The sequence below is a fragment of the Cannabis sativa genome, chromosome 8 (assembly GCF_029168945.1).
Source record: "Cannabis sativa cultivar Pink pepper isolate KNU-18-1 chromosome 8, ASM2916894v1, whole genome shotgun sequence".
NCBI classification, from domain to species: Eukaryota; Viridiplantae; Streptophyta; class Magnoliopsida; order Rosales; family Cannabaceae; genus Cannabis; species Cannabis sativa.
The window spans coordinates 48,349,561-48,611,835 of NC_083608.1; the positions used below are offsets into that span (position 1 = coordinate 48,349,561).

General features: G+C 31.6%; 36 protein-coding genes and 1 pseudogene across 56 annotated transcripts in view; 22 read left to right on the top strand and 15 right to left on the bottom strand.

Moving 5' to 3' along the window:
* LOC115698581 (photosystem I assembly factor PSA3, chloroplastic) overlaps positions 1–1,884 on the top strand; it is a 2,197-nt gene extending 313 nt beyond the window's left edge. The window contains exons 1-3 of the mRNA XM_030625683.2: positions 1–158; positions 1,137–1,301; positions 1,460–1,884. The exon at positions 1–158 is cut by the window's left edge and continues 313 nt beyond it. Coding sequence (XP_030481543.2) covers positions 1–158; positions 1,137–1,301; positions 1,460–1,777 — 641 coding nt within the window. The 3' untranslated portion in view covers positions 1,778–1,884. The remainder of the gene's footprint in view (positions 159–1,136; positions 1,302–1,459) is intronic.
* Positions 1,885–2,165: 281 nt separating this feature from the next.
* On the bottom strand, positions 2,166–5,715 carry LOC115698580 (formate dehydrogenase, mitochondrial). The gene is made up of 6 exons (XM_030625682.2): positions 5,444–5,715; positions 4,135–4,306; positions 3,387–3,927; positions 3,152–3,276; positions 2,693–2,805; positions 2,166–2,586 (listed from the first exon to the last, which is right to left on the bottom strand). The coding sequence occupies exons 1-6, from the start codon at positions 5,528–5,530 to the stop codon at positions 2,473–2,475; spliced, it is 1,152 nt and encodes a 383-aa protein (XP_030481542.1). The 5' UTR covers positions 5,531–5,715; the 3' UTR covers positions 2,166–2,472.
* A 4,599-nt stretch (positions 5,716–10,314) lies between these two features.
* Positions 10,315–14,410, top strand: LOC115701154 (protein farnesyltransferase subunit beta). Its single transcript, XM_030628863.2, has 14 exons — positions 10,315–10,588; positions 10,684–10,770; positions 11,490–11,595; positions 11,711–11,746; positions 11,989–12,071; positions 12,173–12,226; positions 12,384–12,435; positions 12,588–12,652; positions 12,894–12,950; positions 13,112–13,184; positions 13,285–13,371; positions 13,450–13,567; positions 13,674–13,798; positions 14,009–14,410. Exons 1-14 carry the CDS (start codon positions 10,470–10,472, stop codon positions 14,243–14,245), a joined length of 1,299 nt encoding a protein of 432 aa, XP_030484723.2. The 5' UTR covers positions 10,315–10,469; the 3' UTR covers positions 14,246–14,410.
* A 2,163-nt stretch (positions 14,411–16,573) lies between these two features.
* LOC115700614 (CASP-like protein 4A1) lies at positions 16,574–18,976 on the top strand. The gene is made up of 3 exons (XM_030628219.2): positions 16,574–17,357; positions 17,484–17,619; positions 18,554–18,976. Exons 1-3 carry the CDS (start codon positions 16,738–16,740, stop codon positions 18,743–18,745), a joined length of 948 nt encoding a protein of 315 aa, XP_030484079.2. The 5' UTR covers positions 16,574–16,737; the 3' UTR covers positions 18,746–18,976.
* A 3,846-nt stretch (positions 18,977–22,822) lies between these two features.
* Positions 22,823–25,200, top strand: LOC115700352 (2-methylene-furan-3-one reductase-like). Its single transcript, XM_061102172.1, has 4 exons — positions 22,823–23,144; positions 23,631–23,954; positions 24,061–24,220; positions 24,291–25,200. Exons 1-4 carry the CDS (start codon positions 22,938–22,940, stop codon positions 24,551–24,553), a joined length of 954 nt encoding a protein of 317 aa, XP_060958155.1. The 5' UTR covers positions 22,823–22,937; the 3' UTR covers positions 24,554–25,200.
* Positions 25,201–27,011: 1,811 nt separating this feature from the next.
* On the top strand, positions 27,012–28,894 carry LOC115699695 (2-methylene-furan-3-one reductase). The gene is made up of 4 exons (XM_030627221.2): positions 27,012–27,596; positions 27,844–28,167; positions 28,263–28,422; positions 28,519–28,894. The coding sequence occupies exons 1-4, from the start codon at positions 27,381–27,383 to the stop codon at positions 28,779–28,781; spliced, it is 963 nt and encodes a 320-aa protein (XP_030483081.1). The 5' UTR covers positions 27,012–27,380; the 3' UTR covers positions 28,782–28,894.
* Positions 28,895–29,017: 123 nt separating this feature from the next.
* Positions 29,018–31,414, bottom strand: LOC115700354 (F-box protein At3g07870-like). Of its 2 annotated transcripts, none has more exons than XM_061102174.1 (3): positions 31,232–31,414; positions 29,616–31,039; positions 29,018–29,434 (listed from the first exon to the last, which is right to left on the bottom strand). In XM_061102174.1, exons 2-3 carry the CDS (start codon positions 31,034–31,036, stop codon positions 29,290–29,292), a joined length of 1,566 nt encoding a protein of 521 aa, XP_060958157.1. In that variant the 5' UTR covers positions 31,037–31,039; positions 31,232–31,414; the 3' UTR covers positions 29,018–29,289. The 2 variants fall into 2 exon arrangements, with proteins under 2 accessions (XP_060958157.1, XP_060958156.1); XM_061102173.1 differs by having other exon boundaries at positions 29,616–31,042.
* A 2,062-nt stretch (positions 31,415–33,476) lies between these two features.
* LOC115699035 (F-box protein At3g07870) lies at positions 33,477–35,912 on the bottom strand. The gene is made up of 3 exons (XM_030626242.2): positions 35,580–35,912; positions 34,062–35,452; positions 33,477–33,851 (listed from the first exon to the last, which is right to left on the bottom strand). Exons 2-3 carry the CDS (start codon positions 35,450–35,452, stop codon positions 33,713–33,715), a joined length of 1,530 nt encoding a protein of 509 aa, XP_030482102.1. The 5' UTR covers positions 35,580–35,912; the 3' UTR covers positions 33,477–33,712.
* A 3,030-nt stretch (positions 35,913–38,942) lies between these two features.
* Positions 38,943–41,196, bottom strand: LOC115699058 (F-box protein At3g07870). Its single transcript, XM_030626265.2, has 2 exons — positions 39,690–41,196; positions 38,943–39,283 (listed from the first exon to the last, which is right to left on the bottom strand). The coding sequence occupies exons 1-2, from the start codon at positions 40,955–40,957 to the stop codon at positions 39,145–39,147; spliced, it is 1,407 nt and encodes a 468-aa protein (XP_030482125.1). The 5' UTR covers positions 40,958–41,196; the 3' UTR covers positions 38,943–39,144.
* A 2,279-nt stretch (positions 41,197–43,475) lies between these two features.
* On the top strand, positions 43,476–49,924 carry LOC115701036 (uncharacterized). 6 transcript variants are annotated; one of them, XM_061102179.1, is made up of 16 exons: positions 43,476–43,650; positions 43,761–43,868; positions 44,189–44,504; positions 44,617–44,690; positions 44,980–45,080; positions 45,232–45,354; positions 45,476–45,545; positions 45,868–45,954; positions 46,069–46,134; positions 46,249–46,341; positions 46,565–46,621; positions 46,725–46,853; positions 46,944–47,034; positions 47,462–47,550; positions 47,709–47,902; positions 48,186–49,924. In XM_061102179.1, the coding sequence occupies exons 3-16, from the start codon at positions 44,282–44,284 to the stop codon at positions 48,271–48,273; spliced, it is 1,485 nt and encodes a 494-aa protein (XP_060958162.1). In that variant the 5' UTR covers positions 43,476–43,650; positions 43,761–43,868; positions 44,189–44,281; the 3' UTR covers positions 48,274–49,924. The 6 variants fall into 6 exon arrangements, with proteins under 6 accessions (XP_060958162.1, XP_060958160.1, XP_060958161.1 ...); XM_061102175.1 differs by having other exon boundaries at positions 43,477–43,650; positions 44,611–44,690; XM_061102176.1 differs by having other exon boundaries at positions 43,477–43,650; positions 43,798–43,868; positions 44,611–44,690.
* A 2,912-nt stretch (positions 49,925–52,836) lies between these two features.
* On the bottom strand, positions 52,837–60,028 carry LOC115699720 (probable sugar phosphate/phosphate translocator At1g06470). Of its 2 annotated transcripts, none has more exons than XM_061102180.1 (13): positions 59,833–60,028; positions 58,699–59,277; positions 58,370–58,539; positions 58,057–58,142; positions 57,876–57,925; positions 56,653–56,720; positions 55,862–55,962; positions 55,699–55,711; positions 55,313–55,497; positions 55,015–55,101; positions 54,585–54,679; positions 53,681–53,840; positions 52,837–53,277 (listed from the first exon to the last, which is right to left on the bottom strand). In XM_061102180.1, the coding sequence occupies exons 2-12, from the start codon at positions 59,208–59,210 to the stop codon at positions 53,723–53,725; spliced, it is 1,485 nt and encodes a 494-aa protein (XP_060958163.1). In that variant the 5' UTR covers positions 59,211–59,277; positions 59,833–60,028; the 3' UTR covers positions 52,837–53,277; positions 53,681–53,722. The 2 variants fall into 2 exon arrangements, with proteins under 2 accessions (XP_060958163.1, XP_030483110.2); XM_030627250.2 differs by having other exon boundaries at positions 58,699–59,495; positions 59,833–60,027.
* A 3,476-nt stretch (positions 60,029–63,504) lies between these two features.
* Positions 63,505–65,790, bottom strand: LOC115698892 (heat stress transcription factor A-4c). The gene is made up of 2 exons (XM_030626095.2): positions 65,211–65,790; positions 63,505–64,836 (listed from the first exon to the last, which is right to left on the bottom strand). The coding sequence occupies exons 1-2, from the start codon at positions 65,424–65,426 to the stop codon at positions 63,742–63,744; spliced, it is 1,311 nt and encodes a 436-aa protein (XP_030481955.2). The 5' UTR covers positions 65,427–65,790; the 3' UTR covers positions 63,505–63,741.
* An 8,511-nt stretch (positions 65,791–74,301) lies between these two features.
* On the bottom strand, positions 74,302–75,099 carry LOC115700355 (uncharacterized). The gene has a single exon (XM_030627922.2). The coding sequence runs from the start codon at positions 75,097–75,099 to the stop codon at positions 74,302–74,304; it is 798 nt and encodes a 265-aa protein (XP_030483782.2).
* Positions 75,100–78,314: 3,215 nt separating this feature from the next.
* Positions 78,315–80,361, bottom strand: LOC115700447 (RING-H2 finger protein ATL46). The gene has a single exon (XM_030627985.2). The coding sequence runs from the start codon at positions 79,787–79,789 to the stop codon at positions 78,656–78,658; it is 1,134 nt and encodes a 377-aa protein (XP_030483845.2). The 5' UTR covers positions 79,790–80,361; the 3' UTR covers positions 78,315–78,655.
* A 5,716-nt stretch (positions 80,362–86,077) lies between these two features.
* Positions 86,078–89,018, bottom strand: LOC115699014 (probable inactive receptor kinase At2g26730). The gene is made up of 2 exons (XM_030626224.2): positions 87,007–89,018; positions 86,078–86,916 (listed from the first exon to the last, which is right to left on the bottom strand). The coding sequence occupies exons 1-2, from the start codon at positions 88,343–88,345 to the stop codon at positions 86,366–86,368; spliced, it is 1,890 nt and encodes a 629-aa protein (XP_030482084.2). The 5' UTR covers positions 88,346–89,018; the 3' UTR covers positions 86,078–86,365.
* Positions 89,019–102,106: 13,088 nt separating this feature from the next.
* Positions 102,107–111,141, top strand: LOC115699520 (DNA repair protein UVH3). Of its 5 annotated transcripts, none has more exons than XM_030626978.2 (18): positions 102,107–102,313; positions 102,407–102,657; positions 103,199–103,368; positions 103,451–103,553; positions 103,994–104,068; positions 104,144–104,262; positions 104,342–104,474; positions 104,840–104,917; positions 104,997–105,050; positions 105,193–105,377; positions 105,456–107,139; positions 107,559–107,753; positions 107,935–108,020; positions 108,240–108,531; positions 108,638–108,774; positions 109,115–109,199; positions 109,459–109,992; positions 110,278–111,141. In XM_030626978.2, exons 1-18 carry the CDS (start codon positions 102,226–102,228, stop codon positions 110,848–110,850), a joined length of 4,842 nt encoding a protein of 1,613 aa, XP_030482838.2. In that variant the 5' UTR covers positions 102,107–102,225; the 3' UTR covers positions 110,851–111,141. The 5 variants fall into 5 exon arrangements, with proteins under 5 accessions (XP_030482838.2, XP_060959006.1, XP_030482839.2 ...); XM_061103023.1 differs by having other exon boundaries at positions 102,153–102,313; positions 104,150–104,262; XM_030626979.2 differs by lacking the exons at positions 102,107–102,313; positions 102,407–102,657; positions 103,199–103,368 and having other exon boundaries at positions 103,998–104,068.
* Positions 111,142–113,142: 2,001 nt separating this feature from the next.
* LOC115699531 (floral homeotic protein PMADS 2) lies at positions 113,143–116,188 on the top strand. Its single transcript, XM_030626995.2, has 7 exons — positions 113,143–113,535; positions 113,646–113,712; positions 114,351–114,412; positions 114,540–114,636; positions 114,982–115,011; positions 115,132–115,176; positions 115,796–116,188. The coding sequence occupies exons 1-7, from the start codon at positions 113,348–113,350 to the stop codon at positions 115,946–115,948; spliced, it is 642 nt and encodes a 213-aa protein (XP_030482855.1). The 5' UTR covers positions 113,143–113,347; the 3' UTR covers positions 115,949–116,188.
* A 2,686-nt stretch (positions 116,189–118,874) lies between these two features.
* Positions 118,875–121,153, top strand: LOC115699527 (WAT1-related protein At5g40230). Its single transcript, XM_030626987.2, has 7 exons — positions 118,875–119,167; positions 119,275–119,340; positions 119,422–119,535; positions 119,628–119,871; positions 119,945–120,103; positions 120,627–120,778; positions 120,915–121,153. The coding sequence occupies exons 1-7, from the start codon at positions 118,971–118,973 to the stop codon at positions 121,051–121,053; spliced, it is 1,071 nt and encodes a 356-aa protein (XP_030482847.1). The 5' UTR covers positions 118,875–118,970; the 3' UTR covers positions 121,054–121,153.
* Positions 121,154–124,354: 3,201 nt separating this feature from the next.
* LOC115700361 (WAT1-related protein At3g28050) lies at positions 124,355–127,624 on the top strand. Its single transcript, XM_030627925.2, has 6 exons — positions 124,355–124,669; positions 124,758–124,823; positions 124,941–125,054; positions 126,520–126,784; positions 127,027–127,185; positions 127,469–127,624. Exons 1-6 carry the CDS (start codon positions 124,476–124,478, stop codon positions 127,622–127,624), a joined length of 954 nt encoding a protein of 317 aa, XP_030483785.2. The 5' UTR covers positions 124,355–124,475.
* Positions 127,625–128,845: 1,221 nt separating this feature from the next.
* On the bottom strand, positions 128,846–134,224 carry LOC115700541 (protease Do-like 9). Of its 2 annotated transcripts, XM_030628101.2 has the most exons (10): positions 134,069–134,224; positions 132,860–133,734; positions 131,517–131,716; positions 131,251–131,431; positions 130,981–131,172; positions 130,423–130,655; positions 129,815–129,916; positions 129,683–129,733; positions 129,472–129,576; positions 128,846–129,373 (listed from the first exon to the last, which is right to left on the bottom strand). In XM_030628101.2, the coding sequence occupies exons 2-10, from the start codon at positions 133,437–133,439 to the stop codon at positions 129,275–129,277; spliced, it is 1,743 nt and encodes a 580-aa protein (XP_030483961.2). In that variant the 5' UTR covers positions 133,440–133,734; positions 134,069–134,224; the 3' UTR covers positions 128,846–129,274. The 2 variants fall into 2 exon arrangements, with proteins under 2 accessions (XP_030483961.2, XP_060958164.1); XM_061102181.1 differs by lacking the exon at positions 134,069–134,224 and having other exon boundaries at positions 129,815–129,934; positions 132,860–133,662.
* Positions 134,225–135,185: 961 nt separating this feature from the next.
* LOC115699533 (uncharacterized) lies at positions 135,186–135,943 on the top strand. The gene has a single exon (XM_030626998.2). It carries the CDS (start codon positions 135,186–135,188, stop codon positions 135,735–135,737), a length of 552 nt encoding a protein of 183 aa, XP_030482858.1. The 3' UTR covers positions 135,738–135,943.
* Positions 135,944–136,301: 358 nt separating this feature from the next.
* LOC115699526 (xyloglucan O-acetyltransferase 4) lies at positions 136,302–138,946 on the bottom strand. 2 transcript variants are annotated; one of them, XM_030626985.2, is made up of 3 exons: positions 138,484–138,946; positions 138,104–138,390; positions 136,302–137,246 (listed from the first exon to the last, which is right to left on the bottom strand). In XM_030626985.2, the coding sequence occupies exons 1-3, from the start codon at positions 138,731–138,733 to the stop codon at positions 136,473–136,475; spliced, it is 1,311 nt and encodes a 436-aa protein (XP_030482845.1). In that variant the 5' UTR covers positions 138,734–138,946; the 3' UTR covers positions 136,302–136,472. The 2 variants fall into 2 exon arrangements, with proteins under 2 accessions (XP_030482845.1, XP_030482846.1); XM_030626986.2 differs by having other exon boundaries at positions 138,104–138,387; positions 138,484–138,894.
* A 3,135-nt stretch (positions 138,947–142,081) lies between these two features.
* LOC115700362 (xyloglucan O-acetyltransferase 4-like) lies at positions 142,082–149,677 on the bottom strand. 2 transcript variants are annotated; one of them, XM_030627926.2, is made up of 3 exons: positions 149,336–149,677; positions 147,757–148,422; positions 142,082–142,258 (listed from the first exon to the last, which is right to left on the bottom strand). In XM_030627926.2, the coding sequence occupies exons 1-3, from the start codon at positions 149,417–149,419 to the stop codon at positions 142,151–142,153; spliced, it is 858 nt and encodes a 285-aa protein (XP_030483786.2). In that variant the 5' UTR covers positions 149,420–149,677; the 3' UTR covers positions 142,082–142,150. The 2 variants fall into 2 exon arrangements, with proteins under 2 accessions (XP_030483786.2, XP_060959009.1); XM_061103026.1 differs by lacking the exon at positions 142,082–142,258 and having other exon boundaries at positions 146,454–148,422.
* Positions 149,678–153,081: 3,404 nt separating this feature from the next.
* Positions 153,082–159,898, bottom strand: LOC115699535 (uncharacterized). Of its 2 annotated transcripts, none has more exons than XR_009684194.1 (4): positions 159,552–159,870; positions 158,104–158,475; positions 153,675–158,015; positions 153,082–153,521 (listed from the first exon to the last, which is right to left on the bottom strand). XR_009684194.1 is itself a non-coding variant. In XM_061103027.1 (4 exons), the coding sequence occupies exons 1-3, from the start codon at positions 159,552–159,554 to the stop codon at positions 153,735–153,737; spliced, it is 4,656 nt and encodes a 1,551-aa protein (XP_060959010.1). In that variant the 5' UTR covers positions 159,555–159,898; the 3' UTR covers positions 153,082–153,521; positions 153,691–153,734. The 2 variants fall into 2 exon arrangements, 1 of the variants encoding a protein (XP_060959010.1); XM_061103027.1 differs by having other exon boundaries at positions 153,691–158,015; positions 159,552–159,898.
* Positions 159,899–176,524: 16,626 nt separating this feature from the next.
* Positions 176,525–179,424, top strand: LOC115699523 (xyloglucan glycosyltransferase 4). Its single transcript, XM_030626981.2, has 4 exons — positions 176,525–177,519; positions 177,605–177,913; positions 178,007–178,411; positions 178,517–179,424. The coding sequence occupies exons 1-4, from the start codon at positions 176,878–176,880 to the stop codon at positions 179,162–179,164; spliced, it is 2,004 nt and encodes a 667-aa protein (XP_030482841.2). The 5' UTR covers positions 176,525–176,877; the 3' UTR covers positions 179,165–179,424.
* On the bottom strand, positions 178,920–183,530 carry LOC115699529 (protein NDR1). Of its 5 annotated transcripts, none has more exons than XM_030626992.2 (3): positions 182,809–183,530; positions 180,838–180,954; positions 178,920–180,735 (listed from the first exon to the last, which is right to left on the bottom strand). In XM_030626992.2, exons 1-3 carry the CDS (start codon positions 183,409–183,411, stop codon positions 180,721–180,723), a joined length of 735 nt encoding a protein of 244 aa, XP_030482852.2. In that variant the 5' UTR covers positions 183,412–183,530; the 3' UTR covers positions 178,920–180,720. The 5 variants fall into 5 exon arrangements, 4 of the variants coding, with proteins under 4 accessions (XP_030482852.2, XP_030482851.2, XP_060958166.1 ...); XM_030626991.2 differs by having other exon boundaries at positions 178,920–180,742; XR_009683928.1 differs by lacking the exon at positions 178,920–180,735 and adding an exon at positions 181,136–181,228 and having other exon boundaries at positions 180,846–180,954; positions 182,809–183,528.
* Positions 183,531–185,280: 1,750 nt separating this feature from the next.
* Positions 185,281–188,765, top strand: LOC115699537 (ankyrin repeat domain-containing protein EMB506, chloroplastic). Its single transcript, XM_061103028.1, has 8 exons — positions 185,281–185,414; positions 186,408–186,795; positions 186,880–186,959; positions 187,434–187,532; positions 187,642–187,740; positions 187,825–187,923; positions 188,003–188,101; positions 188,185–188,765. Exons 2-8 carry the CDS (start codon positions 186,411–186,413, stop codon positions 188,287–188,289), a joined length of 966 nt encoding a protein of 321 aa, XP_060959011.1. The 5' UTR covers positions 185,281–185,414; positions 186,408–186,410; the 3' UTR covers positions 188,290–188,765.
* An 889-nt stretch (positions 188,766–189,654) lies between these two features.
* On the top strand, positions 189,655–193,071 carry LOC115699528 (uncharacterized). The gene is made up of 9 exons (XM_030626988.2): positions 189,655–190,263; positions 190,463–190,630; positions 190,734–190,811; positions 191,307–191,411; positions 191,723–191,815; positions 191,899–192,042; positions 192,362–192,469; positions 192,595–192,646; positions 192,767–193,071. The coding sequence occupies exons 1-9, from the start codon at positions 190,165–190,167 to the stop codon at positions 192,799–192,801; spliced, it is 882 nt and encodes a 293-aa protein (XP_030482848.2). The 5' UTR covers positions 189,655–190,164; the 3' UTR covers positions 192,802–193,071.
* Positions 193,072–193,889: 818 nt separating this feature from the next.
* LOC115698700 (uncharacterized) lies at positions 193,890–196,623 on the top strand. Its single transcript, XM_030625844.2, has 4 exons — positions 193,890–194,334; positions 195,033–195,086; positions 195,569–195,628; positions 196,227–196,623. The coding sequence occupies exons 1-4, from the start codon at positions 193,969–193,971 to the stop codon at positions 196,356–196,358; spliced, it is 612 nt and encodes a 203-aa protein (XP_030481704.2). The 5' UTR covers positions 193,890–193,968; the 3' UTR covers positions 196,359–196,623.
* A 2,941-nt stretch (positions 196,624–199,564) lies between these two features.
* Positions 199,565–201,378, top strand: LOC133030008 (gibberellin-regulated protein 14). Its single transcript, XM_061102184.1, has 3 exons — positions 199,565–200,023; positions 200,288–200,630; positions 200,926–201,378. The coding sequence occupies exons 1-3, from the start codon at positions 199,970–199,972 to the stop codon at positions 201,108–201,110; spliced, it is 582 nt and encodes a 193-aa protein (XP_060958167.1). The 5' UTR covers positions 199,565–199,969; the 3' UTR covers positions 201,111–201,378.
* A 3,750-nt stretch (positions 201,379–205,128) lies between these two features.
* On the top strand, positions 205,129–211,696 carry LOC133030009 (GPI ethanolamine phosphate transferase 1). 2 transcript variants are annotated; one of them, XM_061102185.1, is made up of 18 exons: positions 205,129–205,464; positions 206,051–206,242; positions 206,324–206,479; positions 206,703–206,996; positions 207,564–207,781; positions 207,871–207,945; positions 208,083–208,149; positions 208,279–208,604; positions 208,707–208,940; positions 209,033–209,220; positions 209,463–209,604; positions 209,738–209,846; positions 210,054–210,156; positions 210,301–210,487; positions 210,682–210,780; positions 210,866–210,924; positions 211,017–211,122; positions 211,260–211,696. In XM_061102185.1, the coding sequence occupies exons 1-18, from the start codon at positions 205,236–205,238 to the stop codon at positions 211,422–211,424; spliced, it is 2,949 nt and encodes a 982-aa protein (XP_060958168.1). In that variant the 5' UTR covers positions 205,129–205,235; the 3' UTR covers positions 211,425–211,696. The 2 variants fall into 2 exon arrangements, with proteins under 2 accessions (XP_060958168.1, XP_060958169.1); XM_061102186.1 differs by lacking the exon at positions 205,129–205,464 and having other exon boundaries at positions 206,159–206,257; positions 206,365–206,479.
* Positions 211,697–212,894: 1,198 nt separating this feature from the next.
* On the top strand, positions 212,895–215,982 carry LOC133030010 (senescence-associated carboxylesterase 101). The gene is made up of 4 exons (XM_061102187.1): positions 212,895–213,209; positions 213,341–213,692; positions 214,339–214,884; positions 214,966–215,982. The coding sequence occupies exons 1-4, from the start codon at positions 213,196–213,198 to the stop codon at positions 215,782–215,784; spliced, it is 1,731 nt and encodes a 576-aa protein (XP_060958170.1). The 5' UTR covers positions 212,895–213,195; the 3' UTR covers positions 215,785–215,982.
* A 3,699-nt stretch (positions 215,983–219,681) lies between these two features.
* LOC115699599 (peroxidase 31) lies at positions 219,682–221,302 on the top strand. Its single transcript, XM_030627088.2, has one exon. It carries the CDS (start codon positions 220,010–220,012, stop codon positions 221,009–221,011), a length of 1,002 nt encoding a protein of 333 aa, XP_030482948.1. The 5' UTR covers positions 219,682–220,009; the 3' UTR covers positions 221,012–221,302.
* Positions 221,303–225,487: 4,185 nt separating this feature from the next.
* Positions 225,488–228,207, bottom strand: LOC133030011 (U-box domain-containing protein 40-like). The gene has a single exon (XM_061102188.1). The coding sequence runs from the start codon at positions 227,609–227,611 to the stop codon at positions 225,779–225,781; it is 1,833 nt and encodes a 610-aa protein (XP_060958171.1). The 5' UTR covers positions 227,612–228,207; the 3' UTR covers positions 225,488–225,778.
* Positions 228,208–236,851: 8,644 nt separating this feature from the next.
* Positions 236,852–236,977, top strand: LOC133030672 (5S ribosomal RNA; annotated as a pseudogene).
* Positions 236,978–245,233: 8,256 nt separating this feature from the next.
* On the top strand, positions 245,234–247,446 carry LOC133030012 (bidirectional sugar transporter SWEET6b-like). The gene is made up of 5 exons (XM_061102189.1): positions 245,234–245,364; positions 245,766–245,802; positions 246,462–246,678; positions 246,774–246,935; positions 247,033–247,446. The coding sequence occupies exons 1-5, from the start codon at positions 245,319–245,321 to the stop codon at positions 247,273–247,275; spliced, it is 705 nt and encodes a 234-aa protein (XP_060958172.1). The 5' UTR covers positions 245,234–245,318; the 3' UTR covers positions 247,276–247,446.
* A 1,985-nt stretch (positions 247,447–249,431) lies between these two features.
* Positions 249,432–250,480, top strand: LOC133030013 (zinc finger AN1 domain-containing stress-associated protein 12). Its single transcript, XM_061102190.1, has 2 exons — positions 249,432–249,775; positions 249,861–250,480. The coding sequence occupies exons 1-2, from the start codon at positions 249,665–249,667 to the stop codon at positions 250,326–250,328; spliced, it is 579 nt and encodes a 192-aa protein (XP_060958173.1). The 5' UTR covers positions 249,432–249,664; the 3' UTR covers positions 250,329–250,480.
* Positions 250,481–262,275: the final 11,795 nt, after the last annotated feature.

Below are 262,275 nucleotides of genomic sequence, written 5' to 3' on the forward strand. Positions count from 1 at the left end.
CTCTCCCTGTGATCGGTCTAGTAGCCAGAATCATAAGCGACGAAGGTGGCGTTGGTGGGGATATTATTGACTTTGCCGAGTTTCGGAGACGAGTTGGGAAGAGGTGTACTCCATCTGATTCCAGAGCTTTCTATGAGTTTCAAAGTCGAAGAGGCAAGGTAGTTTTTTGTTTAGATTTTCTATTTGAGGAAAATGGGGTTTTATTTGTATTGTTATAATTTGATCGGATATTACTAGTCTTTGAATTTGCTTAGAAATATGGCATTAGTATTCATGAGATATAAATTTCAGGAGAAATGTTAAAATGAACTAATATTAGTATAATTAAGTATAATGTTCTGTATAATTTAATGCAATAAATTTTATAAAATATTACTAACTATAATCTTAATGTACCACCTCTAGATAATAGTAGGACGATGTCTTACACCAATGCTCAATTTCATAGTTTGCTTATCTTTATAAATATATGAGATTATTAAGATATCTCTAGTTGAGTAGGTGTATATGCATATATTAAGTTCAATTTTCATGAAATTTGAACTTCAATAGTAATGTATAATGTTGTCAAATTTGATTGTGTTAAACATTGTGTGAAATTTGACACAATATATATAGCTAAATTTACATTATAATAAATATTATATATTTTTTTTATTTATTCTTTTTGCTTACTCATTAATCAATTGATAAGTTTTTACAATTTATTTATATATTAATAGAGTTGTTATATACTTTCAATTCAGTAGTTTCTGTATTTTATTGGAACATAATTGGAAAAGTTGGGCTCAATAGGTTTATTTTTTGAGGCAAATTTAACACAAATTTTACACTACTTATTAGAGATAGTTTAACACATTATAAGACTGGATCACCAGTTACTCTATCATTATCAATCAATTGTTTTTGAGATAAAACTAATGATTCTTACCAATTAGCATGTTATAATTGTCGCATAATAGTTTAAACAATCATAATTTAAAACAATTTTTCTCCACAAAAAAAGCCATTAACACACTTCTGATGTAGTAGCTAGTCTACTCCACTAATAATTATTAGGACATTCTTGTTGGGTTTTTTGGAGTACTTTAGATGAACTATTTATGGTGTTTGATTTGAGTTTGGATTTTGGTTAGGCAGGGGAGCCTTTGTATGTTCTTCTATGCTGTTGGTTAGCAGCCGTGGGAGCTGGTCTCTTAAAATCTGAGGAGATTTTGGAAGGAGCAGCTAGGATTCGGATTTCAAATGATATTGAGTTTGAGGAAGAGACTTTCTTAGCCATGATGAATGAGGCCAGAGAGGTTTGTTAATGATTAATACTTACTATTATTGGGAAATTCCATTTGAGGACTGCAATTTCTTTTCAACACAAGAACAATTAAAAAGATGCATAGACTTTAAGTTATTTTGAAAAATGGTTCCTTTCTCACTGAGAATAAATAAATGTGTTGTAATGCAGAAACGGGCAAAGTCAAAGGGTGGCGCAACCACGATCCCCATGGAGGCTCGAGTTGAGAAATCACTTGAAGCCATTTATGTTTGCTGTTTTGGGAAAGGCCCTATAGAGGAAGAGGATGAGAATCTTCTCAATGTAATGCTCATTTCAGTTTTTCCAACCGTACAGAAAACTGAGATACAGAAGATTATAAAAGACAAGGCAGAAAGAATAGCTCAAGGCGGTGATTTAAACGTTCCGGAGCCAAAGATCTTGTCCAAAGAAGCTGTTCAATTGCAAATGAAGGATCTACAATTCCTTCAACAAAATAAAGATACTTAAATCAATGTGTACCGAGTTGTTATAGACAATGATTCATAATGGAATAGCAGAGCTGTGAATGTTGTATCTTCTTCTACTTCTCTGGTTTAGAGTGTTGATTTTGATTACCTTGTTTAGCTCACTGTTAATTCTCTTTAATTTGTTGTCGTTTACACTAATATACTGTTGTTTAGGTAAGTTGTCGTTACTTGTTTGTAGATAACAAATGTCAAAGCGGATCTAAAAAATGCTGTCGTTGTTAGATATTTCAGGATTTCATGCTCATTCTTTCTCATCATAAATTCTATGATGATTGCAAGTTTAGTTCAAGAACAGTTGTTTCCTTCCTCTCAGTGTAGTAGGAAAAAAACAAAGTAAAGCAAACACAACACAACACATACTTAACATGTAAAGGAAGTAATAGACTTGTAAATTCATTCAAGCATAGAAAGCGTCTATTCATAATTGTCATTGGAGTCTTCCACATACTGACAAAGCATAATCTCAATGCAGAAACTAGACTCGAAACACTTCAAAAGCGAAACTACAGAAATCTATTGACACCATCCTCATAATGAGATGAGTCTTATTACTAACACAACATTGTGGATCTTCAAGAACGTAGAGATTATCAGATGATCACTCTGTTTTTCTTATTATTATGTCAGCAGTGAAGAGACTCAAAAACAAGTAGACTCAGATTCCGCGGATCCAAATCATCGGTACTGGCTGGCCAGTTCACCTTCCTTGACAATGTAGTTTTGTGCTGGGAAATCTTCTCCCTTGAAGTACCTATTGAGCATATCCTTCACTCCATCCGCATATCGCAACTGAACAATGTCCATTTTATGTTTTTGTTTTGAGTTATGGACACAAAAATAACAGCAAAGTAGCAATATCAAAATAAGGAGAAATAATATACAGAATTAAATATACCTGTGCGTCAATTGTAGTGCCAGAAATATGGGGAGTCATAGCTTGGTTTGGCATATAACGCCATGGATGGTCCTTAGGAGCTGGTTGTGGATACCAAACATCACCACTGTAGCCTGGATGATAGGGTAGAAGATCTCAGGAGAATGAAATCCAGTAATAGAAGTTTGATACAAATTTACCGATTTCTATGCATTCTTCTTAAATGGATTGTGCCCATCACATTTTATTTTCAAACCCTCAAAACAACATATACATAATCTCAACTCAAAGAGAGGAAGAGGAGAGAATGAAGTTCTGGTTTCAATTTAGATCAAACTTATAATCATAGCCATATGTTTTGTTAAGGAGAGCTATCGTTACGCACATATTCCAGTTTCAAGAACATATAATGATGTTAAATGCAAAAGTGGTATCTTCATCATTGATCTTTAATTGAATTTTGGTGAGTTGCTAAGTTACCTGCAATGTGTCCACTGGAACAAGCATCAACAACTGCTTGCGTATCCATAATTGCACCCCGAGCATTGTTAACAAACAGGACTCCCTTCTTACACTTTGCAATTTTTTCTTTGTCAAACATTCCCCTGTTTCATGAGTTGGATTTAAGTATGTACTACAAATAATACACATAATCTTTGATACTTAAGTAGATAATAAATAGAAAAAAAAAAAAAAAAAAGAAAACAATCAATACCGTGTTTTGTCAGTAAGAGGCATGTTGATGACGACTATGTCACATTTGGGAAGCATGGCATCAAGATCCTCCTCAAACTTAGCCCCAATTTCCTTCTCCAATTCAGGTTCCATCTTGAGTCTGTCATGATACAACAAATTACAGTTGAAAGGCTTCAATCGTTGAAGTAAAAGCTTGCCAATACGTCCAGCACCAACAGTTCCCACCGTTTTCCCTTCCAGATCATAAGCTCTGTAAGCAATACCAGCAACATTCCAATCCCCATTGATAACCTGATGATGACCAGGTATGAAGTTCCGGACAAGAATGAGAATTCTCATGAGCTCATCCTCAGCCACCGAAACCGTATTACTTCCTGTCACCTCAGCAACTGTTAATCCAGCAGCAGCAGCTGCATTCAAATCAACATGGTCGGAACCAATTCCAGCAGTAAGAACAAGCTTCAAATTCTTTGCCCTCTTAATCCTTTCAGCCGTTACATAAGCAGGGTGGAAAGGAGTAGTTATGAGAACTTCCAGATCATGAATATGTTTCTCAAGTTCTGTATAAAGGGAAAGAAAAAAAACAAGAGAAGGGTTACACATCAGTTCAAATTATTGTATAGCATTATTAATATAGACATAGTGATATATTTAAGTTGTAGATACTAAGTTCAACTAAAGAAGAACCAGAAGATCATGCCCACTAACATGTTACTATGATACAACTCAATTGTACAAGTTTATATAGTATAAGTTAAAACACTAACCACAGCCAGGTCCTTCTTTGTCATCAGTGACAATGTATTGATGACCTTGTGATTCTAGCCAGTCCCGGATACCCAAGGCTCCCTCTGCGCAGCCCACAAAATTGGGGTTGAGCTTAGCATAATCATTGGCTTTGTAGAATACCCCAACAATCTTTTTGCTGCCAGCAGAAGCCTGTTGTTCAAAAGCAAAAAAAAAAAGAAGACAATTAACGTTACTACATATAATTTGACATTTTCTTTTGTTATGTTTTTATTTGATGAAAAACTTGGTCGAATATTAAGCATTACTCATTTTCTCGCCTACAATTCGAATTATAGTCAATTATACCAATCATTATAGTCAATAAGGTGGCTCTTTGCTAAACAAAGCTGGTGCTATGTTGGGTTTCTCCCATTGAGCAAGTCATTTCCTTTTGTATTAGTTTCTTTCACCAACGAATCCCATTTCAAAAAAAAAAAAATCGAATTATAGTCTTTTGATTTTGAGTTAGGATTTACAAATTCATTAACATAAAAGTGCAAAATCTCAAAACCACCGAAAAAATTCTTCCAAATAAATTGAAAAATCACCATTTCATTACATTTTATTAGGAAATAAGCAACTAACATTTTTTTTTTAAAGATAAACAACTAATATTTTGAAATGGTGTTTTTAAACAACTAGCATTTTAAAAACAATTAATTTACATTTCACATTTTGATAAGTAACTAATTAGAGTTTATTATCTCCTAATTTCTTTATCAAATAATTTTTTTAACAGAATTTAACCCAAAAAAAAAAAACTAGTTCATAAACAACAAAATATTTTTGTTTTTGAAAAAAAAAAAATGGATTTTTGTAGAACAAGCTGATGATTCTTCCACGTCATGTGAGATAGCTACAGCATGACTATCTCTATTAATTAAATTTAAAGTTAATTAGGAAAGTGGACACAATCCACGTGTGACTTGCCATACTAATCCGTTTCATCAAATCCTGACCGTCCGTTACTAGAATAGCATTTCAATTAATTTTTTTTTTTTCTAAGATAAAATGCATTTCAACTTCTGTACGGTCACTGTCTGTAACCCATAAACAAATAACTTTCTTCGACTATAACGATCGTCCGATCAAAATTCACACCACACAAAATAATAAATTGACGAAAACAGATTACTGATCAAGTGAAAATTCTCACCCAATTCAGAAATCATAAACCCTTAGAGTGTGAGTTTGAACTGTTTTAGTGACGATCAGATAAATATAATTTAATCTCTGATTAAAAATCTAACAAAAATATAAAAGAGAAAAAGAAAGAAAGGGTCTTACATGGAGGTGCCTAGTGAGGGATGATGATGATGGTGATGAAGATGAAAGAGCTTGAAATGCTGAGACGGCCACACGCTTCATCGCCATTTTTACTATGTAATATTGGAAATTTAGGAGTAAGAAAGGAAGAAAGGAAGAAGGGGTTGATTTGGGTTAGAGATATCATAGAATCATCTCTATTTATAACCCATTTCTCATTCGATGTCTTAAAAATGACTTTCTCTTACTCTTTTCTAATTGGGAAATGTCCACATCATCACCACGTGTCTTAATTATCAAAAATTACTCAAATTTATTTGTAAGATAATTGTTACGAGGTGAAATGCTAAAGGGTACTGTTGCTTAACACTTTTTTATGTGTCAGTATCGTTATTGGTCCAATTAAATATCAAGTCTCACATAATTTAATATAATAGTTTTTAAGGAGTATCGCTAGTCAATCGCAACGTGACATGTCGAGAAGGTGTTAGATACCACTGGTGCCTAGGGATGCACATTTCCTCCACGGGGATGGGCCCTAATGGGGCGGAAATTCCCCGTCTAAATGGGGAACGGGGCGGGGACGGGGATCACTTTTTGTCCCCGAATGTTAAACGGGGTGGGGACGGGGACCCGTTTAGTATTTTATTTTATATTTTTAATAATATTTTATAATTTATAATTTATGTTTGCATTTTTTTAGTATATTAGTATCTTTTTTATGAATTTTAAGTTATATTTTGGATAATAATTAATTTATTGAATAATAATTAATGTGTAATATTTTAATTTTTATGTAGTTTAATATTTTTGTATATTCAAAATTTCATTATAAATTTTATTTTATTATTAGGGGATTCCCCGCCCCCTTCCCGCCTTATTAGGGGATTCCCCGCCTCATCCCCGATGGGGAATAAGCGGGGATGGGGATTAAAATTCTTAACGGGGATGGGATGGGGGAGCACTCCCCGCCAATTCCCCGCCTCGTGTACATCTCTACTGGTGCCTAATAAAAATACTATTGTTAGGAGCCACTAAAATATTATGCAATTAAGAATTGGATTCTACATATAAAAATATTAATGTAATGATTCATATGAAATATTAATAACTAATGCAAGAAGGCAAGAAGTCTAATAGTAGTATTGTTTGTGCCAACTTATTTACTATATAGTGACCCATTATCACTCTTATGGTAGTGAACCTGGGTGATCTATGGCCATGACCAAAATGAAGGATAAAAGCAATTCAATATTTTTGTGTCATTGATGATAGATGAGCACACATGAGCAATTTAATATTTAAAATGTTAATTTTCTTAGTAGCTATTAATAATAAATGGAAGAATGATATTGATATTCATATTAGTAGCTATTTATATTCTACAAAGACTTGCTTTAGGTTTTTTCACTTACCTCCTTATAGCTCGTCGTTGATCTTTCGCTTGTAGTGGGTCACAATATAGTAAAAAACGCTTGTCTTGGGTGGCGGTTCCACTTATAGAGTCAAATCAATACGTTTTAAAAAAAAATATTTGAATATCAATATCATTAATTTCATGTAAATAAATTTTTTTTTTGAGTAATTTGCGGTAAAATCCTTCCAACTATCAATTTATTTGCAAAAAATCATCCAACCTCATATTTTGGTGGGAAAACCCTCTAAAGTACTGTTCCGTTTACATTTTTAAGGTGTCGTCTGTCCAGTCTCGTTAAATCCTAATTTTACCCACGTAGCAATGACAGGTCACTAAAAAATTATCCTATGTGACCATATTTTACAAAATAAAATAAAAACTTTAAGAGTAATTTGCGGCAAAACCCCCCAACTTATCAATTTACTTGCTAAAAACCATCCAAAAAACTTTAAGGTTGGATGGTTTTTTGCAAGTAAATTGATAGTTGGGGGAGTTTTGACGCAAATTACTCTTAATTTTTTATTTTTATTTTTATTTTAATTTTGTAAAATATTGCCACGTAGGATAATTTTTTAGTGACCTATCATTGCCACGTGGGCAAAATTAGGACTTAACGAGGCTGGACAGACGACACCTTAAAAATGTAAACGAAACAGAACTTTGGAGGGTTTTTCCACCAAAATATGAGGTTAGATGGTTTTTTGCAAGTAAATTGATAGTTTAGGAGGTTTTGCCGCAAATTACTCTTCTTTTTTTTTTTCATTTAAATTCATTGATAATTCTCTTAGTTGCTTTTATAGGAGCAATTGTCGTGGTGTGCATGTATAACAATTTTAAAAATAAAAAAAAATCTCATATCAAATTTAAAATGTCATATTATTATTACTTAATCATATTTCTTATATCTCCTAACAAAATTGGGAAAAAATTAAACCACAAGATCATGATTCAAGATAAATAATTCACGGAATTGCAATTTAAATACAAATAGAAAATAGAGCATTTCGTAAAAAAAAAAAATAGTGAATTGAATTTTTTCTTAGAGCATCTCCAACCATACTCCTTAATTAAAATAAGGAGTGTGTCTTAAAAAAAATAACTTTAACCATGAAAAAATAGCTGTAATAGAAAATAGATAGGGAGTATTTTAAATGTAGGTAACTCCTTACTATTTTGCTAAATTTATTTAATATTATTTTAAAAAAGACATTGAATTGCATTTAAATCCTTTGAAGTATAACAAATAATTTTTTTTTATAGTGATTCTTCTCTCATACAAATAACTAAACATTTAATTTTAAAAAAAATAACATAAACATTTGATTAACTTAAAAAATATATACTTACCAAATTAGAGGGGCCATGTCACCCAAACATTTAAAGAATTTTTTAAAATATAAAATATATTTTTTTTAAAAAAATATGTTTAATTGTACATTAATTTCATTTAGTCCTCTTATTTTATGTGGCCCCACCCTCCTATTTTACACTATTCACATGCATGTCAAAAGCCAAAAAGCTCACAACTAATTTAAATGAGACCCATCATGTGAGTTGTGAAACTTGTTGTGATGTTGTTGATTTAATTTAAACAATGTTAGCCAAACACATGTGGTGTTTGTGTTTGTTTGGTTCAACACATTTAATAAATAATTTAGTATTTTTATTAGTAAATTGGGATCCCTTATAGTAAAATTATATATAAATTTAATTAATAAGTGTATCTTCATTAATTAGAGTAAATCATTCAAAAGAATGGACAATAAATTAGAAAATACACAATTAATATAAAACATACAATCAATAAGATAACGAGAGTTTTGTGCAAAATAATACGTAGTTCGATTATCTAGCTGATGAAAAATAATTAACACAAATTAAAGTATGTTTATTTTGAAAGAGAAAAATAGTAGTGATTCTTTTTACAACAAGTTGCTTACTAATCATAATTCTTTATTTATTTTAAAGTAACAAAATTCATTTTTAAACAACTAAATTTGGCTGTGTTTGGGGAAGGTGTCTCCTTCCTAATCCTTAAAGTTTAAGACTTGGTTTTATTTTATTTTAAAAAATCTTTCAACTTTGAAGTGACTCCATAATAAAAGGAAGGGCATGCACTACTGAACTGGTTCACAAAATGTGTACCTTTTGCATTCTTGTTAATATGGTAACATAATTGAAAATTTGAGTTTGAAGGGGGTGCAAAAGTTGAATTTTGATTTGTTATGTAATTAGCTTGGTTAGAGTCTATCAAAATTATTCAAAAAATCAATTTATTAATGGTCTTCATATATTTAGAGATGATAGTTTTGCTTTGGTAATTCACAATTTCAAGTCTCAACTAGAGATGGAAATTTATACCGCGGGGATGGGTAACCGCGGGGACCCGCCCCTAATGGGGTGGGGATTCCCCATCTTAGTGGTTAATGGGGCGGTGGTGGGGGACAATTTCAATACCCGAAACGGGGATGGGGCGGGGGCGGGGATAATACTATCCGCACCATATCCGACCCCGATATAGATATATATAATTTTTTTTGTTTTTTTTTTCAAACTTTGACACATATTTAGTTTTTATTTTCTATTAGGTTATGCTTTTTTTAAGTAGGTTTATTTTTTATCTTCTATGAATTATGAATGCATAATAAATATTTGTGAGAATATTAGTTTAACTTATTTTTTTCAATTATTTTAAATTAATTTGTTTTTTTATTTTACCTTAATGGATACCCGATGGGTTCCCCATAACCGATGGGTATTCCCCTACCCCGAATCCGTTGGTTATTAGACGGGAATGGGGCGGGGATGGGGGTATAAATAGGTAACGGGGATGGGGGCGGGGATTGCATTCCCCGTACATTAACCGACCAATTTCCATCTCTAGTCTCAACATCTATTTGGTACCTATTAACACAACTTCAATCATCTCATGACCCTCCATGTCATAAGCATTGAATTATTTGGCTTGATAATAAATGAATAATAATAAACAACAATATCTCTAAATTATTAAAGCATTTGTATTAAAAGTACACAAACCAAAACGACATTGGTTACTTCATTAATATTTAGTATTAAATTATAAGAAAAATATTAAAGGAGTGTTATTGGTACAATTTAATATTAAGTTTTACACATTTTAATTTAATAAGTTATAAGAAATCGTTAACCAATCAGAACTATCACATTAGTAAAGTGTTGAACTCCATAATAGCAATGTTCTAAAAAAAATTATAGTAGAATTGATATTTTTTCAGAAATTATATTGCAGAAATAGTTTTTTTTTTTAAAAAAAATCTAACTCCTAATATCTTTTTTTCCGCTAAGAATCTACTAAAAAAAAATTATAGCAGAATTGATATTTTTTCAGAAATTATATTGCAGTAATTATTCGGTGAAGGTGGGAAAAGGTCAACGTCAGAGCCGCCACCAATTATTTGGACCTTCTAATTGGGTCTCAATACCCATCTAGGGAAGGCAGCCCACGGAGGTTGACTTTGGGCCCAATTATACTGGTTCAGCCCAATAGAATCATCTTCTTCTTCTTGAACATCAACAACTGATGTAAGTTCAGTTCAGCACAGTCAAACAACGCTAACTCCGATTCGCAACTCGGTGGTGAAACGGAATATGGAATCGGAGATTCCGGTGCCAACCGTGACGGAGCGCGAGCAGTGGATGGTGGAGAACAGTGTCTTTCAGATCTATGACCACTTCGTTAATTCTTCTCGCAACGTTAAAACCCAATTGTAGAACCCTAATTATGAACTTTAATTGTCATGATTATTATTTTATTTGGGGATTTCCTTCAATACTAATAATAATTTTTCTTTTTTGTTTAAAGGCTGAAGCTTCGTCGGGATAAGCATTTGGAGTATCTTTTTGGAGGTCTGAGACATCTCGGTCCCTCTTTCTGCGTTTTGGATGCCAAGTAAGTCTTTTTCTCTCTTTTATTGTTAGTTGTATGTAATGGATATGTTAAAGTTCAAATTTTTACGTAATTGAGCGACCAGTGTTTCAGTTTAGAGCTTTTAATGGGGACTATGTTGTTCTTGTATGTGTTTGCATAAAATTGTGATACTAAAATTTGTAAGTAAAGTAGATGCAGACCTTAGTTACACGGAATAAACACAACAGAAGGAAACATAATATGTAACAGAAAAAACAACTGTTTACATTTACTTGAGGCCCAACAATTTGCCATGAGTAAGCTTTACATTGATTACTTGAGCACTGCCCCATATAAAAGAGGATAATAATAATGGGAGAGAGGGAAACATAGTTTTTGTATTTGAGATGCCTCTTTGTTGCCATTTTTTTCTCATTAAAAATCAGCCATGTTAAATTGTTATCAGAATAAATTTCTAGTAGAGCCTAAATGAAGTTATCATAATAAATTAGGCATGTTAAAAATTTATATAAATGATATGAAACATACACAGAATGAGTAGTGAGCTTGTTTTTATAAGTGACATATTCCATAAGTATTTGTACTACAATTAATTATCAGAATATTTTAATATTTATATTTATTAAATAATTGGTTTAGAATCAATCGTAATGAATATGAAATATTCATACACGTAAAAGTCAATTAAATGATTTTATACTTAATATAGAAATATTCTAATATTTTTGTCATATTGTTAGTCGACCTTGGCTGTGTTATTGGATTCTGCATTCAATTGCTTTACTTGGGGAGTCTCTAGATTCTGAATTAGAACGTAATACAATTGATTTTCTTGGCCGTTGTCAGGTATGTTTGCAAATACATTTGCATCTCATTTAGTTGTTGTGCTTTTCGTAATGCAAAACATGCATCTGGATTTAGGTGATTCGTTTTTATACATTTGTATTATTCTACTTTGCAGGACCAGGATGGTGGATTTGGTGGTGGACCAGGACAGGCAAGTAAACTAGTCTAGTATGAGGCGAGGTGGTTTAGGCGCTTAGCCAGTCTTTAAAATTATATCTTGTGTTGGTTACAAATTGTAACTGTTTAACATTTGGTGTGTGGAAAGCATTTGATTCTTACCAGCTGATACTTATCAAGCTGTATTTGTACATATACAAATATAATATTAGTAATTAATTTTTCGATTTGGACCGAGGGCGGTGTCAATATTTATTCCAATCAGTTTTCTTTCAGATGCCACATCTTGCAACAACTTATGCCGCCGTCAATTCACTTATTACTGTTGGCGGTCATGAAGCTTTGTCTTCAATTAATAGGTGGTCAGTTTATACTTTTTTTTGTGAACTTCTTTTTACAGATATAATTTTCTTTTTTCCCTTTTCAAATGATTGACTCAATGTCTTTTAATATTTTTCAGAAGTACATTGTACATGTTTTTGCAGCGGATGAAGCAGCCAAGTGGGGGCTTCAGGTATGAGATCATGTCTAACTGTGTTGTTTGAAATTGGAAATTGTCACTTAATGTGAAATATTCATTTTTAATGCTTCTAAACTGGTTTTTATGAGATGCATTAAACAATCATAAGTCAATTAGTATAAATTTTAATATTGTTGGGTGCATTCATCAGGATGCATGATGGTGGAGAAATTGATGTTCGGGCCTGCTATACTGCCATATCGGTAAGTCTCTGCACTTGTCTTTGCAATACAAGCACGTCTGTGTATATGCCATGCTAATTCACTTATGATTGTTTTATCTTTTGCTCTGTACTGTGTATTCTAATTTTTATAAGCAGCTTAGTTTATGATTATCTAAGTCCTTTTCTGATCAGATTGCAAGTATTTTGAACATTTTGGATGATGAGCTAGTTCAGAATGTTGGAAATTACGTATTAAGGTTGGTCTTGATTGCTCTGCTCTTCGCAATATAGATAGGCTTCAAATCATGCTCCTCATTTGCTCAGGAGCTGTTTGTCTTGTGAATCATGATTCTCAAGTCTCATCAAGATTATGTTTAATAGCGTCCCTTGTGCATGCATTTGGTATCACTGTTAAGTCTTTTACATTAATATTGCATTATGTATAGTTGTTGATTTCTATAAATAATTAAAGTTGCACAATGTGCTGTCTCTTTGCAGCTGTCAGACTTATGAAGGTGGCATTGGTGGAGAACCTAACACTGAAGCTCATGGTGGGTATGTTTTTAGCAAGCTACTTAATACTTTGTTTTTTTGCTGTGAAGTAATTTATCTTTGTATGAACTGATTTTGGGAAATTAGGTGAATTATTGTCATTGTTTATTCAATTCAAATGAAATGAAACATAACTGATTGATCAAATCTTGGACGGATGTTAGGTACACCTTCTGTGGGTTAGCTACAATGATTCTGATCAATGAGGTCCATCGTTTGGACTTGTCTCGTTTAATTGTAAGATATGCAGTCTTCTTGTCATTCTTAGTACCTTGCCATTGCAATTTTCTTATTGATCTTACTTTTTGCTATGTTTTAACGATGTTTTCTATTCTAGGACTGGCTGGTATTTCGACAAGGAAGGGAGTGTGGATTTCAAGGGAGAACTAATAAATTGGTTGATGGATGCTATTCCTTTTGGCAGGTCCTTTTCTGTCTTTTCACTTTTTTTACTACTATTCCTTCTGGACTATAATGGGGTTAACAAAATAATACCGACCAGGGAGGCTCTTTTGCATTGTTACGAAGAGTTGGTTCATTTATTGATGAACAACTGGTGAGACCAGATAATGTTGGATGTTGCAGCACTTCCACAGTATCTGATATACCCGAAGAGGGAGGTAGGCAAGTTTAGCAGAGTATACACGATATGGTATCTGTTCTTGATCATTTTTCATTTGTTAGGTTCTGATATTTATTCTTTTACTTTCTCATTTCCATTTGCAGATTTAAATGCTTCTTCCCATGTGAATTACAATGATATTGGCCATAACTTTATCACAACATGTCCAGTAATGGAGCATCTTTTCAACAGCCATGCATTGCAGCAATACATACTTCTGTGCACACAGGTTTGGATTTTAGAAATCAGTTGTTAACTTTGAGGGCTTCACTTGATTCTTGATGTTTTAAATTTATAATGCCAATATTTTTTTTTAGCTAAAACATGTATGGTCTGGTTAGAGTTTTTCTCTCCTTCCAATTCAATAAGACTAGCGAATCATCCTTAGTAGACTCTATAGTTTGTTACCGGTAGAAGATTTTTACTCCGGTCAATGCAGGCGCAAGAGGGGGGACTCAGAGACAAGCCTGGGAAAGCTAGAGACTACTATCACACTTGTTATTGTCTAAGCGGCCTCTCTGTGTGCCATTATTACCGATCAGAGGACGAGGAGACTCCCCCGCCACCCAGCACAATGTTGGGTCCCTACTCGAATCTGTTGGAACCCGTTCATCCCATTTTTAATGTTATCTTGAAGAAATACTATGAAGCACATGAATTCTTTAGAAGCCAATGAATAACGAATAATGTATTATTTATCATTTTATCTATTTATGACCCTGCAAAATTAGGCATGAATTCATACTTGAAGTATTTTTTTTTTGGGTCAGACACACAACAAACTTTGCATTGATCATATCTAAGGTTAATAAATATGACACGAGCAGTGAAATAATGCAAATTCTATACGTGTATTTTATCTAAGGAGTGGTTGAATTGAATTGAATTCAGCCAATTTGCATGGTGTTAAGATCTCATCTCTACTCTGCCAAGTTTAAGGGTAGGTCAATTTTGGTGTCATGATTGCTTTGCTGGAGGTCTTTATGATATTGACTAATACTACTAATCAATTGTTTTTTCAATCCAAAATATAGTATTAAAAGTTTATTAGGCTTAATGGTTATTTTTTATATTATTTATTAAACATTTCAAAATTAATCCACAGGGATGATGTTGACAATGACATTTAATCAACCTAAATTGGGATCTATTAGTGTTTAAAAAAACAGTGGCCTTTGATATTGCTATGGCCACCGCCCATATGGCCCCTTTGAACTTTGATACCACAAAAGTGTCCAAAGAGTGAGAGTGACGTCGGTTTTAGTGGTCCCTTAATCAATCATTATACCTTAATAATGATTTTTAATTCAAGAGTTTTACCTAAAGGAGTAAATTTTAAAATTTGTGATACACATTAATAGACACTGCACCTAAATTTATGTTGGCTTCCTCTTGTCCTTTTTTTTTTTTACCATTCATGAATGTAGGTATTGTGATTACTAGTAATCATTGTTTATAATAAAAATAAAAATTACACGAGTGGTTATCATTGCCCTCATTTCCTACGATCAAATCAATAGCAAAGTAATAATGCTCCAAAAAAAAAAAAAAAATAGCAAAATAATAATGCTAGATGCACTAATTATTGGATTCAATAATATCTAACATTTATATGAAGAAAAATAGATTTGTACATAAACTGTCATTTTTGACACAATTGTAATCTTTATATGGTGAAAATATTTTTTGATTATAATTTTTCAGAATCTTATATAAACAATAAAAAAAACAACATATAAAAAATATAATAATGTAAATCAATAGTCCGCAACTTTGTAAGATGGGGTTTGAGGGATTTTGATAGTTTGGAGATGGTGCCTAGCTTCTATGAACTCCTGTTCGGGTTATGGATATTCTGTCCAAAGAAGAAGTTGAATAATTTCTAGTCCTTTGTTGGAGAATTTAATATCGTCGCAATACCTTTGGGCATGATTTCTGCTGATTTCTCAAAATATGGTAAGTAGATGGACTCTTAGCTATCTCTAGCGGTTTCAAGATGCCCAACACCATCATGATACACAACCCCTTTAAGTTTCTTAGGTCTATACCGCGCGCGCGAGGGGGGGGGGGGGGGACCTGAGTTGAATTTGTGGGACCTGAGTTGAATTTGTTTGTTTGCTACTCCAGCCGTTGGTCTTCTTGAACCGCATGTGGTGGAGGCTTCGACCCTTCTTTAGGGTCTTCTTCTCTGTAAGCAGTTGGGTTATACTCGCATTTGTGTGTTTTCTGATTGTTTGCATATAGTAAATTTAGTTTTAATAAAATGTCAATCTGTAATGAGTATAGTATTGTCATTAATGATATCTTTCTTATTTAGAAGTCACTCTCTTATATTTTTCTCTCATTGTAAGCGAGTTAATAATGCTCTATATTAGCCATTCTTTAGCTAAATTGACTCTCTCTTTAGATGATTCTCGAGTTTGGTGGTCGGGTCTTCTGCCCAACTTACTCTAGTTTTAATACTTGTACTGCTCATTAGATCTCTTTAGCTTTATGTCTTTCTTAATTGAATTATTCATTTTTCTCAAAAAAAAAAAAAAAAATACATGGAAAAATATGTTTTAGGATATTTCTTCAATACAACCCGAAAATAATTCTATCGATTTTCGTCATTTGAGAGAATCTTTTTATATATTTTTCTTTCATAATCGTCTATATTTTAATTATTTAAGACATCCTAAAAATATTGAAAGATTCTCAAAAATTTAACACATTAAAAATGTGATTCAAGAAATATATTACATTGGATACTCTTTTATTTTATATATATGTGAAATAAATTAACGGTTTAAATCTTATTTTTTTGAGTGTTAAATTTTTTTAAATTTTACTAATATCCTAAATACTTACAACATATATCATGAAAAAAAAAGTTGAATTGTATAATTTTTTTTTTTACATAGTAAATTGTAGAATTTTTTATTTTCAAAAAAAAAAAAAAAAAGAAATTGTAGTATTTTTTGTATGTTTTATATTTCTGAAAGTAAACTCGGCTAAAATTTGATTCTACGGTAACCGTAAGTAACTGTATAACTATTTCCTTTTGCAAGTGAAATTTCAGTATATTGGCACACACCACCACAAAATACTTTCTCAACTAAAAGAAAAACAGTCAACACACTACTCTCTTCTTCTTCTCATTTTCTCTTCCTATCATTTCCAGTTCAGATGACTGTAAACACAGAAGAAGAAACCGCCAAAAACCATGACCAAGATCAACAACCTAATTACAACGAAGAAGAATCAGCAAAACACAAACCCAGAATTATCTCAGACTCTGAATCAAGTCTCTCACTTTCACCCCTCTCTAACCGTTCCTACAAAACACCATCCCCTTCGGCCGATCACTCTGCCTACTTCGATCAAGCCCACGAGGCCCATGAGTATTCTTGGATCGAGAACATGCCCACTAAGCCCGCTTCGCCTCTGGCCCAGCCCAACCGCTCCTTTCCGGCTGAACCTCTGGTTGTGACCGAAGCATTCGACCCAGAAGCTCATGACGGCGTTGTAGTTTCCCCTGTTGAAGAAGAAAATTCAGAACGAGATGTCAGTAACGGTAACGGTAACGGAGAGGGAAAAGGAGGTGGGCTTGGTAGTTTTAATCGGCGGAAGCTGAGGCCGGACTTGCCACCCGTTAAGAAGAGGATGAAACATGGGTTGGTGAAGAGGGTTTTGTTGGGGTTTAGGGTTTGTGGGTTTGTGTTCTGTTTGGTCTCATTTTCTGTTATGGCTGCTAATAGGAATCAAGGTTGGGCTTTTGATTCTTTCTATCGATACAAGGAGTTAAGGTTAGTAAATGTAATTGCAGTTGTCAGACTGAACAACAACCTTCAAAGACAGAAAAAAGTTATCTTCTTTGTTGTACTTTTGAAATTTAACTAGTAAAAAATCTCTCTTGGGTTTGAATTTTTCAGGTACTGCTTAGGAGTTAATATATTGGGATTTGCATATTCAGGGCTGCAATTGTTTGATCTGATTTATTTCATAAGCACTGAGAAAAACTTGGTTCAACACAGATTCCGATGTTACTTTGATTTCTTCATGGATCAGGCAAGTCAATAAATGAGCAAAAAAACAAAGGTTTTTTTCCTCTTATTTTTTAATGGTATATTAGTAAATTATTGTTGCTGTTATTGTACCTAACCCTGGCTCTTTGCTTATATGCTTTGGTCCACAAACAATCCCCACTCTTTGTTGGGGTCTGACCACTCTTTATGGTGAGTCTTATCATGGGGACCATGTCCTTAAAAACATGGTTTTCATTCAAGCTCCTGTAGGGTTTCTTTTTAAATTCAGCTTAAGAAGTATTACATAACCAATGAATTCTATAAGTCTTAGCCTTTTTGATGAACTTTTCTCCAACTTTTTCCATAAAAAATTCCACCTTATCCTTTCAATCTGTGTAATTTATGTACTTTGCGTGGGAAAATATGCTTCTTGAAGAAAAAGATTTAACTTTTATCCTAAATAACTTATGATCACTTTAATCTTTAGTTTAGCTTTGTTATGGAGTACAAGTTACTATACTAAAGAGATTACCTTTAATTATACCACTTTAGTGCATATTTAAAAGGCTGAAACTCCAAATTGACAATCCCAACAGAACCTTTTTTTTAGTTCCAAAAGCCAAAGGGCACAATTCTTTTTACCTACATATAGATTCTTACAAACAAGCTTAAGCAATATGCAACAGTTTGGTGTGTCTCATTGGACTTTGTGGACAATTCTCTTATGTCCTGTTGTGCTTAGATTCCATGCACCAGGAGAGGGTTGTCTTTTCCTTTTGTTATGTAGTTTATGGTTAAAATGTCACCCATGTGGCTATCATGACATAAAAATTGACTACAAATTGATTATCCTTAAGGGCTGAACTAATTTCTTATTTGTTTATGCTGTTTGAAAGTTGAAACTGTATGTGGACACTGTTTATCCCTTTTTTTCCCTTCTTTCTTTAAACAATGGGCTTGTGTTTGGGAAATGGCAGGTGCTCGCTTATCTTCTAATGTCGGCATCTTCATCGGCTTCTACTCGAGTAGATGACTGGCAGTCCAACTGGGGGAAGGATAAGTTCCCCGATATGGCCCGTGCCGCTGTTGGAGCTTCTTTTGCTGCTTTTGTTTCTCTTGCTTGGAGCTCTGTTATCTCTGGCTACATTCTCTGTACTAAAGCTTTGTAGTCACCACTCCCTGTGTTATCGATTACAATAACTATACAGTTTTCCTCTTAGCTATCTATACAGATTACAGTACATTAGATTTGAATGTGACGGATTCTCAGAATTGATCTACTCCTTAAAGGATAATCTTTTCTTGTATAGAAATAAGGTTTCTCTAGTTGAACTCTGAGTTAATGGACTTTGTAAAATACCATTGCTATAGATATTTTTGATATCCTCTATCGACGAAAATTTATGAATGTAAATTTGAATAATTATAATAATATACAAGTTGATAATAAATAGAAGTTACACTTACATAACTTGAGGTTCATTTCAGTTAGTTTTCATTAAAATTAAAATCTCTAAAAGATCTGAAGAAGTTACTATTCATGGCTCTAAATATATTTTTGAAATGAATAAAATATATTAAAATTTGAAAAAAAAAAATAGAATTTTTGTGTTGTATTATGTGTAATGTAAAAATTTGTGATAAAATAGAGAAAATAAAATTTTAATGATGTATTTTAAATGATAAAGTAGATAAACTAATTAGAGTGCTATAAGATAACTCTTCTGTATCAATTTTTTTTCTTTTCTTTTTAACACAAATGTGTGACACAAAAGTTACACACTTATTAAGTACAATGGGATTTAAGTATTAGTCATTTATATTTTTGAAATTGGACATAAGTTACACATTATTGTGTATAAGAATACTAAAAAATGTGTGATTTGAGTGGATCTTACTAATTAAAAATTAGGTTGGTTTTGATGGTTGGAATTGGAAATACAATTCAATGTTGGAGACCTTGCCTAATAAAGAAAGAAGAGAACATATCACAATTCACAAAATAACTAGAGTGACTATATAAAGTCTTTTTTTTTTAAGTGACAAGCTTTTCTTATTTTATGTGGTAAAAATCATGGCTTGTGCTTCCTCTGTAAACAAAACTTGGATATATAAAGAGTATGGAAAACATTCCTCGAGTCAAAGGAAGACCAGGTTCTGATCAAGGTAGTTAGTTGCTGCTGCACTTAATCCTATTGATTTCAAGAGAATGCTTTGGCTTGTTCAAACCCATCTATTTCTTGTCTTTGTTATTACTTTGTTGTTGTTAGTTTATGGTCATATATCTCAACATTGGTTTAAAATTCAAGACAAACCACAATTCAAGAAAACTAAAACATTGGCAGAAAAAACGTTTATAACTGTACTAAGTGCAGAGACAAAACAAGCAGGTTTAACTTATTTTAATCCAAAGTTCATTCAGTATGAACATTGGTTCAGATTTATTGATTAGCAACAAATCGAATACATTATAGATAAGGAAGAATTCTCTATCACAGATTCTCACAAGTGTTTCACTCTCACACTCTCTCACCAGATCATACACATTTGTACATTCGTGTAGCTCAATACAAAACCCTTCCCCTTTGTGCTGTTAAATCCATACTTGTCCTTGGGCTCGGAGGTGGTGGTTGAGTTGGAACACAAGTTATTCAACTACAATTAATGCATTGCATACCTTAATATAAGTGTACAATTTAAATGTGTAAGCCATCCTAGTTTCAACAAAATTTGTTACCACATTTGTTTTTTAATAAAATAAATTAAAGGTTAATACATATAAGATCGGTAAGGAATCCACATAAACTAACCTTTCTAAAAAAAATTAATTATTACTCCTCCATAATTATCTATATGTTATTATAAGCAGGCCTTCCTAATTAGTTTTCAACAAACAATTTAATTTTTTTTTGAAAAAAAAATGTATGGCAACGAATAAACTAACCTTTTAAAAAAAAATAATAGTAACAAGTTGATTTATATAAAATATGGTTTTTTTTTTCTTTTTTAACAATATGATATGAAATATCTATTTTACTATAACAGAATTTTAGATTTTTTTTTTTAAAATATGGTTCATACTTAAAATATAACCAAACAGAAATATTTTGCATTTTTATAAATGAAAAATGAAATTAAATTTTAAATTATGGTTACATAACCAAACAGAATAGCTACACGTCTATATAAATATAATGTATGAAATAAAGAAGCGAATGATTAATTAAAATTAATTATTAATGATGGTACGCCTTCGTGATACAGAAGCAGCAGCACTTGAATTCGAATATGAATCTGATAAAAATGACAAGGGTAGTGATGATGAACCAATGGTAGTGACTATTCATCTTCACGAAGTAAATATATGGAATAATAATAATAATCAGCAGCAGCAACAAAGTAATGAGTGTTATTACGGCGTCGTTTTTGGTTTGAACACTGGAGAAGAGTTGATGAGTGAGACTATTAGTGCTGATCCATCCAAACCAATAATTTGGGATCGTAACAGAGATTATGTGATTTTGGCAAAGGATAATCCAAGTGATTTGGATTACGTGGATTTGGACGTCATGCAATTTGATTACTTTCCTGAATCTGAAACCGGAACATCCACGGGTGATAGATTGGTGGGTCGGGTTCGGTTTCGGTTACCCATTTGGCCTGGTCAAAAGGAAGTTCTAATGGCCATACGAGAAGAAGAAGATGGTGTACTCCTTTATAAACCTACTGGTTCTATCAAAATTTGTATCAAAATTGAACCCAAATCTGTGTTTATTATGAACAAGAGGAGGAGACAATCACAACGTTATAATTCTTACCCTTATTATTACTTTTAATTAATTTGTTTTGTTTGGGAATTGGGAGGAGGGTTGTTGTGTTCTCTCATCTTGTTGGTGGTTATTTAGATTGTTCTTTTGTTTGTTTTAATAATAATAAGTGAATCTTATTGATCACATGACAATGAAAAATATAAATGAGTTTATATTATACTATGATGCATCTTTTCATGTCAAAGATAGTGTCAATTTCATTACTTCATTTGATGTTGGGGTGTTTGCAATGCTGACAATGTAAATTTTGGTCATTTTTTCAAATTGTAATCGTTATTATCGAACATTACAATAAAAAAATAACATATACACTATGATGTATTTTTGTAATGAGATTGCTAAAGGCACTAGTATTACCTAACACATTTTTATGTGTCAATATCATTATTAGTCTAACTAAATATCGAGTCGCACTGCACTATTACCTAATAATAATGCTCTTTTGTAATATATAATGTGGTACAATTTGAACTACCATTACTAAATTTAAAAGCATTACACAGTTTGGCCAAATGCAAACAGCACCACAAAAAAATTAAAACTGCTTTTCTATGTGGTGTGGGCTTGTGGGCTTGTGCACTGTTTGGTGTGCTTCTCTTTGGATAATGAACATGTTTATTTTAATGAAAGATTTCTTATTAAGAAAAAAAAAGTACAAATTTGTTACAACAAAATATGACTAAAGAAATTATTTCTACTAAAAGAAAATGGAATTTATCATTATCATCCAATCTAATTATATAATATATATTAATCTAATTTAATTGAATTTGCTTATACATATCGGATGAATAGTCTGATCTGGCGTTAACTACAAAGCAAAGATTTTAGCCGCTCTTAACGGGGATCATAGGATTTCCAACGTGGCAATTTAGTCTTTCCAAATTAACTTGTTTTTTTACAGAAAAATCAATTATAAAAAATAAAATAAAATAGATCTTATATTAGCAAGGATAAATAAATATAATAATAATCCTCGTACGGTTTGACCGGGCCTATTAATATTGCTCATCTTATGATGTCTTACACCTTGACATTTTGTTTTTATATTTCATTAACTGAAATGAAATCTATGATTTTAATATACCTTAATAAAAATAACCATAAAAATAAATGTTAGATTGGAATAAGTTATGTTATATGAGGTTTGCATCTTAAGACTCTTTTGTTAATTAAGTTATTTTTCATAAATAAGTTTGATTATTGCAACAAGTCTAAATATAATTTTTGGATATTTGTGTTTTTGTTAAGTATAATAGATACTCTCATAACTTTGTAAGCACTTAGAACCAGCTTATAATATGTACATTTCTTCATTTCGGGCCAAGTCATGAACAATTCTTTACTCCAAAAAAAAAAGAGTTTCACACCATGACGGAGAAAATTTGTATAAACAACTATTATTACACCCAACTTTGTAAATGTATATAATCCACTTTGTTCAAAGCCAAATGTATCTCCTAAAAAAAAATCCTATAAATTTGCCATAATAACTAAAAGCTATTGTGTGTGTAAATTGTAGTACTAAACTATGGATGATTTCATACCAAGTGTAAATAAGGGTTGGGTTTATAGTGAATATGGGAAATCTTGCCATGTGTTAAAGCTTGATTCAAACGTAGGTGTTCCTGAAGTGAGAGAAGACCAAGTTCTAATCAAAGTGGTTGCTGCTTCTATTAATCCAGTTGATTATCAAAGGATGCTTGGCTTTTTCAAAACCATTGATTCTCCACCACCAGTATAACTCCTTTTCACTCTATTTTTTTTATATTAATAATGAAATATTTCCTCGTGCGTTCATGGAAAACCAACCATTTTACACTTTGTGTTTTGTAAAAATTATTGATTGAACTCTCTTTTTTGTTAAATAACAAATTAAACTCTATATCTTTCAAAATAATATCATTAGTTTAATTTTTTGACAATTTTTTTTTTTTTTAAATATAATCAATCAAGTCAATTTCTAGCACGAAATGACTAGAAGCAAAAGAATTGCAACTAGTCTCGTCATGACATTTCCATGTCAAGCTATTATTATGTTATTTTGAGGAATATTGAACTCAATAATGTTTTGTACTATTTTAAAAAATAAAGGGTTCAAATTATCATTTAACATGTAAGTCTAAAATGAGTTATGACTCAAAATCATTTGGTAATAAAGGAAGGCATTGTTCCAACTTTCTTACACAGTTTTTTCTTTTTTTTTTCTTCTTCTAAAAAAAAGACAGTTGTAGGGTATGATGTGGCTGGTGTTGTGGTAAAGGTTAGAAGCCAAGTAAAGAAGTTAAAGGTTGGAGATGAAGTGTATGGTGATATAAACGAAATGTCTATTGACAAACCAAAGAATTTTGGTACTTTGGCAGAGTACACTGCTGCAGAGGAGAAACTTTTGGCTTTAAAACCAAAGAATCTGAGTTTTGTTGAAGCTGCAAGTCTTCCAGTAGCTATTGAAACTGCCTATGAAGGCCTCAAAAGGGCTGATTTTTCTGCTGGTAAATCTATTCTTATACTAGGAGGCTCTGGTGGAGTTGGAACACAAATCATTCAAGTACATATACAACTACAATACATCATATATCTCTTTTCTTTGCTTTTAATAACTTTTCTCTAGTGTTTCTTTTTGAAAAAAACTGTCCTTTTTTGATCCGAGACAGCTAGCAAAACATGTTTTCGGGACGTCGAAAGTGGCTGCAACAGCAAGCACAGCCAAGCTTGAGTTGTTGAAAAGGTTGGGAGCTGATTGGAGTATTGATTACACAAAGGAGAATGTTGAGGAAATTCAAGAGAAATTTGATGTAGTGTATGATACAGTTGGTAAGTTTATTAATCTTTTCTGAATTTTTGTTTAAGTTTCAAGACTAAAAATTTATTGAATAAAAAACAGGACAAGTTGAACAAGGTTTAAAAGTAGTGAAAGAAGGTGGGAAGATTGTGTCAATATCTAAGCCAGCAGTTGGAGCAATATTTTATGGTTTGAGTTCAAGTGGTATTACTTTGGAGAAATTGGAACCTTACTTGGAGAATGGTAAGGTTAAGGCAGTGATTGATCCCAAAGGCTTATTCCCTTTTGCCAATACTATGGAGGCTTTTGCTTATCTTGAGACTTCTAGAGCCACTGGAAAAGTTGTCATTTATCCCATTCCATGAATGATTGGGTCTTTTTTGGCTTTAAAGTCTATATTTAGTGTGCTGTTACTCGTTACTGTTTTATCTGAATAAAAACAACTAATGATCATGTTGTAAATTGTAATTGTGTGTTTTTAATGGGGTTTTAGTTGTCTATTGTATTGTGATCAATAAAAGTTTTGTTATTTGGTGTGAGAAGTTTATTGTTGATTGTTTTCTCTGCATTATTAATTAATTAATAAAGGATCCAAGTGTATGAGAGAGGAGTGTTTTGGTATCTCTAAAATACTTTGGATTGGAATTGCTAGGAATACAAGAAGATTATATTTATTTTGAGAGAAGCTAGAGTCCATTTTTGAAGTTATTTTTTAAAATTGGAATTATTTACTTATTTCTTAATTTATATATAATTTTATTTTAATAATATCAAACACTTTAAAAGTGCTTCGAGAAAGGATCTTAAGAATGGTACACCAATATTCTATTAAATTTGTGTATTTTTCTAATTTGTAATTTTTATTATAAGCTTAATTTTATCACATTAATTAACCTAACCATTGATCGGTGTATCTTAGCAACACAAATTAATCCTCCATTAACAATAGTATGTCTTTTTTGAAAACTCATGAATTTATAAAATATTAATTGATATATATTTATATATATATAAATTTCCCCAGTCCAAATCCACTTGGACCGACCCTCAAGCAAATCAAATGAGAACTCTACCGGAAAAGCAATAAAGCACGATCATAAATGAGAACTTGAAAACTTTTTATCAGAATTTTAAAACTTGAAATTACTGCAATACAATTTAACTTAACCAATTAGATGTAAGATACTAAAAATTAAAACAATAAATAGGATGGGAGAGAGAGAAAAGCTAAAGAACACCCATAGTTACTAACATCATCACACAAATTTTATCCCTACTAATGTAATTTAATATCCGATCCACTTATTTATAATAATTACAAAAATAAAAAACCCCTAACTATATATAAAACATCAGTAGTAACTAATAAGAAAAAGCATGCAAAGCTTAACCTAATCCAAATTAGGATTAATATGCTCCACATCATAAGTTATACTCTCAGTCTCACACTGATTATTAACTGCAGCCACCACCACCACCACAACCACCACCACCGCCACAACCACCGCCACCGCCACAACCGCCACCACTGTGGCTATGCCCACCACCACCACCGTGGCAGGCAGCATTAGTATTTGCTGCCATGACTAGAGTAAGAGCTGTCATATCAGCCGCAAAATAGTCATTGGAAGCTTTATTACTTGTTTTGGTAGTTTTGGTAGTACTGTGAGTAGTACTATTTTTTGTAGAGGAATTATAATTACGTGATTTGTGTACATGTTTGGCATTGGTAGGCCTAAAAGGAGAATAATGAGATGTCCAAGTATTTTGGAGGATAATCATATTTCCATCTTTAGTACTCTTATTCTTGTTTCTCTCTTTTTTCTTCTCATCTTCTTTGCTTTGACTCCAAACGCAACCCATCTCAAAAATATTAATTTGCTTGCTCTCTCACACTCTATACTTCTCTCTTCCAATTAATGAAGTACTCATAATTTGTTATATATATATATGTGTTATTTGAATTCAAATTTTTATATCTTTTATAATTTAAATGAGATTATATTATTTGCTATAATAATTAAAGTATTTAAAATAGAACTTTCCAGCCGCGTTAGCCTCGTCAACAAATATCAGATATCTTTTAAATTATTTATTAATTTAAAATTAGTTTTAATTATTATTATTATTTTGTAAATTTAAAAAAAAATCTGTTATTGAATTTAAATTTGACAAAAGATTTTAAATAAAAATAATATGATAATCAGATAATTTTTTCTTTGACAAAAATACGATATTAATAAAAAAAGATAATTACATACAACACAATTTTTTTTAAAGATAATTTCATTTTCAATTTTACGTTTAAAGATTTTTTTTTTACACTTTTACAATTTTTTATAGTAACAACACGAAAATAATAAGAAAATTATATAAAATTAATAAAAAAAAAACATCCAAATAACATAAAAACAACAACAAAAAAATAACATACAAATAACAATAAATTAATAAGAATATAACATAATAAAAGACTGTATTACTATTTTTTGTAAATAAAAAAAAAAGAAAGAGATAATTATTTTTTTTAAAATGATTTATTTAATTTATTTTAAAATATTTATTTACGTTGGTCAATAAAATTGTGCCACGTAGACAATCTAAAATAACAATTAACAATTAAATTTGACTAAAAACTGTATGACTTGAGGGTTTTACCCAAAATATAAGTTTTTGAAATTAGTTATTAATAGAGTAAAACTATTAAAAGTTTACCACAATTCATGTCAAAAAAAAAAAGTTTACCACAATTTGTTCTAATCTTATTATACTTTTGTTAAGTTGGATAAAGTTGAAGGCTTATGTATATAGTTAAGAACTATTTTTAAAGAGAATCCAAATAATAGAACTTATATAATTATAGCTCATCCATTTTGTCTGCCATGTCGGTTGCAGCAAATACTATTGTTTTCATATTTGTTTGAAATTTCTTATAATTGTACTTTTTATTTGCATTCACACAAAACTTTTATTTCACTGATTGGATGGAACCCATCAAGTAGTGGAGCTAATACCATTCACACCACCTTTACTCTGTGCTACAATTGCAATATACAAAATAACCACGTTTTTCTTGCTGTCTGTCCACACCTTTGGTCTATTAAATATCTCACCATCTCATCACAATAATTATTAACACACCTTCATCTTGATCTTGTTCTTGATCTCCTTCCACACGTTTACATCATCACCATGGCTGCTCCTTCTTCTGATTCCATACCTTCTGTCAACAAAGCTTGGATTTACTCCGATTATGGAAACTCCTCCGATATCTTGAAGCTTGACCCCAACGTACCAGTTCCTCAACCTAGAGATGATCAGGTTCTCATCAAGGTTGTGGCTGCCTCCATTAACCCTATTGATTTCAAGAGAATGCATGGTCTCTTAAAAGCTGTCGATGACCTACCTGTGAGTTTCTCTCTATTTCTAATCTGGGTCACTCTTTATTTTGTAAATTAATTGGCTATGACTATAGTTCTGTTGTAAAGGTTTTTCCTTTGTATCAAAATCTGTACCAATTGGCTTATTATGTGAAATTTCCCTTGTATCAACATGTATGGTAAAAGATCTAATTAAGGACAAATTGAATTTGGTTAAAAGGGGCTAAAAAGTGTTTAGCAGATTCTAATTTGGTTTTAGTGCCTTTTATCTACAGATTGTTCCTGGTTGGGATGTTGCTGGTGTGGTTGTAAAGGTGGGAAGCCAAGTAAAGAAGTTTAAAGTTGGGGATGAAGTTTATGGAGATATAAATGAGACAGGAACAGTAAAGCCAGAAAAGTTTGGTACTTTGGCTGAGTACACTGCTGCATCAGAGAAAGTTTTGGCTCTCAAACCAAAGAATCTTAGCTTTGTGGAAGCTGCTAGTCTTCCTTTAGCTATGGAGACTGCCTATGAGGGTCTTGAACGAGGTGAGCTTGCTCCTGGTAAATCTGTTCTGGTTCTAGGAGGTGCTGGTGGAGTTGGTACTCACATTATTCAGGTAAAGCTTCATTGTTCTTTTCTTCTTATATTTATCTCAGAAACCAGAGTTGATAATTCTGATAAGTATGTGCTCTTTCGTTTAATCTGAGGCAGCTTGCAAAACATGTTTTCGGTGCATCGAAAGTGGCTGCTACAGCCAGCACTGCGAAACTGGACTTGTTGAGGAGCTTGGGTGCTGATTTAGCTATTGATTACAAAAAAGAGAATGTTGAAGATGTTCCTGAGAAATTTGATGTGATATTTGATACAGTTGGTAAGATTATCTTCCTCATTCTCATTGATTAATTTTGCAGTATTAATGTTTTCCTAAAATGGGTTAGAATGATAATTTGTTTGCTTCCAAAAACAGGCCAAGTTGACCAAGCTGTGAAGGTCCTGAAAGAAGGTGGAAAGATTGTGACAATAGTAGGCCCTGCGCCTGAAGCAATCTTCTTTTTTCTGACTTCAACTGCTACAACTTTGGAGAAGCTTGAGCCTTATTTAGAGAGTGGTAAGGTGAAGCCATTGATTGATCCCAAAGGCCAGTTCCCTTTTTCCAAGACAGTGGAGGCATATTCCTACCTCGAGACTTCCAGAGCTACAGGGAAGATTGTAATCCACCCTATCCCTTAAGTAGAAAGCTCGAAGCTATTTGTTTGCTATTTCAAAACTTCAAGTCCTTGTTTGTTTATTATGTACATCAGCTTGAGAAGAAAATAAATTAAAGCTAGTTGTAACTTTGTGAAGATGAATTTTTTTTTATGTTTAAAAATTCAAAAGTAAAATTTTACACGAAACACCCTAAAATTTCACATTATAAAAAAACTTGGGGACTATTTCTAACGAGCTATGAACAACACAATATGAATAAGATTTACTGCCGTAAACAATTTATTGCTACATTTGTTTATAGGTATACACATATACAAAGTTATGAAAAGGGCAGGAGGTTAAATGCTGCCTTAAACTTTGCATTTGAAACTACTAAAGAGCCCATAGTGTAAAGTGCAAGCACTTTTGAGATCAAAGTGCCAAGCATATCATCCAAAATATGACAGAAGTTCTAAACATCAGTATCCACATAAAGTCTAGCTTAACTTTCCTTCTAGTCCTTTAAACAACACTCGAAAGAAAGAACACATCAGTTCCTCACCTTCTTTTTCCACCAGTAATTGGTCCAATAGACTTCTTCAATTTCGAAAGTATCGCTGTCAACTGCATCTGGGTAAGAATCTCCCTTCAAAATGAGATCTTTAGTCTCTCCTCGCAGTTTTAAGCTCCCACATCTGTGTATCAACATTGAAAAACACAATAACCTGTATTATGTACCTATCAAGTTTCCATGTTTTTAGTTAACAAATAGTTTTTCAATCATTCAATTTATGATAACAGAGTTATCATTGAAAACAAATGTGTGTGTACATTGCCAAACATCTACAATTCTATGATTAACAAACACATAGTTACCTTGTATTGACATTGAGTATCTCAACATTATTATTCCCAGCAAAAGTGTCCCTGAGTGAAATAAAACTCGGAGTGTGAACTATGATTTCGTACCTTGTTTTAAGACCACAAAAATCAATGTATGTGGGATCGGAATAACAGAGTGTGGGATGGAAACCAACTAATGAGGGATCAATGAGGAGTGGCTTTTTGTACATCAGTTGACCGTTATTGCTAAGAAAAATCAAAAGAGCTCCAGAATTGAAACCATGAACAGGTTGATATAAAATATATGGCCAATCCCAGTCCATGGTAAACAATTTACTCCAAGCTTTTGTATCAGAGCTAAAACTTTTCAGTATCCAAACATCCAATGAAAGATCAGATCTATCGCATAGACAAAGATCACCACTTATAACTCCCATGGTGATATCTGTTATCCATGTATCTTCACATTCTTGTGGAACATTGAGTAGCTCAAATTTCTCGTTGTCGAAATCAAATGAAATCAGATAATTTGGTCTCCCATGGTCGACATAAAGCCCATACAGAGCTCCATTAAGATAAGTGGGAAATCCTAGCTTAAACTTTGAGTGAGGAGCATTATCAACACTACGCCATGAATCTGTGCCAAGAGTGTGTACCACTGCGTATGTGTTAGTATAGTTGGAAAAGGCATTGCAATGGTGCTCAGGGCGTCTTACATAAGTGTTTCGATGAAAAACCCTAATGACTTTGTATTGATTACTCTCTGGACTGAATCCCAATCCACAATCAACGGCATCGTTGAGATTTTCATCATCACAATTGCTCGGTGGAAGGTTCATGAACTCTCCGGTTACTGGATTGCACACTGCAACAGGATCATTTCGCGACGGCTCGGACAAGCAAAGCAAACCGTTACAAGAGTTCACAATCTTGTACTTGTGATCTTTTGGCTTCAAATTAAGGCAACGATTCTTCTTCTTCATTACAGGATCGTCCTGGTTTTGTAACACAATTTCGGCATTGCGTACCGGGATCTTCAATTTGGCATTAAGTTTCATGTGAGGAGAAATATAATAGCCATCTTCTACATCCAATGAAAGCCTGCAGAGATCAAAATAAGATTCAAAACCATAGCCACCATGAATATCAGGTTCAACCAAGTACAGAGTTCTCGAAATTCGAATGGAATCTAGAGTCCGGATCAAGAATTGAGGCTTTGCTTGAGCGAAATGCAACTTAGCGAAATGAGATTCCGATATCAGATTGCGCCATTTCTTGCAGACTGATTTGCAGAAAACAATGCTTATAGTTGTGAGACCAAAGAAAATTTGAACAAGGATTTGATCAGGAATATCACTTATGGTGACCGAACCAGACATTTGAATCAGCTCATCATCAAAATGACTCTTGTCGACATCACAAACTATAGATGTTCGTTTTCTTTTCACGGCCATATTCTTCTTTTGATTTGATCAATGTTACAAGCATAATGCATACACACAAACACATTCATCAGATACAGAATATATATATATATACATATATATAAAATGAAATTCTTCCAAAAAAAAAAAATATATAAAATGAAAATGAAGAAGATAGTGGATTCGTAAGAGTTAATACAAAATGGAGAAGAAGTAAGAGATTACCAGAGAGGAGGAAGAAGCAGAGTCGATAGCAGTTGCAGAGAGAGAGAGAGAAGAGTGAGTGAGGATTATATGTTGAGAGACTCAAATGGTTGAATTTTCCCGCTCGATTTATTAATCTCAAATTGATTGATTAAACAAAATTCTGATTTCAAAAACAAATTTGTGTTGGTTACCTTGCCTGGCCCCAACCTCTATTTCTTCTTTTCAATTGTTTAGTAGTTAAATAATTTATAAATTTTTTAATCACAAAAATAATAATGGAAAATTCTATAATGCGCCCCCTTAAAATGGATATATTGATGCACCCCTATCTGTTTTAGCATTTGAAATAATTTTTTAATCAAATTTTTTCTCATGGTCATGTACGTTATAGTTATTTAAGACATCCTGCAAAATTTTAAGAAATTCGAAAAAGTTTAACATGCTGAAAACTATGCTCAAATAATATGTTACACGCGTGACTATTTTATTTTATACGCGTGTAAAATAGACTGTTTGAATATTATTTTTTATATTGTAAATTATTCCGAATTTTTCAAAATTTTGTAGGATATCTTAAATAGCTATAACGTACATAAATATGAAAAAAAATTAGACTAAAAAATTTCTCTGAATGCCGAAACAAGTTAAAGGTGCATCAGTGCATCCCTTTTAAGGGGTGCATTGTAGAATCACCCAATAATAATAAAATTTTTGTTTTTAAAAAACAACAATATATTTTTATAATTATTTTTATTTTTTAATTTTCAAAACAAAAAAAATAAAATTGTGTTCTGTAAATTTTATTTTTCATTTTTATTTGTTAATTTTAGAGTAAATAACCTTTTAGATTTTGCGTTTTGTAAAAGTTACCAATTGGACTTTTTGTTTTGTTAAATGACAAAATAGACTATGTATTTTTCAAAATTGTACAAATAGGACATTGAATTGATTTTTTGTCAAAATAAAATTTAATAATAATTTAATCTAAAGATGTTATGACAAAACTGGTTACATTTTCTGTATCTGTTCGTATTAAAAATTATCTTAAAGTTAGTTACATTAAAAAATAAAATTGTTGAAAATGGAGCTCAGGGTCCTTTTTTTACCATTTTAGAAAATATAAGGTCCATTTTATCATTTAACATGACAGAAAGTCTAATTGATAATTTTTGAAAAATGCAAGATTCAAAATAATATTTACCCTTTATTTTATTTAAGTTGAGTTTAGGACTAGGGCGGGGGCCGAGGTCTGGCATTGGGGCCGAAATCTAAGGTTCAAGTTCAAGGTTAATTCATCTATATGACAAACATAAATCAAAGATGTCTCTGAAAAGTTGGATAGCAAACTAATAATATCCTCTAAAAAGATCCTAATTCATTACCAAAAAAAAAAAAAGAAGATCTTCTAAAAAATTCAAAAACCAAAGCTACAATCAAACTCAAAAGAGCTAAGATGGTGTTTGGTTTATTGTGAGGATTGGCCCATATGGTATGCAAGTTGGACTACATAAGGCCAAAAAAATAAAAGGTCTAATATATTTTTTTTTTTAATGTCTTTCATGTTTTTTTTTTAATGAATCCAACTTTTCAAAGGACTAAACTAACAACTTGTCATTGATCACTCTTGCATTCCAATTCTCAAGATCATTTTCAATTCAGTTATTATTTTTAAGCAAAAAAAAAAGTTACTATTATTTATTATTTTTTTCAAACTTTTCATATTCTTTTTTTTATTATTATTATTTTGTTGTTGTATTTAAATCAATAATAATTTTAACAAAATAATTAGAGTTTTTTATGTTTTGTAAAATATATAATCGTGTGATAATATCAAAAAATATTATTTATAAACTGCATTTTTTTTTTGTTGAAAATGTTTTAAGTGGCTTTGCTTATTTCAAATTGCAATGTAATTTTTCTTTTATTCCACAAACTCCCTAACAAAAAGGTGATGGATATGAATATTCTTTTGACTAGGATCTCATCTACAAACTTACATAGCATAATTTGCTCAGTAAAGAAGTACAACACATATACAAAATTTACACACTCACACCTTCAATCTCATATGATCAGTTTCAGTTCTATGACATCTCTCTTGATGGTTTTTTCTTATTATTATTATATAATTCATCGCAAGTATAACTTAAAAATTTGAAAAACAAACTGAGATAATTAACATATGGTTTGATTAGCCTCAAGTAATAATACATAATAAGCACATATATATTTATCTCGAGGGTAAAATAGATAGGCATGTCTATTGATCAAGTTGTGAAAAAGTGAACTTTGCATGTAATACTAATAACCAATAACACTAGCAAGTTAGCAACAAAGCAGTCTCAATCATATCCAACAACATATAAGTGTTGATATACTAAACATTCTATCTCCAATATGACAAAAAGTTAATTAAGGAGAAATAAAGGTATTACCACTCTAAACATCAGCTTGATTGATCTATTAGTCTAATCTTATAAGCACACTAGAAAGATTACGTCAATGCTTCCTCCACAAGTACTTGGTCCAGTAATCTTCTTCAACTTCGTAATCAGAGATATCAAGATACCCATCAAGTTCATCTTGTCCCTCCAAAAACAGAGCTTTAGTCTCTCCTAGCAGTTTCAAGCTCCCACATCTGTATCATCATTGTGAATCAAAATAACTTGTAGATTAAGATTACTTGGTCAAAAATTAGAGAGACAATGGTATTTTGTTATGTAATAATGATAGTACTGATGCTCAATGTTAGTAATTAACCTTAACACATAAACACTCTCCAATGTCTAATCAACTCACCACATGAAAATAATCAAAGTAGAGAAAACAAGTTGTAGTAAATACGTACCTTGTATTGACATTGAGTATCTCAACATTATTATTTTCAGCAACAATGTCCTTGAGCGAAATAAAGCTGGGAGTGTGAACCATGACTTCGTACCTTGATTTAGGGCCACAAAGCCCAAGATATTTGAACATGTAGCCACCTGACTCAGAGTACACCAGTCCACTCGTGTTGTTACGAAACAACAAAAGAGCTCCAGAATTGAAGTAATGAATAGGTTGATATAACCCATATGGAAAATCAGAGTCCATACTAAACAATTTCTCCCAAGATTTACCAAAATCGCTACGTTTCTTAAGTACCCAAATCTTCATGGAAATGTCAGAACCATCGCATAGGCAAAGTTCACCACGTAAAACTCCCAGACTCATATTCCTCCACGAAGACCACGAGTGCCAGCATTGGCGTGGAAGTTCAAGTAGCTCGAATTGCTCGTGTTCGAAATTAAAAGAAATTATATAATTTGGTCTCTCGTGTTTGACATAAAGCCCATACAGAGCTCCATCAAGATAGGTAGGAAATCCAAGCTTGTAACATGACTGAGGAGCATGATCAACACTACGCCATGAATCTGTCCCAAGAGTGTGTACAACTGCAAATGAGTTGGTACATCTGAAAGAGGTATCGTAATGATTCTCAGGACGTGTAACATAAGTGTTCTTCTGATAAACTCTAATGACTTTGTATTGATTACTCTCTGGACTGAATCCCAATCCACAATCAATGACACCACTGAGAGCTTCATCATCACAATTACTGGGTGGAAGGTTTATGAACTCTCCAGTTACTGGATTGCAAACTGAAATGGGATCATTCCGCGACGGCTCAGACAAACAAAGCAATCCATTGCAAGAATTCACAATCTTGTACTTATGATCCTTTGGCTTCAAATTAAGGCTACGCTTCTTCTTATGCTTCGTTTCAGGATGATCAATTTGGTAATTCAGAACACTTTCTGCATTTCGCAGTGGGATCTTCAATTTGGTATTCAGTTCTATGTGACAATAACTGTTATCATCTTTCTCTTTCCATTCACACGAGCAGCATTCTAAATCGAAACCAGGTCCATCTTCAATATCAGGCTCAACCAAGTACAGAGTTCGCGAAATTCGAGTCGGATCAAGAGTCCTGATCAACAATTGGGGCTTTGCACGAGCAAAATGCAATTTAACGAACTGAACATTCGAGATCAGATTACGCAATTTCTTGCATACAGATTTGCAGAAAACAATGGTCTTAGTGGGAAGAGTGAGGAGGATTTGAACGAGTATGCGGTTAGGAAGATCGATTAAGGAAGAACCTGAAATTTGAATCAACTCATCTACCCTACTCATCTCAGTTTCACTAGCTAGTGATATCCGTTTTCTTTTCACAGCCATTCTTCTACAAATCATCTAATATATATGTCATGGATTCATCAGATTTAGTTAGGCACAATGTAATTTGAACAGATTGACATGAATGCATATATAGAAAAAGTGAAGAAAATAATAATAATTAATAAGAAGAAGATTAGCATACCAGAGAGAGATTGAGAGAGGAGAGTAGGTGCAGTTGCAGAAATTTGAAGAGAAGATGAAATTGGTTTGCATTTGTGTGGTTTGGTTTGGTTTGGTTATAAGTAAGTAACTTATATGTAGTATTTATATATAGGGAACTTTGCTCTCCCTTACTACTTGGCGGGAAACTATATAGTAAGAGGCGCCACTTTTTCTCTGCTAATCAATTTCCATTTTCCAAGAGATTTTTTTTTTCCAAAAAAAAAAATAAAATACTGTATATATTGTTTTTAATGAATTTTCATTAGGTTTTTTTCTATATTGTTTTTAATGAATTTTCATTAGGTTTTTTTTTTCTGATATTAGAGGAGGAGTTAAATTTTGGACCTCCATTTTGTGAGGAGAAGTGTGACCCACCTACCACTTCATTAGAAATTTTAACTCTAATAATATTAGACTTTTTTTTGTTTGATATTTTTATAAATACCTAAAAATGATTAAAAAAATACAATTTTTATTTATAAAAATACAGATGGTTATTAATTGGTATACCTTATTATTATTATACTATACAATGGACGTGTACTTAGTTATATTTTTAGTTTTTATTTTAATTAAGTATATTTTTAATTATAATTCTTATTTTTTTTAGAATGTGATTCAATAAATAACATTATTTTTTATTAAAAAATATTTAATATAAATGTTATTTATTATAATAGTATTTAAAAAAATCATTAATATAAATTCAGTTTAACCATAATATATACTTTAATTTTTTTAAGAAATATCATATTTTTTATTTTTATTAAAAAATAATAATAAAAAAGACATATATTTAGGTGACTACTTAATAATTACATTTTTATTGTAATCATGATCATTTTTTAAACTTGTAATAGTAAGTTACTAATAGATAAAAATTTATTTTTTAGAGCAGCAAATAATGGATTTTAGAGTAATTGAAGCCAATAGCACTTTTGGTTATTGAATACTTGACTTTTGGTTAGCAAATAGCTTAGTTATTTGGGAAATAGAAAGTATCACATGAATTTTAAAAAAATTGAACAGGTGTCATTAGCTCATTATTGTGACAGAGGAGAGACATAATATTAGTGACAGAAGATTTTTTCATTCGTCTTCATAAGGCGAGTGTTGATATTTTGATCAGCTAGTAGTGTAGTTGTTTATGCAGTAGGAACAATAACTCTTGGTGCAACATTAGAGAGGCATGCTAGTATTTGTACAATCTACATTATGAACATTAGTAACAACATGTGCAGGAACAATATTAGAAACAAGAGCATGATCAAACAATATTGGTCCAGTAGTACTATAGATTGAGAAAAGATGCTAGGAGTGAGTGAGTTATGGGGATTTAATATGGGGAAGTAGGGTAGGGATGAGGAGCAACATGTTGAGATGCTTGTGGAGAAATAACAGGTGGGGAGGCTAATGTAATGATAACAGCATATTGCTGAGATGTAGTAGAATCATGTGGTGGTTTAGGTAAATTACATCCCTAGAAATATAAACTCTCCCATCTTTAGCTAGGCATTTGTAACCCTTGTGTGGTAGACCGTATCCAATAAAAGTGGAGGGTTGAAAAGGTCTCACTCAAATTAGGATTGCAAACACACCCAAATACTTTGAGAATTGTGTACTCAGTTTAGATGAGTTTTATACACATAATTATTGGAAAGAGAAAAAACATAATAAGTATACGTATATCTTAATTTTTATACACGGATTATAAGATATTATATAATGGATCAAATAGACCCTTTTTATATATTTACAATATTTATGAAATACATAATATATATTAAATATATATAGTATATTTACACATAAATTTATTGTATATGTATAATATTATACAAATGAAAGTAATATGTAATAATATTCTTCTATTATCACTTTTCTTTTGTTGTTGTTTTATATAGGTTCGGGTCCAGGTTTAGGTTTAGTTGGATCACGAACTCGACAATGATCTTCTTCCAAACAATCTCTTTCATAAGGGTTGTCGGGATGACGTCTTTTCATGCAATTCTCTGGATGCTTGACGCTACATCCAGGAATATCATCTATTCTAATTGCTCCATAGCTAATGTATCTTCCATCAATCATCTCAACACTCATGCATGCAATTAAGCTTATTATGCAAAAAACAACAATCACTCCTTTCGACAAATACATATTCCCCATTTTCCTTTTTGTTCTTTCTTTCTTTTGCTCTACTAATTTTTGTATTATAGGTGTTGTTAGTTTATTTATTATGTACACACATGTATGTTTGTGTGTTTATATATGAATTGAGTATACTAATATTAGCTAGGGATAGGGATTGTTTAAACTGATATGAATAAGACAGCATATTAATGCATATAGTTAATTTAATTACTAGCCAAAGAAACTATATGTATATTGTTTTTTCTTTTTTCTAATGAGAGAAACCATATATTGTTACGTTAATGGATAAGAAAATTATGGATATATATTTTTGTCTATTTATCGCTTGTGTGTTTATGTTTATCTCTATTTTTATGCAATTTTTCTTGTAATGTTTTTATTCTTTTCAGTTTATTTTTCATGTAATTTAATATAAAACTTATGCCTTAAATGCATATATATTTAAAAAGAATTTTCATGTTTATCATTTTTTTTTCTACATTTTGATTGGTTGATTAAGGAAGTTGCATGAACTTATTAATTAAAAAAAAAAATCTCTTTTAGTTTCTTTGTTTTTATTATTTTATAATTTTCATTTTTCCCAAAGTGAAAAAAAAAAGATTTTACATATACTATTCATATATTCATCTACCTCAATATCACTAAATTTCTATTAAAAAAAACAATAGATATGATTTGTGATTGATCTGTAATGTTTTCATTCTACCAGAGAAATATTTTAAAAAAAGTTGTTGATTTTATTACTCTTTTTTTTTTTTAGTTTTGTCTAGAACTTCTTCTTCCCACTAGAACTGTATGTCTCTTTTTCTTTGTCTAATCATTTTAAAATCTTCTCAATTTTTTTTTTTTGTTATTCAATAAAATAATATCAAGAACAAATATAATTTCTAAGTCTTCTCCTATCATAATTTTCATTGCTAATCAATTTAGAGAGATTATTTTAGTCATAGGTAATTAAGAAAAAAATCATAAATGCATAAATAAAAGCAGTAGACCTTTGAAAATTTTTGAAGTTTTTTTTCTTCTTCAACACGAGACCTTTGAAGATTTAGCATAACATTTTAGCAGACCTAATACGACATTTTAAACGAGCCTTTAATGTATTAAAATGAAGAATGTGTTAGACTTAAACAGTTTTTTATCAAGCGTATAAGAAAATAGTCGTATAAGAAAATAGTCGTGTAACAAAATATTTAAATCTTATTTTTTATATTGTAAACTACTCCAAATTTTTCAAAAATTTACATAGTTATATACCAAAATAAATAAGAAGACTACCAAAAGATATCCCTCCCTCCCAAGGTGGTTTACTGTAGTCACCCTATTATATATAGCTGTATATATTTATACATATCTAAAACATTCTTAAAATTTCTTAGCTGAATACTTGAGCACTACTTCGACCAGAAGTGTTTGGTCCAATACTTTTCTTCAACTTCTTTAGAAGAGCAGTGAAAATTTCCCATGTCTTTGTGATCATGTTCAACCAAAGAAAGTGTTTTAGTCTCTCCTTGCAGTTTTAATTTCCCACATCTGAATAAAACATTGAGAGTCATAATAAGCCTTCTTTTTACATATTCATGTGTCTATGCTATCCACAATTCATTTTTTATTCTTATAGTTAAAGCATAGAACATGTTAAAAGAATAAAGAATTATTGATCCATTGGAATAACATTTTTGTCATTTCAAAAAAATAAATAACATTTTTGTTTCTATTTTTAAATATAACATGCATTTAGTGATCGATATCTATTTCTAGTATTAACACATGATGAAGAAGAAAAAGAAAATGTAGCAAAGTTGTGAGCAAAAAGATAAAACCAAAAATGGAGCAATTCAACATGGTAACTTATAATCAGCGAATTCTATGAAACAATCAATAATGCAATAGTGAGATAAATCAAAGTGAACAATATAACATGCAAATAATTACTTACCTTGAATTGACATTAAGTATCTCAACACTTCTTCCAACCACAATATTTTTAAGGGAAATAAAGCTTGGAGTATAAACTATAGCCTCATATCTTGATTTAAGGCCATGAATCCCAACATACATGTCTTTAATGATTTTTTGGTCATAGTAAAACAACCCTTGCATAGAGTTACAAAACATCAAAAGAGCTCCATTTTGAAAGAGATTCAAAGGTTGACATAACAAACCACAACAAGGCCAATCAATAGTACCAATATTATTAAACAACTGAACCCAAGATTTGTTCATACCAAATAAATCATCTTTCATTACCCAAATCTTAGTGGTTTCAACACAAGAAGTATCACACAAGCAAAGCTCATCTCCCAAAACTCCCAAACTCATCACATTCCTCCTTTTAGATTCCCATTGAGGAGGCAGAGGAACAGGCTCAAACCTCTCACTGTCAAAAATGAAAGAAACAATACAATCTGATTCCATATTGTTCATACAAAAAGCATAGAGAGCTCCATTCAAATAGGTAGGAAAAGCTAGCTTCTTCTTAAATGAGTAAGGAACATTATTATAATCACTCACATTACGCCATGATTTTGTACCAAGAGTGTGTACCTCTGCAATTACTGCTTTTTTAGTTGTTAAAACTCTGACCACCTTGAATTTCTTACTCTTTGGACTAAACCCTAATCCACAATCAACGAAAGATCTTTCCTTTAACTCATTACAAGTTTGGGGAAGCTTTATAAACTCACCTGTGACGGGATTGGCCACCGCAACAGGATCGTTGTGAGAGTGTTCTGATAAGCAAAGCAAGCCTTTACATGAGTTGACGATTTTGTAATTGTGATCTTTGGGCTTCAATTCAAGGCGGCGATTATTTTTGTTACGAAGGAGAATTTGGGCATTGCGTATTGGGATTTTCAATTTGGAATTTGGGGAATAAGAACAACCATTACTGTTATTTTCATCGATATCGATTAAGAACAGAGTTCTTGAGGTTCGGGTTGAGTCCAGAGTTCGGAGCAGAAATTGGGGCTTTGCTTGGGCGAAATGGGACTTAGTGAAGTGAGGAGTTGAAATGAGAATGTTCCATTTTTTGCATACGGATTTGCAGAAAACGATGGATTTTACAGGGAGGATTATGAAAATTTGTGTGAGTATGGGGTTTGGAAGGTGGTTTATGGAGAAAGTTTTAATCTTATGGTTGGGGCTAAAGTTGATATTTTTACTTTTATCAGTGCTGAAAAGTGGTGATTTTCTTGTTCTTTTCATGGCGAATCTTCTGTTATAACAATACTACTTATTAATCTGTCACTGTTATATATAATATATATTCATATGTAGAGAGAGATAATGTAAGAGGGAAGTAGTAGCTGTAGTATAGTACTACTGATAGTTTAGGGTTTATAGGAGGAAGAAGAAGAAGAAGAAGCTTTAGCTTGTTGAACAAGCTGTTGTTAAAATGCAAAATAATTGTTTAGCTCTGAATATTTGGAGCTTCAAATATCTGACACGTGGAAATAACAAGCTTCTGTTGGCCAATTTTTTTTTTTTTTTCAACTAAATAAATGTGTGTTAAAAATAAATTTATACGAAAAGAAGTACATGTTAAAGAGAAAATGAAATTAGTAAAAAGGGAATTATTTTTTAAAAAAAATGAACTATATTTCATTGAAAAATCAGATTAATATTTAAGGAGGAAATAAATTCATTTTTCTTTTTCATTTTAATATACAAAATATTATTATATATTTTTTAACCATAATTATCTTAAATATAGAATCAAAATTAGATGTTACGATAAAAATCTTATCTTTTAAAGTTATATTTTTTTTTTTTTGGGTTTCATAATTTTTTTTTTAATGAAATGGCGGTTTCATAATTCTAATATAACTAGACTTTGAAAAACACTAGGCTTATGCCATATATATATAAGGTAAACTTTGTAATGTAGTCATCTTAATCTTAATTCACCAGTAATATTTAAAATTAAGCGAGAATTAACTATTAGAGAGTAAGATCGCAAAGGTTCGTTAGTGAATTTTGGTAAGCCTTTTTCTTTTTGTGGAATATCTTAGAACTTTTTTAACAGATTTAATTATAAGTCATTTATTCAAGTATTAAAATCCTATCATTATTCCTGCATCTTTATTTATTTATTTTTTTAAGAAAAAAAGTTTTATTATTAAATCTTGATATGTTCTTTTTGTTTTTGGTTGATTATACAAATATTCGGATGCATGCATCTTCTTTTAATTATATGTTGTATTGTTTTGTTTTATATAAAATTGAGGCAAGATGAAAAAAAAATGTTTTTCACAAACTAATTAAACAATAAAACTTTATAAACTTTAACATAAATTTTTGTAAATCGTCTAACCCAAACAACTTGTCTAAACTAAAGCGAGATAACTCAACAAAAAATACAAATCGAAAAATCTGACGAAAATATAAACTGTCTAATCTTTATATTAGGTGGATTGAAAATAATATCAACCCGTCCAATCAACCCGAACTAACCGGACTAACCCGATTAAGATTTTTTTTTATATATGTTTTTATTATATATAATCTATATATTATATACTTTATATACATATTTATAAAATAAAAAGTTTAAACTACTATATATTTTTTATGACGGATAATTTGAACTTTAAATTCAATCTTTATTTTTATCTCATTGTCACAATAACTAAAATATTGAATGTGAAAAAAAAAATATTAGTGCTCGATTTAGACGGGTTAACTCGACTAAACTGACCAATTTATTGGGTGGGTTGAAACTTTTTTTCTTAATTAGGCGGGTTGTACATAAATTTTTGTAACCCGATCTTTACATTAGGTTAAATTAACTGTAACATAAACCGACCAAACCGACTCACGTACAATTCTATAAAAAAGTAGAGAGCAAAATAGAATTAAAATTTGGAGAATTCTACCTCCAAAAATTCAAAAATGTTCGTGCCAAACTCAAAAGTTTAGGACGTAGCCACAAATTATCTAATCTTTATTCATAAATATTTACAATAAAATTAAATTTAACAAATGTAATTTAACTTTTTATTAATTTTTTTTGAATAAAATATATAATCTAAAATTATTATTTTTAAATAAAATTCAATTGAATAATAATTTTTAGGGGTTTTCTATTTTACACTTCAAATCAATTTTATTTTTATATTTTTACAAAAATTCACATAACAAAGCAACTTAAATTACAACTAAAATCTATATATCAATCTACATGAAACTACTAAAACAATTACCGAAACAACTCAAACTATAAATTTTTTAAAAAAAATTAAAACATAATATACAAAATAATTCTCTTAATTTTATTAATAAATAAATATTTCTCACTATTATCATTATTAAATTATTTAATGCATGATACTTTTGAGTTTATCTATTTCTGTTTACGTGCGGGATTGTGATTTCAATTTCATGGAAATATTTATTTATTTATTTATTTTTTTTTTTGGTAAACTTCATGGAAATATTTCTTATTTTAGGAATATTCTGATTTAGGTTTCTTTTTTTCCTTTCTCATCGAATAAGTCACCTTTCATGTTAGTGGATGGGTCCCACATTCACAGTTCACACTTCCCCATATATCCCATCCTTTCTCCCACAATAAATGAAAAAAAAAACCAATTTTTATTATTATATACAATTTATTTAATTTTTTTCAAGAAAAACTTTAAATAATTTTTTTAATAAGTAAGCAAATATTAATAAATTGAAAATAAAATAAGAAAAAACCAAATTGAAGTACTTTTTTATGATAAAAAAAGAAAAAGCAAGAACAATCATGTTTTAGTTTTTGAGGTAACTCCAAAAGTATTTATAAACTTTTGATTTGATTAGAGAGAGAGAAGTCAAAATAGTTTAGAGGTCAATTTCAACAAGCCTAAAACGCATTCGAATTCCGAACTGAGCCATCTCTCTTCGTCTCTTTCGAGGTCAGCCACCCTATATCTCTGGATTGTTTTTTCTTTTTGAAAAACTATATCTCGGAATTTTGTGTTGTCTATAATGGGTTTTGTTTAATTCCCCCTTCCCAATAAAATAGCATATTTTCATTTGTATAAAAATTTTCCCATGTGAAGATCAGTCCTTTTTTGGAATTGAATTCTGGGATTTTAAGCTCCGAGCATTTTCACTCTGTCATATCATAAAGGTGCAATTTTTATTTTATTTTTTCATTGTTTAATTGAAATTTTGTACTGCTTTTGTGCATGTGTTATTGGCTTTTGTTGAATCCTTTAATGCATTTTATTAATTAAGTGAATTAGGTTGCATGCAAATGAGTGTAAGGGAATTGATGCTCCTATAATTTTACTTTTTATTCCTATAATTTTGGAAAGCTAAAGTGGGATTTGTAGTTCATTTGTTCTTATCGGTTTATTTATCCTTTTTTATTTTGATTTTTATAAACATACAAACAGGGTTTTTGTGATTTTACATTCTTCTGATAAATTTCTATTGTTTGAGTTTCAGGATTCTTTATATTGTTAGGTCTTGAACTACATTTCTATAGCTCTACTTGGAGAGATATTCTGTTGTGGCCTGTACAGAGGCTGTGGATTGAAAATGAGAGCAGTAGCTCGACCTTTTCGCCATTTTCAATCAATTTTTAGGCCTCAAAGAAATAGGTACTCCAGTAGTTTACCTTGCTATAGAGGGCAGCTGATTGATCTACATTCTAGGTCTACTTACACTTTCACCAAAGATGCACAAACTTATCCATTTCAAGACCCCACTTTTATGTTATCAAGAACTCTGTCAACAGAGGTTGTCAAAGTTACAAATGGAGGTTTTTTTCTAGCCACCACAAACTATTATTTATATGCAACATTATAGAACATGATTTTTGACCTTTCTCATTTTGCTGATTTCGAAATTGAGATGTTTAATGCTAGATACAGATAGAGCAGGCCCTCTTGTAGAGTATGAAAGAAGAATTGCCTCAGGTGAACTTGTTGATGGTGACTTGTGCCAGGTATAATTTTAAAGAGTTTTAAGCTTTCAAACAAATAATATAGCTTGTTAGTGTACAACATTTGGAATGTTTCTTTGTTTAGTTATGCATAAATGTGCAGTTAACTTTGAGATTCAGCCTTAATTGTCATGAAATTTTGAGTAATCTACTTCCCTTGATTGGAAATCTTAGATTCACTGATGCATTTTTTGTACAATAACAGAATCATGACAGTCGAAAATGGCAGTACTAAGCTCTGAATATGAATTTGGTTTTGTCTTAGAAAATATACTGACACTGATAATTGCAGCTAGGCACATTAAGAGAGCTTCAGAGGCTCTACGATGAGCTTGTTGATTCAGCTGATGTCTGTCGATTGGATAGATACACAGCTTCCGAGAAAGTTGGAAGGTAACTCTTTTGTTCCAATTCTCGCTGTTTTGAACCAAATTTCCTACTGCATTCTGATATACAGTGGTTCTTAGTATTAAATTATTTTTCAAGTTCCCTTCCCTGCATTAGTTGTTACCTGTTTCACATGTTATTTATCTTTCTCTTGCAGGAGTAGGTGGCTATGGTCTCGTTTCATGCCACAGTCTTCATACTCCCCCGTTAAGGGTCTTTATCTCTATGGAGGAGTGGGAACTGGAAAAACTATGTTGATGGACTTGTTTTATGACCAATTGTTAGTAGAAACCTAATACATGAAAATAAGTTTACTGTCTCTTTTATTCTCAAGCTCAATTGAGCTTTTTATTCTTAATGCATTCATACTTAAAACTTTTTTCATTATGTTTTTGTCCCAGGCCATGCAATTGGAGGAAGAAACGGATTCATTTCCATGATTTCATGCTGAATGTGCATACCCGTTTGCAAGTAAGAATGCATTTGTAGATAATGTATATCCTACTAAATAAGTAAATAATTTAATTGTCTACAAGGCAATACCTTGAGTGAAAACCAAGCTTTATATCGTACAAAGTTGAAAGTTTTTTCGCTTTGAGTTGTGGGTTTTCATTCAATAAACCGGTTGACATGTTTTGATAAGTTAATAGTTTATAGGCTGTGCTAAGCAAAATGGTTTAAACTTTGCGCAACATTCTAAATCTTGAGTACATCTTAGTTTGAACATTTTGTATGTGCCAAACGATTAGGATGCTGATGCTTAGTTTATTGTGGAACTTTTTCATTATCACAGAAGCACAGAGGTGTGGCAGATCCACTTGAAGTTGTTTCAGCAGAGATTTCTGATGAAGCTATTTTACTATGTCTGGATGAATTCATGGTATCCCAGAAAATAACACTTTCCTGTCCTTTTTTCCGCCTAATATATATTTACTTTTTTAAAAAATTTATTCAGTTGTTGGTAACACATTTCTTTACTATGCTCTCTTCTTAGGTGACTGATGTTGCTGATGCCTTAATTCTAAATCGTCTCTTTAAACATTTATTCAGCGATGGTGTTGTAAGTAGCTCACTTTCATACATTCTCTTCTCAACCATTTTCTTTATTAATGAAAATTATTTTTCATCATAAATGTTTATTTATTTAGTTTTCTGTATGTTTGTGGAATTTTAGATTCTTGTTGCCACATCAAATCGTGCTCCAGACAACCTGTACGAAGGTGGATTACAACGAGATCTTTTCCTACCATTTATTTCCACTCTGAAGGTGTGTAAGTGACTGTAGATTGGTGAGCTGTGTATATGTTTAATCAGCCTTTAACTTTTGGTGCAGCTTAGGTTAGAAAAGAGAAATGTGTTAGTTGTTTTACATTCGTGTCAAATTGTTAGCAGCAATTTTTAGCGATACTCTTCTACTCCCGTACTTGTGTATGCATCTTTTCCATGCTTTTATTATTCATTCAATAATTTGGAAAACTATTTTGTTGCAGGAAAGATGCATTGTCCATCAAATTGGTTCGTCTGTAGACTATCGGAAATTGACTTCGGTAGTGATATTAACTGCTTCTATATTTGTTTGCCATATAATTCAATTGTGTATATTTGAGATACATTACTTGACAACATCATTATGTTTTTCCTTGACTGCAGTCTCAGCAAGGTTTCTACTTTGTTGGTAAAGATTTATCTGATTTCCTTAAGCAAAGATTTGAAGAATTAATTGGCAAACACAAGGCTGGTCCACAAGAGGTGGAAGTAGTAATGGGAAGAACATTACAGGTATTTGCTAACTCATTTTTCTATGGCATTTAACAGCATATCACTTAGTCCTGTATAATATAAATATATATTAATGATTTACTTCAACAGGTTCCACTAGCTGCTGATGGATGTGCTTTATTTACTTTCGAGGAACTTTGCGAGAGACCTCTTGGAGCTGCAGATTATTTTGGATTATTCAGTAAGTTGTATAATTATCAGAGTGGATTTTGACATGTGTAGCATTTGAACTTTAAAAATAGAATTTTAATTCACTGAGTTTGTTTCACAACTTCATTATATAATTAAATGATTGATTTGATACTTCTTAAGGGCGAAATGTTTTTCTATTTTCATTTAAAGATTATTGATTTCTTTTCTGATACATGAAAAATTGGAATTCATTGTGTTTTGAAATGTTGTTGAGACTAGGGATGTTAGTTTTATTTGTTTTCTTTTCCAGGACATCCAAACGGATCGTGTTTTTGTTTCCATAACATGTACTGATACAACAAGTTCTTAAATAGTTTTTTTCTTTTTGGGTGCATGTGGATTACTACACAAGCATCTTTGAACAAATTCACTCGGAATATTAATACTTATACAAGTTCATTCATCTTGTTTTACAGAGAAATTTCATACTCTGGCATTGGATGGTGTCCCAATTTTCGGTCTGTACAATAGACCAGCTGCATTTCGGTTTGTCACTTTGGTTGATGTATGTCCCAATGAAAAAAAAGAGACACCTTTATTAAAACTGTGAATATTATATATCATTTATGTTAAGAGGCTATCCTTAATACATTTGTTATTCAAACAACGAATTTGATTGTTCTTAATGAAGTTGTAGTGAGTTATTCAACATTATTGTGGCAGGTTATGTATGAGAACAAAGGCAGACTTTTATGTACAGCAGAGGGGACCCCATTACAACTTTTTGAGAGAATTGTGACGATTTCTGATGCTCAAAATATTGCACCTAGAACCTCTTCGAGGTCAAGAAGGAATGACGATTCTGATCTTTGTGTCGACAATGAATTGGGTTTTGCTAAAGATCGCATAATCAGCAGGTATGTTGCTCACTCTTTTTCAGTCTGTAACTTATTGATCATTTAAATACATGTTTCGGTTCCTGTTTCTGTCAATGAGTCCACTTTGCTTTGATATTTTGGTGATGAAGTCATATCATTTCCATAGCCTTGGCTTAGCTGCATTGTGTCATGGAAGTTGTTTACATCGAAACATACTTTTTCGCCTTTACAATCTTTTTGCTTTCTTTTATCGTAAGATCTACAATTTCGTACTCGCATATCTTTCCCGCGTATATTCAATTTTAGTTGCTTATGATTGCAGATTAACAGAGATGAATAGCAAGGAATACTTGGAACAACATTCGGCCATGTTATCGAAGAAGTCGTCGTTGAGGGAAGTTGCCAACTAGGGATCAATTGCTACAACTGCTGCACAGCTCATGAAATCGAACAGTGTTTTACAAAAAGAAAGAAAGATACAAAAAAGTTGCCATTGTTGGTAAAATCAAATGGTTTATAGCAGTAAGGTTTTAGAAAGGTTTACCTCATTGAATATTGGTTCCCCTTACTTGATTGTACTAAATAAGATGCAATAATCTTATTCTTCTTGAAATCAATAATGTCTCTAAATTAAACTGCAAAATATGTAAGCTTGTGAATGTAACAAACGGCTATTGCAGTCATTAATATATATATTTTTAATATATATTTTATATAATAAACATTAAGCAAAGTTATATATATTTTTAACAAACGATTGTGTTATTTATTTTTTTAATATATATTTTATATAATAAACATTAAGCAAAGTTATATAGTAAAAGAAAAATAAAAAACAATAAGATGAGAGATGCATTTTTTATTTGTTTTTACTAATTATCGAAGGAAAGGCATAGCATAAAGTTTTTAGTAAAAAATACTTGACATACATAGTAGGGCTTATTTTCGGTGGGAAAAATTGATAAAAGGTTAAATTTAAAGGTGACAAATATTACACAAGATGGGGAATTTCTTCTGTTAAAAAAAAAAAAAATTCATTGTCTATTCTACAAGTATTGCTTAGCTAATCCATGTGTCTTTATTGCCTTAATATTGTGCGAATCAAGTTTGAGTGGTGCTTTAACTATTTTGGACCATGTGTCTTGCAAAAGTTATCGAATGGAACATCTGTTTTATTAAATGACAAAATAGATCCTATATTTTCTAAAATGGTAAAAATAGGACTCTGAGCTCAATTTTCAATAATTTTTTTTTTTAATATAACCAACTTTAAGACAATTTTTAACACGAACAGATACATAAAATATAATCAGTTTTGTCATAACATCTCTTGATCGGATTATTATTAAGTTTTATTTTGACAAAAAATCAGTTCAGGGTCTTATTTGTACAATTTTGAAAAATACAGGGTCCATTTTATCACTTAACAAAACAGATGGTCCAATTAGTAACTTTTACAAAATACAAAATCTAAAATGTTATTTACTCTTATAAAAAATAAGTATATTCTTGTATTAATCGGTCAAAATCATTACAATGATTGAAAAATAGAAAGAAAAACGAAATAACATTGTAATAAGGCAGTAGATATATCATAGGCAAAAATGAAAAGAAAAGAAAAAGTTAGTTGACTGCGGGAGCGGGTGCGGGTGCAGGAGTTAAATGTGAGAATTGGAATGGAATATGACGTTGACGATAATGTTGTTGTTGTCGACATCGATCGACAGTTTCGCAACCCCTATTGTAATGGTTAGCAATTTCCTTAAACATTTTGCAAGATTCGTAATCATGCTTTATGCAACACCTATGGAATTCATCTTGTTCTATTGCTCCATAATCAATTTCCTTCATCTTTCTACTTGCTTCTGATCCAACTATCATAATTACCATCATCATCATAACCGCAATAATATTATTTCTCATCATCAGATATCTACGTATCTTTCAACAAGAAAAGTACGTATTTATTATTATCAATATTACTATAGCTCCTTCAATTGAATTAAATCTAATTGATTCAATTAAACGAGCTATTGTAACGGGGATATTCTATGAGATATCAATCCCCACATAATTTATGTATATTTATACTTTTAGTCCAAAATTAGAGGTTTGTTTCGGTTTTGTGTACAGCCTATTTCATGGGGTTAAAAACACCCTTTCATTTAAACCAATATGATCTAATGATGGTAAGGAGTAAAAGAAGGGAAAATTTCATTTTTAGTCAAAAAAAAAAAAAGATTAAGTAATTAAATATAGCCTTATAACTATTTTAGTCAAAACAAATCTCTAGCTAAGCTAATATTAGCATACTCATGTCATATATATATAAAAATTACAGCAAAAATAAATAGAAAAATATTAATATGGGTATTATTATTTATTCAAAGAAAGTAATTGTAGTTTGTATGATAAGCATATTGATTGTTGTTGTATGTAATGTGGTGGCAATTGATGCATCATTAATTAGTTATGGGATATTTGGAAATGATCAAATTCGTGGATGCAATTCAAAAAGTACTCACATCAATTGCATGAAACGACGTTCAAGTAACCATTACGACAGAGGTTGTGTGCGTGAAGAGCGATGTCGAGATCATAGATCACCATTACCCTATGACTTCAACTTCAAAAATGGTGATCGAAAAAGTCATTCACCTTAAATTTATTATTCATCATCTAATAATTATTCATATCATTTTCATTATTATTATTATTATTAAGTCGTTGTATTGTTTGCCACTTTAAGATGTCCAACACTAAATTATTTTATCGTGTTAACAAATCGTGGTGAAAGAGGTGTTGGATAATGTATGTTGTCCAATGCAATACTATTCCTTTTTAAATGAATGATAATGTGTAAAGAAAATTCATGTAATACCTATAATGAAAAAGAAAAAAGAAATGTAGGTACTACTTCCTATAATGGAAAAGAGAAGAAAAAGGAAAAAAAAAATAGAAAGTACTATCGTGATTCCATCTCAATACTGATTGATAATAAGTAAAATGGTTTATGGTATTATTAGTGACTGAGTTCTTTATACATATTTTGCCGCACATATAATTTGCAGTCAATTTTGGAAATTAAATTTTAGTGGAGAAAGAAATTTTGAAAAATGTAAGTAAAAAAATGTTGAAATAATAATAAAAAAAAAAAAAACCAACTTCTAATATATCATATAGAAAAAAAGATTATATATATATATAAAGTTAAAAATAATTCAACAAAATTTTCAATAACAATCATTAAAAATTTATTTTTTTCCTCACTTAATTTTCTATATTTTCCTTTTCCCACTAAAATCAAACTTCTAAAATAGTCTACAATAAGAGATAATGTAGTTCTTTTTGGATACCAAAAGCAAAATCTATGTTCTCTTCAAGATCTTTTGAGAGGAGTTTGTTAGAGTTTCATCCTAAACCTTTGTAGTCGTCGTTTGCTTTTTTCTCCAACCAAGGCACCAACCGTCTATGGCTTTAGGTGTGGCTCTGGTCAGGCATCTCCTTGATTCCTTTGGCATCTCCGAGCTGCATAATGTTTCGTCCCTATTCTATGGAGATCTTTTTGGTGTGCGTAAGTGTTTTGGGACAGCGTACGTGGTCTGACTCTTTGATGGTCGATTTAACGACAATTTGGGTGTTTGCCTATGTCGGGTTCCGTTTATTGACTTCAGATCTGGTGGAGTCCAGCCGGGCTGATAGCCATTAATAGGTGTGATTTGTCACGTGTTCATATGAATTTGAGATCTAGCATTCTTCGCGCTTGTTTGATGCATCATCGCTAATTTCCAGTTTATTAGTCTTTTAGTTGAAGGTATTAGGATTTTCTTTCCTATTATTGTAAACGACATGATTTGCCAAATATTGTTAATTATGCTCTTTGAGCAATTACATCATGTAATAGATTTACTTATTAACATGAATTTTTATTTTTCTCAACAAAGAACAAAAAAGTCAATGTTTGTCTACCCACAAAAATTTTATTTGTGTATGTATTTATTTTTGAGAAATAAAATTAATTTATTATTAAAAGAGGGACATCGCCTTACAAGTTAGACAGAGACAAAGCTGAACAAATCTCACGATCTCACAAGAAGAAGACTCAACTTACAACCAACCACACCAAGAAACAAAGGAGCAATAAGCTCACATAGGAGCATCTAGAGAGACAAGCCCCATGAAAAAGGCCTAAAGCAAGCAAATAACGGCCTCAAAGTGCCTCTCCCTAACAAAAGGCAGTAGCCAATGGGACAGCTCAAAACAAGCAATCGCAAGCAAATGAGTAATGGGAACTTTCGACGAGAACAAAGCATACTCGGTTTCCCATTTAAGGTCAGAATAGACGGGACAGGGAAGCACATCCCTTTGGGGTAAAACGCACGTCCACCCTTCAACAACTACAAAACTTCGAAAACTCAACACAAGCAATTGTGCACCAGAACCAGAACGACTAAAAAGAAACTCGTGACATACACTGAGATCCAAACAAAGGGGAAGAGAACCAACACTCTAGAGCCCAGATACCCTCCCTGAAGTGAAGAGGGCCACCGCAACACTCAGCGACAAAATCGAAAGAGAAAGGCCATTTGAGGGTCACCAGCACCTTCTCATTGAAGTTACTTTTTTTGAGAAAATTCAATGTCAATTAATGAACTGATGAGAGATATTAGTCTTTTATCATAATTTGTTATGGTCTAATATTAATCTACTATTTGTGGCTATATAAAATAATATATTCCAACTATCTTGTGGATTATGTCATTGCCATGAAGATTGGCTGCATCAACCTTATCTTCTAAATAATGTGTCAACCTTTGAATAAACATTTCACCTAAATTTAACATTATCATTAATACTTGTGGCTTCAAAATCACAAGAACATCAGTTGACACAGCATTTGAAAACCAACAATTTATTGTAATGAGTAGGTATATATAAATTGTCAATATATTCCCTGGCAAGCATTTTACTTTAGGGATAACACAAGCTCAAGTCATTTATTATGTTGTTATCAAAAAAAAAAAAAAAATCATTTATTATGTACATCCAAAATGATGGCATAAAATTCCAAAGACAAAAGTAGCACTCAAACCATTTCAACTTGAAGTTGTAATCTTTGGCCCCTATTTTAGCTACAAAGAGAGAATATTATATTGGGGAAAAACATGGGGAATCCAGGGAGCTTGTACAAACTAATGAGTCGATTTTCACCAACAAGCTTGTTTGATTGTGAAGAGCCCAATGGTAGATTTTGATTCCAATGCTTTGACAGAACCCCTGATTAGAAAACCCCAAAAAGAAGAAGAAATAAATGCAAATGTGGCTATAAAATTGAAACTAACCAAAACTGCTTCCTGTAAATCTTCGTCAACGTGCAAATTTGAATAACGAAATTTTTGTTTGTTTGCGAAAACCTGTACATGCCAATTTTTGGGTTAGACTAGAAACACAAGAATATGCAAGGAATAGGTGACATTCAAATGTTGATTAAAATGTGATTACTAATCCACTTGACTGACCATTATCATTCTGCCTGTAAACCAATCATAGAATGAACAACAAAGAATTACAAAAAAAAAAGTTGAAATTCTTGGGATAACAAAAAATTATCTTAGTCATAATTATCGGAAGAATGAAGAACTTTCTATTTGCATTCTTAAGCGTAATATCAATGCAATGGGCTGAAATATGTAGTTGAAAGTACTTTATAATGCACTGTCGCATATATTAATAGTGCACGAGCAGTTTAAAATGAGACTTCCAATGAATTTTATAAAGAAAACGGATAGATTCCATTTAGTTAAAAGTAATGCTTACATTGAAGGTGAGATTTCTCAGGTGAACATATGAATAAGGCTTTCAACTACCATTTTCTTGCTCATCCATCTCCTCAAGAATGACATATTTTGCAGCAACATTAGTTGTAGAAGACTCCATGTCTTCACTTGTGTGATGATGCTTCTGAAGGTTATTGTATCTAAAAACATAAAACAGAACCAAACTTGATAGATTAAGCACAAAGTTAAACAGCATGTTGAAGATTTCATGACAGATTTCGCTATAACAGAAACAGTAAGTGCACATCATAATTACTAAAATACTTTCCGTGTAAAAAAAGTTCATGATTAGAAAACTATTCAGTGATCTCTAGTTGTTAAAATACCTATAAAGCCAGAACTACAACTTTCAAAATCAGTTAATTAAGGTGGGCCATTGTCATATAAATGATAAATTTTAAGAAAGATGAAACATAATTAAGTGTTAAATATGTGTGTGTGTGGAACCTACATGAAGCTCAACAAGCTAGCTAAAGTATGAGTTAGTGAAAGACATGTTAAGAGAAAGCAAACATAAAAGTTTCTCGGAGTTGTTGTTATAAAAGTTTCTCGGAGTTGTTATAAAAGCGGACATTTTCTGAGTTTTTCAGTTGTTTCTCTATTCGACTTTTAAATTACTGTATTGGCTGAAATGAAAATATAAAACCTGCAATAGACTCTGATAACAGCTTTCCGTTTATTTATTTTTTTCTGTAGGGTCTGAATTATAAAATTGATGGACTGAAAGAGTCAAATGTGAAGAAAGGTGCTAATCAAAATTGAAAAGGAGACTTAAAATAGGTTAAATGTTCTTGATTAACCAATGACAAATAAAGATTAACGGACAAAAACAATGACAAAAAAGAAATAGTTGTGATCAAAGCTTATCAAGAATGATAACTTACTTGTACCAGTTGAATAAACTAACACCAATCATGATTGTGAATAGGCCTGCTCCTTTTAGCCAAGTAAACTCATCACCGAAATAAATGACTGCAACCTGAGCACACATAAAATAGGGTAAAACTAAGAGGCACTGTTTAACAGTGTAGAACATTGATCAGAGGAAAAGAAAAAAAAAAAAAAAGCTATTTCAAATCATGTTTATGAGTTCAATATTCAATGTAGTGTAACACTAGCTTTTCAAATTTGATCATTTAAATCCATGTAAGGGTGCCAGCCCTCTAATTCTATTTCTCATGAACTATGTATGCTATAAATATTTAGTGGAATTGTAGGTTGATATAAAAAAATTACAAAAAGGAAAAGAGAGCTTAGTTACTGAGAGGAACAAGACAACAATGTAAATCAAACAAGATGAGGAACAATTAATACCAATATTGTGACAGCCTCCTTCACAACGCCTGCTATTGTCACTGTAACAGCACTAGTTACTGAGACAAGAATGTATTCTGTTAACACCTGTAGCAACAGTAGAGCTTAGTAATCCAAGTTTCAAAATCAAATTTAAAAACAATTTAACTTGTAATAAACAAGCAGCAAAATATATGAAGTGGAAGGTCTACACTTCTGTCATTACAGTCCCAAATAATAATTAGAAATAAGTAAAACAAACGAAAAACACTCACGAACTCATGTACAAACAGGAAACGACAGCAATGTTAACTCTTACCATAAAAAATGCAAGAGTTCCACCAAGGAGCATCAGCAAAGAGCTTCGAGTGACATGCCATGGATTATTGAAGTAATCATTCTTTCTAAACTCATTCCATGGATCCAGCATTAACGAGAGAATACCGGTTGCCACTGCCATCACTGGAGTTACATAGCTCATCAGGGTCAGCGGGTTTTTTAATCCTGCAAAATCAAATGGAAATACTACACAGTTTAGTATGCCAAATAGAAGCATTTGCTTAATCTAAATATCAGAAAGAGCACATAGACTACAATAGTCTCTAGACAAAAGGAGAGGTGATGATCCAATAATCATTGAAATGCACCATGCATAAAAAAAAAGCATGTAGATTCATAATTCATAAAGCAAAGTTTAGCACATACCGTAGGATTCTTTCTATACATGGTTTCAGAAAGAAACATGTAGACAAGAAGGAAGATACCATCCCAAGAAAAAAAGAAACACAAACAAAAAAGAGCGAGTCAGTGAATACACGAATCTACATGTAATTTTGAATATCAATTTAATCAAACAAACAAAGCATACTTGCAAAAGAATTTGAGTCATGCACCACCGGAAGCCAGACATAACAGCAGCAAGCATAACAAGAATGAAACCCCCAAGCTCAAACTCTGTTTCCTTTGCAACTGCCGAATGAAAAGATAAAGTGTTCTGAGAACTACAATAGCAACTTTTTTGAGTAAATCAACAGCATGTGCTGCATTAGACTAAAATAGAGAGAAGAGAACAGCAGACAGCAAGCAAATTAGTAAAGCTGGAACTACAGAATGATAATGTGCTAATCAGTGTTCCAAGTCAAAAACATAAATGAAAATAAACAAAGTAACCATCAATTAGTGCATGTTTCCTCACCTCTTAAAAAACACATTAAGAAAGGAAACTTAGTAAAGGTATGAGGTCCAACTAGGAACTTACCAAGGAATACATTTAATAAATTTCAATTGGTCAAATGCGTACATCAGATGGTAAATAATAACCTCAGTGATGTATTCTTCTAAAATGATAGATAGGTACAAGAACCGATTAATTTATTCTTTAAGCTTTCTGATTCTTCTTTTATTCGTATAAACAAAATTTCCCCTTTCTTAGCACCCATATTATTCAATATGGAAATATCCATTACTGATCTTGGGTAAGATAAAGAAAACATTATTGAATAGAAAAAGCAAGTTATGAAAAAATAGGGTGGCCAAGGTTCTTATAAGAGGTGCTGCAATATCAATAATTCAAAAAAGAAAACATAGATATAAAAAGTAAATCTTCATTTATTTATTGGAATGCCTAAGAAGTAAAGTGCACCTGAAAAAGCAGTTTACCTGTTAATAATATTCCAAGGGAGATTACTAAAATTATGCCTGACAGTTTAATGCTTGGAGACTCCAACCTTCCAGAAAAAAAATATATCAGAACAAGTATAAAGCTTTAAAAATTGATGATGATATCTCGCGAAGCATACAGATCAGGGAAAAATGATATCAGAAATATGTGGATGTTAGAAAACAGATAGCGGGAGCAATAAAGTAAACATTCATCTAATGTAAATTGAAAGTGCTCACTGAAGTAAAAGGCGATCAATAACAAAATAGTGTAAATTTTTTGTTACAAACACATGAAATGAAATATTGCTGACATATTTCTGTTGAAAATGAGGTTAGCTCTATAACCAGTAAAGCAATTTAATTTGCAGACACTGGCCTGGCTCATATTTGTTGAAAAAAATGTCTACTTGTCATCCTTCACCAAATGCATGCAGTAACTAATCAACAGAAAAATCACAGTATACACATTTGTGTACTAGCTGAAGCATTATGTACATCTCGTGGAGATCATATTCACTACAATGGTATTGTAGTAGTTAAACTTGAAAGAAGGATAAATCTTTAATTTTTTTTTTCAAGATTAGACTCCTAGCATAACCCTCAAGAACAAAAATTATAGCACCTGCTATGCAAATACTGAGGAATAACTCGAAACTCAGACTTTAAGCTACTCGTCTTGGGTAAGGAAGAGAAATCATTTTAGGCTTTGTTGATTTACTACTTGATGATTTTATTGTAATAGATTAAAGTTATGATATTTATTTCCCTTAAGATTACATAATAAGGCTAAGGAAATCACTCATGATCATCCAGTTGCCATGATACTCCAATGGGCTGTAGAGATAGTTACCTGCCTATGTCTTATAGATATTGATAATTAACAAGTCGTTATTATACACAAAATCACCCTTAATAAGAGCTGTGCATCCCCATTAATTATGCTCTAATCCTATTATGCCACAGTTAATTATTTTGTGTGCCAAAACAATGAAACAGAAAACTTAACCATTTCAATTTTCAAAAGTGTTGTAAGTTGTGTTGCAGAATTTTTTTTAGCATAGTACTCTAATTAGGGAAATAAGGAGTTTCAAAGAATCATAGAGCGGCAAATTTTAGCATCCATCATAATCAGGCAAAACATAATAGCAAATGTCTGTCGGAAAGCCAGGCACGTGATTAAAAACATAAAGACTACATGATTAACTTGACTAGAGAGTTACCTAAAAGCAAAAGCAAATAGAAGAAGAAATATAGGAGCGCCTGATTTACACTGCAGAAATAGAGTTCAAAGTCAAGAACACGGCTAAACAATATTAGAAAATTAGAATGAATAATCACATTTAATCAACCAAAGTAGACAAGAATGAACATCTCATGAATATAGAAGGGACAAAAACCAACCATCGTGGCAAACGTGACTGATATAGAAACAAGAGATGCATTGCTCAAGTTAATATCCATTGCTGTCCCAAGAGCTGTTGGTACAACTGTGAAAGGCAAATTCCATCTGTAGCATTAGTTGATAGAAATGTTAATTTAAAGAAAGTAAATTATGATAGCCAGCTTACAAGAACTGAAAGTATATAGAGAACAACAATGTTTTAGTGTATATTAGAAAAAAAGGAATAAAAAACATAAAATCACGAATCCAATGGAAGTCTACCAAATAGACATCACTAAGTAGAGACAAAAGATAGAAAAATAATGAGTTTACCTCTCATAAAATAATCCCTCCATGACATAACAACATTAGTTTGGAATCTCTCAGACCAATACCATGTGATTGATTTTGATAAAACAGCTTGCATTGTAAAATGGACAGTGTTCATCAATAGGGGTGCTGGAAACTTCCCCAAGTCATTCCCTAACAAACTCTTGTTATACCTAGTCAAACAGTTGTAAACTTAAGACTCGAAAAGATAAAAAAGCATCATAATTATAATAATAATAATGGTAATTTTTAGAAAGAAATGATCTGTGAATCTATAAACCATTTGAATAAAAACTGTACATATAATGAATGACTGATGAGAAGGAACTTACAATGTAAGAAACAGGCTGAAGGTGTACCAAACAAGAATGAAAAATAATGTCTTCAAAATATCGGGGGCAGATATAAGATTATTCGTTTTTCCTGGCACTTGCTTATGATTATGACAAGAAACGGATCCATCTGCAACATTTATCTTCTTTGCAGACTCAATCTCAATATCAAAAGGCTCATATTTCTCTTTTATATCTCTCTCAACATGGATTGAAGTGTCATCCATGCTATCCCCACCACTCAAGGGGATACTCATTGGATTATATTCAGTAATAAAATACCTGTGTGTACCTACAATATTTGGTTCTATCTCACCTTGTTGAACCAAAGGCAATTCAAAATCAGAATCTTCTACTCTTGCATCACTATTCCTCAAATGATGATCCAACTCTAATTTCCCATCTTCATCACACCAACCAGAAAATGAAGGCTCCCTTCGAAGACTTCCACTTTGAGTGCACTTGCTTCCAGTAATTTCAACCCTCTTTGTATCTAAATCATCCTCTACCATCTCCTTCCTTGCTCTAATTCAAAGCCATGAATATACTCCCCAAACCTTATCAAACTTGTCCGATGATCTATAACATTATTCATTGCCCACAAAATTTGATAAATAGATTATATAAAACATATTAACACACAAAGGAGACCTGGTGCATGTGATTTTCAATGTCAACTGATCCAATACCCAACAAAACCCTTCCAGAATTTCAGCAAATAAAGCTCATTAACAGCTCCAAAACTCACATGCAAGCACTGACTATTCAGAGCTCAATCTCAGCACTCAAAATTTTACCTATAAAGGCCAAAAATTTCTATCAACAATTTGAAAAAAAAGGAATATGATGTACACAAACGAAGTGGGTATGAAACAATAAACAAAACCCAATTATATTCTTTGCTTGATCAAAACGTATGCAATCAACTACACATTCTCCTAATTATCTCTCTTTTTCATATTCCCACAATTCAAAACCAAATCTCCCCTATCGACTTAAAAAGGGGAAAAATGGTGGGAAAACACACGTATGATATGATATGCACAGAAAAGAAACTTGAAAACTAAAATGTGATTAGTTGAAAATGTCGAATCCGAAGTGAACAAGAGAAATGGAGAGAATGAAATGACGAACCTGAAACTGAAGTTGAGGAGAAGATATTGGGATAGAGAGAAAGACAGGAAGCGAGAGAGAAGGAGAGAGCTAGAGAGAGATCCGATCTGGGAATTGGGAAATGGGTATGATATAATTGTCTAGATGCTGTCCTTTATCTTTTTTCAACGTAACATTAACACATTTATGGAAATTTGGAGATACTTATACATAAATACACCATTTTTTTTGTGGCAACATGAATACACCATTAATGCTTTTTTTTTTATCTTTAATTTCCTCTTTTTTATTGGGAAATTTTATAGTAATAATAAGATTTTTTTTTGGGAAGATTTTTGTGAAGGGAAATGTGAAAAGAGATTAGGTGTTATATTGTTATTCATATAATTAAATATTAAATTTTATATAATTTAATTTAATAATTTTTAAAAAATATTACTAGATCTCATCTATAATTATAAGTAGTGTTCAACAATAATTTTTTATTTTATTTATGAAATAATGAGTAAGTTATTTCAAATTTTGATATGTATCAAAAGTGATCTTAAACTTGGTAAAATTAAACATAATTTAAATCTAACAATCTAAATAAATAAAAAAAAACTCTAATTTGCTTTCTTTTTTGTCAATCAAGAAATTACTAACTTAATTTTTTTTTTTCTTTTATAATACCAACTATGTATACAAAATTAATTTATAATTAAAAATGACATCCAATTGCTTTTTTTTTTCCTTAAATTTATTTGATTATACGGTTGTTGGCTTCATAATTTGAGTAGGTCAAAGTCTGACTATTGCTTGCTTTGTGTTTAAGATAGATTAACAACTCTCTTTTCCTTTTCCTTCCCTTAAGTATAAAACAAACAAAACTTTTTTTTTTCTTTCTTCCTTTCATACAAAACAAACAAAACTTTTTTTATTATTATTATTATTATTATTATTATTATTATTATTATTATTATTATTATTGACCTATAGTGGAATATTAATATGTTTTTTTCTCATATACTAATTATTGTAGTGGCACTGATTTTTTTTTCTCTTTTTTTTTTTTCAATTTACTAACTATTTATATGTAGTTACTAACTAAATAATAAAATTATAGGTAAATTTTTTTTTTTTTTTAAAAAAAAAGAGCATTACATTTACACTCGTATTCATATACGCACCTTATTTTTTTTAAAAAAAAAAATCAAGATTTTATGTTCTAAATAAAATATTTTTTACATAGTAATAAGAGAGTTATTGACCAAATCACCTAACTATTAACGGTTACTAGACGGATTAATATGGTTGTTAGTTTATTAATTTTCTATGTTAGTTGTAATAATCTTGGGTCTTAATTCTTATTTTCTTGACCCTTTTACTTTGTAACTTTTTCTCTCTAAATAAGACTTTATATTACTGAGTTAAGCAACTTTTACATAGCTCTCAAATCAATTCCTTCTTACTTTGCATAAATAAGTTCAATCTATGTTCTTCCTCTCCTTCTCTAAGTTTCTCATAGTATCAGAGCTCTATTAACGATAGTCTTCTATGGATCTTGTTGTTATAGATAACCCTTCCAATCCTAATTCTTCTTGTTCAAACAATCCTTCTCAGTCACCTTTTGCGGCCACGACCATTACTTCAGTTATGCCCAATGTGATTGGCCACAGTCTTGACGATATTTTGTTCACTTGCCTTGCACTATGGTAGATGGAACCTATTAGGACTTATGCCCTAAAAACAAGTAATTGACACATAATCTATTATAAACTACATAAAATACAATGTTAAGATAAATTAATATATTAAATATAGATGTATAATTAATAAATATAGTAAAATTCCTATTCATATAAAGATGGTATAAACTTGCAAGGTCGTGCAAGAGAAATAAGATCATACACAATATGAATAAAATAAGTCGATAGTGTATTAAAGTAAAAAATCTTTAATGTGAAATTACCAAGTATATTTTACTATGCACTATACTCTAGTGCGTGTGATTTTGATTCGAATCATATATGTGGTGGATAGACATGTAGTAAAGATATTATGTATAATTTGATTATACATGACTAGATTGATATATAATAACATCTTTCATCAGCATGTTGTTTACTATGAAAGAGTTATTCATATCACAACAATGATCATTAGTAGATCAGTCTGAATCCTGAGTATGAATACCTATTTGTGTTTATTGAGTTTTTTAATTCACTCGTTAAAGTTTCTCAGAGAAGATGATTCTTACAACTTTTATTTTGTGAGCTTAATAACATGAGTGAATAGGAACATGGTATACAATAATAGAATCTAAGCTTTCCGAAAGGGTAGAATATTAATTCTCTTATAGTGTTAATTTTGGGAGTGCTAAGATTATAGATCAACTGTTCACATTGAATTAATGGTACATAAGGAATTAAGAGATAATTAGAAAGGTAAAAGAGTAATTTTGACCAACTTTAATTATGAACAAATAATTGGAGAGCGAACTACTTATATTGATTATATCAATAGACTGGAAGTAAGAATTCTATAAATATAATTCTATATTGTCAAAGAGTACAATTCCATCTCGTGAAACTAGTTTTTACTCATTTTGTTGTGAAATTAGTTTTGTTTTTAATTTATATTTCAGTGATTTAAGAACTGATTTCCTCTTTGTTTTTTTAATTATAATCAATTTAAATTATTGTGTGTTACTTGTTTTTATTCATTAAGATATAAAACCGATTCTATTTTAATTTATATCTGAGATATTTAACTCTTGTGACTTTTCCAACGATGAATTTTTTGATCCCGGTGTCTTTCTCCTACGACTTCTCTAGTAATATTTGTTATTAGAAATTTTATCAAACTTATTTATATATGGTCTTTTGTTTGGTTTTCCATATTTTTTAACTTTAATTAATTTTTAATAACATATTTTTGTATTATTTATTTATGTCATGTAAAATATAAAAGTAAATTTTAAATTACTTTCCATGAAAAATCTCCTTCTCTTAATCTTAACTCCTCTTTACTAAAACTCACCAAATAAAACTCTTACTAACACATCAAAAGCTGAGCATAATCCCACCCAAATGAGGTTGTGGTGAGATTTTAAAAACTAATATGTTTAGGGCATCCACCCAGTCAAAGGTTCCAAAATTTAGAAAAATCTTTTCTTCTTTGTGTTTATGTTAAAAAATAGAAAATAGATAGACAAAGAAGACATGTTTGGATTGGATTAATGGTTGTAGGAAGCTTCTTTCATTATATATTGGAAATTTGGAACCAAAACTTATAACTGAATATTCTTATAACCAAAAACGATGGTGATTTGTAAATTTGTTCAAACATATTAGACAATATCAAACACGTGAATACAAAGGTCATTCATTCACAACCACTAGAATGAAAATTTTGTTTCAACAAAGATTTTCAAGTATCTAAATGTGATCAAAGAAAAATACAATAGGAAAGAGATGAACATATTTTGTAAAAAGTGTTTATGAAATTTTTTTTATTAGGAAAATAACTTTACCAAAAATTTATTAGTAAAATAATCTTGTATAGTTGCAGAAATGATCATGAACGACCTTTAAGGTTGCAAACCGAGTATAGATTTATACGGTACAATCATAATAGTCGCATAAAGTAAATTAAATAAGATTATTTTACAAATTTTAACATTTAGTTTGAGAAATTTCACATGAACAAGTCTAAAGAAAAAAAAAGTAATATTTACAATCTAACATCAGAATCCACAATAATACTTTACATAAAATCAAATGAATATGTCCAAAGTCTTTTTGCTACAAAAATGTAATGTCTAAAAACCTATCTAATGCCTTCTTAACATAGTCTCATCACTATAACACTAACAATTATCATACAACCAACCATCATCATCATCATCATGAGAACACTATCAAATATGAAATGGCATTTAACTGAAAATTAGTTAGCTGAAGTGAGATGCCCTCTTTGTGTTGTGTTGTTGTTACTATTCATGTTCCACCAATTTGTCTTGTGAGTTGCAGCCTTGCTTCCATTCGAGCTCTCATCGATTTGAACTCTCTCCGGTTGGATTTCATGTAAATCAGAAGAGGCAGGGGGGGTCTCAGTCAAGCATTGTTCCCAGAAGAAATCATTAACCTTAGCAGGCGAAACCTCAGTTACACCAACATCTTCTTCTTCCTTAGAGCCCTCAACTTCAGCACCACAAGCGGGGCTCGAGTTCATATCGAGCTTTGAAGATTTCGGTGTGGTGTCAACAGCATCAAGACATATTGAGAATATATTGGCAATGTCAAGATGATTAATGGGCGAGCCAGGCGCCTCGGGAGATGAATGAACATTATTATTATTATCGAATGAGTTCGGTGAAGATGGATGTGACAAAGGTGAACATGATCTGCAGAAGTTGAGCTCAACATGTTGTACTATTTCTGTGTCAATCATAGGAGAGGCTTGTGAGAACACACCAGCAACACTGTTGAACTCTTCACCAATTCTGTATAGAAAACTCTCCCAAAACTCTATAGACCCTTCAAGCTTCTCAATGTGGTTCAGCTTTGTGTCTTCTTGATTCCAATTCGAGTTTTCGTCTATATTGGATTCATCTGAATGGTTACTAGAAGAATTCAACAACCTTCTCTTCTTGTTGTGATTATCTGAATGTTGCATAAGTATAGAAGCAAATGATGGTTTCTGCATTAGCTCAGCTAAGGAGGACATCAGCTGCATTTGCCTCTGTTCCATGGTTTGAAATCGGTTATTTAGAGACTGTTTTTGAAGCTCAAACTCTTGTTTTTCTCTTTCATGCATCTGTAGTGTCAACTGAAGAGAATTCTTCTCATTTTTTAGTCTTTTGATTTCTTTCTCATACTCATATCTTTCTGTATCGGTTAAAGGAACAGAATTCACTTGATTGTGTATCGAATGACTATGAATCGGTTTTCGCCTATGAATGTTCTTCAAAAGATGTCTTTGTCCTCTAATAAATTCTTCATTTGCAAACTCCCATTGATCAGGATCAATCTTCCTAAACCCCTGCTCAAACACAACACATAAGAAAACATTAGGTGCAACCTCAGACTCTATAGAAACACATGTAAAAGACTACATAGAATAGAAATTTCACTCCTGTGTAGCTACTACCAAATTGTGTCCCCAATTGTTTTACATTGATTTGAATTTCCTTGAACTATTACTACTACCAAATTACACGCCTTTGATTTGAATCAGATAGTAGTAGTAATAGTTCAGGCGACAAAAATCCTAATTATTCATATTAAACTTTTATAATATCCATGCATCAACTAATAATCCATTACAGAATGGTAGTAGCACTAGCAAGCCATATAGTTATCTGCAATTGATAGAAGAGTGTTCAATGAAAAGTGATAAAGGTAGAGATTACTTACATAAGTGTTAAGTTGTCTGACAAAGCTGGAAAAGTTATTGTGCTTGAAATACATAGGAAGCAAATCTTTAGAAAACTCAGTTGGATTCCATACAACAAAACTGCAACCATTTTGACTCCAAGATACAATGTTGTCTGTCATTGGTTCTTCAACCAATTCATATGTTTTAGTTAGAAATGGTGCTGGTGCAGTAGAACTACCTTGTGACCCATCCATTGATTAAAAAAAAAAGATCAAAATCCAGAGTTGATCAAAAAAACTATAACAGAGCTAGAAAGGGTTGACTAAAGTCAAATCAAATGAAGAGTTTAATAGCCTCAAATTCAATAACATAAACACTAAACAGAGTAAGAATCAAACTGAACTCAATTAACTGAAATAAGGGGTTATGATTTTTAGAAGTTGAGAGAGAAAGAAATGAAATCTTTTAATGAAGGAAAAGAGAGAGAGAGGGAATATAAGAGGAACAGAAAACAAAGACCTTGTCCTGTTAAAAGCTTTGACTTTCTGACCAAGCAAACAATGCACGACTTGGAAAAGAAGCAAAAACAGGGCAATGAAGATTGGAATTGTCTCCAACTTTGAAATTCCAAGCACTGCCTTTGAAATCATATATAATAATGCATATATTATTTGATGGGGTCATCAAATATATGGTTAATAAGTAATGGGCTTTGGTTAATTATTATTATTATTATTTGTAAAAAGATTTTGTTTGATTCGTGTAAGACATATTACTACGCGGTGTTCTGGAATTATAATAAGAAAAATAAACAAATATAACTTGAAAGGGACAAGGAAAGAGATGTAATTTTTGTTGGCTAAATCTTTTCAATTATTGTTTCACTTATATTTAATTTTTTAAATTTAAATTTTATTGGTAAAATTTTTCAAATTACTAGACCTTAGTAAATTTAAGGTATTAATTGCTACTATGAATTATTTGTGTCTATATTCTTGTATACATGACACATTTATATTAACTAGGTGATTGTTACGTGCCAAGCCACGTAGTGTTAGTTTTATTTAATATTTTAGTTTTTTATTTTAATTAATAATTAAAATAGTATAATTATGTGAACGATTTGTTTTATAAAAATAAAATATGTGTCAGTATATTTAATAAGTAAAACATAGTTGTGTTATAATAATGTATGTTATTAATAGTAAAATGTACATTAATCTTCTAATTGAAAAAAAATTCTATTATCTCATTTCATATCTAATAATAGCTACACAACTATATATTTATAGACTTTCACATTCTTTGCAAATTACTAATAAGCACCAATAATATTTTCATATTCTAATATTTTTCAACCTTCTCCTCTTGGTGGTAAAATTAAAAATAAAACTAAAAATAAGCACAAACATATAAGGTAAATACTAATTACAGCCCATTTCATCTTTTTTCTTAATTATTTTTTTTAAGCCCAAGCCCAAAAATCTCTAAGCCAACACAATCAATCTTCTTTTATATTATCTTTTCTAGATATTTTATCTATATTTTTCTTTTTTAAAAAATAAATAAAAAAATTATTAATATTCTCCCAAGATAGGTTTGTTAGAGAGATATGTGGCTAAGATGATTTTTTTAATTTAAAAAGAGATTATTAATATTTAAAAGATTGTTTATTTAAAATATTGTTTAATTTTTTGGTTTAATTATTGGGTTTATTTTTTAACGGGAGATCAAACCTAATCGTTAAATTTAACAGAATATTCTTTTATTTTTAAGCATATTCTGTTAAACCAAGAATGTTAAACTAAGAAATACCGTTAGATAGGCACTTTTAATATATAAAGATACTCGTAATATTATTATTTAAATTTTTTTTACAAAATTTATTTTAAAATTAAATAAAATCATAAAATATTTAAAAGATAAAAAAATATTATAAAATTTGAAATAATTTTGATATTTTTTTAAATAATAATATTAGATGTACTAATATAAATGTGTCACATGTACAATGGTGTATATATAAACAATCTATGTTGACAGTTAATAATGAAAAATGAATGATATCTTAGGTGGCGTTTGGTTGGAGGTAATGAAATGGAAAGGAAACAATTTTCATTCCATTCCTTTGTTTGGTTGCATTTTAAAGTATTGGAATGGCATTCCAATGGAATGCTCTTTCCACCGTTTGGTGGAATGACTATTCTATTTTAAAAAGAAAGGAATGACCATTCCAATGTAACAAGAAAAAAAAATTAATGATTTTTTAATCAATTTTTTTTATGCATTTTAAATTTTATTCCATTCCATTCCTATTCCTATCCCATTCCCATTCCTATTCCTATATTTTCATTCCTCCCAACCAAACGCCTCCTTAAATTTGCTAACAGTTAAATAATTTGGAGAATTTTACCTTTAAAATTTAAGTTTAAAAGGTTAAGTGCAAGTGGATTCATAGTTAAGAGGGTTTATAAAAAATTAAAAAAAAAAACTTATATATTTATAAGAGCATTGCTATTGAGTACTAGTACTCAACATTTTCTATAAGTGACGTCTTACGATTAATTAGTGATATTTCTTAAAAGTTATTTTGTTAAGTTATACGAGACCTGATACTTAATTACACTAATAACAATATTACATCGAGGGTGGTACTAGTGCTTGCTGCCTTTTAGCAATTTTTTATTAAGAAATACTAAAAGACACCGGTAGTACTTAGAATCCTCTTATACATTAATATCAGTATTAATTTAACTAAATATTAAGTAAATATAGTTTAATTAAATAATTTTAAGATGGAGGTGGTAATCACTATTTATGAGCAGGGACGTACCTATTAGTATTAATATGGGGGCTATAGCCCCCACTAACAAAAATATTGCCTTTTAAAAAATTAAATGTAATTTTTTTAATTTGATAATTATAGACTAAAATAATAAAATTCTGGGTCCGTCACAAAGTAAAAATTCTGGGTCCGTCACTGTTTGTTTATGAGTAATATCAATATTATTCTCTATTTATAATGATACTACTTTGTTCCTAAAGAACACCGGCGTTGACTTGACTGAAGCATGTAGATTATTTATATTGTTTTTCTTCGTTCCACGTTCAACGAATAAACATGCATGGGCATTTTGGTCCATACAAATGATTATCTTCTTATTTGAGTGTGGTCACCTATTTTGACAAAATAAATAAATTTCAAATCATTGTTAATAATAATAATAATAATCTATTTTGGAAAGGTGACGACAAGTGACGTAGATAATGCTTTCTTAAGTATATGTGAGGAAAGCATCACTTCCTTACACAACACTTACATAGTCTAAATGCTATCAAAGCATATAATAGGTTCACATGGAAAAATGGAAAAAAAAAATCTTAGGTGGGGTATCATTTTAGCTAACTATTTTTTGTTTTTGATATATCGATAAATTGTAATTTAGTTATAAATTAGAAAGGAAACAAGGAGAAAAAGAAGTCATGAAAGAATACCACTTGGTTTAAAAGCATAATCAACCATTTAGAGCTTAGTTTACTGTGGAATTTTGATATTTCAAATTGCCAGAAAGAAAAATACATGAAGATATGTCTATAATTGGATTTTTTTTAATAAAAATTTCATTGTAAAATTGGCCTAAGTGTACATAACGCAACAACTGAAAAAGCTCCAGTGCTGCAAGTTAAATGGTCAAATATTTACCTAACATAACAGTATAACACATATTCTGATCATAAACATTTATCATATAAGTAAATATGTTATAGTAAGAAGAACAAGATCAATTTTCAGACAAACAGATCAGAAATACTGAACGGAAAGCAATAGAAACACTAATGAAGAATTCGAAAGTTGACTTTGTCTGAAATGTAATGCTTACTTTGTTCATACAAAAAACATCCCAAGCATATTTCTAGAGCTTTAATAATGTCTTAGACCAGTCATGTCAGGAGGGTAAAAGAATTTCAAGGTGAAAATACTTCCAAACAAAACATGGATGAAAATTCTAATTATTGTGTCATTTTAGTTGCAAGGATGCTTAGGATCATTTGCCTCAAAGCTGGGAAGAATTAGAAGAAGATCTAGTACCCTTCCTTTAGAAAATAAAATAAGTTAATAAAATCAGCTGGTTGTATTGTATGATTGATCAAATCATATCATTGTAAGTATTCTATATCATTATCAAAATCTGCTGATATTTGCAGGGGATTGGCAACTATGGGACACTCAGAGGGAGACTTGAAATTAGGGGTCTTACTGAGCTAATAACTTAGGCGTTTGGTTGGGAGGAATGAAAATATAGGAATAGGAATGAGAATGGGAATAGGAATGGAATGGAATAAAATTTAAAATGCATAAAAAAAATTGATAAAAAAATAATGAATTTTTTTTTCTTGTTACATTGGAACGGTTGGTCATTCCTTTCTTTTTAAAATAGAATAGTCATTCCACCAAAATGGTGGAAAGAGCATTCCATTGAAAAGCCATTCCAATACTTTAAAATGCAACCAAATAAAGGAATGGAATGAAAATTGTTTCCTTTCCATTCCATTCCATTTCATTACCTCCGACCAAATGCCACCTAAGTTCATTCTTATTCTCAGTGAGATGTCATTATTGTTATATGTTAATTTCACTGTTGAGTCTTGCTGCTTGAGATTTCATTGTTATTGCAGGGACTTGATTCCTCTTGCTAATTTGCTCTTTCTAGAGGTACTGTCAGTTCATAGCAATAGTGGAATTAGTAGCTCATCTAGAAACAAACACATGAATTTGTGTGCTTATTCCTTGTGATTCTTGCATTTACAAGAACTAATAGGTTTTAATTAAAATGCAAGAGGGTGTTGGGAAAAAAGGAATGATTCTTTTCTCTTACTACTGACTATAGTGTTGCATTTTATCCCTCATAAGGTGATTTGTACATTAGTCACTGTTATCATGTACTAAAACTAATGAGCAGATATCCTCATAGTGATATCATGTTTATTCTTATTCATTTTTTAATAAACTAGTGAATTTGCTTCTTTTTCATTTTAGTTTTATGCTTCTTCTTATCTACAAACTGCCTTGGCGAATGTACACCTATAATCTGTCCAACATTGCAAGCAATTACTTAATCAACCAACTGCACTAAAACAAGCAGAACACACCATTTTGAGTAAACTTTTTGTTCCTCAAACCAAGCACTCTAACTTTGACACTCAGTTTAGTCATACACTCCATATTCACAACAGAAATACAGCAATTTTCTGCAGCAGATCATACTAAGTCCTACTTAACCAAGCTCGCCATTCCGCACAAAGGGCAGGCCACATAGCTGCTCCAAGCCAAGCACGCACAAACTGCAGAAATTTCTTTGAATAAATGCACTCAGAATAGATATGAGGGACAGGCAGCCGAATCTAAATTGAGATTACAGCAGAGAAGATTAGGTGATTGTTCACAGCTTCCCACACAATGAATCTAAACTTTGAGACCAAGACATTGCATTGCACCACACTAAGAAATCCCAAACTCAGCTTCCCTTCAATTCTATATTTGTGTATAATGGTTTGAATGCAAATTTTTCATTAAGTACTAATAAGGTATTGTCAAAAAATTTACAAAATAAGATAACTTGAACTAAAATTATATAATTATTTATAAAATAAAAACTGACTATTATTAAAATTGTCTATGAAAGTAATTACATTTGCAATACAAGAAAAATACTTCCAATTGTATTATTCAAGAACATATACATGAATTATAATTGATTACAAGGGAGAGGTGGGATATAATTGAGATCGACAAACTGGACAAGAGGGATTCTTTCGAAGCCAATTGGCAATGCAATCCACATGAAACAGATGTAAACAGTCAGGCATTCGTGCCCCCTTTGTTCCAGCTTCAAATTCATCCAAACAAACAGAACAGTTCTCTCCCAATTTCTCATCATCCTCTCCAACTCTGTAAGCATCAAGATGCAAATCCACAATCCCCATATTATCCAGCCAAAAAAATTCATCTTTACCACCCATACTACTACACGACTCACACTCCCATTGCTCTACCTCTTTCTCCATCTCCACAACTGCACAAACAATCATCGGACTCACATTAATAAACCTGTTGCAGAACTCGGTAACCTTCTCTGCCACGTCGGTTAAGGCACTCTGAGATTCGACTCCAATGGTTGACAAAATGGGTGAAAGAGCCTTGTAGGAGCCCTCCAAACAACGAACTTGGTGAAGAGCTAAGGGTGGAGACAAGACTTGCAATGTTGGACTGTAATCAACGGCTGTTATGGTTTGATCGTAGGTGTAGTAGTGGCCGTCTTCTTCTTGTGAGACATGGCCGTAGCCGGTGGTGAGTTTGGTGCGGTAGGTGAAGCTGAAGTGGAATTGAACAGTGGTAATGTCCTTATAATTAACGTTAATGTTAGGGTTATTTAGGTTGATAATTTGGTCAACTCTTACTGAATTAGTAAAGCTACTAATTTGATGAATAATGGTGTTCTCACTCTCAGAATTCATATTAATGTTTAATACAAATACAATCTCTTTCTTTCTCTGTTAATTAATGGTTTAGGGTTAAAAAAAGGGTTTATTAATCTATATTTATAGGCGCCACTCACCTATTTTCAAATTAACCGACATAAATTTAAATTCAAATTTAATAGAATTTTCTTGATCACGAAATATCTCATGGTTTTATCTCAAGGTTTTTTTTTTTTTTTTTTGGGGTCTAAAATGAAATGTATATAGTTTCCCAAAATTTAGTTACTTAAATTTCAATTATTCTATCATTTTTTTTAAAAAAAAAAAAAGAAATTCAATTATTGTATTGAATTTTATATTTTCAAAGGTGTAAATTAATATCATCTCAAAAAAAAAAAAGTTGCAAATTAATAAAAGATAACGAGACATTTCAAATTTAAATTGATATAAATTTTTGAAATAAAGAAACTAATATTTTTTTAATAAGAAATAATTAAAATATTTTAAAATTAGATAAGAGTAACAAAGATACAATAATATATCTAATAATATTAATCAATACTATCCTAATTTAATTTGTGGTGAATTTTTAAAAATATTGTTCTTTTATATTTTATTTATAATTTTACAGATTGAAATTTTTAATTATAAAAATACATTTATAAAATTTTAAAATTTTAAAATTACACTTTGTTTAATAAAATAAAAAAACTAAAAAATAATAAGAAATTAACTTCACAATAATTATAAATAAATTATAAAACAACAAAAAATAATTAAAAAAAATAACATGACAACCATAAATAAACTATAAAATAAAAAAAAAACGGTTTATTATTTTTACTGAAGAAGTATTTTTGTAAATAAAAATATTTAAAATTAAAAATAAAATTTTTTCCGTATTGATATATTTTTGTAATTTTTTTTAAATTTTTTTGTGTATATTATATAATTTTTTCTTAATTCATTTGAAAATACTACATCTTCTATTTTACAAGTCAACAAACACCATTCTAATTTCTAATTAAATTTATTTATAATATGACCAAAATAATTATATTTTTAGAAAGAAAAAATATTATTATCCAATCTATAGAGCATCATCTTTAACTATATACAGTAGAACCTCTATTCAAGAATACTCTATTCAAGAATAACCTCTAATTTGTTATAAAAAAATAAAGTCCCAATTTGGGCTAGTTATAAATAAGAATAACCTCTATATTGTAATTAGTTATACATTTTTTAAGTGCCGTATTAATAAAATATACCTCTATATAAGAATAATTAGATCTTAAATAAATATATACATATATTTTATAAATTTACTTATGTAAAATTAATAATTTTATTTCAAATTATAGTACATGTATAAATATTATATGTACTCGAAAATAATTTTAATATAATATAGTATTAAGAATTGTTTATTGGTATTTTTGTTACATTAATATTTTTTGATATTTTGATTTTTTTTCAAGTGTAACTCTATTTAGTTATAACCTCTCAATTAGAATATTATTTTCTTGGTCCCAAGTGTATTCTTGAATAGAGGTTCTACTGTATTTTCTAAATACACTTTTTAGGACTTAAAAAATGAGGAGATGCATACTTTTTTTTTTTTCTAAATTTATTAAATAATATTAATATTTAATAAAAAATACTATTAGTATTTTATTATTTATAAAATTAATTTATATTTAACAAATTTAAATTATAAAATATAATTACTAATTAAAGAAGGGAATATTATTAGAGTAAAGACAATAAAAATATTTTTTTTGCTATTTTAATGGAAAAAAAAATAGATGACCATGGGAGATGCTAACCCACCATCAATATAAAGTTAAAAGATCTTAAAAATATTTCTCAAAAAAATCGATATTCTTAGTTTGATTAAAACAATTAATTTTTATATATCAAAATTTACTTCGATTACATGAAATAACTTTTTTTAAAGATAAATGAAAATTCTATTAATAGATAAACCAAATATAATCCATATAATATTGCTCTAAAATCAATAGAAATAGACAAACTAAGTCATTCACATTAAAAAGATAAAAATCTTAACAACACGACTTAACTAAATAATTCATAAGCCGCCAGCTGTGAAGCATTAAAGTAATATAAAGAATACTAGATTTTTATCCTGAATAAATAAAAATTGGTTAGGATTACCCATTTATTCAAACTAGAATAAAAAAGAAAAATATGATAAACCATATTCAAAATTTCTGATAATAAATATCGATAAACAATAAAATAGTTTAAAAAATTGTACGACCAATCTAGGAACTTCCTGTGCATCCAAAGCCAAAACTCACTCAAGATCAAACAGGGTCGTACTATTGACCAACAAACTAGACCTGTCACTCAATAAACAGCAAACCTTCCCGATCAGACCCCAACCAACCCAAACAAAGAGTAAAAACTTACGACGACGCAAGATTTCGCGCAAGAGAGAGAAACCCTAGAATCAACAATACGTATATGAATGTTGTTCTATTAATAAATATATGAATTATTTTGATGAATAAATTTGTGTTACAATTATTAATTAATGATTACACTAAATAATTAATATTTAAAATAACTTCTTTAAAATTACATACAAAATAACAAAGAAATTACTTACTTCTATATTTTCTAGAAAAGAAAAGTAGGATATAATTGAGATCGACAAATAGGACAAGATTGATTTCTTCGAAGCCAGTTACCAATACAATTCACATGAAACAAATGTAAACAATTTGGCATCTTTGCACCTTTTGTTCCCACTTCAAATTCTTCCAAACACACTGAGCAACTCTCTCCTAATTTCTCATCATCCTCTCCAACTTTATAAGCTTCAAGATGCAAATCCACAATTCCCATACTATCAGCCATCCAATAAGATTCATCCTCATCATGATTAGCACCAATATTTGCTAATTCCATACTACACGAAACACACTCCCATTGCTCTATCTCTCTCTCCATCTCCACAAGTACACAAACAATCAATCTTGAATTGTTGTTGTTGTTGATGATAAACCTCTCACAAAACTTGGTAATATTTTGTGACACGTCACTTTTGGCACTGTGGTCTCTAACTCCAACCCTCAACAATACGGGTGAAAGGGTATTGTAGGTTGCCTCGAAACAATGGATTTCCTCAATACCTAACGGTCGTGAGAAGATGGCTTCTGATGTTGGGCTGTACCGAACATCGGCTATGGTACCGTCGATGGTGTAGTTGTCATCAATGTTTGACACGTGGCCGTAGCCAGTAGTGAGTTTTGTGTGGTAGGTGATCTTGAATTGGAATTGTATAATGGGCTCCTCTTCTTGGTTGTGGTAATTTTTAATGTTGTTAGGGTTATTTAGATTGATAATCTTCTCAACTGTTATTGAGTTACTATAGCTACTAATTTTATGAATGACCACGTCGTTGTTATTATTCATGTTTACTAACAATCTATCAAATCAGCCAAAAGCTATACTTGTGTGAGTTTGTTTTTGGACAAATAAAAATTACCAATGGGTTTATATATATAGGTGATTGTTTCTATTTTTAATTACCGACTCAAATATTATATTTTAAATTTAAATAGAGTAGTTTCCCAAAATTTACTCAAAAGAATAAAAAAATTAAAAGAGTTTCCCAATTTTTTTTTTTATATATATATTGGGAGAGGGAGATTTTTAAAATGTACAAGGAAGTTATGTTTATGACCAAGTTTCCTGAAATTAATTTGGCTATATTCAATTTATTCTATTGATTTATATTTAAAATGTAGAGATTAGTAAAAGATAAGATATAATTGGAACTCAAATTTATAAACTCTTTTTTTTTTCTTTAAAAAAAAAAAACCAAATTAAATGAGCTAATACTTTTTTTTAAAAAAAAATGATAAATTTAAAACTTCGATCATCATACCAAAATATTTTTATATTGTTCTTTATCTGTTATAAATATATTATTATCATGTTAAATATATATTTTAAAAATAAAATTAAAAACTTCATAAATATTACAATTATTTTAAAAAAATCAATAATTATACACTCTTTAAAATTTTATCCTGTGACCGTGGAAGGATTACACACGAGTTATGGCTTAATAGTTAATAAATGTAATATAAATTTTACAAATCAGAACAATGTGAAAATAGAAAACAGTTTTTAAGTTATGAAGCCAAATAGCTCCTTGAGCTAGAAAACTATCAAGGGGCTAGAAAATAGAAAATATCAAAATGGAGTTTTCAATTTTTGAAAATAATTATTTTGTCTTACATATTATATTTTCCATTTTTGTTCATATACCCGGACCTTGGACGCAGACCATGGAAGTCGGAGCCCAAACCCCAGACCTCAGACTCGGACCCCAAGATCGGACCCAAACTTTGGACCCTAACTCGGACCCAGACCATGACCCCGAACCCGAACCCGAATTTGGACCAGGACCGACCTCGATCTCGGACCCGGACCTGAACCTGGACCCAGACTCAAACCCAAATCCAGATCCCAGACCTCGAAATCGGGTTTAGGTTCGGATTTGGGTCTGAGTCCGAGTCCAGGTCAGCATTCGCGTTCAGGTCTAGGTCCGCGATCCAGTCCAAAGTTGGATGGGTTCATGTCATGGTATGGTGTAGACTATTAATGTTTTTTAGTAAAAACAATCTAAAAATATTTTTAAAAAACCTAAGCCAACACCATTAAATTTTTAAAAATGATAAAAAATTCTAACTTTTAAAAACACGATTCTAAAAACTAAAAACTGTAAACAACCTCCAAGATTTTGGTTATTACATTCAAGATTGATTTAGTTTAGATTTGTTAGTGTCCACATCTTTTTTTTAAATCTAACTTTTTTCATATTAAAAAAATAAGAAATTTTTATAAAAATACTGAATTTTGAACAAAAGTTTATAAGTTTACTGTCACACGAATTTTTTTACAAAAATACTATTTTTTTATAAAATAACAAAACAGAACAATTAAAAATAATAGTAGAACAACTAAAAAATAATAGTGGAACAACTGTAAAAACTTAACACAGCACACAGTATTTTTGAAAAGAATCCAACCCCCACAATAAAAAGGAAAAAAAATGAAAAATTAATCAAAAAAAAAAAACAAACAGTAAAGATAAGAAAGATGTGCTTTGTTATGTTATAGGCCATCATCAAGCCCAATAGCCGCCTAAGTAGATTGGGCCTGGAATATCAGTAGACTGTAATGTATAATAACTACACTGTATATAATGGGACAAAAGTACCATGTACTTTTGAGTTAAGATCAGAGATGGTGGAGACCACTTTTTACAACTTCAAAATTTTCTACTAAAAAATATCTATTATTGGTTGATAAAGCCTCTGCTGCTGGATTTTTATTATTTATATATTTTTTAATTATTTTGCTGGAAAAAGAAGATCTGTTTGGTACTTTCTTGGTGTGTTTTGGTAACAGGGAATCTGTATCATTTGCTAACCATTATAATACTTTTTAAAAAAATGAGACAACAAAGTAAACCCATTAATGATATATCATTTTATTTACCCTTGAAAAAAAAAATTAATTTAAAATGACTAAAAAAATTATAGAGATTGTAAAATTTGATAGATTCAAGAGTATAATTTTTATACTCGAGAAATCGCTAGATTCAAGAAAATCATTTTAATTGATGTTAAAATTATGTAAAAATTATTAGTTTTTTTTTTATTATTATTTTAAGAATGAGTTGCTACATGTGAATGGAAAGAAGTGATTTTGTTTGGCCCCACAGTTTCATTGGTACAGCCAATATTTTAAATCAAATGACTCATTTTTTAAAGAGGTAAAAAAGATGCTGTGACATAGCTTTCATGGATCCCACCATGACTGCCCAACTGACCAACCCAAAAGATCCCTCTGCACTGCATAAACACAGTACCTCACATTATTCCAAAAGGGTTTGTAAAAAAGAAAGATTTTAAAGGCAATAAAAGCAAAAGCATTCCCTCTTCTTATTAATTACCTCTTGCCGTGGATTATGGAGATTAGAGATAATATATTATTAGTTTTGGTAAATTTTGAAAAAGAGAAAGAAAAGAAAAGAAAGTAAATGGAGTGGAAATGGACAAACTAAAAAAGTATCAACTTTGACCTTTAGACACAAAATCTGGTTGTCTTCATTTGCAGGAGGTCAAGATTTTTTAAACCTGGAAGATAAGACCTATGCTTCAAAAAATTATTGTTACCCAACTGTTTCTTCTTGACTATTGTTCTCTTTCTCTATCTCATAATTTGAATGATTAAATACAAAAAAAAGGTCACACCATTCGGAAACAAAAACAAATTGACAAAGAATACCCTTTTGTTTCTATTCTCCCATCCATGTGCTATTTTCTATCCAATTGTTAAACCAACCAATAAATAAACAAACTACCTTATTATATGAATGTGAACTAATGTGAAACCAAACAAGTAAATGCTATTGAGTTTAGTTACACGTGCAATGCAGCATGGTTCTGTATATTTGGTTGTAATCAGATTCAGACTCGGCACCATTGATGAAAAAAGTCATCACTTTTAGAAATAAAAGACTCTCCTTGCCAAGAAGGGTAGAGTAGTACACCAAAGAAAAAGACAACCAAATTATATATAATGATAATTTAACATCATGATATAAGTTTGGATTGAGCAAAACATTGATCAAGATTGTTCATTTCTTAATATTAGAATGCCTTAAGAGTAATGTATCATTGTGTTGTGTCAATGAACAAGATATGATATACATAAACAGTAATGGCACAAGGCCAATCATCAGAATCACTGAATTAGCATCACAAAAATAATTTTCAAAAAGAAGAACAATTAAAAAACTAACCCAACTTCTGGCCAAACTCTTCTAGCTAGTGAGAACCGATTCAAAATTATAATAATAGTAATAATAATCACAACACAAAATAAATAAAGAATATACCTTTCTGTCTCTCTCTCCCTATCTCTCTCTTTCTCACTGTATTCACTCATATTATCATACCCCTAAGGTACTTTTTTCCATCCATGGCAAATCCAAATTCAGAGAAGAAGGCATACCAGCTTGTGAATCTGTTGAAGTTGAAAACTTTCCCTTCTTAGACCAAAGCCAGATCTTGGAAACAGAATAGCTTTCACCTTTACTTACACTGCTAATCTTCTTTCCCTCCATATCTCCATCATCAACTGTAGTAGGATTATTACCTTGTTCAATTGCTTTGCTTAATCGATCAGTACAAAAGGGTACCCTGAGAACTGAGTCATCAAGTACATATTGATAAGATCCCATTGAAAAACATCTTCTTGCATCCAAATTACTACTACTGGTTTCTCCAATCCCAGATTCTCCTCCTGTTGTTTCCTCAGCATTTACCTTTCTGAATTTACCAAGCCTAACAGGCAAAACACCCTTTTTATTATTAACAACAGCAGTTTCTTCAATCTCTACTGTTTTCTGAGAAGAAGTGTACCCACCAATACCATTATTGTTAGAACGCACATCATCTTGAAAATCATCAAAATCAAACATTGGGTTTTCAATAGAATAGCCAGGAGTGAAAAGGGTTCCTCTACAGAGAGGACATGTTGAGTTTGAGAGAAGCCAAGTGTCTATGCAACTGATATGAAAAGCATGGCTACACACAGGAAGCAATCTAAGCTTGTCCTTTTCAGAAAACTCACAAAGACAAACAGCACAATCAAACGGTTCTTTAAGACCCACAATCTCTTTATAATGAAAAACAGGTAAAGCATCTATAAAAGCTTGATCTAAACCAGAATCATGGAGGTGGAAGAGTTGTTGAAGCTGTCTCTGAAGAGCATCAGATGTAGAAAGTTCTGGGTATCTATTAGATTGAGAAGAAGCTGATGAAGATGGATGCTTTATGAGAAATCTAACGAGCAAGTGAAGCAGACCAGATATGAAGAAAAGTACAGCCAAAATCACAATAATAAAAAGAACAGCAGGACTTATTTTTGTACCAGATGAAGATGATGATGGTGTTGATGATGATGATGATGTTGGTGTTGGTGGTTCTTTATGAAAACCACCACTATATGGAGCAGGAACAAATGGAGGAGAGTAACCCATGTAACCATCTTTTTGGAGAATATGGAGTTGAATCCGAGACATTTTCCTCTTTGCTCTATCTCATTCCACAAAGCCAAATGTAAAGAACCGTTTTTTCTTTTTTTGCTATCCCAAAAATCCCATGAAAAAGCTCTTCACCAATTCTTCAAACACAGATTAATACCAATTCTTCAATTGTTGATGCTGTTTCAGTTTCAAACTGACCCTTAATAAACAAATGGTTAGAAACTTGTAATCTAGTCACCTACCTTGATTCTGGGAAGTTCACAATTGGTGGTTTTTTTTTTTTCTTTTGAAAAGAAAAATGGAAACTTGTCACTAGAAAACCCTAAAGACTCAAGCTTTTTGTATTATATATTATCTTATATCTAAAAAGGAAAGGACTTGAGCATCACAAATAAGAGGAAAGTGAAAACTATGAAAGCGAAATGGGGTGTTTAAGCTTTCTCTCTCTAAAGAGTGTCTCTTTCTTTCTTCTTTCTCTCTCTAACAAGTTCCTGAATGGAACCAGAGAAAAGCTAGAAGAGGGGGGAGAGAGTGAGGTGGGGCAATAGCTTCCAAAGTGCGAGGTAAGGAAGGAATTTGCCAAAAAGTGGCGCTTGCGTTTGGTACCACTCCCTAAGTGAGCGCGTGGGGACTGTAGTGGTCAACTACAAGCGACAAAGTCACAAAGTGCCACACTCAAACATGGGCTTCGAAGTGGGCCTGGGCCGATTTCAAAAGTCGCGTCCGCGCTAGTTTAGTTGGGAGAAAATTGGATTGTATATCCACTTTATTTTATTTAATTTGGAATAATTACACTACATATTGAAATTTTAATTTTTTACTTTTATACTGTGGGGTAGAATTTTTTTCAAAAAGACTGTGTAGTGTGTTAAGTTTTTACGGTTATTTTACTGTTATTTTTTAGTTGTTCTACTGTTGTTTTTAGTTGTTTAGTTTTGTGTTCCATTATTGTTTTATAAAAAACACAATATTTTTGAAAAAATTCCGTGTGACAGTATTTTCATAAAAATTAACCTAATTCTATTATTTTTATAAATTTCCCATTAATTTTTACTTTCATTCTCATATTCTTTAAGATATACCTGCTTTTATAGATGATGTCTTTATTATACCTTTTACGTTAATGTAAAACATACCTTATACTTAAGTAGAAGGTAATAGTATATTAGGCAACCCACTCATAAAAGTGGGTAGATTTTAGAGGAAATTACACTCTATACCCACTTTTTGTTTTATATTTTAATTTTTACCTTCATTTTACTATTCTTTAATTTATACCCACTTTTATAAGTTATATTCCCATTATGTGCATTAGAAAGTCTAATTTTGATAAGTTTTGTGAGGTTATATTTGGTACTTTGATTATAAAAGAGGGTATTTATCAATTAAAATTATTTCAGAGCTATATTTGGTTAATGTGTAATAAAAAAGGGTAGTTTTCAACTTATCCCTAGATTTTAATGAACTATAATATAAGAGTATTTTTAATTAATGGATATAAAAAAGAGGTATTTCTCAACTTATCTCGTTTAGTTGTGGTACTGTAAATACGGGTTGAGTTTTTCGATACGGTGCAAAAAAATTACGAGCACGACAAGGTACAAAAAAATATAAATTTAGACACAATATGTCAGGGTGCTACAAATTAACAAGAGACAAAAAATATGAACTTAAACACGATAGTGCATGAAAAATATGAGCTTAAGAATACTAAGGCACAAAAATATGAGTTTAAGTACGACATGATATGATAAGTCTAAAAAATATGAAATATAAGTACAAATAATCTATTATGAAAACATGATATGTAAAAAAATTTATATTTGATAATAGTAATAATAATAATTTAAATATTTATTAGTAAATATAATTTTTTTCTAATAAATTTTAATATTCTATTTAATAATAGTTTTAATAATTAAATAAAAATAATTGAAATTATAAAAAACACATCATTTTAGTATTATTTCATTAATTATAAAAATAAAATATAAAAAAATAAAATATAAATTTAAGTTCGTATAAAAAAAAACAAGCTAGTTTGAGTATATATGATACGAATCAGAACATGATACGATTTGTATTTTTTGTAGCACGACATGATATAATTTATTTATTTTATGACACGACACGATAGAATTCATAATATTTACATCACTATTTGTGGGCCCCAAGGAGAAGGGAGTGGTTCGGTGGATTTAGGTGTAGGAAAATAATCCAGGTGGCCGCCATTGATGAATAGTGAATGATTACAAAAAAGCTATATTTTAGGTGGGAATGCATTAATCAAAGTTGCTATCATTTAAAATTTTCTTTGATGTAATAAAGCTTAACGAGCTAATATAATTAATTAATGCGTTACACAGTCACAATTTTACTGTCCCCTACGCAAACTCCCAAAAATACAAAAACAAAATACCAACAAAATGTATTAGATTTTGATTTTATATATATTAATCAAAGTCAAATAAAAATACAAAAAGGGGTTGTTTTTGTTTAATAATCTTTCCTTGGCTTTGGAGATTGAGCTAAAATGTGGGGTTTTTCTTAAGCCAACTGACTTAAGATATTGCTTGAATTTGTGGGTTATTTTGGATTTGTACTCTTGGAATAATAACCTAAACCATGTGAAGTGAGCTCTCTTATTTGACTTAAGCCTAAAGGCAAATTAGGTAAAGTTTTCATTAAATTTTTTTTGGAAAGGGAGGTGTTAAGTATCTATTAATAGTGATTAGCTGGAAAATTAAGAAAGGTTAATTAATATGAAAAGAGAGGTGAGGTTTGTTGTTAGGTAAGCATTAGAACCAGCTCACATAACTGCCCTTAGTTTGATGATTATATTTAGATAATGCATTCACAATTTTATACCCACCCACTTGATCAGTCACAATTTTTTTTGGCTTAGTTAATATCTCCATGTGAGATCATTACAAGGGTAGGTCTGAGAAAATGGAATGTTAGTTAATTGTTTGGTTTATTTTCTTCTCTTTAAAGATTAAAGTACATGATTATTAGAGTAGTAGATTAGCTTAGCTTTGATGACTTCCTCCAATATAGTACTCAATTGCTCTTAAAATTTTATGGCATTTTAAAGCCGTTGACTAATACTTATCACTTTGAGTGGACATTTTACTTTACACATAAATAAAGCATGTTCTACCATTAGTGTTCATAATTTTGGTTTTGACTATATGCATATTTTTTTTCACTCACAAGGTCAAAATGGATGAACTTGTTGTTTCTAGTGCACTACTTACTAATGTCTTTTGGGGAAAAAAAAAAAGAAAAATCCTTGTATGATAGCATCTACCTGCACTCACTTGAGAAAAACCATAGCTCCTCACCCTCAGTCTAACTAAAAATCTTTGGGTATTTATATGGTTGGGTACTTGGGTGTGTCCTTTGCCTTAGAGGGTAGCATGGATTCTCATTTGGTATTTGAATAAATTATAAATTTATTTATTTTTTATTTGAGGGTTATTTGTGGAAAACCCTTTTATGTTTAATTTTTTTACATTTAACTTTCTTATTTATTTTTTTTGGCAAAATTCTCTTATATTTAATTTTTATTTTTGCAAATTTGAGGTATTAGCTGAATATTACCGTTAAATACCAACTAGATTATTATTATATTGATTTCAAAGTTTTACTTTCACGTATACATAAGTGTACACAATGATCATCAAATTAATATTTAACAGTGATATTTAACTGACACCTCAAATTCGCATAAAAAAGTAAACTTATAAGAAGTTTTACCAAAAAAAAATCAAGAAAATAAGTGTATAAAAATTAAAATATAAGAGAGTTTCGCCATTAATTATTCTTTATTTAACACTTTGTAATTATTTAACATATATATCACACTAATTTTTGTAAAATTATAAATAATTTATAGTATCAAATAATCCAAAATAATTTATTTTAGGAGCATATAAAACTGATTTTGATTTGTTCTCATCACAGTGTAGATTACAAACTGTTTGTTTGTTGTTCTATAAGTCTTTGATTGCTGTTATGTTCATTTGATCTTGTTCTTGAGAGAGTGATTCTTATCACTACATATACCATTTTATAAAATAATTTAGATTATAATTTTCTAGGTAGCAAAAACATACACACTTCGAAAGTAAGGATAACCTTAATTAAAAAAAATTCCAATTTCTTTTTAATGTAAACACATGGTAAATAAATATTATTAAATATCATATTTGATCTCAAGTCAGACCGCAACCTCTGAGCTTCATCAATCTAAAAAGACAAAGAAGTGTCGGTAGGGATGGAATGTTATGGCTTCCTGTGACTAAAATATTGTTAAGTTTTTTTATTTATTAATTTATTTTTTTTTTTGGTAAATTAGTTTCCAAAATAGTTTTTAATTTAATGTAAATGTTTATTGAGAAATAAATATATTTTTCTTGTATTATTTTGCTTTTTTTTTTGGGGAAACTTTAATTAATACCTGTTTTTATGGGTGAGGACTCACACACTTAACCCACCACATGCGCACGTTCGTCCGAGCTGGGTTGGTGTGGGTGACACTCTATTATTTTTACAGAAAAATTATTTAATAAAATAATTATTTTTAATTTTTAATTTAAATAAGAAACGTGTTTAATTAGAATTGATTACTTAGTCGTATCAGTTAATGGGACACATTTAAGCAACTCACTATACGATTCAGAAAACGTTCTTCTCTCCGTTATGATTTTTCAATCCATTCGTCTATATAATGCAATTGAAATGATGGGAAGAATACATCTTTTTCATATCGAAAATACAATTTTCTTAAAAATTAAAATTCCATCTGCAATATCAAAAATCTTTGGGTGTATTCAATGGTACTCTACAGTGCAGTGGGGTTCCGATACAGTATGATTGGGCAGTTGACCGACAAATTCCAACTGCTTGCACACTCCTTGGCAGTGCCGCGAACGTCTTAAAGAGAGTGACCTGGTCCACGACTCAACCTAAATTTTTTTCATTCGGTAATTGTGTAGAAAACAGAAATAGAAATAAATTGTGCAAAAATAGAAATAAATTGTGCAGAAAACTTGACACAAGAAAATTGTACTCAGTGTTCTTTCAAACACTACTAGTCCACGGGGTCACACCGAGAGAATGAAATCAATTAGTAAAGTCTCAAACAATTACAAAATACAATTAACTTAAACAAGTTTAGACTCACTCTAAAGCTTTGCTGCAATCCTTTGTAATTTACTTTGTCAACTGATTTCTGAATACCACCAAACAGCGAACTCCCTTCGTCTTGATGTGTGAGTGCTTACTTCCTTCTAAAGTATCACACCACACCAACCCAGCTCGGACGGACGCGCGCATGTGGTGGGTCAAGTGTGTGAGTCCTCACCTATTCGCACAAAACTGGGTACCCCTTAGGGCCCAAATCCAAATGCCAAAGTTGCACTATATATACCCTTATAAATAAGGGTTCATATCCTATATGTGGAACTCTTTTCATTTCACACACTAGAACACTTCTATATTTTATTAAAGATTTATCAAAGTTCCAACATGTTCTATTACAACAAATTTGTGTTCTACAGTAACAAATTTCCAATTTATTATAACAAATCTTTACATTAATATTTTTTTTATTGTTATCAAAGAAATTTGTTGTAATAAAACACGGTTTTTCAAATATTAATAAAAAGGTATCTATACTAATAATTAACCATTAACACAAACTACAAAACAGTTGAATATTTTAATAAACACAAAAACAAACACAAGCTTTTTCTCTAAGTTTGGCCTAAATTGGCCCAAGTTCAACAACCTTCACTGAATCATTCTCTCAATCAAGAATGAAAAGCATGTACAAAGAAGATGAACATGTCAGTCTATCTCTCTCACTCACTCTCTCTCCCTCTCTCTCTCTTGACTCCTAATCCTAAAACAATAGATCTCTTTCTGTAATCTCAGTGTTCACTGTTTTATGTTAGATGGTTGTGAAAAGTGACTGTTAAGTTGGTTAAGGCCATATAACGAACTTAACTAACTCGAAAAACTTTTCTCAAAGTTGTGGTGCTATATTTCAAAATGGCAAAACAGAGGAAACAAAAGTACAGTTATTAGTAGTTAATAGTTATTAATGATTTTTCAAGGCATATATATGGATGCAAAGCATGTGTAACTTCATTAATTATTAGCTGATGGATACCAATATGATCCATAAAACACCTTCTTAAATGAGTGTTTAGGTACATCTTCTATCTGTTTCGACGTAATAATTATTTAGAATTACTTGTATTTTTTTAGAAAATTCCGAATAATTTACAATGTCGAATATAAAATTTAAATATTTTGTTGCACACACGAATATATTTTCTTATACGCATAGTAAATAATTGTTTGAATTTTATTTTCGACATTGTAAACTATATAGAATTTTCTAAGAGTTTACAGGTAGTCTTAATAATAGTTACAAGTACAACCTACGTAATTATGAGAAAAGAAAAATCAAACTAATTTTTTTTTAAATACCGAAACAAATAAGAGATCTACCAGAACACTTATTTAGAGGTGTAATATATAAATTTCCTATAATTTATACTAACTAACAAGTAGTTATGTTCTATGCATGTATTAAATTTTTTAATCCAATTGTGATGGTTCAAAAGATACAGCAGATTTCTCATCTTCTTCTCTAATCGCGTTGATCATGGCTGCAACTTGGTTCATGGAGGGTCTAGCCTCAGGAGAACGGCTAACACATTGTATGGCTACTTGGAGCAAACTCACTAGCCTTTCTATGCTAGCGCATTCCGAGAGCAACGCCTTGTCGAAGACTTCAACTGTCCATTCTTCCCTCACAACAGACTGAACCCAATCTGTTAAGTCAATGCCATTGTGCTGCACCAGATTCCCAGTGAGAAGCTCAAGCAGGATGACACCGAAACCATAAACATCGTCTTTAAAGAAGGCGTTCGATGATTTGGAAGGGCTACTGTTTTCAACCCTCATGAGACCATACTCACTTATACATGGCTCCATGTTCTTGTTGAGCAATATGTTTGATGATTTCAAGTTACCATGGGCAATCTTGTCATCTTTGAGTTCTTGGTGCATGAAGGCTAATGCTTCTGCTATGTTGGCTGCTATTTCAAGTCTAGTGGCCCAATCAAATGCATAATCCATATTGGTTCCTGAAAAAGAGTTTGAGTTAAGAAGTTTAGAGAAAAAAAAAATTGAATTAACAAAACTAGTTAAGGGTCATCATGACAAGAATTTATTACCATGAAGAAACTTGAATAGATTTCCATTTTGCTGAAATTCATAAACCAAAAGCTTCTCTTGTTTGGAAGAATAGAAAGCAAGAGTTGGAAGCACATTAGGATGTTTCACTTTATCTAACCTCTGCATTCTTTGCTTAAACTCATGACTAGAAATGTCCCAATCTTTAATCCTTTTGACAGCTACAATTTGGTTATTACCAAGAAGGACCTTATAGAGACTACCACTCTTGCCTCTTCCAATCATCTCAGCTGGAGCCCTTAGCAAGTCCTCAAATTTAAGTCCATTTACCTCTGGACTAGTGAGCACCACCAGCACTGAGGATGAAACAAAACCACTTTGATCATCAGCTGAAGTTTCTGATTTAGTTAAACCACCAAAACTAGACTTGTACATGCTGTCATCTCCATCATTATCAACTGCAACTACTTTCTTTGGCAATGCATTATTAACCTTGTCTTTCTTTCTTTTGTTTCTTTTGCAAAGCATGAAAATGATTAGAGCAATACCAATCAATCCCAAAACAATATATCCTACAAACATAGTAACTGAACTTTTATAAGAATCTTTTGACTTCTCTGAAAGGGTATTTGATTGTGAAGGTGGACACTCATTTGGCAATGGATCCCCACATAGATAAGGATTACCAATAAAGCTATTTGCTGTGAAATGGCCATGAACATCTGGTATACTACCAGTGAAGTTATTGTTTGAGACATTGAATAGCTTCAGGTTTGAGAAATCGAATCGCGGTATCTCCCCACCAAGCTGGTTATTTTCAGCAAGGAATACTTGAAGACCTGAAATACTAGAAAAATCTGGCAAACTACCAGAAAATCTGTTGTTGGATATGTCAAATTGTATCAAGTTATTTAACATGACAAGAGAAGCTGGAAGGCTTCCTGAAAGCTTGTTCCGAGTTACATGGAAGTGAGTGAGTTGTTTGCAGGACGAAATCTGTGTAGAAATTACTCCATGAATGTTGTTGTACTCAAGATGAACAACACCAAGTGAGGCTGCAATTGGTGCCACTCCACAAAGAATGCCAATATCAAGCTCTCCTTCTAGTTTTGAGCTGTTGAGGTACAACTTTTTTATGACACTATTCTTTGTCCCACAAACTACACCAGACCAGTGGTCATTGCAAGGATCAGATGTAGTGTTCCAACTCGAAAGCGAACCGAGTTGAGTAGTGCCATTGTTGGATAGCTTTGAAAGAAAGTTAAGCAGTGATTTCTTAACCTCATCTTCAACAGAAGTTGTGGTATGAAGAAGGAGAAACAGAGAAAAGAAGATGATCACCACCCAGATAGGAATTCTGTTCTTTGTTGATGATGCCATTATGGGTTAATTTTTTTTATGTGGGAAAAGTTGGTGAAGTAAATAAAGGATATAGTATTGGAATGGTTGAGATTATGGACAAGGAGAAAAATCCCAATACTTTGTGTGAACTTGTTAAGGCCAGTTGGCTGATTCTAACAATGGAGATTTTTTGGATTTGCCGCTATAATAAAAGAATAAGCCATTTTTTGTTGGGGGGGCCGGCAGCTTATATAGCTGGAGTTTTTTAATGTCACGTTCGTTAGACTCCAGCAAAAATACATTAACAAATGATGTTGACCCTTTTGTTTACTCTTTCAAAATTCTTTAAAATATTTTTAGAACCGTACTAAAAATATTTTTTTTAAAAAAATAAACATAAATGAAATTAAACCTCACGGTCATTACAGAATATATTATTTGAAATAGAAGAAACAAGCACACGATCATACCGATTGTGGAAAAAGATCCACTTAACCACATTATGAGCAACAAAATTACATGTTCGGCTAACAAAAATAAAATTACAACTAGCATAATACCGGGAGAGTCTATTACAAAATAAGTGTAGTTTTCAATCTCCCAACGAAAATCTACTTACATTGTGGAAAAAGATTACAACTAGCACACGATCATACCGATTGTGGAAAAAGATCCACTTAACCACATTATGAGCAACGAAATTACATGTTCGACTAACAAAAATAAAATTACAACTAGCATAATACCGGGAGAGTCTATTACAAAATAAGTGTAGTTCTCAATCTCCCAACGAAAATCTAGTCCGTTGAGGAAATTGATAACTACCCTTGAGTCACTCTCTATAATAATAAAGTTCTAACTATCTTTAGCAACTTTCAAAGCCAAACAGTAACCTACCGCTTCTCCGCACGGAGCATCAGAAAACTCCAATCTTGCTATATGCACCCCACACACCACACCAAGGTGGTTTCTAGTCACTAGTCACTACCGTGATGCACATGCTTTTCTTTCCATCTCTACTTTCACATCACAGTTTGGCTTAATCCACTCTTGAAGAAGAGGTTGCCATCCATCAACCAGGAGCGGAGGAAGAGTAGGGAAAAGAGAGGTTCTATAATATGTGAATCAATTCAATACAATATTTCACATTAAACTCATTCATTTAATTTTTTTAAAAAAATTTGATATTCATGCTCTATATTTAAAGAATACTACTCAGTACTTTGAACATATTTTATTAATTATTTTGAGTTTTAATAATTATTTTTGTATGGAAATATTTATATATTTGAAATGAATGAAATATATAAAAAATTTTAAAAATGTAGAATTTTAGTGATGTATTTTAAATAAGTTGATGTATGATATAATGTAAAAATGTGTTGTAAATTAAAAAAAAAAAGTAAAATTTTAATAATATATTTTAAATAAACTGATGAACGATGCAATATAAAAATGTAATATAAATTAAAAAAAAAATAAAATTGTAATAATATATTTTAAAAGATATAATAAAGAAGGGGTTGAAAGTGCTCTAACGACCTGAAAGTAAAAGTTGATCATGTCAAAAAGGTCTCTCAACGGCTCAGATGTAATTTCATATATGATATCAGAAAATATTTGTATATAGATAGAATAATGAATAATGACATGGACACCCCAAAGTGAGATGCTGACATGGTCCAGATATAGGGATGGAATTGGATCAATCATGGGTTCTATTTTATTTTTAATAATAAGTATTAATTATAATATTTTATTATAATTTTTTAATTAATTTTTGTTTTAAAAATTACTTTTTTTTAGGTTTTTTATAGTATTTATTATAGCTATAATATTATTCTTATTAATTTTTAAAAAATAATAAATAATTTATCAAAAAATTTTAAATTTATTTTTAATACTATAAACTATTCGAAAATTTAAAAAAAAAAATTATAGAAATAATGTTATAACTATATCGAACACTGTCATAAAAAAATTAAAAAAAAAAAAAATTCCATAGAAATAATTTTAAAACTTAAAGTGTCAATTTAAATTTTCTATGTAATAATTCTAAGAAAATATTACAATAAGAGATTTTTGACAGAAAGATCAACTATATCAGTCCTCTAAGTTAATTTGTTTAAGCGGCAGAGCATCTTAGATTTTGTTTTGATTGAAACACAAACACATGACTTTTCACTGGCTTGGACTATTTATTGATTTCTTCTCATAAATAAACTCATTAGAGTGACTGCATATTATTATTTGTTGTGAGTGAAGAATTAAGTTCATGAAAGTACAAGACAGAAAGTGACTTTTATTTTTTGATTTATTCTCATAAATAAACTCATTACATCCTTAAAACAATATTCATTAGAGTTGAATAGACATTTCTCTTGTTCCATTTTTTATATAGATTCCTACCCTTCCCTTTGGAACTCAGATTTTAGGGAGGGGAAATTAGAGGAGTTTTAGAGGTTTTTATTTTCTTTTGTTTTGATTCAAATTAAAAATTAGAGACTGTTAGTAACCAAAAATAAAAAATAAAAATTAAATAGAGATTATAATTTTTAGATTAAACAAATTAGTGTTAAATTATTGTAATATATGCAAGAAAGTAAAAGAATTCACAGCTTGACAAAATGTTCTTATAGAGTCTTGAGATATAACGGTATTTATAACATAAATAATGAACTGTAATTAGCAGCTTTGTAACAAAAAAAACAAATTGCAAAATATTGAGAATTATGGGATTCCATCTCAAAATCAATTGGCAATGAGTAGAGTAGTCCATATTCTTATGTATGACTCAATTTTCTACCATTTATTCCATGTGAGACAATGTCCACAATACAAAAGCTTAGAATAAACGTTTGGTTTTGTTCAAACTAAGGGAGTTATTAAGTGATCAAGGGGAAATAGAATTCGAGCTGCTTCGAATGATACTCAAAGAAATTTTGTGTGTTGAAATTGTTTTTTCTATCTTGAGATCAATGTGGTTTTGATTGATGATCAATACATATCATATGAATCTTATCTTGATGATTACTTGTGGAACGAAATGAGTTTTTGGATTTAAAAGCAAATGAGATGATAATGCAGGCATTTTTGGTGTCTACTCAATATAAAGAAAACAAAAAAAAAAAAAATGTAAAATTCTCAAAGAAACAATAGATGAAGAGATTCAAAACATATGGAACAAACTTGATCTTGACTCAACATTATGAGTATTCGTGTTCGAGATGAAGATGAAGATGTTAAAATTAGACCTCACTGTAACCTTTATTATTACAGTTTTACAGATGAAGTGAAAATTACAAATAAAAGAAAACTGAATACAACAGAAATCAGATCCTAGGTGGCTTCGCCTCTAGTGGATCAAGAACTAGTTGTTAGTTACAACCGAAGTTGTAACTAACTCCTAGTTCTGTGATCAACCCTAGAACTACAACTATAAAAGGAACAGAAGAGAAGAGATGAAATATACCAGATGCAAAAATTCCCTAGATTACCAGATCTGAGAGATTGCTCAGCTCCAGATGTTGTTTTCAAGTTCATGCAAAAGAAACAAAGAAAGTTAGTGTGAGAAATCAGAAAAATAAGAGAGAAATAAACACAGAAAAACAAAAGAGAGAATACTTTAGAAATACCAGTCGATCTGTGACTGGATTTCTCACCTGTTGTAATATTCCTTCACATAGTGCAAGATCTGAGGTCGATCTTCAAGGCGAGCTCATCAGAGGACGTACCCCTAATTTTAGGGCGAACCTCTATATTTCTGGTGTTTGATTTCCTACTCTAAACTACTGTGTTTTGGCTAATATTTGTGTATGTGTGTGTGTGTGTTGTTTCTGGGGTGATTTTCTGGGTTAGATCGATCGAGAGATCGAGGGAGATCTCTGGTTCTAGGGTTTGAGAACCAGAGAGAAGGCAGAGAGAAAGAGAGAGAGTTTGAAACTCTCGAAGGTTCGAGGAGAGAAATGAGCTAGGGTTTGCTCTGAACTCTCTTGGTTTTATTTGAGGAAGAACGACAGATCGTTTTGATCAAACGATCTGTCGTGCAGGTAAGGAACGACAAGTTCCTTTGTCGTGCGAGTGAAAACGACCAAATCTTGGTTGTCGTGTGAATTGATATATTAAGTGATTTAAAGGACAATTTTGTCCTTGTCGTTTTGACTGTGTTCTTGAGTGGTGTAGGGTAAACTTGGAATTTCACCAAGTAAAATTCCTACAGTGGTATCAGAGCTTTGGTTCAAGCTTAAATCAACTCAAGAAAGAATCAAGAAAGTGATCAAGACTGGGAGAAGAAGAAGAAACACAACAAGAAGTTGTGGACAGTGGGAAACCTGTGGAAATTCCACAAGGCGATAATAAACAAATCTTTCTAAACTCTACTCAATTTAATTTTGATTTTCCTAACATGAGCAATATCAAGGTTGACATTGATCGTTTTGATGGATACGGTGATTACGGGATGCGGAGGAGAAAGATCGGATCCTGTGGCTCAACGAAACTACTTAGGGTTCTTGAAGACCCTATTGAATGGCGAAAAACACTTCAAAGATTCAACAAGAAGAACTGTTGGAAACGACCCTTTGGAATCATAATTTTCAACCTTTCTGATGCTATTATCAGATTGGTTGATAAAGAAGAAACACCAGCTAAAATCTGGAAGAAACTTGAAGAGCAGTTTCAACAGAAGTCCCTAACTAACAAGATCTACCTAAAAGAAAGGATCTTTGGGTTTAAGATGAGTCACACTAAAACCCTAGATCAGAATCTTGATGAGTTTCTCAGAATGCACATTGAATTGGCAAATTCAGGAGAGAATGAAGCTCTAAGTGATGAAAATCAGGCAATAATCATTTTGAATTCATTGCACGATTCATACGAAGAGGTAAAGACAAGAATCAAGTATGGAAGGACTTCAATCACACTTGATGAAGTCATCTCTGCCCTAAAATCTAAAGACTTAGAGATGAAGAGTGAAAAATCCAATTCTGGACATGGTGAAATGAACCTAAGCAGGGGAAGGCCATCTCACAAGAAATCTTACCAGAACAGGGGTAGAAGTAATAGTGCACATCATCATAGAAACTCAAACAAAGGAAAGAATAGATCACCATCAAGAGATTCTGGTGATTCTACAGGTTGTTTCTATTGTGGAAAACCTGGACACTACAAGAAAGACTGCTATTTCTACAACAACAAATACAAGAACAAGAAAGGGGGAAGGTTTCCAGAAAGATCAGATCAAAACAGGCAACAAAATGACAAGCAACAGGAAGCAAACTACTCAGATGGCTATGATAGTGGTGAAGTTTATGTTGCATCTACATCTTTCAAAGATGACTGGATTTTGGATTCTGGGTGTACTTTTCACATGACAAATTCTAGGGAAATCCTAACAGATTACAGAAACTCTAATGGTGGCAAAGTAATTCTAGGAAATAACAACACTTGCAACATAGAAGGTTCAGGTAATGTAAGTTTTAAAATGTTTGATGGGATTGTCAGAACCCTAACTGGTGTAAGGTATGTACCTAATCTTGCTAGAAATTTAATTTCTATAAGTGTTCTAGATGACATGGGTATTGTTAGCAAAATTGAAGCAGGTTCAATGAAGCTAAGTAAGGGTGCTATGACAATAATCAAAGGACACAAACATGAAGGGTTATACTACTTAGATGGAGAACCAGTGACTCACTGCAACAATGCGATCCAAGCAATCCGGAAGACACAAAAGGCATCCTATGGCACGAAGGCCGGGCACATCAGTGAGAAAGGCCTACAGATCATGAGTGATCAAAGGCTACTGGGTAAGGACAGAGTAAGTAAAGTGGATTTCTGTGAATCCTGTGTCCTAGGTAAACATCATAGGTTAAAGTTTAAAACTGGTATTCACAAAACTAAGCACATATTGGAGTATGTTCACTCTGATCTGTGGGGACCAGAGAAAACTCCAACACATGGTGGAAATGTGTATTTTATGTCTATTGTTGATGACCATTCTAGAAAAGTTTGGGTATTTTTACTTAAACATAAAAATGAGGCTTTATCTAAATTCATACAATGGAAAACCCTAATGGAAAATTTAACTAATCAAAGGGTTAAAACCCTAAGGACTGACAATGGCTTAGAGTTTTGCAGTGATGAATTTAACAGGTATTGTGGCTCTGTTGGAATTCAAAGGCACAGAACTGTGAGAATTACTCCTCAACGGAATGGGGTAGCCGAGAGGATGAATAGGACCTTGATGAACAAGGTCAGATGCCTATTATTGCAATCTGGGCTTACTAAAGGATTTTGGGGAGAAGTTTGTGTTAACGGCGGCCTACCCGGTGAACGAAGTCCATCCGGTGCCATTGAATTCAAGACACCGGAGGAGATGCAGTCGGGTAAGCCTCCCGATCTCTCAAACTTAAGAGTATTTGGATGTGCAGCCTATGCACATCAGAGTGTTGGTAAGTTAGAGCCTAGAGCTCTAAAATGTGTGTTCCTAGGCTATCCTGAAGGTACTAAAGGCTACAGATTATGGGTAAGAGAGAAACAAGGTTTTAAAGCTATAAACAGTAGGGATGTTGTTTTTAAGGAAGACTTATTTCCTTGTATTACTAATAACAATGCTATATCTAGTCCTACTTTAGACACTAACCCTGCAGGCACATCTGTGGACATGCAAACAAGGAACACTCAACCTAATGTCCGTTCGGGTGGAACCGAACGGGTGGAAAATACTCAGGGAGATGAAAACTTGGTAGGAAATGACCAAGCTCAGGATGACAACATTCAGGTGGAACCTATTACTGAAGAAGTACAAGAAAATGAGGCAATACAAGATTACCAACTGACCAGAGACAGAACTAGAAGAGTTCCTAGACCTACACAGAGATTTAGCTTCACAGCTTGGGAAGAAGTGCTAGCCTATGCATTCTTTTGTGCTATGGGAGTGGAAATGACAGAACCTAAGTCCTATGAAGAAGCAATGACTGATAAAGATGCCAAGAAATGGTCCAAGGCAATGGACACAGAGATGGAATCTACCGAGAAAGAACAAAACACGGATACTAGTGAAGAAACCTAAAGGGAAGAGCATAGTTTCATGCAAGTGGCTTTTCAAACACAAAGAAGGACTCACCGAGACGGATCCTAAGAAGTTTAAGGCAAGACTAGTGGCTAAGGGATTTACACGAAAGAAGGGATAGATTTTAATGAGATATTCTCACTGTGGCTAAGTATAAAACCATCGAATTATACTTACCATAGCTACTCAATTTGACCTAGAAGTTGATCAAATGGATGTAACTACTGCATTTCTACATGGGGAACTTGAGGAAGAAATCTACATGCAACAACCTAAAGGATATGAGGAAAAAGGCAAGGAAGACTTGGTCTGCAAACTGATTAAGTCCCTGTATGGACTTAAACAGTCACCAAGACAATGGAACAAAAGGTTTGATGAGTTCATGATCAAGAAAGGGTTTTCTAGGAGCTATTATGACACCTGTCTATACTACAAAGGCACTAAGATTGATGAAGTCATCTACTTACTGCTGTATGTAGATGACATGCTCATTGTGAGCAAGGAAAGAACCGGGATTGACCTAATGAAAGGTTGGCTAAGGGAAGAGTTTGAGATGAAGGACTTAGGCAAGTTTGCTAAGATCCTAGGCATTAACATCTCTAGGGACAGGGAACATGGGACACTAAGGCTACATCAGAAAAACTACATTAAGAAAGTCTTAGAGAATTTCTCTATGACTAATGCAAAGCAAACTAAGCAACCTATGACTAATCAGTACTACCTAAGCAAGGAGCAATGTCCTAAAACTACAGCAGAGAAAGAATCTATGAGTGAAGTGCCTTATTCTAGTGCAGTGGGATCAGTGATGTACCTAATGGTAAGCACCAGACCTGACTTAGCCTATGCCATTAGTGTACTAAGTAAGTACATGGCTAACCTGTAAACAACACTGGGAGGCTATGAAATGGTTACTAAGATACTTGCGGGATCTACGAAGTGGGATTAAACTACAAAAGAAGGGACAACAACGGAATGATCCTTTGGGTACGGTGATGCGGACTATGCGGTGTGACAGAGATAGTAGAAAATCTCCCTCTGCCTATTTCTTTACACTATGGGGAAATTGTATCGAGTGGAAAGTACAAGCTGACTGTTGTAGCATTATCTACAACGGAATACCGAGTATGTAGGCATTACAGAGGCTATTAAAGAAGCCATTTGGCTTAAAGGACTACTAGATGAACTTAAACTCCTAGATGAAGAACCTACAATCTATTCAGACAGCCAAAGTTGTATCCACTTGTGCAAGAATCCTGTCTTTCATGACAGAACCAAACATGTGGAAATAAAGTATCACTTTATACGAGATAAAGTGACACAGAAGGTTGTACAGATAGAGAAAGTTCCCACTGAAGAGAATCCTTCTGATATCGGTACTAAGGTGCTACCCTTAACCAAGTTCAAGCACTGCTTGGACTTGTTAGGGGTTGGTAGTGGTGGATGACCACTACCACTATGAGCTAAGACCCTTGAGGACGAAGAACTATGATAATAAAGATTACAGATGAGATCTAAGGTGGAAATTGTTAAAATTAGACCTCACTGTAACCTTTATTATTACAGTTTTACAGATGAAGTGAAAATTACAAATAAAAGAAAACTGAATACAACAGAAATCAGATCCTAGGTGGCTTCGCCTCTAGTGGATCAAGAACTAGTTGTTAGTTACAACCGAAGTTGTAACTAACTCCTAGTTCTGTGATCAACCCTAGAACTACAACTATAAAAGGAACAGAAGAGAAGAGATGAAATATACCAGATGCAAAAATTCCCTAGATTACCAGATCTGAGAGATTGCTCAGCTCCAGATGTTGTTTTCAAGTTCATGCAAAAGAAACAAAGAAAGTTAGTGTGAGAAATCAGAAAAATAAGAGAGAAATAAACACAGAAAAACAAAAGAGAGAATACTTTAGAAATACCAGTCGATCTGTGACTGGATTTCTCACCTGTTGTAATATTCCTTCACATAGTGCAAGATCTGAGGTCGATCTTCAAGGCGAGCTCATCAGAGGACGTACCCCTAATTTTAGGGCGAACCTCTATATTTCTGGTGTTTGATTTCCTACTCTAAACTACTGTGTTTTGGCTAATATTTGTGTATGTGTGTGTGTGTGTTGTTTCTGGGGTGATTTTCTGGGTTAGATCGATCGAGAGATCGAGGGAGATCTCTGGTTCTAGGGTTTGAGAACCAGAGAGAAGGCAGAGAGAAAGAGAGAGAGTTTGAAACTCTCGAAGGTTCGAGGAGAGAAATGAGCTAGGGTTTGCTCTGAACTCTCTTGGTTTTATTTGAGGAAGAACGACAGATCGTTTTGATCAAACGATCTGTCGTGCAGGTAAGGAACGACAAGTTCCTTTGTCGTGCGAGTGAAAACGACCAAATCTTGGTTGTCGTGTGAATTGATATATTAAGTGATTTAAAGGACAATTTTGTCCTTGTCGTTTTGACTGTGTTCTTGAGTGGTGTAGGGTAAACTTGGAATTTCACCAAGTAAAATTCCTACAGAAGATTATCTAAAGTTGTTGAGTTTGTGGTTCATTTTTTCAGTGATTTCTTCCATTATTATTGGTTAATTTGACTTTATTTTGGTACATTGATAGTTATGGTTTAGTTGATTACAAACTCAACTTATTTTCTTGTAGTTTTTATTTAAATATCTTTTTATTTTATTTTTTATTGTCAGTTTCTCCATATTGATGAATTAATGATTAATTTCATTGTTTAGAATTACAAATTAGTCAATTACTCAACTAAACATAAATTGAGGCTAACTTAAGCGAATCGTTTATATTCAAATGTAATAATTTGAAGTACTTAATCAATAATTTATTTAGTTAAGTTTTGAAATAGTAAAGTAGGAAGAATCTGAATGAGACAGCAGTAAGAGTTTTGATTGGTACAGATTGGATCATATATAGTTTCAAATATCATTTCTGCACATTTGATGCTGTAATAAGCCATATATAAATTTCAAAGTTAATTTATTGGTTTTACATGTTTTATGTTCATCCATCTAATTGAAAAGATAAAATTGCTTGATTTTTTATTCTGATATTCCAACCAAATATGATTTTTTGGAAGGTGAAGATGGCCGAATTCGAGTAAGAACAACACTAAAACTATAAGGAATTACATAAAGATAGAGAATAAGTTTTGGGGGAAAACTCAAAATATTAACCTCCTTTCAAAAGACTAATGTAGTAAGATAATACTTATTTTAGATCTGATATTGATAAATTTTCTTTATATAATTTGTACTCTTAATTACCAAATTACTATGAATAATCAAGTTTAATATTGTAACATTCTACCTTTGTTTCTCTAATTTGTACAGAAAACTTGACCAAAAAGACTCAACCATCAATTCTCATTCCATCATAATAAAGTTTAACATTCTATCTTAAGTATTCAACAACTAATAAAGATCACTAATCAAAAGGAAAAAAACAATAGTTTGATACAATCATAATCTTAATTAGCATGATTAATCAAAGATCAAGTTTGTTCCATATATTTTGAATCCCAATACCTATTGTTTCCTTAGCAAAACTCAATTTCCTTCTCTCTTTATGGCTAATAACAGGCAATGAAAGAGCTTCCATCTTGAAGCTTACATCCCTCAATTTGATCTCAAAGAAACTTCTGAGGTGAGTTCTCATACATAAGTACACCTCATCTGTCAACACCATAGGCAAGTCGGGGCAACGAAGAGCGACTTCAAGGCGCAAAACTTCTTTGAGGATCATTCGAAAGACCTCGAATTCTATGCCAACATCATTCTTTGGTACTTCGTTCACAATGAAACTCTGCTTGTTCTTTCTAATTGTTTTTTCTACTAAGTGAATCACACATAAGAATGCCTTGATCACAATGGAATCATTACCATTTTTCTCAACATTTAAGAGTTTTATCATAGCCTTGAAATAATCAAGATTGTTCATTAGGTTTATCCTATCACCCAAAACCGTCACCACAAAAAGAAAATCACTGATAACATAAGAGATATGTGTGCCAAGATCAATCACAACTTTCTTCATTTCCTCAAAAGTAGTCTTTCTTTGAGATTGATTAAGTTGTTGCATCCACTCAATCAAACTCTTTTCGCCTTTTCTTCTCCCCTTTTCGGTTTCTTTACTCCAAATTGTCATGAACTCTTGCAAATCTTTCAAGTAATCCTTGAAACAACGATGACCAAGATATGGAATGTTGTACTTGAAGTATTTGTCCTGAAATTCATCGGCGCGTTTGCTAAGACACTCGGCTTGATTCGTCATGTCTAGGAATTTGAGTTTGAATTCCTGATGATCATCGTCTTCATTGTTATTCCCCAAAAGGGCTGATGCAGCAGCAAGCAAAGACCTATATTCATTTGCTATTGCCAAAAAGTATTGAGAATCTTCTGAGTTTTCTAGTTCTTCTAACTTCTTGGAAATGTTTTTTGTGACATATCTCCATGCCGAGTCCATTGCATGAGTATTATCTGTCATTTCTGCCATGCATGCATGCCACTTTCAACTTCTTTAATTTCTTTTGTAATTCTTTCTGGTGAGAGAGAGAGAGACTGACTTTTTAGAGTCAAATGTCGTTTTATGTATAATGTATGTACATATGTAAATCTTTCTGAGTCTTACTGTTAAGAGCATGTGGTTAGATTAGTCATTTCAGGAATATGACTTGTGTATTATTTTCAAAAAAAAAAATAAGAATGAATCAGTATGATGTTGTGTCATCAATTCTTTCCGTCGTGAGGTATGAATATGAAAATAAGAATAGAAATAGAATAAAATAAATTTTAAAATATATAAAAAAAATTGATAAAAAAATTATTATGTTTTTTCTCATAATGTATTGGAATGGTCTTTCCTTACATTTTAAAATGAAATAGTCATTCCACCAAAATGGTGGAAAGGTCATTCCATTCCAATACTTTAATATACAACCAAACAAAGAAATGGAATGAAAATTTTTATTTCCATTCCATTCTATTTCATTATCTCCAACTAAACGCCGCCTAAATTAAACCTCAATTCTACTCAACAATAAACATTATCAAAGGGCCTTGGAATTTGGATCCTGGGCCATCTAAAATTCTGGATGGTTTATGCACAAACAACAGGAATTCCGATTAGTGTAGAAATCAACTCAGATTTTCAAAAATGCTCTTTGGCCTAAATGACTTTAAATCTTTTCTAATATATTATAGAGGGTAAATACTATTTTGGACTCTGTGTTTTGCAAAAGTTATCAATTGAACTCTCTATTATGTTAAATGACAAAATAGACCTTGTATTTTCTAAAATAGTACAAATAGGACATTGAATTGATTTTTTATCAAAATAAAATTTAATTATAATCCGATCTTACATTTTCTATATCTGTTTGTATTATTAAAAAAAAGTTGTCGAAAATTAAGCTCAGAGTCCTATTTTTACTATTTTAGAAAATACATGATTTATTTTGTCATTTAACAAAACAGAGGGTCCAATCGGCAACTTTTGTAAAACACATGATAAAATGGTATTTAGCCAACTTTAAATATGATAAAATAAAAAAAATATTGAAAAGTGACGATTTACTATAAGCTTTTTTAAAAATTGACAAAAAATTACAAGCTTATCAAAAATGAATTTTATGCAACCAAATTAAAAAATTTAGGAAAATTCTACAATACACCCCCTTAAAATGGATATATTGATGCACCCCTATCTGTTTTAGCATCCGAAATAATTTTTTAGTCAAATTTTTTCTCATGGTCACGTACGTTATAGTTATTTAAGACATCCTGCAAAATTTTAAGAAATTTGGAAAAGTTTAACATACTGAAAATTATGTTCAAACAGTATGTTGCACGCGTGACTATTTTATTTTATGCGCGTGTAAAATGGACTGTTTGAACATTGTTTTCTATATTGTAAATTATTCCGAATTTTTCAAAAATTTGTAGGATATCTTAAATAGTTATAACGTACATGAATATGAAAAAAAAATTAGCCAAAAAACTTTTTCTGGATGCCGAAATAAGTTAAGGGTGTATCAGTACATCCCTTTTAAGGAGATGCATTGTAGAATCACCCAAAAATTTATTTGTAGTAGTTTAAGAATATAAACTATAGGAAAATTCTACAATGCACCCCTTTAAAATGGATATATTGATACACCCCTATCTGTTTTAGCATCCGAAATAATTTTTTGGTCAAATTTTTTCTCATAGTCATGTACGTTATAGTTATTTAAGATATCCTGCAAAATTTTAAGAAATTCGGAAAAATTACACATGCCGAAAACTACGTTCAAATAGTGTGTTGCACGCGTGACTGTTTTATTTTATACGCGTGTAAAATAGACTCTTTGAACATTGTTTTCTATATTGTAAATTATTCTGAGTTTCTCAAAATTTTGCAGGATATCTTAAATAGATATAACGTACATGAATATGATTAAAAAATTAGACTAAAAAATTCTTCTGAATACCGAAATAAGTTAAGGGTGCATCAGTACGCCCTTTAAAAGGGGTACATTGTAGAACCACCCTAAACTATAAAGTATACAAACTTATGAAATGGAATAAAGTTGAAAAGAAAATTTTAGAAAAATAACAAAAGTAAATTTTAAAAATAAAATTAAGTTATTTTTTTTTTATAGTAGGGTGCAAATAAAATTTTCTAAAATATTTGTGTCTTTTTTTTCACTCTAAAAAAAATCGATTGTAATTGAAGACCACGAGTAATACGACGTCGTAGTGTAGTTTAAGTTCCAACTTCCAAACGGACTTTTTGGTGGTATAAAAATTAATTGGCGGCAATAAATAAACTGAAAGTTGAGGAGAGTCGTCGTCGTCGTCAGCCGAGCGAAATGGGAGTTCACGGTCTTTGGGAATTACTGGCCCCCGTCGGTCGCCGCGTCTCCGTTGAAACCCTATCCGGAAAGAAGCTTGCCATCGGTAATTAAAGCCTATCATCTCCTAACCCTAACCCTAACTGCATCGTTGCTCGATTACTGAACGAAACTTGTTTCAATTTGATTTTGTTGACAGATGCCAGTATATGGATGGTGCAGTTCATGAAGGCGATGAGGGACGAAAAGGGAGAGATGATAAGGAACGCTCATTTGCTTGGATTCTTTCGCAGGATTTGCAAGCTTTTGTACCTACGGACCAAGCCTGTCTTTGTCTTCGATGGTGGAACTCCGGCACTCAAGCGCCGAACCGTCATTGCGAGACGAAGAATGCGTGAGAATGCTCAGGCTAAACTCCGAAAAACTGCCGAGAAATTGTTGCTTAACCATGTGAGTTTCCCCTCAATTCATTTCCAACTTTCTGTGCTAATATGATTGTTATTAGTAGAAGAGTGATTTGGAGTTCAAATATAAATTATTAAGTTGGGAATTTGACGTTTAGTTTCAACAGCAATTTGGTTCTCAAAGACCCTTTTTGTGAATCTAGAGTTGGCATTGGGATCATTTTTTCCTTTCATGATTGTAATTTTCTGCGTGTGAGTGCATCACTCATTCTTTTCATGTGTAAGAGATTGATTGAGAATGCGGACACGTGTCCCTGTCCATTTAAACATGGCATGTCGGTCGGTTCATTTCCAGCTACGGGACATTGAAGAACACGTCTATTATCAACCTACGCATTTGTTTAATGGATTTTACCAAGAATTTCGTTTTGCTTTTTGGTCCAAATGAATAAGCAATGTGTAAACTTGGAAGTGGATTTTGTACTTTGTTATTATTGGTAGATATTGTTAAGGTAAACTATTTAAAAGAGCCTCTGATTTAATGCCTTATTATTAACTTTTTATTATTCTTTGATTTGTCTTAATAGCTTAAGGCGATGAAGCTGAAAGAGATAGCAGAGGGCATTAAGAATCAGAGGCAAAAGAATGATGCCAAGGGTAAGAAGGTTTTGAGTGATCAGGACAACTTGGTAGGCAATGATTTTGGGAAAGAGGATGTGAGCTCCATTAATTGCAATCAGGAAAAGCTGGATGAAATGTGAGCCTAATACAAAATTATATTTGTAACTTTTGTATTTTTGTACGTGGTCTGGTCTTATAATTATTTTGATGAATAATAGGCTGGCTGCATCTATTATGGAAGACGATTTAGCTAGCAACTCAACAAAGTCTACTTCTATTCCTTTTGAGGAAGATGGTTGGGATGATGAGGAAATGATACTAGTATGTATTCCATTTTTTGTAAACCATTTGGTCTGTTACTTAAGTTTTTGTTATCATGTTTGTTAACCTAAATTTTTTGTTGAATTTCCAGTTAATTATTACGTGTTTCCATAGTCCATTTAGTAAGAATTGAGAAACTACATTTTGAGTTGGAGGTCTAGTGGTCCAACCCATGGATTGGGTACATGAGATTTTAGTTCTGGGGACCTACCTACTATCACCTTCAAAATATAATAGGGTTCAGTGGTAGCATGAGTAAATATAAAGTTAATTGGGTAAAGTCCTTTTTCAAGGGTTCTATCTGCTCAGCCAGCAAAAGGAAAAAGCATCCTATCTGCTCGGCCAGCAAAAAAAAGAAAGAAAAACACTCTTGTTTGCGTAGGTGCTTATTTTCTTTGTTATAATTGGTTTATGATGCAAATTTCACTATTTCTGACCAGCCAGATATGCATGGTGGAGTTGATCCAGCTGTATTAGATGCTTTAACACCGTCTCTGCAACTTGATCTGAAGCAGGTTTGCTTCCATGCAATTCTTCTTTGTAACTAGGAAAGTGACAGCTTAGTAACTGTGAACGATTTTTGAAACTAGAAACAGAAGCAGGATAATGTTGATAAGGGTAAGAAGATCATGCTAGATGAAGCAGGGATCAATGTAGGGAGGGACAATGTGGTGTCAAGCAGTCTCAACCAGGAGAAGTTAGATGAAATGTAAGCTGCATACATACTTGTACCAGACTTTCAACTAAGCAAGTGATGGGCATTGATGATTGCTCTTTGAGTGATTTAGGTTGGCAGCATCTCTCATGGAAGAAGAAAGTTGGAGTTTTTATAACAAAGCATCAACATCTACTACTCCTTATCCCGTTGAGGAGGATGGTGATATGGATGAAGATGAGAATGGTGATGAAGAGATGATACTGGTAATTAGTATCCCCATAATACCCAAGTGTATATAATCCATTGTCATTAAAGTCAATGCCTCTGTTATATTTAATTGTTTATGTTGCATGAATACCTTAAGACTTGATGATTTTCTGATTGGAAATCTGGAAACAATGTTGTACTTGAAGTAAGCAAATTGCCCACCATCTGCTAACTGAAGCTTTCATTGTCTCTACACCTGCAAGGTTTAGTTGAAGTTAATACCTAAAAACATTTGGCAATTTTCTTGTTGGTTTTTAAGTTATGAGGTGAAATTGTTTTTAGAAATGGTAGTTTCATCCTGGGTGTAATTGTGATGAGTTGTTTTAATTTCTTTTCACATGGTTGTTTTATTATTTTGCAGCCAGCAATGGATGGTGAAGTTGATCCTTCCATACTAGCTGCTTTGCCTCCATCAATGCAACTTGACCTTCTTGTTCAAGTAAGCTACATTTTTATGTAATTGTGTGTATTTATTTCCAGTGAGGTCTGTAACACTGACATTATGTCTGTCTTTGTAGATTAGAGAAAGACTGATGGCTGAAAACAGGCAGAAGTATCAAAAGGTCAAGAAGGTAGGTCCTTAAAGGCAATTATATCAATGCAACTAGTGTTGCTTTGTTCTAAAATAAATATTGATAATATGATACTCTGGTTGGTACTTGCCCATACACGTTTTGGATCATCTAATATATGGTCATTTTTATCTACATTTAGGACCCTGCAAAGTTTTCTGAGTTACAGATAGAAGCATATCTTAAGACTGTTGCTTTCCGCCGGGAGATAGATCAAGTGCAAAAGGTTGCTTCTGGAAGAGGAGTAGATGGTGTACAGACTTCCCGAATAGCATCTGAATCTAACAGAGAATTTATCTTCTCATCATCTTTCACCGGTGATAAACAGTGAGTCATTATATCCTTCTTACTTATATGCTCTCATCTTGTATGACTTTGTGATATATAGCATGATTATAATCTCAGGGCACTGTCTGCGAGAACTGAGAAATATGGAGATAAGCAACAGGAAGAAGATCCTTCAAGTGTCATGCATGCTCCTGCGTCTACCATTAAGTCTAACAATGTGAATGGATCAAAACCCAACAACCCGAGAAGGGCTTTTGATGACAATATTGAGACATATCATGATGAGAGAGGGCGAATTCGTGTAAGTAGAGTGAGAGCTATGGGTATTCGCATGACCCGTGATTTACAAAGGAATTTGGACTTGATGAAAGAGATTGAAAATGAGAGGACGAATGTTGAGTGTTTGATAAATGAAAGTAATCATGCAGTTCCGGAAACTTCATCTGGTAAAGAATTTTTAGAAACTTCTTGTGGTGGTGCTGATTCTGTTACATTGGATTGTACAAATGAAGATTCTGTGGTTAATAATGGTGCATCTGTGGAGATTTCTTTTGAAGATGATGGTGACATCAAGTGTTTTGAAGGTGATGATGAGATATTTGCTCGTTTAGTAGAAGAAAATCCTCTTAAACTATCGTCTGATAATATCATGTCATCAAGGAACATGTCTTGTAGTTCTGATTCAGACTGTTCCTGGGAGGAAGGTACTACTGAGGCGAAAGATAAAAGTTTCTCAGATGATGTTAACCTCAGAACTGAACTCCCTTGTAAAGGCAATAGCATTGATGATAGTGAAGTGGAATGGGAGGAAGGAGTGTGTGAATTTACTGAACATGCTTCCTCTGATTCAAAAAAGGCAACTTCCAAAGGTAATTTAGAAGAAAATGCTGAATTGCAGGAGGCAATAAGGAGAAGTCTGGAGGATTTAGATGCTCAGAAATCTAATTTTGCAATGCCTGAAGATGACAAACTGGAAATTGCCAATGGATATTCTAGTGAAGGTAATGGGATTACTGACTCAGAAGACAGGGTAGAAGGGCCAGTTTCTCCAGGGAATGATTGTACAAAACAAAACAGATTAACTTGTAAAATTTTGGGTAACGTTGAAACTCTGAATGATGTGGATCTTGTAAGTATCTCAAAAACCTCTGATTCTTCTGGTAATCCTGATAATTCGAGGATAATGATTGGGTCACCATGTGAAGTTCGCATCAGTTCTATGGAACAACCCATGCAAGATGCAAATAAAAGTGCTAATTTGTCCAACGAAGCACAAGCACCACATGCAGAATATGTTGCTCCTGTAAAAGTAAAAGAAGTCAATGTGGCTGGGGAAGGTCTTCTCTGTACTTCTAATAAGGTTGACGGGTTCTCTACCTCTTTTGATAAGTTCGCTAAAGGTGGTTCTCACTCATCTGTTTTGTGTGATGACGGTCCCGATGATGTGGTTGAAGATCAGAAAATTGCTACTGAAGCTAAAACATCATCCAATTTGGTTGAGGCAACCGGCAAAGCTGTCTGTTCATCGAAAGCAGTGACAAATGATTTAATACGTGATGTTGAGAATGAAGATAATTTAGCTTCAAAGATAGGTCAGGAAAAAATTCCCCAAGAAATTGAGCATAGCTTGGAGAATTCTTCATTTAAGAACAATGATGGTTTACGGGTTGAAGTTACAGAGGCTAGTCTAGAGGAAGAAATTCAAGTTTTAGCCCAAGAACGTATGGATCTTGGAGATGAGCAGGGTAGGCTGGAACGTAATGCAGAATCTGTTAGTAGTGAGATGTTCACAGAATGTCAGGTGGGTCATAAATTGTTGATTTTTGGTTATAATGTTGTGATCGTAAGGCATGGACATAGCTTACAGATTCATTAGTTCAATTCTGCTGTACTTTGTTGTTTTCATTTCAAGAGGAACAATTCCTTAAAACAATAACAAAGTGTTCAAGTTTGGAACTTTAATTTTTTCTATTAGCACATCAGTTCTTACATATATGTTGATACTTAAAGAACATTCCACCTAAATACTATGCCAAGTTATGACATCCCATCTCCTCTTGGTGGATTGGAAACACTTGGTGTTTTTTACTACTAGTTTTTTGTGTCTTGTTCTGATCATTTTTATAGGTCTGTTATACTATCTATGAATCCTCTTCCATCAAGTTATATTTATGTTAGCATGAGTTGCTAAACTTTTTGACCCATGCGACTCTTTTGTAGGAGCTACTGCAAATGTTTGGATTACCATATATCATTGCACCAATGGAGGCCGAAGCACAGTGTGCTTATATGGAGCTAGCAAACCTTGTTGATGGTGTTGTGACTGATGACTCAGATGTTTTCTTGTTTGGAGCACGAAGTGTTTACAAGAATATATTTGATGATAGAAAATATGTTGAGACATACTTCATGAAGGTATAAGGGATGAAGAGTTTATGCTTAGCGTGATTTTTTATATGTCCAAATAGATAATATTCTGTTTCTGGATGTGCTTATAATTATTCTTTTGATTTCTATATATCTTTTCTCAAAAGAATTGATTGTAGTAACTATTTTTTTAAAAAATTCGATTCTTCTAATGGTACATTTCCAACAGGACATTGAGAAGGAGCTTGGTCTAACAAGAGAGCAGTTGATTCGCATGGCACTTCTTCTTGGTAGTGATTATACTGAAGGTGTCAGGTAATTGCCAGCTGCATTTAATTTCTCATGAGATCATGCCACGTTGTTATGCATTTTCTATACGCATGGGTATCTTATACTGCAGTCCTACTTATCTAGGAATCACTATCACATATATTTAAAAAATCCGGCAGGTTTGGTATTCCTATCATCTGCTTTCATACAGTTACTTGATTAAAGTAATTGATTTTGAATCTATTAGTCTTCTTTCTGTTATAGTGGTATAGGCATTGTTAATGCTATTGAGGTTGTAAATGCGTTTCCTGAGGAAGATGGCCTCCAAAAATTCCGGGACTGGATTGAATCACCGGATCCTACTATATTGGGGAAGTTTGATAACGAAAAAGATTCAATTGCAAAGAAAAAAGGGTTAAAAATTGGCAATAACGTGAAAAATTCAAAAAGCAAAATGGAAGAAGCATCTGCATCTCATGAAAACATTTCTGAGGATCAAGAACAGCAGTCTGCCGATCATACTCAGGACATAAAGAAAATATTTATGGATAAGCATGTAAGAGATGATTCCTTAGGTGTTTTCTTTCTTTGTGTTTTTTTTTTTTTTTTGTGTACAAACTCATGTCTTTTCATTACTGATACTTTAAAAATTTATTGTGTAGAGAAAAGTGAGCAAAAACTGGCATATACCTCCGATATTTCCTAGTGAAGCTGTTATTTCTGCTTACATTTGTCCTCAAGTAGATAAGTCAACCGAGCCTTTCACATGGGGAAAGCCTGATCATTTTGTTCTTCGCAAGTAAGTTAATTCTCCTTTAAGTTTCATAAAGTTTGGCGTTTAGGATGGCAGTCTTTCCATCCACAGTTTCTTTCTAGTGTCACAGACAGTTAATCCTCTTATTTTATGGAAATTGAGTCATGTCTTTGAAAAACAGAGAGTTACAAGCATGTCTTCATTTTCTAGAGACAGAATTCATCACTTTTTCGGCATTATTTTCGATCTGACCTTGTTTATAATTTAGAGACATTGGAGTAAATGAACAAATCCACTGTAATTCTTACATTTTACTCCAAGTAGCTTGAGTTTTGTTTTGGTAACTATAAGCTACTTATTTCCTGATCGGTTCTGTGGAATGCAGATTGTGTTGGGACAAATTTTGCTGGGGTAGCCAGAAGGCAGATGATTTATTACTACCTGTTCTGAAGGAGTACAATAAACATGAGGTCGTGAACTTGCCATTTCTCTGTCCCTAAAAACTTATTGCTAAGAATGGTTAGGAACATAGGATTGACAGAATACAAAAAATTGTGAAAATGCAGTTGGTGAAGCTGAATCTGCTTCTCTCTTAAACACAAAAATACTAGCATTCTAAACAACCATCTTAACCATTGCATTAGAGCATATCATCTATCTTTCATCGGCTTATGATCTCATTTTCTCACTCTCTCTATGCTGATATGTATTGTTCATTTTCTTGTGAAGACTCAACTACGTTTGGAAGCATTTTACACATTCAATGAAAGATTTGCTAAAATTCGAAGCAAGAGAATTAAGAAGGCTGTTAAAGGAATTGCTGGAAAACCATCCTTGGAGTTAATGGATGACGTTGTAGAAGAAGTTTCTGGATCTAAAAAGAAAAGAGAAAGACCTGATGGATCTGGGGATGACCAATCAGAGAAACTTCCACAGGAAACAGAGCAAAGTGTTGCCAGAAACCAGAGCAAGTATAGGAAGAAATCAACTCCCAAGCAATCAAAGAAACAAAAGATGCCCAAGGATGGGCTTGTGTCCGAATCACCGTCACTACCAGATGACAGAGGAGAAATTAGTAAGAAATCACGTGTGAGTGGAAGTTGCAGAGGAAGAGGAAGAGGAAGAGGTAGGATTGCAGGAAGAGGGAAGGGGAAAGGAGTACCAAAAACCAGCTCCAGCTCCAGTGATGGTGAGAATGAGAATGATGATGATGTGGAAGAAATTCAAGTTGAAACATTTGAAAAGCCACTAGAAGTGCGAAAGGTAAGCTCAATAAAGAACACCAGAATATGAGAAATTTACACCACAAGTTGATTTATGCTAATCTTTTGCCCTTTTACTGTTATATTTTTCTTTTGAGGCCGTGCTTAATCTGTTTGAGATTTTGAGTGAAAATAAGTACAGAGGTAACATAAATATTTTGAGAGTGATATCCTGAACAAGTCTCTCTCACAGCATATTGCTTCATTTCGTAATATATATCCCCAGTTCTAACTATTCTATCGCCACTCTTTTGACACTTACCATTGATCTTTTCATGCCTCTCAGTCATCACGATTGCGGAAGCCTGTAAGCTACACCGCAAATGACTCAGACATTGATGATCATGACAAATTATTTGATGGCGAGGCATCAGAAAGAGATTTATTTGAAAATGCTAATTCTAGTCTTGGTCAAAATGAAAAGCATGATGTTGAAAATCCTTCTCCCAGAAACGGCTTGGATGGAGACTATCTTGAAGAAGGTGGGGGTTTCTGTCCAGATAGCGGAGAAAATGACCAACCAAGTGTGAGCCAACTTGGTGTTTCCCATCTTGAGTCTGATGTTTGTGAAGAATACTATAAGACTGGAGGAGGGTTTTGCATGGAAGAAAGTGAAACCGGCCCAGATGACAGTAGCATTTCTGGGCAAGGTCCAGCTGCTGTCTTAGACAATTCGTATCTTTTCCATTGTTCTGGAATGGAGAGCACAGAGGCATGTGTTTCAGAGCCAATTATTGATCAGGCAAAATCCGCAGCGAATGATGAACAGTCAAAATCACGTGGGTTGTCGCCAGAGATGAATCCTGTGGGAACTCTACAAGCCATGCCTTACCTGAGAAAGAAACGAAGGAAGAGGTGAACATCTGTTTTGAATTTGGATGCAAAGACAGTTTTGTGTATAATTATCATCCATGTGTGTATTTATCCTATCTAGGCTCAAAAAGTGTTCATTCAAATGTATTAATATTATACAATGCTTTAAGGTGCAGTGCCACTCAGAGAACAACGATGTATAATTTGTTCTACCAGGGATTTCGCCGAGGTTGGTTTATACTCTGTTAATAACAGAAAAAGAACATTAATCTTAATTAGTGTAATAGCACAATATTTACGTATCTTATATTAGAATTTAGAGATTTACTTGTTAACATTTGATAGACCACATATTTTTATTTGAGGAATAAATTGACTATTATTTAATTGACAAAAATTGTGCGTTAACACAAATTACAATTAGTTTAGAATAGGTGGATATATGGATTATAGATGATTGTATGAGAAAGTAGTAGGTTTTATTGATAGTTTGGATGTTAGTTACACTATTTGGAATTTTTGATGGGATATTTATAGTTGTTCACCCTTTACATTTTATAGTTAGAAATTAGAATTATTTCTTCTCGATTCTTCTTTTACTAAAAAGAATTTTATCTAAGTACATCTATATATTTTTAGAGTACAACATAATTAATATATCCTAGACTTAATCTAATTTAGAAATCACTTAAATTCTTAGATAAGTTTGTTTACAAATGTATAGAAATTTTTAGACTAAGGTGGCGTTTGGTAACACTTTTATAATTAATTTTCTGTTTTTAAAATTGAAAAAGTGAAAATATTTTTCAAAAACATGTTTTATAAAACTGTTTTTACAAAATTGTTTTTACTTTTCAATTTTTGAATTGAGAATCAAATTTTTTTTTTAAAAAAAAAAAATTACTTTCAATATTTTTTTAAATAGTTTTTTTTCCTTAATTAATATTTTAAACTTCGATCAAACACGGACCCAAATCCCTCCATGGCTCTGGCGCTGAACCCGACTTCTGACCTGAACTCGAATTCGACCTCCAAACTTAGACCCGACGTAAATAAAATCAAAATATAAAAATGAATTTTACAGAATACACTTTTATTTTTTGTTTTTTAAAATTAAAAAGTAAAAGTAATTACCGAACGCATTTTTGTTTTTCAAAAACAAAAGTGTGACCTAACGGAACCTAAACTAAATAAAAATCTGTAGCAATTATGAGTAAGATTAACATGATCTGAAATAACATTTAAATGCCATCTTAATGAAATTGTGTCGTGTTGTATCGAATATAAGAATTACCAGCCTTAAAGTGAAATTTGAGAAAATTTCAGTGTAGGTATTTCTTAAAATTAAATGTAAACATAGATGTGATGTTTGAACACCACGTAGATCCACATATACCGATACTTCTCAAAATAACAACTACAGTTACAAGCTTGTTTTTGCAGTAGTGCCATTATGGGACCAATTAAGCTATATAAATGTACTAGCCTTCAGTTCATTCATTATAATTGATCAGATCATGCTTGCTTGCTTGCTTGCTAGATATATTTGACGGTTAGGATTTAAATATAAAGATGGTTCAATTTACTATATGATCACTCCAATCCTTGACAAGACAATTTCGAACTTCAATGCCTAATTTATTATTAAATTAAACCTCACGAACGTACAACATGCAAAATTGCAAACCAAATCCATCTCATTGTATTATTTTCCTACCAAACATGGCCTAAATGTTAAATGATTATTTTCTATACAGTTTCGAAAAATTAATCCTATATTATTTTTCTCTTGTTTATTAACATAAAAAATTCTGGGAATTGGCGAGAACCACCGCAGGTACCAGTAAAATGAAAGTAAAGGTTTTGTCAGAGGTTAAAGTAACTATTCACTTATCCTCTTAAAGCTATTATATATTATTATTACCATTACTATTTACTACTCATTTAGGAAAACTACACGTACGGCATGCAATATAATTAATTATATCAATAATTACGTATCAAACACACTTTTGCCCTAGGTTGTTCATGAAACCCTAAAAAACCCATTAAGTAATTAAAACTGTCTTATAAGAAAAGAAACTAAGAAATACCCAAAGTCATCCAAAAAAAAAAAACACAATTACTAAAAAGCATTATTGGTGTTTAGCGTTTTTTTTCGATATCATATTGCTATTGGTATAATTAAATATTAGGTCTTATATAATTTGAAAAATTAATTTTCAAGATCGCTAACCAATCGTAAAACATCACTTATAAAAGATGTTAAACATAGCTAGTACCTACTAAATGCTGTAATATAATTTTTAGATATGTCATTATTAACATACATAAAGAAACACTTCTTTTCTGTGCACTAAGAAAGTAAATGAGCCTCTAACCCTTCTAGGAAAACCCTTATCTTCCCTTATTTCTCTTTAAATTATTATTCATCTTCCTCTCTCTCTTTCTATATATTCTACCCTAGAAGAGAGAAGAAGAAGAAGAAGATTGTTGTTGATATATATCAAATAATAATAATAATAATAATAATAATAATAAATATGGGAAGGGGTAAGATTGAGATTAAGAAAATAGAGAATACAAGTAATAGAGCAGTGACTTATGCTAAGAGAAAAGCTGGAATTTTCAAGAAGGCTAAGGAGATTGCTATTCTTTGTGATGTTAAAGTCTCACTCATCATCGTTTCTGGATCTGGCAAAATGGATGCCATGTGTAGTCCTGATAATTCGTAATAAGCTTTTTTTCTTTTTAGATTTAATAAGAAAATAAATAAAATAAAAATTGTATTTTTTTTTATTTATAATAAGTGAATTTTGTTTTGTGTGTTTTTGAATTAAGGTTGAGTACCATATGTGAGGAATATCACAAACACTCCAAAGAGAAGTTATGGCCTGCTAAGCATGAGGTAATTAATATATATATATATTTGTGATTATTGTTTTTTTATTTGTTGGTATTTTGTTTGATTTAATGGAAAAAGAATATATGAGTGTTAATTATTTTCCATAAAGATGTTAAGAAACATCAAGTATGGTTTCTAAGAACAGATCTACAAAAAGAAGGTGCGGCTATTTTATATTCTTATTATTATTTAATTAATAACAGATCTAGCACATATATATATATATATATATATATATTATAAAATATATTATTCTGTCCCTCTTCCCTTTTTATTGCAAAATTTCAGAGAAAGGGTTGTGATTATTATATATAATATTAATTTTACTATTACACAGACACATCACTAAATTAATAGTTAAATTTGTTTTCTTTAAAAAATACAAGAAAACGCTGAAGAAAAGAACAAAGCCAGAAAAATGCAGAAATTAATTAATTAAGGAGAAAACTTTTTTATATTATATTTGGTTAGGATTATCAATCATTACTTCGGATCAATGTATATCTTTATATGATCTTAATGAGGATACTTATAGAGTAGATGGTGTATAATATCAATAAATAATCACATAAATAAATATAGTAATATTGATTAATTTCTTTTGGTAATTATTAATTAATTAAACACGTACGTATATGCAGAACCTGCACAATGAAATTGAAATGGTCAAAAAAGAAAATGAGAACATGGTGATAGAGCTGAGGTATATATTTATATCTTTCACTATATATTATTAATTCCACAAATAAATAATTTATTTATTTCTTAGTAGCTAATAGCTTAATTAATTTACATTTATATTCATGATCCCAATATTATATTATATATAGGCACCTGAATGGACAGGATATCAATCTGAACCACTATGAACTGATACCTATTGAGGAGGCACTTGAGAATGGTCTTATAAGTGTTCGTGCCAGAAAGGCAAGTTAACTAATAAAAAGCTCCCCTTAATCAATCTTTATAAATTTGGATTGTACTCTATACATATAAATTAGGGTATAAGTTTAATATTATTTTTACCATAGCTATTTTAAATTATAATTTTTCTTTAATTTTGTTAGTATATAAATTCCGTTAACTAATGATGTAGAATTTATACTAACGAAATTAAAAAAAAATTACAATTTTATAAATATTAAGTTTTGTCACTTACAAATTTAAAAATTTAAATAATTATACTGCTATAAATTAATCTATATACATATCGAATATGGCTAACACATTTTTTTTTGTGTGTTTTCTGCTCTTTGTTACATATGAGTACAGTCGGAGTTAGTTAACATTCTTAGGCAAAATGTAAGTGACACAAATTAGTGAGTTTTTCATTTCACAATTCCTTGAGTTACATAAATAATTCTTATAAATATATCATATATATATATATATATATATAAATGTGTGTTATGGTGGTTATAGCTGGAAGCTAAAGAGGAAGAGCATAAGCGCCTCATTTGCGAGCTGGTATGTTCATCAATCATATCATGGTTTGCTCTATCTTATTATTAGTTTTCTTATAATAATATTTAATTTCTATTTATTTTTGCTCAGAAAATCAATATATATATATATTTATATATATGGTACCTGTTTTCTTATACGATAGATGCATGCTTGTCTGCTGCACACATGCATAGAGATATATATATATATAACGATAATGATGAGTTAGTCATGTCAATTGTCAGCACTGAAGAAATAACACTTGATTTTGATATATTTATAATAAATTAAGGAAAACAAACGTGTATAGCTGAACAACATATACTATGAGCAAATAGATTATATATTTGATAAGACTACTGATCCGTCTCTTATTATTTGTCAATTTAATATGGGCACTGCTTTTACTCACTTTAAATGTGACATATATTATTTATTAAATTAAAATATGTAACAGTATGTCATCTTTTGTGTTGCTTAAAGTCTTAAGGTGTCTTTTAGTATTTGAGTATTGCAATTTTTTGGCCTTATGAAGAAACACCACTCCAACTCAGGGGCAATAGTTGGAGTTAATTTCTCTTGTTAAACTTACATTTTTGTAATTAATGAATGGATTGTGTATGTATGTATATATATGCAGCACCAAAAGATGGAAGTAGTAGGGGATCATGGGTATCATAATCATCATCATCATCATGATCAGAGGCTGAATTTGAGGGACTACAATAATGCCCATATGCCTTTAGCCTTCCGTGTCCAGCCTATGCAGCCAAATCTCCAAGAGAGAATTTAGTATTATTTATATATATATATATGATCATCATTATATATAAGAGATCTCACTATAATTAAAGTGATTATTATTACAAGCTTGTTTTATCAGTTAAAGTCTGTATTGCTAATTAAGGACTAATTAAAAGACTTCTTATATATATGTTGTGGGAGAGATATATAGTCAATGTGTGTGGACGGTAATTGCCTTATCCCCTTTTGTGGTTATCAATTAATATATAAATGATATATTGCAATATTATTAATGTTCAATAATGAGTTACTTTTGTAAAGGAAGAGGCTCAATCTTTTATTGTTTTCTGATCATGTATTCAAGGTTTCTAGTTAAATTTTAAAACAAATTAAGAATAAAGATGGTTTATATTTTTGGGCTAATTAATTAAGAGAAGTGCTAAGGGAACTCTCTATCCCACTCTCTTTTGCACTCTCCTTTTAATGTGATGACAAATGTCATATATTCAGCAATAGTTATTTTTACTTAATAATTAGTTATGTTATTTTAATGTTATTACAATTGTGCCATTAGTACTTTTAATATAATTATTCTACTAACTTTTCTTTATAAAAGAATTAACTACATTAAGAATAAAAATAAAAAAAAAACATTTACATATATTTTAAAATAAAAAAAATAACAATTAATATTTATATAAAAATTGTAAGTTTTTTTTTTTTTAAGAAATTACGCAATATAAAAATTAATACAACTTAAATTTTTTTTTTTATAAAGGGTAATAATTTTTTTTTATGATTATTATAGTTATATTATTTATCAATATAAATACACCAATAAACCATCAAATATATTTATATATGTAATTAAATACTTTTTCTTTTTGTGGTATTTACGTGTATTTTTTTTTCATATAAAGTATTGCATATATATATATCTACTAATAGAATAGACGCATACACTGTTGTGTACTCATCCTGATGTATAATAAAAATAAGTATATATATAAGCTAAATAATAGTTCAAACATTTATCTATAAATATATTTTACTGTAAAAAGTAAAGCAAATTAAATTGAGCTACTATAATTTTTTTTTCCATCATTGACTTTTTTTTTCTAAAAAAAATACATCTATGACCTAGTATATTAATTTTTTTGAACAATAATATATTAATTTATTGAACATCATGCTATATTAAATAAAGAAAATAATTAAAAAAATATTTGAAAAATATTATATTACAAGTGGAGTAAATCTTCACTTGTATAAAAAAAATAAAAAACAACTTAAAAATAGAGTGTTGAATCCCCCCAAAAAAAACTAGTATTGTATAATAAAAAGAACTAATAAAATAAAATAAAAAAATAGTACAAAAAGATTAATAATAATAATAATTTTAAGTCATTGATTTTTTTTTAATAGTATTAACTTTTGTATACATTAAACTTATTATACTTTTAACTTTAAAAAAAACTTACAATTAATCTATGTATAATTTGTATTGTACTTTTTTAATTTTTTAATTGTGATTATTTTTTTCTTCCAAATATATATCTTTTTACTTGTAATTAAGTAAAAATAAAAAATTAATAAAGTAATTAGATTATAATAAATAACTAGTCATTATAAAATAATTTAGTTAGAATGGCATAATTGTAATAATATTAGAATATCATAACTAAATATTAAACAAAAACAAACCTTACTCAAAATTTGACATTTGTCATTACATCAAAGAGAGAGTGCAAAAGAGAGTGGGATAGAGAGTCTCCTTAGCACTCCTCATTAATTAAATAGCCTCTGGTCTTTTTGGCTAAAGAATTAATTATTAGTCACATGAGGGGACAACTTCCCCAAAAAAATCTCGACAATCAAACTGGTCTTCTTGGGTTGTGTAGTGTGTATATATATATATACACACTGAGAATTACTGGTCTTAAGAGAAAAAAACATGCTTGAGTTCGGGATGGGGAGGTTTACAGTTTACTCTATTAATGTTGCTAATTTTAGGTAAGCCCATTAGTTAGCCTGGTTATATGGACTAGGCAAATGCAAATGTCCAAGCTGAGAAGACATAATTGAATTTTACATACCTTCTAATGAATTTATGTGTAAGTCAATTATTTTACATTTTTGAGGTTTATCTAATAAATTATTTTATCTTAACACGTGATCTCGTGAACTCTTAATAATTTACAAGAATTATTAATACACGTACAAAAACTTTATGTATTTTTATTTTTATACACTGTTTATTTTTTAATTTTATTTTGCAGTTACAGAATGCATTAGCAACGAAATATTTATTTCGTTACCAATATTATTATTTTGTAATCAATTAAATTAATTGATAAATTGGTAATTATAAAACATAAAATTTCATCTTAAAACACTAAATTTTATGATAAATTGATCATGTTAATATGTTTCTTCTCATTTTTAGTTCATATTATGAGCTTTACCATTTAAACTTAAACAAGAAAATGTATTCACAAGAAAGAAAAAAAAAAATAGAGATTGAAACGCTTAAAAATTAAAAACTAATATAACAAATTTCTAAAAAAAAATCGAAAAAATATATCTATCTATATATTAACAAAAAAAGTGAATTATATATGGTAAAAAAGTTAGAACAAGTTAAGTTAATTAGTGAATCTGAATTTACTAAAAAAAAAAAAAGCAATTATATGTTAAAAGATGCGAACAAGTTGATTTAATTAGTGGATCCGAAATTTCTCCAAAAAAAAAAATCACATAGTAAAAAGGTATGAACAAGTTGAATCAAATTGTATGAGCAGCAAATGGTAGATTGGATTGGACCCTACGTGGTTCTATGAAAGTGAAATTACATTTATTAATAATGCTTGAAACAAACCAAGTTGACCCATATGGTATTATGGATGATGACCTGCCAACAACCCACATTGTACACTCAATACTTTATTATTCTTAATGAAGAAAAAACAAATACTATTAATGATTGATTGATGTTGTTACAGATCCTAGAACAAATGAAAAGGTGCATAGTTTGATTTGAGTATAGTTGAGAAGAGGGAGCACACAAAACAATGGCAGCTCAGATTTGGGATTGTAAGAAACAAGTTATACCATTCATAGCCATGGCTGCAATGGAATGCATTAATGTGGGCTTAAATACCTTATACAAAGCAGCCTCTACCAAAGGATTGAGCTACTTTGTTTTTGTTACATATTCTTATGCTTTTGGCTCAATTACTCTGTTACCCCTTCTCTTCATCTTTCCAAGGTATTCTTTCCTTTTTTCTTCTTAATTTTCTAGCATTTTACTTAGTTAACATAAACTTTCAAGTTCAACCATGTTGAAAAATTGTCTATATCATTATATATATGCAGAAGAGGAGGACTTCCACCATTCACAACTTCCATTTTCTACAGAATTGTCCTGCTTTCAGTTATAGGGTATGAATGAAATCCATTTTCACTTGACAAATCTCTATGTGTGAAGACTTTTCTTTTTGGTGATATTTTCTGGCAAAACAGGTTTGGAGGGAATATGTGTATATTCAAAGGTATAGAATATAGTTCTCCAACTCTTGCTACAGCTATGAGCAACCTTTCTCCAGCTTTCACTTTTGTATTGGCTGTCATTTTCAGGTTCTAATCCTTAAAGTTTCTTCCTTTATTGAAATTATTATGTTTTGTTCTTCTATGAGTATATATAATAATGTGTTATGACTCACTTAAAGGATGGAAACTCTGGACTTTAGAAGATCAAGCACTATAGCTAAAACCATAGGAACTTTACTTTCAATATCAGGAGCTTTAATAGCAATTCTCTACAAGGGAACCAAAATATTCTCTTCTCCATCTAAAGAAACACCTTTTTCAGTATTTGACTATTCTCTGAGAACATCACAACCCAATTGGGTTCTTGGTGGTCTTTTACTTGTTGCCTTCTGTGTACTAGTCTCAATTTGGTACATTCTTCAGGTAACTCACTTTCAACTACAGCTCATAAGAAAAATACAGAGTGTTTTTGTTTAAATTAAACATGTTGTTGCAGACCCAACTCATTAAAGAATACCCAGCTGAGCTAACAGTGGTGGTCCTATACTCCTTATGCACAGCAATTGTTGGAGCTGTTGTAAGCTTCATAGTAGGAACAGACATAAATGATTGGACATTGAGGACTGACAAAGCATTAGTTACCATTATACTCTATGTAAGTACTAAAAAAACTCTCTTTCTTTTCCCACCTCATAACATTATTAGAGCGGACCACCACGAGTTATTTAGTGTAGTGATAGGGATGTTTTTGTTGGCATCTTATTTTTTAGGGTCAAGGGTTCGAATTCTAACACAGCCTTTCATAGAAGGGTTTATACTTGACCTTTTAGGAAGCTAGTTTGTTGTTGTGGTGTCATCCTTGATAAGATGGGAACCTTCGAGATACATACCAATGATGACGAATAAGAGTGTCATAGGACTCAAACACGTACTATTGTGTAATGTGTCATACACCCTAACCAATCAAACTGTAAATATTTGTCATACACTTTGAAAAGTGTGAGCCCTAAGTACGGGCCTAGCCTCCTATGCTTAGGGCCGGCCCTGCGATAACCTAGTTAAGAAAGAATGAGATATAAGATCCTTATAATTGGCACGTGGTCTAAAAAACACTAGTAGAGGGATTTGATTTATATTTTGTCTAGAAAAGAAAAGATGTAATTTATGTTTCATTTCAGGGATTCTTAGGCCCAAGCTTCAGTGCAGCAGTTCATACATGGGGTTTGCTCTTGAAAGGGCCAGTCTATGTCTCAATCTTCAAGCCATTTTCAATTGTTATTGCAGCTGTTATGGGTGTTATTTTCCTTGGTGATGCTCTCTATATTGGGAGGTACTACACTTTTTTTCATTTCTTTCTTTTGAAGCTTAATTAGAATTAGTACCTATTAATATTATTAGACCAAAGGAACCAGCTAACTCTAATTATACTGCTAATTTGCTTATTTTGTAACATAAATGTTTTGTAGTGTAATTGGAGCAACAATACTGTTATTTGGGTTGTATGCTGTGGTTTGGGGAAAAGCAAAAGAGGAAACCAGTAAAGATTGTGCCTCAAAAGACTTGGAAACTTCAACTGAAAATAAGACCCCTTTGTTGAGGAGTTGAGAGTTCAATATATAAATATGTATTTATATATAATAATAACAATATGTATTTATATATAATAATAACAATATGTATTAGATTATGGTAGATTCTGTTGTCACATTTTTTGTTTTTTCTTTTCTAAATTAAGTTAACAAATAAAATATGCATGTGGCATCATATATAATAATTAATAAAAAAGAGAACACTAGTAAATAATAGTAGAGGATGGGGAATGAGAACTTAATTTTCAATATTTTTGGTGATTTGGTAGTACATTTTTTTTCCACATTATTAAAATTTTATGTGGAGTTTATTTGAAAAGTAGGTGAGAAAAATGATGTGCTAAAAATTAAATATAAATTGACATAAACTAAAAATGGGAGATTGGAAATCTAAGGAAGAAGTTGTGCCATTTGCAGCTATGGCTGCAGCTGAGTGTAGTATGGTTGGTCTACATATTCTGTATAAATCAGCTACTTTGAAAGGCTTCGCCTTCTTTGTTTTCATGGCCTATTCTTATTCTTTGGGCACCCTTCTTCTCTTCCCACTTTGCTTATTTTTCTCAAGGTAATAAACATTTTTAACATACCATAACTTCATTCAATCAAAACTAACATATTTACATTATTTTGGTTTAACTTTTGCAGAAGATCACCCCTTTATTTAAGTGGACTATTATTTACAAACTAATCCTCCTTTCACTTATTGGGTATATATTTATATGTATGAACTTCACAAGGGAAAAATAACCCTTACAAACTATTCTTCTTCTTCTTCTCAGTTCTCAACAAGGGCCCAACAATTGTATCATCTCAATCTGCACCAGTAAAATCAGTATTACAATCTCATTCCCTTGATCTACAAAAACCACTGTCAAATTGGGCTTTAGGTGGTTTTTTAGTTGCTACAGAGTTCCTTCTCAACTCAATTATTTCAAAGAGAGAAAAAGTTATGAACATTAATACATTATTATAAAATTGGAATTTTCTCTTTATAGGCACAGATCCTGAAAATATACCCTACTGAGCTTATAGTGGCCTTCATGTACTGCCTTGGTGTGACCATTTTTACTGTACCTATAAGCTTTATGGTAAAAAGGGGAGTTTAGTGATTGAACACTGAAACCTGATATTAAATTAATCACAGTTATATACTCTGTAAGTTATCATGAACACATCATTAGGCTATATTTTACAAGGTGTTTGTGATATGTCTAACTGAAAATGCTTTCTTATTATTTTTAGACATTTCCAGGCCCAGTCTTCATAGCCTCTATTGTCTCTTGTTGCTTGCCTTCAAAAGGGCCTCTTTATATCTCAATTTTCAAGCCATTAGTCATTGTTATTGCTACTGCTGCAAGTTTCATATTCTTTAGAGATGGTCTCCATCTTCGGAGGTACATTCAATTTTCTTTTTGTTTTTGTTTTTGTGTGTTTGGAGCAACAATATTGTGACTTGGGTTTTATGTTGTGTGATGGGAAAAAGCTAAGGAAAAGAATTATGGTAAGTTGGGAGCCTCTTCATCTAGTGGAAAGAAGACCCCTTTGTTACAAAGCCAAATAATGATTGATCATTATTATGTACATTGACTTTATAATGGATTGATAAAGATCCAAAACCTTATGCAAATAATGTTCTCTATATTTGGTTGTCATTATTGAGTCATTACTAGTTATCAAGATCGACCAATTTTATTTTATTTTCTTTTATCTTATCAAACAACCACTTTGGATAAATGAGTGGGGTTAAATTGATTTGACATATACAAAGGGACTCCTATTAAGCGTTTGAATCCTTGTTTTTATCATATAAAAACATTGAATTTTCATTTTAAGGTTTTCAAGGTACAATTTTACAAATATTATGGTTTTTTTCATTAAAAAAAATTAATTGTGTGGGATTTTTTTTTTTTAAAAAAAAAAGAAAATATACGGAGAAAACAGTATAGTTATTTGGTTATTTCAAGAAGATGACTGATAACATTTAACTATTTTTCCCATAAAAAAAGTTTTAAAGAACATGAAGAACGAGTTCATTTTCGAAATATTTTTCTTTTCTAATATTATTTTTATTAGAGCTTCCCTTATTCTTTTTATCCAGCATAACAATGTGAATCGTGCTTTAATACTAGAAAAATGTATTATTTATAATCTAAAATTTTAAACTATTTTAGTTGATAAAACTTATTTTTAATAGTATTTCTCTATTTTTTACTTTTTTGAGCTATTTTAACCGATGGGATGTGAGTGTTCTAAAGACAATGTAAGCAGTTCTATTTGGGCTGAAACTAAGGCCCATACAATCGAAGCCCATATTTATATAAAAAGCCAGAACTGGCCATTCAGACCCAAGATAATCAATATGCCAAAAAAAGGAAAAAGGTGTTGTCTCGTCAAGTGAAAAGGATGTTTCACTCATATCATTTCGAAACTACATATTATTATGTCGTTGCACCAATAATTGTACACTTTCCCTTTGTTACATATTGGTTATTATATAAAATACATAAATAAAATATAACGAAAACCATCTCAGCTACATCACACATAATTACTATTAATTAATTAACTATCATAAACATATAACTGAAGAAGAAGCTATATATATAAATATTATAATAAACCAATTGAGATCCTTTTCACACTATATTAAATAGTATTTTGTCCCCAATAATAACACACACTCTCATTAACCAAATAAATAACCTCCAAACCAGGCACAAACAAAGTATTTCTATTCTTCATTTTCATCAATAAAAACCACGAGAGAAAGGGCCCTTTATCAGCTGACACATCTTCCTATCTCTGTCACTCTCTCCTTAATAGTTCCACCCACTAATTAATAAGCTTTATTATTATTATTATTATTAGAAAAATATTAAAAGACAAGTGTTTAATATTTTTTTTTCAATATAAAGTGTTAGACACTACTAAAGTCCAATAATAATATTATTATTTGGCTAAGATTTCACTAAAAGTATGTTTCGTTAGACCCTTTATATATGTTTTTGCATGTAAAAAAAAAAATTTAGTTTAATTTTTTTTATGATAGTATATATTATTGTTATTTAAAATTATTTATAAATTTAAAAAAAAATTAAATAATTTATAATATTAAAAATAAAATTTATTTTTTCTTATACATGTATTAAGTAAATAGTTAATAAATTATTTCTAATTTTCTAAAAATGTATAAAAGATTCTAAATATATATAAACTACACAATTATAAAAAATAAAAAAAATAAAAAAAAACATAAATTTACCAAAATAACCCTGGGGTTTACAAATTTCCATTATTGTTTACCATATAGTTATAGGCTTAGTTTTTTATATAAATATTTATACAGACAACTCTCTCTCTCTCTCAAGCTCTGTTTCTTATACAAGTGAACAGAACAGAGGAGAGGAGAGGAGAGGGCAGAGAGAGAGAGATAGAAAGATGGTGGGTGAAAGATACTGTTACCGGGATGTGTTGCCGTTCTCGGCTATGGTAACAATGGAATGCATTAACGTTGGACTAAACACTCTGTTCAAAGCTGCAACTTTACGAGGAATGAGTTACCATGTTTTTGTCGTTTATGCTTATGCTGTAGCTGCTCTTGTTCTTCTTCCTGCTCCTTTCATTTCCACAAGGTAATAACTAATTTAACTAACTAATTTCATTATTAATTGTTTACTTAATACTAATTCAATCTTCATCATTAAATTAATTTGTTTACAGATCAAGAGTACTACCCCCACTCACTTTCCCCATAATGATGAAAATTCTTCTTCTTGGCTTAATTGGGTACACTACAGTTTTTTTCTTTTCCTATTTTTCTAATCAATTAAAATTAACCCATCAAATTGTTTTTCAATTATTATTACTATTATTGATGATGGGTAATTTAATTTAATGGAATAGGTCTTCATCTCAGATAATGGGATTTACAGGCATCAATTACAGTTCTCCCACTCTTGCTTCAGCCATTAGTAATCTTGTGCCAGCTTTCACTTTCATTCTTGCCATCATTTTCAGGTACCTTTTTTTTTTCCTTTTATTTCTTCCAACCATTTTAGTGTATTATTATTCTTTACTTCCTCAAGTGGACCAAACACTATATATCCTTTATGCTCTGTTTTTTAACTTTCTCTTCTTATATTATTTACACATTGAAAGTAAGTTTAATATATAAGAAAATAGGTATTATATATTTACTCAAAGAAAGAGTCATCGCTTTGAATTTAACGTAGGAGAGCATGTGTCATTTCATTAAAACAGAAGCATTTTCTTGCTACGGTAAATTGACAGATAAGTTTAATCAGAATTTCATAGGCCTATTGCTTTGTACACCTAATCCACTTTGCATGTAAAATGTTAAAATGTAAAAAAAAAAAAAATCATAAAAAAATCTATGAGTGAGCTAAGCAAATTGGCCCACTATTTATTTACTTATTTATTTATATATATATATATATTTTTTTTTTTTTTGACAAATTATTTATTTATATTATAGTGGAAGGGGAGCGAATTGTGAGTTGTGACGAGTTTTTCCTATAATAATTACTATCCCCATTTAAGGTCATCCAAACGTCGCGTGCACGGCACACGCACACTCTTGCACTTTATTCAAACTTTTTGTTGTAATAAAATATCAACATTTTATTAAAAAATAAAATAAAATAAAAGATCAACATTTTATAAATTATAAACCATTTATTTAAATGGAAAATGTTTCGTAATAAAAAAAAAAAAAAAAGAAGAAGGTATCTCTATCTATTCTAACAAGTAGTCACAATCGACTTTCTATCTCAAATTCTCAATACATGGTTTAGATGCGTTACATAGTCAAATGGGGTTGTAATTATTCCATTGTTATATAAATATAGTGGTTATTTTGTTAAAAATATATATAGTGGTTATTATTATTATTATTATGTTATTGAAAATAAGCAATAACCACTTAGACTATTTTTAATGTAAATTTTGGTATAAAGTGTTACTAAATATTATCTTTGACTTATTATTTATGTAAATATTTAATTAAAATTTAAAGCTATTAAAAAAATGGTTTTAATTAAACAAATATAAAATAATTTAATCCACTAGTTTGAATAATTATTTGTTAAAATTCTACCATATTTTCTAAAATAATTTATTTGTGGCATAGAAAAATTCAATATATAGTATTTCTGTACGGATTTTAAAAAATGAAATTGCTGTATGGACTTGGCAAAGCATTATACATGCCTGACTATAATATGCCAATAGAGTTATTTAAATACTTGTTTAGTTTAATACATTTGTTTTTCTTATGCAATATCCTAATGTTCAATTTTAGTGATAATGCCAATAGAGTTGTTGTACAACATATACATATTTAATTAGCCTAAAAAGTTGTCGTACAATCTTTTTCTTTTATTATTATTTTTAAATATTTTGTGGCTACTAGAGTTTGTTAATTCGACCCTTGAATATTAATTTCTTTATTTTGAATTTAAAGAATGGAAAAAGTAGCCTTGAAAAGCACAAGCAGTCAAGCTAAGATGTTGGGCACTATAGTTTCAATTGGAGGTGCATTTGTGGCTACTCTATACCAAGGCCCACCCATCATAAGAGCTCCATATACTAATGTTTCACTTCATAGTTATCAAAATCAATCCTCAAGTACACTTCATGATCAAAACTCCTCAAATTCCAATTGGGTTATTGGTGGCCTTCTTCTAACAGCTGAATACATTTTGGTTCCACTTTGGTACATTGTTCAGGTATATATATACCATATATTCACATTAGTGAAATGTTCATAATAATTTTAATATGTGCTAACTTAAAATATGCACCAAAAGTTACTTAGTGTACGTATAAGAAAAAAAAGTCACGCGTGCAATAAAATATGTAATTTTTATTTTCTGCATTAGAAATTACTCGGAATTTTTTGAAATATTTTGATACATATTTTGAGTGGAAATACTATAATCTAATGAGATATCTAATCTAATACATGCAGACACAGATTATGAAAGAGTACCCTAATGAATTGACGGTGGTATTCTTCTACAATCTATATGTGAGCATATTTGCTGGAATTGTGGGCTTGCTTATGGAGACTGATTCCAATGCTTGGAAACTTAAGCCTGGAATTGCATTAGCCTCTGTTTTATGTTCGGTAAGATTATTAATTATTTAGTTTAATTTTCAAATAAAAAAAATTACACATTTTATGAATTTTTATAAAATTTGTTCCAAAATATAAAAAAATATAATAAAAACAGTATAAAGTAACTGCTTACATTACCCTAAAATATTTTTGTGATAAAATAATTTTTCGGATTTTGCTAAAAAACTATTAAAATAAAGATCCATGTTAATTTTTAAAATTTTAACAAATAAAACTTGATAATTTTAAGATCGTGTTGTGTTATTAACAATGGTATTTTATATATGGATAGGGAGTTTTTGGATCGTTCTTGAATAATACAGTGCATACTTGGGCATTGCACTTGAAGGGACCTGTCTACGTGGCAATGTTTAAGCCCCTCTCTATTGCAATTGCAGCTGCCATGACTTTCATTTTTCTTGGGGATTCTCTTCATCTTGGAAGGTAACAAAAATATTATAATTTATTTAATATATGAATCAATATGCATTTTTTTTTATTTTTTGGTTATTAATGGTATTTGATTTTTGAATGAACAGTGTAATTGGAGCAACTATGATATCAATTGGGTTTTATACTGTGATGTGGGGAAAAGCTAAAGAAGAAGATGTGAGTGAAGAAATAGAAGAGTATCACCGTGTTGAGGGCCTTGAATCACCACCTATTGATAAGACCCCTTTGTTGCAAAGTTACAAAATTGACAAAAAATAGAGATCAAATTTCCATTAAAAAAAATGTAATTTATAATATATGATCATATGTAACATATGTAATATATAACATGGTGTATTGTAAAATTGCAAGTAGAAAAGTAACAGGTTACAAAATGTTTATATATTCTTTGTTACGTGTGGATTGTGGAGTGGAGGAAAGAGAATTGTTACATAGCTATTAGCTATCTTAAGAATTGCACACGCTTCTTCCTTTTTGTTGGTAAGAAAACGACATATCGTCTTATGTCACTTTCTCAACGACTTGTCGTTTGATTAGAAATTACATATAATAATGATAATAATTACGTGAACGTAATTCACTTCACGTCTCATTTTACAAGTAAACAAAACAATCATGTAAGCCATTAGATTTTTAACGAAAAGAATAACAAGATCATAAGAACATTAAGATAAACATTAAGGTCTAGTCTCAAATACTATAAGAAGTGACATTACATTACAATTTAATACATGGGTAAAATTAGAAATAAAATTTAAGTGGGCTAATTATGTAGTTTTATAGTGAAATACTAAAGGCATTTATGATATTTAGTACTCTAATGTTATAAATTATTACTACAATTTAATATCGAATCAGTAAATATTTATGAGAGTTAGTCAAGATCACAGTACTTAATAACAATACTTAATTATATTATCTCCATTCAACATTTAATAAAAATTATAGAATTGACTATAACAAAATATCAAATAATAAACAATTAATATTTTAAATTTATTGCTAGGTTCAAATTCTTAAACTTTACCCAAAGATTTACCACTACAACAAACAATATTATACCAAAAAAAAAATTATTTAAATTTGAATTCCAAATAACATAGGACCGAATCAAATTTTACATGTTTACCCCCGATCCCACACATTTTAATTAAATAAATAGTATAACTGCTTTACCAATAATAGATACCCAATCAGAATAAATTCCAGCTAAATATTTCTAATTAGGACATCAAGCATTGTAATTTCATTGACTACTCACTAGTAAACATTTTGGTACGATGATATTACATAAAATCAATTTGTTCTGTCTGAATCTCAAAACTAAAAGCTCATTCATGTAGAAGTAATAGTAAAAATATATCACGTATGAAAACAAATGTTATGTATCCCTCTTCTCCCTTCAACATGGGTAAAAATGCCTATATGGTTTTTTACAAAAAACCATGCAAGAAAAAAAAACCCCTATCATCTTGCCCAAATTTGTATCGAAGCGCTACATGCAACGACAGCCTCTTAACTCTATTCTGTCTATCTCTCTCTCTAGGAGCAAAAAGTAATTTTGGCAAGCATCAGAGAATCGTGTGGGGTAGCTGCTGCAGCATGCAAAGAACCGAAACAGATGGCAAAAGAGTTCAACTTTCTCTCATTTCTTGAGATCGTCTGACATAGCCGAAGGTATGCAATGTGTTGCAAGAATGTCTAGAGTTGCTTCCCTCGCTGTTTTCGTTTGCAGAACAACTATCTGCACAGAGAAGCAGTTTTCACCGAGAAAAAGTTAGAAACAACGCTCTCGGATCATCAACAGGGTTTTATCTAGAGAGAAAATGGCAGAGAAAGGACCTGGTCATATTCTAGCTCAAACTTCAGGTATTCATCTTTACAGCTCTCCACCATGTTGGCTAACGTCTTAAGATTTCGAACAGGCTTACCATTGAACTTAAGAATCTGAAGAGACAGAGTCACGATTTTAACGAGTGAATGTGAATAGAATAATAGAATAACTACAAGGATGAGAAAAAGTAAGGGTGAGCAATAATAAATAAAGACTGACCTGTGTATTAACAATGTCTTCGTATCCAATATTAATGTCTGCTACAAGAACCTGAAGAAATTCAGTAAGCAAATGAGAGTCGTGAAAGCAGGATGAACTAGAAACAATGAAAGCACAAGATGAGGGAGAAACCTGAGAAACAACAACAACTTGTTCGTCAATAGACTGTGCCATAGCATGTAAATGCTTGTCCAATAGTTTCACTGGAGCATCAAATTCATATTCTTTTCCATACTGAAAAAGACCAGCGAACTGCCGGAGATCAAGATTTATAATTCACAAAAAGAGGAAAAGAGAATATACTGTCACCAATGTAAAGAAAAGTAACAACTGTTTTCTTTTGTAAATTGTTACACAAATGACGCTAAAGACATAATCAATGACTACTCATGTACACGGTATGGTCCCATTTTTTTTAGAAACTAGGATCCCCGCTTAACTCGCCAATATTTGGGGACTAAGAAAACTATAACATTTGCTATGTAGGTACCCAAGAAGGACTCGAACCTCAGACCTTGTGTGGGAGCATACCACATGCCTGACCATTTGAGCTACCCCTCTTGGATAAGGTATGGTCCCATTTGAATAAGAAAAAAAAAAAGCACGTCACATCTGTAAGACAGTAAATTTCGGGTCTCAAGAGGACCTCCCAAAGGAATCAAAAATTCTAACAGCTCTATATGAAGATACTTGTCTTACAAAACCTACAGAAGGGAAGGCATGAAAGGTAAATGACTAACCTCAGAACGCAGATATGGAACTGAGACAGCACTGAATACAAATCCAGCGATAATGTAGTAAGGAGGAGGTTTGCCCTTAATGTGAGCAGGGATGAGTCGCTTGTGAGTTGCAAGCCTTATGTTGAATTCTAGTATCTTTTTGTTACGAAGAACTTTCACCAAAGCACTATCACCGGTGTATTTTTGAGAGACCAAGTAACTGAAACCTATGCGCTCACCATGTCTGAATGGAACTGAAATTTTTTCAATAAAATAATTAATGCCTAAGAATATGGGCATGCTGGATAGAATTGGATTAAAAAATATTAGAGAAAAACACAGAAGAATGAATGAGTTGATCACGAATTAGAAGAAAATAAGTTGGCCACGACTGTAATATTTTTTCTTTCTTATTATGGAAACACTCATAGTGTATATACATGGAGATGGTGATTAGATAGGATAAAGTTATCCGCTTTTCAGTGGGATTAAGTTATCCAAAACTAGGAAACTATTTAAATTGTTTTGTTGGATTAGTTTCTTCAATATCCTCTAATCTTAAGAAGAATAAGATCTGACCTGTTCCATCATTAGCGATATCAACCCCATCAAAACTAAGAATTACATCAGAAGGCTTCAGAACATTAGATTCTGGAGCTGTAGGCTCGATTCTTCTAATACGGACACCCTTCTGATCAGGTCCCATGCCAATCGACGAGCGAAGATCAGGATTTTCCATCTTCTGCCACTCAACTCCAAGAATCGGAAACCCTGATAAGAAGAGTAAATATAGTCATGTACATTTTCCTTATAGGAGACGGTGGTGTAAACTCAAGAGACCAAAACTACCTGTATATGCACCATTCCTCTCGTAATCTTTAATAAAGTGTGTAATGACGGTTGTTGGTATGACATAGCCTATATTCTCTACATCTTCATGTTTTAGTGACTGAAATGCAATACCGACACAGTTTCCCTTGTCATTGAATGCAGGCCCCCCCGAGTTTCCAGAGTTGATAGCAGCATCTATCTGTAGAAATGAAGTGAAATGAGGAAATGAAGAAAAAAGATAACCCAGCATATTGTAAGGACAGATGAAATATTGAGTGCTTCACCTGCAACCCCAAAAGCTCAGTCGATCCATGAGCATAAGATAATATCTCCATACGTGATACAACTCCACTTGTCACAGAGATTGTATCACCCCCAATAGGATAACCCACAACTGTCACAGCATCTTGAAGCGCGGGGAGATCTCCAAACTCCAATGGTGAAACACCTTCCCAAAACTCATCATCACTCACAGACAGCATTGCTGAAGCATCAGCAAATTGGAAAGGAACTTCTTAGTTACATTTTAAGTGATTTTAATTTTTAAGTTCGCATTGAATAACTGACTGCATGAATAATTGCTATTTAATTTGCATGTTCACTTACACCATATTTAATGCCTTTCACAGACAAGGCAACCAGAACTAACTCATAACTTCCATCGTAATAACACGTTTTGGTCAAAATTACTTTTCTTTCCTACTAAACTCAGTATAATCTCAATAACTATGACATGGAATGACGAAAACTTAACAAACCATTAACCAAAAACAATGTTTAAACTACTTAAAAAATAAGGAAGAAAATAAAGAATAACAGGATTGTTAACTTGCATAAGATTTGGAAACATGTCACAAGCACCTGAAGAAGTTCAGTAAAAGGTCTTTTCTCTTAATGTCAAATCTGATAAATTAAGAAATGATTCAATAAGAATACATAACAAATTAACAATACAGTGAAACTTCAAATAAGCCAATAAAATAAAAGAACGAAAGAAAGCAAAACAAAATGAAATAGAACGTAAAAAACATGAATCATGGCTTCATTCATCATTCCATTACCTTCTTTCTCAAAAGGAAAAAAAAAGAGGCCTGTTCTCAAAAGTCAAATCAAAGCAAACCATTTACTCAGTTTCTTGATATTGTTGTACTATAATAAACTACATCCTAGAGTCCAGAAACTCAGTTAGCTGAATAACAATAATGCCAAGCTAAAAAAGGATATCTGTTTCTGATTTTTGTAAACAAACAATCTCTTTAACGTGTATTCTGATCACACTCCTACCATTTCTGATCTTTGCAATCAACCAGTGTATTAAACATGTATTCTGATCATACTCCAACCATTTCTGGTCTTTGTAATCAAACAGTGTATTAAACATGTATTCTGATCACACTCCTACCATTTCTGATCTTTGCAATCAAACAGTGTATTAAACATGTATTCTGATCATACTCCTACTATTTCTGATAGTTGTAATAGAACAGTTTCTTAAACTTGTATTATGATCACGCTCCAACCACAAATAGCTAAGTATGTAAGGGAAAATGCTACTAATTAAGTAGTTCATGCTAGAAAAACTCAAAACCATAGACCGTATAACCAAAAAGAACAAAAATTTACATACCAATATCACATTCGGTCCCAATAGCTAGCACAGTGGCCAAGTACTTGGTATCAGACCCACGTTTCTTGAGCTTAACCTGAGTATGATGCTCCACAGAATGAGCATTGGTCAAAACCCTTCTTCCCCCAATGATGAACCCACTACTACTCGAGCTGTACTGTCTCTTCCTCTGCCATGGCAACGAGAAATTCGGCTCCGTGTGTACGCAGAACACCTTCACCACCGCGTCCATCGACGGAACAACCCTAACAACATTTTCCCACTTCGGTACCGTTAGCGACGGCACCGCCACCACGGCCATGGAGTGTGCTCCCTCGCCGTTTTGCTCCACGTGTCTCGACCTTTGTTTCTCCTTCTCGACCTGTTCTTCTCCCTTTCTTGGTCGGCCACGGGAACGGCGCGATGCTTGGGTACCGCCGAGATCGGAGGTTTCGGAAGTAGGAACTGAAACAACGTCATTTACGGCAGCAGAAGAGGTGGTAGATGTGGTTTGATTGTTGTACTGAAAATCCAAGGTAGTAGTGGTATCGTTTGCTGGAGATTTGGGTTTTCGACCACGTTTTCTTTTGTTGTCACCCATTTTCAACAGAATGAAGAAATGGAAATGGTGTTTTCTGGGTTTTTGAGATAGACCGCTGTGTCGCTTGAAAAATTAGAGCTTTGTGAGTGGAGATTCGAGAATCAGGAATCTACCATCCCCTGAAATCAATGGCGGTAGCGGAGGACGAACAGTATGCGGAGAAGGAGGAGAAGTGATGGTTGGGCTGGACATAGGTCAGACGAAGGCCCATTTAAGGCCCGTTTAACAATAACAACCCAAAAAGATCATTTACATTTTTATACACTAAACAAACATTTCTTTTTTGTTTAAGACACTAAAACAAACTTTTTTTTTTATTATTGAAAATGAAATATCAACTTCATTGAAATTTAGCATTCATCATACAAAAGAGCATGAAGCTTAGTAGGAATATCATTCCTATAAATGCTACAATCAGATAAAAACCGAGAGCGCCTAGCAACAAAGTGAGCAGCTCGATTTGCTGATCGTCTAATAAAACGAACACTTACATTATTTAAACGTGAAAATAAACTTTTACAATCATTAACAATCAAACCAAAAGTAGAAGTCATGTGTTAATTACTAAAGATTACTTGGACCGTGACCATGCTATCAGTCTCAATTTCAACTTGATTACTAAAGATTACTTAAACAAACTTAATCATAGATATGTGTTGTAAATATGTGTGTCAGACTAGCTCAGCACATATTATTTCGAATCGACCATTTTGAAATAGGCTAATTAGTATTTTTGTCTCACATGTATTAAATTATGCCCTTGAATTTTTAAGATTATTGAAAATGCTTCTTGAACTAGTAAGATTGATGAATTTAAGGACTTTTGTCCAATTTTAGTAGAAAAATTCTAATATGGATGAAAGTTCAGGGGGATGATTTAATACATGTCAAAGTTCGATGAGTATGATTTATTAGATATCAAAGTCTGGTATGGTTTAGTACATAAACAATCACTAAAATAGTAAAATTGAATGAAATTAGACAAAAATCCTTAAATTAGGAAAAAAAATTCTAATTAAGCTTTGAAATATAAGTAAACACTTGAGGCTAGCTTAAGTGGCCATAGGAGGATGTGTGTCTTGGATGTCATAGGTTCGAGTTCTAGGTAAAACATAGTTGTAATATATAAACGTTTAAATAAAAAAAATAAACTAAAAAAAAAGCTTTGAAAATTGAAATATAAGTTGTGTGTGACAATAACTTAAATATTATTTGTGCAAATTAAACTTCAAATTACTTGAAAAAAAAAAAATACATATATGGAATTTGGGTTTGATAGTGTCTAACGTAGGAGCTTGAAACACCCCTCTTACTCAAACGGTGCAAAGACTTGACCTTTCTCTCTTTCTGGTCGTTGTAAGTCTTGTAGGTTAACAAACGTTAAAGCTACATTAATTTCCAATTTCAAAAAATCTTCCATTTTTTATTTTATTTTGCTTTATTCCTCGTCTATTTTCGATTGAAAAAGCTTCCACTCATCCACCTTCCACACGTGCTTCACCCCATTTTCTGTTTAGCTTAATATTTTGCTTTCATTTTCGTTTTTGGTCTCAAGTGTTTGTATCTCTCTCTAGGTTTTTAGTTTTGGGGAAGAACTGGAATCTGGCTCAATCTGATTCTCACATATTGTGTGTATAATTGTTTGTTTCTCCATCTGGGTATTCTTAGATCTTGATTTTGATTACTGGGTATCTCTTATTTTCATCTAATTCGATCTGATCTGTTCTGAATTTAATTCTTGGGGCAATGTCACAAGGCTATGCCATCGAGCTTTACTTCGATCCAGCACTGGAAAATCAGGTCTTGAAGGCCTGGAACGTCCTTGCACGCCGTCAGATTAGTACCCAACTCATCGAAATTGAATCACGTCCACACATCACTCTCTTCTCAACCTCCTCGATCGAACCCACAAAGCTTGAATCGGTCATCAAAGGGTTTGCATCAAAGCAAGATCCTTTACCGTTGTCTTTCTCTTCAATTGGGAGTCTTTCAAACGACAACAATGTCCTGTTTCTAGGCCCAACACCTTCAATGTCGTTGCTCCAATTCCACTCTCAATTGTGTGAGTTAATGAAGAAAGAAGGAGTCGAAATTGGGGAGGAGTATCGTCCTGATTCATGGATCCCTTACTGTGCTGTAGCTCAAGAAGTTCCCAAGGCTCGTATGGCTGAAGCTTTTTGTGTGTTGAGGGAGTTGAAATTGCCTGTTACTGGCTACGCCATGGATATTGGCTTGGTTGAGTTTTCTCCAGTTCGTGAACACTTCTCTTTTGTGCTTGGTAATACATTAGAAGCTTGAATTTTGATTTTTTTAGCTTTGTTGAAGAATTGTTGTTTTGTGTTTTGTTCATTTTTAGATATTTAGTTTTTGGCTTTGGTTTTTAATCCAATAATGCCTTTTTCATGTTGTTGTAATTACAATGGTGCTGCTGCTATTTTTAGCATAGACTGCATAGTAACAAAATTTGCATTTTTATGTTTAATAACATTCTTTTCTCTTTCTCATCTCATATTTTGCTATTTTTGATTGAGTATATTGGATATTTTCTTAAAATTAGTATATTATTAGTTCTGGTTTAACAGTTCCTGGCTGCAGATTTTGTTCTTCTCTTAATAGTATGCTATATATACATATTGACTCTACACATCTAATAAAAATAAAATTTTCCATTTTTACCTATTGAGTGAGAAAATGTGTAATTTTTTCTCTGTAATTCTCTATTGCCTTTTCCTTTTGGCATTTTTTTTTGTATGTAATTTAACCATATGATTTTTATAATGAAGAGGCAAACAAACCTTGGTAATGTGGTTTAACTCTTAAAGATATCAATGAAATAGAAGTGAAGATGTTAAAAGATATCAATAAAGTAAAACTCATTTTTCAGTATTATTTGCAACAGTAACCATGCCCCATAATAAATTTTATTGAGAGTATTATATATGTCCATTTATGAAAATTGGACACAAATAAATAGATTGTAAAATCAGTATGGTGTATAGTTTTATATTAACTAATAAGAACCCTATTCTTGTATCATGAAAATATACCCAATTCCTTCCTCATAACAGCCATCAAAAAATGGCTCCAATGATCCACAGGACCTGGCATGCACCAGTGGACACAGTCATTGTAACCTTTCATCCATTTGTTGCCCCAATGAGAACCAGGATGCCCATCTGGTCTCATAAGCATAGCCCTAGTCACATCCACAACTCCAAACTTCTTTCCTTGCTTCTTTCCTATTTCTCTAGCCCTTTCCATCTCTTCCACTTGAATGTTCCTCATTTCCCACTCGAAAACCCCCAAATCGAGCTCCTCTTTACTCAGGGGACTCGTTCGGTTACAGTAACCTCCGGTGTTCCAAAATCCATTCTCGAAGTGAGCTGGTGCAAATGTCCTCACCAGCGTCACAAGACCGTTGCAGTTCTTGCAGGCGTTTATGTGATCAAATGCTGTTCTAAATGCCATTCGAACTGCAAAGCTAATGTCGTGTTTTGTGATGTTTGGTTCATTGCAGTAGACACAACCTGTCAAGCTATTGCCTTGGTGAAGATACATAACTCGGAAGAACCAATGTCCATCAGAGATTATGGCATAGTCTAATTCAGGAAGAAAATCAGCCCAGCTATTCTCAACCTTGTCAAGCTGGAGATCGAAGGCGCTTGTCCCAGTTCCATTGACCATTCTCTCTTCTCCTACAATGAGAAACTTGGTCCACAAAATCATAAGGGTGAAATCATGATTAGGAAAGTACCATTTCTTGAACCGATCTTCAGTGTCCTTGTAAATTTCCAAAGGAATTTCCTCCTGCAATGTCAATAATCTCTATTAGCTGTGTAAAACTAATATCTTAACTTTGAATTTAACAATTTGATGGCAAATTATACTTCGTTTTTTATAATCATCATCTACCAAAATCAACTGCAAAATTAGTAACTACTTTCAGTTCCCACTTCAAATTTCAACTATAGATTGGTTATCAAGGTTTGACCACTACTTTTGTCAAACAATAACTCCCAACAAAAATAATTATATTACACGATTCTAAGTAGCTTTTCCAAACTAATAGTCTAATACAAAAGAGAACAAAGAAAACTCTCAGAGCAAGCTACATTAATATTCTCCATTGTTCCACATGACTCTAAACCTTCACCTATTAAGTTCAATTTTCATTTAGATTAGGTTTGGTAACAGAATGTATTGAAATAAAATTTAAAATGTATAAAAATTTAATAAAATAATTATTAAATTTTTTCTATATTAAAATGATTTTTCATTCTATTTTAAAATAAAATAATCAAAAGAAAATTCATCTAACATTACAATACTCTAAAATGTAACCAAAAACAATAGATTATTTCATTTCCATTCCATTTGAATAATGCCAACAACACAAAAGGTTTTCATAGACACATGGCAAACAAATTGTTCTTCCTCTGTTTTTTTTTTCTCCTAACATTATCATGCCAATGGTAATAATAAAACAGTGTTCATCTCCATTCAAGTGTTTATATTTATAAAAATTATATTGTAAAGTTTCATATTCTTAATTACTTACAAAATTGCATGCAATGAATAATGAAATAATAATAAAAAAAACCATCCAAGTAATGATAAATTTAGAGTCTTTAAACAAAGCCCAAAAAAGAACTGAACTGACTAACCTGTGATAAAAGACAAAGCAGAGACTCTATATGGTTCCTAGCCACTGAGTCTCCAATAAAGGCCATTTTCTTGCCTCGAACCATCTCCATAAAGGCCATGGAATCAAACATTGGTAACTCACAATTTTCAGGTTTCCATCTCCAATTAACAAAATCCACATCTTGTCTTCCATGTTTGAAACAATTCTTCGAATCAGGAATAGTTGTACAACTTGAATTGGTATAAACAGAGCCTTTCAGTTCTGGAATCCAGTGACCTGTAAACAAATCACAATTCTCCACTTCTTCTACACACAATTAAGAATCATTATCAATAACAAATACAAATTTGATGAAAAAAGAAAACTTGGGTTGTGTCCAAATTTTTTATTTTTGTTTACCAAAATGATCAGTTTTGGGAAAGTTGCCTTGAAGTTCATGAAGGTTTTGGACTGAAGTAAGGCCTTGTTTGGATGTGACCTTAAAAGGGATTGGAGAAAAGAGAAGGAAGAAACTGAATAATACAGTGATTAAAGCAAAAGAAGTGAACAAGAAAGGAACAATCTTTCCCATCTTGGACCATTTCTCTCTTTTATCGTAGTGTTTAAGTCTTTCTGAGAAAAGAGTACTTGTAGTTGTAGACTTCATCATTGAAAGACAAAGAGAAAAAGAAAGAAACAAAGAAAGTCTAATGTGTATATATATAAAAAAAATGAAATAATGAGAGAATAATATGTAACTTTCATCATTGTTTTTCTTTTGAGATATCTCTCATGATCTTTGGTTACCTTTTTTAAGTTTGATTTGCTTAAATATTTTGGAAGAGAAAAAGGTAAGAAATGGTAAAAAATTACCAAAACAAAAAGATTATTGCTTTAATGGTGTTTAGTATCTTTTATAAGTAACACTTTACTATTAATTTTTAAAATTATTAATATGAGACTGAGAAATGTGCTAAATACGAAGGAATAATTACATAAGGCACTAATTTTTGTAAAATATTTACAGTTTTACGTTCAAAGAATATTTTTTTACATTTTTACGGTTTTCTAAAAAATAACACGAAAACAATATAAAATCACCAAGAAAACAACATAAAAGTAACATCAAAATAACAACAAAAAAACAACAAAAAATAACATACATATAACAAAAAATTAGTAACAAATGAACAAAATTTCAACATAAAAAGACCGTATTTTATAGAAATAAAATCAAAAAAATCGTAAAAATGTTAAAAATTTCGTAAAACCGTATTTTTGTTAGTTTTTTGTTGTTTTTGTGCATTTGTGAAATTAACCCAAATACTAATGGTGTCTTTTATTAATTTTTTTTTTTAAAAAAAAAGGTGTAAAGTTATTGTGGAAAGTAACGTCATTCGTGAGAGTGTGACACGTGGCTTTGAAAGATAATAAATAAGGTTGGAATTTTTAGCAAAATGTTACCATTGATGCTTGGGTGGGTCATTACTATTCTGAAAGATTAGCCTTATTTCACGGCATAATATATTGAAATAGTGATGTGTATTGTGTGTTTGTTGTGTGTATGAATCTTACAAATAAAGGCTCTTCCCATATTCATACTTTTCCAAATGAAAATTGCCACTAAGCCATGAGCTATGACTATTGAGACAAACTAGAATATGGTTAACTCCAAAATAAGACACTTGCAAATCAGTCGACACCTTTTTCAACTTTTAATAAGGCATAGTAGAGAAAATCCAATCAAATCAAACGGTTACTATAATAAACGATCAGATGAGCATAAAATCAGAGCCGTTGAAGAGACTGGCACATGTACTTTTATACTAGAAGTAGAAGAAGTGGTTCAAATTATTTATCAGTTTAAAATTGATATCATCCCTTACCGACATTCTAACGTCAAGAGTGAAGTATAACCTAAATAATAATCTATCTATGTATATAAATGAAAATTTATGTATTTTATATTTTTTTTTAATATATTTTTACAATTATTTTATTTAAAATTTTAAGTTTTTTGTAAAAAAAAAAAAAAGAAATTTGATTTTCTATACTTATAAACTCATAAAATTTTTTTCCTAAACCAAAAATTTCAACCCTAAAAAAACTATACCTTTTTTTTCAAAACCTCAAAAATATCCCCCTCACAATATTCTCTCTCTCTGCATCATCCCTCTCTCTCTCTCTCTATCTCACCCCAACCGCCCACCCTCACCCGAACCACCCTCACCCACGAAAACCCTCACCCAAGATCAGCCCCAACCCGAACCACCCTCACCCACGGTCGTCGACCACCCTCACCCACGATCAACCCCAACCCGAACCACCCTCACCCACGAAAACCCCAACCCGAACCACCTTCACCCACGAATCCCAACCCCAACCCGAACGACGGTCGAAGCCCAGTTCACCGCCGGTCCCACGAATCCCAGGCCCCCCATCACCGACGGTCGAAGCCCACGAATCCCAGGCCCCCTCTTCACCGCCGGTCCATCAAATCGAAAGCAAAAAAAAAGGAAAAAAAGCCCCAGGTCCGATGGTCGGACCATGGGGTCCGACCAATCGGACCCATCGGACCCATGGTCCGACCATCGGACCCCTCTCTCTTTGTCTCTCTCAAATCGAATGAAAAAAAAAAAAAAAAAAAAAAAAAAAAACCAGGTCCGATTGGTCGGACCCCATCGGACCCCATGGTCCGACCATCGGACCTGGGGTGTGGGATGCCGAGATAGAGAGAGAAAGAGAGATGTTGTGAGAGTTTGAGGGTATTTTTGGGTTTTGAAAAAAAAGGTATAGTTTTTTTAGAGTTTAAATTTTTGGTTTAGGGAAAAAAATTTAAGATTTTCTAAGTATAGAAAATCAAATTTCCCAAAAAAAATTACTTTATATATTATTTTTAACTTTAGTTTTTAAATTTACCGTTTTTGTTGCTCTAGTAGTTTGGATTTTTACAGTAGTTTCCGTTAGTTGTTATAGGGGTTTCTGTATAGAATTTCATAAAAAAAAATCCCATAAAAAAAATTATATTATTTTTTACTAACATAAGAAAAAATTTCAAATGTGATTTATAAAATCTAAAAATAATTTTTTTTTTTTACTTTAATGTTATCCAAAATATTTGTAATTTTTTGTAAAAGACAATTTAGCAAAAATAATGTACCGGGTATTTTCATGGCCTCTAATGAGACGACATAACCAATAAGAAAAAGTATAGATGGTAATTATACTTGCGTGTTCGTCTTTGCAGAAGAAAAAACTCACTAATGTAAATGGCTATATCTCTACAAACCAAAAGAAAATGATTGGTTGGAATTCCGTAACTTGAAGCTGTTCAATCAAGTTTTATTGGCAAAACAAACATGACGGAGTATTTGTAATCCCAATGCACTTTGCAATAAGCTTTTGAAAGCAAGATACTTACCTAATGGTGATATCCAGGGCCGGCCCTAAGCATAGGCGGGCTAGGCCTGTGCTTAGGGCCCACCTAGTTCAGGGGCCTAAAAAAAATTTATCTATTTTTAAAATTACATATTTTTTTATCAATTTTGAAAAATACCATATTTTGTTCTAAATGAGGGCTCAAAAATATTTTTTTTTCCTATGCCCACTAAATTTCAGGACCCGCCCTGGTGATATCATTGGGGCAAAATGTGGTTCTCATGCTTCGTTTGTTTGGCAAAATTTAGTGTTCGCATCATTGAAAATCCTTGGATGCCAAGACCTTCTAGTTTTAAAATCTATGACAACCCAAGTTTTTCAAAACAACACTTTGCAATACATTTAAAGTTGGTCAATGAAAAATGAGTGGGGAGTGATAATTATTTGTGAAGAGAAGAATTACAAATAAAGAATAAAAGAGATGCAGGAAAATTAGGGTTTCATTCTTTTTTTTGAGTGTAGCGTAATGGTATTTTACAATCATATATTAGCTTAATAGCTTAAAGGTCCGGGGTTCGAACCCATGACCTCTCCCTTTTTCCCATCCCTCCCTCACCACTAAGCTAGCCTTAGTGGCAAATTAGGGTTTCATTCAATTGCAAAGATTATACACTACTAACTATACTCTTGTTTATAATAAAACTAGTTACTAAACTAGAGACATCTTTCTCATAGCTGCCATCAAAAAATGGTTCCAATAATCCACAGGCCCAGGCATACACCAATGTGTACAATCATTATAACCTTTCATCCATTTTGTAGGAATTTTGCTTGGTGAAATTCCAAGTTTAACCTACACCACTCAAGAAAACTGGTCAAAACGACAGGGACAAAGTTGTCCCAGAAAATTCAATTTAAAACCCAATCAACGACAACAAAAAACTTGGTCGTTCCTTTCCTGCACGACAATGAAGCTTGTCGTTTTCACTCACACGACAAATCGTTTAAACCAAACGATTTGTCGTTCTGGATTGAACAAAACTAAGTTCAATCAGAGCTAACCCTAGCTCATTTGCACCTTCGAACATTCGAGAGTTTCTCAAACTCTCTCTCTCTTTCTCTCTGCCTTCTCTCTGGTTCTCAAACCCTAGAACCAGAGATCCTCCTCGATCTATTGATCGATCTTACCCAGAAACCTTCCCAGAAACAACCCAAAACACACACACACAAATATCAAACATAGATCATTAGGTTAGGGTTAGAAAAATGAACACCAGAGATTATAGAGGTTCGCCCTAAATCAGGGGTACATCCTCTTTGAGCTCGCCTTGAAGATCGACCTCAGATCTTTCACTATGAAGCATGAATATTACAACAGGTAAGAAATCCAAGTCACAGATCGACTGGTATTTCTGGGTTTTTCTCTCTTGTGTTTTCTGTGTTTATTTCTCTCTTGTTTTTCTGGTTTCTCACACTAACTCTTTTCTGTTTCTTGTGCATGTACTTGAAAAACATCTGGAGCTGAAGAACTTTCTCAGATCTGGTAACCTAGGGCTTTTTGCATCTGGTATATTTTCATTTCTTCTCTTCTGTTCCTTTTATAGTTGTAGTTCTAGGGTTGATCACAGAACTAGGAGTTAGTTACAACTTCGGTTGTAACTAACAACTAGTTCTTGATCCACTAGAGGCGAAGCCACCTAGGATCTGATGGTCTGTTGTATTCTGTTTGCTTTTATTTGTAATTTTCACTTCATCTGTAAAACTGTAATAATAAAGGTTACAGTGAGGTCTAATTTTAACAATTTCCACCTTAGATCTCATCTGTAATCTTTATTATCATAGTTCTTCGTCCTCAAGGGTCTTAGCTCATAGTGGTAGTGGTCATCCACCACTACCAACCCCTAACAAGTCCAGGCAGTGCTTGAACTTGGTTAAGGGTAGCACCTTAGTACCGATATCAGAAGGATTCTCTTCAGTGGGAACTTTCTCTATCTGTACAACCTTCTGTGTCACTTTATCTCGTATAAAGTGATACTTTATTTCCACATGTTTGGTTCTGTCATGAAAGACAGGATTCTTACACAAGTGGATACAACTTTAATTTGTCTGAATAGATTGTAGGTTCTTCATCTAGGAGTTTAAGTTCATCTAGTAGTCCTTTAAGCCAAATGGCTTCTTTAATAGCTTCTGTAACAGCTACATACTCAGATTCTGTTGTAGATAATGCTACAACAGGCTGCAGTTGTACTTTCCAGCTGATACAATTTCTAGGTCAAATTGAGTAGCTATGGTAAGTATAATTCTGATGGTTTTATACTTAGCCACAGGTGAGAATATCTCATTAAAATCTATCCCTTCTTTCTGTGTAAATCCCTTAGCCACTAGTCTTGCCTTAAACTTCTTAGGATCTGTCTCAGTGAGTCCTTCTTTGTGTTTGAAAAGCCACTTGCATGAAACTATGCTCTTTCCTTTAGGTTTCTTCACTAGTATCCAGGTTTTGTTCTTTCTCAGAGATTCCATCTCTGTGTCCATTGCCTTGGACCATTTCTTGGCATCTTTATCAGTCATAGCTTCTTCATAGGACTTAGGTTCTGTCATTTCCACTCCCATAGCACAAAAGAATGCATAGGCTAGCACTTCTTCCCAAGCTGTGAAGCTGAATCTCTGTGTAGGTCTAGGAACTCTTCTAGTTCTGTCTCTGGTCAGTTGATAGTCTTGGATTTCCTCATTTTCTTGTCCTTCTTCAGTAATAGGTTCCACCTGAATGTTGTCATCCTGAACTTGGTCATTTCCTACCAAGTTTTCATCTCCCTGAGTATTTTCCACCTGTTCTGGTTCCACCTGAACAGTATTAGGTTGAGTGTTCCTTGTTTGCATGTCCACAGATGTGCCTGCAAGGTTAGTGTCTAAAGTAGGACTAGATATAGCATTGTTATTAGTAATACAAGGAAATAAGTCTTCCTTAAAAACAACATCCCTACTGTTTATAGCTTTAAAACCTTGTTTCTCTCTTACCCATAATCTGTAGCCTTTAGTACCTTCAGGATAGCCTAGGAACACACATTTTAGAGCTCTAGGCTCTAACTTACCAACACTCTGATGTGCATAGGCTGCACATCCAAATACTCTTAAGTTTGAGAGATCAGGAGGCTTACCTGACCAGATCTCCTCTGGTGTCTTGAATTCAATGGCACTGGATGGACTTCTGTTCACCAGGTATGCTGCTGTTAACACAGCTTCTCCCCAAAATCCTTTAGTAAGCCCAGATTGCAATAATAGGCATCTGACCTTGTTCATCAAGGTCCTATTCATCCTCTCAGCTACCCCATTCTGTTGAGGAGTAATTCTCACAGTTCTGTGCCTTTGAATTCCAACAGAGCCACAATACCTGTTAAATTCATCACTGCAAAACTCTAAGCCATTGTCAGTCCTTAGGGTTTTAACCCTTTGATTAGTTAAATTTTCCATTAGGGTTTTCCATTGTATGAATTTGGATAAAGCCTCATTTTTATTTTTAAGTAAAAATACCCAAACCTTTCTAGAATGGTCATCAACAATAGACATAAAATACACATTTCCACCATGTGTTGGAGTTTTCTCTGGTCCCCAAAGATCAGAGTGAACATACTCCAATATGTGCTTAGTTTTGTGAATACCAGTTTTAAACTTTAACCTATGATGTTTACCTAGGACACAGGATTCACAGAAATCCACTTTACTTACTCTGTCCTTACCCAGTAGCCTTTGATCACTCATGATCTGTAGGCCTTTCTCACTGATATGCCCCAGCCTTCTGTGCCATAGGACAGCTTTTAGGTCTTCTGGATTCTTGGTATTTGCATTGTTGCAGTGAGTCACTGGTTCTCCATCTAAGTAGTATAACCCTTCATGTTTGTGTCCTCTGATTATTGTCATAGCACCCTTACTTAGCTTCATTGAACCTGCTTCAATTTTGCTAACAATACCCATGTCATCTAGAACACTTATAGAAATTAAATTTCTAGCAAGATTAGGTACATACCTTACACCAGTTAGGGTTCTGACAATCCCATCAAACATTTTAAAACTTACATTACCTGAACCTTCTATATTGCAAGTGTTGTTATTTCCCAGAATTACTTTGCCACCATTAGAATTTCTGTAATCAGTTAGGATTTCCCTAGAGTTTGTCATGTGAAAAGTACACCCAGAATCCAAAATCCAGTCATCTTTGAAAGATGTAGATGCAACATAAACTTCACCACTATCATAGCCATCTGAGTAGTTTGCTTCCTGTTGCTTGTCATTTTGTTGCCTGTTTTGATCTGATCTTTCTGGAAACCTTCCACCTTTCTTGTTCTTGTATTTGTTGTTGTAGAAATAGCAGTCTTTCTTGTAGTGTCCAGGTTTTCCACAATAGAAACAACCTGTAGAATCACCAGAATCTCTTGATGGTGATCTATTCTTTCCTTTGTTTGAGTTTCTATGATGATGTGCACTATTACTTCTACCCCTGTTCTGGTAGGATTTCTTGTGAGATGGCCTTCCCCTGCTTAGGTTCATTTCACCATGTCCAGAATTGGATTTTTCACTCTTCATCTCTAAGTCTTTAGATTTTAGGGCAGAGATGACTTCATCAAGTGTGATTGAAGTCCTTCCATACTTGATAGCTGTCTTTACCTCTCTGTATGAATCAGGCAATGAATTCAAAATGATTATTGCCTGATTTTCATCACTTAGAGCTTCATTCTCTCCTGAATTTGCCAATTCAATGTGCATTCTGAGAAACTCATCAAGATTCTGATCTAGGGTTTTAGTGTGACTCATCTTAAATCCAAAGATCCTTTCTTTTAGGTAGATCTTGTTAGTTAGGGACTTCTGTTGAAACTGCTCTTCAAGTTTCTTCCAAATTTTAGCTGGTGTTTCTTCTTTATCAACCAATCTGATAATTGCATCAGAAAGGTTGAAAATTATGATTCCAGTGGCTGTTTCCAACAGTTCTTCTTGTTGAATCTTTGAAGTGTTTTCTGGCCATTCAATAGGGTCTTCAAGAACCCTAAGTAGTTTCTGTTGAGCCAGCAGGGATCTGATCTTTCTCCTCCAGATCCTGTAATCACCAGATCCATCAAAACGATCAATGTCAACCTTGATATTGCTCATGTTAGAGAAATCAAAATTAAATTGAGTTGAGTTTAGAAAGATTTGTTTATTATCAGTTTGTGGAATTTCCACAGGTTTCCCACTGTCCACAACTTCTTGTTGTGTTTCTTCTTCTTCTCCCAGTCTTGATCACTTTCTTGATTCTTTCTTGAGTTGATTTAAGCTTGAACCAAAGCTCTGATACCACTGTAGGAATTTTGCTTGGTGAAATTCCAAGTTTAACCTACACCACTCAAGAAAACTGGTCAAAACGACAGGGACAAAGTTGTCCCAGAAAATTCAATTTAAAACCCAATCAACGACAACAAAAAACTTGGTCGTTCCTTTCCTGCACGACAATGAAGCTTGTCGTTTTCACTCACACGACAAATCGTTTAAACCAAACGATTTGTCGTTCTGGATTGAACAAAACTAAGTTCAATCAGAGCTAACCCTAGCTCATTTGCACCTTCGAACATTCGAGAGTTTCTCAAACTCTCTCTCTCTTTCTCTCTGCCTTCTCTCTGGTTCTCAAACCCTAGAACCAGAGATCCTCCTCGATCTATTGATCGATCTTACCCAGAAACCTTCCCAGAAACAACCCAAAACACACACACACAAATATCAAACATAGATCATTAGGTTAGGGTTAGAAAAATGAACACCAGAGATTATAGAGGTTCGCCCTAAATCAGGGGTACATCCTCTTTGAGCTCGCCTTGAAGATCGACCTCAGATCTTTCACTATGAAGCATGAATATTACAACAGGTAAGAAATCCAAGTCACAGATCGACTGGTATTTCTGGGTTTTTCTCTCTTGTGTTTTCTGTGTTTATTTCTCTCTTGTTTTTCTGGTTTCTCACACTAACTCTTTTCTGTTTCTTGTGCATGTACTTGAAAAACATCTGGAGCTGAAGAACTTTCTCAGATCTGGTAACCTAGGGCTTTTTGCATCTGGTATATTTTCATTTCTTCTCTTCTGTTCCTTTTATAGTTGTAGTTCTAGGGTTGATCACAGAACTAGGAGTTAGTTACAACTTCGGTTGTAACTAACAACTAGTTCTTGATCCACTAGAGGCGAAGCCACCTAGGATCTGATGGTCTGTTGTATTCTGTTTGCTTTTATTTGTAATTTTCACTTCATCTGTAAAACTGTAATAATAAAGGTTACAGTGAGGTCTAATTTTAACACATTTGTTATCCCAATGAGACCCTGGATGCCCATCTCTCCTCATCTTCATAGCTCTAGTCACATCCACAACTCCAAACTTACATTTATTTCCTTTCTTAACTCCAATTTCTCTTGCTCTTTCCATCTCTTCCAATTGGGATTTCCTTATTTCCCACTCAAATCCGTCCAAATCGATCTTCACTTCACTCGACGGACTTGTTCTGTTACAACTACCCCCAGTGTTCCATAACCCATTCTCGAAATGAGATGGTGAATATGTCCTCATCAGAGTTACAAGACTACAATTCTTACAAGAGTTGATGAAATCGAATGTGGTTCGAAATGCCATTCGAATCGCAAAGTTGCTCTTGTGTTGTGTTGTGTTTGGTTTGTTGTTGCAATAAACACAACCTATCAAGTTGTTGTTTTTGTGAAGATACATAATTCTAAAGAACCAATGTCCAGTTGAGATTATGGCATAGTTTAACTTTGGTAGAATATTAGCCCAACTATTATCTACCTTGTCAAGATGAAGATTGTATGTGCCTGAACTTGTTCCATTCATCATTATCTCATCTGCTTCTATTAGAAATTTTGACCATATAATCATAAGGGTGAAATCATGACTAGTAAAGTACCATTTCTTGAATCGATCTTCAGAGTCCTTATAAATTTCTAAAGGAATTTCCTCCTACAATATCAATAAAAATATGTTATTAATGTGAAAAAAAAAATTCTTATATATCACTTTTTTTTTCCTTCTTAAATTTATTGTCATCATATTATTTGTTTCAGTGGGTTGTAGTTGTAGAATATTGGGTTAGATTAGTTATGTTTTTAATAAGACATCTTAAAAAATTGTTATATCAAATATAATTGTGAATATTACTCATTTTTTTTAATTAATTATTATGTTTTTTCTCAGAATATATGTTGCATTATAAAATAAAAATGGAGTTATAAATTGTAGTGAAAAATTATTAAATTCAGAAAGAAAAAAAATTGCAAATATGAATTAAGTGAATCTTAATTAAGATTACTTTGAATTTCATTTCATCAATTAATAAATTGCTTATTAAGATTTGATGATCAATTTTGTCAAACAATTACCCGAACCAAAATGATGCATGTACTAAGGAAAGATCACAATATAACACGAATGAAGAGTAGTTTTTTTAAAATTTTATTGTTATTAGACACTTTAAGGTATCCAACACCATATTGATATGAAGCATTATAAGTGACTCGCGAGTTCTTATATTATTTATTAAATCAAAATGTGTGGAACTCGATATTAAATTGCACGAATAAGGATATCCAACTCTTGTGGTTCCCCTTTGCATTTCTAAAAATAATAGAGAAAAGTGCCACAAATTGCAAGAGCAAACATTTGATATATTTTCCATATTGAGTTCAATAATCAATATTCATTTGGTATATTTAGTAGTTTCAAGAAAAAAGTGACATGATATTGATATGTACATAACATCTTTATAGCTATTGTTATTTATGAATTTGACTATAAATTAAAGTTTCAAAGACTATAACAAATCAAATGCATGATGCAATGAATGGTAAGAAGAAGAAAAAAAGTGTGTACTGACCTGAGACAATAAACAAAGCAAAGACTCAACATGGTTCCTAGCCAATGAGTCTCCAATAAAAGCCATTTTTTTGCCTCGAACCATCTCCAAAAAGGCCTTAGCATCAAACCTTGGCAACTCACAGTTTTCAGGTTTCCATTTCCAATTAAGAAAATTCACATCTTGTCTTCCATTTTTGAAACAATTCTTCGATTCAGGAATAGTTTTACAGCTTAAATTGGTATAAAGAGAGCCACTCGGTTCTGGAACCCAATGACCTGTAAACAAGTCACAATTCTCCTCTTCTTCTACATTAACTACCAAAACAGAACACACATTATTAATGTTTCTAAATAGAATAAATATTCAAAGTTGAACAAATAGGAAAATCCAATTACCAAACTCAGTTTTGGGAAGGCTGTCTTGATCAACTACTCCATGAAGGTTTTGGACAGAACTAATAAGGCCTTGTTGGGAAATGACCTTAAAAGGGTTTGGCCTCATAGGAAAGAAACTCAATATAATGACTATGGTCAAAGAAATGAATAAGAAAGGAACCATCTTTCCCATCTTGGACAATCTCTCTTTTGTTTTTACAAAAAAGAAGAGTACTTATAGACTTTTATCAAAATCCAATCCTATAAAAAAAAAAAAATTGAAATAATTAGAGAATAATACAAGTAACTTTCATCATGAATTGTAGTGCCTTGCATACCTCTGTTTTATATTTTATGTATCTAACAACATTATCAAATTTGGTCATATTACACAACCAAACACTAGTGTAGCATATAATAATTGTCTAGCTAGAGTTTGACACAAGCCAAGTTTGGGAGCTTAATTCGAATCTACATATAAAGGTTCCAACATAAAATCAAAGATATTCTAATTAAAATAAGGGAAATAAGTTAAAAGATATAGTAAAGTAGAAGCACATTAACCAAATATTAGTAAAGATGGGTGGTTAATGTGAAGTTGTTATATCTTAGAAAGATAATTATACGTGTTATCACTGAGAATTGCCTAAAATAATTAGTCGTGCATGCACGAGCATGTGTGGCGTTGACTGTTGGGGACAATTTTTTTAAAGGCTAAAAAAAATTACTAATTTAATTTATGAGATTTTTTTTTATTATTATTTTTTAAGTGTCACCAACGTATACATATAATGATATAAATAATAATATATGATTGTATTTTGAACGCCTTTAGGTGTCATCAACGTATATTTTGTGGCAAGGTGTCACATTTTTTTTCCTGGTAAATAATTACCCTATATTTTATTGTAACATAATATCTTATTTTTCCAACAATATCTATTTAGTAATTATAATTTGATTTTGAATGGTACCTTAAGCTCAACAATCACCAATTTTTTATTTTATCAATGTGATCGAGTTGTATTTGTAATTAAGGAATTGAATTTAAATTTGAAACTTATACAGTTGAGGACAATTTGGTTTTATAATGAAATTTATTGGCTAAATTTGATCTTAGTATATTTTTTAATTACATAGATATTAACTCTTCTTATTTAATTTTATATTTTACAAAATTAATTAAATAAATCACATAAGCAAGATATAAAAAAAAAAATAAATAAATAAAAAAAAAAATTAGATAATTGTAGCCAACGTAACCTAAATAAAACAATTTGATATTGTCCAATTTAAGACATCCAAGTAAAACAAACTATTTGAGGCGAAAAGAGAACCATCTACAGTTTGAGGAGGTGGTTTGGACAAGAGGCTGTAAAAGAGGAGCCACTTCATTGTATTTTAGCCATTTTACAACCCCCATAAGGCACGATGAACATCTTCATGAGAAAGGTTACATTGGAATTGATGTAAGTTCCTTCTCTTTTCAGCTTGGTCTTGGAAGGGAGCCAATTGTGACAGAGCAATATTTACACATAAATTTCCCCCAATGGTGGTCACTTTCATAGTGTCATCTCACATTGTAGCCACTTTTCCCATTGTAGGGGCCAATTGTCATTCTTTAAGAAAAGGCCAACCAAGGACATCAAAAACATCAATGGAGACCCTGGGATTCCAAAATCCAAGGAGACCCAACTTCCATACCTCATGTAAGACCATACTAACTTGAAAGTTAGGCTTTCTCACTCTCCATCTGGCCCTAAAATCATAACCTCACGTTATCAAAGGATGCTACTCCAAAGAGCACGACTATGATTGGAATTTGTAGGGAAAAAAAAATCTCCATTCACATCATCTTTTAAGCTAAGGAAAAAAGAAACTCCACATCATCTGCAGTACTTTTATATCAAAATTATCAATTTATTTATTTATTTGCTAGAAAAACATTCTCTGGTCGAGTCCTAGAGACGATGGATACTTCACCGGCGCAACTTATGTGAAGTTACTGTAACAACGTGGGCCACCTTCCGTTATCAGTAAGTAGTACTAAGGAAATGGTTACGCGGATCTGAGGACTAAGAAGTGTACACCCTCATTCTGTAAACTTTCTTTGGAATGGGAAAGATGGTTGCTTGAGCTCAAGTTCATTCAAAGAAGAACGCAACAAATGTGTATATATATCAATTATATCTGAATATTATGATGTTGCAAGTATACCCTCCTAGTCTGAAGCCACTTGAGATAGGGTATTGAGGGGTGCGTGACTGTGTGTTGGGGATTATGTGATCGAATCTCAAGTGTGTAACTCAAAAGATGTATGTACAAAAACTGCTTCTTTCAAGAATTTTTTTTTTATTTGATTAGTACTACTGCAAAAAAAAAACTTAGAAGAATGTATATAATGACAACTAATGCTACAAATGTGTACCTAATGAGTCGATGACTTTGAAAAGAATTTTCTAATTACTGAAAAGTGTGAACAAGTTATTAAAAGTATGCCCAAATGTAGTAAAATTACATAGGTATTAGAGTTCAGTAATAGATGGAAATGCCCTTTTCGGTCTCTTACATTGGTTTGGAGTGGTGGTACTGGTTCCATATAGCAACAGTTCCAGGATATAAACTAGCTAGAATCCTGCATGAAAAGCAATATTACCCATTAGTAATAAATTTATATTTAAGAATATGTAGTTTAAATTTCAAAGTGTGTAGTACTTTGGATGAGTAAGCACACACACTGACTTCACTCTCAGAGTTTTGAGCAATTCTTTATGATTTACAAATAAATAATAGTATATGTGGTGTTACGCATAGCCTAGTGTTTCATCACTCCTCACAATAAGATGCCCCAAATTCGAATCCCCCTCCCCAAAGTCTAATAAATAAATAAAAAATAGCTAATAGAAATAGGCTGAACCCAAACAATCCTTGGAAAACTATAGAAAAGCAAAGAAAACAAGAAGAGGGTTTAAATGGAATTACATTAAAAGGTCATAAGAATTTCGAGTTATAGGCTCTTAGGATAATGAAATGATAAGATTTTAATTTAGTAATAATAATAAAAAAGATTCCATTTAAATTGAATCAACCATTCAATGTGAAAAAGGTATAAAAGTGCCAAAATCTACCTGGTAATGAAAAGTTGGGGATTCCAACTCCAGAAAGCCATGGAGAACGCTCATCATCATGCTCATCTGCCTCTTTATTCCTCAATTGAACTTATCTCCCTCTCGATTGAAACGTACACAGCAGAAAGGAGTCAAATGCACCAGAAGAAAAAGAAAAAATATCCATCCAAAATTTCCTCTCAACTTGTGAGAGAATATTTTGATTCTGGTTATAACTTGTAATACAAAGGGAAAAGTACAAATATACATGAAGACATGCCTGTGCAAATATCAATAACCAGAATGATTTCTTTTCAAGTAACAAAAATTCGACAGTCATGACTAAAGTAAATAACTATATTTGTAACTGGAAGGTGGGAAAGAAAAATTTGACAGACAGAAGATACATGCCGGCCACAGCCTGAACAGTTCGTACAATCCAATCCCCTCCTTTAAAATGGATCAATATCTACACCAATTTCATAGTTCCTAGGCAGCACAACAAACATGCTTTTTTTCCTTTTAATCGTGAGTTAGATATCTACACGGGGGAACTTATCTGCAACAAAATGATTCATTTAGCATCTTGACTGATTCCAGGGCCATAATTTTCCAAAGTTAAGAGATGGTGGTATGGCAGTGTTCAGCAAGACGAACTCTTGGGCTTCACCTCCATAATCTGATCGTTCAAATTACCAGAGTTCTGACACTCGTCTTGTAGAGCTGCACATAGTTAGATAAATGGAAAAAAAAAATTAACTAAAAGAGTATATTATCTATTTATTGGTAATGGTAAGAACATGATGCCAAAACACTTAAGTATTGAGAAATTGCAGTTATGAACACTAATGACAGCTCACTCAATTATTTACTCACAGCAATAAATTCTCACCAGGCCTAAACAGATTCCGAGGTTTTTCTCATCGCAACCCAACCCTACTGCCACGAAGGGTGTTTGTAGCTAATTCTATCCACTGGATCAAGTCCACCATCAGGTTTTGCTCTCTTCAATACACCACCAACCTGAAACATCTTTAGCTGCTCCTCCACAAGGGCCTGTGAACTTGAAACAGAAAATTGTCTCAACCCTGCAGGTAGCCTCTCATCTCTTCGTTCAGCATCTACGCTCCCAGGTCCTGCATTAAGGTCCAAACCTTGACTTCCCCATTTCCTACCATCAGGGTCAATGTTACTAGCACCTCCTGGTAGGTTCATAACATATGGACGAGCGAAAGCAGATGGGACTACATCTGCAGGCCCAAGAAGAGGTGAGGGAATGGTAGGAAAACAAAGCGGTCCACCGGAGGAAGAGTCCATATATGCTGTTGAACAACCTGAAAAGGAGTTGGATGACAACGGATAACTAGTTTCAAAAGGGTATCCTGGATATGGAATTTGGCCGGCAGGTGAAAATGGAACTGCAAGGGATGACGAAAGCACTGGACCCCTGTAAATCTCAGGAACAAATGAGGAGCTCGCAGTAGGAGGACACAAGACCCTCTGTAACCCAGCCGGAGGCCCATAACTCTGCTCCCCTCTACCAGGAAAAATTGGCGGAACAGTGATGGCTGAATAAGCATTGCCAGGAGGGAACCATGATGAAAAGTTCCCAAAATCTGTGTTGTTGACTCTTATTCCAACAGGTCCTGTCGATGGCAAACTACTTTTGATAGGCTTAACAAATTGTGCTGCTTCAGCACCAACATCATCAAGCCCTGGCCCATTGTTCAAATCAAAGTCTCTGGAATCATTAACCGCACCAATAGATAACCCACTTAATGATGATCTAGCAGGTAAAGACGCCATTTCTAACCTAGCATGGTTGCTACCAGAAAATAGCTCAACATCAGGACTCTCATCAGCTCTATTCAAATCAAGATCAAGTCCTCCAGCAGCAGCACGAACACAAGGTCCAGACTCATCCTCATAAGCTGCGTCATCGGTTACATTCAAGTCAAAATCCAAAGGAGCACAACCTTGTTTGCTAACAGTAGAGTCAATTGCATCACTGGTTTTTTTGGGTTCGGTAGGCCGAAATGCACTTGTAGCTGCTGACCCTTTCCATCCAAGTTCACCCTTACTTTGCAAAGGGTTTTCTGGAAGATTAAATGCTCCTTTGGCAGGAGCAGCCACAGTAATTGAAGATGGGAAACCCCAAGAAGTAGATGAATTTGGAAAAGGTAAAGTGCAAGGCAAATGAATACCTGCTGAACTTCCATGTTCTCCCATTTTCACAAGGTCCTCGTTACTCGCATCATCAGAAGGAAAATCTTCATTTAAATCAAAGTCCAGTTTTACAACAGAATCATGGCAAGAAGCATTCGCAGTGGAAGGTTGTTGTTCCTCTGTCTTAGTTGACTCCAAACCATCTATCTTCTGCCTGTTAGACTTCCCATGTTCACTTTCTTGCCCAACAATTGCATGAACCTCAATTTTGGGAGATGAAGCAACTGAAACATGACCAACAGATTCTTTTTCATGATCAAAAGTAGTACGTAAATCCCCAGCTTGTCCATCTGTCCCCTCAGCTAAGATGCCAGTCTTGAGATTATCAGTCTTTTCACCATTACACTCCGCATTCAAAGTATTTCCAGAGCCAGAAGAATGCAAGGGATTATCACTTTTCCCGTCCAAGGGTTCAGCATTACTTACTGTCTCAAGAGATGGCTTCTGTTCTGTTGAAACATCATTACCTAACTCCTTGTCAGTGTTCTGATCCCCACGACCCAACTCTGAAGATGAGTAAGCTGATGTTTCATTATCCTTCTCGACTTTTGCACTCCCAGAATGAGCTTCAGATGCCATTGGCACACTGTCTTCCACAGTTCTCCCATCTCCATTAAAAGCTTTCTTACTATCAACTTTTTTATCCTCATCAGATGAAGTTTCTGGTTTTGATTTATGATCAAAACTGCTGATACTTCTTGTCCTACGAACTCCAAATTTTCTTTGCTCTTGAATCTGGTAAGCTCCTGCAGCATCCGTATAACCTTCTTCTCTAGCAGCAGGTATGGTTACAGAAACATCGTATGGTTCACTGGGTTTATGAGCAGACAATTTTAAGGAATCTACATTTTCTTGTAAACTCGAAGAACCATCCAAATCTCCTTTCATATCTCCAGAATCATTGGTTGGACCGCCACTAACAATATTTCTTGAATCATTTTTAGCAAGTGAAGAGTCGACCGTAGTACCCGGCTCTGAAGGGGAACAACCACTAACCCCCCCAATAGATTGACACTTGGCTAGAGAAACCTCCCCTAATTGTCTCACCTTTCCATCATTGCCTGAGCTTGATCCCTCTGGCGTAGATGGATTTCTCACCGGAGAAGCTGATGGTGACACATTACCAGATTTACATATTTCTCCTGCAGCCACACTAGCGAGCAAATTCATCCCCCCATCATCCATAGGTGAAGTAGAAGCACTTGCTTCAGAAATCTTTGCACAACTTTCAAGTAAAGCTTCCATGGAGGTTAAAGAAGCCTCGTACGATTTCCCAGACCTTGAAATTATATTTGACAATGAACCAGCTGCTTTAGATGCTTCTGTTGATTTTTCACCATCTTCACCAGCCCTTTGATGCTCTACATAAGCAGGAACTGCAGATTCTTCAAACCCACCATCCTTTCCTTGACACAAATCTGAGTTTATATCTGAAGAAATATTAGCACGGACAGCATCATTTCGACCTTTAGGCTTTTTATCATGATTATCAAGCTTTTTCACAGGAGGAGAAGCTCTGCCACATGCGGCAACAGAGTCTTCAAAAGAAGATCCAGAGGCACCTCTAGCAGGGCTCCGACCAGTGTTTGAAAACCTTACAATGAGTCTATTATTACTGTGGTCAGCAGGAGAAACATCAGCAAGTTTCTCAAGGGACTCTCCAGTAGTTGGTCTTTCAGGAGTCACATTTCTACTTGGCGTACTAGCTTTACCTGACCCGATTTCCTTCTGACCTCCTGCAATAGCAGATTCTTGAAAGCCATTAATTACTTTACGATGGCGAGAACCACTGCTAGAAACATTATTCACACACACAGAACCAGCTGTTGAACTCCTTGCATCCTCCTTACATGATGAACCCACTGTTTTCCCATGGTCACTTGACTGGCTGTTGTTCTGGGACTGACTAGAACTGCTACTTTTTTCCTCCTTAATTGGTGTCAAAGGAAGATCTGAGGAACCTACAGCAACTAACATTCTGAAGTTCTGATCGTTCGAAAACGTACCCACAGATGCACTTGTCGGTTTAGTTAATCCAGGAGTTGCAGATGCCTTGGAAGCAGCATCCCCAGAACCAAGCTTAACCTGATGAGCTTTAGAGACAGAAGGTTGTACATTGGAGCACTTTGAGCCAACCTCAGCAGTATTCCCCTTTTTTTTGCTCCCAACATGAGAAACTTCAGACGATGCAGGCTTGTTGGGCCATGAAACACCACGACCCTGTCCAGATTTGGAAACATCACTCACATTCATCTCAGCTTCAACACGCCTTTTCCATGTGTCAACCAAAGTCCTAGCTTTCTTCTGAATTTCAGAATTCTTATGACTACGCAAATGATTAACAGATTTGCCCACATTACAACTCTTAAGGGCATGCAGATTTATGGGCAGCTTATCAAGCGCCCGGAGTAATGCCAAAAGAAATTCCTCAACAGATTTATCACTATCTTCGGGACAACTGTCACCAATTTTCCCCTTATGGACCTCTTGAAGCCATTCATCCAACACAGGTAAGCCCCTAAGCTGAACAAATCGTCCAAGACAATCATATCTCTCCGTGACTGCAATCACATCAACAAGCATTATTCTGCCAGCCAAGTCTATTTTCTTCTCAGCACTGTCAGATTGCATGAGCTGAACTAACTTTTCAACACCAGAAAGGTCCACAAGCCCTCCTTTGTCAGTTATCTTAGCTATCTCAGACTTTAACATATTTTCAGGCCTAAATTGACCTGAATCGCCATCTTCTACTTTAGCTAAACGCTCTCGTTTCACAGTATCAGAACCTTGATCACCTCGCTCCCTCTTTTTTCCCTTAGCCTGTGAAGAAAAAGAGGGTGTGTTGTTTTGTACAATATCAAAACCAGATTTTAATTGCGGTGTTGATGAAGGACCATTCGATGATTTTGGAGAACGGCCTCCGGGTTGCGCGGCCCCATGCATTTCTAGTATTCTCTTGTCTAATGGCTTATCTACTTCTTCTAGTCGTTCCTGCAGTTTATAAAAATTAATGATAATAAGTCTTATTAATCAATGGAGACCACAAGCAATCAAACATAATAATGATAATGATACTCACATTAATACAGTCTTTATCAGTTAACCACCATAAACACTTGTTCTCAATGTCATAAACTCGTCTGCATACAAATGAGGATATCCCTGGAGGAAGTTCAACACCTTTACGAAGGAATGCAACTTTACAGGGATGGAGTAACGATGCAGCAGGAATCTCATCCTTGTGAAAGGTATAAAAGACCTCCTTCAGTGCCGCGTCATGCGATATACCTTTTGCAAGACTTATATCAGCAGGTCGATAAAGCCAATTTACACTTAAACTTAGAGTGTCCTTCTTGTCTAATGTCAACTTACGTACTATTCCAATAAATGGGGGGGACTCCTGGGGTGGCTTAAATAATGCACAATCACCAACTCGAATTTTATATCCATCCTAAAGACAAAGGAAAGTTTCGTGAGTTTATTGGACAGTAAACAAAACACATGCTTTACAAGAGGTAAAAATCAAATTTAACAAAGATATGTATGTTGTTCAAATAAACTTCAAGATGAAGAAGAAAGAAAATGAGGTTCGTCTCCAAACATATGATCACAAACAATCACACAAAAACACAGCTATCCAGAAAAACAATACCAAATAGATATGTTGATTGATAATAAGTTAATAATTATAAGGCCAAACAAGAAACGTCAAAATACTATAAACACTTCAATCACACAAAAACATTTCTCCCTTGTAGGCTGCAGTTTATAAAGAACAAAAAACGATCAATTACAAAACATTACAAAACAATCAAACCCCCAAAAAGGTGAACAATAAGAGGATGGAGTGTGAGTCCGAATTATTCACGGATGTTGTTTTTACTAGTCCAAACAAGTTTAAACCAAGCTTTACAATGAGTTTACACTCCATCCTCTTACTGCCATGGATAATTCCATATCCTCCTAATCTGTTCGTCTGTAGGTTTGGTTGGGTTATATGAAATATTTCCTACCCCCTCCTCCATTGTCATAATCGGGTTGGGGGCAGCCAAACCCACCCAACCCCTAACCTGCCCAAAGATGAAAAAAGAAATTTTGAGGGGTTTGGTTGGTTTTTTATGTAATCTGTTCGTCGATCTTCTTATGTATTTCGATTTCTCTCTCTTTCTCTTTCTAAGTTGTAATTCAAAAGTTCAGATTAAATTCTTTAACCTTCTATTGTTCAGATTCAACAACAAGACAGACGCAGAATACAGACCCAAGTAATTAAAAAAAAAAAAAAACCTCACTGGAAAAGCAGGTCAAAAGGAAAATTAGAACGAAATCAAAACTTCGAATGATGAGAAAAATGCAATGAAAAAGGTTATGCTAGTCTTGAATCCGTACAAAACATTAACATATGTATTAATAGTGTATAAAATCAAATAACAAGACAGAAAAAAAAAAAAAAATCCCCAATCACACATATACATATCGCGTATGGTGCTGCATTGACAATTATAATGAAATTCAATCCTGAGAACTCACCATCGATGGTGAGAGCGGAAGCTGGAGCAGAAGATTGAGCCCTAATCGTAAAAAATAAAGAATCAACCCCCAAAACGAAGAACAAAACCCTTGAAATCTCCATTTTCATTTTCTCAAATAAAAAAAATCTGTTAAAAAAGATAAACAATAAGAAGATCAAAACACAATCTCTCTCTTCGACGAGACCAGAGGAGAAAAGGGTCTTCGTTGGCGAGAGAGAGAAGAGTCGGAGTGGGAGAGAAAGGGGCAAGAAGCACGAGGAAGAGGGAGAGAGAAAGAGGCGATACCCATAAACAGAAAATGAGGGAGACGAAGCCAATTTTATGGTTTTATTATCACTTTATTCTTCCCTTTTTTTCTTTGTTTTTTTATTAAGTTATATTTGCAGCAAAAATCCCAATCTAATCATTTTGTTTACATTTAGATCCCTAATCTTAATATTTTTGCATTTTAATTTCCAACAAGTTAATGAAATAATTAATATTTTCGTCCTAATATTTTTACACTACAACTTGTTAATACTACCATTTTATAATATCATAATTCTTTTATTGTATTTTATTTAATTTTATTGTAAAATAAGTAAAAATATAAATAACAATTAATAGGTAGAATTTATCTTTTCTTCCTTAATGTACTCAATTTTGATAATTTTTGAAAAAAAAAAAAAAATGCTCTATTCATTAGTTTATCTTTTCATCCATTGTAGCCAAAATTTCTAATCCATACAACTATTTCTACTTTAGATTCCAAATTTTAATATTGATATATTTTTTAATAAAACTTATCAAGACATTATGAGTAATTAATCAAAATAATAATTGATATCCATCTTTCTAGATATGTGACTCATGTAATTTAACAGCAAATTAGCTCTTATTTTTATAAGGTCGAACCATTTTAGACTTGGAAGGGCAACTCGTCTAATGAAAGAAATACTTAATAGGACGTATTCAAATGCTCTCACGGGGTAATCTGAAACATGCATTCAAAGAGAGGTCCGGGTGTTGTCTTTTGGGGCATCGTTCTAACGCAAAATTCTATAGAATTAGATGTTTCTCTTCTACATTTTTCCAACGTTAACTACCCTTACATTTACTGTACACCCTCGACGGTGCATGCCCCCTTGCCATAATTAATTGTACTGTTTTATATGAAAGATGGTTATCTCACAAAATGGGTCTCACTTAACCAACCCAATATCAATATAACAGTATATTTTCTCCCACCTGTGTGCTTATTTCATGTCTAAAACCCTAACAAATCTTGGTTTACTTGAGATTTCGATTTTAACTTATAAATAAAACTTTATCCCTTCATGTAAAGACTTGCGAATTTTGACTAGAATCTCTATTAAAATTTGGCAAGAAAGACTTGTGTAAAATACTCTAGTAAAAGAATTTCAATATTAGTGACTCGTGTACTAATATTCATTAACGCCACAATCACATAAAATTTTGTCTTTTGTACTTTAAAATCATTCTTTCTTTAACTTATTCTTTTATTAATTCGATTTCCAAAAAAAATGGATAAACAATAATAATATAAGTTATACATTATTATTATTTCGATATAATACAAAAAATTTCATATAAACACCAAATATATCTCAACAAACTTTACAATAATTAGTTTTATTTAATGGTAAAATTTCCTTATTTGACTCTCTTTGTTCGAAAAATAATTCCATTTCATAACAATTTTGACTTCTTCATCTACTTTAATTTTTTATTTTAAAAAAAAAATATAATTATAATTAAAATTATAGTTGTTAAATAAAAAGATAAATAGCGATATAAGTACTTAAAATTTTAAAGTTGTAAGTGTCATAATCTTAGTTTTTATTTTGTCAATACCGATTCTCTGTTATTGTCTTAAACAGAACACATATAATATCCAAATTCTAGATTATTGAATTTATACAAAAATATGTTATATCAATTACTTTTAAATGCTTTTTTAATAAATTCAAAACAGAGACTGACAAAATTAGAAAAAAATTACAATTTTACAAATATTAGATACTTATGTCCCTAAAAATATATATTAAACTTATGCCACTTACAAACTTTAAGTACTTATGTCGTTATTTACCCAAAATAAAATAATTATTATTAATCCTATGATGCTACCCAATTTTTTTTAATAAATAAAGTCCCAACTTAGAAATCTACACCTATAGTGAGACTGTGAGAGAGGCCTTGAATCCCTTGATCCTACTTAATTTTTTTTCAAAAAAAAAATAATAATAATTTACTTAAAAAAAATTTATAACTTTTCTTACAACTTATATTTTGGCCCTTTTTTTTTTTTTTTTTTTTTTTTTTACATTTTAGCACCCTTTAGCTTGATTTCTTTCTAGTTTGGTCCTGAATGTATGAATGTGACATAGTTTCTAATTAAAATTAATCAAATTTGATCTATTTTTGATAGAAACAAGGATCCAAAATAAGAGGCTCTTTTAGTACTATTTTGAATCCAAAATCACATATCTATATATATTATATATAGCTAGGCTGGCATTGGGATGAACTAGTATTTATGGAATTATTTCATTCATATCCATTTTTCTACCTAATTAATCACCCCAAATCAAACTCAATAAATTACTATGTACCCATTTTTCAAAACAAAAGCAATGTACTAGGTTTTTCCTACCCTAAAATGGACAAATAAATAGATAAATAACCACAAAGACTTTGTGCAATATGTAATAATAAGAACCATAGAATGGTCCAAACAAAGCCTTAAAAGTTATGCCCACAACTAAATAAGGGACATTTCAACTGAAATTATCAATGCTCCCCTCAAAGACTTCTTATATATACATAGATATTTTCTTTGATAATAAAGATTAAAATATATCAACATTAAATAGATCATGTGATTAGTATCATTAATATATGTAACGTTATTATAAACCAAGGTAGATAATTTATACATACAATGTGTGATTATGTAGTTACATTCACTAATGTCACTTCACTTTAAGCCCCTCACCTAATAAACCCTATTCAATAAAAATGAACCGACCTAATAATAAACTTCATTTGGAGACTCATGTCACGTGACTTTAATAACTCAACTATAATTTTCACATTAATATATCACAACAAAATCTTTCTCATTATTAAGTAATTTTGTCTATTGAAACTTCACCATAATTAAATTTATAGATAGAAAGGTAATTTGTTATATTTGTCTCATATTATTTATGTATAAGCAATTTATAAGATTATTACATCAAGTCATAATCTCAGTCATAATCTTGTAATAGAATTTTGATAATGAAGTATTTTTAAAGGTTAAATCATTTTAACTATCATTCTACTTGTACTTAAGTTTAAATTTTAGTGGTAAAATCCTTTAAACTACACTATTAATAAATTTAAGGTATCATCTATTTTTCATAGTTAACTACCAACATAAACTGCTCATGTGTACACTCTTGTACACGTGACATGTCTATATTGGTACACCAATCTATCGGGAAAAAACTTACTTCACTGGCTTATACCATTAACAAAGTTAGTGCACTTATATTTGACACAATACAATCAATTCCAAATTCATCATGATTATATATGTCCAAAAAAAAAAAAACTAAAAAACTAACATTTTTTTTAAATATATATTTTTTAATATTTTATTTATAATTTTACGGTCTAAAATTTTTATTTATAAAAATATAATTTTAAATTTTTAAAATTATAAAAATACTATTTTCAACCAAAAGTAAAAAAAATAATTAAAAAATAAAGAGAAATCAACTTTATAATAACTATTAATAAATTATAAAATAACAAAAAAAAAACCAATCTCATGATAATTACAAAACAACTAAAAAGGGAATATAGAACAGCTTACTTACTGAAAATCAGTATTTTTGTAAATAAAAAAGTTTAAATTATAAAGATAAAAATTTCTCCATGTTAATGTATTTTTATAATTTTTTTTTTCAAATTTTAGTTTAATATGTAAAATTTTGAAAAAAAAATATTAGTAGTGTTCAATATTATTACGATATATTATATTATTATTGATATAATTAAGTATCATTTTTAAATTTTATATAAAATAATCTGAATCACAAGAAGAAGAAAATCGAGACAAACTTTCAACTAACAATTTTTTTATCAATTCAAAAGATATAAAATCATATTACTTTTGAGAAATGTTAATTTTTCAAACACCAAATAACAATTCTCTAACACAAAGTAAAATCATATAATGTGAAGAGTTAAGATGTTGTGGAAGAACCCAACATATTATGAAATTAGATAGATATATATATAGCATTTGTACCATAATAACAAAGTCAATTTTAAGCCTTTGATTTCTCTTAATTGGGGACCTATATCACATATCACAAGCTAAACATTTATTTTTCTCTTCCTTACTTTGGGATTCTATTCTACTATTTGATTGGTCACACTCACCCTCAAGCTCAACTATAATTTATATACATTTTTGTAAGAAAAAGAATATATCATATATTTTATATATATAGCTAGGTCATTAGAAATTTAGAATAATGAGGTAGCTAGGTCACATGGATTGTCGTTTTCTGTTTCTGTGTATAGTTAGTGATGATGATGGTGATGTATATGAAAGAGTTGCTATTAAGCTTTTTCAAAACCCCACCACCCCATAATATTAGAAAGAAAGAAAGAAAGAAAACCATCCAAATCTCACGAGTCTTTTGATGTTGATAGGTGGAAATTGACTGATTAATTTTAGTTGAATTGTTTTCTTTGAGTTTTTGTAAAATGGGGTGCTTTTAATTTCAATCTTTTTTCCTTCTTTATCTATAAAAACTTATTATTAACTTGAAAGCAACATTCATAAATAAAGACAAAATGTAACAGTAGTCTTTTTAATTAAAAAACTTGATTAAACTTCACCAAAATTAACAGATAAGAAAATTATACAAGGGTAGTTAAATAAAGTGAGAAAGAGATAGAGAGAGAGTGTTTGAGTGGTTTATTGATATGTCCACATGCAAAAGCTATAATCTGATATGAGTGTGACTCATCTGAGGAGAAGTGTTAAAAGGGATTAATGGTGTATTATTCTAATTTTATATTGAGTCTTACTTTAATAAGTATTATTATTGGATATAAATATAATTAGTACCCAACACATTCTATAATTAATGATATTTCTTAAAAATTATTTTTTTTTTTTAGCAAAAGATGATATATTCATTCAGAAACCTTCAACATCAACAATAGACATAAATTCAGGAGGAGCATTTCGCTCATTAAAAATACGATTTGAATGGAAACAAGACGCTCGTACAACACAATGAGCAGTCATATTTGTAAACCAATAATAGAAGATATAATATTTAATTATACTAATAATAATATCAATAATAGTATGATAATACTGAGAAAGATACTAAATAGTAAACACTAATAGTGCATTTTAATAATTCTATGGCTAATTATGATTTTTCCCCTAAACTTTAACATGTAATAAATTATGTTCTTTGAACTTTTCTAGCCGTTAAAAATTGTCCTTGAATTATAAAGACTCTTGTTTAATTTCATTCAATTTTACTATTTTAGTGTTTGTTTATGTACTAAATCATGCTTCTCAGACTTTGATATTTACCAAATCATGTCCCTCGAACTTTAACATGTATTAAATCATGGCCCCTGAACTTTTACCTATGTTAGCTTTTTTTTTACTAAAATTAGATAAAATTCTTTAAATTCAATAATCTCAATAGTTCATGAGACATGTTTAACGACCTTGAAAGTTCAAAAAAAGTACGTGTCAAAATTAGCCTAATTCTATAATCGTTTGAGTGACTGTAGTAAGCAATACAGCAAGATCATCACTCTTTTTTTTTTTTTGAAATAAAGCGTATATATATTAGAAGGAAACAAATATATGAATAGTACATAAATATGTGATAGCAAAAAAACCCTCCTTGGCTTTTGATAGCAAAAAAACCCTCCTTCCCTTTCACATAAATATGTGAATAGTACATAGTGACAGAAATTGTTGATTTAGTTTGTACAAGTCAGAAAACTACCATTATAAATTATGCCTCAGACATTAATTCTGCCATATTTTAGAACTTGGCCCCATATCTTTTATTTTCATTTGAAAAAAAAAACAATATATTATGTTAACAATAACCAACTACAATTAAGTATATGAATTCATATGGAAAAATAAACCCCTGTTTCATCTTTCTCCAAGTGACTTTGACAGGAATATGAACTCATCATAAACTTATAATTTAATCTAATATTGCCTAATTAAACTTGATACTAGGAACTTGTTTCACCTAAAATCATTTTATGATACATATTTATAAACTGGCATGATTTATGCAACTCATAATATAAATATACATGCATGTGTATTTTTCGTAAGTTTCTTATTATAACATCTTAATCAACTTATGTTTAAGAAAATACATACTATTTTTTTAAAAAATTTTATAGTGGTATTTGTTAAATTGTTATACTGACAATATCACACTTATAAATTTTTAAATTTTTTTGAATAAATTGTGTTGAAAACATATTTAAAGACACATGATAAATTGAAATATCAGAAATTCTATTTTTCAGTATTTTAAACTATTTGAAAATTTTATAAATTTATAAAGATCATATTATAACTATAATAAATATTATTATAAAAAAAATTTTAAAAATATTCTAACATATAATTTAAGGCGCAAAAATTGAATAAAAGTTTATAATTATCATACCTAGCATAGAGCATGCATAATTTATGGATTTGTCTTTATATTTTACTATTTAATATTTTCTCTTACACCTAACTTATATATTAGGGATTATTTTAAGAAAAAAAATATAAAAATACGATTGTACGGAATTTTAATTATTTTTACAGTTTTTAAAATTTTATTTACTTATAATATGATATTTTATTATATTTTTATATTGTACTCTTGTTATTTTATTATTTTTATATTGTTTTGTTATGAATTTTTAGTTTTTTTTTTTTTTGTGTGGGTGTGTCTTTATAGAATACTATAGAATTCTGTAAAAATATAACAAAATATTTGAAGGTAAAGTGTAAAAATTTTACTTAATTTTCTCTATTTATATTTAGGTCAGCATGTTTCAGAATCTGGAGGCCGGCCCAAACCGAATTTCTTTCAGTTTCAGTAAATTTTGTCCAATTAGATAAGTGTCACATTGGCCTGGCCAGGCTATGAAAAAAAAAAGTCATGGTTTTTTTTTTAATTTTCTACACTTAAAAAAGTAATCTTAGAATTGATGTGCAACATGGGTTTTGTCCATTAAGAGCATAAACTATTAAATCAATTTCAAGACCATTGACATAAAAAAAATATTAAAAAATTATGGCATTTTTAAAAAAGGAGAAAAGAATAAACAATATATACACTAATAGTGGTTTGTCTTTCTCCATTTAAGAGATAAGACTCAAAATTTGGTTCTGGTTCAACCTTAATAGTTAAAAATTTACTTCTATGGTAGAGAATAGATTAGAGATTGTGTTGACCCAACAAATGGTCCACAAATAAGATTGGTTTTCTTCTTATTGTATTTTGTATCCCAATAAAACCACTTTCCTTAGGGAATAAGACTCAAAATCTTTAGAATAATAAAGGGTAATAAAGTCAATAAATTTTGGCAAGTTTCATGATGGTGATGACTATGATGATGCTATAGACCAACAAATTTTTGCAAATAAGTATGATTATGTTGTAGGGGAACATAAACAAATATATACACTACTAAACAATAACAAAAGAAAATAATCATAATAATAATTGCAACATAACTTTAGTTTTAAGTGGGGGCCAATCTTGAGTCATGAATCAAAAATCACTATGTTAAGTTTACTAACACGTTTCATGTCTTGGGATCTCTCACTGTTTTTGTTGAAAAAAGAAAATATAATAACTAAAAGGTGCGTGTTTGAAATAATAAGGTAGATGAGTGAGAGTTTGAAAATGATAGATCTTGACATTTTATATATATATAAAAATATATATATATATATATATATATATTTATATAAGTGAAGTGGTAGACACGGCATTGCCTTTTGTGTTTGATACTTGTTTAGATGTAGATTTCAATCAAAAAAATGTAGACAACATACTTTTCACAATCAAACAACCCCATTATGTACTTTTTTTCAATAAAATTTGAATAATGCCTTCTTTTTCTATGGGCTTGACTATGGGCCCAATTTAAGAAGAGGTCATTTAGTTTTGCTTTTGAGTCTTGACTATTCGTATTATGTCATTTTTATTAAAGCCCATAAGAATATATGAAGTAGATTGCCCACCTTTGATTTTTTAGTCAAATTTATTTTTCCATTTTAGATGCTGATGTGACAAATTAGTTTAAAGAGATATTTGTGGCTAGATGTTGAACTTTTGTAGGTATTTAGGTGGAATTTTTGTAGTTTACTATAACTTAAGTACTTTTCAAAACATGAAGTTATGATTGTGTATAATAAAAAAAATGGAGTATAATCAATAAAAAACTTAAAGCATAAAATTATTTGAATTATAGTAGTTATGATTTTAAAATTTAAATATATACATATATCATATTGGGGCAGGTATCTATTCCCCCGCCCTCACTCTGTTTCCGACTCGAATATTTAAATCCATACCCGCTCCCCACCTCATTTGGGGCGGGTACTCAAATTCACGGGTATGATTGTCATCCCTAATTTTACCTCTTTTATTGAGAATGCTCTATTGTGAGTTGTGAAAATATATTACAATGATAATGATAATGATATAATCTAATTTATTATAATCACAAATATATAAAAACTTACTTTATATAAATTTTTTATTTTTTATATATTTTTATTTTTTTTTTGTCAATATATAAATTTATATGCATTTGATAAAAATAAAATGAAATACTTTTATATTATATTTTATCAAATATAAAAAAAAAATAAGAAACTCAAGTATATAAGAAAAATTTTAAAATGTGATTTGTTGATGCTAAAATAAAATGTAAAATATTTTTTTAGAAAATAATATATTTAATTATAATTAATTTTTTTTTTAATTTTTTTTTCTAATATATCATAAAATAAATAAGTAAATATAGTTTTTGTACAAATAAATTTATTATAGTCTTTTAATTAAAATATTTTTTTTCTAAAAATTAGATTGTACCAGCACGCGAGTCTTTTCAGCATGCTTTGTCTTCACTCACCCGCTTTCTCAGAAGGTCACCCATACTGAAATTACCTCAGGTCAAGCACACTTAACCGTAGAGTTCTTTCATGATGAGCTATCATAAAAGAAGATGCATCTTGTTGATATAAGTAGTACTAATCAATCTATTTAAGTCCTCTTCAAATGTATAGTTCCATACCTACACAGTCTCAGAATCATCATACTTGATTTTCTCCAAGCAATGTGGGATTGCACAACTTACTCGGTATTTTTTCTTACGGATCAGGAGACTACTTACTATCACAGCTTTTAATTGTAATTTCTCTATAAATTATTCAAAAGTTATTTTTTAATTACTTACCAAACATATTTTTATTATAGTTTTTTTTTTAAAAATAATTTTTAGCTTTTTCAAAAGATGTTTCAAATGATGCTTATTAGAAGTTTATGTATGATTTGTACATGTTTTCCAATTGTACTAAATGTTTAGTTTTGTGTAAGTTTTAATTCAAAGTGCTTTTTTTGATAATTAATGGTGAGAAAATGGGCCAAGTGTGAACTTAGTATAGAAAGCTTGCCAGCAGTATAAGCCCATTAAGTTAGATCACTGGGCTTTAAACCATAAACAAAGCCTATCTAGATTGTTACACGCATAGTGGATTCTTCCTTCAAAATTAGGGTTTAAAAACCCTCATAAGTGCCTAACTGCCTTAGCGGGCCACGGAATTGGCTAATGCATATCGCGGCCCGTGTATGCAAAATCAAAAAGGGAAACTTACAAAAATACTGAAATTTGGGTTAATTTTTACAAAAATACTGTCACACGGAAATTTTTTCAAAAATACTGTGTTTTTATAAAACACCAGTAAAACACATAGCAATATAACTCAAAACAACATTAGAACACTAGTAAAACACTAGTAGAACACCAGTGAAACTTAACACAGTATATTGCAGTATGAAACTTATAAAAAAACACAGTAAAAAAGTAAAAAATACCGTCTGGCAGTATTTTTGTAAAAAAATGACAAAAGTTAATATACCATGTAAATTTTCCAATCAAAAATCTCTTGCCCATTTAAGTGTAGTGGGCCGCAACATTGCCCAATGAATGTTGCAACTCGTGTAGGCATTTTTTGGGCAGTGAAGGCCGCCTTTTTCATTATAACAACTTTATTTTTTTTTTATGTAACCAAAAGTTTCTATCCATTTCGTAGCTCTGAAATCCCAACATGTTGAGGGTTACTCTTTAAAGATTTACCCTAAACCTATAATATAAGTAAAAAATGGGAAGAGCTCAACTCTCTTTAGATCTCATACAAAAAAAAAAAATTTGAAAACTGACTCAGCAACTAAAGTTATGGAAAAAGATCCAACAAAAGCAAATTCTTTACACAATTATAAAGAGTGGGTGATTCGGCTACATCAATTACTCATTTGAATTAAAATTAAATTTTAAAATTTACACATGAATATATATTTTTTTAATTTTGAAGAATGTTGTTTAATACTTTAATGCTATTCAATTTATATTTGTCTTATGTTTAAGTTTTTAACATTAATTTAAACTATAACAAAAAAATAAAAAATAAAGATTAATTTGAACAGGTTAATCTGACCAAACCAACAAAATTATTGGGTAGGTTAAATCTTTTTTTTCTTTATTATTATTAAACAGATTACAATTAAATATTTACAACCTACCATTTATATTGAGTTAGTAAAAATATATTATAATCTAACCAAATGACGGATCTACATCCCTAAGACTTTATGAGCATGTTTGGTATTGTTTTTTGTTTTTTGTTTTCAAAAAATTATTTTTAGAAATGAGAACAAAAAATAGTTTTTGAAGTTTTTAAAAACAAGTCATGTTTGGTTAGTGTTTTTTAAAAACAATATTGACTAAAAGTGAATTGGTTTTTAAAACAGAAAACAAAATTTTGTTGTTTTTAAAATTCTTGTTTTTTGTAACTTTGTTTTCTAAAAAACAGTTTTCAAAAAACAAAGTCAAACAAGCCAAATTGTTTCCAAAAAACAATTTTCTATTTTTAAAAACAAAAAACAGTTTTTTAGTTATAATGCCAAACATGCACTATATGTTTATACTCTTCCGAGAAGAGCTCTTCATGAATTGGAAGTCCTTAATGTCATATGATATCTTTCTTGTCAAAGCCAAACTTCCCATCAAGAATCATATGTAAATTTCAACAATAATCTAATATTTGGAATGAAACATGTATACAATAAAAATGACCTCTTAGTTCACATACCTATATAATCAATCATCACAATGGTGTTGGAGTTTTAATTATAAAGAAAGAAACTATATAAAGAAGAAGAACAATTTATACATAAATATATGGATAAGTAAATATACTATATACACACATCAAGTATATAGGTTAGACAGACAGCTTATAAATAGCTGATACATACAACACCATAAAGGTAAAGTCAAATCATGGTCCATTTTGCATTAAAATCTTTGGTCCAATTTTGTGAAAAATTAAAATACAAAAATTAGACGTTTCACCAAAAAGACAAGCTAGGGCTTTGTAAACAAACATGTTAGACACTCTCACATTCTCATGAACACTAGTTGTAATTGTCTAATTAGTTAGTTAGTCTAGTTGTGACACTAGTCTAGGGAATTTAAACCGTTCCAGAGTGATAGAAACACTTTTTAATTAACTAGGGAGATCTTACAAAAATTACGTAGTTCGTGTTGCTGCTCGTTTAGTTTGATAATTAGAGTAATGATAGTCCTCACTAATAATTGTGTTATGTGTCATTTTTTTACTATTGTGTCGGCAAGTGAATCAATGATATGGGTCATTATAAATCATCTCTGGAAAAACAGAAAATGAAAGGATTTCATCCCAAGTGACAAACTTCATCAGATTTACCCATGTATCAATTATGAACTTATTCAATCAATAATGGTTATCCACCTGAATATGTGTAAAAGAATTTTTTATTTAAAGAAAAATAATAATAAAAAGAAAGAAAGGGGGATAATGATACCCTTTATTGAGGTTTGGATGGATAGATGATGTTGGGTAGATATGGTTCTTGGTGTAATGTAGTGGCCCAATGAGTAGGTCCTCTTAATAATAATTCATTTGTTTTTGCTAACAAATAATTCACATAATAAATCAGAAATAAATCAAATATTAAATTTTCACCTTATTTCTTCTTTTTGTTTTTGTTTTTCCTTTCTCTTAACTACATTATGTGAAAACAATGGTATGATAACTTGGTATGGAGGTGGAACATATTGCATAGATTGATCACTAAACTAAAGTTAGAATAGAAAATGGCAAATTAAGTGTCACTTAGCTTATTGTCCTCTCAAATTTATTCTTTGAATAATCTTGTTATTATTAAGAATATAACATCCTAAAAAGGCCACTTTATCATGCAATATGAATGTCATTTGCAAACAAATCTATTTTTTTATTTTTTAGATAAAAACAAAACATTTTCTTAAGTCCATTAATTTTTGCAGAAGTCCTCCTTATTAGACATGGAAATAAAGCCAAAATTCAATTAATCATTATTTAATGTCATTTGAGACCCCCTTCAAGTACTTTTACTTTTGACTAATATATATATAATACTAAATAGAGTTTCATATAAAATGATAAGAGTTGTTAGGAAATTTCTTATGGATTTGCACATGAGTTGCTTCTAAAAAGTCTAAGGTAATCCTAACAAATTTGACCTTTTTTTCATTAAAGTGGTTTCTAAACATGATACCATAATTGTCAAATAAAACTTTTGGGATATATAATTACCTTAATTTATAACATATTTTTGGGACTTGGGAGTACTCATTCTCTAGGGAAACAAAGATAAAGGCTTTAAGTTCAGAATCAAATTAATAAACAACTAGAAATTCATTGGGAAGGTATCTTAACTATGTAAATATTAAAGAGATATAAAAACAATAGCATGTGTTATAAAAATGTTCATATTGACCAATAACAAAATGAAAACATATAGTATGTTATGTACTGAAAATTCAAAAATGATATTTTTATAATGAAAAATTGATGTGTGCATACTACATCCATGGTGGCCAGAGTAGCTGGTCACATGGGGACTTGTAGAGTTGTAATGCAGATTAGTGTGGTCTCACATGTGACTCTGCCAACACCCAAGACAAAATCACTCTTGAGATGCATATAATCTGGCATATCCTCAGCTAATAGTTGGACTTGGCTGGTTGGGGCTTTGGGGTTTCACTGCTTGGTTGATAGGACACATCACCCATTACACAAATAAGATATTACTCACACTACAAAACACCATTTCTTCATTTCATTTTCTTGAGAAAGTGACAAACTTCTTATCCCTTTTCTTATATGTGATTACTAATACCACATTGTTCTTAGGTATCATGAAGAAAGTCACTTCTTCTGATTAGTTAATAATAATTTTTTTAAATTATTATATTAAATTATATGAGACTTGATGTTTAATTGTACCAATAGTGATATTATACTTGGTAGGGTATTAGACACCGGCAATATCTTTTAGCCTTTCTCTATTTACGAATAAAGTATTGTTTTTGGACACCAATAGTGTCAGCACTACCTAGAAGTGACGTCTTGCGATTAGTTAGTGATTTTCTATAAAAGTTATTACATTAAATCATGTAGGACCTGATAATTAATTGTACTAATATCGATATCACATCTTAGAAGGTGCTAGACACCACTAGTATCTTTTAGCATTTCTCTTACGAGCATTGTTATTGAGTACTAGTGGTGCCTAGTACCTAGAGGTGATACTTTACGATTAGTTAGCGATATTTTTTAAAACTTATTACCTTAAGTTATATGAAAATCTATACTTAATTGTACCAATAACAATATAATACCAAAAAATGCTATGCAATAATGCCTTTTCTCATTTCTCTTCTGACTAATACTATTCCTTCTTATCCAATGTCCATAATCAATACCCTTTTGAGCCAATGTAAAAGATAAAACTTGGAATTATTGAAATTTGTACTATTTTGGTTGACAGGTTAAGGGCAGCATGTTTCTTGAAAATTGCAGATATATAAAACAAGAGACTAACTATCCAATATAGTGGAATAATATGTATATATAATGGTAAAACTAAAAAAGCTTTGATTTTTGGTTACACCAAAATGAGAAGTAGTATGTGAATAAAATTGAAGTAGCCTTATTATTCTAAAAGGTCACTTTCATGACAGCCATGTTCTGGTGTCTTGTAATCATAGGAAGATAAAAACGTTTTCCCTTCTACCTGGACACATTTAATTCACAGACACAAACATTAAAGTGTTTAGAACATAAAACCAATTTTTTAATGTTGCTATACATCTGTATCATTATATAGATGCACTAGTATATATATTACCCTGAACCCACACAGAAGTTTCTTTCTTCTAATGAATTGTTTATAGTTTAGTGAAAATGTATACTCTTTTGCTGTAAAAAAATAACTGAAATAACTGACTCAACTATTCAGGGCTTCTACATTTATTGAACTTCCACACATTAAGGGCTTAAGATTGTTTAAGTTTGACCACATAGTCTTTCTCTTTCTCTCTCTCTCTCTCTCTCTCTTCATAATAAGTGGTCTTTAATTTGGTTTGGTTTTTCAAGGAAAAGGAGTGAAAACAACTCAAATTTGCAAATTACATGCATAAATGTTAACCTTAAGATTTCAGAATCTTAATTCTCAGTAGTGATAGTGAGTGAGTGAGTGAATGAATCATATCAAGAAAGATTGTATAAAGTGTGTATATATATATATATAAATATTAGTAGGTGCATATTCTAAGATCATAAATGTTGTCACAAGAAAAATAAATATTAGTATTTTTTTAAGAAAATAATGGTGAGATTTCAATAAGTGGAGAAGAGAAGATTTTCCCGGGTAGTATGTGATTATGGTCACGGAGATATGCATGCTTGCTCAACTAAACCAATAATGGTGTCTTACATACTTATTAGTGTGGAACTGTCAACATGGCTTACATGGACCCATTTTTGTCAGATCTATCTCTTTATAGTCTTTTGTATTAAATTTGAGTTAAATTTATGATCTAGTTTTTTTGTTTTTCATGTAAAAAAAAAGTACCCTTCTTTACATGTAAGAATAATAACCAATAAATAAAGGATAAAATTGATTATGTTGGTTGTGGAAGGTAAAGTCTAAATATAGCAATTGTAATATCGAGTGAAATTAAATATAATTTAATATAATAATTTTGTTAATTAATCGTAATATGTCACCTAAGTGCTAAGTATTACTGGTGTCCAATAAGAGAAATACTAAAAGGTACTAGTATTACTTAGTACCCTTTAACTTATCATATTATTTTTGATATAATTAAGAGTTAATTAGATTTAATATAATTTAATGTATTAATTTTTATAAAATATCACTAACTAATCGAAAAACACAAATTCTAAATGATGCCAGATACCAGTGATACCTTATAGTAATGTGGAACCAAAAAATACCCTTTAAAAAAATTGATTGGCATGGATGTAAAAAAATGATTTGTGGTTTTAGAGTTAAAGAAAAGGAATATACCCAGAAGAAGCAGAAGGTGTAAAAAGGAATAATTAGGATTAAAGATAATAGTAGTAGCTACCATAACTACTCTTCTTTAATGATGTTTCAAGCTAAAATTAAATTTTCTTTTGATAATTAATAATATGGGCTTTGTTTGACTCTGCTTATATTTATATCTTAAGTTAAGAAAAATGACTTAAATAATAAGTTTCAGTGCAGTTTTTTCATATCAATATCTTGATATATAATGATACATTACAGATTGATGGTCAGACTCAGAGTACAGAAAAATTAAATATTTATTATCAGAATATAATAACATGCTTTGTCTGGAAATATTGTATGGTCACTCTCTTCTCTTTTATACATTCTTAGAAAGTTTTGGTATCCACAAACTTCAAATACCAAGTGTTTGGCTATTAGTGTAAAAAAGACACAATCTTCTATTTTATTTTATTTTTCTTTTCTTCTTGGTAAAAATATTTATATATATTATTAAAAAATGGAACCAGCTAGATATTGTCATTCTATTGAATATTTTCAAATGCTTAAAAATCTTTCAAGGTGACAGCTAAAATAAAAAAATATCTATATATATTTTTTAAAATAAATGTATATAAAAGAAGTAGATCTCATTTAAGTTAATGGGAAATTATATTATGAAAAAAGGAATTAGTCTAGTTTAACCCATAATGATGATAAAGAGGGAAAAAAAAAACCATTGATGTAATGCATGGTGCCCAAAATAGCAGACAAGAAGTACATTTTGTGGGGTTACTACTTGTAAATTGGCTGTAGTTTAGTTGTATCTTTTTTAAATTTTAACTCAAGATTAGTACGTACTAAATAAAAGTCTAACTCAAACTAATCAAGGTTAAGTTTGTGTCGGGATGCCTTTACTAGTATCGGGTCAGGGTTCGAATTCCACCACTATCTTTCACTGGCAGAGATTGTGTTTGATTCTTTGGAAGGCTAGCTTGCTGTGACAGTGCCATTCTTAATGAGATGAGAACCCTTGAAGTGCATACCGATAACTCATAAGACCCTTATAATTAACACGTAGTTCCAGTATTGTCAAAACTATCAAAGGGATTAGGAAAGGATTTGCACCAAGTGGTCCCCATTATTTGAAAGAAAAAGGTTAAGTTTGTACAGCTTTAAAGTTGATTATTCCACTTGATTATTGGATCATTAAGAAAGGTATAATAAGTTTGATCAAAAATAAGAAAGGTATAATAATAGAACTAAACTTACCACACATGAAAAAGTGTTACCAAAAGTAACACTCTTCTCTTCTCCTTTATTTATAGTTGATAGGAAAGTTAGGAGAGTGTGAGTTCAAGCTCTCTCTCTCTCTCAGTTTGACTTAGATTCCCAATTCTCAAACTTCACTCAAAGATCTAGATTTCATAAGAAATTATATAAAATTTGACCCCCTTTGAGTAGTACTTTCTCTCATTCTAACAACAATGGCATACAAATCTCAGAGCTGAGTGTTCTGCTCACTCCACTACTTCTTCAGTCTCAGGTCATTTTTCTGATCTGGGTGTTGATTTTTCTTACTATTTCTTCAAGTGGATTCTCTCTCAAATGGCTCCAAATAATACAGTTGTAGTGACAGTTGAGAAACCTATGAAGTCTGTGTTAGGAGTGACTGGTATGGAATCATCTTTGTTTCTTGAGAAGCAAAAAGCAGTTAGTCCAAAGCAACTCACATGGGTTTTTCTTCTCAAAGTTCAAAGAACTCTAGCTTGTCTTTCATGGATGACCATGGCTTCTAAGACCATGTTTGTTGCAGCCAAGAAAAGGATTGCTTTGTCTGACTTAAATAATGATGATGAGCCTAAAACCAGAGGAAAGCTCTACAGATTCATCAAAGCTTTTCTTGCTTTGTCAATTGTTGCTTTGGTTATTGAATTAGTTGCTCATTTCAAGAGCTGGAATTTAAATCTGATTCAACCATGGGAAGTTCAAGGTCTTGTGCAATGGACTTATATGGCATGGCTTTCATTCAGGGCTGATTATATTGCTCCTGTTGTGATCATGCTCTCAAGATTCTGTACTGTACTATTCTTGATTCAATCTCTTGATCGTTTAGTTTTGTGTTTTGGATGTTTTTGGATCAAGTACAAGAAATTAAAGCCTACAATAGAGCCAAATGTTTATGACACTGAGGACCCTGCAAGTTTCCCAAAAGTCCTTGTTCAGATTCCAATGTGCAATGAAAGAGAGGTAAGTAAACATACCAAAATGATTTCACTGAATTCAATCTTTGAACTTAATCTCATATTGCTTTGCTTTGTATGAATGTATATAGGTGTATGCACAATCCATTGCAGCAGTTTGTCAGTTGGATTGGCCAAAAGATAGGATTCTAATACAAGTATTAGACGATTCTAGTGATGGAACAGTACAGCTTTTAATCAAAGATGAAGTCTCTTCATGGAGCCAGAAAGGTGTCAATATTGTGTACAGACATAGATTGATTAGAACTGGTTACAAAGCTGGCAACCTTAAATCAGCAATGTCATGTGATTATGTCAAGGACTATGAATTCGTAGCCATTTTCGATGCAGACTTCCAACCCAATTCTGATTTTCTTAAACAAACTGTTCCTCACTTCAAGGTGATTATTCATAAGAAACCCAATTGGAGAAAGTGATTTTTTATGTTTATTAATTTGATCAATTATATAACATGTCCTAAAAAAAATATGCAGGGAAAGCCTGATGTGGGACTTGTTCAAGCTAGGTGGTCTTTCATTAACAAGGATGAGAATTTACTCACAAGGCTACAGAACATCAACCTGTGCTTCCATTTTGAAGTTGAGCAGCAAGTGAATGGTGTGTTTCTCAACTTCTTTGGGTTCAATGGAACTGCAGGAGTTTGGAGAATTAAGGCCTTAGAAGAATCAGGTGGTTGGCTTGAGAGGACAACCGTTGAAGACATGGATATCGCGGTTCGAGCTCATCTTAATGGATGGAAATTTGTCTTCCTTAATGATGTCAAAGTAATATGTGAAGTTCCAGAGTCTTATGAAGCTTACAAGAAACAGCAGCATAGATGGCATTCGGGTCCAATGCAGCTCTTCAGATTATGCCTTCCTTCCATCATAACTTCCAAGGTTCTTAACCTCATCATATTTTTCTTCCACACTGATACCTGTGATAATGATTCTCAATTGTAAATATTGATGAAAAAATACTTATTGATTTTTATTTTTGTGCAGATATCAATGTGGAAGAAGGCCAACTTGATATTCCTATTCTTTCTTCTAAGGAAGCTAATTCTACCCTTTTACTCATTCACATTGTTCTGTATCATTCTCCCATTAACCATGTTCATCCCTGAAGCTGAATTACCTCTTTGGGTAATCTGTTATGTCCCCATTTTCATGTCATTTCTCAACATTCTACCAGCACCTAAATCATTCCCTTTCTTGGTCCCATACCTTCTGTTTGAGAACACAATGTCAGTGACAAAGTTCAATGCCATGGTATCAGGCCTATTTCAACTCGGGAGCGCCTACGAATGGGTGGTTACAAAGAAGACAGGAAGATCATCTGAATCAGACTTGTTGGCACTTGCAGAAAGGGAATCAAAATCTTCCAATGAAGAAAAGATTTTTAGGAGATATTCAGAATCCGGTTTAGAACTTCTAAGTAAACTCAAAGAACAAGAAGTTAAAATTGAAGTGCCTTCCAAGAACAAGACCAACAAACTTTACAAGAAGGAACTTGTTCTTGCTTTTCTTTTACTCACTGCCTCAGCTAGAAGCCTATTATCTGCTCATGGAGTCCATTTTTACTTCTTGCTTTTTCAGGGATTATCTTTTCTTGTTATGGGATTGGACTTGATAGGTGAACAGATTAGCTAATATGATCATAGAGTGGGAATTTGTTTATCTTGGTTTTTTTTTTTTTTTTTTGACAGTTATATATGTTGAACTTATAGACACTTTGTCCAGTTCTTTTGCTGCTTAATGAGCTTGAACTGAACTAGATTTTATTACAAGTTGAAACCCTTTTACAACTTGGATATTGTAAGGACATGATAAGAGTTGTGAACTAAGTTTAATATTGTACAATGTTATATCAAAATAATAATAAGAAAAAAAAAATAGCACTTATTCTTTCATTTTTTTTTTGTCTCTCATTATCAATATTCATACATGTTTATTTATATTTATGTAAGGGGTTAATTTCCCCCATAGAGGGTAAAATGCAAAATCAATAAGGAATGAATAATAAAAATTTACATGAAAAATCAAAAAAGTAATTTTTATTATATAACTTTTATACTTCTTTTTATTTTATTTACTAAAATACCTCTTGCATACACAACTCTCCAACTATTTTCCAATATTTTATATGCATGTCCTCCATTTTATTTTCAAATTTCATTTTAATTTTTCATTTCAATTTCATTTTGAATTATTTCTCCATGATTAAAATCAATTTTCTCTCCAAAAAATTGCCCCCACGTTCTCCAACTTTCATTGAAGCTCCACCCAATGATTTCTCCTTCTGCTTTTTTTCTTCTTCCAAATTTTATGTAAATAATTGTGACCTAAGAAGCTCATTTACAAAAATTCTAAACCTGCAACAGTGAGTGTTAAATCGTTGTTGAATAAAGGGATAAAAAAACTGACTATAGTTGAAGATAACGACTCTAATAAAAATTTTATTGAACCAACAACAAAACTCATCGTGGTCCTTTGAAGAAAAAATTACCACAAGTCCCAAATAAACATCATCAAATTCAAATTTCCAATAGATGTTGGAAAGGAATTGAGGGCTCCAAATTAGTAGATGTTAATTATTCTTTCCTCCAATTTTGTACATGTTTTTGACAAATTTACCAAAAAATCAAGTTTGGAATTTTCCAAATCAACAAATATCCAAAGTATCACAAGAACCTGTAATTGATAATTATTGGTTTCACTAAATACAAAACTGCAAATAGACCAAATTAAGCAAGTTCACCAAACTCCATCATTTATGAAATTGGTTCAGTTATTTATAATTATAACTAAAGAAATACACTAAGAACAACTCTGAATTACTTCAAGCTAAATGTTACAATGAACTACTACAGAAATTTTGCATTCCAAAAATTCTTTCTTTACACATTGACAAAATTTGGCCATTGGAATTAATAAGAATAATCTTAAAACAGAACGGAAAAAAAAAAAAAAAAAAACCCTCACTAAATACCAAGCAATATAGAGATAAACAAATTGAGTAAAATCCCAACCTGTAAAGAACACCACCCAATTCTTGTTCCTTTGTTGGAGAGCTTAATACTCTTCTTGGGCTTTCCTCCTTTGAGACCCAAGTCAGTGACTTTCACATATGCCAATGTATATGTACTATACCAGTTGTGACTTGTATCAAAGTATCAAGCACCCGGGGTGAGTCTATATAACAATTTTCACTCACTTGAACACTGCATTCTAATGAAATATTTATCATGGCATTCTTCCTGTTTATATTCAAAGCATATCTACTCTTTTAATTGAAAACATGAATATGATTGTGATGTACTAACCTGAATATGATCAAAAACATGAAGATGATTGTGATGTATTTTCGGTGGTTGACATTTGGACGAGGCAGGACTTGCAGGCGCACAGCATTTTGTTTGCTTTTCCTCATCTGGCAAGATCTAAGAGCAGAGAGAAGCCGTGTATCTTTAAAAATTTTGATCAAGTTATACACTTTCTCTGGTCCAATACATATCATCAAATTTTATTTATTCTTTATACATGAATTTCAGTCAAAGGAGAACAAAATATACATAAAAAGAAGGAATGGAGGATTTTGTTGAGAGTTAGAAAAATACACACTTGTATTTTTCAATTGTGATATAGTATCGAGCTGATTTCTTTTTATTTTGGCTTACTCTTCCACCCCTCTTGAACATAGACAACACCTCAATGCTGCAAAAATTAATTAAGCCTTAGGTCCAACTCCTTCACTGGGATCATTCCACCCCTGTTGCAATGCATTTGGAAATTTGGCCAGAAATTTTGTTGTGTGACAGATCCGATATGTGAAAAGTTGAAAGGCTACACAGTTGTGGAATGATCCCAGTGAAGGAGTTGGACCTAAGGCTTAAAATCAACAAAGAGCTCATATATTTTTCTCCTAGCCAAGTTGGAATTTCTCCAAAAACACTTATTCTCACTTAGATCAAGACTAACTAAAATCACTGCAGTTTTTTAAGGAAGATGGAATTTCACCTAAGAAGTTATTCTTTGACAATACCAAAAATCTGATATTACTAAGGAAACCTATTGAACTGGGGATTGTACCAAAAAGACTGTTATTTGACACATCTACTATGTACAAGAATGATATCATTCCGAAAATCAGTAATTTCATCAGAGTTAATTATTTGAGATTACCAAGGTTGTCAATACTGTTAGCTTACTGATGGACCTGGCAATGGTTCCTGTGATAGTTTCTGGAGATGTCTCAATCTGAGAGAAAGGGCATCACTTCACCTATATTTGGAAGAATTGGACCAAAAAAATGATTATCCCTCAACTACAATATGGTAATATTGGATGACCATAAGGGTATGGGACCCTCATAAAGGTTTGAGCTCAAGTCAACGGTGGAAGGATTGTTGAAGCTTAAAACAATAAGCAACATCTAATTTGTCTAGTTGCAAATTGAGTTGCCAAAAACAATCTGGATTGACCCCTGAAATACTAGCATTATTGAGTACCACTTTTTTTTTTTGATTAAATATTGAGTAACCACTTTGGTTGACTTGTTTTGACTTTTAAACCATGGTGGAACAAGACCTAATTGACTATATCTAATTTCACTATTTGTGTTCTGAGCTGATATTGAAGATCATCAAATTTTTAGCTCACTCAAGCTTGAAAGCTTTACCAAATGGACTTCTGTTATGGCACCTTCAAAATTGTTCTCCTTTATTTCTAACACAACCAATGTTGACAAGTGTCCCAGATTTGTTGGAATGTTGCCACCCAATTGATTATTTGACAGGTAATTTATTTCTCACTTGATAAATTTCCAATGGATGCTGGAAAGAAATTGAGGAATCCAACTTTGCAGATGTTAACTTACCAAAAAACAAGTTTGGAATTTTCCAAATCTAGAAATATCCAAAGTATCACAAGAAACTGTAACTGATAATTATTGGTTTCACTAAATCCAAAAACTGCAAATAGACCAAATTAAGCAAGTGCACCAAACTCCATTTCTAAAATTGGTTCAGTTATATATAATTATAACTAAATAAATACACTAAGAACACAACTCTGAATTACTTAAAGCTAATTGTAACAACAATGACCTACAACAGAAATCAAGTACAAATCACTCACCTAATTTGGAATTCCAAGATTCTTCCTTTACACATTGACAAAATTTCTCCATTGAAATTAAAAAAGAATAATCTTGAAACAGACAAAAAAGAAAGAAAAAAAAAAGCTCACTAAATACCAAGCATTATACAGATGAACAAATTGAGTAAAATCCCAACCTGTAAAGAACACCACCCAATTCTTGTTCCTTTGTTGGAGAGCTTAATACCCTTCTTGGGCTTTCCTTCTTTGAGACCCAAGTCAGTGACTTTCACATATGCCCCAACAATCAACTTGTGCCTCTTGGTTTTCCACGCCATAATCTTAAACCTCACAGCCGTAGCCAAATCCAACCTGAATGTCACATTCTTATCAATCGAAACAACTCTCCTAACCTCAGTCCAGTTAAATCCCTCAGTAGAGAAATTCACTGGTTTAGTGGCCTTTTTCTTGTGACCCTGATAAAAAGCAGGGATTGTAGTCTCGTCTATGAGGGTTCTCTTATGAGGGTCAGTGGTGTTGGGAACGTAAGAGAGGTTGAGAGAAACGGCGTCGTAGTAAATACCCTTGTCTTTGTTGCCATTGTCGAGCCTCATGTGGATGTAAATGGTGGTGTTTTTGGTATCTTTTAAGGTCATGTTGAGTGTTGGTATGTAGATGTCTTTAATTGAACAAGAAGGGTTTGATGTGCGTAGACTTAACCACATGAACAGAGCAGTAAGACCCATCGTAAATATGAAGCTGAAGCAGCAACGGCAGCAGCTTCCGTTTTGGGAATCCATGTTTTCCGGTGAATTTGTCTATGGGTTTTTGTTTCAGGTGGGATGAGCTCAAATCTAAGAAATGGTTGAATGAGAAGACTTGTGCTGCTTTTTGGTGTTGACCCATTTAGAGACTATATATGATTATATTCCATTCTTTCCCATTATTAATTAAAGTCTTCAAAAGATCTATGGAATCTATTCTCTTTTTTCTTAAAAATATTTTTTTTTTTTAAAAAAAAAATATAAAACGTACATATATAGAAATTAGACCTCACGGTCATTTACACAAAATATTATTTGTGATAGAAGAAACACTCGACCTACCATATCGGTTGTCAGTGAACGTCCACTTGACCATATTATAGGCCATAAAATTACAATTTCTGCTTACAAAATAAAAATTACAACTATCAATAAATCGAGAGACTCTTAAACAAAATTTAGAGTAGTTCTCAATTTTTCAGCGGAAGTCTCGATCGTTAAGCGAGTTGATAACCACTTTAGAATCACTCTTTATAATAATAAACTTCCAGCCTTCCTCTTTAGCAACTTCCAATGCTACACAACAAGCAGTCGCTTCACCACATAGCGCATCAGAGAACTCCAATCTAGACGAATGAGCCCCACACACCACTCCCAGATGGTTTCTTGCCACAATAGCTAAACACATGCTATCCATTCCTACTTTAACATCACAGTTTAATTTTACCAACCTAAGAGGAGGAGGACTCCAACAAACATCCAAACACAGGGAAGGAGCGAAAATAAGAGAAGCAATGTAATTTGCATAAGATTTATAAATATAGTCAACGCACTGAAAAATATTGGACAGACTTCTATTGTGTACCTTATCATTCCGTGTTTGCCAAATGGTGTCGATCACAATCGAAGCATAAAGAAAAATTTCATCTGTATTAATGCCCAGTTTTCCAAGCCCCCAAATGAACTTGATCCAGTCTCATAGACGAATACCAAAATCAGATCTTGGAAAATTCCCCCACGGGGACGCTTTCCACAAATGAAAGGCTCAATTATATGTGAAAAATAAGTGTTCCAATGTTTCCTCACTACCTCCACATAAAGGGCAGGATACATCTTCAATATGGAATCGCTTAGAAAGAATAGCACGAACAGGGAGAGCCTTAGAGAGAATGCTCCATCACATCATCTTATGTCGTTCCAAAATATTATTATTTCACAATTTGTTCCAAAGAGAAGGAGCTACATCGTACTGCAGCGCCCTATCAAAAGCTTGTATTAGATAAGCAGATTTACACGAGAATCGGTCATTACTCTCCTTTGTCTAGATTCATCTATCCGTACCATGACCTGAGGGTTTCCCCCCTTTCAAGATGGTTGAAACGGAATCTTTCTCAAACAAATAATTTAATTTATGAATATCCCAATCCCCATCATCTGAAAGGAGGTCACAAACTTTACTATGATCTGTCACTCCAACACCTTTCGCTTTAGGGTAGAAATCCCATCCATGGGATATTCAGGGATTCTCCTAAATTCTCGTATCATTTCCATCCCCGACTAATTTGCAAGCCCCCTTTCTCAAAAGTCACCAACCCTCGAACTTTGATATATACCAAATTATACTCTTGAATTTTTATTCATGTTAGACATTCATTACTAAAATTAAACAACAATCATTAAATCTAACAATCTCAATTTAAGGAAATTTTTAACGACATTAAAAATTCAAAACACATAATTTAGTAGCTGTCAAAGTTTATGGACAAAAAACCTAATCGGTGATTCTATTATTTAATAACAATTATATCGATAAACGACTTGTTAATTGCTTCCGAAAAAAAAAAACAATTATATGGATAAACGACTCGTCGTTCCCTCTTACGACAAGACAAAACAGAACTCTCTCTATCTATAACTGTAAGACTTGAACAGTGTCATCATTTTCAATCAATTGTATTTGCTCACTGCAACTCTGCCAGACCTCTCTCTCCTTCATTCCCTTCACCGTCGCCGGTCACCGGTTTCCGTTTACATTACAGGTATGTTTTACATGACTCTCTGTGTTGAATTGTATGCATTTGGTTTGTGTTTCCTCTTGCTTGGTCTTAATTGCCCATGTGGGTCAAGGTTCTGAGATTGCATTCATTGCTTATTAGGAATAAGATGTTAGTTAATTGTTGGTTATAATTCTGTTAAGACAAGTTGTAGGTTGTTACAACTTGTCCACTAGGCTTCTTGATATTTAGTCTTCTTATTCAAGACTAACCCTAACTATAAATAGCTTGTTGTATCATTCATTTCTTACTTTTTGCAATAATACAAACACAGAACAGAGGATTCACTCTGCTCTCTTCTTCTACCTTCTTTGAGTTCTTCACTTCTCATATTGCTTAATATCATTAACCAGTAGCTTATGCTAATGATATTCATCAATCCCACTTTCTGTTTTCTCAATTTGAAAGCAGTAGTTGTTTTGCATGCCAAGTGTTCGATAAAATGTCGATGAACTCATGTATTGTGCTGCTTCTTCAACCTTATTATCTTAGTTATTTTATATGTTTGGTTATTTTGAATGGGAGGGATAACATGGAAAAAAGTGTGTTTTATAAAAATAGTCTTTATGGAAATAGCATTGCTATTAGGGTACCTTTAAGGTGCCACCATACTGATATGGTGCATTGTGATTTATTAAATCAAAATGTCTGGGATCCAATATTAAATTGTACTAAAAACGATATACCACCTCTTGTAATGCTTGACACCTTAAGGTGCCCCTTATCATTTCTCTAATAGAAATTTTTATTAGCATAATAACTTCCTAACAAATTTTATTAGCAAAATGACCAGTCGCACAAACAACTAAAATTTGCACTATGCGACCATAAAATGACTATTATGGTCCTTTCGTGACCATAATAGTCGCACAGTGTAAGTTTGATGTAGTTATTTTGATAATTTAACATTTTCATGTTGTTAATTGGTAAAACTCCCCATTAAAAATGATTAACTTGTTAGTGGTTCGGGTTTCGTAGATAATGGCGTCCTCTTGTGCTATGGTGACTTGCACACCATATGAGCTTCCTTCATGTACTACTGTTGGCTCATCTAGGCAGAATACCAATTTGTTGAAAGTTTACAGTCCCAGGAGAGGAATATGTGGTTTGTTTTTATACCAAAAGCACTCAAATATGAGAACTTTTGCTGTGGAGTCAAACCAAGTATCCTCGTTGAAACCTCAACAGGTAGCTTGGGAAGAACCTGATGATGGCAGTGATAGTGAAGATGAAGATGGTGAAGAAGTGGAAGAAAATGACTTGGATTTTGAAAGTGATTGGGAAGAGGAGAAGAATGATGCTATGGATACAAGTGTTAGTGTACAGAATTCACAAAGGGACACCTATGAAGAAGATCTTGTGAAAGGTTATAACCAACAAACTGGACAGATTTCATTCCTAAATTGTATGACTATTTTATTCTTACTTATTGGTTATCTTTGATTTACAGAGGTTGAACAACTATTAGGACCAGAAGAAAGAGCAATCTTGTATCAGTCTTCAACTCCTAACTTGGAAAAAATATCAACTGTAATTAATTTAAAGTTTTTCACTTTCCTTTGTCTGCATTTTCTATGTGAGTTTCTGTGGAAAATGTTTGGAAAATTTTATTCACACACTTTTCTTTGTCTTCATTTTCTATTTGAGAGTTTCTCTACAACATAAGTTTCAATTTTTAAGCATACACAAGAGGAGAGATGAATATGTTGTCTTATCAAATTTTGCAAATAACTATGATCAATTTCTATATAGTCTGTTAATTTGAAAAACATATACATTTTATCTTCCTTTTTTGTTCAAGTATACTAATATTTTTCTTCCCATTTAAAATCAATTTTAGTTGAATTATAAAATATTTGATCAGATAGGAGTTAAGACTTGTGTATTACACACAATCAAGCTTGAGTTTTGCAAGATTTTCTACTACTGATAGCAACTAAAGGTGGTTTCATTGATTGCGTATGGGGTTATCAGTTCACTAACATTGAACAATTCTTTGTTCAGGAAAAATGGTCCCCGTTGCACACTCTTGCACTATCTGGACAGATTCCGTTCATGGACGAGCTACTAGAACAAGGTGTAGATATTGATTTTGTTGATAAGGCAAGAATAAAACTCGATTTAGTTTTACTTTTACTTGGTTTAACAAGTTTCATTTTATCAATGCTGAAATTCCTCTTATGGTAAGTCCTCATGGAATCTTATGAAATAGGATGGCCTAACTGCTCTTCACACAGCAATTATAGGGAGCAAAATAGCTGTTATTAGCCATCTGTTGAGAAAAGGTGCTAGTCCTCATATCAAAGATAGGGTGAGGAGAAATTTAGAAATTAGTTCTTTATTTCTCACTTCTTTTCTCCCAAATTGTTGGGTCATAATTATTTTTCTATAACAGGATGGTGCTACACCACTTCATTATGCAGCTCAAGTTGGCTCCATGCAAATAGTGAAGTTACTCATAAAATACAATGTTGATCTTAATGTAGCTGATAATGTAAGTGTTAATTCAAGTTTCCTCAACTCTAAAAGGTATATATCAACTGATCTAGTTTTCGATTATGCTTATATTTCAGGAGGAATGGACACCATTGCACATTGCTGTACAAGCTAGAAACAGAGATATGGTGAAAGTTTTATTATTGAATGGTGCAGATGCCAACAGAAGAAACAAGGTAACCTTCTCAAAACATACATTGGAGTTAAATTAGTGCTTCTGGTTCATGATGATTAAACTGAGTTGAGTCCCTGTGTTCAGGATGGTAAAACAGCTCTGGATTTGAGCTTATGTTATGGTAAAGATTTCAAGTCTTACGATCTCGCTTCTTTAGTGAAGATCATACCAGCAAACAGAGAGATTTGATTTGCAGGGTGTTGCTGAAACTTACAAGACTTACAACTTTCATCGTAAATATCGGATATATAGTAATGGTATTGGTTAATGCTGCAATCTTCTCATAAATTTCCATCTGGGAATTGTCTTATGGTCAATTTATCTTCATTCTGAACCAGAATATGGAGGATCTGTTATTGAACTATGGATTTTGGGTTGCTGCAAAAAAATCATTATCTTGAATTTTATGCACACATGGAGAGATCTGAAGCACATTGAGAAAGGTCAAAAAATATCTGAAGCTCTGTTTTTTTTTCTTTATTTTTTTTTTCTTTTATGGGTGCTAATTTTGTTTATGGATGTCTCTCCTGACAAAAATACTTCTGTTTCTGTAAATATTCCATATTATAGTTAGTATCTTGTACTTCTATATTAAAATTCCTAATATCTGATTTTCAATTCCAGCTCAAATCATGAAGGAAAAAAATGAAAAAATAGATTCACAATTCATCTTATCTTTTGTGATTATATCAACATTGCATAATTTACAGTTGCTTGCTTGTTTGAAATTACAGAAAAAATTAGACAGTGATACCATTTTAAAAGATAGTGAGTTCCATCTGAAATAAATGTGATTAATTATAATATATGTAAACGTCATTGTGTATAATAATTTGGTGGATATTTCATCACTCATAAAAATATTATTATGTTAATGTAAGTTAAGTTCTTAGTAATTTTAATAAGAAAGTTAGGAAATATGTAAAGAGTTAGATATAATGATTTTTTTTTGGTTAAAGACTATAATTTTTGAAAATATTATACCGATCAAATATTTTATTGTCAAATTTTATAATTTTTTAAGTTTTCAAAAACATTAAATTATACCAAATTAGTGAGGTAGAGTTTTACTTTCGTTACCAAAGATTCTTTGGGGTAACTTGGAAAAGATGTAGGCATGAGGTTGTTAGCTCAAAAGTTATGGAAGCCATCAGGCTTAAAGAAGTATTGAGCTGGACTAAGCAGAGACGCACTACTTTTTGATAGTGCAAGCACTTCGATATTGATTATCTACATGGAAGGAGGGTTACATATCCTCTTATTTTAATGTGTTTGTTGAAGACTGTAAGATGTTGTTTACAAAGTGTACCTTGTGTGTCTTTACTTTTTATATTAAACAGTTTGTTAATGGAGTTAAAAAGTGGCGACAAAAGTATTTTATCTTACGATTTTGTTGCAATCGTATATTTTTTTGGCCATCAAATATTAACTCAGAAACACGTGGGATCTATTATTAGACTACGTATTAAATAAGCTAAAAAAATATATCGTCACGTGTTTCTGAACTAACACTTAACAAGCTTAATTGTCACTTAACAGCTAAAAAGACATACGACTATAATAAAATTTTAAAATAAAATATTTTTGCCGCTACTTGATGAGAATCATTTGTGTAACGATTGCAAATGTCAAGAGGTTTTTGCCCCAAATATTCCAATTTAATGCCAATGAAGCCCTATAATTGATGGGTCTTTCCCGCCAGTAGACTTGGTGGTGGTTATTGGTTACTAGCCGTAGCAAAAAGAGTACAGTAAGGCTAGGGTTAGAGTTTCCCTTTGGCTGGGGGGCTGGGTTTGTTCCTTTTTCCCTCTTTCCATTTTGAAATCATTTCTCAAGATTAGGGATTTTCACTCTCATCATCACTGTTTAAACAAATAGAGCTACACAATCAAAGCATCCGAACGTCAAGGCTATTCATTCTGCTCAGCAAATTAAACCCTTGATTTGATTATTGTGGTTCGTTCGTTCCACCAGGTTCATTTTCAATTACCGGCTCATTCTCTTATTACTAATATTTAAATATAGAAACACAAAGGGTGTTGTTGATTGTTATGTGAAGTTGAAATGGGGGAAGAAAGCAACGCCTTTTATATTCTTCGAAAGGGAGATACGATTGGGATATATAGGAGCTTAAGAGATTGCCAAGATCAAGTCCGATCATCGGTATTATTTTCTTCACTGACCCATTACATTTTTTTTTTTCTTTTGGGTCTTATTTACAGTGGATTGAAAAGTATTGTGGAAAAATGATTTCTCGAAAGAATTTATGTAAAGGCTGAAGCTTTTTCTGGTTTTGAGTAGGTAAAATAGTATGAAAAAGATTTTGGCTTCTTTCATTTATTATGCTGTTTCTTTATTGTAGATGTACGATCCTAATATCAGTGTGCATAAAGGCTATAATTTGTCCAAGGAGGCTGAGGATTTCCTTGTCTCCCAGGGGCTTAAGAACGCTACCTACTCTATTAGTGTCAATGATATGAAAGATAATCTTCATGGAAAACTTGGGAAACTTGTTGCTTGTCCTTACCAGGTTTGTATTTGTGCAAAGAATCAAGATTATTGTACGTCATAACTAAAAATCTGAACTTATATTGTTGTGTTAATGGTGTTGTTTTCACTGATTTTTCTCTCAGCAACCAGCTTCCTTTGAGGAAGACGATGACTCTTCGCCAGAGGCATGGCAGGAAGCACTCGAGTTAATAGAGCTTGCTGTAAGTCTACATCAATTTGTGCTTCATGAAAATTTTGATATGATATTAGGAATAGATCTGTATGTAAATATAATAAACTATCGGTTATAAGTTTCAAAGAATTATTTCTATTTTTAGGATCATCTACAAATTGAGAATCTTCTGGTTAGATGCTTGCCAAACATGGGAGTTCATATATAACTTGTATGACGGATGCTTCTGGTGATTAAATGGCTTTTTGAACTGATCAGATTGACATGATAATGTGAAGTGAAGTCTCTATTTTAGCTTGATAAGTTTCAAATAATTATTTCTGTTTTTTAGTATCATCTTTGGGAATGCAAATTAAGAATCTTGTGCTTAGATGCTTGCCAAACTTGGCTATGATTCATGTTTGTAGTGATTAAAAGGTCTTTTGATCTGATCAGATTGACATGAGAATGTGAAAGCCTCTGTTTTGGCTTGATCATGATGTGGCAGTATTGATTCACTTATTATTATTATTTATTTTTGCAGGAGAAGGTTGGCTGTAGTTCAATACCTAGAATTTCTCAAAATAAAGATTTCAAATCAAATAGTTACATGACCCCCATCGAAAAATTTAATGTTTCTTCTCGTTGTGTAAGTTTCTATCTCTGGAGATATCTAGTTAGTGCTCTTGTGGACTGTTATTTTGTGTATGTGAGTCATGTGACTATATATTTTATGGAAAATTTGGCAATATGTGTAAAACAATTTGTGCATTATTCTTTCTGGATTGGTGACAATAGTTCATGAATTGTTAAGATCTTTGGTGAACTATCTTCATGTCTCCCCATTCCTTATAGTGTTTCATATTGATACGACAATATTAATTCCATACTGATGCTGCCTAATTAATTTATGCAGAATTGAGCTTTGAGAATGAATATTGTTGTTTGTGTTCCTTCCAGGATTCCTGTATTCTTGAATTCGATGGTGCTTCGAAAGGAAATCCTGGACAAGCAGGTGCTGGAGCTGTGTTGCGTGCTGGGGATGGAAGTGTGGTATAATGCTCTAAATAAATCGGGGGCCTCTGATTATTGAATCTATTGGTTATTAGCCATATCATAACTTTTCGTCTTTGCAGGTATGGCAGTTGCGTGAAGGGGTTGGCATTGCAACGAATAATGTTGCTGAATATCGTGCATTAATTTTAGGACTTAAACAGGCTCTTAAGAAAGGATTTAAACATATATGTTGTCAGGGTGACTCTATGCTCGTCTGTAAGCAGGTTTGTTGAGAGTGTACCCTAAAATACATGTAATTTGTCGTCCATTTTATGTTTAATTCATTATTGACACATTATGCTGCTGTCACAAGTGAAGAAATGGAATATTTGCTTTGTGCTGAAACAATCAGAGTTTGTGAGGTTAAAAATTGGACAACTGATTATGAAAGTATTCAAATTTGATCCAAATTCTTATTTGTTAACCTGTATAAATGCTGTAGAACTTTGCCCACTTGGATATATTTTTCCTTTCCCAACTGCTTTCGGTTTCAATTCTGAGTTTACATGTTTGTGGTTCTTATTCAGTTTCCTAATTTGACAGACTACAGGCGAGTGGAAAACCAAAAACCAGAATATGGCCAACTTGTGTAAACAGGCAAAGGAGCTCATGGAAAAGTTTTCTTCGTCTCAGATAACTCATGTTTACAGGGTGTGTTGAGATTGACTTATTTGTTTTGAAACTTACTATATTGGTGTTTAATATTATATCAAAATTAGCATAATTTGATCTGCACCATTTTTTGCATTGTAATAAAAACTTCTCATATTATTCAGGAACATAACTCTGAAGCTGATGCTCAAGCAAACCAAGCAATATATCTTAGGGGTGAGGAACTTCTAGCATTACTCAATTCAAATAATTCCATCTTTATCTTTATCAGATATCAAATATTTTTGTTTTCACCGATTTAACCCGATCTTGCTGTGCTGTTCTTTGCTTCAACAGATGGAGAAGTTGCTGAGGATTGTAAGATGAAGTAATTTAATGCCTAGAGATAGCTACCTACTTTTGCTCCTAAATTGTGTAAAGAATCAGATCAATGTTGGGTAGGCTCAATCATTTGGTTGAACTTGTATATATCTTTGTTCAATTGATATTAGTATCTGCGTTTATTTCAATTTTCATCTCTTAAATTACTTTGTTAGGTTCCTATCTTAAATTTGAACCTCTCATGCTCAATGCCTTGAAGGATTTTACCTATTTGATTGAGCTTAAAAGGAATAGCTAAATTATAATTCTTCTTGTGTAAACTAGAGCATAATAATTAGTGTTTGTATTTTTTAATTTGTGATAGTATTTTCTCAACCACACTATATATCATTTTGCTACAAATCACACAAAAAAACAATTATTATATTAAATTTTCCTTTTGGAAATTTAAAAATGTATTAGTTTTCATCCAAACTAACTAGGTTTGAATTATTCTAATTTTCTTAATTAACTGTAAAAACTTAAATTGAAGGTCATGGGAAAGTTGTGTTGTTTTTGAAGTAGTATTAGGATAAAAGAGCTAGAGTGACAAAACGTATTATCGTGTCGTGTTCGTGCATATTTTATTTGACTCGCTTCTATATTTTGTGTCAAACGTGTCGATTCGTTTTTGACTCATGTTTAATTTTCTTAACTCTAACCTAACTTGTATAAAATCATGTAGTATTTATATTTGACTTTGATGTTTGCTATTAAGTTCTATTAGAAAACTTACATCTATCTATATATAATAAAAATTAAAATATTTTTAATTTCTTTTTAAAGAAAATAAAATTATTTTTTTTAACTCAACATTAAATTACTAAATATATATATAATACAGTTATATTATTATTTATTATTTTTTATTTAAAAAATTCGTGTAAAATTCGTGTTATTTTGTTTAGATTTGTGTCTGATTTTTCTTAGCCTAACCCGTAAAATTAGTGTCTTGAAAATACCACCCATAAATAGAGCTTTACAGACGAAGATATAAAACTACTTGTCGTTTGTTAATATTCCAACGGCTATGCATCACACCACACGAGAGCTATGTGGGCGGTTATAATTAAACGACATGTCGTATGTTATCCGAGCGCTGACCCCACAAAAACTCGTTTTTGATAGGATATAGCTCACAGAAAGGTAGAAGCTTGTTCTCACACTCCCAAACGAAAATGGCGACTCTTTCACTCTCAGCTCTTCATTCAATTTCCACCCGCAAACCCATTTGTTCCTTCATCGTTCCGAGCTCTTCTCCGGCAGTTATTCCATGTCGAAACACTCGCTTCCGGAGCTACGGCGTTTCTGCTAGCTCCTCAAAATGTTGGATAGCTTTAATGCCGAACTCGAACATGTCCCGTGGAGTGAGTAAGGTGAGGTCTGTGGAAGAAGAAACCCTAATTCCGGAGCAAGAAGAAGAGCAAGCTACTACCCAACAAGAAGGGGAAGGAGAAGGTGAAGGTGAAGCAGCCTCGTCGTCGGAGCAGCAAGCCGTCTCAGTTCCTGTTTCGGCCTCGGACACTCTCACCATGTTCTTTCAGGTGAATTTTTCATTGTTGCATTTGTTTTATTTTTTAATATTACCCATAAAAAATGTTATCTTTTTGGGTATTAGGAATTAAATATGCAGTACATAGGCATTTCTAATGGCAAGGCCATGTTGAATTTTGTGTTTGCTCATTTTGAAAGTACCAATGCAAGTGTTTAAGATTTCGTTGGGAATTTTGTTCCTGTCTCATTAGCTTTCAAATACTTGAATTCTGTCTCTTCTTCTTGATAAATGGTTGTTCATGTTGATAATACTGGTCTGAATTGGTTTGTTTAGAACCAACTTAGTTTGCTGTTGTTTAATTAATACCTAAATTAGTTCAAAATTGTACCATTTCACTAGTTTTGGTAGATATGTCTAAGTCTAAAAAGAATTTTAGTGAAAGAATTTAAAACATATTTAAAATTTATATATATCTACCAAAAACTAGTGAAAGGAGTACAATTTTGAACTGATTTGGCATATACAACTTACAAGGTATTAAAATGTTGTTAAGTATACAACAAGGTACTGAGGTTGTTCAGAAACAAACACCAAGGTACTAAAATGGTATAATCTATTTCTTTCTTGTTTTGAATATTCAAGTTTAGGAAATTTGGATGTATATGACTTATGAGCCTTGTCTCAGCATCATTACAGAATGCAGTTGCTTAATTTATTGAGTGACATCTTTCTTTTGCATATATGAAGGCAGATGGAACAATGAGTGAGGCAGGTATTCCAAAGGTGGTCGACGCCTTAGAGGTATATTAACGCAGTCCCTAACTTTTCTTTTTTGTTTACCTTTATGGTGCAATGCTACATTTTAAAGTTACATGTATCTCTTTTTCAACAACATGAGCTAAAAATGATGCTATATTGGGTTTCAATGGGAGAGGAGAACTGTTTTTATGAAGATAAATTCCATATGAAATGCTGTCATACAAGATATGCTTAGTCTGGATCTTATTTCTCATCATGTAAAACTGCATTTTCATTTTCAAAACGGGTGTGTTGGTCGATGTTCTGACATATTGAAATCAATAGATAATCACAGTTTGTTAATGTTTCTATACAAATTAGCTGGAATAAAGTCGAAAAGGCCAAAGTATATGATGTTTGAAAACCTTGGACTGACAATAAGCATATCTTTTCCTTTGATCTGCTCTCATGGATATCTTTATATCTGTTCCTTTTATGTATTACATTTCAAAATTGAAATTGCTGACTCATGCTTTATCTTGCAGCAAATTGAGGGTGTTTCCAATTTGAAGGTTAATGTTATTGAGGGCATTGCTAGTGTTGAGGTATGTATAGATTGCTTCTTATGTTTGGCCCACTGCTACTTACTTCTTTTGATAACAGTTACACATCCAGTTGTCCATATTTTTTGACTAAATTATTAACATACCTAAGCTATATGTTATCCGCAGTAGACCATAGGTTAGGACCACGCATAGTTCACAAATTAATTTGTCAAATCTTTCTCTCTAATAATATCATAAATGGTTCTCATCAGTGAACATTATTCATCTGCTTAGATTTAGAGAGTACTCCTTATGTTAACCTTTTACATAGTTTACTTGATTACTTTTGTAATTAAGTATATATACAATGCTACTTACTTCTTTTGATAACAGTTATGCATCCGATAGCCCAAATTCTTCGACTTTATTATTAGCATACATAAGCTATATGTTATCCACAGCAAACCATAGATTAGGACCACACTTAGTTCACAAATTAATATGTCAACTCACATTATTCAGCTGCTTAGAGTATATATATTTATGTTACTATGCACTTCCGCAAACCTTTCTCATATTTTACTTGATTACTTTTGTAGTTAAGTATACATATTTATAGTTCCTAATGTATATCATTATGTTCGTCACTGTTTTTCAGTTGGAAAAACAGACGACAGTTCAAGCTACTGGGGTGGCTTCTAGCTTGGTTGAGACCATACAGGGTTCAGGCTTTAAACTACAAACATTGAATTTAAGTTTCGACGAGGAAGAAAGTCTCGCTGCTGTGTAGATCATGTTTCACGAAAAGTCCTCTCGCAATTTAAGGTTCGAACAATATGAATGAACAAGAAAAAGTATAATTTTGTTACTAAAGTTCTGATATCTTGACTCTTCCTCTTCATGGGGCAATCTTGTAGTTATTTAGTGTTGATAGTTTCATTGCCTGCATTTAACCTTGTATGGTATCCTAGGAATGCACATTAATTGTTATTGAGGATAAACACTGTCATTCTGGTTGAAAGCAATTTTCATAATCAAACAATGTGATTTTGCAATTTGGTAGGTATGGATGGATATATGCTGATTTAATATTTATATAGTCCAACGTGGACCTGAAAATATATAGTATAAATTTGTTAAGATATCTCTATTGGTACAACTCAATATCGGGTTTTACTTATTTTATTGTAATAAATATTATAAAAAATCGTTAACAAATTATTGAGTTACACTTCATCACTCAAAGAGATTAGCATAAAGGAAGTAGGAGAGATGAGATCATTACTTTGACAATGTAAAAAAGCAGATATATAAAGACATAGCAATTTGACATGGTCAGGCTCTCTCTGTATTATGATTTTGAATAGCTGGATCACAGCATGGACAAGATTCTATTCTCTCCACCATAGCCATTAGATAATGTTTCATGTTTCATGATGATCAACATGTAGTACTTGTTTGTAAGGTTGTATTTAGATTTAATATGTGGGCCATAGGCCGCCGTACAGCTGCAGAGATATATTATTTCCTGACCTGGTTAAGGCTGGTTTTGAGGAATTTATTTATTCATATCCACAACATTAGTCTTCCAAAGGGGAAAATTTACTCAACTCAGTCTCAGTCTAGTCTAGTACTACTACTAATAATAACTACTAAGTTTTGTGTTTTCTTTGATTCATATTAATGGCTATCATTAACTATATCATAACAAAAAGTAAACTTTAATTTGGACAATTAAATTTTGGTATTTTGCATAACACCAGAAAGCTAAAAAGAAAGAGAAAAGTATTACTATCAATCTTTTAGTTAATATTTATGTTCGAAAATAAATGTCAGAATATTTTTTTTAATTTTTTTTATGACGGTATTCGTTAAAGTTACAATATCGATTCTTTAAATTTTACTTTTTGAATAAGTTATAGTGTTGAAAATAAGTTTGAAATTTTTTAAATACGTGCAGTAAACTTAAATATTAGAATTCTATTTTTAATACCGTAAATTATTCAAAAATTTACAAAAAAATATTATAGTTATAACAAATATTGACATAAAAAAATATTTTTATATATAATTTGAGAAGTGAAAATTAATTAAGAGATTGTAATTGAAGTGTTGCTCTAATAAAAAAAAAGAAAAGTGAAAAAACATATACTAGAAGAGGGACCATAGTCAACTAATCGTGGAGATTTGATGATAGATATTTTGTCGGATCCACACAAACAAACCCAACCTAACACGTTTGTAACCAAAAAGAAAAAAACAAAAAAAATTAAAAATCAAACCTTTTTCCATGCAATGTCCTAACCTAAGGAAAGCATAGGATACCCTAAATAATTTTGTTGTACACCAATTTAAAAACCCTTTTCTCTTTCTCTTTCTCTCAAAGCAAGAAGAAAGAACCCAACACCCTTTTCATAAATCCTGGGAAATGCCCTGGAATAGTTCTGTCATGGGATCTGGAACTTACTTGGTTTTCACCTATTACCAATATTATATGGGCAAGTTGTAGCAGATCAAACCTGTCTTTACTATGATTACAAACACTTGTATTAGTAAGTACACTAAGTAAGTAGTAGTAAGTAAGTAACATTAATATGTATGGGGTATTTCTAGAAGGGGTCATCAATGTATGAGAATTCCCATGTTTCTTATGACATGGCATGTGAATATCACATGCACTGAACTAAGACTAATAATAAAGAGCAAAGCAAAAGGAACCATCCCACCGTCACTACTAGCTTGCTTATATATATATATACAATATATATTAATACATTGTAAAGTGAGTAAGACAAATTCTCAAGTCAATAAGGCTTAATAGGGATGAGCTGTGATCCAAGAGGGTTTTCTCTTAATTGTTTCCTCTTTGGGGAAAATATATTAGCATTGATTATATAGTGGAAATATCACCCAGTTTTTCAGATTAAGTGTCACCTTTAGTTTGTTGCTATAGTATGTGTACCAAAATATTAAGACTATGTTTGGTAGAAAGGATTTTTGAGTAGAAGGAGAGGAATGGAAGGAAAGCGTAGGAAGAGAGAATAAATCATGTGTTTGTAGAAAGGAAAAGGAAATATAAAATGATACATTTTTTCTCTAAATGTACAAAATCTAGTCGTTCTATATTTTTTTTTTTCATTTTTTTTTTCTGAAAACTAGTCGTTCTATATTTGAAAAGAATAATATTGTAATTTTAATAAATAATTATCTTTCTATTCTTTTAATTTTACTTAAAACACTTGTTATTATTTTTTTTAATAGAAAATTCAGCTTCATTAACCATTAAATTTCGTCACCAACAATAATAACAAATTAGTTGGAATAGACTCCAACCTAAAATTACAATCAAGATAGAGTAAAGAAACTCTAACAAAACTATGAACTACTTTATTCAATGATCGCTTAACAAAACAAATAATATTACCAAGTTCAAAAATTATTGAATGTGCAAATTCATATTAGATACATAAAAATTATTATCCGTCAAATAACATTAAAAGTGGTGGTTTCAAAAAATAAAATGTCTAATATTTTTTTACTTGGAGAACTTATTGAATTATTACGAGCAGAATGAATGGAGCGTGCTTTAAAAGAAACAATTTATTACCAAGCTATATTATTAAGAATAACAAAAATATTTCTAAATACTCAAAATTTCATATCCAAAGTAAATTTTCAAGAAACTGTTCCTGTTTTAACAAAAGTTACGTTACTATTTGCCTAATAAATACAATCTGCTAATAGTAAAACTTTTATATGAACATATTTTACATCTTTCTTAAATTCATGGTGTAAAACATTGAAAAAAGGCAATTTTTTTTTTTTTTTACTGTTGAATAGTCTATGGCTGCTCTTATAGTATTGATTTATTTCATAAAGAAAATAAATACTCTGGTCCCTTTACCTGACCTCTGTCACCAAGCCTCTGACTTTAATTGTTTTTCAAATTATATCATATAATATATCTCTACATATGAAATGATTATTAAAGAAAGAAAAGGAATCTCACACTAGCAAAGCAAGACTGGAAAATAGTACTAGTGAGAGAAGTGCTTCTTCTTCTTTAGCTTTGGTTATAAGTTACAATACAAGGACATATATATATAAATATTTATATATGCCTCGTGTGAAGACATGATATTAGTGGTGACGTACAATGTGATGAGTGAAAGAAGAAGAGATAGATAAACTAGTTTAGTCCTTTTGGGGGTCAAGTGGGTCGAGATACTTGCTATTAAGTCAGATATTGGTCAGTGAGCCATACTTTTATTTCTAAGTTAAGCTGTCAAGCAACACTTGTTTACTTTAACCAAACCGCCAGCTAATACTACTACTCACAACTCTCTCTTTCTATTTATACTGAACTCTGCTTCTCTCAAAAACCATCTCAACTTTCTCCCAATGGCTCTCAAATCTTTTCTTCTATTGGCCACTATTCTCTTAGTAACTACAGAGGTATGAACCTCTTCACTTTCTTACATTCCTTTACTTATTCCAATACATGTGGAAAAATCAGAACTTTATTTTGTTTTTGTTTATATTTCACTGCTAGGATGTCTAAATGGTTTAATACTAAATACCCTTTTCAGTTTTAGGCCTGTTATGATGATTAGAGACATGAGAGAGTGTTTAAAACTTCATATAGTTGAATTTGTTGATGTGTATACTATCTGTTTGCTTTTTTGACTAACTTGAAAGCTTTTGTATTTGGTAAAATAGTTTGTTTATGCAGATGTTCCAGTAACAGGAACATATCCTCCTAAGGCTCCCTTGGCCCCAGTTCCTCCAGTGAAGCCACCAACTCCTGTTACCAAACCTCCAACTCCAGTCATCAAACCACCAGTTCCTGCCCCTGTATACAAGCCACCAGTACTAGTGCCTCCACCAGTGTTGAAACCACCAACTCCAGTGGCTCCACCAGTGGTGAAACCACCAACTCCAGTGTCTCCTCCAGCTTACAAACCACCAGTATCAGCACCTCCTCCAGTAGTGACACCACCAGCATACAAGCCCCCAGTCAAGCCAACACCACCATCAATGCCTCCGGTTAAGTCCAAAGAAGGTAATTATAATACAAATATATAAAATCTATTAAAGTTAGTCCAACATTCTTAACGTGTGAAAATAGAATGTCAATTTATGTGCTATTCCTCCCATCTTCAAATGGTTTTTAGATGAACCCATCAATATTAATCACACCTTACCTTACCAAATTCTAACATATATTAGAGCCACAAACTATAAATTTTGCTCTCCTTTAGCATCCATTTACCAAATTTTAACAGAAACATAAGCCCTCTTGATTAGTTACTATGTTTGTTTGTAATCAAAGTGTTTGATGATTTTGTTCTGTGCAGATTGTAAACCATTGTGTGCTACTAGGTGTTCAGCACATTCAAGGCCAAATACTTGCAAAAGGGCATGCGAAACATGTTGTGACAGATGCAGATGTGTTCCACCAGGCACGTACGGCAACAGGGAAAAATGTGGTGAGTGCTATGCTAATATGAGAACCCGTGGCAACAGATACAAGTGTCCTTAAGAATGAATGAGATGGTGTTTGGTGTTACCCTTGTAGTACAAGAAATGGTTTAATCTTTATCACTACTTTTGAGATGAGACTAGTTTCTACTAGTTTAACAGCTAGCTTGGTCAATCAAGCCTGATAGTATATGAATAAAGACTAAAGTAAATCGATTTGTAATGTGTCTATTTATTATTTATTATTATTATTATATGTAATATGTATAATTTTTCACTTACTAGTAGTCACTAGTCAATATATGTGGATTTGTTTCTTTTAAAGAAAAGTTCTTTTTTGATTGACCTGCTCATGATGGCAAAATAAAACACAAAATAGTTTCTTAATTTCAAGCTTTGGAGTAAAAGGGTTAATCATTGTTTAACTAATAATCCCTTATTAGTACTTTGGTTCTGTTTCTTACTTTTTTATAAAAGTAAAGCTTCAGGAACTTTTTTAAGTAGGGATAATAATTTAGATCAGACAGGATAACACAATTTAAAATCTGCATGAAATAAATAGGTTTAGGTTTAGGTCATTTTTGAATGTTTAGGTTTAGGTTAATACGTTTAATAGGTTTAACTCATGACACAATAATTATGCTTAAATAAGACAAAGACATGTTAAATTTGTTATATATATGTTAATAAGTTGATGAATTAAGCATAACTTTAGATTTAAGATTTGCTTGTAATATCAGTCTTAATTTAAGCATTGAAATTTCAAGCAAGAAAAAATGAAGTAGGTAGGTACATTGGGAGACTTGTTAAAACTTGTCTAGTACAATGTACTAATGTACTAGATTTTTTTATTGAAGATAAGTGGGATGAAAGCAAGATAAGCAAAAAGGTACACTTTGATCAAAGCTGTTGTTTGCCTTTGGCATCTAAAATTAGTAGAAAGCCAAGTGCCACCTTACCAAATAAATCATATTCACTAAGAGTTTCATCAGCTTATGATGTTTTTCTTCTTCTGTATTTAACATCTGTCCCTAAACATGCATTGTATTTGTATTGTAGTTATCCAAAACGACAAGTGAAATTCCATTGGTTTATACCTAACAATGAGTCAATGACTACATGCAAAGAGTTACTACTCATTTTGTTTTGTACCTTGGTTGCATGTCCTGACCTTATAAATAGGGGTAGACTTACTCAGTCAATATTTGGCTAATCACACTCTTTATACCAAAGCTAAACTATTTTGAAGGCTATCATATTATATAAGTTTGAATTGTTTTTTTTTTTTTTTTTTTTTTTTGAAATAAAGCGTTAATATATTAGAAGAACAATACAGTCAGACCTCACGGTCATTACAAAATATAATATTCGGAATAGTAGTTTCTACCATACCAGAAACATTATTGGCAAAAGCCCATTTGGCCATATTATGGGTCGTAAAATTACAGTTTCTAGAAATATAAGAAAAATTACAATTAGAGAAAAAGTTTGAATTTTGTGATGTTTTATGTACTTTTGAATCTTGAATTATGAATTAAAATATGTGAAACTTGGTATGTTAAATTATAAGCTAATTAAGGCTGTTAAAAATTCTCTTAATTAATTAGATTGTTAAATTTAAAAATTTATGTTTAATTTGTTCAATTTTAGAAAATTATTTATTTATTAAATTCTATCTTGAACTTTGATATTTATCAAACTGTGCTCTCTAATGTATTAAATTGTAACCCTTAAATTTTTATTGACCTTAAGTTTTTTTTTTTTTTGAGTAAAATTAGACAAAAACTTTTAAATTAAACAATTTTAATAATTAAAAAAAATTTAAATAAAAATTTCAAATAAAAAAAATACTAATTATCTTAAATTATATATATTATTTTATTCATAAAAATAAAAATAGAGTACTCTCAAAGGGGGTTATGCTATTTTGTCATTTTGTTGAGTAGGTTCAATGTTAATTAGCTCAAATGGAAACTACTTCTCCTAGCTTTCCTAGTCACAACAATATCTACTTTTTTTGATTAACCTACTCACAATGTCTTCATTATGAAAGCCCTGCAGCCCTAGCTAGCTACCTAGCTAGCTTTACTCAGAAATTATTATTATTATTATTATTATTATTATTATGTTTCTTTTTGGCTGGAATCTGTCTGGAACTGGTGGTGATTTCAGTTAAATAATGTGTTGTTGTGTGTGCTGTGATTTAGTAGTTTATTTAATTAATTATTGGATAATATTATTTTATACTGCTACACGTTTAAAATGATAATAAAGAATATGTCTCTGTGGATTGTACTTGTTATGGTTTATGTTATAACCAAAAAACTATTTTAATGAGCTTCTGCAATGTGCCAAGAGAATTGAAATACAACTCACTATTAAAGCATATCACCATCTTTCATTTAAAAATATAAAAAGATATACAACGGATCAAACTCTAATACCATTCTCTCTTTCTCTTTTACACCTCTTTGTCTTGCTTAATTAGCGTTTTTTTTTCGAGTCATCTCGTGTTTGATGGCAATGCTTTCCTAATTTTCTTGTGCAGTGATTATCGCGATCATTTTTATTTAGTACTAGTAGTGTTCAACATTTTCTATAAATAGTGTACTATCATTAGTTAAGACCCGATACTTAATTACACAAATAATAATATAATACCAAAAAAATACTAAGCACTTTTAACATTAAAAAAAAATTCTTCTAGCAGACTAATTTTATTTTCAAACTAATTTCATTTACTATTCCTCATTACATAAAGAGTATAAATATAGTCATACACCAGACATATAACAATCATATTTATTTAAAAAAAATATCACATTTTTTTTTTAAATAAGTGTCTAATTTTTTTTTTTTTTCAACTAAATCTAAAAAGGAACAACTTTATAAGAGGAAAAAAAGTGAGTCCTAACAAAAGAAACCAAATTGCAAATATAAATATGAGCTAAAAACTGGTTTATCATCAAACCAAATCAAACATCCTCACCAATTTGGTGAGCAATAAAGCGATTAATTACATCAATAAGTAACTAAGAGCACTCATCCGCACTCTATTAACATTGCAAACTAATAAGCCAAAAATTAATTAAATATTAATATATTGTAAAGTACTAATAAAATCCCACGAAATGATTTTTTTTTTTGGTTACTACGTTAAAAGGAATTATTTCATATTCAACCAAAAAGAAAAGAGTCAAAATTATAATTACAAAAATATGGATTATTATTTTTACATTATTGTGTTTTTTTTTTGTTTTGTTTTTTTCTTTTTCATATTATGCTGTTTTCACGTGGTTATGCAAAATTTTAATTAAATTAATAAAAATTGTAAATATATATATATATATATAAACTTAATTGTATAAAATTTTCAAAAAAAAAAACTTAACTGTATAAATGTTAAAAATTAACCCACAAGGTTACTTTGTGTAAAAAAATGGCAAAAAGAGAATTTAAGAGTATGTTTGGTATTGTTTTCTATTTTTTGTTTTCAAAAAATTGTTTTTAGAAATGAGAACAAAAAATAGTTTTTGAAGTTTTTAAAACACAAGTCATGTTTTGTTTGGTTAGTGTTTTTTGAAAATAATATTGACCAAAAGTGAATTGATTTTTAAAACAGAAAACAATATTTTGTTGTTTTCAAAATTCTTATTTTTTGTAATTTTATTTTCTGAAAATTGTTTTAAAAAAACAAGGTCAAACAAGCCAAATTATTTTCACAAAATAATTTTCTGTTTTTAAAAATAAAAAACAATTTTTTAATTATGATGTCAAACATGCACTAAATTTTTATGGTTTTTTTGGCAATGTTTACAAAATATAGTTTATTTTTTTAAAAAAATATTTTATGAAAAATTAAAAAATTACTTTATTTGTTTTAAATTTTCTCTTAAAATAACTTTTTTTTTTTTTAAAAAAAAACTACATTTTTACACAAATGGTAAAAAGTCCATAAAATATGTAATTTTGATAAGGATCAGTTGGATCCAATATAGCCCAATAGATTTATTGGGTACAAATTCAAAAGGGAGCCGCCAAAATTAAAGGCCCATATAAAAATCAGTTTTTCGTTAAAAAACACGACTTTGAAGTTTGAACAACCAATGCTCTCTCTATACTCTCTTCCAGATCGGAACCAAATCAAACCAAACCAGAGAACCCAAGAAACTAAAAGCAAGGGCTTATGGGTCGCGGTGATGGGATTTTGGGTACCAACGATAGAGCAAGCTTAACCAGTAGACGGAAATGGTTGAAGACGCGAGAGACATGGCTTGTTGTCTTAGGTGTTGTTCTTCACGCTGTTTACATGCTCAGTATATTCGATATCTACTTCAAAACCCCCATTGTTCACGGCATGGATCCCGTCACTCCTCGATTTCATACCCCTGCCAAGCGACTCGTTCTTCTCGTTGGTGCGTTGATCGTTGGACTCTACCTGTTTGTTGAACTGTTGAAATGAAATGAAACTCTTTTGTTGATACTAAATGCATTGAAATGGGTTTGCGTTTATTCTTGGTTTTTCTTTTCATAGCATGTAAGGAAGGAATTGAATTTGTGCTGAAGAGTGTTACTTTGGGTCACAACTTTTTTTAAAACTAATTTCAAGTTCTGAATTGATGTCATTATATGGATCGTATCGTAGTGTTTCTCTTTTGAATTTTTATAAGGGTGGAATTTGTAAAAAGCATTATAATAAAATGAAATGCAATTTTCATTCCATTCCTTAGTTTGGTTTCATTTTAAATATTGGAACTGTTTCTCTGGTATGACTATTCTATTTTGAAATGATTGGAAAAACCATTAGAGATGAGAAAAACTTTTAGTATTTATTTTTTATAAATTTTTTATGCATTTTAAATTCATTCTATTTCTATTCCCATTCAAAGAATTTATGTGTTTTCATTCCTTCCAATTAAACGCAACCTTAGTTTGTTGCTTGGAAAATGACTAAATTTATTCATTTCTATGCTGTGGGGATGACCAAAAAAACAAATGCAGCTGATGGTTTACGTGCTGACAAATTCTTTGAGCCTGATTCTGGTGGAAACTATAGAGCTCCATTTTTAAGAAATGTGATTAAACAGCAGGGTCGCTGGGGAGTATCTCATGCTCGCCCTCCTACGGAATCAAGGCCTGGACATGTTTCCATCATTGCGGGTTTCTATGAGGATCCTAGTGCAGTTACAAAAGGTTGGTCTTTCTTTCATAGAGATGTTAATTGTTTTGTGGCTTCCCATTCTGTTAGCTAAAGACACTCAATTGCCTTTTCAGGATGGAAAGCAAATCCAGTGGAATTTGATTCGGTATTTAACCAAAGTCGACATACATTTGCTTTTGGTAGCCCAGATATAGTTCCAATTTTCTGCGGGGCATTGCCACACAGCACCTGGAAAACCTATCCTCATGAATTTGAAGACTTTGCAACTGGTTTGATTACAATCTTAAACAATTTGTTTCAAGCTCATATTTTACCTCCCTGGTTCTGCCTATTTCTTCATGCATAAATAATTGCTCAAACTTTCTTTGCTTCATCTTAAAGTTGTGCTTATAAATATTGTTTCGATACTTTTGAATTTTAGATGTTTAGTAAAGATCATTGCTTCTATATTAACTTTATCATGACAGATATGAATTGATAGTCTTAATGCAGATGCCGCCTTTCTGGATGAGTGGTCTTTTCAACAATTTGAGAGCCTTTTTAATAACTCCAAACAAGACCCAAAGTTGAAGGAGTTGCTTCAACAGGATAACATTGTCATTTTTTTGCACCTGCTTGGATGCGACTCAAATGGTCATGCTCATAAACCCTTTTCATCCATTTATCTCAATAATGTTAAAGTTGTTGATGATATAGCTGCAAGAGTTTACAACCTTCTTGAAGATTATTACAGGGACAATCGTACATCATATATATTTACTGCTGATCACGGAATGAGTGACAAAGGTGAGATACTACTCGATAGCCTTTAGTTGTTGTGGATTACTTTGCTCATCAATGCACTGAATTATATGTTTTTTTGGACTTTGGATTTCATAAATTGCTAAAACCTTTCACTAATTAGGCAAGTTACAAATCAACTTGATGCTCATAATAATAATGATAAATTTTTGGTAATTATGGAAGAACATTCCTAGGTCAATTATCATCGATATTAAACTAAACATTAAATGTTTGGAGTTCAACTCTTCAAAACACTTCCCTTTGGTTTGTCTTCAGTTACTTTTTGTTTCTCTATCACAGGTTTCCTAATTAATTTCTTTGGGCCTGTGCACTTTCTTCAAACAAGTGAACACAAGTGGAGCTTAAAATAGATGGTTAGCATCTCACCTAAAAGTTTTCCAAGCCCCAACACCTGGCCACAGACTAAGAATGGCTGCTTGTGTTCAATACACAAATTATTTCCTTGTCCTTGAATATGGATGTGTCCTGATTTCTCAGAATATGATAAATTATTTTTCTGTTTACATTTTTGTTGTTAGTTGAAAGACCTAATTATGGTTTATCTAATAGGTAGCCATGGAGATGGGCATCCTACAAACACGGATACTCCCCTTGTTGCGTGGGGAGCAGGCGTCAAATATCCCAGACCGATTTCCAGCAGCAATCATTCCGACTGTGGTTTTCGTTTTGTTGATGAACATATGCATGATGCACCAACTCCTACAGAATGGGGTCTTCATGACTTAGAAAGGGTGGATGTCAACCAAGCTGATATTGCACCGCTCATGGTTGTACATTTTGATTCCATAATTTTTTTTTATATCCTCTTTAAGTTATTGATAGTTGAGACTTATATGCTCCTTAACTTCTATGGCAGTCAACTCTTCTTGGTATGCCATGTCCTGTGAACTCAGTTGGAAGTTTGCCTCGTGATTACATTAACTTTAATGAGGTAAAATTAGGTAGTTTTTATTCCTTGAGTGAAGTTTGTTAATTGGAACGAGAAAATAAATTTTGAAGGCTTCAGATCAATTAGTTTCATAACAGATAAAGATGTCTGAAGATTGATTAACTTATTTTTTTCTAAAGGCAACAGAAGTTGAAGCTGTGCTAGCAAATACAAAGCAAATCCTTAATCAGTTTCTTCGCAAGTCACGTATCCTCTTGTCAACTTATATCGAGCTTTTCTTTTCATTGTAATTGGCTTGTACCATGAGATTTTTTTTTACGTCTTTTGTGGATGAGATATGGTACTATTTTATATATTATTCCTTAACAAACTTAGAAATAAAACAGTCAAATTCAATAAGTTTCAAGCCCTTTAAACCTCTGTCCGATTATACCTCTATATTGGATCAAATTGAGGAACTCATATCTGGTAAAGACTATGAAGCTGCAATGAAGTTAGCTGAAAATCTTCGGAGCTTGGCATTGCAAGGACTCCATTACTTTCAAACATATGATTGGCTGATGCTCATGAGCGTAATTAGTCTTGGCTACATTGGTTGGATGATCTATCTTGTGATTCATGTACTGCAGTCTTATACTTCATTGCCAGTACAGCTTCTTAGAAAGGAATTCACAAATTACCAGAGAGATGATTACAAAAAAGTAAGCTCTTGTAAGCCTGAACTTGTTAGCTTTATTTATGATTAATAAACTGGAGGAAGAAGCATACAAAAACTAAAATATAAATACAATTCTTTGTGGCAGGTTCAATTTTGTGGATGCCTTTTGATGGGAGTAATTAGTACTCTACTGTTTCTTGAGCGTTCTCCTCCTCTTTACCATGCGTACACAACAATGACAGTATTTCTGTGGACACAAATATTTAGTGAATATCAGTTTATTAAAGCATCGTGGAAGCTGTTGCATGGAAGAAGAGTTTATTACGCCGCTAAAATTCTAGCTACTTGTGCTGTGTCAGTGTTCATTCTTGAATTTCTGGTATAGAAATTAAGCATTCTACGAATTCCTGCTTTTTCCAAGATAAAGTGACAGTATAAAGTTCTAAACTATGCTATGTTCCAACCTTGCAGGTCAATAGCTTTACCGAGAGGAAGCTCTATACTCTGTATTTCCTGGTAGCGGGGGTCGTAGGTTCTCTATATCTATACAAGTCAATTCCATGGAGATCTGGAATACCAATCTTTGTTTGTGCGGTGTGTTGGTTTTTATCTGTTTTCACCTTGATGCCAGCAGAAATTCCAGAGAACACTTATTTAGTGTGAGTGTTTCTGTGTTTTTTTTCTTTTTTTTTTAGTGGTGGGAGAGTGAGTTTGGGTTTAAGCCAGTGTGTGTTAGTTTTTAGAGGCAAAAGGCCAATATGTAAATCTACAGATTAAAAGCGTCATGGCTACATTAAGGATTGGTTTTTGAATAGAGAACAACTAAGGAATGAATCAGAAGTTCTTAAGATTTGTGTATAAGTATTCTAGTGATGTTTTGCTGTTACAATTTTGCTTTCAGAATAGGGAGTGGAGCTATGATCATCGTTATTGGAATTGCAGCGAGGTGGCTTGATCTGCATGCAGGAGGGAATAAATATTGGATTAGTCTCTGCAATCATGAAAAGAAGAAGCCCAAGTTTCCTATGCTCTTCCTTCTACAGGTGCAATAAAGAGCTTACTTTGTAATATGAGACGCTTAACCTTTGTTTGTTCTTTCATAAACATATAACTTGAGTAGAATCTAATAAATATTTCTTTTGGGGGATTATTATTCTTTATGTTTTTGCTATTCAGGCTCTTTTTGTGGGGTTATCATCTATTATGGTGCCATTATCAACATCTCACAGGACACAGAAACAAGAATTGCTTGCATTACACCAGTTTATCAACTGGTCCATTGCCGGTAAACCAGTTTTGACGCTTATCGTTTTTATTTTTGTTTTCCTTTTCTTTTTGGAGAACATTCTATTACAATATTGTTTTGTAAAAGAAGCCTATCCACTGTTGCATTTTCATTCTGATTTTGCTCAACTAACTGCAATTTAAGACTGTATCATTTAGAACTGGAACTTACATGACTATTTATACCCATTACTTCTTTGTGTCGTAGGATTCTCAATGATTCTGCCTTTGTTTTCGGCAAACAGTCTTTTGTCCAGGCTTACCTCCATATTTCTCGGTTTCGCCCCCACTTTCCTTCTGTTGTCTATTGGGTATTTCTTTTATCTCTTTCTTTTCTTTCTTTCTACATTCTAATGAAATTGTTGGTTGATATGCTTCAACATGGGAAACCATAGTACATAGTTCATACATTGAAATCTTCATTTGAGAACATCTTTTTCCTTTTCACCATGTAGATACGAAGCAATCTTCTATGGTGCTCTTTCTCTTGTACTTGTGGCATGGATACTATTTGAAAACACACTTCTTTATGTAAGGAAGGTGAAAAGGCCTTCAGCATCCATGAAAAATTTGGAGGATAATGTACTTGAACTAGATGACAGATACTTGCAACTGTTTGATATGAGGATTCCATTGATCTTTGTAAGTTATTTTCCCTCCCTTATTGCACGTTTCTTACTTTATCTCTAACAAGTTTAAGTCTTCTTTCCAACTTCTGCTTCTTCTTAGTATGTTTATAGTCTTATCACCATAGGTTTCAGATACCCGAATTATTTTGATATTTATGACTCTTAACATTAAACTGTCTCTGATTAGCTAATTCCTGTGATATTTAGATGGTTTTGTTTAATGTGGCCTTCTTTGGAACTGGAAATTTCGCGAGTATTGCAAGCTTTGAGATTTCATCTGTTTATCGATTCATTACCATCTTCAATGTAAGTGAAGGTTAAAATTTCCCACTTTTTAATTGTATTGTTTGCGAGATATTTTTGAGATTAAATTATATTCCTTGAAATGCAGCCATTCTTGATGGCAGCCTTGCTTATCTTCAAGTTATTCATCCCATTCATGCTTGTCATGTAAGTAAAGGTTCCAACTTTTATGATGGCAAATTTCTCAACCATATCAAAACATTGACTTTTTTTTTAACTCCCCGTCGATAAAAATGCAGATGTGTATTCAGTGCGATAACAAAGATGAACAAACTTCCACGTTCGGGTTGTTATTTCCTTGTCATATTAGTCTCGGATGTGATGACTTTACACTTCTTCTTCCTGGTACTTACTTTGATCAATTCCTTCTTCCTTTACTTGTTGACTTTATTACTTAAAGCAAGATTGAAAACCGACAAGAATATGTTTTGGCATATTAATCATTACCAACATTCTTTTTTGTTTTGGTTAATCAATTTCAGGTTCGAAATACAGGAAGTTGGATGGAAATTGGTAACAGCATTAGCCATTTTGGAATAATGAGTGCTCAAGTTGTGTTTGTGCTACTGCTTTTTGCTCTGACCAATATTTACACGAAAGATATCCATATTGGTTCAGTAAATCCCTCTTCTCAAAAAGCAATGTGAACTCAGCAATGGCATCAGATATATATATATATATATATATATATATTTATATTTTCCCTAATAGTAATTAGAGCTTATTATTTTCTTCTGTTTGAGAGGTTTAGAGGAATGGGATTTTCCAGTTTCCCAATTTTCTGTAAATTTTTGGCACACATTTCTTACTCGTAGGATTGGACAGTCTTTACTTTACAGGTAGTAGTATCACATCAACACGTGTATTTTCAAATTATGAATTTTGCTCTCATAATTTTAATTTGATTATACATTATTTATTTTGTATGTTTGTAAAATTAAAATTATATTTGTAGAGAAGAAAATAAAGAAGAGTAATAATGCAAACAAATTTGTTGTAAAATAAAAAAAAAAAAAAGTAAAGTTACCATAAATATATATAAAACATAAATAAGTGAAATTGCTAGGAATGTTGTAACTATAAATCATATTTAGTGTTAAGAGATAGAAGCTTTTTTTTTTTGCAAAGAAAATAGAAGTTGTTTATTATAGTGTTAATCTTCCATGTACGGAAAACAATGTATAGTTGTTGTCGGTGACTTATATGAAAAGATATTAAATAAAAATTAAAATAGTATTTTAGTAGATTCTTTATTTTATTATCGAGGAGATTTTTTTATTTTTTATTTTATATTTTATATAATTGTGTGTATTGTAATTATTTAAGATTATTTGTATATTTTTTGAAAAAATTTAAATAATTTACAGTGTTAAATAAAATTTAAATATTTTATTAGATAAGTGATTATTTTTTTGTAGTAAATAATTGTTTAAATTTTATTTTTAGTATTGTAAATTATTAAATTTTTTTAATAAAATTTACAAACTGTCTTAAATATTACAACAAAAAATCCTCATAAATACTAAAATGGATTGGGGTCTATTGTAGTACAAGTTTTTCTTATACTCTAAAGAATAAATAAAATTTTACATTTTGTCTCTTGAATTTTTTAATTTTAAAACTAAAAAAAATGTTATAAATGTCTTTATTGCATTAAAAAAAAGGAAAGTTCCTTCTTGTCTAAAAACAGAAAAAAAAAAATCTTTGTGTGGTCATGGACATTATAATTCGTGAAATCTAATTTAATAAATTAGGCTAATTAGTAATTTTTCCCCCAAACTTTGATATATACTAAATTATGTCTCTTGAACTTTTTTGGCCGTTAAAAATTCCCTCTGAACTATTGAGATTGTTAAATTTAAGGACTTTTGTCTAATTTCATTCAATTTTACTGTTTTAGGTACTAAATCATGCTCCCCAGACTTTGATATCTACCAAATCTAGATAAAAGTCTTTAAATTTAACAATCTTAATAGTTCAGGGGAAATTTTTAACTGACAAAAAAGTTCAAAGGGCATGATTTAGTACATGTCAAAGTTTGGGAGAAAAAAATTACTAATTATTAGGCATATTATTAGGCATATTAACATTGCATTAGTACCCCATAATGTATTGTTTTAAAAATAATGAAAATTGAGAAATTTATTCTAGTACTTCTTTGCTTGTTTCCGAAGGAGAAAAAATGGAAAAAGCTTTGAAGAATTATCAATTTTGCAAGAGCCAGAGCCTTAAAGGCTATTAAATGTATTTACATTAGAAGATTCCTCTATAGTTTGAACGTTGACTGACTTAATCAATGGCTTCCTTAATGATGAATTATTGGCTCAACTCATTCTTTATTCCATACACACCAATAATCACACAATTTATCTATCTAGCTTTGTTTCTAGGCAGAGCTCAAAAGGGTCAGACTTAAAGATGAATCAGTGTCTGTAAGAATCTTTTACTGCCCAATTCGGTTTGTTTTAATGTTTTTCTCATGGGATTTGTTCACAATTAAGTTGAGAACATAAAAATTCTTACTTTTCATTTTTTGGGGTATTAACTATTGATTGATTTCCAGATTTAGCAGTGGTTCAGAAATGGCAAATCTGGTGGTGGGTTCTGATTTCCCCCAACAATCTTGGAAGAAGATTATGGAGCTTTCCAATGGAATTTCTTCATCGTTTCAGGGTCTCAAATTCGAAAAATACCAAGTGGGAAAGTTTACCATTATAGCTTTTGCTACTTCACCATCTTTTGCCAAGGAAAAGCTTCAACAAGGCTCAAATTTGGTTCCATCTTCATCACCAACAGTCAAGGAAAGTTTTGATCTTTTTGAATCTCTTACTCAGAAAACACATTTCTCCATTAATGAAGCTGCCATTACTCTCTTCAACCAGTACCTTAAGGAACTTTCTCAACTCAAAAATAAGGTACCTTTTCCACTTGCCCCACTTCCTTTGAATTTTACTTCTTTTTTTATGATCAAGAACTAGCACGATCATGAAAAATATCACTGGTTTATAATTTGTTGATTTTTTTGCTGTTGGAAAAGTGATAGTTTATTTTCATGTAATGTAGTGTGTTTTGCCAAATTAGACATAAACAAAAGGGTAAATAGTTGGTTAAGTAGCTAAATCTAACGATCTTTTTAGCAACATAATAAGTATTCGATGTTTATAAAATTGTAATTTTTCTTCAATTTTATCAGTACAACTCCATTTTGAATTTGTTAAAACAAGATTTGAAAGAAGCTTATACTACATGTTTATGTCCAAATCTAACAATTTAGAATCTGGGTCTTAGAGGAAAATTATAATTTTATAAATATTTGGTACTTACGCCTCTAAAAAATTTATTGAGTTGATGCCATTTATGAAATCAAAAGTTTGAGTATTTATGCCGCTATTTACTCTAAATATAAATAAAAATAGTGAATCTATTGAACCATATTCTGTGAGCTCCTGCTGTGCCTGGTACATTTTGTGGTTTTCACCCACCTCTTGATTGTTTTCAATTGACATGTGATAAGATAACTGGTTTGGCTTTAGCTTCTTAACTTTCATACTCCAAATACAGATTGACCCTTCCATGCCACTAATTGTCACTGGCTGCTCTCTGGGAGGCTCAATCGCCTCGCTCTTCACCTTGTTGCTGTTAGAAAGCGGTATCTTTACAAAGGATCGGGACAAGCGCAAACTACTTTGTATCACTTTTGGATCACCCCTTATTGGGGACAGTTTCCTGCAAAACACACTGGCTAAATTCTCATGGAATTCTTACTTCCTGCATTTGGTCTCAGACAAAGATCCCGTGCCTAGGATCTTCAAAGACCTGAAACCATTTGGTACATTTCTTTTGTGTTCTGAATCAGGGTGTTCATGTTTTGAGGATCCCGAAACCATTTCACATTTGTTGGTGGAAACTGCGCCCTCACAGGAGGCTGCAAATCGAAATCCTTTTCAAGAAATGCAGCATTTGTTCGATTATGAGAAAATTTTAAACCGCCTTAGGAGTAAGGCCTTTTGCAAACTCAACTCTGATGCAGACTCAGCCTCAAATCCTTTCAAGGCAAGCATTATCACACAGCTCTCTGCCATAGGGATCACAACAACACAACCCCAGGTAACTAAACTAGTCCAATCATGTTTTTTTACAGTTGAAAAAATTGGATTCTGTTTCTGAACTGTTTTCTGTTTTTGACAGCATGATAATCAGCTGAAGATAGATGAGCTAGCTGAGAAGATGGAAAAACAGCAAAGAAAGTTCTTGATGGGAAGGAACAAGTCTTTGATTATGTTGAAGAAATTGCCTGCAATAAAAAAATATATGGCACAAATTGAATGGTACAAATATTGGGCTAAGGATAAAGAAATTGGATACTATGATAGCTACAAGAAAAAACTGTTCAAAGCTGATATGGATGTTGAAGAATTTCGCAAAAAACTTACAAACTATTGGATAGACATGGTTGAAGAAGAGGAGAAGAAACCCCATAAAGGATTGTTTGGTTCGAAACGATTCCTTTTCGCTGCAACAAATTACAGAAGAATGGTGGAACCACTTCATATCGCCAAGTACTACAAGAAGGATGGAAGAAACTATGAAGAGGAAGGAAGAGATAGACACCTCATCCTCTTGGAGCAATGGCAGAAGGGATCGAAGGAACAGAAAAATACCCCGAATGACAAGAAAAAGAAACTGATAAATGATAGTCTCACTGAAGATTCTTGCTTTTGGGCAAAGGTAGAGGAGTCTATCCTTATATGCAGACTCTTGAAGGAAACAGAATCATCAAGTGTTGAAGAGAAAAAATCTTGCAAAGAAAAGTTGAAGCTGTTTGAGGATTATGTATTTGATTTACTGAAAAACTATGCAGTTTCACCTGAGATATTCTTGAAAGGTAGTAGTTTTAGCCTTTGGTGGAAAGATTACAAGGAAGTTATGGGAAGGAACTATAACTCACCCCTCACTAACTTCATGAATACTCACAAGTATGAAGATTATGCCAAGGGAAATTTCTAAACTAGAAGTTAGCATGAAACTCAAAAATCACATTTTTTTGAGTCAAGTTATTCTTTTGATCATCTATTTTTCCAATGATCAATGAGCTGTAATTTTTAGTATGTTTACTGTTTTCTTGGTAAACAAATTTGCTCAATTATGTAAAATTTTCATTATTTAAGAGATTGAAATTAAAAAAAAAAAAGAAAGTATTAATGATATTAGAAATGGTAGACATGATTATAGAATGAGAGAAGAAAAACTACAAAGCTGTATTGTACCTTTTTGCTGCTACATATTATGATGATAATAGAGAATCAAAGATGAAGCAGAGTTGGAAGATTAGCAAAGAAAAGGTTTACTTAAAGGGCCAAGACTTTTTGTAATTACCCAACCAAGAGACTCTAGCCGGTATTGGAAGAAGCTTATCAAGCTAAGAGAGACTATGTCACACTCTATTCTCCAAGTTGTTGTTTACAATGGGAAACTTAAAAGTAAGTTGTACAACTCCTTACTTTGTAATGAGAAAATTGACAAGGCTAGAGTAGGGTGGTGTAGATTCTCAGTCCCAAACCCAAAACATAGGTTTATTCTTTGGCAAATGGTGAGCACCAACCTCATGACAAGGGACAAACTTCATCGACTTTATCTTCTTGCTTGTGTGGTTTTATTGTGTGGCCCATTAGTTTCTCGGGTTGGAAGGTTTAGATTGGAAGCTTTGGTTTGGGAATGCAGAAGCAGGTTATGGCTGCAGTTGTCTATAATATTTGGATTAATAGGAATCTTTGTGTTTTTGAGGACAAGTCTTACTCAGTTAGACATGTAAATGATTTGATTCATCATCATATTAAGGTTAAATTTGGTTGTATTGGTAAGAGGAAGTTGGCCACAAGAGACCAATAACAATTGTGGTGAATAACTTGTAATGTTTTTCCTCTCTAATTTGTAAATTCAGTAGATTTTCTTCCAATGCCGCACTTTTTTTAGTGAAATTTATAGCCGAAGTGCTAATTACGTCGCCATTTTTTTACAAATATTTAGCAGCATTACTCAAAATGCGCACTACAGTTTATCAACCATGAAGTTCCCAGCATAGAACAACTACTATATTTTATTAGTTCGATATTGTGAAATTGTTCGTGTCCGTGTCTTTTACGTTTATTGGTTTCACTAAAAATTTCCTACATGTACAAACATTTGCTGAACTTCAAAATTAGAACATTTTTAATGGAGATTGTTTATTAAAGTGGTCTTAATGTGGTTTAATTTTTAAGATCGATTTTATATAAAGTGTTACTCAATATGGATCATGATCACATGACATTGTTTTTTGTTTAGAAAAAATTATTTTTATCAAAAATAAAAATTATTAATTTAATGTGATATGGAATCATAGTAGATAATTTTTAGAGTTTAAAAATAAAAAAATAAATAAATAATATTTTAAATGTTACTAGGATAAGAGAAAAAATAATAAAAAAAAAAATTAAATGATATTTTTACTTTTAATAACTATAGATACTATCTCCTTAGAGATGCCAAAACATAGATTTGTGACATTTGTCTATTTCAAGTTTTCAACCGAATGATAATATATATAGTTTTTTTTTGTTAAAAGAAAAAAAAAAAGAGTGAAAAATCTCTTTCTTAAACCACCTGAGGTGACAGTCTTAAAAGAGAACCGAAAGTAGTGTAAAAATAGAGCCACATCTGATGTGAGTCCATTGTGTGGCCCAGCCCAGCCATGGCCAGCGACACAGACAGAGAGGGCTTGGTTCAGTAAGATCTTAGCTGTATTTATGACTTAAAACAGAGTGAGCTGTGTGTGAAATCTTGAATGAATGGTCCACCACTCCAATACATTACAAACCACATGCACTCATCCACCTAATCCCTTCCTTTTTTTTTTTTTTTTTTTTTTTTGAATTTTTCACCCTCTTTTTATCTATATGGTATGGTCCACAACTCCCAAAGCAATGCTGCTGCCAATGTTTGTCTTTCTCATAACAATTTCCTTTGTCTCTTATTACTTTTTTGTAAAAGGGAATTGGTTTAATGAAAAAGTAGTAAATAATTAAAAGATTTTGTATATATATATTAGAGATAGTGAATTGGGTATTCTTTAATTTTATTCACCGCCACCTGCTTTTGTGGGGGTGTGAAGCCGCGTACATAATATTATTATTAATATTAATTAATGAATGAAAGTGTTAAGAGTATATATATTAGCAAATTTAAATGATGTGCATGATGCCTCATGTGGGTGACGAAATATGCGCTCAACTCCATCTAACCATTCTATAATGCAAAATCATGATCATACTTATTTATTAACAAATAAAATATATATACTATTATGGTGTATATTTTTGGAAATTCTAATGTAGTTGAGTCATAAATTTCCTAGGACCCACTTAGTTTAGGAACTAAAAATTTCTCATTTAAAATTATACATTTTTTTTTAATTGATGTTGAAAAATATCATATTTTTTTTTTCTAAATAAAAATTTAATAATATTTTCTTCCTATGACACACTAAGTTTTAGGATCGATCCTAGAGATAGATTGCGTTATGGTTGTACAAGTTTTATGGAACTCCATTGTTATGATTTATTTATTTAGTTGTGTTATTCAAGATAGTAAAGTTTTACTTCAAGAATTGAGTAATGTTTAAGTTTTTTTTATCATCAATTAATAGGGTCACTCGTAATTTTACTAGAATCTCTATTTTTATGGTCGTTGTTTCAATTTAAAATTTATTACAACTGATTTGTTACTTGTAAGAGATTTAAGATTTGATATTAAATTATATTTAAAAAAATAATCTAAAAAGACATAAACAACATCAAACACCACTACAAAAATGTCATGTTATTAGTTATCATATGCCAAATAACAATGCTCATAAATTATATAAATATCTTTGAGATCCTTAAATGAATCTCTCCTTTATAGACAAATAAACTAAGCTATTTAAATTCTAATTTTGACTCCAAACTAAATTACCACTAGAAAAGAGATTTACCATTCCCCTAAAAAAGAGAAGAGATTTACTATAGCCAACCGCGTGACATGCAATATAACAATCTGAACCCTTTTAACTTTTACGTTGACAGATGTAGAATTCTCCATAATCAATCACTATACCTTTCAAACGACGACGTTTAGTTATTTATAAATTCTCTTGGTTAACGTGTCACATTTCTGATGAGTGATGATACATTGATACCCCAAATGTAACCCCACGCGCCACGCATTCCACTCGCTACCTCGAACGTTCAGCTTATTAAGTAAAAGAATAAAACCAAAAAAATAAAAGCAACACAAAATTGAATGAAACGACGACGTAAAGCTCTTAATTAATTAGGGCTGTACAAAAAAATTTGTAAACAGCCTAAACCGAATAACCCACCCAAACCGAACCGAAAAAACCGATAAAAATTACAAACCGAAATAACCCGAAAAAATTACAAACCGCCCAATCTGTTAATTGGGCGGGTTGAAAATAGGTCCAACCCGCCAAATTAAACCGACCAACCCGATTTTGCACTTTTTTTTTTTTTTTAAACTTTTTAGTTTTTATTATATATAATATAAATGATTAAATATATAATAATATAAAGTTATATACTTAATTATTAGTTTTAAAGTCATATATATGGTATTGTATTTTGGTTGAATGTGATATTTTTAATTTATTTTTAAAATTTTTGTTAATTTTGACTTTAAAACTTTTAAAAAAAAAAAAAAATTTGGTCGGTTTGGGCGGGTTAACCCGACCAAATCGCCAAAACCGTTGGTCGATTTATAGAATTTTTTTTTTTAATTGGGCGGGTTGCACTTAAATTTTAGCAACCAAAACTTTAGATTGGGTTAGAAAATATATAGGATAAACTGCCCAAACCGACCTTTTACAGCACTATAATTAATAAATAAATAAACAACTAATTAGTCAACAAAATTCTGACTTAATGGGACACGAACCTAAAAACCTGTTTAATAAAATAAATAAATCAATCCACGCGCCATGAGATTAAAGTGAGGCCTTATCTCCAAACAACACGCTTCCCGTGATTGGAGGAAAATAAGAAAGAGTTTCCCCACTCTCACTTTCTCTCTCTAAAATTTACCAATCTCTCTCTCTATCTCTCTATAATCACAACCCACTCATTCTCTCTCTAAAAATACTCTGTCTTCTCTTTCAGTGAAAGCTGAGGAGTTGAGCTAAGCTTTCTTTCTCTCAACAATGGCGGCTTCACTGCTCCACCTTATCACCATCATTCTCGTTACTTCTTTAGCTCTTCCAAGCTCGCAAGCTCAGTCCAGGTCCACCAAGCTATACCCAAACTACTACCGAAGAACCTGCCCTAGATTCGAGCAAATCATCCAAGACACAGTCACCAACAAACAGATCTCCAGTCCATCCACTGCCGCTGCCTCTCTCCGGCTCTTCTTCCACGATTGCCTCCTCAACGGTTGCGACGCCTCCATTCTCATTTCATCTACGCCCTTCAATACCGCCGAGCGCGACGCCGATATCAATCTCTCTCTTCCCGGTGATGCATTCGACGTTGTCGTTCGGGCCAAGACCGCACTCGAGCTAGCTTGCCCTAACACCGTCTCTTGCGCTGATATCCTCGCCGTTGCGACACGTGACCTCGTTACTATGCTCGGCGGGCCTCATTACAACGTTCTCCTCGGCCGAAGAGACGGTCGTGTATCTAGGGCTTCCGATGTTGATGGTCACCTCCCTCGAACGACCGATTCGATGTCGCGAATCATTCAATTGTTTGAATCCCGAGGTTTCTCTGTACAGGAAATGGTGGCATTGAGCGGTGCTCATACGATTGGGTTTTCGCATTGCAAAGAATTTAGTAGTGGGATCTACAACTACAGCAAAACTGCGTCGACTGATCCCCAATACAACCCTAGATTCGCTTCTGGGTTGCAAAAAGCTTGTGCCGATTACAAGAAGAACCCTACTCTCTCTGTATTCAACGATATTATGACCCCAAACAAGTTCGACAACATGTATTACCAGAACATACAAAAGGGACTAGGGCTTCTGAAAACGGATCACGGACTCCACAGTGATCCAAGAACAAGGCCTTTCGTTGATTTGTACGGGAAAAACCAAGAAAGGTTTTTTCAGGATTTTGTTCGAGCAATGGAGAAGCTTAGCATTCTTGGAGTGAAGACCGGAAGTAAAGACGGAGATATTAGGCGAAGGTGTGATCAATTCAATTAAATTTGAGTGAGTTAATCTATAAAATTAGTGCTTTGATCAAGTTCATTAATCAATTAATTAATTTATATAAAGAAAAAGTTATTGTTGTTGGTATTGATTCATGGGCTATTCGAGTAAAGAGGGAAAGTTTCTCTGTTTATGTGCATCTTCTTGTTGAGGATCATATATCATATTTCATCTGTATACATAAAATGGTTTTGTATCAAGAAGATATATATATTCACTTTATATTAAGAGCTTAAAAGTTTATACAATAATGATATTGAAAATGAGTGAAGAGTGTCATAAAAATTGTGTCACCTTTTTTAACTTGTTGTTGTTACTTAATAACCCTTTTATTTTTGGGGGCTACTTTTTCAAGTGGACTAAAAAAGTTGTGAGCTTTGTTTTAATTACAGATTGGGTTTAGGGCAGAGTGTGTTTTGTGTTTGTAGCAACCCAATAATAGGTTGAGCTTTGTTATAATTTTTTCGTTTCGTTTAGATAAAATTAAGCTTTTTTACGAAGTTGAGTACATGAGACTTGAATTTTGTCTCCTATTTTGTTATGTTCGAGAACTTGTTTAGTGAGCAATTAATAATTTAATTTGAAGACTTGGGTTTGATGATTTTTCAGCTTTGTGCATGTGCCAGCCAGCCCGCGGCATACGTTATCTTTTGCATAATTCTTTTATGTCATTTTATTAACATTTTTTTTTGGTAAAAACAACACCTGTGGGTGGGGGCTACAGTGAAAAAAAACCATTACCTGAAGAAAACAAAGGACCTGAGTCATCTGACAGTCATTATAAATTTTATGTGTAGATTTTATTCATGAATGCTCTTGGAATGATTCTATTGTGAGTGAACAACATCATAAGATAGAATGAGTGAGTGAATGGTTTTTAGGACAAACTTTGTTATGGTATTTCTGTAAAGATGATGATTCAGTTTGATTGGATTAAATTGGATGTTTGTCGTTTTTGGGTAAAAGCCAGAATGTGTTTTGAATATTTTTGGGTTGGGCTTTTTTGGTTTATAAAGCTGGATATCACATGTGTGGGCCATTCCTAGTATTGAAACTGAATCCACCCTTTGTCCTTGTCCATTAATGAATGGGATAGTGATGTTTGAAAGTCTCGTTTTTGGAGGATAGGATCTTCTCTACTTGTTAGCTTTCGTTTTGTTTTTTACCCTTGTTTAGTAATAGTATCTTTTTAAAAAGTTTAAAGTTCTGTACCATTTTTATTTTATTTATTTTTCCCACCAATACATGTATCAATATTTCAATGTTAAATTCGAAATAAATAAAAAGTGAATGGGCCATTTTCACATTTTGTTGAGACTCAATTTTTTCATTTACAAACAAGGCCCATAGCGTCAGTCTTGTAAACTGAAGGTCTGTAGAAGAATCCACTAAAGTTAGAGGAAATTATACTTTATACCCTTTTTATATTGTCCTCTTTTATTTTTACCTTCTTTTTTAAAATTTATCATTTTTACCTTTTTTTTTAAACATTGTACTAATTTTGCCCATGTCACTTCAAGATACTCTCCATGTGATTCTCTTATGTAAGGGTATTTTGGGTACAATACATATAAAAAAGAGGTATGTTTCAAATAAATATAAAATTAGAGGTAAATTTGATTAATTGATGAATAAAAGAGGCATTTTTCAACTTACCCCCTAAAGTTAACTTATTGGTGAGGGACGGATGGAAAAGAGGGAAAGGTCATGGGTTCGAACTTAAGATCTTTAAAATATTAATTGATTGTAGAATACCACTACAGACTACACTCAAAAAAAAAAAAAGAATATTCTCATTTACAAGTTTTCAGATTTTAGAGAAGACTTCTCATAAATCTTCTAAGTGATATCTATAGGGTTTGAGGAGTAACTAGTAAGAAAGAGAATGGAAAACATTGCTAGGAAAATTGATATTGTGCGTTTGATGCAATGTTGATTATTTTTTTCCTTATTTGATCCAATCCAATTAGTAATTAGATTTAAAAAAATCATCATCTGATCACTTTAAAATTCGATCTAATCCAATCTAATTAGTAATTGGATTTAAAATTTATGATTATTGTCTTGTTCTTATTTGAATGACCACTTAATATGATACTATAGTGATTGATTGTTATTTTAAAATTGTTATTCACCTAATAGTTTAGGGTTGTAAATTGTTGGTAATGATTCTATGAATATTGATTATGTCAAAATAATTTTTAATTGTGATAAAGCATGTGACCTAAATTAAATAGGTTACTTAGGCTTGTTAATTTATTACCTAGAATAATCTAAAGTATAATTTGAGCTAAATTTAACTTAATAGAGGAGTCAAATGTTCAATGCATTAAGAATAAATTATACTCTATCTATTCAAATTATAAGTTAATTTAACATATTATACTTCATCTATTCAAGAGGTCCAACACTATAACTATAAGAAAGAAAAATTAACATAACATATACTAGTCGACTTTCTTAGTATTTTTTTAAATTATTTGCTCACCATTGTCTTCTCAACATAAAGTAGTAACATTAAATAAAAACTTACACTTTGTTAAATAACTAATTTTTTACTAATCTATTTTTTCAATAATTAAAAAAACTAAAACTTTACAATAACTCATATATATTTAAAAAAGAAAAAAGAAAAAACTTAACCTAAAAAGAAAAATCTAATATAAACCAAAAGAAAAATTTCTGATGAACTTTTAGAACTTTTAACTTAATTTACTTTTTCTCAATATTCCTTTTTGTTAAATATTTGTAATTTATATCCTTCCTTTAATCACTTTGATCAAAACCAAACACACACACTTCTCCTAATTGACAACAAGAGCTTACCATTTTAGAAGCATGTCCTCAAAAATCAAATTCCACCTTTGATCTCCCAACCCAACCATCCATCCATTCTCCTCACAACCTCATACAATAATTTTTTTTTTTTTTTTAAATTATGCAACTGTCCAGAACTAGTCTAGACCTCGAATTCATAGGTTTGATATAGTTATATTTTCAGTTCTCTGTGTATAAATAATGATTGCTCCAATGATTATTTGTCATAAATCATAATATGAATAATGACAAGGAATAGTCCTACACTGTAACCTTGCTTTCCACCTGGCCATCTTCTTCTTAGAGCAAAGGCATTTCTAATGATCCTCTCTATATTTTATTTAAAATTTAATTAAAATAGCTAAAATATTAAATAAAAAGTTATTTTATTATTCTTACTCTAACATATTTTCTATTTTAATTAGTATTTTATTGTGTTTTAATAATATTTTATAATTTAAATTTATTAAATATAAATTAACTTATTGGAACGATGAAAAATGTAATAGTATTTTTATTAAAAAATTTAAGCATAAAAATAAAAAGCTCATTACATATTTTCTATTAGAGAGAGTTATTTTTTTCATAGTATGACCTTATTTTTTTAAAACTCATTCTTCATTTTAGTTAAAGAATATATTTAGAGAACATGATTAGAGATACTTTTTGTAATTAAACAAGAGGAGTGCCAATACTAATAAGTCCTATTATCGTAAAACATTCTCTTATTCCAAACTCTCCTTATAGACTAAATTGAGATTATTTGTGATATTAAGATGGGAGAAGAGGTGTATGGCAGTTTTAGCTACAAATAAATGTATTCAATCTAATAATAACTGATCGATTTAATGATAACTGACTAATAAATATTGGATATTTAATTATGATCGGATCATATTAAATGTTATTTTTGAATATCTAATTGGATTGGATGTTAGATGGGGTATCCAAAAATCCAATAAACATCCTTCGAAACTAGGGAGGTTTTTATGATTGTATTAGACCTCCTGTTGCTTATGAATGATGATGACAGTTAAGGGTACCTCATCAAACCGCTCAAACTGTCTGCACTGCACCATATAAAAATGCAGTTTGAAATTCTTTGAGGTGCAGTCGCGGTTTGAATTTTTTCTAAACCACGATGTGTGGTGCAGTTTTGAATTGTTAATATGTGGTTCAAATCCCACCGCACATTATAAAAATACTAATTTTTATATTTATGAGAAATTTAAATTTGTTTTTTTCATATTTATTTTCAAGTCTTATGGTATTTTTGACAAGTGTTTCTCAAATTTTGTTATATTTATGATAGTTTAATTATTTGGTGATAGTTCAAATTGCAGAAACCGCAAAAATCACACCGCACCGCACTATTTTTTGCGGTGCGGTTTCTGTAATTTTTTAATTTCAGAGTGCGAGTGCAGTTTAAAAAATTAAAAAAACATACAAGTTAGTTTGAAAAAATTATCAAAAACTGCACCACCACCGCGAACACCCCTCATGACGGTCATTAATAAAACATGTCCTCATGAACTCTTCTTCTACTCTCAAAAAAAAAAAGAAAAAACATGATTAATTACTCCTCAGTTTCAATTTTCACACATTCAAATAAAAATCTTATGGCAAAACATTAATCTACACAACATAATCATATAAACAACATTCAATAATAGTCTCTCTTTTTATTATTAGAAAGATTAAATTATAATAATAATAATGTACCAATGATCATATAAACTCACTAAAACCCTCCTAAATTTACACTTTCAATTCTAAAAAAAAAAATAAACTCCTAATTTCAAACCCAAAAAAAAAAACTGTAAATTTCTCATCATAATTACAATCCCAACTCCCCAACAGAAAATTCTGGAGAAAAAAAAAAAAAAAAAACTAAACTAAAAACAGAAACTCAAAATAAATAAATAAATAAATAAATAACTGTACTCAAAACTCAGACGAGTTATGGTCGTTTCCGGCGCCGGCGTCGTCACCGATTAGAGTAAGAGAATGAGAATCAGAGTCAGAATCAAGCAAATTCTCCCAATCAACTTCTTCTTCCTCATTGTCACCTCTCCCTTTAATAATCTCCATTATCACCTTAGCCTTCTGTTTCGTTTTCTCACTCCCAATAATCTCCAACTTCCACAACACATCCGCCGCACCCGCCGCCGTAGCCAGCGCCTTGAATCTCAAACCGCCATAGCTAAGCAAGTAAAGCGCCGCCACGCAATTGTCCCTAACCGAACCCAAATTCCCACTTCTCAACATCTCAACGAAACAACCCACCGCGCCGGCATCCAACAACGCCACTCTCCCCTCCGTACAAGACCCTAAATTACAGATCAAGTGCAGAATCCGACTGGTCATGTGACCCGATTTCGCCATCTGGACGAGATTCGGTACAGCTCCGAGTTTCACCACCTTGGTTCGGTTGCTGTGAACCTGAGTCAGGTGGTAAAGAGCAAGAGCCGAGTCGTGACGAGTTCGTTCACTATCGGATCGGAGCAAGTGAAGCAATGGAGGTAAACCTCCTAATACTCCAATGGCGGTTTTGATATCGTCGTTTAGGGCTAAACTGAATATTGCTCCGACGGCGTGTTCTTGTGCTTCGATTGAACCCCCTTTCAAGACGTCGATTAAAGAGGGAACGATTCCTGACCGTAGGATCTTCATCTTATTGGTTTTATCCAAAGAAAGATTTAACAGAGCAGCGACTGAGTTCACCTGAATTCCAGTGTACCTCGAGATTATCAACGATTTTAGGGCTGAGAGCAATTGATAAGAACAGAGGTGAGCCCTTGATTCTTCTCTGGTTTTCGTGATCCTTCTCATTGTGATTAGAGCTTCTTCGACTTCGAATACTTGTGGGCTTTTAAGCTTACTTACTATTTCATCTTCTTCTTCAGGTGTTAGGGGAGGAAGGGTTAGGGTTTCGGTTTCTGATGATGATGATGAAGAAGAGTAACAACTCGGTCGAGTCGTTAGCGGAAATGGCGGAGATGGCAACGTCGTCATCGTTTCCACCAATTCCAACGATTTCGACTGAAAGTGAGTCGGCAGTCGAGTGACCTGGGTTTGGGTTTCGGGTACGGTTACTTGTACTAATTCCTTCTCTTCTATTTGAATCTCATCGGATTTCGACTGAAAGTGAGTCGGCCGTCGAGTCACCTGGGTTTGGGTTTCGGGTACGGTTACTTTTTCTATTTCCTTCTCTTCTATTTGAACCTGGGTTTGGGTTTCGGGTACGGTTGCTTGTACTAATTCCTTCTCTTCTATTTGAATCTCATCGGATTTCGGTTTTTGGGGCTGTGACGCCATTAATGTACGGACGAGATTTTCTGCAGAATCGGAATCCAGTGGTTTTGGAGGGTTGACAGAGTACTTCTGGCACCAACCGATAATGGTGGATTTCAAAGCGAGATTGGGGATTACAGAGGAGAAATCTGGTGTGGAAGAGTCTGGTAAAGTGGGAGTAAAGTCTAAAGCTTTACAGATTTCAACACAGGTACGTTCAAAACTGTGACCTGATGAAACAATAACTGGTTCAGCCATTAATGATCCAGTAATGGGACATATGAATTCAATTGGAGGTTGTTTATTTGATTCTGTTATTGTGGGAATTGTAGTTGATGATCTATGAAAAAACTTCCATTTACGTCTTGGATTATTACCACTCTGTTCCACACTCTTCTCTTTCTTCTTTTCTTTTCTTGATTTGCTTCGGTTTTCTTCTGTGTCATGTATAATCAACCTCACCAAACCTTCTTGAAACTCCATTGTTGATTCTCCTCCTTTGAAACAAACTCAAAACACCCTTTAATCTGGAATAGTGAAATTCAATAATGGGGGCTTAAAGTTCATAACTTTTTCACCAGATTCTTGGTGATGCTTGAAAAAGAAAATATGAAACGTTTGAATGTAAGTGAATTGGGATTCGCTTTGGGGGTTTTGAGGGCTTTGGTGTATGATTCGATTCTTTGCTTTGGAAAAATTAAGAAGTTCCAAAACTAAACTGCATGAGTTTCTCAACTCAGACGATTTATATATTTACTATATATCCTTCTTCAACTAGAAATATGTTTTTTCTTTTTTTTTTTTGAGAAAACTAGAAATATGTTTTGAATAGTATTTAAGAAAATTTCTCCTAATTAACCGGGATTTTTTACTTGGTTATTATCATTATTATTCTTCAGTGAGATATTTTTAAATTTTCGGTATTTACTAATTATTTTTGGCTTTTTACTCGTATACACTTCACATTATAAGAAAAAAGATATTTATCATTTTAATTTTTAACTTTAAAAAACATATTTTAATTCGGCTTGCATATTATAATCTAAATTAAAATCCTTCCCTTCTACTCTACAAAAAACTGCCTATTTGAAATATGATAATATCCTTTAATTCCTAAAAATTGCCCCAAAAAAAATATATATTATCAAAAAAATCTTGTTAAAAATAAAAAGAAGAATTATATTAAAAATCTCTATAATTTAACTTTATCAATTTTATATTAAATACATATGATTTTTTTTAATATAAATTACATTTAAATATTATATTAGATAAAAATAATTTTCTCAAAAAAAAAAAAAAAAAAAAAGATAAAAATAAATCAATTGACGTTCATTTAAATCTTTTGTAAAAAAAAAAACACGCATTTTAATCGTATGTATAATTTGAATAGGGAAATTTCATTTTTTGCCCTTAATAAAACCCCCAATATTAAAATTTAGACCCTCCACTAATTTGTACAAATTAATTCCATTGATTACATGAACTTCCTATTTTACCCTTTTATTAAAAAAAATAAAAATAAAATTGTTAAAAACTAAAAAAACTTTCCCCTCTCTCTTCCCTCTCTCTTCCTCTCTCTCTTCTCTCTCGTGCACCCCTCTCTCTCTCTAAAAAAAATTGAAAAAACTTCCCTCTCTCTTCCCTGTTGAATGTTTATTTCTCTGTGGGCGGTGGTAGAAAACCGGAGCACACCCCAATCACTCAAGAATCTTACACCATTATAATGGATAAATTGTGTTTTAAGCATTTTGTTAGATTTTATGTAGTTTGCTTTCGTTATATGTGTCGTATTTATTGAAACTGGTATTTTTTGGTTTGAAATGGTAGAGATCTTGCAGATCTAGTTTTCTGTCGAAATCTGGGTTTTCCAAATATTATCGACAGTTTATCGATAGAATATCGATGCTATGTCGATATCCTGCTAAGAAAGGTCAGGGATGACCATTATCGACATGTTGTCGACAGTTTGTCGATATCATATCGATTAAAAAGCAAATTAACCCTAAAATTGAAAGTAGTTTGACCAATAAAATTGTCTGTGTTGTTAATGTATATCGATGGGATGTCGTAGGTGTATCGATAGGATGTCGACACAATGAGAATAAAAAAAATTTGACCTAAAATGTCGATAATTTGTCGACGGTATATCGATAATTTATCGACAATGTGATTTAATTGCTAATTCTGTGTGATAATATCGACCTCATGTCGACATGATGTCGACATTGTGTCGACAATTTTGTTTGCTAAATAGGCGTGATCATACTTGGAATATCGATAGCATGTCGACAGTATGTCGATATGTTGGCGACAATGTGATGTAATTGCTTTCTGTGATTGCTAAGTGTGATATCGATTGATTGTCGACATCATGTCAATAGTGTGTCAACAATTTTGTGTCGACAAATTCTCAAATAAATTATGTATGTTAATTTGCTTTTTAATCGACATGATATCGACAAACTGTCGACAACATGTCGATAATGGTCATCCCTGACCTTTCTTAGCATGATATCGACATAGCATCGATATTCTATCGATAAACTGTCGATAACTTCTGGAAAACCCAGATTTCGAAAGAAAACTAGATCTGCCAGATATCTACCATTTCAAACCAAAAAATACTAGTTTCAACAAATACGACACATATAACGAACACAAACTACATAAAATCTAACAAAATGCTTAAAACACTACTTATCCATTATAATGGTGTAAGATTCTTGAGTGATTGGGGTGTGCTCCGGTTTTCTAACACTGCCCACCGAGAAATAAACATTTGATAGGGAAGAGAGAGAGGAAAGCTTTTTCAGTTTTTTCTAGAGAGAGAGAGGTGCACGAGAGGGAAGAGAGAGAGGAAGAGAGAGGGAAGAGAGAGGGAAGTTTTTTTAGTTTTTAACAATTTTCTTTTTTATTTTTTTAAGAAAAGGGTAAAGTGGGAAGTTCATGTAATCAATGGAATTAATTTGTACAAATTAGTGAAGAGTCTAAATTTTGATATTGGGGGTTTTATTAGGGGCAAAAAATGAAATTTCCCTTTGAATATTACTATTTACTAGAACTAATTGACTTGAGGGGTTTGTCAACTAATTGAAATTCTTTAGTATTAAACTTCGTAGTAGCTAGTTGTGTTAATTACAATTTAATATAACTGCACACTTTACAGCCTAAACTGATTTCAATCCGTGACTGAATAGAAAACTCTAAAAATGGGACAATATTTCTATGATTGATTTTTGCTTATCATTCTCTGATTGTAATATATATTTTTCTTTGATTGGTGACTTTATAGACAATACTAGCTGCTCTAGTTGCTTTATCCCACTATACCTGTCTTGATAATCAAAAGGAGGGTCCTTTCTCTTTTTCCATGAAAGATAATATATTTTGTTAGGAAGAAAAATTAGAAAAAAGAAAAAAAAAAGTCTTCATCACTTTGCATGAAGATGTTCCAAATTAAAATCACCAATAATAATAGCACTACCTCTTCATCATCGTTGGATACTTAATAGCTAAGTTTCTGTAGCATAATAGCATTGTTTGTGGTACTAACTTTATAAGTGTATTAGGCTGTATAAATCTCCTTTTCTTTTACCAAAGTGATATGATTCTTTTTTTCTTATCTCTGTTCATCACGTGTACCAAGCTATATAGATCTAACCATTTATCATTTTATCTTAAATCTAAAAAAGTTTTACATAATTCATTATCTTTCTAATTGCTGTGGTTACTGATAAATGGTAACTTTTGGTAACAGTACCATTTTTATTTTCTTGTAGAAAAAAATGATAATGAGTTTATAGATAGAAGTTGGGATTTAGACCACTTTTTTAGTCATAGTAACATAATAATGTTTTTGATTTTTTTAATTAACTAAATATTACCTTTAATCAGAATAAAAAATGACTTGTATATTGTTTAGATAAATTGTTACTAATTTAACTTTAGTTGTCACTAATAACACATTTAGTAATACAAAATTATAATTTTTGTGAATGAATACTCTCGCTATAGACTTTTAACCATATTAAGGATTTAATACTATTTCTTATAACAAGCTTTTTTATTATTATTATTTTTATCTTTAGCAACAAATTTTGTTAAAAGGTTTTTTTAGTGATAGCATTATAAATTTTTAGTAAATTTTTTTTGTAGTGTTAAGTTTTAGTAACAATTTTTATGTAGTGATAACAAATATTTGATGCTTCCAATTTAATTTACCAATTAACTTTTCACGTGAAATGCATGGCTTTATTTTGGCTTTTGTACTATGAAGCAGAAGAGATCTGATCTGACACCATGATTATTAGTTGTTTAATAAAAAGCCTGAATGGTTTGTGAGCAATTAATTGATTTGTGGCTGTGGTCTCATCTCATCTGATCTCACCTCTGCTAATAATACTGCTGCCACTTATGCATGTAGGCCCCCATTAACAGAGATTTTATTCTTTGGACGTCTATTACTATTAGCATACAAATATAAAGATCTTGGTGCTAATCTAGTGATGTCCTTCTCTTGATGTAATGCTTTGAAATAAACAATATATATGTATTGCTTTTTAAATCTTTTCACAAAAACCAGTTAGTGAAATTTAATATACGTATAAGTATTTAAAATTTTAAGTTTGCAAGCAACATAAATCTAATATATATTTTTAGCGGGATAAATGTTCAATATTTGTAAAACTGTAATTTTTCTCCAGTTTCATCAGTTTAAACTCTGTTTTGAATTTGTTTAAAGAACATTTAGAAATAACTGATACTACATATTTTTGTACCTAGATCCAATATTCTAAAATTTGAGCTTTGTATGTGTCCTCTGTAAGATACTATCATAATTTGTATTGACGAAATTAAAAACATTGAGTATTTATGTCACTAAAATAAATATTAAGTTTATGCCACTTATAAATTTAAAACTTTAAATACTTATGTTACTATTTACCTTTTAGTTTAATACAGAGTATTGCTACTGGGCACTAGTAGTGCCCAACACCTTTTAGAGATAGTGCTTTATGAATAATTAACGATATTCCTTAAAAATTACATTAAATTATATTTAACTTAATACTTAATTTCACCAATAATAATATAAGTGATAAACACCAATAATACTTTTTAACATTTATCTTTTATAATACTCACCTCTTTTTATTATTTATTTGCTTAGAATGGTCAAAGACAGTACTAATTTATGTAACCGTGTCTACTGTCTGTCTGGTCATTTTCATCCTTTTGAGTTGGGTGTCATAAAATCATTACCTTCAGTTTCTTACCAATAAATTACCATAACAAATATAAACCAATATTCAATAGAATGAGAGCATTGCATTTCCGGTACTTTTAGTTTCTTGAAAAAAAAAACTTGTATTATTTGGTTAGCTAATAATACAATTATTCTAAATTATTAACTATTGAAAAGTTATGGTAAGTTTAAGTTGATAGTAGTAGCTTAATAAAATATTGGTAAAGGTTACTTTTGGATTGTAATTGCATAATCTCTTCATCACTTTCAGCCTAAAGGGGTTGCTTTTGGGGCAACCATAATAAGTTAAAAAGTTTTCAAGGGTGATTTTTTTTTCAATACACATTGTATTTTGAAAAACTTCTTTGTTGGTTGGGCTGGAAAGCAATGTATATATTAATAAGAAAAAGTATTGTGAGTGAGAGGGGTTTTGGCAAGTATGTGGAGAAGGAATTGGATTCCCTTTAGGCCATTATTGGGGAAAGTTGTTTTAGGGGTGAGAAACAAGGAAACGCCTTGTTTTATTATTATGATGGGTCATTTATCATTAATTGATTTAAAGTCAATAAGTGTGTAACTGGGGTTATTAAAGCATAAAACATGTAGAAGCAACTTTTCATGATTATGCATTATTTTTGCAACTTAATACTACTATTTTTCCATTTTTTATTTTTTCAAACTAAACTAGTATTTTACCGCTTTTTATTTTCTAAATTCAAAACCAATTTATTAGTTTTGTCTCAAATGGTTTGGTTCGATTTGATTGGAACGAGGAACTATAGATTCAGATTATATTGTAAAAGGGTCTCAAAAATGTCAAGTGGAATGGAGAAAAAGGATGGACTAAGCATAAATTTGATGTAATTGAGATAGAGACCAAGGATTCAAGTTCAAGGCCATAACCACCCAACACTACACTTTAGGGATCTTGGTCCTGATATCGAAGAAGGCTCTGAATTTGTCATTGCGAAGAACAGTACCTCAAGTTTTGGGACAGAACAGTGTCATGGGGAGAAGGAAGATAATAGAATTTTGGAATCAGTTTATTTAGCGTACAAGCTTGGTTACAAGAGGCACTTAATTATGTGACAGCCTCTAATGCAGGTAAGTGGTTTAGCTTGTCCTGCTAATTTTTTTTAACTACTAAGGGGTTTTAATTAAGTTTAAGTTTTGATAGTAGTGTATTGTTAAAAACTAGGTACCTTTACTATCTTTGTGTGACTTGTTTTTCTGTTTAATTGCTGAATCATATATATATTTTAAAAAAATGCATGTAATTATACTTTTGATGGTTTTGTTTAATTTATAATCTTATATTTTAGTTACTTTTGTAAATTAATCATATAGATTTGGTTGTTGTTGTTATTATTATGACAAAAAAAAAAAAAATTGGCCATCAGTTGAAATGATGGTAATGTGAAATTTTAGTGTACAAAAATGTGTTAAGGTTATTTTTAGTATAAGTTTTGTTTCAGGTCATTTTTAAAGTTATTTTTCTTCTTTGTTATTATTTTTGAAATTTACTCTTGTGTTCTTTAGTTTAAAGTTTCGAAACTTGTAATGTATAAATTGGTCAAATTTTAAAAAACGGTGATCTATAAAATAGAAGAAATTTTACAAGAAAATAAAGCTAAAATTTCAAGCTTAAATTGGACCATGTTATGATCAGATTTTAGAAAAAGTCAAAACATAAAAATTTTAGATCTCTTTTTTATCTTTTCAACACATCTTGGATCAACTCATTTGGAGCTTGTATGTGAGAGTTATGCATATTTTACTGAGAAATGTTAAAGTAGGAACATTTTTGTCGCTGCTGATATTTGTGACCGCGGGGAACACGACTTATGGCCACGGCGAGATGGCTACAAAAAGCCTTGAATTCAACTTTCTACAGTCGCCGTGGCAAGGCTTATTGTGGCTGCAGTGCCGACTCCGTACGGGTCAAGGAGTACTTCGTTAATGAAAGGGGTCGCTTATAGGTGGATAGACATAATGGAACCCTAGAAACACAAGAAGGCTCTTGGAGCGAGCGTGGGCGATTCGTGACAATCCTCTGTCTAGTTTTCTTATTTTCTCTTAATTTCTTATGTTTTAATTGTGTCTAGTTTAATTATGGATTTAATTATGACCTAAACTCCCAATTTAAAGATTTGATGGATATTGTCTGAGATTATTCTATGGATTTATGATATCTGATTGTTCCTTCTTTCTTATTGTGTGATTTATTCATCTTTGTGCTTATTACATGTGTTTGATTGACCACCTTATGCATGATTTATGATCTCAATACAAAATTTAAAAAGTGAATATTGAGAATGCTCCAAATAAATAGATATAGGTTTTGATATGAAACAAGAGTATTTGCATAACTTATGTGACTTTTAGATTATTGCTTAATGTAAATTGTATGTTGTTCTATTTTAGGGATGCAGTAGTTGGCATGCAATTTAGGACCTTTATGATTTGAAAAAAGTTTATTAGGTTAATTTATAATCCAAGAATGAAGAATAGTTAAACTTAAGAAAATGTTGCCCAAAAAAAACAATAATTACTCAAAACTCCACGGAATTTACTACATTCCCACCTAAAAAATTACTCAATGCAGAGAGTACAATTCATATTCCTACCTAATAATTCGCCCCTTAAAAAATGGATTTACGAAGAAAAAAAAACAGGATGTTATAAAAATACTGAATTTTAGGTAAAAGTTTATAATTTTACAGTCACACGAATTTTTTTAAAAAAATAATGTCTTTTTATAAAATAACTGTAAAATAACAAAACAAAACAATTAAAACAACAGTGGAGCAACTAAAAAAATAACTGTGGAGCAATAGTGAAAACTTAACACAGTACACATGTATGAAACTTACACAGTATTTTTGAAAAAAATTCCGCCTTATAGTAAAAAAGTAAAAAAAAAATAAAAATTTTAATGTGGTGTAAAAAGCTAAAAAAAAAAAACCTAATAAACATCAAAAGAAAATATATTAGGTCTTTTATTTTTGGGCATTTTACAATTTTGTATACATTATTTTAATTAATTACAAAATATGTGTAAAAAAATTTATTATCATTTTCTCATACATTTTTATATATTATTAAAAAAAAAATTTCAATTTCTTTTATAATATATATATGGTAATAATTATTGATTATTATATATATGGTAATATTGTCTATGTTTATTTTTATGTTTACAATTATAATAAAAATCATACCAATAATATAAAACATTTTATATATGTGTTTATTTTATTTTCTATTAATTAAACATACTAATTTAATAAACAAAATAATAATATTCGCATAAGTTTATTATATCACTCTATGTGTGTTATGTTTATTTTTTAGTAATTTTTTAGAAAATAAATAATTTATATATATAAAAAAATTATTTATCTTTATCTTTTTCTTTGTTTATTGTGTCATGTTTATTTTTTCTAATTAAATAATTTTTGGAGTTTATAAAGTTATATTTGTTTATTTATTTTTTGATGTAAGAATTATACTTCAATAGAAAATTCGTTCACTAATTCATTAGAAAATAATCAATATATAAAAACAATAGAAAAAAAAATATACTTATTTTAGTATAGTATAAATTGTCTATGTCTATTTTTATGTTTACAATTATAATAAACATACTAATAATATAAAATACATTGTATATATATATATTTATTTTGTTTTCTATTTATTAAACATACTAATTTAATAAACAAAATAATAATATTCAGATATGTTTATTATATCACTCTATGTGTCATGTTTATTTTTAGTAATTTTAAGTATTGATTTATATTTATATACATTAATGTTTATAATTTTGCTATTGTATTTTATTAAAAAAAATCTTATTAAATTATAATAATTCATACTAAAATAGATAATAAACATTTATCTTTTAATAAAAAAAAATTAACTTGTTTATTTTTATAAAACTGTTTAATTAATTTTACGAAATTGTTTATTTTGAGTTTTAATAAACATAGTTATTATTTAATGATTAAAATGTATGGTTTCATGTAATAAGTTTTCAAAATTTAAAATAATTTTTTTTTTTGTATATTTTTTGTAATTATGTTGTTTTTATTGTACATTTATAAAAAAAAAACTCTTTATTTTTTTGGGCCACTTGCAGTATGCTTGCACACCTTTATACCTAGTCAAATATAAATACAGTAGAACCTCTATCCAAGAATACACTTGGGACCAATTATTAATTTTACATAAATAAATTTACAAAATACATGTATATATTTTATTAAGATGTAATTATTCTTATATAGAGGTATACTTTGTTAATACGAGACTTAAAAAATGTATAACTAATTACAATTTAGAGGTTATTCTTATTTATAACTGGCCCAAATCGGGACTTGATTTTTTTATAACAAATTAGAGGTTATTCTTGAATAGAGTATTCTTAAATAGAGGTTCTACTGTATTAGTTTCTAATTATGTAATTGTAAGTTTGTAACATGTCAAATTAAAGTAACAAATGCACCGGATCCCATCAGAACTCCGTAGTTAAGCGTGCTTGGGCGAGAGTAGTACTAGGATGGGTGACCTCCTGGGAAGTCCTCGTGTTGCACCCCTAAATTTTTTGTTTTTAAGGAGAGAAGGTCTTCTATTTTCTCTCTAGAGTCGACCGCCCTTCTCTTCTTCCTGAGTCTCCTTCTTCCTGAGTCAGCCTGGTTTTGCTTGCCTACCTTCGTGTCATCCCTGTCCCCCCTTTTTTCTGAGTTTTGTTTCTTTGCTTTTTCTTTCAGGAGTTTTTGTGTGTCCCTTTGGCTACTGTGTGCGTGTGGGGTCTTGAGTGTTAGTTTTAAGTTTTCCCTTGATAAGTTGCCTCTAGGAGTTTGTTAATTTCTGTTAAGTGTTAGGTAAGTTTGGGTTGGTGAGTGTCCATTTGTCCCTGCTGCAGTTCATTTATTGCTCTGTTTCTTGGACCTTTTGTCCCCTGTCTGCTGATCATTATGGAGTCATTTACTGCCGCCAGTTCTCCTCTTAAGGGTAAGAATTTTTCATGCCTTGAAACATCTATCAAACTCTCTCCGTGTCCCTCCTCGGTTCGAGCTTTAGCTGCTTCTTCGCTGTATGGGAAAGTTATTGCTCCCATGTCCGTGGATATCCCCACCGTGCTCGAATTTGTGGCGAAAACTTGGAAAAGACCGGTGAGTGTTATTGTATTGGAAGATGACTTGAAGACATCCAATGTGTTCAAGTTTGGATTTGATAACATAGAAGATAGAAACTGGGCTATCTCTAACGGCCCCTGGTGTATCCGAGGGTACACTCTTGCTCTGCAAGATTGGTCTCCGAGAGTGGATGGCCCGATTTTATTTAACTCTCTTAGAGTTTGGGTCCAAGTTCATAATCTTCCTCATGAATTTTACTCCAAAGACAATGGGCTTCTTCTTGGGGGGCTGGTGGGGAAAGTGCTGAATCTAGAAATGGTTGAGGACAAGCCAGCCACCTGGTCTACGTTCTTCAAGATTTTAGTTGATCTTGACATTAACAAACCTTTGGTCTCTGGATGTTTTTTCGACCTGAATAGTGGTGTCAAACAGTGGTTACAAATGAAGTATGAAAAGATTGGTATTTTCTGCTATAACTGTGGTCGTCTAGGCCATCAACGCCGAGGATGCTCTTTGTCGTCGCCGGTGACGGTGTCGAAAGGTGATGGAATTCCGTTTCCAATGTTCGGACCGTGGCTTTCAACGTCCTCGGCCTACCATGATGTTTTCTCTGGGCCGGTCTACGGTGGATCAAGCTCTGCCTCTGTGGTGTTATCGGGCAAAAATGGTGGTGCTTTTAGACCGGCATTGGATTCTCCGGCCATGGTTGAGGGCCGGTCCAAAGGGATCCCTGCTCTGGATCGTCGTCCGAGAAACACCTTGAGAATGACCTCTCGTGCAGCAGCCGTACCTGGGAAGGCTCCTCGACTGATGTGGCATCCTAAGCCTTCAGATGTGAACCGTGAAACAAGCTTACCTGTTTATGGTAATGGTGATAGGTCTGATGCTCTGGGTAATAAGAAAGATGGTCTGGCATTAACTAGTTTGGGAGAAGGCGTGGGAAGTGGGAAATTTAAACATAATATAAAAGTCAATTTGAACAAAAGGGCCGTTGGTTTGTCTGTTTTGGATGTTGGGCCTCTCCCTATTGGGCCGAATGAGGTGTTAAATGAAAAAGAAATGGATGGTGTGGAGGGTGGGCCCCGCGGGCATTTAAATCATTTAGATGGGCCAAATTCTGATTGTGTTCAATTTTCTAGTGGTGGGCCGGTGCTGAGAGAATATCTTAATTCTCATGATGGGCCTATGGGGAACCCGAACTTCACTATTTTACCCAATTTAAGTGGGCCGGCGCTCATGGATAAGGCTATGGGAGATCAAAGTGGGCCGAACTCTTCCAATCTTTTGGTTGAATATGTGAAGCAACCTCCCATTAATGAAGAACAAGCTTTATCTCAATTCTTCAAAGCTCAAGAGGATTTAATGAAAGATTTGAAGCATTTTGGCAAGTTGGATTTATATGAGATTCGCAAGATAGGTGGGGATATAGGTGTCCCGGCCTCCTCTGAAGTTAATGAGAGGACAACACCTTTCAAGAAAAGGAAATTTGAATCATCTGCTTCTCTCTGCTCAAGGCCTCACAAAATTCATCGCAAGTACCCGGGTGTCGTCCGTGATTTTCCATGGGATACAAAGCAAAAAGAGAATGGCTCTGACCAAGCATTTGAAGAGCCTTCAGAAGATAGTTCCAACTCCCCGAGCCACTCTGGTATTTTGAAGAATCCTCTGATTGGCTCTTTTGTGATCGATGACGCTGTGTCGAGTGGGTCTGCTTACTCTCACACCCCTGTGGAGGAGAATGTGGAATCTCCTCCACAGGAGCCATGAGAGGCATCGCTTGGAACTGTAGAGGGTTAGGGCAGACCTCTACAGTTCGGGAATTGAAGTCCCTCATCCGGTCTCGATCTCCTGATTTTCTCTTTTTGACCGAGCTCAAAGTGGATGCCAATCCTCTGGTACGTATTCTTAAGTCCCTTCATTTTTATTATAATGTTTGTGTTCCTGCTAAGGGTAGTGCGGGTGGTATTATCTTGGCTTGGAAAGTTGGGTTTATTTTTGAATGTATTTCGTGCACTTGTAATCATATCTCGGGGATTGTGTATTCGGATCCCCCTACCCATCCTTGGCTCCTTTCGTGTGTTTATGGTCCCCCCTATTTGCATGCTAAGAAAAAATTCTGGTCTGAGTTCTTAAACCTGGGAGATAGATTCGGGGGGCCCTGGCTTATTTTAGGAGATACAAATTTTGTTCTTAATGCCTCAGAAAGGGAAGGTTCTTCTGGCCGAGATCCTTTCATTCCAGTCATATCTAATCTTATGAATGCTCGAGGCCTCATAAATATGCCGATCCAAGGGGACAACTTGACCTGGGACAATCATCGCTCCGGACGGCATCATGTGAAATCTGCTTTAGACAAGGGATTAGTGAATGGAGCTTGGCTCAGCTTATTTCCCAGGGCTATCTTATGTTCGTCCCAGACTTGCAATTCTGACCATAGACCCTTATGCCTTCTGTCGAATGGTCTGGCCACCAAGTTTAGAAGGTGCTTTAGGTTTGAAGAAAGTTGGACGCGCGACTCTAGAAGTAATCTGGTAGTGGATAGTGCCTGGAACTCTATCAATCATGCCTGGGCACCGGCAAGAATCTTCAAAAAAGTAGGTGCTACACGAGTGGCGCTTCTGAACTGGAATCGAACCCAATTTGGCAAACTTGATGTGACCATTAAGGAACTCGAAGATAAGCTCAACTCTCTTCAGAGTCTTCCGGCGGGATCTAGAAATTGGAAGCAGGAATGTCAAGTTCGTCGGGAACTCAACGAATCAAGGGAAAGGAAAGCAATCTATTGGAAGCAAAGGGCCAGGATCTCGTGGCTCAAAGATGGGGATAAGTGCTCAAAATTCTTTTTCCTTTCGGCCGCTATTAAAGGCCGGCGAAATGCTATTGAGAGTATTTTGAATAGAGACAACGTCTGGATTTCTGGACGCGAGGCCATCGGAAGGGAGTTTACTGAGTTTTTTCAGGGTATTTTTACGGAGAATGCTACTGGCCAGGAGTACAACTGTGCTCGTCTGATCCAGGAGAGCCTATCTCAGGAGGAGTTGAATCAACTTGTCAGTTCCCCCAGCGCTGACGAGATTAAGAGAACTCTGTTTGCAATGAACAATCATAAAGCCCCGGGTCCTGATGGGATGTCAGTTTTATTTTACAAGCACTACTGGGAGTCTGTTGGATCTGATTTCTGTGATGCGGTACTTGACTTCTTTGAGAATGGTAATATGCATAGAGGAATCAATGCCACCAATATTGTCCTCATCCCAAAGGTCCAGAACCCTAAACGTACCAACCAATTCAGGCCCATTTCTCTGTGTAATGTGGTGTACAAAGTCATAGCGAAGATTTTGGCGAACAGAATTAGACCCATTCTCCCGTCCATAATTTGCCCAACCCAAGCGGCCTTTGTTCCGGGAAGAAATATCCATGATAACAATGTCATCGTTCAGGAAATAATTCACTCATTTAATAGGAAGAGAGGTAAGGAGGGTTTCTTTGCCATCAAAATTGATTTGGTTAAAGCGTATGATAGGTTGAGCTGGAAATTCATTGACCACGTTCTAGAGTGTTATGGTATCCCTCTGAAATTCCGCCATTGGGTTTCTCAGTGTATTTCTACAACGACCCTTAATGTTTGCCTTAATGGAGGGCAAGTAGGTAGAGTTAATCCGACTTGCGGTCTCCGCCAAGGAGACCCGCTCTCCCCTTATCTTTTTATCTGGGCAGCTGAAATTCTTTCAAGACTAATCCATAACGCCCTTGACCGGGGCTCCATTAAAGGTATTACTCTTAGTAGGGGTGGCCCTGTTTTATCCCATATTTTCTTTGCGGATGACCTGATCTTGGTAGGCCGAGCCAACTTAACTGAGGCAAATGGTTTCTGGAGTTGCCTAGATAATTTCTGCTCTTGGTCTGGTCAGCAGGTTAATAAGCTTAAATCGACAATTTTCTTTAGTAACAATACCTCGGAGAACATGCGTAGAGATATTAAGGATGCCTTAGGAATTGATTATCCTGAGGGGTGTGTAAAATATCTAGGTCTTCCCTTATTCAGATCTAGACAGAAAGATGCTGACTTCAACTTTATCCTAGACAATCTATCGTCAAAACTTCAGGGTTGGAAGGCAAAGACCTTGTCAAAGGCGGGTCGTGCAACGCTTATAAAATCAGTGGGATTGTCTTTGCCTATGTATGCAATGCAAACAACCAAGCTATCCTCTCGGATGGTTAATCGGATTGATAGTTTGGTTAGAGATTTCTGGTGGGGGTTCGAGAAAGGAAACCATGGACTCCACCTAAAGGCTTGGGATAAGCTCTGCCTCCCTAAATCTTTAGGTGGTTTGGGGTTTCGGAAAACAAAAGAAATGAACCAAGCGTTCTTGGCCAAATGGGGATGGAGTATCTTAAATGGGAGCCAATCTTTGTGCTCTAAAGTTTTGATGGCAAAGTACCTCCGGGGAAAAAATTTACTCTCTTGCAGGTATAAGAACTCTGACTCTTGGTTTTGGAAAAGTGTTGTCAAGGCCACCGTTATTCTGAAAAAAGGAGCCTGCAGGTTGATTGCTAATGGCGAATCGACGAACATCTGGTCGGATCCTTGGATTCCTCATTTGAAGGACTTCTGTCCGAAACAAATAAGGGATGGGCCTTCTAACCCAACTAAAGTGGCGGAGCTTATTCTTGACAATGGTCAATGGGACATACAAAAGTTGAGGTGCCTTTTTGACCATGAAACTGTTGCGGCAATCTTGAAAGGGGGCCATCCCTCTGGTTTGGGCCCTGATAGATGGGTGTGGACGCTGGAAAGTAGTGGACAGTTCACGAGTAAATCAGCGTATCTATCCCAAGCCTTCGAAAGAACTCCACACTGTGTCGTCGCCCCAAAACTTTGGAACAAACTGTGGAATAGCAAAATCCTGGAGCGACACAAGGTTATGTGGTGGAGTATTTTGTCAAACGCTCTCCCGGTGAGAGCTGTGATCGCTCGCAGATTCCAAATAGCAGATACTAACTGCCCCCTTTGTGGAAGTGGTGAGGAATCTGTTGAACATCTATTTCTTTCCTGTGAGGTGGCTCAACACTTATGGCGTTCTTCTCCTTGGGGTATCTATCCGGTCTGTGACACGGGTATCCGCGTCTGGGATTGGGTCAAGTTCATCTGGGATCTTAAATACAAAGGAGCTAATGTTGATGATATTTTCTTGTATGCTTCTATTATTGTGGATACTTTATGGAGGGTGCGTAACGACAAGATCCATAATAACTGCCCTGTTGATTTTAACAAATGCTTTGATATTATTTGTACTTCCTATGCAGATATGTATGATACTTTGCTCTCTAGTCCCATTCCTGTGTTACCAACTGCCTGGTCCCCTCCTCCTCTGGACTGGATCAAGCTCAATTGTGATGTGAAAGTGGGTCTGGAAAGTATGTGTATTGCTGTAGTGGCTAGAGATCATTTTGGCAGAGTGCTTAGAGTTCACACAGCTCGGGAGGAGTTCTCGGATGCTTTGTGCGGTGAAGCTGCGGCTTGCAGTTTGGCGGTGTCAATCGCTTTGGATACCGGCTATAAGTTTGTTATTGTGGAGAATGATTCGAGGGTAGTCATCGATGCCATCAATGGGAAGGGTTCGCATTGGGCTTTAGTGAACTATATCTCATTTTGTACTAAATCTTCTCCTTCTTTTAATAGTTGTATTTTCTCTTATGTCAGTAGAACTTGTAACTTTGCCGCTCATAATGTGGCTAGATGGGCCTTCGCCCACCAGATGTATGGGTCTCTACCGGTCTCTTCTATTCCGGATAATCTATTTTGTAACGACCGTGAGGTCTAACTGATTTTTATTCTATAATATAAACGATTTTCATCAAAAAAAAAAAAAATTAAAGTAACAAAAAAATTTAACCCGCTCAATAATTTTAGTAACTTTTCTTAAAAGAAAAAGATTTTGTAATTTGGTTATTTTGTCTATCTCTTTCCTTAATTTGCAAAAATCGTTTATAGCCACAACACAACACTATTCAGTTAAGCTCAGGCTTAGGGCAAATCCAATGCAAGCTACCTTCTGGTTATGTTGGTGGACCCTATTTTTTATTTTTTTAATTATTATATTTTTAAACTAACCAATAAGAATAGAAAAGAAAAAAAAAAAATAACAGCTTTCAAATGTATGTATTAGAAAAGTCAATTTTTTTTTTTTTTTTTACAATAGATGTCATTTTTGTGACAGCCACCTCCACTAGCAACTCCTAGAGTTGCACTTAGTAACATGGCAACCTAATTTTTAACATGGTTATCAATCCATATTAGTTTCTTATTAAAGTTTTAACTAGTGGAGCAAAATGTGGTATCTGGTAATTTTATTTTTTATATTTTATTTACAAAAATACGTTTGTAAAATTTTAAAATTATAAAAAATACACTTTATTTAGCAAAAAGTAAGAAAAGAACTATAAAAAATACAAAAAATCAACTTTATGATTGTTATAAATCAATTATAAAATAATGGGTAAATATAATTTCGGACCTTGTGTTTTGCAAAAATTACTAATTGGACCCTCTATTTTATTAAATGACAAAATTGACCCTGTATTTTTCAAAATTGTACAAATAGGAATCTGAACTGATTTTTTGTCAAAATAAAACTTAATAATAATCTGATCTAGAGATTTTATGACAAAACTAGTTACATTTTCTGTATTTGTTCGTGTTAGAAATTGTGTTAAAGTAAGTTATATTAAAAATTAAATTGTTGAAATTTAAGCTCAGGGTCTTATTTTACCATTTTGAAAAATATAGGGTCTATTTTGTCATTTAACAAAATAGAATGTCCATTTGGTAATTTTTGTAAAACACGGAGTCCAAAATAATACTTACCCTAAACCAATTAACTATAACGGGAAAATTAAACAACCTCCAAAAAGAAAAAACAATTTATTATTTTTATTGAATAAGTATTTTTGTTAATAACAAAATTTAAAGCGTAAAAATAAAAAAAAAAATCTAATTTTTGAATTATTATATATATTTTTTTTCTATGTTTAGCTCATACATTATAAATGGCCTAATAGGTGGGAAATTACCCCTACTTAACTTGCCATTGTCGAGAGTATACTAATACTTGTTTAATTTTTTTTAAAAAAATTATCAATTTGATTAAATTTTGTATCATTTGTTATGATGTGATTAATTGTTATATTTTTTTTTTAAATAATATATAAAGGCTTAAAAATTAGATATTTATATTAGAATCTATTTTTTATTGTTTTTATTTGAAAAGAAATGGTTACTAATCCCTTTTTTTATATTTATTTTAAAAAGTATCGCTATGGTAAATAATAATAAATATATTTAACAGATATATATAACAGATATTTAACAGAATTCTGATCTTTTGTTACTTTCAAAAAAAAAAAATTAATTTCAAATACACTATCAAATATAAATTCAAATTTTTTTTTTTAAAAAAAAAAGAAAAAATAAAACAAGATTTTCTTTCTTTACTAAAGTATATCATATCTTCACATATCTAAATTTAAAATTATTTAAAATTATTTGATGATGATCTTTAGCATATAATTAATTTCGTCATTTACTAATATATAACACTTAGTTTTTTTAATTTTTTAATAAATAGATACATTTTTATCCGGAGAAAATATCTCATTCTCTTAAATCTTTCAAAGTAAAATTATATATATATAATCATATTCACCAAACCCTGGATCATCATCTCTTTCTCATAATAACCCTTTCTCTCATATTCTTAATTAATATCTCATTCGTTCTCTCTCATAATAATCCAAGATGGTGATGAGCGCCGAAGCTGCCCGGAATGTCGTCGGTATCATTGGTCAGTACTGTACTATATATATATATACTATACTATATTATACTGATATTATCATTTATATGTATTGTCTATATATAATTGTATAGTGATTGAGTAGACTATATAGACTAATCGATTATTATGGTAATTGTATAGATATATTATCTTAAATAGTACTCATAATATTATATGATGTTGCACGTACTTCATTGAACTAATTAATTTATTAGAGTAATAATTACTCTAATCCTAACAATTTAACTTTTCCACCGAGCCCAAATTAACATATATAGGGTTGTCCTGCTTATTTATAGTAGTGATTATTATATATCTCTTCTATATGGTGTATTTGGTAATGATTAGTACTATAAATATTATTAATTTATTTATGTATGATTTTTGTTTGTTTGATCTCTGCACAGGGAATGTTATCTCCTTCGGCCTGTTTCTTTCCCCAGTGTAACTCTCTCTCTCTTTCTCTACTTAAAAATAAAAACTCAAAACATGGATAGTTTTGTTCGTATGCTGTTATATATTTAATCATTAATTAATTAAATTGAATTACGAATAGTGTATTATTGCATGTTAAATTAGAGCCCACGCATATTAGATCACGTCCAGATATCCGCCAATACTACTCACCTAACCTTTTTTCAATTGAATGAAATAAGTTAAACACTTACAATTACCAAACTCTTGCCATATTTATGGAAAGAGTTTATGATTAGGCAAGATATATTATGAGTAATTTCAAAAAAACAAAAAAAAAAAATCTTTGTTGTTAAGGAGTTTAACAATTTGTTGTTAAGAAGCTTAACAACCCTTTAACAGTTGTCAATAAATCTTTCCCTTTTTTAAGTACATTAATAAATTCATACATAATCACAAATTATTTTAATTATTTAATTTTCCCTTTTTTGCTTCTAGAATATCAATTCCCTCAATCTCTCACACACTTGGCCTGTCATTCATTTTACATGACTATATAATGTTATTAGTAAAAACCATATAAAACATTAAAAGGTGTTATACTACTAATACCTTTACTTTCACCAATTTATAATTGTGTTGTACTAAATATGTAAATGAATAATGAATGGTGATGTGTATTATTGCAGCCCAACATTTTGGAGAATCATCAAGAGTAAGGCAGTGGAGGAATTCAAGCCAGATCCTTATCTAGCAACAGTGCTTAATTGTGCCCTATGGATCTTCTACGGGATGCCCTTTATTCACCCTGACAGCCTCCTTGTCGTCACTATCAACTCAGTTGGCCTTGTCCTTGAACTCATTTACCTTACCATTTTTTTCATCTATGCTACCACTGAAGGACGTGTAAGTAGTATATAACATTATTAACATACATCATGTCATATTATTGCCATGTGAAGTTTATAATAAGTACTAATATTTATATATATATATTTCAGAGAAAGGTAGTGAGATGGTTATTTTTTGAGCTTGTTTTCTTCGGAGGGGTGGTTGCCTTAGGACTCTTGGTTTTCCATGGCACTACAAGAAGGTCTCTATTTGTTGGGATTCTTTGTGATATTTTCAACATCATTATGTACACTTCTCCACTCACTATCATGGTAACAAACACACCCTTTTCTCTCTCTTTATCATATCTATCTATACATATATATATATATATATATAAGTGACTGAATTAATTACACGTACGTACAGTCAAAAGTTATCAAAACAAAGAGCGTGGAGTACATGCCCTTTTACTTATCTTTGACCAATTTCCTCAACGGTTCTTGCTGGACTGCTTATGCCCTAATCAAGTTGGATATCTATGTCTTGGTAAGCAATGGGTTGGGTGCAATTTCTGGGGCTGTTCAACTCATCTTGTACGCATGCTACTATGGTACAACTCCTAAGAAGGGAAGTGGTGAAGTCGAGCTCTCTGCCGCTGACAGAGTTTGATTAATTCATTCAATTCAACCCTTTTATATTTGGGCATTAATATTTAGATATATTAATTTAGACACAAATTAGCTTTTTTAGTTATTTTTTTCTATTTATTTTTTACTCAATTATTATTGTTACGTACTGGTTTTTTCTTTTTTTATATTAATATATTAGTTTTTTAGTTTATTTTATTTGCATTTTTTTCGTTTCGTTTATAATCAATTGCCGTAGAATTATTATACACTACTTAAAAGTTTAATTGGATTTGGTTAAACAAAATCTGTGATTTATACATAAGGGAAATTATAAATGTAATTCTTTAATTCTATAAAGTGGACTAAAAAATAATCTCGAAATTAATAATTAGTTAGTGCACCCGAATTAGTTTCTCCTAAAAAATCTTACTTTTAATTACAAATTTAAGTCACAAAAATTACAATTAATTATCACTAAATATATTTATAGTCATAACTTAAAACTAAAACTTGTATCTAAATATTTTTTTAGGAAAAAGTAATTTTCGGGACATTACTACCACGACTACTATAGACTCGAGCCAAAAGACCTTTGCCTTTTCCACTTATTTTTCGGTTCCCCTCTTTAGTTTCTTAATCAATTTTAATAACTCACTCTTATAAAATGGTGGATCAAGGAAACATTGCATTTTGCACTCTAGTGCTGAATTTCTTGATCGACAAAACTCTTTTTACTCGATATCTCATTCGCATACATCTTCTTTTTGTTTCTTGAGCATAAGTTTTCCTTAACGTGTTGATCTTACTTCGTAATCTTAACTTTTCTCTCTCTCTCTTTTTTTTTTTTTAAGGACTAAGTTACTTCTTAACTTTGATGTACTTTCAATAGAATTCCGTTTTATTTAGATTGTTGTTGCTAAATTTAGAATTTTTTTGCGTGCCACCCCAACTAGGTATTGACCATACCAAGTTGCGAAAAGAATAAGGTTTCTTTAATTAGAAAAAAACCAGAGCGATGGTATTTTTTTATTTCTATTTTATTTATTAACTCAATTGGTTTGGGTGCCATAGCCCATTGCAAAAGTCTCCTTGGCAGAAATCAAGAAATTTCTAGTAGAGTAGGTGGAAAAAATTAAAGAGATATAGTGCATGTTTGACATCATAATTAAAAAACTGTTATTTATTTTAAAAACAAAAATTACAAAAAACAAAAATTTTGAAAATAACAAAATGTTGTTTTTTGTTTTAAAAAACAATTCACTTTTGGTCAATATTGTTTTAAGAAAACTTTAAAAACTATTTTTGTACTCATTTTTCTCAAACATTTTTTTGAAAACAAAAAACAGAAAACAATACCAAACATGCTCGTAGTACTTTTTATTTTCCATTTTTTTAATTTGTTTTCTTTGACTTAAACTGGCTGGATGTAACTCAGTTGCTCACTTTTTTTTTATTTTCTTTCAGTTGTTTGATTAGGTAACATAAATTTCTCCCTACAACAAATAAATTAAGAATTTCTCACAATAAGAAACTTAGAGAATTGCTACCGTCAACCTCCTATTACAACCTCTTTGTCAACTTTCACGTCCAAAAACATATGTCGAAATACTTTTTTTCAATTTTTTTTATAACGGTGTTTGTTATGCTTACAACATAATCCCTGTAAATTTTTAAAAAATTTTGAATAGTACAGTGCCGAAAATACGTTTAAAGTTTTTTGAACATACTGATCGTGGTAAAAGAAAATATTAGAAACTCTGTTTTCGATACATGTAAACTATTCAGAATTTTTCAAAAATTTACTGGGATAATACTGTAACTTTAATGAATAATACCGCTATGAAAAAAATTGAAAGAAAAATATTTCGGTATTTGATTTCGGAAGATTGACTAAGAGGTTGTAATTAGCTCCTGCAATTTGTTTCAGAGTCCATCAATGTATTTATATTTGTTTCAGCATTTATGAGAATTTGTTAGTCCAAAATATCTCACCTGTAATTTCAGCTTGTTAAATTTTTTGAATTTTTTAAAATTTGATAAAATATCTTTAATGAGGACTATAAAAAAATAAAATAATTTAAAAAATTCTAATTATAAAAATAATAAAAATTAGAAAACAAAAAAGATAAATTCCATCATCAATGACGTGTCCAAACATTTATTTGAAATAAACAAAAAAAATGATGTGGCAATTTTGAAAACGCGAAAAATAAACCGCGTTACTTAACAATGGCGGTGTAATCTGTTCTTGGCTTACGCCCCAAGTCAATTACCCAATTCTCATCTTTTTTTTTCTCATTTATTATAATAAACCATTAAACATTACTACTTCTTCACAATATTTCTCATATTTTTCAACCTAAATCTTTCTCACAAATTCTTCTTTTAAATTTTTTTTTTTAAAAAAAAAAAAACTTGAAAATCAATCAATGGGCGGAGGAGGAGGAACAGAAGCATTCCCTGATTTGGGAAGACATTGCCAAAACTCCGATTGCAACCAATTAGATTTTCTTCCCTTCAACTGCGATAATTGTAACAAGGTTAGCATTAATTTCAACCCCTAAAATTCATCATTCTCAATTATTTATTCGATTCTTTATTAATTAATTAACTCTGATCGAACAGGTATTTTGTTTAGAGCATCGTTCTCACAAATCTCATAACTGTCCCAAACCTGATCACAACAGCAGAAAGGTCATCGTTTGCGAAACCTGTTCTACGGCCATAGAAACCACCGGCCAAGACGAGAAGCTTTTGATGGAGAAGCACATGAGTTCCGGTAACTGCGATCCCCGAAACAAGAAAAAACCCACTTGCCCTGTCAAGCGATGCAAGGAGATTTTGACTTTTTCGAACACCAGTACTTGCAAAACTTGTCAGATTAAGGTCTGTCTAAAGCACCGATTTCCGGCCGATCATCTCTGCCGTGACCGTCAGCCCCCGGCGACGGTGAAGGCTAGCAATGGTGGTCGCAGATGGAATGAGAAGTTTTTGATAGCTTTGGGTTCAAGAAATGGAAAAGATTGTGGCAAGAATGGGTCTGGTAGCTCTGGGTCTCCTTCTAATAGTAATCCATCTATCAAGGCATGTTAGATTAGATTTATTCATTTGAAATTTAAATCATTTGAGTATTTTGTAATTATATAATTCTATAGCTATAAAATTAATTTGGGGTTGTTTTAATTTGTGATAATTGTGTGATTGTTTAGCTCTTAAATAAAATTTGAGGCAATGGTTTTGGTGCTTGTTTGGGATTCTATTTCAGTGTGTTTTTCATGGGATTAGCAAAAGATAATTAAAAAAATTAAGAATTTGGAACATACATTATAAGCAATAAAATAACGAAAAATAATACAGGGTCGAAATTAAGCAGACCGAATGTTGAAAAAGTGATAAAATTTCTTTATTGTTTTTATACTTTAATTTCCCAGTAACCAAACAGAAAGCTAAACATTAAAATACAATTAAGAACCATTTTTAAGGGTATATTAAAGAACCAATTTTTAAAAGAAAAACACAACGAAATACAAATCAGATTAACAAAAAACAAATTCAGCTAAGCAAAAATTATAACAGCTAAAAGAACGCAGAAGAAACTTACCCAAATTAATAAATGGCCGGAAAAAATTGAATCAGAAAACAGAGAAATTTAGCGAAACCGAAAGGGAGAAGACAGTATATGGATGGCTGAGATTGAGTTTTGAATTTGATCAAACAAACCTAACTACAATTTACCAACAACATTTTCACATTTCTAATACATGTATGGAGATTGGAGAATACACCTCAATATATAAATTTATAAAAATAATTATGTTCCAATGCAAAAGAGATTACTACTACTTATTACTTGCATTTGCATGCAAATTATAAATCCATTAATTAGTTCTTTAAATTCGAAAACGATCTAGATCAGTATAATCAGCAAGATCGATCTCATTATGATAATTATCTTTTAAGAAGATTATTTACTCTATTATTATAAGTTGAAAACTACACATATAGAGATATTAGCAAACACTAATACAGTTAGTACTGTTAATTTTATTTTATTTATTTATTTAAATAAATTTGAAATTTGAACCAATCAAAACGACACAGCTGTTAACGCTGACGCTTTTATTTGAGCTAAATAGCGAATGATATATTGTTGGAAGTCCCACATCGGGCAAATGTACTTTTTTCAGAATCCTTATATACGTCATTTTACAAAATCTCATCACCGGGTCTAGTCACGTGGGCCTGTAACCAAGTGGGGTAATAAATTGTTAGAATGCGCATGAATGGGGCCGTAGTCATCTGGAACCGTGCTCATCTAGTGGCCGTAGTCATCTGGAACCGTGCTCATCTAGTGGCCGAAGTCTTGAACCACCGCATGCCGCCAACCCTAAGGGGGGTTAGAGGTGTTGGCTTAGGCAGGCATGTGACCCTATGAGGGTTTAAGAATGGCACTTTCTAGTGACTTACGACGGTCCCCACGCATATGCAATCTAACCATTTGTTTTATTTTTTTTGTAAATTCTTAATTATTATAAGAAATAATATGAAAACAGAGAAATATCACTATAATGAAGCAATTTTATATTGAACAAAGTTGCCACTAGTCTATGACCTAAATATCTCTGTTTGAAATTACAAAACTTTAGGAGGTTTCTACTTTTTAAGATGGAACCTTCATTAAATATGAATTATTGAAATGAATAAAATATGTATTTGGATCATGACCACAATTGAATTCTGAACACTAAATAAGACCACAATTGAATTCTGAACACTAAATAAGCATTGAAACGAAACTCATTCTTCCTGACTTGTCTCTCTCTCTCTCTCTGCCAAAAATCATATGAATAGAACTCTGTTTATAGCTTGCAAACATAGTAGAATATTAAGAAGCAACTAACATAACGGTCTTCAAAGCCAGTGAAATATTTCCAAATGTACCATGCTCTTAAGTTGGTATTAGAACCAACACCACAGTTCTACCATAATGATAAATTTCATAGACAAAAAATCATTCCAACTATTGTCAATATATATCTAACGCAATGGCGTGGCATCAAGAAATAGTAAAGATTGTGATTAAAATAATATTAATAAAAGGGTGAATTCAGTCAAGTTTTCTTAATAAAAATAACATTGTTCATGTCCAACTACCTAATATATCATTATCCATGACTTGCTGGTGGGCTTGGATCTAGACGGTGATTGATCAGTACTAGGCCCATGCCATTTACATTAAGTGACCTTTCGGCCCAAAACTCAAGTAAGTTTTATCCGAATGAGGTTTAATTAGGAGAGGAAGAACAAGTCTTGGAATTTTACTTCTTCTTAATAAATGTTTCACTATTTTTGAGATTTAATTTAAAAATATAGACAATTCAAAATTGAAGACAAAAGAGCAACAAGAGCATAATTGGTTGGGGCAGCAGCGAAAAGGAGTCCATCAGCAGAGTGAATAGTATAACTCAATAATTAATTTAAAGACAGGTAACCGGTAACTAATTGCTAATTAAGAGAGACTACTGAGACAAAGCAGTGAATAACTGAGGTTCTACTGTTCTACCTACCTACCTCTTAATTTCAGCTATTTCATGAAAATTGATGTCATAGGCATATTTTAAGTAATTGATGCCAAATTAATAAGGAAAATATATGGGATAGACTGGTCTGCATTTAATTTGAAAGTCATCCCCATTTTTATACCAAAATATATAAATATACATAGCCACAATCATCACTTGATTCTTTTAAGTTTCTGTTAATAAAAAATCAGGCTAAGTGGCACTTTAAAGTGCTAGTAGCATTTCAATAATGGCTCAAAATTACTAATTAATTATATAGAGTTATAGTGTTAAACACTAAGTACCATATAGGAATGTTCTTAATTTTTACAATCACCCACATACATGTTAATTTCAAGTTTCTAATATATTTTTATGAAAGAAAAAAAAAAACGTTTCCAATATAAGTTTTTTGAGGGCTCTATTCTTATAAAATAATATATCCCACACATTCAAAATAAAATTGAATATTTAGTTCTTTATTATCTCAGTCATGGATAGATGATTATTAAAAATTCTCACCAAACCGTTTAAGATGTGGGGCATTGTACAATATTGTGTGCATATATTATAGTGTACCAAATTACCAATAGCTTTCTAGACTTGAAGCTCAACTTCATTACATGTATATATTAATGTTGGGACCCATAACATATATATAACTATGTTAATTTATGATATTAGCATAGCATATATATATGTTTGAAGACATAATATATATTGTATTAGTTTATTATAATACTTTGGAGGTGGGAAAAGGGGTGAAGAGTGATCTATAGACAGAAGACAAAATGGACATTAAATTCAGGTCCAAAGTACAAAACCAAACCCAAACGTATTGAGTACTTTTTTTGGTTTTACAACTGACAAATAATTAATATTATATCTTGGAATGTATGAGTATGATGCCCACTTTCATCAAAAGCATTTATCCCAACCCCAACCCCCTCATCATGACTCTTTTAAAGCTCTTTTTTTTTGTTATAGAAATCTTTGCTTTGCTGCTAAACAATAAAGTTATAATTGTCCTCTGGCAAAAAGGGTCCTCATTTTCAGACCAACCAATTCAACCCACCACATCTATATAGTACATCATGACCAGTTAGTTTAATTAATATAACATCTAATATAATTAAGGAAATTTATGTAATATACACCATATTTTACTAGACTTCTTTATCTATTTCAGAATCTTAAAAAAAATATTAATTAAATCAGATACTTTACAGCTATTTAAAATTACATGTAAAATTTTAAAAAAATTCAAATAATTAACGGTATTAAAAAATAAATTTAAATAATTATTTACTACTTGTATAAGAAAAATAATTATGTACGTATACAACAAAATATCTAAATATTATAAAGTGTTTGAAATTTTATAAACAAATATCGAAAGAGCTTATTAATTTTAATGACAAGTATTTAATCACAACAAAAAATTACTTGTGACTAAAACATATTATTTAAATATAAATTGTCACTACTTTAATTTTAGTCAAAATGTTTATTGTAACTAAAAATACAATTAAGTACTCACAACAAATTATACTTTTTATAACTAAATATTGTTTAACTATAATATAAAAATGACAATCTATAATTAATTACAATTTTTATACTTTTAATCACAAATTTTATTAGACTAAAATTAAATAAAAAAATTTGTAGTGAATTTTAGGGTGTAACTTTAAAAAAAAACTTTGCCTATAATTAAATTTATATAATATACAAGAAGAAATTACCGTAGCTATAGTACAACTAGGTATAGCTGTTATACACTTACAGGTAGGATTTGGTGAATTATTTTTATATGCAATTAGTAAAATTTGTTCAAGTATATATATTATTGTACCTTAAGTTTTTCCTATTTGTGATATGGACGACGTGGGTTTATATATTTCTACAAATTTATACAAACAACATTTTCACATTTCTAATACATGTATGGAGAATACACCTCAATATATATATATATATATGGTCCTTATATATATTTAAACTACGTATGCTTACATAAGCTAATTCCAAATTTGAACCAGCATATGTATATTGTGTTACCACTACCAGAATATATACAAAGCTAGCTAGTCTCGACTCTAACCCTTTCTGGATTAAACATTTCATTTTTGATGTGTACAGTACAATTTGTACAAACATTAATATATTGGTTTTGTAAAGACATGTAGGACACTATACATTAATTCATACTAAGAGATCAGAGATAGAGAGAGTGAATTGAATGGTGGCTAATTAAGTCGCTAAGATATATGATATATATAAGAGGATATATATAATATTATGATCTATATATATATATATGTATATATGTGTACGAGATTAATTTTGATCAAGCATTTACGAAATATTGATGAATATATATAGAGAGAGATCATAAATATATATACAAAAATAATTATGTTCCAAAGCAAAAGAGATTACTACTACTACTATTAGTTTGCATTTGCATGCAAATTATAAATTTCCATTAGTTCTCTGAATTCGAAAACGGAATATAATCAGCAAGATCTCATCATGATAGATGATTATCTTTATTATGTAAGATTACATACTCTATTATTATATATAAGTGGAAAATTATACATATGTATAGTTACCTAGCTTCGAAACATAAATTTGTACATATAATTATATGATAATGGTATGGAATTATATATATATACTTGTGTGTGTTGTTTCTCTTGTTATTAAGTTATACATTGATTCAGGTTGGGTAATAATTATATAGATGCATATATGATATATATATATACTATATATATGATGCTAGTTCATAGACTTTGTGACTATAGCTTTAATTAATTGTTGTATATACTATGGATTACTAGCTAGTTCAGTAAATGGGTCTGGTGAAGTTTGACAAAATTAAGTTGATTAAAGTACTAGAAACCCTAATTATATTAATGATATAAATATATATATATACTTGAACAAAGAGAAAGTCCTCCATCAAATTAGTCTATAATTACTTAAAATCAAAGATATATAATATATGAGATTCAAAAACTACATATACAGATCAAATAACTAATTAAAGCAACAACCCTTGATTTATATATAACAAGGTCTTAACATATTAATACAACTTTTATAGTTATTTTACATAATAATAAAACACAAAAATCCCAGAATTATTATAATCCCATAACAGACCAAGTACCCCCATATATTGATAAATAAATCAACAAAGGGATCTAGGTAAAATTAACCAAAATACAACATCATCCTAATATAATCAAATTAATATTCTAATTAAGAAGAAGAAGAAGAAGAGAAAGAGTATTACTTGATATTAATACTATATGAGAAGTAGTTGATTTGGTGGTAGCAAATCATCGGACCAAGATGCTTGATTCCCCAAACAAAAGTCGACCTTTGGAATATAATTACTATATATTCAAACAAAAGAGCCTGAGCTTCTGTAGTGGTACCTAATAATAATTCATAATATAAAGTACAAGCTAGCATATATATATATACCAAAAATATATATATACACACAACTAGTACTATATACACTCCTCAAGGAAATATATAAGATCGAATAACAAGAGAAGAAAGACTATTATTCCTTTGTGCTGCCTCGTTGAGCCATTATTACCATCTTCATCATCATTGGTATTTGTAATAATAATAATAATAATAATGTTTACTTTCTTTTGATAAGTAATAATGGTTGTTGGTGTAATGATGAAGATGATAAGAAGGAGAAGGAGATGGGTTTGAAGAAGAAGATGATATTGAACAAGTAGAAGTGGAAGCAATGATGGTGCTCGACTAATACTACTCATCATCATCATCATCATTTCTTTTTTTTTTTTCTTCTTTTTTTGGTTTCTGGCGTTGAATCTAAGGCTAAGGCTGCTGCTGCTGGTGGCCAAGGCTGATAATTATATATCATCATCATTATTATCATTATATATATATATATATGATCATCACTACTAAGATAATTATATATATATAACTATCTATATATAGCAAAACCTAATTACCCTAGCTAGCTAACCACTTGGGACTAGCTCAAGTGGCCATAGGTGGGTGTGTGAGTGTTGGAGGTCCTGGGTTCGAGTCCCAAGTAAAACATGTTGTAATATATAAACGCTTAAATCAAAAAAAAAAAAAAAATTACCCTAGCTAGCTAGCTAGGTTTTCTTTTGGTCTTTCTGACACATATTCTAGAGATAGAGAGAAAGGGTATTTGTGTTTGTGTGTGTTATGATGATTTTATGAAACCAAGACCACTTCTCATTATTATTATTTATTATTTTTTTTAAGGTTATTATTATTATTATTATTATTATTATTATTATTATTATTATTATTTAGAGTATTGTTATTGATTATTAATCCTACTTAATATTTTTTAAATTTATTATTTTAATATTAGTTAGATAATATTTTTTAAAAATTATTATATTAATATTTTTAGCATTTTTCTTAATATTATTATTATTTGATTAATTTGTGTGTACAATTATTTTTACCTGCTATGTATACATCTACACGCATACACCTACCTACGTTTCAAAGCACGCGCGTGTCTTACAACCTCATAAATCATATAACTTTATTTATCTTTCATTCATCTCAAAACCAAAAAGAAAAAGAAAAAACTTATATTACTATTGGAAATTATTTATATTATGCATTTGTCAAATTTATTTACTTGTGTATGATATATTATTATTTTGATGTTGTAATTTATTTTTGTCGGGATTTATTTTGTTTTTTCGTTTCCGTTAATTTTTTTTTTTAAATGTTCTTAATTAGCTAGTTAAGTGTAGTATATTTTTTCCACACAAGTTCAAATTCTTTTTTTTTTTTTGTTTTGAAAGTTTAACAAATTCTCTCTCTTTTTTTTTTTTATAATTAATGCTAGTGCAGTAGTAATTTTCACAGCAAATTCTATGTGAAAGGCAAAATAAATCAATTTTTTGTTGAGGATTAATTAATTCTTTGGACTCCAATAACACTTCTCCCTTCTTTCCTCTCCAAAAAAAGTCATTTCTTTTCCTATTTATTTGCCAATATGAACATGAAAATTAGCTTCCCATTTATAGTGAAATTATCTCTTTTCTTTCAATAATCATATATATATATGGAAGAGGTTTCAATGGTTACATTTTTATTGTAACCATCATGGTTACATTTTTTTAAGTCATTGGATTACTATTAAATGGTTGTGATTAATTTAGAAATTAAATAAAAATAAATAATAAATAACTTGTAACCTGAAAGTGACCTAATCATTTATTTACTTATAAAACTTTAATTAAGATTAATTATATTTTAAAATTAAATTAATTATAATTATTAATTAATTTTTTGCAATTTATTACTATATAAGGATCTTTTAGCAATTTATTTTTTTATACTTAAATTATTTAAAATTTTATAGCAAAACTTTTTATAATTTAAAATTATATACATATAATTTCATAATTTAAATTTTATTATACTTGTAATCTTAATTTTAAATTATTACACTTAATTATTTAATTTTTTTGTTTAAATATTTAAAAAGTAAAAAATGAAATAAGTTGAAGGATTTTTTAGAAAAAAAAATGGCTGCGCTTGTTATCGATTGATTAGCTTGAGGCCTCATACTTAGTTCATATAATTGCTACAAAATAATTAAATATCATTTAAAAATAATTAATCATGTGAAAATTTATTATAAGAAGAGAATTTTAATTTGTGTCAAAAGAAGTTTAATCTTTGTAAAAAAATAAATTTTATTGTAAATATTATAATTAAATGGCTTAATTATTAAAATAATTCAAGTAAGGATTTAAATATAAATATTAATTGCTAAAAGAGGTCTTGTTAAATATTTAATTAATTACTTTAAGAAAATAGTTAATTATAATTAAATAATTCTAAAAAAGGAATGTCTACTATTTAATTAATTATTTTATAAAAATAGTTAATTATAATTAATTAAATCTAAAAAAGGAAAGTCTACCTATTAGTAACCTGCTATTACAAGTTAAAAAAAAATGTAACCATATGGTTACAATAAAAATGTAACCATTAAATAGTCACCCATATATATATATATATAAATAGCATGAACACTTATGTAAGTAGTGTGTAATTATGTATATATTTATATAGAAAAAACATACATATATATGTGGTATGCATAGAAGCTCTTTTAATTAATTTATTTATTTTAATTTATATAAATACAAATTTTGTTGGTATTGTTTTGGACAAAACATAAGCATATAAAATTGGTAAAAAAAAAAAAAAGACATATGAAAGTGTATATGTTCCCCCCAACATATTGAGTATACTTTTCCAACATTATAAACCAACCAACCAAATGTACATACATATGAAATTAATTAATTTGTTCCCAAACAGCAACTATAGCCAGAAATGTAATCGACTTGTCTACGTCCTTCTTCAATGAATAAAGTTAAAAACAATGAAAAATCACTCTTCATTTTTCCAATATATATATAACATTATGTTCATGATCCCTTTTTCCTTTATATTTTTTTTCTAGCTACTCTTTCAAAAATCTTATTAATAATAAATGGACCACTCAGAAAATAACATTGCAGGCGATACAATGCACGGCTACTGCTATGAAAAATTGCTATCAAACTGATGAATTTGGAAGAAAATCTGTGGACTTACTGCATATTCCCATATCATATCATTATTAAATTAATGTGTGTTTGGGTACAGAAATATACTTATGTTGTCTCCCCTTCAACCAACGGACCACAACCCAATAAAAATTAAATATTTTCAAAAATAATAATATCAATAAATATCCTTATTTATGGATATTAGTGACCATTCATTCATTAGGTTTGACTGTATATGTATTTGCTGTTTCCACATATTGTAGCTATACACACAAAAATTCCCATGTGGGTAGTGTTCAGAAGAATCAGATTTTGAATTTTTTTTTTTTTTGTATATTTATTTGCTATTATTAGGAGGAGTGGTGATCTCTTGTCCTATAGTCTGATGGGGACGTATTTTGTTTTTGTTTCTTTTTTATTAAGTTGAAGTGGAACTGATTAATTAAGTAACTTTAGTTTGAAGTGTCATATATGTATTAAATTCAAACATTTCTTGATTAATTAATGTAGTTGCAAACAAGAGAGGGTGGAATTATTGCAACTATTAGTGACGTCCTCGTAGAAAAGAGAAATGATAAAAAATATTATTTGTCCGTCTTATATTTTTATTAGTGTAAATAAGTATCGAGTTTTATATAATTTAGGTTAATTAGTAATTTTTTTCCCTGAATTTTGATATGTACTAAATCGTGTTCCCTAAATCTTTTTGGTCGTTAAAAATTTCCCCCAAACTATTGAGATTGTTAAATTTAAAGACTTTTGTTTAATTTCATTCAATTTTACTGTTTCAGTGATTGTTTATGTACTAAACCATGCTCCCCAAACTTTGATATCTATCAAATCATGTCCCTCAAACTTTGATATATACTAAATCATGCCCCTTGAACTTCCATCCATGTTATAATTTTTTTACCAAAATTAGACAAAAGTCCTTAAATCTAACAATCTCAATAGTTCAGAGGAAATTTTTAATGGTCAAAAAAATTTAGGAAACATGATTTGGTGCATATCAAAGTTCCGAAGGAAAAATTACTAATTAGCCTATAATTTAATATAGAACTGTAATAAAAATTATTAAATTAGTATAATTAAATAATAAAAAAATAAAATTTAAAAATATTATTAATTAATTATAAAGTGCTATACCAATAACAACGCTCCATTGAATTGTAGCCATTAATAACTTTGCCGTACGGTTTCAAAATAAAAAATTGCCGGTACTCATTCATTATTCTCATCTTCTCAATTTAAATTGAGCTCCACTAATAAAGAGTGTATAATCAATAATGAGTTTTGGATTTTGTCTCTATTACTAAAATTTTGAATGTTTTGGAATCTCAACTATCTAAAGAACCGGCCGGAGTGATATGGTCCCCCATTAACAACCGCACACTATACATAATTATATGGTGATGAAATTTGTGGGTCATAGTAAATGAATATTTTCACTAACTAGTGTCCAATAATACTATCAAATATTTTTGTTTTTATGAGAGGTTATTAAGAAAGTTATACAAATTTTACTACAAAAAGTTTCACTTTTAGTTCAACAAGAAAAAATTGTGACTAATTATAAATAATAATTTATGTTATGACTGAAAAGTCTGTAGCTAAATGTAACTAAAATTAAATGTATTTTAAATCATAATATTTATTGTGTCTAAAACTAAATTAATAATAATTTGTATTTAAATAAAAATCATATTTTAATCACAAAAAATTTATATATTATAACTAAAAGGTACTAAAAATATATTTTTAATAGTGTTAACAAAAAACTTATTATTAAGAGAGGATTATACTCTTTAAGTAAATAAGTATATATTACTAGCTATATAATGTGGGATGCTAATCCGCACATGCTAAATAATTGTGAATAAATCAATATTAAGGGCACCCAATATTACAAAACTGAACCAATGTCATATTATGAAAGTCATTAGACCTAACTCAATATAATAAAATTAGCTTGTTAGGGAAAGATTGTTCTTACTTTATTAAGTAGATCAAATATATATGCATGAGACTTTAATAAAGATTGATAATTTTTTATAATAATTATTAAATTCATAAAAAAATATACTAAAAAATACTCATGATCTTTATAGTATTTTACAAGATATAATAACGCTATTGGTATAATTAAGTATCGAGTCATATAATTTATTATAATAATACACCACAAGTAGCTAATAGTATGACAATGCTCAAAATTTAAAATATTGGAGACTTAATAAGTTTGGATTCCCTGTAGCATTTGTAGTGGTAAATTGTTAGAAAAAACTATAACAATGATGATTTTGAAAAAGTTGGAGGTTGGAGGTCTCATACATATGTGTGAAAATGAAAAGAAGTAACTTTTTGGTGACCGTGCTAGCTAGTAGAAGAAAAAAGGATCACTTTACCTTGGGCACAAAATCAAGGGTCCATGGCTGGCTGCTTTCTAGCAAACTCACAATAAACCTAACCTTATCTTTAATTGCTTTTAAGATTTCTCTTACCTTTTAATCAAACAAAAATTCAAAAAGGCATTGATGCATTTATTGACTAAACTTTTCTAATATTTTCAAGTTATTCTATTCTTGTATCTTTCATTTATTTTATTTTTTTCTTTTCCCGAAATTCCCATCTCTAAATTGGTGTTTGTATTGTTTATGATAATGATAGATGATATACTTGTTATTAAACATTCTCTCTAATATGTAAATTCCTCGATTTGTGTTTTTGACTTGGAGTTTCTTACACTTTTTGATTCATTCTATCTTGTCGTCAAGCCTGCAACTTATTTTTCTTTTTTATTTATTATTATTAATTATTAATGCTTTGATAAAAAAAAAACAGGCTATGACAGAA

Excerpts from the sequence above, each read along its gene's own strand:
- LOC115698700 (XM_030625844.2), top strand. The coding sequence starts at position 193,969 with ATGGCGACTCTTTCACTCTCAGCTCTTCATTCAATTTCCACCCGCAAA. Across the intron at positions 195,087-195,568 it reads AGGTGGTCGACGCCTTAGAG|CAAATTGAGGGTGTTTCCAA; the intron begins GTATATTAACGC and ends TTTATCTTGCAG. Across the intron at positions 195,629-196,226 it reads AGGGCATTGCTAGTGTTGAG|TTGGAAAAACAGACGACAGT; the intron begins GTATGTATAGAT and ends ACTGTTTTTCAG.
- LOC115699695 (XM_030627221.2), top strand. The coding sequence starts at position 27,381 with ATGGCTGCTCCTTCTTCTGATTCCATACCTTCTGTCAACAAAGCTTGG. Across the intron at positions 27,597-27,843 it reads AAGCTGTCGATGACCTACCT|ATTGTTCCTGGTTGGGATGT; the intron begins GTGAGTTTCTCT and ends TTTTATCTACAG. Across the intron at positions 28,168-28,262 it reads TTGGTACTCACATTATTCAG|CTTGCAAAACATGTTTTCGG; the intron begins GTAAAGCTTCAT and ends AATCTGAGGCAG.
- LOC133030013 (XM_061102190.1), top strand. The coding sequence starts at position 249,665 with ATGGGCGGAGGAGGAGGAACAGAAGCATTCCCTGATTTGGGAAGACAT. Across the intron at positions 249,776-249,860 it reads ACTGCGATAATTGTAACAAG|GTATTTTGTTTAGAGCATCG; the intron begins GTTAGCATTAAT and ends CTGATCGAACAG.
- LOC115701036 (XM_061102175.1), top strand. The coding sequence starts at position 44,282 with ATGAGAGCAGTAGCTCGACCTTTTCGCCATTTTCAATCAATTTTTAGG. Across the intron at positions 45,955-46,068 it reads TATGTCTGGATGAATTCATG|GTGACTGATGTTGCTGATGC; the intron begins GTATCCCAGAAA and ends CTCTCTTCTTAG. Across the intron at positions 47,551-47,708 it reads GGTTTGTCACTTTGGTTGAT|GTTATGTATGAGAACAAAGG; the intron begins GTATGTCCCAAT and ends TTATTGTGGCAG.
- LOC115699520 (XM_030626978.2), top strand. The coding sequence starts at position 102,226 with ATGGGAGTTCACGGTCTTTGGGAATTACTGGCCCCCGTCGGTCGCCGC. Across the intron at positions 104,475-104,839 it reads GTGATGAAGAGATGATACTG|CCAGCAATGGATGGTGAAGT; the intron begins GTAATTAGTATC and ends ATTATTTTGCAG. Across the intron at positions 105,051-105,192 it reads AGTATCAAAAGGTCAAGAAG|GACCCTGCAAAGTTTTCTGA; the intron begins GTAGGTCCTTAA and ends ATCTACATTTAG.
- LOC133030012 (XM_061102189.1), top strand. The coding sequence starts at position 245,319 with ATGGTGATGAGCGCCGAAGCTGCCCGGAATGTCGTCGGTATCATTG. Across the intron at positions 245,365-245,765 it reads GAATGTCGTCGGTATCATTG|GGAATGTTATCTCCTTCGGC; the intron begins GTCAGTACTGTA and ends ATCTCTGCACAG. Across the intron at positions 246,936-247,032 it reads CTTCTCCACTCACTATCATG|TCAAAAGTTATCAAAACAAA; the intron begins GTAACAAACACA and ends ACGTACGTACAG.
- LOC115700447 (XM_030627985.2), bottom strand. The coding sequence starts at position 79,789 with ATGTCTCGGATTCAACTCCATATTCTCCAAAAAGATGGTTACATGGGT.
- LOC133030008 (XM_061102184.1), top strand. The coding sequence starts at position 199,970 with ATGGCTCTCAAATCTTTTCTTCTATTGGCCACTATTCTCTTAGTAACT. Across the intron at positions 200,024-200,287 it reads TTCTCTTAGTAACTACAGAG|TTTGTTTATGCAGATGTTCC; the intron begins GTATGAACCTCT and ends TTGGTAAAATAG. Across the intron at positions 200,631-200,925 it reads TCCGGTTAAGTCCAAAGAAG|ATTGTAAACCATTGTGTGCT; the intron begins GTAATTATAATA and ends TGTTCTGTGCAG.
- LOC115699531 (XM_030626995.2), top strand. The coding sequence starts at position 113,348 with ATGGGAAGGGGTAAGATTGAGATTAAGAAAATAGAGAATACAAGTAAT. Across the intron at positions 114,413-114,539 it reads AACATGGTGATAGAGCTGAG|GCACCTGAATGGACAGGATA; the intron begins GTATATATTTAT and ends TATTATATATAG. Across the intron at positions 115,012-115,131 it reads TTAACATTCTTAGGCAAAAT|CTGGAAGCTAAAGAGGAAGA; the intron begins GTAAGTGACACA and ends TGGTGGTTATAG.
- LOC115699014 (XM_030626224.2), bottom strand. The coding sequence starts at position 88,345 with ATGGCATCATCAACAAAGAACAGAATTCCTATCTGGGTGGTGATCATC. Across the intron at positions 86,917-87,006 it reads TCTATTCAAGTTTCTTCATG|GAACCAATATGGATTATGCA; the intron begins GTAATAAATTCT and ends ACTCTTTTTCAG.
- LOC115700361 (XM_030627925.2), top strand. The coding sequence starts at position 124,476 with ATGGTGGGTGAAAGATACTGTTACCGGGATGTGTTGCCGTTCTCGGCT. Across the intron at positions 125,055-126,519 it reads ATTCTTGCCATCATTTTCAG|AATGGAAAAAGTAGCCTTGA; the intron begins GTACCTTTTTTT and ends TTGAATTTAAAG. Across the intron at positions 126,785-127,026 it reads CACTTTGGTACATTGTTCAG|ACACAGATTATGAAAGAGTA; the intron begins GTATATATATAC and ends TAATACATGCAG.
- LOC115699058 (XM_030626265.2), bottom strand. The coding sequence starts at position 40,957 with ATGAAAAGAACAAGAAAATCACCACTTTTCAGCACTGATAAAAGTAAA. Across the intron at positions 39,284-39,689 it reads ATACTTAATGTCAATTCAAG|ATGTGGGAAATTAAAACTGC; the intron begins GTAAGTAATTAT and ends TGTTTTATTCAG.
- LOC115699537 (XM_061103028.1), top strand. The coding sequence starts at position 186,411 with ATGGCGTCCTCTTGTGCTATGGTGACTTGCACACCATATGAGCTTCCT. Across the intron at positions 186,960-187,433 it reads ACTTGGAAAAAATATCAACT|GAAAAATGGTCCCCGTTGCA; the intron begins GTAATTAATTTA and ends TTCTTTGTTCAG. Across the intron at positions 187,924-188,002 it reads ATCTTAATGTAGCTGATAAT|GAGGAATGGACACCATTGCA; the intron begins GTAAGTGTTAAT and ends CTTATATTTCAG.
- LOC115700352 (XM_061102172.1), top strand. The coding sequence starts at position 22,938 with ATGGATGATTTCATACCAAGTGTAAATAAGGGTTGGGTTTATAGTGAA. Across the intron at positions 23,955-24,060 it reads TTGGAACACAAATCATTCAA|CTAGCAAAACATGTTTTCGG; the intron begins GTACATATACAA and ends GATCCGAGACAG. Across the intron at positions 24,221-24,290 it reads TGTAGTGTATGATACAGTTG|GACAAGTTGAACAAGGTTTA; the intron begins GTAAGTTTATTA and ends AATAAAAAACAG.
- LOC133030011 (XM_061102188.1), bottom strand. The coding sequence starts at position 227,611 with ATGGAGTTTCAAGAAGGTTTGGTGAGGTTGATTATACATGACACAGAA.
- LOC115699035 (XM_030626242.2), bottom strand. The coding sequence starts at position 35,452 with ATGATTTGTAGAAGAATGGCTGTGAAAAGAAAACGGATATCACTAGCT. Across the intron at positions 33,852-34,061 it reads ATACTCAATGTCAATACAAG|ATGTGGGAGCTTGAAACTGC; the intron begins GTACGTATTTAC and ends ATGATGATACAG.
- LOC115699599 (XM_030627088.2), top strand. The coding sequence starts at position 220,010 with ATGGCGGCTTCACTGCTCCACCTTATCACCATCATTCTCGTTACTTCT.
- LOC115700362 (XM_061103026.1), bottom strand. The coding sequence starts at position 149,419 with ATGGTTCGAGGCAAAAAAATGGCTTTTATTGGAGACTCATTGGCTAGG. Across the intron at positions 148,423-149,335 it reads TGCTTTGTTTATTGTCTCAG|GAGGAAATTCCTTTAGAAAT; the intron begins GTCAGTACACAC and ends TTGATATTGTAG.
- LOC115699523 (XM_030626981.2), top strand. The coding sequence starts at position 176,878 with ATGGCTCCAAATAATACAGTTGTAGTGACAGTTGAGAAACCTATGAAG. Across the intron at positions 177,520-177,604 it reads CAATGTGCAATGAAAGAGAG|GTGTATGCACAATCCATTGC; the intron begins GTAAGTAAACAT and ends GAATGTATATAG. Across the intron at positions 177,914-178,006 it reads AAACTGTTCCTCACTTCAAG|GGAAAGCCTGATGTGGGACT; the intron begins GTGATTATTCAT and ends AAAAATATGCAG.
- LOC115701154 (XM_030628863.2), top strand. The coding sequence starts at position 10,470 with ATGGAATCGGAGATTCCGGTGCCAACCGTGACGGAGCGCGAGCAGTGG. Across the intron at positions 11,747-11,988 it reads TTGGTGGTGGACCAGGACAG|ATGCCACATCTTGCAACAAC; the intron begins GCAAGTAAACTA and ends GTTTTCTTTCAG. Across the intron at positions 13,799-14,008 it reads ACATACTTCTGTGCACACAG|GCGCAAGAGGGGGGACTCAG; the intron begins GTTTGGATTTTA and ends CGGTCAATGCAG.
- LOC115699529 (XM_030626991.2), bottom strand. The coding sequence starts at position 183,411 with ATGGATTCCCAAAACGGAAGCTGCTGCCGTTGCTGCTTCAGCTTCATA. Across the intron at positions 180,955-182,808 it reads TTGGGTGGTGTTCTTTACAG|ATCTTGCCAGATGAGGAAAA; the intron begins GTTGGGATTTTA and ends CTCTGCTCTTAG.
- LOC133030010 (XM_061102187.1), top strand. Across the intron at positions 213,693-214,338 it reads TTTCTCAACTCAAAAATAAG|ATTGACCCTTCCATGCCACT; the intron begins GTACCTTTTCCA and ends CTCCAAATACAG. Across the intron at positions 214,885-214,965 it reads TCACAACAACACAACCCCAG|CATGATAATCAGCTGAAGAT; the intron begins GTAACTAAACTA and ends TGTTTTTGACAG.
- LOC115699720 (XM_061102180.1), bottom strand. The coding sequence starts at position 59,210 with ATGGTAGAGGATGATTTAGATACAAAGAGGGTTGAAATTACTGGAAGC. Across the intron at positions 57,926-58,056 it reads CAGTCACGTTTGCCACGATG|TGTAAATCAGGCGCTCCTAT; the intron begins GTTGGTTTTTGT and ends CTATTTCTGCAG. Across the intron at positions 55,963-56,652 it reads CCTTGGAATATTATTAACAG|TTGCAAAGGAAACAGAGTTT; the intron begins GTAAACTGCTTT and ends TTCATTCGGCAG.
- LOC115699533 (XM_030626998.2), top strand. The coding sequence starts at position 135,186 with ATGTCACAAGGCTATGCCATCGAGCTTTACTTCGATCCAGCACTGGAA.
- LOC115700614 (XM_030628219.2), top strand. The coding sequence starts at position 16,738 with ATGACTGTAAACACAGAAGAAGAAACCGCCAAAAACCATGACCAAGAT. Across the intron at positions 17,358-17,483 it reads TATCGATACAAGGAGTTAAG|GTACTGCTTAGGAGTTAATA; the intron begins GTTAGTAAATGT and ends TGAATTTTTCAG. Across the intron at positions 17,620-18,553 it reads TTGATTTCTTCATGGATCAG|GTGCTCGCTTATCTTCTAAT; the intron begins GCAAGTCAATAA and ends GGGAAATGGCAG.
- LOC115699528 (XM_030626988.2), top strand. The coding sequence starts at position 190,165 with ATGGGGGAAGAAAGCAACGCCTTTTATATTCTTCGAAAGGGAGATACG. Across the intron at positions 190,812-191,306 it reads TCGAGTTAATAGAGCTTGCT|GAGAAGGTTGGCTGTAGTTC; the intron begins GTAAGTCTACAT and ends TTATTTTTGCAG. Across the intron at positions 192,470-192,594 it reads AGATAACTCATGTTTACAGG|GAACATAACTCTGAAGCTGA; the intron begins GTGTGTTGAGAT and ends CATATTATTCAG.
- LOC115700541 (XM_061102181.1), bottom strand. The coding sequence starts at position 133,439 with ATGGGTGACAACAAAAGAAAACGTGGTCGAAAACCCAAATCTCCAGCA. Across the intron at positions 131,717-132,859 it reads TGGGACCGAATGTGATATTG|CAATGCTGTCTGTGAGTGAT; the intron begins GTATGTAAATTT and ends CTGATGCTTCAG. Across the intron at positions 129,935-130,422 it reads TTCCATATCTGCGTTCTGAG|TTCGCTGGTCTTTTTCAGTA; the intron begins GTTAGTCATTTA and ends GATCTCCGGCAG.
- LOC115699527 (XM_030626987.2), top strand. The coding sequence starts at position 118,971 with ATGGCAGCTCAGATTTGGGATTGTAAGAAACAAGTTATACCATTCATA. Across the intron at positions 119,872-119,944 it reads CAATTTGGTACATTCTTCAG|ACCCAACTCATTAAAGAATA; the intron begins GTAACTCACTTT and ends ATGTTGTTGCAG. Across the intron at positions 120,779-120,914 it reads GATGCTCTCTATATTGGGAG|TGTAATTGGAGCAACAATAC; the intron begins GTACTACACTTT and ends AATGTTTTGTAG.
- LOC115699526 (XM_030626985.2), bottom strand. The coding sequence starts at position 138,733 with ATGATGAAGTCTACAACTACAAGTACTCTTTTCTCAGAAAGACTTAAA. Across the intron at positions 138,391-138,483 it reads TCCCAAAACTGATCATTTTG|AAGAAGTGGAGAATTGTGAT; the intron begins GTAAACAAAAAT and ends AATTGTGTGTAG. Across the intron at positions 137,247-138,103 it reads TGCTTTGTCTTTTATCACAG|GAGGAAATTCCTTTGGAAAT; the intron begins GTTAGTCAGTTC and ends TTGACATTGCAG.
- LOC115700355 (XM_030627922.2), bottom strand. The coding sequence starts at position 75,099 with ATGAATAATAACAACGACGTGGTCATTCATAAAATTAGTAGCTATAGT.
- LOC133030009 (XM_061102185.1), top strand. The coding sequence starts at position 205,236 with ATGGGTCGCGGTGATGGGATTTTGGGTACCAACGATAGAGCAAGCTTA. Across the intron at positions 207,946-208,082 it reads ATTACATTAACTTTAATGAG|GCAACAGAAGTTGAAGCTGT; the intron begins GTAAAATTAGGT and ends TTTTTTCTAAAG. Across the intron at positions 208,150-208,278 it reads TCAGTTTCTTCGCAAGTCAC|AAATAAAACAGTCAAATTCA; the intron begins GTATCCTCTTGT and ends TAACAAACTTAG.
- LOC115700354 (XM_061102174.1), bottom strand. The coding sequence starts at position 31,036 with ATGGCCGTGAAAAGAAAACGAACATCTATAGTTTGTGATGTCGACAAG. Across the intron at positions 29,435-29,615 it reads ATACTCAATGTCAATACAAG|ATGTGGGAGCTTAAAACTGC; the intron begins GTAACTATGTGT and ends GTTGATACACAG.
- LOC115698580 (XM_030625682.2), bottom strand. The coding sequence starts at position 5,530 with ATGGCGATGAAGCGTGTGGCCGTCTCAGCATTTCAAGCTCTTTCATCT. Across the intron at positions 4,307-5,443 it reads CCCTCACTAGGCACCTCCAT|GCTTCTGCTGGCAGCAAAAA; the intron begins GTAAGACCCTTT and ends TTTGAACAACAG. Across the intron at positions 2,806-3,151 it reads TTCCAGTGGACACATTGCAG|GCTACAGTGGTGATGTTTGG; the intron begins GTAACTTAGCAA and ends CCTATCATCCAG.
- LOC115699535 (XM_061103027.1), bottom strand. Across the intron at positions 158,016-158,103 it reads CTGATAAAGACTGTATTAAT|GAACGACTAGAAGAAGTAGA; the intron begins GTGAGTATCATT and ends TATAAACTGCAG.
- LOC115698892 (XM_030626095.2), bottom strand. The coding sequence starts at position 65,426 with ATGGATGGGTCACAAGGTAGTTCTACTGCACCAGCACCATTTCTAACT. Across the intron at positions 64,837-65,210 it reads TCAGACAACTTAACACTTAT|GGGTTTAGGAAGATTGATCC; the intron begins GTAAGTAATCTC and ends GTGTTTGAGCAG.